This window comes from Oncorhynchus mykiss, chromosome 24 (genome assembly GCF_013265735.2).
Source record: "Oncorhynchus mykiss isolate Arlee chromosome 24, USDA_OmykA_1.1, whole genome shotgun sequence".
NCBI classification, from domain to species: domain Eukaryota; kingdom Metazoa; phylum Chordata; class Actinopteri; order Salmoniformes; family Salmonidae; genus Oncorhynchus; species Oncorhynchus mykiss.
The window spans coordinates 4,084,794-4,373,151 of record NC_048588.1 but is presented as its reverse complement, the minus strand read 5'-3'; the positions used below and the strand labels follow the sequence as shown (position 1 = coordinate 4,373,151).

General features: G+C 43.4%; 7 protein-coding genes, 1 long non-coding RNA gene and 1 pseudogene across 14 annotated transcripts in view; 4 read left to right on the top strand and 5 right to left on the bottom strand.

Moving 5' to 3' along the window:
* Nucleotides 1-31,299, top strand: part of LOC110503487 (Down syndrome cell adhesion molecule-like protein 1 homolog) — a 296,025-nt gene extending 264,726 nt beyond the window's left edge. The window contains exons 26-34 of one of the 4 annotated variants that reach the window (XM_036961298.1): nucleotides 554-742; nucleotides 1,010-1,297; nucleotides 20,375-20,530; nucleotides 22,099-22,129; nucleotides 22,402-22,520; nucleotides 22,667-22,819; nucleotides 22,998-23,192; nucleotides 25,952-26,287; nucleotides 26,458-31,299. In XM_036961298.1, the coding sequence (XP_036817193.1) occupies nucleotides 554-742; nucleotides 1,010-1,297; nucleotides 20,375-20,530; nucleotides 22,099-22,129; nucleotides 22,402-22,520; nucleotides 22,667-22,819; nucleotides 22,998-23,192; nucleotides 25,952-26,287; nucleotides 26,458-26,951 (1,961 nt within the window). In that variant the 3' untranslated portion in view covers nucleotides 26,952-31,299. Of the gene's footprint in view, nucleotides 1-553; nucleotides 743-1,009; nucleotides 1,298-20,371; nucleotides 20,531-22,098; nucleotides 22,130-22,398; nucleotides 22,521-22,666; nucleotides 22,820-22,997; nucleotides 23,193-25,951; nucleotides 26,288-26,457 lie in introns of all 4 variants that reach the window. The other 3 variants (XM_036961296.1, XM_036961297.1, XM_036961295.1) reach the window with 3 other exon arrangements.
* Nucleotides 31,300-32,627: 1,328 nt separating this feature from the next.
* On the bottom strand, nucleotides 32,628-36,550 carry LOC118944093. Its single transcript, XM_036961957.1, has 4 exons — nucleotides 36,330-36,550; nucleotides 35,308-35,421; nucleotides 33,369-33,411; nucleotides 32,628-32,940 (listed from the first exon to the last, which is right to left on the bottom strand). Exons 1-4 carry the CDS (start codon nucleotides 36,381-36,383, stop codon nucleotides 32,729-32,731), a joined length of 423 nt encoding a protein of 140 aa, XP_036817852.1. The 5' UTR covers nucleotides 36,384-36,550; the 3' UTR covers nucleotides 32,628-32,728.
* Nucleotides 36,551-68,267: 31,717 nt separating this feature from the next.
* Nucleotides 68,268-69,141, top strand: LOC118944008. Its single transcript, XR_005039296.1, has 3 exons — nucleotides 68,268-68,565; nucleotides 68,773-68,870; nucleotides 68,966-69,141. It is a non-coding gene; the product is annotated as an uncharacterized LOC118944008 (long non-coding RNA).
* Nucleotides 69,142-78,437: 9,296 nt separating this feature from the next.
* si:dkey-202l22.3 (7 transmembrane receptor domain-containing protein) lies at nucleotides 78,438-83,266 on the top strand. Its single transcript, XM_021581824.2, has 3 exons — nucleotides 78,438-78,771; nucleotides 80,888-81,729; nucleotides 82,020-83,266. The coding sequence occupies exons 2-3, from the start codon at nucleotides 80,905-80,907 to the stop codon at nucleotides 82,344-82,346; spliced, it is 1,152 nt and encodes a 383-aa protein (XP_021437499.2). The 5' UTR covers nucleotides 78,438-78,771; nucleotides 80,888-80,904; the 3' UTR covers nucleotides 82,347-83,266.
* An 11,731-nt stretch (nucleotides 83,267-94,997) lies between these two features.
* LOC110503491 (G-protein coupled receptor 4-like) lies at nucleotides 94,998-105,622 on the bottom strand. 2 transcript variants are annotated; one of them, XM_036962018.1, is made up of 3 exons: nucleotides 105,236-105,601; nucleotides 101,891-101,985; nucleotides 94,998-97,326 (listed from the first exon to the last, which is right to left on the bottom strand). In XM_036962018.1, the coding sequence occupies exon 3, from the start codon at nucleotides 97,283-97,285 to the stop codon at nucleotides 96,293-96,295; it is 993 nt and encodes a 330-aa protein (XP_036817913.1). In that variant the 5' UTR covers nucleotides 97,286-97,326; nucleotides 101,891-101,985; nucleotides 105,236-105,601; the 3' UTR covers nucleotides 94,998-96,292. The 2 variants fall into 2 exon arrangements, with proteins under 2 accessions (XP_036817913.1, XP_036817914.1); XM_036962019.1 differs by lacking the exon at nucleotides 101,891-101,985 and having other exon boundaries at nucleotides 105,236-105,622.
* Nucleotides 105,623-111,640: 6,018 nt separating this feature from the next.
* On the bottom strand, nucleotides 111,641-172,206 carry LOC110503492 (serine/threonine-protein kinase D2). Of its 2 annotated transcripts, none has more exons than XM_021581826.2 (18): nucleotides 171,244-172,206; nucleotides 131,547-131,685; nucleotides 130,656-130,787; nucleotides 128,653-128,954; nucleotides 128,169-128,352; nucleotides 128,002-128,073; nucleotides 127,283-127,445; nucleotides 127,055-127,166; nucleotides 125,773-125,850; nucleotides 125,169-125,490; nucleotides 124,733-124,785; nucleotides 124,513-124,585; nucleotides 124,310-124,416; nucleotides 122,116-122,277; nucleotides 116,208-116,306; nucleotides 115,112-115,379; nucleotides 114,905-114,990; nucleotides 111,641-114,673 (listed from the first exon to the last, which is right to left on the bottom strand). In XM_021581826.2, exons 1-18 carry the CDS (start codon nucleotides 171,568-171,570, stop codon nucleotides 114,461-114,463), a joined length of 2,892 nt encoding a protein of 963 aa, XP_021437501.2. In that variant the 5' UTR covers nucleotides 171,571-172,206; the 3' UTR covers nucleotides 111,641-114,460. The 2 variants fall into 2 exon arrangements, with proteins under 2 accessions (XP_021437501.2, XP_021437502.1); XM_021581827.2 differs by lacking the exon at nucleotides 171,244-172,206 and adding an exon at nucleotides 134,933-134,951.
* Nucleotides 172,207-176,618: 4,412 nt separating this feature from the next.
* On the bottom strand, nucleotides 176,619-196,923 carry LOC110503494 (striatin-4). Its single transcript, XM_036961064.1, has 19 exons — nucleotides 196,915-196,923; nucleotides 195,788-196,285; nucleotides 187,773-187,876; nucleotides 187,605-187,675; nucleotides 186,933-187,011; nucleotides 186,207-186,401; nucleotides 185,801-185,984; nucleotides 185,528-185,687; nucleotides 184,690-184,785; nucleotides 184,271-184,389; nucleotides 183,705-183,880; nucleotides 183,367-183,414; nucleotides 183,151-183,272; nucleotides 182,356-182,523; nucleotides 182,127-182,267; nucleotides 180,227-180,325; nucleotides 179,988-180,074; nucleotides 179,592-179,795; nucleotides 176,619-179,457 (listed from the first exon to the last, which is right to left on the bottom strand). Exons 1-18 carry the CDS (start codon nucleotides 196,921-196,923, stop codon nucleotides 179,626-179,628), a joined length of 2,526 nt encoding a protein of 841 aa, XP_036816959.1. The 3' UTR covers nucleotides 176,619-179,457; nucleotides 179,592-179,625.
* On the top strand, nucleotides 196,267-199,132 carry LOC110503493 (annotated as a pseudogene).
* Nucleotides 199,133-202,802: 3,670 nt separating this feature from the next.
* On the bottom strand, nucleotides 202,803-214,697 carry LOC110503495 (neutral amino acid transporter B(0)). Of its 2 annotated transcripts, none has more exons than XM_036961540.1 (8): nucleotides 213,971-214,697; nucleotides 208,209-208,251; nucleotides 207,678-207,746; nucleotides 207,366-207,532; nucleotides 206,840-207,073; nucleotides 206,441-206,635; nucleotides 206,071-206,205; nucleotides 202,803-205,852 (listed from the first exon to the last, which is right to left on the bottom strand). In XM_036961540.1, the coding sequence occupies exons 1-8, from the start codon at nucleotides 214,498-214,500 to the stop codon at nucleotides 205,615-205,617; spliced, it is 1,611 nt and encodes a 536-aa protein (XP_036817435.1). In that variant the 5' UTR covers nucleotides 214,501-214,697; the 3' UTR covers nucleotides 202,803-205,614. The 2 variants fall into 2 exon arrangements, with proteins under 2 accessions (XP_036817435.1, XP_036817436.1); XM_036961541.1 differs by lacking the exon at nucleotides 213,971-214,697 and adding an exon at nucleotides 210,020-210,176.
* Between the last annotated feature and the right edge of the window lie 73,661 nt (nucleotides 214,698-288,358).

Sequence of the window (288,358 nt, the reverse complement as noted above, 5' to 3'; positions counted from 1 at the left end):
AGGGAGAGAGCATAAGAGAGGGAGAGTGAGATGAGAGCTAGAGAGAGAGTTATAAACAGACTATAAATCCAAGGCAGCTGATTATGACTGCAGATGCCATAATGTGTTCTCATTTGCATATATACCCATTCAGCGCCGTCCCGAACCCAGCTGGGAGCTTCTGGGAAAGTAATGGCGGCATAGAACAGTCATGAATTCAGCCTTCTCCATCTGGATCTTTGGTAGTGGAGGAGATGTGTGATGCACCATTGTCCTCTGGTGTTTTCCAGCGGTACTGACACAATGAAATATGAACCAGCTGAATGAGCCAGCTGAATATAGCAAAAATATATGGGTACCTGGTGCATTTAAATGTTACATTATTTACATGTAATGTATTTTTTTCTCATTTTCTCGATTTGTATCATGCACTGCAGTACAACAGAAGGTTGAACAGAAAGTCTGAAAATAGGAAAAATGTACCCTTATCATGTTGTGTGTGTGTGTGTGTGTGTGTGTGTGTGTGTGTGTGTGTGTGTGTGTTTGTGTGTGTGTGTGTGTGTGTGTTCCCCAGGTTTCGTGCTGCAGTACTCGGTGGACAACATAGAGGGGTGGAGGGATGTGTTCATCAGTTCCAGTGAGAGGTCCTTCAAGCTGGACAACCTGCGCTGTGGCACCTGGTACAAGGTCAAACTGGCCGCCAAGAACAGCGTGGGAGCCGGACGCATCAGTGAAATCATCGAGGCTAAGACCCACGGACGAGGTGAGGGGTCGTGCGAGAGGGGGAGGATGGACCGGGTGATACAGGGACAATGGGAGGTGTTTAGGGGACAGGAGAGGCGAAGATGGGCAGAGAGGGAGGGAGCTGAAGTGGATGAGGCAACATGGTTATAGCTGTGAGAGGGGTAAATGTGGTGGGGACAGGTGGATTCATATTCAGTCACACTTACCATATCATAATATTTCAAGACATTTAGAAAAATGAGTGTTAAGTGAGAACTAACACCTTCCTGCCCCCGGCCTCTTCCAGAGCCCCAGTTCAATAAGGACCATCCGGTGTTCACCCACGTCAACTCTACCCACGCCCGGCTCAACCTGCAGGGCTGGGCGAGCGGTGGCTGCCCCATCACGGCCGTACTGCTGGAGTTCAGACCTAAGGGGAACTGGGCGTGGCAGAACGTGCGCACCAACGCCACCGCCGACGTGTTCTTGGCTGAGCTCCGCGAGGCCACCTGGTACGAGCTGAAGATGAAGGCGTGTAACAGCGCCGGCTGCGGGAACCAGAGCTCTCAGTTCGCCACGCTGGACTACGACGGCAGTGAGTAGAGGCTGGTTTGTTTTCGCTGGCCTGTGTGGCCCAGTGGTTAGTACCGCTGAGTCTAGCACACGTACCAGCGGCAGCACAGGTTCGAATCGCCATCTTCTGACTCGCAATCTTTCCTGTCTCCTCTTCACTGTCGTATCTCATTAACAGAAATAAAAACTCACAAAAGAATGACACGTTTCTTTTTTACATGATAATAAAGGCTTAGAGCAGGAGAACAATTGGTAAAAAAAGATATATATATATATATATATATGTTTAAGTTAAATGACCTTAACGAAGGAGTTGATTTAAGCAATATGGCCCGAAGGGGTGTGGTATATGGCCTGCATACAAACCTTAGCCGTGGTATATTTGCCGTATACCCCAAACCCCCCGATGTGCCTTGTTGCTATTAGAATTATTCTTTTTTAAATTAATAGGGGGTAGATCAGCTTTAATATTGCAGATAGATTGTAGCTTCCATCACTGTAATTGTCTGCATCACTTCCAATCCCCCATATCTTTTTTTGCAAATATATACAGTAAAAATTTGGACGCACCTACTCAAGGGGTTTTCTTTATTCCCACAAATCTCTACTGTAATGTAGTCTGTGGGTAGCTGGTGTAGAGGAGTCAAGACGCAGGACAGCAGATATGAGTAAATAAACGTATTTAGCTCAAAACAGAACCAATACAATATAAGAACCAATACAATACAACATAAGAACCAATACAACATAAGAACCAATACAATACAACATAAGAACCAATACAATACAACATAAGAACCAATACAATACAACATAAGAACCAATACAATACAACATAAGAACCAATACAATACAACATAAGAACCAATACAATACAACATAAGAACTAATACAATACAACATAAGAACCAATACAATACAACATAAGAACCAATACAATACAACATAAGAACCTATACAATACAACATAAGAACCAATACAATACAACATAAGAACCAATACAATACAACATAAGAACCAATACAATACAACATAAGAACCAATACAATACAACATAAGAACCAATACAATACAACATAAGAACCAATACAATACAACATAAGAACCAATACAATACAACATAAGAACCAATACAATACAACATAAGAACCAATACAATACAACATAAGAACCAATACAACATAAGAACCAATACAATACAACATAAGAACCAATACAATACAACATAAGAACCAATACAATACAACATAAGAACCTATACAATACAACATAAGAACCAATACAATACAACATAAGAACCAATACAACATAAGAACCAATACAATACAACATAAGAACCTATACAATACAACATAAGAACTAATACAATAAAACATAAGAACCAATACAATACAACATAAGAACCAATACAATACAACATAAGAACCAATACAACATAAGAACCAATACAATACAACATAAGAACCAATACAACATAAGAACCAATACAATACAACATAAGAACCTATACAATACAACATAAGAACCAATACAACATAAGAACCTATACAATACAACATAAGAACCAATTTTTATTTATTTATTTTACCTTTATTTAACCAGGTAGGCAAGTTGAGAACAAGTTCTCATTTACAATTGCGACCTGGCCAAGATAAAGCAAAGCAGTTCGACAGATACAACAACACAGAGTTACACATGGAGTAAAACAAACATACAGTCAATAATACAGTATAAACAAGTCTATATACAATGTGAGCAAATGAGGTGAGAAGGGAGGTAAAGGCAAAAAAGGCCTTGGTGGCAAGGTAAATACAATATAGCAAGTAAAACACTGGAATGGTAGTTTTGCAATGGAAGAATGTGCAAAGTAGAAATAAAAATAATGGGGTGCAAAGGAGCAAAATAAATAAATAAATTAAATACAGTTGGGAAAGAGGTAGTTGATAGGGCTAAATTATATGTGGGCTATGTACAGGTGCAGTAATCTGTGAGCTGCTCTGACAGTTGGTGCTTAAAGCTAGTGAGGGAGATAAGTGTTTCCAGTTTCAGAGATTTTTGTAGTTCGTTCCAGTCATTGGCAGCAGAGAACTGGAAAGAGAGACGGCCAAAGAAAGAATTGGTTTTGGGGGTGACTAGAGAGATATACCTGCTGGAGCGTGTGCTACAGGTGGGAGATGCTATGGTGACCAGCGAGCTGAGATAAGGGGGGACTTTACCTAGCAGGGTCTTGTAGATGACATGGAGCCAGTGGGTTTGGCGACGAGTATGAAGCGAGGGCCAGCCAACGAGAGCGTACAGGTCGCAATGGTGGGTAGTATATGGGGCTTTGGTGACAAAACGGATTGCACTGTGATAGACTGCATCCAGTTTGTTGAGTAGGGTATTGGAGGCTATTTTGTAAATTACATCGCCAAAGTCGAGGATTGGTAGGATGGTCAGTTTTACAAGGGTATGTTTGGCAGCATGAGTGAAGGATGCTTTGTTGCGAAATAGGAAGCCAATTCTAGATTTAACTTTGGATTGGAGATGTTTGATATGGGTCTGGAAGGAGAGTTTACAGTCTAACCAGACACCTAAGTATTTGTAGTTGTCCACGTATTCTAAGTCAGAGCCGTCCAGAGTAGTGATGTTGGACAGGCGGGTAGGTGCAGGTAGTGATCGGTTGAAGAGCATGCATTTAGTTTTACTTGTATTTAAGAGCAGTTGGAGGCCACGGAAGGAGAGTTGTATGGCATTGAAGCTTGCCTGGAGGGTTGTTAACACAGTGTCCAAAGAAGGGCCGGAAGTATACAGAACCAATACAATACAACATAAGAACCAATACAATACAACATAAGAACCAATACAATACAACATAAGAACCAATACAATACAACATAAGAACCAATACAATACAACATAAGAACCAATACAATACAATATAAGAACCAATACAATACAACATAAGAACCAATACAATACAACATAAGAACCAATACAATACAACATAAGAACCAATACAATACAACATAAGAACCTATACAATACAACATAAGAACCTATACAATACAACATAAGAACCTATACAATACAACATAAGAACCAATACAATACAACATAAGAACCAATACAATACAACATAAGAACCAATACAACATAAGAACCTATACAATACAACATAAGAACCAATACAATACAATATAAGAACCAATACAATACAACATAAGAACCTATACAATACAACATAAGAACCAATACAATACAACATAAGAACCAATACAATACAACATAAGAACCAATACAACATAAGAACCAATACAATACAACATAAGAACCAATACAATACAACATAAGAACCAATACAATACAACATAAGAACCAATACAATACAACATAAGAACCTATACAATACAACATAAGAACCAATACAATACAACATAAGAACCAATACAATACAACATAAGAACCAATACAATACAACATAAGAACCAATACAATACAACATAAGAACCAATACAATACAACATAAGAACCAATACAATACAACATAAGAACCAATACAATACAACATAAGAACCAATACAATACAACATAAGAACTAATACAATACAACATAAGAACCAATACAATACAACATAAGAACCAATACAATACAACATAAGAACCTATACAATACAACATAAGAACCAATACAATACAACATAAGAACCTATACAATACAACATAAGAACCAATACAATACAACATAAGAACCAATACAATACAACATAAGAACCAATACAATACAACATAAGAACCAATACAATACAACATAAGAACCAATACAATACAACATAAGAACCAATACAATACAACATAAGAACCAATACAATACAACATAAGAACCAATACAATACAACATAAGAACCAATACAATACAACATAAGAACCAATACAATACAACATAAGAACCAATACAATACAACATAAGAACCAATACAATACAACATAAGAACCTATACAATACAACATAAGAACCAATACAATACAACATAAGAACCAATACAATACAACATAAGAACCAATACAATACAACATAAGAACCAATACAATACAACATAAGAACCAATACAATACAACATAAGAACCAATACAATACAACATAAGAACCAATACAATACAACATAAGAACCAATACAATACAACATAAGAACCAATACAATACAACATAAGAACCAATACAATACAACATAAGAACCTATACAATACAACATAAGAACCAATACAATACAACATAAGAACCAATACAATACAACATAAGAACCAATACAATACAACATAAGAACCAATACAATACAACATAAGAACCAATACAATACAACATAAGAACCAATACAATACAACATAAGAACCAATACAATACAACATAAGAACCAATACAATACAACATAAGAACCTATACAATACAACATAAGAACCTATACAATACAACATAAGAACCTATACAATACAACATAAGAACCTATACAATACAACATAAGAACCTATACAATACAACATAAGAACCAATACAATACAACATAAGAACCAATACAATACAACATAAGAACCTATACAATACAACATAAGAACCTATACAATACAACATAAGAACCAATACAATACAACATAAGAACCAATACAATACAACATAAGAACCAATACAACATAAGAACCTATACAATACAACATAAGAACCAATACAATACAATATAAGAACCAATACAATACAACATAAGAACCTATACAATACAACATAAGAACCAATACAATACAACATAAGAACCAATACAATACAACATAAGAACCAATACAACATAAGAATCAATACAATACAACATAAGAACCAATACAATACAACATAAGAACCAATACAATACAACATAAGAACCAATACAATACAACATAAGAACCAATACAATACAACATAAGAACCTATACAATACAACATAAGAACCAATACAATACAACATAAGAACCAATACAATACAACATAAGAACCAATACAATACAACATAAGAACCAATACAATACAACATAAGAACCAATACAATACAACATAAGAACCTATACAATACAACATAAGAACCTATACAATACAACATAAGAACCAATACAATACAACATAAGAACCAATACAATACAACATAAGAACCAATACAATACAACATAAGAACCAATACAATACAACATAAGAACCAATACAATACAACATAAGAACCAATACAATACAACATAAGAACCAATACAATACAACATAAGAACCAATACAATACAACATAAGAACCAATACAATACAACATAAGAACCAATACAATACAACATAAGAACCTATACAATACAACATAAGAACCAATACAATACAACATAAGAACCAATACAATACAACATAAGCACCAATACAATACAACATAAGAACCTATACAATACAACATAAGAACCAATACAATACAACATAAGAACCAATACAATACAACATAAGAACCAATACAATACAACATAAGAACCAATACAATACAACATAAGAACCAATACAATACAACATAAGAACCAATACAATACAACATAAGAACCAATACAATACAACATAAGAACCTATACAATACAACATAAGAACCAATACAATACAACATAAGAACCAATACAATACAACATAAGAACCAATACAATACAACATAAGAACCAATACAATACAACATAAGAACCAATACAATACAACATAAGAACCAATACAATACAACATAAGAACCAATACAATACAACATAAGAACCAATACAATACAACATAAGAACCAATACAATACAACATAATACAATACAACATAAGAACCAATACAATACAACATAAGAACCTATACAATACAACATAAGAACCAATACAATACAACATAAGAACCAATACAATACAACATAAGAACCAATACAATACAACATAAGAACCAATACAATACAATATAAGAACCAATACAATACAACATAAGAACCAATACAATACAACATAAGAACCAATATAATACAACATAAGAACCAATACAATACAACATAAGAACCAATACAATACAACATAAGAACCAATACAATACAACATAAGAACCAATACAATACAACATAAGAACCTATACAATACAACATAAGAACCAATACAATACAACATAAGAACCAATACAATACAACATAAGAACCAATACAATACAACATAAGAACCAATACAATACAACATAAGAACCAATACAATACAACATAAGAACCTATACAATACAACATAAGAACCTATACAATACAACATAAGAACCAATACAATACAACATAAGAACCAATACAATACAACATAAGAACCAATACAATACAACATAAGAACCAATACAATACAACATAAGAACCAATACAATACAACATAAGAACCAATACAATACAACATAAGAACCAATACAATACAACATAAGAACCAATACAATACAACATAAGAACCAATACAATACAACATAAGAACCAAAACAATACAACATAAGAACCAATACAATACAACATAAGAACCTATACAATACAACATAAGAACCAATACAATACAACATAAGAACCAATACAATACAACATAAGCACCAATACAATACAACATAAGAACCTATACAATACAACATAAGAACTAATACAATACAACATAAGAACCAATACAATACAACATAAGAACCAATACAATACAACATAAGAACCAATACAATACAACATAAGAACCAATACAATACAACATAAGAACCAATACAATACAACATAAGAACCAATACAATACAACATAAGAACCAATACAATACAACATAAGAACCAATACAATACAACATAAGAACCAATACAATACAACATAAGAACCTATACAATACAACATAAGAACCAATACAATACAACATAAGAACCAATACAATACAACATAAGAACCAATACAATACAACATAAGAACCAATACAATACAACATAAGAACCAATACAATACAACATAAGAACCAATACAATACAACATAAGAACCAATACAATACAACATAAGAACCAATACAATACAACATAAGAACCAATACAATACAACATAAGAACCAATACAATACAACATAAGAACCAATACAATACAACATAAGAACCTATACAATACAACATAAGAACCAATACAATACAACATAAGAACCAATACAATACAACATAAGAACCAATACAATACAACATAAGAACCAATACAATACAACATAAGAACCAATACAATACAACATAAGAACCAATACAATACAACATAAGAACAATACAATACAACATAAGAACCAATACAATACAACATAAGAACCAATACAATACAACATAAGAACCAATACAATACAACATAAGAACCAATACAATACAACATAATACAATACAACATAAGAACCAATACAATACAACATAAGAACCTATACAATACAACATAAGAACCAATACAATACAACATAAGAACCAATACAATACAACATAAGAACCAATACAATACAACATAAGAACCAATACAATACAATATAAGAACCAATACAATACAACATAAGAACCAATACAATACAACATAAGAACCAATATAATACAACATAAGAACCAATACAATACAACATAAGAACCAATACAATACAACATAAGAACCAATACAATACAACATAAGAACCAATACAATACAACATGAGAACCTATACAATACAACATAAGAACCAATACAATACAACATAAGAACCAATACAATACAACATAAGAACCAATACAATACAACATAAGAACCAATACAATACAACATAAGAACCAATACAATACAACATAAGAACCAATACAATACAACATAAGAACCTATACAATACAACATAAGAACCTATACAATACAACATAAGAACCAATACAATACTACATAAGAACCAATACAATACAACATAAGAACCAATACAATACAACATAAGAACCAATACAATACAACATAAGTACCAATACAATACAACATAAGAACCAATACAATACAACATAAGAACCAATACAATACAACATAAGAACCAATACAATACAACATAAGAACCAATACAATACAACATAAGAACCAATACAATACAACATAAGAACCAATACAATACAACATAAGAACCAATACAATACAACATAAGAACCAATACAATACAACATAAGAACCAATACAATACAACATAAGAACCAATACAATACAACATAAGAACCAATACAATACAACATAAGAACCAATACAATACAACATAAGAACCAATACAATACAACATAAGAACCTATACAATACAACATAAGAACCAATACAATACAACATAAGAACCAATACAATACAACATAAGAACCAATACAATACAACATAAGAACCAATACAATACAACATAAGAACCAATACAATACAACATAAGAACCAATACAATACAACATAAGAACAATACAATACAACATAAGAACCAATACAATACAACATAAGAACCAATACAATACAACATAAGAACCAATACAATACAACATAAGAACCAATACAATACAACATAAGAACCAATACAATACAACATAATACAATACAACATAAGAACCAATACAATACAACATAAGAACCTATACAATACAACATAAGAACCAATACAATACAACATAAGAACCAATACAATACAACATAAGAACCAATACAATACAACATAAGAACCAATACAATACAATATAAGAACCAATACAATACAACATAAGAACCAATACAATACAACATAAGAACCAATATAATACAACATAAGAACCAATACAATACAACATAAGAACCAATACAATACAACATAAGAACCAATACAATACAACATAAGAACCAATACAATACAACATGAGAACCTATACAATACAACATAAGAACCAATACAATACAACATAAGAACCAATACAATACAACATAAGAACCAATACAATACAACATAAGAACCAATACAATACAACATAAGAACCAATACAATACAACATAAGAACCAATACAATACAACATAAGAACCTATACAATACAACATAAGAACCTATACAATACAACATAAGAACCAATACAATACTACATAAGAACCAATACAATACAACATAAGAACCAATACAATACAACATAAGAACCAATACAATACAACATAAGTACCAATACAATACAACATAAGAACCAATACAATACAACATAAGAACCAATACAATACAACATAAGAACCAATACAATACAACATAAGAACCAATACAATACAACATAAGAACCAATACAATACAACATAAGAACCAATACAATACAACATAAGAACCAATACAATACAACATAAGAACCAATACAATACAACATAAGAACCTATACAATACAACATAAGAACCAATACAATACAACATAAGAACCAATACAATACAACATAAGCACCAATACAATACAACATAAGAACCTATACAATACAACATAAGAACCAATACAATACAACATAAGAACCAATACAATACAACATAAGAACCAATACAATACAACATAAGAACCAATACAATACAACATAAGAACCAATACAATACAACATAAGAACCAATACAATACAACATAAGAACCTATACAATACAACATAAGAACCAATACAATACAACATAAGAACCAATACAATACAACATAAGAACCAATACAATACAACATAAGAACCAATACAATACAACATAAGAACCAATACAATACAACATAAGAACCAATACAATACAACATAATACAATACAACATAAGAACCAAGACAATACAACATAAGAACCTATACAATACAACATAAGAACCAATACAATACAACATAAGAACCAATACAATACAACATAAGAACCAATACAATACAACATAAGAACCAATACAATACAATATAAGAACCAATACAATACAACATAAGAACCAATACAATACAACATAAGAACCAATATAATACAACATAAGAACCAATACAATACAACATAAGAACCAATACAATACAACATAAGAACCAATACAATACAACATAAGAACCAATACAATACAACATAAGAACCTATACAATACAACATAAGAACCAATACAATACAACATAAGAACCAATACAATACAACATAAGAACCAATACAATACAACATAAGAACCAATACAATACAACATAAGAACCAATACAATACAACATAAGAACCAATACAATACAACATAAGAACCTATACAATACAACATAAGAACCTATACAATACAACATAAGAACCTATACAATACAACATAAGAACCAATACAATACAACATAAGAACCAATGCAATACAACATAAGAACCAATACAATACAACATAAGAACCAATACAATACAACATAAGAACCAATACAATACAACATAAGAACCAATACAATACAACATAAGAACCAATACAATACAACATAAGAACCAATACAATACAACATAAGAACCAATACAATACAACATAAGAACCAATACAATACAACATAAGAACCTATACAATACAACATAAGAACCAATACAATACAACATAAGAACCAATACAATACAACATAAGAACCAATACAATACAACATAAGAACCAATACAATACAACATAAGAACCTATACAATACAACATAAGAACCAATACAATACAACATAAGAACCAATACAATACAACATAAGAACCAATACAATACAACATAAGAACCAATACAATACAACTTAAGAACCAATACAATACAACATAAGAACCAATACAACATAAGAACCAATACAATACAACATAAGAACCAATACAATACAACATAAGAACCAATACAATACAACATAAGAACCAATACAATACAACATAAGAACCAATACAATACAACATAATACAATACAACATAAGAACCAAGACAATACAACATAAGAACCTATACAATACAACATAAGAACCAATACAATACAACATAAGAACCAATACAATACAACATAAGAACCAATACAATACAACATAAGAACCAATACAATACAATATAAGAACCAATACAATACAACATAAGAACCAATACAATACAACATAAGAACCAATATAATACAACATAAGAACCAATACAATACAACATAAGAACCAATACAATACAACATAAGAACCAATACAATACAACATAAGAACCAATACAATACAACATAAGCACCTATACAATACAACATAAGAACCAATACAATACAACATAAGAACCAATACAATACAACATAAGAACCAATACAATACAACATAAGAACCAATACAATACAACATAAGAACCAATACAATACAACATAAGAACCTATACAATACAACATAAGAACCTATACAATACAACATAAGAACCAATACAATACAACATAAGAACCAATACAATACAACATAAGAACCAATACAATACAACATAAGAACCAATACAATACAACATAAGAACCAATACAATACAACATAAGAACCAATACAATACAACATAAGAACCAATACAATACAACATAAGAACCTATACAATACAACATAAGAACCAATACAATACAACATAAGAACCAATACAATACAACATAAGAACCAATACAATACAACATAAGAACCAATACAATACAACATAAGAACCTATACAATACAACATAAGAACCAATACAATACAACATAAGAACCAATACAATACAACATAAGAACCAATACAATACAACATAAGAACCAATACAATACAACATAAGAACCAATACAATACAACATAAGAACCAATACAACATAAGAACCAATACAATACAACATAAGAACCAATACAATACAACATAAGAACCAATACAATACAACATAAGAACCTATACAATACAACATAAGAACTAATACAATACAACATAAGAACCAATACAATACAACATAAGAACCAATACAATACAACATAAGAACCAATACAACATAAGAACCAATACAATACAACATAAGAACCAATACAACATAAGAACCAATACAATACAACATAAGAACCTATACAATACAACATAAGAACCAATACAACATAAGAACCTATACAATACAACATAAGAACCAATACAATACAACATAAGAACCAATACAATACAACATAAGAACCAATACAATACAACATAAGAACCAATACAATACAACATAAGAACCAATACAATACAACATAAGAACCAATACAATACAATATAAGAACCAATACAATACAACATAAGAACCAATACAATACAACATAAGAACCAATACAATACAACATAAGAACCAATACAATACAACATAAGAACCTATACAATACAACATAAGAACCTATACAATACAACATAAGAACCTATACAATACAACATAAGAACCAATACAATACAACATAAGAACCAATACAATACAACATAAGAACCAATACAACATAAGAACCTATACAATACAACATAAGAACCAATACAATACAATATAAGAACCAATACAATACAACATAAGAACCTATACAATACAACATAAGAACCAATACAATACAACATAAGAACCAATACAATACAACATAAGAACCAATACAACATAAGAACCAATACAATACAACATAAGAACCTATACAATACAACATAAGAACCAATACAATACAACATAAGAACCAATACAATACAACATAAGAACCAATACAATACAACATAAGAACCAATACAATACAACATAAGAACCAATACAATACAACATAAGAACCAATACAATACAACATAAGAACCAATACAATACAACATAAGAACCAATACAATACAACATAAGAACCAATACAATACAACATAAGAACCAATACAATACAACATAAGAACCAATACAATACAACATAAGAACTAATACAATACAACATAAGAACCTATACAATACAACATAAGAACCAATACAATACAACATAAGAACCAATACAATACAACATAAGAACCAATACAATACAACATAAGAACCAATACAATACAACATAAGAACCAATACAATACAACATAAGAACCAATACAATACAACATAAGAACCAATACAATACAACATAAGAACCAATACAATACAACATAAGAACCAATACAATACAACATAAGAACCAATACAATACAACATAAGAACCAATACAATACAACATAAGAACCAATACAATACAACATAAGAACCAATACAATACAACATAAGAACCAATACAATACAACATAAGAACCAATACAATACAACATAAGAACCTATACAATACAACATAAGAACCAATACAATACAACATAAGAACCAATACAATACAACATAAGAACCAATACAATACAACATAAGAACCAATACAATACAACATAAGAACCAATACAATACAACATAAGAACCAATACAATACAACATAAGAACCAATACAATACAACATAAGAACCAATACAATACAACATAATAACCAATACAATACAACATAAGAACCAATACAATACAACATAAGAACCAATACAATACAACATAAGAACCTATACAATACAACATAAGAACCAATACAATACAACATAAGAACCAATACAATACAACATAAGAACCAATACAATACAACATAATACAATACAACATAAGAACCAATACAATACAACATAAGAACCTATACAATACAACATAAGAACCAATACAATACAACATAAGAACCAATACAATACAACATAAGAACCAATACAATACAACATAAGAACCAATACAATACAATATAAGAACCAATACAATACAACATAAGAACCAATACAATACAACATAAGAACCAATATAATACAACATAAGAACCAATACAATACAACATAAGAACCAATACAATACAACATAAGAACCAATACAATACAACATAAGAACCTATACAATACAACATAAGAACCAATACAATACAACATAAGAACCAATACAATACAACATAAGAACCAATACAATACAACATAAGAACCAATACAATACAACATAAGAACCAATACAATACAACATAAGAACCAATACAATACAACATAAGAACCAATACAATACAACATAAGAACCAATACAATACAACATAATACAATACAACATAAGAACCAATACAATACAACATAAGAACCTATACAATACAACATAAGAACCAATACAATACAACATAAGAACCAATACAATACAACATAAGAACCAATACAATACAACATAAGAACCAATACAATACAATATAAGAACCAATACAATACAACATAAGAACCAATACAATACAACATAAGAACCAATATAATACAACATAAGAACCAATACAATACAACATAAGAACCAATACAATACAACATAAGAACCAATACAATACAACATAAGAACCAATACAATACAACATAAGAACCTATACAATACAACATAAGAACCAATACAATACAACATAAGAACCAATACAATACAACATAAGAACCAATACAATACAACATAAGAACCAATACAATACAACATAAGAACCAATACAATACAACATAAGAACCAATACAATACAACATAAGAACCTATACAATACAACATAAGAACCAATACAATACAACATAAGAACCAATACAATACAACATAAGATCCAATACAATACAACATAAGAACCAATACAATACAACATAAGAACCAATACAATACAACATAAGAACCAATACAATACAACATAAGAACCAATACAATACAACATAAGAACCAATACAATACAACATAAGAACCAATACAATACAACATAAGAACCAATACAATACAACATAAGAACCAATACAATACAACATAAGAACCAATACAATACAACATAAGAACCAATACAATACAACATAAGAACCAATACAATACAACATAAGAACCAATACAATACAACATAAGAACCAATACAATACAACATAAGAACCTATACAATACAACATAAGAACCAATACAATACAACATAAGAACCAATACAATACAACATAAGCACCAATACAATACAACATAAGAACCTATACAATACAACATAAGAACTAATACAATACAACATAAGAACCAATACAATACAACATAAGAACCAATACAATACAACATAAGAACCAATACAATACAACATAAGAACCAATACAATACAACATAAGAACCTATACAATACAACATAAGAACCAATACAATACAACATAAGAACCAATACAATACAACATAAGAACCAATACAATACAATATAAGCGAGCCCACAGTATTCCATAAAAACAATCACACAAACAAACATGGGGGATCAGAGGGTTAAATCATGAACAGGTAATTGGGGGATTGAAACCAGGTGTAAGACAAAGACAAAAACAAATGGAAAATTAAAAGTGGATCAGGCGATGGCTAGGAAGGCCGGTGACGCCGACCGCCGAACGCCGCCCGAACAAGGAGAGGGACCGGGAGTCGTGACATCTACATTGTAAAATAATAGTGAAGCCATCAAAACAACGAAATAACACATATGGAATCATGTAGTAACCAACAAAGTGTTAAACACATTTAGAATAACGCTTAGGCTTCTACTTCCAGCTTATACAGTCTATTTTAAAATAGTTATATTTTTACTCCTGTCCTTCCTCAAACCTCAACATTTTTAGTTTTATGGAAACAGTATGTTTTACTTTAGTTATCTTGTTGTTATTAGTTATTTTTCCCAACCTTCACCTCCATTCAACCCCTCCCACCTATCTCTTAACACCATCCATATTGAATTTCTATTTGCCATATATATTTTTTCAACTGTGCTGTGATGTTTCACAAAGGTTCCGAACCGTTCTATTCTCATCATTTGTACAGATGTTAAATTATTATTATTATAAATATTATTATATTATTGATTGATTGACTATGAATTTTCAGATCATCCAGTAGTGCTATCTGCAGAGTTAGCTCTTATGTAAATGTGGCAAATGTCTAGCCATTCCTGGACCTGTGACCAAAAACAAAACAAACGATCTAACGATTCTGTCTCTTCGCAAAACAATATCTGCTAATAATTTCAATTGAAAAATTTGAAGTTCTGAATCCGGCGTCGTTTTGCGTGTCAGTTCATAAACCATGAATCGGTACGTTGCAAATCTCTTCCCAACTATCTATATGGGAGAGTTGTGAATTTTTAGGTCCTTAAATGAAACTGGTATACATTTTTATTTATGTATTTTTTTTAACCAATTATGGTCTTTGATGCAGGGCCGACAGACAAGTTCTCTACTTTCTCCCTATTCCACTTACCTCTTCCATTTTTTTGCGGAAATGCTGCGATTAGTTGGTTGTAATTTTAGGTAGAGCAGACATTTCCATATATTATTGTTAGCTGCATATGTGACATAACTCCACCAGTCCTATTTACGATATCATTTACAAACATTATACCTTTTCTAAAAAATAAAAAATAAATGTTTTTTTTCTATTCGTATATTTGAGTTTAACCACAATATTTGTTGTATTGTGTGTTCAGTTTTTTTCTGGTCGAAATTGAATTAAATTAACTTGAAATTGCAACTAACTTTCTATGGCTTTTTAATTTGTTTTTAATATATCGATATTTTGGGAGATTATTTCCTTTTCAAATAACCAAAAGTGAGAGGTTGCAATCTGAATAAAGGGAAAAAGGCCATTCTTGAACATGGGGTGAGACATTCTTACTAATCTCCTAGAGAACCCGTTTGGATTTAAGTATAACTTTTGTATGACTGAAGCCTTTAGTGAGACATCTAATGCTTTAATATTTAATCATTTCTGCCCTCGTAATTCATATTCATTAAATAAATAAGCCCGTTTCATTTTGTCTGGCTTGCCGCTCCAACTAAAATTCAAAATCAATTATCATATCATTTAAATAACTGTTCGCTAGGTGTACACAAGACCATAAGCAAATAGGTAAACTGTGATATGACTATTATAAACTGGTTACCAACATAATTAGAGCAATAAAAAAATAAAAAATAAAAATTATATGGTCTTTTATAAACTGTGTGGTTTGAGCCTTGAATGCTGATTGGCTGACAGCTGTGGTTCATCCAGACCGACTAAATGTTTATTTTTACTGCTTTAATTACGTTGGTACGTTGGTAAGTTTATAACAGCATTAAGGCGCTTTGGGGGTTTGTGGTACTGTGGGGCTAAAAAATTATTTAGTCAGCCAATTGTGCAAGCTCTCCCACTTAAAAAGATGAGAGTGGCCTGTAATTTTCATCATAGGTACACTTCAACTATGGCAGACAAAATTAGAAAAAATCCAGAAAATCACATTGTAGGATTTTTTAATGAATTTATTTGCAAATTATGGTGGAAAATAAGTATTTGGTCACCTACAAACAAGCAAGAATTCTGGCTCTCACAGACCTGTAACTTCTTCTTTAAGAGGCTCCTCTGTCCTCCACTTCTTACCTGTATTAATGGCATCTGTTTGAACTTGTTATCAGTATAAAAGACACCTGTCCACAACCTCAAACAGTCACACTCCAAACTCCACTATGGCCAAGACCAAAGAGCTGTCAAAGGACACCAGAAACAAAATTGTAAACCTGCACCAGGCTGGGAAGACTGCATCTGCAATAGATAAGCAGCTTGGTTTGAAGAAATCAACTGTGGGAGCAATTATTAGGAAATGGAAGACATACAAGACCACAGATAATCTCCCTCGATCTGGGGCTCCACGCAAGATCTCACCCCGTGGGGTCAAAATGATCACAAGAACGGTGAGCAAAAATCTCAGAACCACACGGGGGGACCTAGTGAATGACCTGCAGAGAGCTGGGACCAAAGTAACAAAGCCTACCATCAGTAACACACTACGCCGCCAGGGACTCAAATCCTGCAGTGCCAGACGTGTCCCCCTGCTTAAGCCAGTACATGTCCAGGCCCGTCTGAAGTTTGCTAGAGAGCATTTGGATGATCCAGAAGAAGATTGGGAGAATGTCATATGGTCAGATGAAACCAAAATATAACTTTTTGGTAAAAACTCAACTCGTCGTGTTTGGAGGACAAAGAATGCTGAGTTGCATCCAAAGAACACCATACCTACTGTGGAGCATGGGGGTGGAAACATCATGCTTTGGGGCTGTTTTTCTGCAAAGGGACCAGGACGACTGATCCGTGTAAAGGAAAGAATGAATGGGGCCATGTATCGTGCGATTTTGAGTGAAAACCTCCTTCCATCAGCAAGGGCATTGAAGATGAAACGTGGCTGGGTCTTTCAGCATGACAATGATGCCAAACACACCGCCCGGGCAACGAAGGAGTGGCTTCGTAAGAAGCATTTCAAGGTCCTGGAGTGGCCTAGCCAGTCTCCAGATCTCAACCCCATAGAAAATCTTTGGAGGGAGTTGAAAGCCCGTGTTGCCCAGCAACAGCCTCAAAACATCACTGCTCTAGAGGAGATCTGCATGGCGGAATGGGCCAAAATACCAGCAACAGTGTGTGAAAACCTTGTGAAGACTTACAGAAAACGTTTGACTTCTGTCATTGCCAACAAAGGGTATAAAACAACATTTTGAGATAAACTTTTGTTATTGACCAAATACTTATTTTCCACCATCATTTGCAAATAAATTCATTAAAAATCCTACAATGTGATTTTCTGGAAAATAAATTCTAATTTTGTCTGTCATAGCTGAAGTGTACCTATTGATGAAAATTACAGGCCTCTCATCTTTTTAAGTGGGAGAACTTGCACAATTGGTAGCTGACTAAATACTTTTTTGCCCCACTGTATATGGCCAATATACCACGGCTAAAGGCTGTGCAAAGACACTCCGCGTTGCGTCGTGCTTAAGAACAGCCCTTAGCCGTGGTATATTGGCCATATACCACACCTCCTCGTGGCTTATTGCTTAACTATACCACGGCTGTCAGCCAATCAGCATTCAGGGCTCGAACCACTCAGTTTATAATACTCCATATGTGACTTAGAAATAGAATTAGAACCAATTATCCTGTCTCGACGTGTGACAACACGTGATAGCTCATGTAATAGGATAGCAATTGACTTCCTTTTAAAAGGATTTGTTAGAACCAATTTAGTTTGTCTCTCTTCTCCTCATCCTCTCCCCATACATCTTCTTCCACACTTGTACCCATTTATATAAAAACCTGATATAATGTCATATAACCTGATATATTTTCTAAGCAGGTACCATCCCTCCCATCAAGTCAGCGCGGCCCGAAGGCGACGACGTTAAGAAGCTCTTCTCCATTGGCTGCCCCGTCATCCTGGTCACTCTGGTCGTCGCCCTGCTCTTCATCATCCGCAAGAAACGCAAAGAGAAGAGACTGAAGAGACTGAGAGGTGAGGGAGGGAGGGAAAGGGGGACAGGTGTGGAGAAGAGATAGAGGGTTGCATAAGGGAGGGAGCAAAAGAGAGGAAAGAGCAATGGGAGAGGGAAGAAAGACAGGAAAGGGGCGAGAAGAGAGATGGATCTTGGGCGAGAGAGAAAGGAGAGAAGAGACTGAGGGGTGAGAGAGAGAGGGGGGAAAGGTGCGGAGAAGAGACTGAAGAGACTGAGAGGTGAGAGAGGGAGGGAAAGGGGGACAGGTGTGGAGAAGAGATAGAGGGTTGCTTACGGGAGGGAGCAAAAGAGAGGGAAAGAGCAATGGGAGAGGGAAGAAAGACAGGAAAGGGGCGAGAAGAGAGATGGATCTTGGGCGAGAGAGAAAGGAGAGAAGAGACTGAGGGGTGAGAGAGAGGGAGGAGAGGTGTGGAGAAGAGACTGAGGGGTGAGAGAGAGGAGAGGTGTGGAGAAGAGACTGAGGGGTGAGAGGTGAGAGGGAGGAGAGGTGTGGAGAAGAGACCGAGGGGTGAGAGAGAGAGGAGAGGTGTGGAGAAGAGACTGAGGGGTGAGAGAGAGAGGAGAGGTGTGGAGAAGAGACCGAGGGGTGAGAGAGGGAGGAGAGGTGTGGAGAAGGGACTGAGGGGTGAGATAGAGAGGGAGGAGAGGTGTGGAGAAGAGACTGAGTGGTGAGAGAGAGAGGAGAGGTGTGGAGAGGAGACTGAGTGGTGAGAGAGAGAGGAGAGGTGTGGAGAAGAGACTGAGGGGTGAGAGACAGGAGAGGTGTGGAGAAGAGACTGAGGGGTGAGAGAGAGAGAGGGAGGAGAGGTGTGGAGAAGAGACTGAGGGGTGTGAGAGAGAGGGAGGAGAGGTGTGGAGAAGAGACTGAGTGGTGAGAGAGAGGAGAGGTGTGAGAAGAGACTGAGGGGTGTGAGAGAGAGGAGAGGTGTGGAGAAGAGACTGAGGGGTGAGAGAGAGAGAGGGGGGAGAGGTGTGGAGAAGAGACTGAGGGGTGAGAGAGAGATAGGGAGGAGAGGTGTGGAGAAGAGACTGAGGGGTGAGAGAGAGAGAGGGAGGAGAGGTGTGGAGAAGAGAGAGAGAGAGGAAGGAGAGGTCAGAAGACTGGGTTGAGTGGTGAGTGAGAGAGAGAGGAAAGGTGTGGAGAAGAGACTGAGGGGTGTGAGAGAGAGGAGAGGTGTGGAGAAGAGAGAGAGAGAGAGGAAGGAGAGGGCAGAAGACTCGGTTGAGTGGTGAGTGAGAGAGAGCGAGGAAAGGTGTGGAGAAGAGACTGGGGGGTGAGAGAGAGAGAGGGAGGAGAGGGCAGAAGACCGGGTTGAGTGGTGAGTGAGAGAGAGAGAGGAAAGGTGTGGAGAAGAGACTGGGGGGTGAGAGAGGGAGGAGAGGGCAGAAGACTGGGTTGAGTGGTGAGTGAGAGAGAGAGAGGAAAGGTGTGGAGAAGAGACTGGGGGGTGAGAGAGAGAGAGGGAGGAGAGGGCAGAAGACCGGGTTGAGGGGTGAGTGAAGGAAAACGTGTTGAGAGAGAGAGCATAATAACTGAAGCCCTGCTCTTCTTTAATGTTCCCTCTAGATGCCAAAAGCCTGGCTGAGATGCTGATCAGGTAATATATTTCATCTCTGCTGTTCCTCTGTTTACATTTCATACCCCAAAGGAAACATTCATACAACACACTGGACATCTACGGTGACCTTACCTCTAGATACAATGAATGTCTTAAAAGGCAGATAGAGAACTCCTATTTCTGAAGTAAGGGGATTTACGTTCTATATGTGTGTGTGTGTGTGTGTGTGTGTGTGTGTGTGTGTGTGTGTGTGTGTGTGTGTGTGTGTGTGTGTGTGTGTGTGTGTGTGTGCCTTGTGTCCCTGGAAGCAGTAAGAATAACCGGAGCTTTGACACCCCTGTGAAGGGGCCCCCCCAGGGCCCCCGACTCCACATCGACATCCCCAGAGTCCAGCTGCTCATCGAGGACAAGGAAGGCATCAAGCAGATCGGTCGGTGTAGTAGTGTGTTTGTGCGTGCGTGTTTTCTTGTGTTGCTGAGTGCCTACCTGATACGGATGTCATGAACATTAGTGTCCATGAATGAGCATGAATCCTCCGTCTTGAATAACTCTTGCCTCTGTCAATCCCTCTGTCAGGTGAAGACAAAGCCACCATCCCAGTGACGGACACAGAGTTCAGCCAGAACGTGAATCCCCAGAGCTTCTGTACGGGCGTGTCTGTGCATCACCCCGCCCTCATCCAGAACACCGGCCCTCTGATTGACATGTCCGACATCAGACCAGGGACAAGTGAGTGGCGAGCCCTAACTGTGCTTAGTCTGTTGTTCTTGGTCTGTTGATAAATACATAGTGGACTGATATTATATGTCCTGTCCATTCCCTCCATCATTGCCTTTAACTTACTGACTCTTTTGTTCTCCTCCCTCCCTTCACCTCTCCGCCTTCCTCCCGCCTCTTTCCCGGGAAGACCCGGTGTCGAGGAAGAGCGTGAAGTCGACCCACAGTACGAGGAACCGCTACTCCAGCCAGTGGACCCTGACCAAGTGCCAGTCGTCCACGCCCGCCCGTACCGTCACCTCCGACTGGCGCACCGTGGGCTCCCAGCATGGCATCACCGTCACCGAGAGCGACAGCTACAGCGCCAGCCTCTCACAGGACACTGGTGAGCCTGGCACATCATGCACACACACACACACACAGCACACACTCATGACGAGGCTACATACCAGACGACACACCCACTCTTGACACACACGCTCTCGTGTAACACACACTCTCGTGATATGCACACTTGTGATACACAAACACACACAGTTCATGAAACGCGTACGCACACATATGCCGTAAATACACACTTGCACACATACATCAGTGGAGGCTGCTGAGGGGAGGACGGCTCATAATAGTGGCTGGAATGGACCGAATGGAACGACATCAAAACACACGGAAACCATGTGATTGATGTACAGTGCCTTGCGAAAGTATTCGGCCCCCTTGAACTTTGCGACCTTTTGCCACATTTCAGGCTTCAAACATAAAGATATAAAACTGTATTTTTCTGTGAAGAATCAACAAGTGGGACACAATCATGAAGTGGAATGACATTTATTGGATATTTCAAACTTTTTTAACAAATCAAAAACTGAAAAATTGGGCGTGCAGAATTATTCAGCCCCCTTAAGTTAATACTTTGTAGCGCCACCTTTTGCTGCGATTACAGCTGTAAGTCGCTTGGGGTATGTCTCTATCAGTTTTGCACATCGAGAGACTGAAATGTTTTCCCATTCCTCCTTGCAAAACAGCTCGAGCTCAGTGAGGTTGGATGGAGAGCATTTGTGAACAGCAGTTTTCAGTTCTTTCCACAGATTCTCGATTGGATTCAGGTCTGGACTTTGACTTGGCCATTCTAACACCTGGATATGTTTATTTTTGAACCATTCCATTGTAGATTCTGCTTTATGTTTTGGATCATTGTCTTGTTGGAAGGCAAATCTCCGTCCCAGTCTCAGGTCTTTTGCAGACTCCATCAGGTTTTCTTCCAGAATGGTCCTGTATTTGGCTCCATCCATCTTCCCATCAATTTTAACCATCTTCCCTGTCCCTGCTGAAGAAAAGCAGGCCCAAACCATGATGCTGCCACCACCATGTTTGACCGTGGGGATGGTGTGTTCAGCTGTGTTGCTTTTACGCCAAACATAACGTTTTGCATTGTTGCCAAAAAGTTCAATTTTGGTTTCATCTGCCCAGAGCACCTTCTTCCACATGTTTGGTGTGTCTCCCAGGTGGCTTGTGGCAAACTTTAAACCACACTTTTTATGGATATCTTTAAGAAATGGCTTTCTTCTTGCCACTCTTCCATAAAGGCCAGATTTGTGCAATATACGACTGATTGTTGTCCTATGGACAGAGTCTCCCACCTCAGCTGTAGATCTCTGCAGTTCATCCAGAGTGATCATGGGCCTCTTGGCTGCATCTCTGATCAGTCTTCTCCTTGTATGAGCTGAAAGTTTAGAGGGACGGCCAGGTCTTGGTAGATTTGCAGTGGTCTGATACTCCTTCCATTTCAATATTATCGCTTGCACAGTGCTCCTTGGGATGTTTAAAGTTTGGGAAATCTTTTTGTATCCAAATCCGTCTTTAAACTTCTTCACAACAGTATCTCGGACCTGCCTGGTGTGTTCCTTGTTCTTCATGATGCTCTCTGCGCTTTTAACAGACCTCTGAGACTATCACAGTGCAGGTGCATTTATACGGAGACTTGATTACACACAGGTGGATTGTATTTATCATCATTAGTCATTTAGGTCAACATTGGATCATTCAGAGATCCTCACTGAACTTCTGGAGAGAGTTTGCTGCACTGAAAGTAAAGGGGCTGAATAATTTTGTTAATTTTGTTTTGTTTTTGTTAAAAAAGTTTGAAATATCCAATAAATGTCGTTCCACTTCATGATTGTGACCCACTTGTTGTTGATTCTTCACAAAAAAATACAGTTTTATATCTTTATGTTTGAAGCCTGAAATGTGGCAAAAGGTCGCAAAGTTCAAGGGGGCCGAATACTTTTGCAAGGCACTGTATTTGATACCGTTCCACTGATTTCATTCCAGCCGTTACCATGAGCCCCTCCTCCCCAATTAAGGTGCCACCAACCTCCTGTGACATACATACATATACAAAGGACACAAGTGAGCCACCCAAAACATAGGCTACGTACACACACACACACACACACACACACACGTCTGTAGTCCAAGGAGACAGTGTAAGATTGATATTTTTCATGTACAACACCAACACCAACTCTGTCTCCCTCTCTCTCTGTCTCCCTCTCTCTCTGTCTCCCTCTCTCTCTGTCTCCCTCTCTCTCTCTCTCTCTCTCTCTCGCTCTCTCTCTCTCTCCCTCTCTCTCTCCCTCTCTCTCTCTCTCTCTCTCTCTCTCTCTCTCCCTCCCTCTCTCTGTCTCTGTCTCTCTCTCTGTCTCTCTCTCTCTTTCTCTCTCTCCCTCCCTCTCCCTGTCTCTGTCTCTCTCTCTCTGTCTCTCTCTCTCTTTCTCTCTCTCCCTCCCTCTCTCTGTCTGTCTCTCTCCCTCTGTCTCTCTCTCTCCCTCTGTCTCTCTCTGTTTCTCTCTCTGTCTCTCTCTGTCTCTCTTTCACTCCCTCTGTCTCTCTCTGTTTCTCTCTCTGTCTCTCTCTGTCTCTCTTTCACTCCCTCTATCTCCCTCTCTCTCTGTCTCTCTCTGTCTCCCTCTCTCTCTGTCTCCCTCTTTCTGTCTCTCTCTCTCTTTCTCCCGCTCTCTCTGTCTCTCTCTCTCTCTCTGTCTCCCTCGCTCTGTCTCTCTCTCTCTTTCTCCCGCTCTCTCTGTCTCTCTCTCTGTCTCTCTCTCTCACTCTCTCTCCCTCTCTGTCTCTCTCTGTCCTCAGATAAAGGGCGTAACAGCATGGTGTCCACAGAGAGCGCGTCCTCCACCTATGAGGAGCTGGCGCGGGCCTATGAACACGCCAAGCTTGAAGAGCACCTGCAGCACGCCAAGTTTGAGATCACTGAGTGCTTCATCTCCGACAGTTCCTCAGACCAGATGACCACGGGCACCAACGACAACGCCGACAGCATGACCTCCATGAGCACGCCGTCCGAGACGGGCCTGTGTCGCTTCACCGCCTCGCCACCCAAACCCCAGGAATACGACCGCGGAAGACCTACCAACGTTGCCGTGCCCATCCCCCACCGCGCCAACAAGAGCGAGTGGACTGGCAAAAGTGAGTATCAGACCTGCGGTTGATTAGAATGATCCTGTAGGTCGGTCTAATGCAAAGGCCTCTAAGCATGGTTAGAGTGAACAGAGTGACCTTTAACAAATGTGCCTGATAAAGATGCTTGTCAAATCGTTATCTCTCCCTCGTTCTCTCTTTCATCCCCCCCATCCCAGGTGACTACTGTAACCTTCCCCTCTACATGAAGACAGACCCTTTCTTCCGGAAGCAGTCGGAGCTGCGTGACCCGTGCCCGGTGGTGCCGCCCCGCGAGGCCTCCATCCGCAGCCTGGCCCAGCGGGCGTACCACACCCAGGGCCGTCACATGACTCTGGACTCCTCCAAGCAGCAGCAGGCTCTGACTGTGGGCCACACTGGCCTGGCCGGCCTCAGCGCCTCAGGGGGAGCATCAGGGGGTGGTGGTGGTGTAGGAGGGGCGACTGGAGGGCCGTCTGGTGGTTCCAGCACCTCTTCCCTGCCCCAGAGGACTCTCACCATGCCCGGCTCCTCCTCTTCCTCTGCGCAGAGCGCTGCAGCCGCTACCGACGCAGTCGCGGGAGGAGACTCTAGAGACCCTCTGCTGGAGAGCAGCTCGTCAGGCCCAGGCAGACTAGAGAGACAGAAGCAGGCGGCTGGCGGGGCCTACTCCAAATCCTATACACTGGTGTAGCAGGAGCCACTGGCGTGGATGTTGGAGCCTTGGGAAGGGTTTAGGGGCCACACAGACACACGTACACACACCTGACTCCTGCACTGTCAGGCCAGAGGGGGGCCGCTCGGCAGGGGCCAGATTGGGCTTTTTATAGCACAGGGGTTTGTCTTCTTTCTGCCTTTTTTCTCTCTCTCTCTATCTGTTGTTTTGCATTACCTTCCTTGGAAATAACTTGCTAAACTCAATATCATTTTATATTTGTTTTTGCAAACATTTTTCCCTATCTCTCACTCTCCCACTATCCCTCTCTCTCTCTCTCTTCTCTCTCTCCAATTATCTGTTGAGACACCTCAGAACTTATGCACAAAATACTTTCCACGTGCACTTGTTTTTTTGTGTTTTTTTTTAAAATTCAGAACGGTAAACGATAAACCGAGATGCAGTTTCACATAAACCTGTCTAGATGTTTTAGGCCGTTTCACCTGTTTCTTTTCGCGTCTCTGAACGGAAAGTTCAGAGTTCATACAAAAGCAGCGCGTTGCCACGGAAAGTGTTTATGCATAAACCAACAACCTCGGTTGTCTGTCCTCTGGCCCTCCAAGAGCCATCCTGGTACGGACTCACACAAACAGGCAACAGACTGTCGTTTCCACGACGATGTTGGAGGAGCCTTGGGGAATTTTTCTCATGCAATTCGTGACACTGTATAGAGTGTTACTGACTATTTTATAGGACAACAGGAAACAGAGCGGGGGGGGGGGGGGGGGGGGGGGGGGGGGACAGGAATCGTCTTCATACGAAAGATGAATCAGAACTGTATTTTTTTTTTAAATGTTTGCTTTTCTCTTTTGGGAATATATAAACTCATGTGCATTAAAAGAGGTTAGAATGGATTTCACAGAACCGTCACGAGCCTGCGTGTGTGCGTGTATATGTGTAAATATATATGTATACATGTGGCTGGCACACACCTGCTGTGGACCTTTTTAATCAATCTGTATGCTGACTCCTTGGCGGAGGCCTGTGTTAAAAATACTCCTGTCCATTTGTTACTTGTGACAGTGGTTTGGGGACGATGACGTCACACTGTATGACATCACATGTCGGTCTCTCCCTTCTGGACTTTGGTTGGCCCGGTGTGATTGACACTGGCAGCGTCGCCTTGGAGATGACGGGGAAGATGGACAGAGCGAGGGAGTTGATTTGCCGTTCATTAGAGGCGCAGGGGTGAAATGACCACCCCTCCTCTTGGCCCCTCTCTGTCATTCTCTCCAGTCCCCTGAAGCAGGAAGAAAACCCTTTGTTCTATTGATCATGTGCGGGTTGGTGCCACACACCCCTTTCCTCCATACAGCCCCCCCCCCCCCCCTCTGTCTACCCAAACACTTCCAACCCACCACACCCCCATTCCTCCATACCTCCCTCCCCCTGTCTACCCAAACACTTCCAACCCACCACACCCCCATTCCTCCATACCTCCCCCCCTGTCTACCCAAACACTTCCAACCCACCACCCCCCCACCCCCCCCGTCCACACAGTCTCACTGTGACCTTCTAGCACACTCTGCTAGACAGGCAGACGTTTAATGACAGTAGTTTGGACTGACTGACAAATGGACTGCAGGCCAACAGACGGACAGACCAGCCTGGCAAAAGATGAACTCGACAGAAAGATGGATAAACAGATTACAGATTGAAACACAGGAGAATATAGAAACGCGATAATGCAGCGAACAGCGTTGGTTTGCAAGGAGAGATGGAGAGATAAGGAAGACAAAACATCTGTGTACGTGTTCAGGGAAGGATGAAAGAGGTGGCAGGTGGACATGAGTTGGTCTTATGAAATGAAGTGGCCTCAAGAATAAATCTGTCATCCAAGGCCCCCCCCATCCCAGGAAAATGTAATGATTGCCGGTTTCAGTTGGCGTTTCTTTTTTTCTTTATTTTCTTTATTCTAAACCCAAAGCTTAGCCCCATGACCCCCCCCCCCCCCCCCCCCCCTCCCCCCACCACAAAAAAAAATAAAATAAAACTGATTGCTCCCAATGTTTGCAATGGAAAATGTCACATCAGGGCTCTCGCAATATAAAAATGAAAAAATATATCATATTTGTTGTAAAAGATATGTACATATATATTTATATCTAAATATATCCCAAAATATATAACTGTTAAATAAAACAGAGAGAGATATAAAGTCATCGTAATTGAAAATATATGAAAATATAACTCATGAGACAATCGCTCAGTGGACGACGCCGCGGGTTAAGAGGAAGAGTGGAGGGAGAGGAGGACGGGAAACGGCTAGCACAACCAAGAAAGACAAAGAGAGATGAAAATGAGCGTTATAGCTACGGTATCTGAGGCCGAGTTTGCGGACGTGAACATTGAGGCCATGGCCTCGCGGTCGTTGGCCCCTCTGTCAGGTACGTCGGTAGCTACAGTGCAGGAACAGAACTACACTAAACATGCCAGTCAGGATGTAAACCTAAGTATCTACTGTAAGGAGTTAAGGCCCAGTGATGGGGAATACCTTAGCCAGTGAGGCTGGCTGCAAACTAATGCAGTCTATTTGCATTTTGTAAAGCTTGTGTCAGAATGGCTTGTGTGTCAGTGAACCCCATGGCAGCCCGTGTGGTTCATGTGTTTTAATAACGTCAGACCTGTAGTCGATTTGGTTTGGAGTTGCCTCTGGTGGAGAGTAGACGACACTGCGGGTAGCTTTGGGGTCAGAGTGGCTTTTGTGGTCAGTGAGGTTAAAGTGCATTCCTTGTGGTCAGCAAGACCCTCTTTTAAGTGTACCTGTAGAAAGGGGGAGGGACCTACAGATAAAAGAAAGATTTCAGGGAACCTTTAACCATTTATAAGCACTAGTTAGTGAGCGGTACGGTAGCTTCAGCACTGAGTCACAAGCTAAGGCAACATCCGTGTAGAGTTCAGTTTAGAGCCTAACCCTGGCACAACTAACCCTGGCACAACTAACCCTGGCACGTGGGGATTCAGGTAACAGTGGTGGGCCGTGCCACAGTGCCAGCCCACATTCTTATTGTGACCGTCCCCAAATCTACGGCCCTACTTCAGGTGTTAAGAGAGTGCAAATGGTAGACACAAATGTAACCTGTTGTATTGTACCTTCCCAAGGTGTGTTCTGTTGACAGCCTCCATGACGTCTCATGACTGAACTTAAATGAAGACAGCACATAGTGACCTCTGTGTCTTACCGTTGTCATTATGTCCGTGCACAGCACTCTTATTCCGGACATACATACAACTGTTATAACTGCTCGTAACTGACAACACTCACGCTCCTCCCCGCCTGTTGCAGACAGTGAACAGGACAGGAGAGAGTCCGCTAGAACCTTTCCTTTCCGTTGATATTAGTATGGTACCGTTTGTTTTGTTTTGGCGTCCTTGGTTATGCAATTCTTTTGAAACGGTTTGCTTTGAGACGACACGGGGGTGCCACGTGAAGGGGCAGGCCTGTTCAGCCAATTGAAATCAGGGACTCCCCTAGATCCAACCAATCCCAGGAAAAGCCGTGTGCATATTGGATGGGGTCAGGGATCAAACTCCCCACCCTACCCTGACCTTTACCCCACCTATTTGACCAATCAGACTCTCAGTTACACCTGGTAATAGCGTGCCCTGTGATCAGATTTGACCCACAATGTCTACTCCAGACCAATTTGATTGGGTGTGACCGGATGTGACCACAGATCCATTGCCAGGGCACATGTTAATATCAGGTCTCAAGGGGGTCTCAGATTCCCCCCTACCGGCACCTCCTGCCCCAACAGCATTGCTACCCCACTATTAAAGACTCTTGTACATAGCAAAGTGTTTTGTATAAATAAGTACTGTTTTCAACATCTCCAAATGAAACCAGGGCAACAATGTAAACTTTGATTCAAGTTATAACTTTAAACAGGAGAGGGTTAAAGAAAACTATAGAATTATAGTGACACTGCTTTAGAATTAGATTTTTGAATGGGGCAACAACAAACGAAATCCAGAATTGCTTTCACAATTGGTTCCTCTTTTTCAAGACGTTTTGCTTAAAATATTGATTTTCTTTCTTGTTCACTTTTTTTTTTTTTTTTTTTCTGTTGAGGAAAAACGGCATTGCATGCTCTGAATTATTTGTTGGTATAAAAATAAAGATGGAGAAACACATTTATGAAAAAGGGGTGAGGGGAAAAGCGTTTTAAAAAATACTGAGAGAGTTCTTAAAGTTTTATGGAAAATTTGCTTCAATTTGCAATTGCTTGTTTAACTCTACCGTTTTTTTTTCTTTTCTATGAAAACAAACAAAACCAGAAAAAGAGTACTCCAACACCTTGTGCAATAAAGCTATCTTTCTATGAGTCATATCTTCCTTTTTCCATCCTTTCCTTCACGCTGGATCAAGGGGTGTATTTATTAGTACATAATGTGGCAAAGCGTTTTGCCATGCAAAAACTTTTTGAACTAAAACGAGCAAGTTTTATTGAAAATTTCACAAGAATGATTGAATACTTGGTCGGAATAACCCAACGTGAAACTAGAGCAATTCATTACTTCAGCACTAGAGGGCAGTGCAACAACATAAAGAACGCCAATCCAGGATTACCCTGGAGTTTAATGGAGTGTGTTCAGTGTATGTTTTTTTTTCATTAGCAATCCATCTATTCATCTTTGAAATAGGATACATACTGCAATTACATACAGCACAATGTGCACCTTCTCACATGCTCGCTTACACACACATGCACACGCACACGCAAAGATACTCTCGCACATAATTATCTTCACAAATACACATATGCACATTTTTTTATTTATTTTTATTTTACCTTTATTTAACTAGGCAAGTCAGTTAAGAACAAAATCTTATTTTCAATGACGGCCTAGGAACAGTGGGTTAACTGCCTTGTTCAGGGGCAGAACGACAGATGTCAGCTCGGGGATATGAACTTGAAACCTTTCGGTTACTAGTCCAATGCTCTAACCATTAGCATATAAAGGACATATTATTCATATATATTCAGTTACATAGTATAAGACGGGATGTGTGTCATATTTAGTCCGTTCATTTTGTGTGTGTGTGTGTGTGTGTGTATGTGTGTGTGTGTGTGTGTGTGTGTGTATATAATGTCAAGTCAGTCTGTACTATTTACTTTGTTTTACTTAACACGCTGCGCAACACAGGTAACAGAGTTAGAGGAAATGTTTAGTCCTCTTGCTCTTTACATTTTGGAGAGGTCTCTGTCTGTCTGTCTGTCTGTCTGTGTGTGTCCCCCGCCAGTGTGTTTGTGTCCATCTGTCTGTCTGTCTGTCTGTCTGTGTCCCCCGCCAGTGTGTTTGTGTCCATCTGTCTGTCTGTCTGTCTGTCTGTCTGTCTGTGTCCCCCGCCAGTGTGTTTGTGTCCATCTGTCCGTCCGTCCGTCCGTCCGTCCGTCTGTCTGTCTGTCTGTGTCCCCCGCCAGTGTGTTTGTGTCCATCTGTCTGTCTGTCTGTCTGTCTGTCTGTCTGTGTCCCCCGCCAGTGTGTTTGTGTCCATCTGTCTGTCTGTCTGTCTGTCTGTCTGTGTCCCCCGCCAGTGTGTTTGTGTCCATCTGTCTGTCTGTCTGTCTGTCTGTCTGTCTGTCTGTCTGTCTGTCTGTCTGTCTGTCTGTCTGTCTGTGTCCCCCGCCAGTGTGTTTGTGTCCATCTGTCTGTCTGTCTGTCTGTCTGTCTGTCTGTCTGTCTGTGTCCCCCGCCAGTGTGTTTGTGTCCGTCTGTCTGTCTTGCAGAGCTCGGGTGGTGCGGGTGTGCTTCTACTTGGTCTCCTTCTTCTTCTGCTGGTACTTCCTGAACTGGTTCTGGATGGTGGCGGCAGCTTTCTCCACGGGCAGGGTGAGGCCGAGGGGCGCCGCTGCACACCCGTTGCTGCAGGCGGAGTCTTTCCGGTTGCACGTCAGGAGACAGGGCACAGCCAAAGTGGCAACAGCAACAGCCAACGTTGTATTGGGGAAGAGGTCCGAATTTACTGTGTGTAGCACACGTAGCAAGTACATAAGTAGTAAGGCACAAGTGGTTTGTAACGTTAGGGGTTATGAAGTAATGTAGCCTTTCAGCAAGCCTCTACTTTGGGTAGGCGATTCTACTACGTTGTTATCAATATAGATATATTGCCACGGAATGTCCGGGTGTTATAGATAAGAAAAACATAAATCCACACACTCGTATTACTGCTCCCGAAGTGTTTTGACGAGAAAATGATTTTTCGACCCCGTAACTGGGTTGCAATGAGGAAGACCCAGTCAAACCATTAAAACACTGTGTGAGCAGCATACCAGTGTACCAATTAAAAAATATATATACACGAATGATTTCCTCTCAGATCCATTTCCTGGGAAATGTTTTCGAGGTGTGTGCATTTCACTCTTTTAAACATCGTTTGGTCTCATTACTCACTCTTTCTGAACACTCCTAGGCTGTTCCTCCTCGGGCCATCGTACTGTAAACAAGAACACAGTGTGAACTGCCAAAGAAGCTTTAAAAAAAGACTATAATAAAACATTACAGGAAAAAAAAAAGGTGGTTAAAGGGGCAATCTGCAATTGAAACAACAACTATTTTGGTGAAAACCTGAGGGGGTTGGTGCCGGAGAAAAGTAACCCCTTGGAAATTCATTGACGGAGAGCTGTGGATGCAAGGACTGGCCATCCATTACATAAAAAGTATAGTTTTAAGCATGTTTGGAGGCTATACGGTGTCATTTTTACATTTGTTTTATTTTACAAACTTGGGGTAGAACGAGCTTATATTCTGAGTTCTCATGGGGTACAGGCAGTTGAACGACGCTCACGAGGCATTTACAAAGTTATTTTCTTCCAGAATTGATGGTTGCGTATAATTTATAAGTACCAAAAAAACTGGATGTACGCACCAGCAAAACTGCAGGTTACATCCCTTTCACTTACACACACACGGGCACGCAGCACGCAGCACACGCTCGCAAACAACACACGGGAAATGCTCGGCTACTGCGGGAACGCCCTGACTGTCCACCTCCTGTTTGCTCAGTGTATCGGGTCATTCTTCACAAGCCATTCCAAGGAAGACAGACAGACTTGCAGACAGGCAGCTATGTGTCCCCATAGCTAAGGTCATGTAGCGAATGTCATTCCGTAGAGGTGTTTCAGTAGCCAATTCGGTAAATGTTGGTAATTGACCCTTGTGTGTTTCAGCACTACAATAACGGGTGGCCCGGAGGCATTGAAAAATGCTGTGCGTTGATGGATCCAAAAACGTGTTGTTAACTAGCTGTTCGTGGTGTAATTCTGTCATCGCCATGGCATTGAAAAGGCTAAGTTATGCAGTCCATCCTTCTGCCAGTACGCTTTGGTCTCTCTGTGTCAGAATGACTTTGGCGCCCCCTATCGCATCTGAGTATGGCAGACTAACAAAAACTAGGCACCTCAAACATAATGGTTTCATGAGATTTTCATGACCTTATTTGTAATAAATGTCTGGGGAAATTATACTTAGCACTGTCAGATACCTCTAGTCTGTTATATACCTCCATTCCCCTGTACATTTGTTCAGTTCATTATATCGGCAGATTGCTATCCCTTCCACCAGAGATCACACAGCTACAGCTGCACATGTTCTTGACAGAACTGTGGGCCTTGACCTTGAGCAGAACCACACACACTACCTCTCCGATCTCCGGTCTGGGTAACGTCCGTCTGCAGACACAAATCCCCTCAATAGGGATTACAGGTACCGCCTGCTGGAGAAGGTGAAGCCTGGGATTGGCCTGCCTGTCTGTCTCTCTGCTGTACCTATTGGCCTGTATCAATTGAGCTGAGGCCTTACATCGTGTCGGTCAGCAACCATTCTTAAGACATTTGAGGTCAGGCTTTTCAAAAGCGAAAGGCTGCTTCTGTCTTGTTATTGTAGCGCCACTTTCCATTGTTTCTCATGAAACAGTTCTCAGATAGCCTGTAGAGCCATGTTTCCTTGTACACGGCTACCATCCCCCGCACCCTACTCTTAATCCCAGTCCCAGCCTGAGCCGTCACTGCTGCTGTAACACATGACTACCTGCTGGCTGGATGTTGAGCCGGTCCTCGGTCAACGTTAGCTAATTCAAGAGCGTGCAGTGGGGCGAGAAATTGACTCCTCCTCCTCCACAGCAGTCACCTCAGCACAGCGCGTCGTGTTGCGACGTCAACGAGTCAAAAAAACGCTAAACGAGGACGTATCCGACATGGCTTGAAATCTGAGTGGTTGTTTCAGTTGTGAGGTCATGCCACAGGGGAGGCATGTTTCCGGGGAGGGTGGGGTGGTGTTAGGGGTGTGGTGCTGGCGGTGGCAGATGGTGGATGGGAATGTTTGAGGGACTGACCTCTGCTGTTGCGCTGCTCCTCCTCTTTTGGGACACATGGTGCACCTGCCAGGGCAGAACCTGGGTCACCACGAAAGGCAAGGGAGGATCCCTGCGCGCAAACCGCACTCCAATCTGGGATAGACATGGAAATGATTACATTTGCGTGTGCGTGTGTGTGTGTTCCTGAACTTCTTGTTTACCTTAACGTCAGTGGAACACTCTTGTCGTGTGCGTGCATACTGTGAGAGAGAGAGAGAGAGAGGGCGGCAATTTAACCATGACTATTTGTGTGTGAGATAATTAAAGCCTCTTCAATCGGTGTGTGTGTGTGTATGTGTGTGTGTGTGTGTGTGTGTGTGTGTGTGTGTGTGTGTGTGTGTGTGTGTGTGTGTGTGTGTGTGTGTGTGTGTGTGTGTGTGTGTGTGTGTGTGTGTGTGTGTGTGTGTGTATGTGTGTGTGTGTGTGTGTGTGTGTGTGTGTGTGTGTGTGTGTGTGCGTGCGTGTGTGTGTGTGTGTGTGTGTGTGTGTGTGCGTGTGCGTGTTCATCCAATTACATCAAATCCCAAAGTGAAACGATGAGATCAAGTTGAGTATTGACCATCAGTTCCCTCTCTTTTTCACGCGTACAGAACACTAATCAGGACAACTTCCTCAATATTTCTTAATTAAAAGCCCTCACTGTGGAGAAAGCTGTCTAAGATATTCGTGCTCACGCGAAAAAAAAAAACTTATCAGACAGTATTGACATAGCAATGGCTGATGGGGATCCTGATAAACGAAATGTAGCATCGTAGCGCCATAGATATTACATACGTGGACAACTCTTTTGGATACTCCATTAGGACATTTGATGACGCTACTTAGACAGCAGCTTGAAGCCTATCAAAGCCTATCAAAGCCTATCAAAGCCTATCAAATGTGCAATACAGTGGTACAAAGTCAAATATACAGATCGAATGGTCTCCAGAATGCATATCGAACTCCACGAGTTGGACCAGCTGTTGACAGCATGTAAAAGTTATCGATAGACATGGGCTTACCTTTTCAACTACCCTGACCACCATGTACATGGCAGTTAGCATTGTAACTATCATCGTGACAACTCTTCCGTGATGCCACGGGATAGGCCCGCCGTGATACTGCTTATTTCCCTTATTTCCTCAGTCCAGCCGCGGAAGAGAGATCAGGTACACGCTGATAGATCCAAACAGTCAGTGGAGTGTGCTTTGCAGGAGGTAGATGGAAAACACACACACACACACACACATTCTCTGCCAAGGCAGCCTAAGACCAATAAAGAGCTTGGCGGTACAGAAATAGAGAGGCGGTAATCATTTCCTCTACGCACGACTTTTCGTCCCTCTGGTGTGCCCTCGCCTCCTTGACAGTCAGGGAAGCTCTATATTCTCTGGCCAACCCAGGTGGCAAACAAATCATCTATCATAGAAGAAAGTCAATAGGTTAAGTCAAACAGGCCAATTTACATTCATAGTGGGGTTGTTGGATGGACCTCTTTGATTGGGCATCCGGGTCGAGCAGATGCCAGGCTGCCTGGGGTCAGATGTTATGCTACAGGCGAGGAGCAGCTAGAGCATAGACGACGCAGTGGCCAGGGATTTGTGTTGATCAATGAGATGACAACGTACGTTCACCCACTCAAAAGAAATACATCAGAAAGTTTGTTTGCGTTTTTCCCAATGTGTTATCACCGTGCTTTCAACCAACTGAAAGCACAACCAAATTCCAATGTAAAAACTATGTCTGATTTTTGGATTGGCTGTCATCGAAATGTCCATCGCTATGCTTTCAACCGTTTGAAAGCACAACAGCGTTCAAATGGGAATACACATGTCAGATATTTTCTTTGTTTATACAACAAGGTGAATGTGTTATCACTGTGCTTCATCTAATAGCACAAACAAACGCCTGGATTGCAGTTGAGACTACATCAAAACTGGATGGTGCTTGTGATCAATGCCGTTGGAGATTCTGTGCAGATTATTAAAGCCATTCTGAAGATCTCCACGTACCTGCAATCACCTCTGCTAGCTATCTTGAACATGCACACTTTCTATAGGTAGCCTAGCGGGTTGCCTAGCGAGTAGAGCATTGAACTAGTAACTGAAAGGTTGCGAGATCGAATCCCCGAGCTGACGAGGTAAAAATCTGTCGTTCTGCCCGTGAACTAGGCAGTTTAACCCACTGTTCCTAGGCCGTCATTGAAAATAAGAATTTGTTCTTAACTGACTTGCCTAGTTACATAAAAATATGATTTTATAGGAAGAAATGCATAGTTACAGCAACTTCAAAATGTGGCCATGGGTGTGTTACTCATGTTAAGGTTGACTGTTACATTTGTTTGGAAGCTAGTCATAACTTTAGGCTATTTTACTGTATTACAAAGGTAATATTGAATTGTGTTTGGGTGACAATGCAACCAAATATCAACATTTAAATGAGATGCATCAACTACTGCTTGTATAGATCCATCTGAGCCACTGGCTTAATCCCATTTCTATCTTCTTTTTTTTTTGGTTGAGTTGGAGATGTGAATCCAACATACAATTTGTTAACTTGTCGATAAGTTACATGGCAATTTATTGTATTTGAAAAGTGATATTTGATTGTTGTTTGGTTGACAACACTGGGCACAGCACTTCATTTTAACGTGGATAATTGGGTAATATTTGATTGAGACCTTGATCAATGAGATTATAACCTATGTTCACCCACTCAAAAAGACATCACAGCCAAATATCAACATTTGAAGGAGATGTATCTTCTACTTGGATAGCTCCATCTGCCCCACTGACTTAGTCTGGCTTTAATTCCAGTTTGTCTACAAATGAATAATTGATGCGAAGGATTCACGTCTCCATCTCAACCAAAAAATCTAAGGTAGCCCTTTCCTGCAGTCAATGACCAAAAGCGCCCATTTTGGCCTCATGTGTGGAATGTGATTATTTCTATTATGAGTATTTCTCATAATGTCATCATTCTTCTTCTTTTTTACATTTAAACAACGAAAATCCTGTTTCTATGTCAGACAGTTTTGTTATATTTCAGTCTTCTGTGATGTATATAAAGTGTATATAAAGTGTAATATTGGGACGTAAACTCAAAATTGAATACATGTAACTCTATATATGACATGGAACAGGTGTCTTTTTTTTTGTAAGCCCATAACCATGTGTGTGCGTGTGGTGTATACTTTTGATTCAAAGTAGATTTGTATAAGACTATCAAGAATCACTCTGTGTGACCCTGATTTAGCCCACTACAGTAAAAGGTTAAACCCAGCTAAATTCAAAACAGCACTGTTTTTGAGAGCTGTAGCAACACTTTTCCTGTTGTGCAAAGCTATAAGCTATATCTTTTCAAAAATCTGCAGTAGCAAAGATGATCTATACTCTATACTGACCGGGGAAGCCCCCATTCTGTTATAGACAGAATCCTGTGACGTGACAGACCAATCAGGACTCATCTTTCGGCATGGCCAACCACCCCATTATCTAAGCCAATAATGACTAGCTAGGAGAGACATTTCATTCTCCGGTAAAGCTAAGTGCTTTCCCCTGTGCTAAACTAGGCTCATAATTTAACATTTGAATTCATATTTACGGATCACATACACGTTTGTAATTATGGCACATGAAAGTTCACATGTTCAAGAATGAATTTCAAAAATATATATACACAGTATCTCACAAAAGTGAGTACACCCCTCACATTTTTGTAAGTATTTGAGTATATCTTTTCATGTGACAACACTGAAGAAATGACACTTTGCTACAATGTAAAGTAGTGAGTGTACAGATTGTATAACAGTGTACATTTGCTGTCCCCTCAAAATAACTCAACACACAGCCATTAATGTCTAAACCGCTGGCAACAAAAGTGAGTACACCCCTAAGTGAAACCTTTGAAAACTTTTGAAAAGTGCCTTCCAAAAGTATCCATCCCCCTTGGCATTTTTCCTATTTTGTTGCATTACAACCTGTAATTGAAATGGATTTTTATTTGGATTTCATGTAATGGACATGCACAAAGTAGTCCAAATTGGTGAAGTGAAATGAACAAAATGACTTGTTTCAAAAAATGATAACAAATTTCAAACTGAAAAGTGGTGCGTGCATATGTATTCACCCCCTTTGCTATGAAGCCCCTAAATAATATCTGGTGCAACCAATTACCTTGAAAAGTCACATAATTAGTTAGATTGTACACAGGTGGACTTTATTTAAGTGTCACATGATCTGTCACAGGATGTCAGTGTATATATATACACATGTTCTGAAAGGCCCCAGAGTCTGCAACACCACTAAGCAAGTGGACCTTTCCAAACAGCTCAGGGACAAAGTTGTGGATAAGAACAGATCAGGTTTGGGTTATAAAAAAATAAACGAAACTTTGAAAACCCCATGGAGCACCATTAAATCCATTATTAAAAAATGTAAGAATTATGGCACCACAACAAACCTGCCAAGACAGGGCCGCCCACCAAAACTCACGGACCAGGCAAGGAGGGCATTAATCAGAGAGACAACAAAGAGATGAAAGATAACCCTGGAGAAGCTGCAAAGCAGCACAGCGGAGATTGGAGTATCTGTCCATAGGACCACTTTAATCTGTACACTCCACAGAGCTGGGCTTTACGGAAGAGTGGCCAGAAAAAATTACATTAATTAAGAAAAAAATAAGTAAACACAAAAGGCATGTGTTTTTTCCATCTACGTAACATTGCAAAAATCAGAAACTTTCTGTCCAAAAATTATGCGGAAAATTAATCCATGCTTTTGTCACTTCTAGGTTAGACTACTGCAATGCTCTACTTTCCGGCTACCCGGATAAAGCACTAAATAAACTTCAGTTAGTGCTAAATACGGCTGCTAGAATCCTGACTAGAACCCAAAAATTTGGTCATATTACTCCAGTGCTAGCCTCCCTACACTGGCTTCCTGTCAAAGCAAGGGCTGATTCCAAGGTTTTACTGCTAACCTACAAAGCATTACATGGGCTTGCTCCTACCTATCTCTCTGATTTGGTCCTGCCGTACATACCTACACGTACGCTACGGTCACAAGACTCAGGCCTCCTAATTGTCCCTAGAATTTCTAAGCAAACAGCTGGAGGCAGGGCTTTCTCCTATAGAGCTCCATTTTTATGGAACGGTCTGCGTAGTCTGGCCCAGGAGTGGGAAGGTGAACGGAAAGGCTCTGGAGCAACTAACCGCCCTTGCTGTCTCTGCCTGGCCGGTTCCCCTCTTTCCACTGGGATTCTCTGCCTCTAACCCTAACCCTAACAGGGGCTTAGTCACTGGCTTACTGGGGCTCTCTCATGCCGTCACTGGAAGGGGTGCGTCACCTGAGTGGGTTGATTCACTGATGTGGTCATCCTGTCTGGGTTGGCGCCCCCCCTTTGGTTGTGCCATGGCGGAGATCTTTGTGGGCTATACTCAGCCTTGTCTCAGGATGGTAAGTTGGTGGTTGAAGATATCCCTCTAGTGGTGTGGGGGTTATATCCTTCCTGTTTGGCCCTGTCCGGGGGTGTCCTCGGATGGGGCCACAGTGTCTCCTGACCCCTCCTGTCTCAGCCTCCAGTATTTATGCTGCAATAGTTTATGTGTCGGGGGGCTAGGGTCAATTTGTTATATCTGGAGTACTTCTCCTGTCCTATTCGGTGTCCTGTGTGAATTTAAGTGTGCTTTCTCTAATTCTCTCTTTCTCTCTTTCTTTCTCTCTCTCGGAGGACCTGAGCCCTTGGACCATGCCCCAGGACTACCTGACATGATGACTCCTTGCTGTCCCCAGTCCACCTGGCCGTGCTGCTGCTCCAGTTTCAACTGTTCTGCCTTATTATTATTTGACCATGCTGGTCATTTATGAACATTTGAACATCTTGGCCATGTTCTGTTATAATCTCCACCCGGCACAGCCAGAAGAGGACTGCCCACCCCTCATAGCCTGGTTCCTCTCTAGGTTTCTTGCTAGGTGTTGGCCTTTCTAGGGAGTTTTTCCTAGCCCCCGTGCTTCTACACCTGCATTGCTTGCTGTTTGGGGTTTTAGGCTGGGTTTCTGTACAGAACTTTGATATATCAGCTGATGTACGAAGGGTTATATAAATAAATTTGATTTGATTTGATGATTTGATTGGATTTGATAAATTTGATTTGATGTGGGAGACTGTCCAAACATATGGAAGAAGGTACTCTGGTCAGATAAGACAAAAATGTTGCTTTTTGGCCATAAAGGAAAACGTTATGTCTGGCACAAACCCAACATCCCCATCACCCCGAGAACACCATCCCCACAGTGAAGCATGGTGGTGGCAGCATCATGCTGTAGGGATGTTTATCATCAGCAGGGACTGGGTAACTGGTCAGAAAGCACTAAATAACTTGAGGGAAACCTGTTTCTGTCTTCAAGAGATTTGAGACTGGGACGGAGGTTCACCTTCCAGCAGGACAATGACCCTAAGCATACTGCTAAAGCAACCCTCGAGTGGTTTAAGGGGGAACATTTAAATGTCATGGAATGGCCTAGTCAAGGTCCAGACCTCAATCCAATTGAGAATCTGTGGTATGACTTAAAGATTGCTGTACACCAGCGGAACCCATCCAACTTGAAAGAGCTAGAGCAGTTTTGTCTTGAGTTTTCGGTTTTAAAAAAAAACGTATTTCGTGTTTGTTTCACAATAAAAAAATATTATGCATCATCAAAGTGGTAGGCATGTTGAATAAATCAAATGATACAAGCCCCCCAAAAAATCTATTTAATTTCCAGGTTGAAGGAAACAAAATAGAAAAAATACCAATACCTAGGTATTTGTAGGATGACACTTTTTCAATGGATAAACCACCAGATGTGACAATGCTAACGTTCTCTGGCAGAGTTCTAGCTCTGGTAAAGGTCATGAATTTATTTTTTTGTACATTCAAGGCCAGTTTGAGACCATAAAAGGAGGGCTGCAGTGACTGAAAAGCAGTCTGGAGCTGAACCAGAGAAGGAGCACATAAATATATGACTGTATCATCGGCATATAGATGTAGCTTTGCTGGTTGCATCCCATTTCCCAAATCATTATTAAAATTGAGAACAACACAGGAGCTAAAATTGAACCCTGGGGCACACCTCTATTAATCTCAAGAAAGTTAGACGTGTGATTGTCAGTATATACACATTGTGTTCTGTCAGAAAGATAGTTCCTAAACCAATTTACAGTTCCTAAACCAAGTTACTGCCCCTTCACTGAGACCAATATTTCTGAGTCTAGCTAGAAACAATTCATGGTCAACTGAGTTCAAAGTTCTTAGATAAATCAACAAACAGATTACCGACCATTTTGAATCTCACCATACCTTCTCTGCTATGCAATCTGGTTTCAGAGCTGGTCATGGGTGCACCTCAGCCACGCTCAAGGTCCTAAACGATATCTTAACCGCCATCGATAAGAAACATTACTGTGCAGCCGTATTCATTGATCTGGCCAAGGCTTTCGACTCTGTCAATCACCACATCCTCATCGGCAGACTCAACAGCCTTGGTTTCTCAAATGATTGCCTCGCCTGGTTCACCAACTACTTCTCTGATAGAGTTCAGTGTGTCAAATCGGAGGGTCTGTTGTCCGGACCTCTGGCAGTCTCTATGGGGGTGCCACAGGGTTCAATTATTGGACCGACTCTCTTCTCTGTATACATCAATGAGGTCGCTCTTGCTGCTGGTGAGTCTCTGATCCACCTCTACGCAGACGACACCATTCTGTATACTTCCGGCCCTTCTTTGGACACTGTGTTAACAACCCTCCAGGCAAGCTTCAATGCCATACAACTCTCCTTCCGTGGCCTCCAATTGCTCTTAAATACAAGTAAAACTAAATGCATGCTCTTCAACCGATCGCTACCTGCACCTACCCGCCTGTCCAACATCACTACTCTGGACGGCTCTGACTTAGAATACGTGGACAACTACAAATACTTAGGTGTCTGGTTAGACTGTAAACTCTCCTTCCAGACCCATATCAAACATCTCCAATCCAAAGTTAAATCTAGAATTGGCTTCCTATTTCGCAACAAAGCATCCTTCACTCATGCTGCCAAACATACCCTTGTAAAACTGACCATCCTACCAATCCTCGACTTTGGCGATGTAATTTACAAAATAGCTTCCAATACCCTACTCAACAAATTGGATGCAGTCTATCACAGTGCAATCCGTTTTGTCACCAAAGCCCCATATAATACCCACCATTGCGACCTGTACGCTCTCGTTGGCTGGCCCTCGCTTCATACTCGTCGCCAAACCCACTGGCTCCATGTCATCTACAAGACCCTGCTAGGTAAAGTCCCCCCTTATCTCAGCTCGCTGGTCACCATAGCATCTCCCACCTGTAGCACACGCTCCAGCAGGTATATCTCTCTAGTCACCCCCAAAACCAATTCTTTCTTTGGCCGCCTCTCTTTCCAGTTCTCTGCTGCCAATGACTGGAACGAACTACAAAAATCTCTGAAACTGGAAACACTTATCTCCCTCACTAGCTTTAAGCACCAACTGTCAGAGCAGCTCACAGATTACTGCACCTGTACATAGCCCACCTATAATTTAGCCCTATCAACTACCTCTTTCCCAACTGTATTTAATTTATTTATTTATTTTGCTCCTTTGCACCCCATTATTTTTATTTCTACTTTGCACATTCTTCCATTGCAAAACTACCATTCCAGTGTTTTACTTGCTATATTGTATTTACCTTGCCACCAAGGCCTTTTTTGCCTTTACCTCCCTTCTCACCTCATTTGCTCACATTGTATATAGACTTGTTTATACTTTATTATTGACTGTATGTTTGTTTTACTCCATGTGTAACTCTGTGTTGTTGTATCTGTCGAACTGCTTTGCTTTATCTTGGCCAGGTCGCAATTGTAAATGAGAACTTGTTCTCAACTTGCCTACCTGGTTAAATAAAGGTAAAATAAAATAAAAATAAAAAATAAATCCACAAATAGAGCAGCACAATGTTGCCTTTTATCAAGTGCATTAATGATGTTGTTTGCCACTGCCACAGCTGCAGTTGTGGTGCTGTACCCCGATCTAAAGTCAGACCGAACCCTGCTCAGTATGTTCTTTTCAATGAAGACGTTTTTTTAACTGAGTTCACTAGAGATTCATCGACGTTGACCAGGATAGGGAGTTTAGAGATAGGACGATAGTTAATAGCATCTGAGGGATCTCCACCCTTTTAGCAGTGGGAGGACATAAGCTGATTTCCAAATGCTTGTTATGGAATTGGTCAAGAGACTCAAGTTGAAAATGTGAGCCACAGGTTCAGTAATAATACCAGCTGCTATCTGTAAGAGGTAGGGGTCCAGGTTGTCTAGACCTGCAGACTTTTTAGTGTCTCTAGCCTTTAGTGTTTTATAGACCTCAGTATAAGAAACAGGCTCAAAGTTCAAATGGTTCACACGAGGGCCTATATCATAGTTGACTGTAACAGAGCTGACATTAGAGGCCTGGGCATCACCATTATCAATAACTGAACCAGAAGATATGGAGTGTTTGTTAAAAGACCCTACGATATCGGCTTTATCCTTCACTTCATTTGAATCCATCATTAAATGGTCAGGAAGGCCAGAGGATACATTAGAACCTGATTCTGATTCGATTAGCTTCCAGAACTTGGTAGGGTTGTTTAGGTTCTCTGTGTCTGCATTTAAATAGTCATCTGATTTGGACTTCCTGATCAATCCTGTGCATTTGTTTCTTAGCGCTCTGAGTCCAGGAGATATTTCTCTCTCTAATTAATTCTGCCAAGTTATCTGAAAACCAGGGATTGTCCCTTTAACTGATTCTAAATTTCTTCACAGGGGCATGCCTATCACAAATCAACACACATTTCATATAAAAATAGTCCCAGGCAGTGTCAACATCGGGAATCAGTTACTCTGTCAATATTATGGTACAGATCACGTAAGAACGCTTGCTCATCAAACAGTCTAAAATGTATTTTTTAAAATATAATAGGGTTTGGATTTGGTCATTTTTGTGTTTCTAACACAAGCAATTGCACAGTGATCACTGACATCATTACAGAATATCCCAGTCGATGTGTATTTGTGATGGGGATTCGTTAGAATAATGTCCAATAGAGTTGATTTGTTAGGTGCTCTGGGATTCGGTCTTGTAGGAGCATTAATTAATTGAGCGAGATTCAGAGAGTCACACAGTTCTTTAAAAGAGTCCGATACATATCTAAGCACGTCCCAGTTCAAATCTCCTAAAATACTGAATTCAGAGTCATGTAGCTTATGCAGGACATCAGAAAGAGAGTTTAGTGCGTCTCCCGAAGCCGAGGGCGGTCTGTAGCAGTCGACTACAGTGATGTGGGAGTCCTTACATCCGTTCACTTTAACCGCAAGCAATTCAAAATGTTTGGCTTTGGTAATCGAGAGAATTTAAACTCGGATTTAACATAAATTGCAACCCCTCCTCCTTTACTCATCCGATCCGTTCTAAAAAAACATGTACCCGTCAATAGAAGTTATTTGACACAGATTGCTTTAGCCAAGTTTCTGATAAAACCATTACGTCTGCATTTGTCATTTTGGCCCATATTCTAATCATGTCTATTTTTGGAAATAGACATGTGACATTAACATGTAAGAGGCCAAAACCTGCTCTGTTTTTAAAATCACAGGGAGTCGGTAGAGATTGCATGGTATCTACCTGCCCAGGGTTTGGTCGCACATTACCAGAGATCAACAATAAAAGCATAACAATGTATCTGGGTTGCCTAATGCGTGAGGACTTGGTGGAGCCAGCCCCATTGTCAAAAATAACGAACTTGAGTCTTTCGACACACAAAAAAAAAGTCAATCAATAGTTAGAGATTTTGGAAGTATGCCATCAAGTATAGGTCCAGTTGCGTTTGAGTGTGGTACAAATGTAATTGTAGAAAGAGACCGAGTTCCAGGTGGTATTGACATGATGGTCTCGTCGGAGTGTTTGCAAATTGTAGGGCATAAGGCGAAGATAATTCACTCACCCATTGATCATTCAGCCTATTAAATCCAGGATGGCATTTAGTAGAGAGCAGGCACAGTAACAGATACATAATGCCGGTTTTTAGAGGTATTTCCGTACAAAACAATAAAGGCCTTCTCAATCCAAAATCTTTGTACAAGTAAATTTCATAAAATAGAGACTGAGATCTAAAAAATAATAGTTGTTATATACAGCATCCACCTTCGCACACAAAGCATTTTCTTCTGTAAACAGGATCAGGGTCATTAAAACATAAAAACTCTTAAAACTCTGAACTCAAGGATCACACATACAAATGGACAGACTGATTGGCTACCATCTTGGATTTGACTGCATGTTCTTGTGCAGTTCACGGCTGATGAGGTTCTCTTTCAGCTTTTGGATCACCCTAGCAGTAATGTCCTCTTTCAGGTCTAATGTCAAAAGTTAGAGAGCGACTCAGACCACAAACCTTCAAACTCCTCTTCCAGGTCCTTGTCTTCTAGAGGAGAGTTGTTGAGCTTGCTGCTCTCCATCAGTGCATGCAACTTCACCTCCATCCAATACTGTCTGAAAGCTCATCAGTATTGATTGGACAGTATTGATCTTCTATAGCACTCTGTAGCTTCTTCATCATCTCACTCGTTGCCCGTTCCTGGAGCGCATTCAAACTCTTTTAAAAGTGGGGCTTGTACCTCTCAATATACACACTGTGGAGGTCATCCTTCTTCAAGTTATCCTCCAGTGTTGACCGGATTTTGTCTAACTCTACCTTGACTTCAGTCATGGCTTCCTCCTTCGGCACACCAAGAGGGTCACCTCCTTTCTCCAAAGCTGTTGCCTTGCTGGTGATGATCTGATCCAGAGCCTCTGAAACATTGAAACAACTATCAGTTAGGTTGTGTTTCAATATAAATTATTTGTTCATCACAAAAGTACACACAGCATATTCAATTTAGCGTTGATTTATGATTTACTGGTGTAGGGCCTTACGAAATATATTGCCCCTGGACATGGGAACTTACTCTTCTTCTTGCTGCTTATTCTTTCAGACATCTTTCAGTTCACAGACATGGTGAACCTGGGTGTGTTTCTGCTTTATCACTGATTGGGCAATGGCTGTCATCCAAACATGTCCCCAACACAGCCTCAGGTTAATCTCCCACGTTTCCTTGGATACTGCCAACAACAACAAAAAAACATACAGTATATTCACGGAAACGTTCTCTTTTTTTGGTATGATATGTTTTCAGTGGTGGTAGGTGGGGTTCAACAACTACTGTTTAACAACCCACCTCCCCCTACCCTCCCCAGAAAGATAACATATTCTCATGTTTACATTAAAGTGGACCTTTTGACTGTAATACACTTGGCACTGAACATAGTGGACAGTATGTGACCTCAACAGTGGTCAGTGCATCGACAGGTGACAATAATAAGAGTAAAATGACCGGAGGGGAGTTAAACTGCCTCTGACATATCTCTTAAAAGGTGTCTGTTGACCAACACCTAGATCAGATAAGGGTTTCTCTACATGTGGAACCTACAGTTGTGTTAGCAGGCTGGTTTGTCCTGTCTTTGTCTCTCTGAAATGGTTTACAGGAGTAGGCTCTTTCATTTCAGTTAAAAATGGAAATGGGTTGAGGCGAAGGAAAAACAAATAAGTGCTACCAAATATGACAATATACATTTCGTAAATAAGACGTATTAAACACGTCTGTAAAACCACAATGAGGACATAGACCTATAGAGCAAGTTTACATTCATCATTGGGTACATCGTACAAAAAAAAAACCATCAGAGTAATCTTAAATTGAGAATAATTAATGTTTAAATTCACAACACAACATACGTAGGCATTTCATTATTAAGTCCTTTAGGAAATAATGTATGGAGGGTGAAAATCACAAAACATAATTCTGATATCGTAACTTTCTCTATGCCACAAAATGTAAAAGGTAGAAATGTCATGCTTTAGGTCATTAAAATGGTCACTGATTCTCTGTTTGAGAGAGCGGGTGGTTTTACCTTCATAACACAGCCCACATGGACATTTAATCATGTAGATAACATGGGTGGTGGAGCGCGTAATAATGTCAATTATTTGGAACCGTTTTCCTGTCTGTGGGTGGCAGAAATATTCACACTTTATCATTATTGTTGCACTGTGCGCCTCCTCTGCATTTATAGCTACCATTTGGAAGAGGGCGTAAAAGTCTGGCTGATTTTCTTTTGTGGCTCCCAGTTGGCATGAACCAATTTATTGCGTAAATTGCGCCCTCTCCTATACACAATAAGTGGTGGATTTTTAAATTCACCCGGCAATGCTGGATCCGATTATAAAATATGCCAGTGTTTCTTGACTCCATCTCCCACTGTTCGCGAGTTCAAAGTACATTATGGAATGTTCTTTAGCGGGTCTTTTTTTGTACCAGTTAATCTCGTGTTTTTCCCAATGCCGATTTAAGAGCTTCATCCACACATTGTGGAGAGTAGCCTCTTCTTAAAAACCTAGTGCGCATCTCCGCTGCTTTTTCTAGATAGTCCTCTGTGTAGTGGCATATACGGCGCAGTCTGAAAAACGGGCTTCTTGGAACTTCTCTTTTTAATGGCTCAGGGTGGAAGCTGTCTCCCTGTAATAGAGTATTTCTGTCCGTTTCTTTTCGATACAGAGTTGTAAACAGGGTTCCATTTGATTTCTCAAGCCACATATCGAGGTAATGAACACGTTGAGTGTCACATTCAATGGTGAATTTGAGATTGGGGTCAATGTCATTGAGTAGTGCCATAAAGACTGACAGCTCTTTTTTCCGTTCTTTCCCATATGCCAGAAAAATGTCGTCAATATATCAATACCACTTCAGGACTTTATTCAAAAATGGATTTTCGTTTACATTATTTACAAAACGTTCTTCAAAAAGACCCGCATAAAGGTTAGCATAGCTCGGAGCGAACGTGGAGCCCATTGATGTTCCATTCGTTTGGAGGTAGTATTCATCATCTGAAATAGTTGTACGTCAAAACATATTCAGCCAGCTCTAGAATAAAGTTTGTTAGTGGATATTCGTTAGTGTCTCTGCCTCCCAAATAGTGAGCTAGGGCTGCCCGCCACCACACATGGGGAATGCTGGTTTAAATACTCTCGACATCTAATGTGATGAAACCCGTTATTAGTGAGATCCTGTTCATGAAGTCTATAGAGTCTTTCACATATGATGGCATTGCTTGCACATGAGTTTTAATAACAGAGTCTACAAAGATCGACAACGGCTCTAGCATTGAGCCTATTCCTGCAACCACTGGTCTGCCTGGATCGTTGCCTTGTGTTTTAGGTTTGTGTAATTTCGGTAAAATGTACAGGCGTGGATGTATAGCACATTTGCAGCGAAGATATTCATATTCAGGTTTTGAGAAGGTTGTTTAATAATAGGGCTCCAGATTAGAGCATATATCCCTTTGGAACACCTGTGTGGGTGGCTGGGCGAGGTCTACATAAGGGTGCTAATAAACATTTAAAAAAATAAACTCACAAAAGCTCTGAGGAAGGCCGAAACGTAAAGCTTTTTAAAGATCAGCGATACTGTCAAGAGCAGTGTGCAGTTTCCTTTTCCCTTCATCTTGTTCAACTGTTACCATGCACCTGCAACACGATTGCTCAGATGTGCGAGTGCCTTTTGACTTTTGAGTTCAAATGAAATCAAATGTAATTGTACACCTTGAAATCTCAGCCGTCATCCATGCTTTGGAGATTAGGACCCTGGGATTGCGATGCTATTAGACAGCCCCATTCAGAAGTGAATGCCTTCTTGCCACCGTCTCTTTTCAACCGAAATAATAGGATCGTACCCAGTCTGGTGAGCGGAGCTCATCTGTACCTATCTGGGTCTCCAGAGAGATGATACTGTAAAATAAACGTTCTAGCCCTAGGCGACAATGGTCGATATGCACTACCGTTCAAAATGTTGGGGTCACTTAGAAATGTCCTTGTTTTTTTAAAGAAAAGCCAGTTTTATTACTTTAATCAGAACAACCGTTTTCAGCTGTGCTACATCATTGCAAAAAATACATTTCTAATGATCAATTAGCCTTTCAAAATTCTAAACTTGGATTAGCTAACACAACGTGCCATTGGAACACAGGAGTGATGGTTGCTGATAATGGGCCTCTGTACACCTATGTAGATATTCCATGAAACATCTACTATTTCTAGCTACAATTAGCGGGCGGCAGGTAGCCTAGTGGTTAGAGCGTTGGACTAGGTTGCAAGATCATATCCCCGGGCTGACAAGATAAAAATCTGTCGTTCTGCCCGTGAATAAGGCAGTTAACCCACTGTTCCTAGGCCGTCATTGAAAATAAGAATTTGTTTTTAACTGACTTGCCTAGTTATAAAATAAACAATAGTCATTTACAACATTACTAACAATGTCTACACTGTATTTCTAATAAATTTGATATTTTACTGAACAAAAACATTTCTAAGTGACCCCAAACTTTTGAACGGTATTGTATACAGCCCATGAGCGAAGTATTACTGTATCTGTCTGGGTCCTAACAGTCATCTTGGAGGACACTCTAGGATATCAGTCTTACCGTTTTAGATTAGCCATATAAAATAGCAATATAAAGTTAATTACTATGATAAAATGTACAATTTTAAGGTATTAAACAACTCAATACAGTAAGTCCAGAATATATTTAGTACGTCTGGTAAATACCCTTGGTAAATCTTACACATACATACTATTAATATTGTAAATATCCATCAGCATGGACAATTATGCTCCAACCAAAACACAGTTCTTAACTGTGATATGCTTCCTTTTTCAACTTCTGGATAAACCAACGAATGGTATAGATGGCGTAGCCATGAAAGTGTGACAGAATGACCCGCTCTCGCTCTGGGGGTGTTCTCATACCTGTGTTTAATCAAATACATTCCTAGAGATATCTAATCCTCCTTGTACATGTGGAACGTGCGCATGCACATTCATAAGCCAGGGATATCACATCAGGGAAAGCGATCTTTAGTTTAACAGGTTGGCAGGAGCGAATTACATGTTTACAAATTCAACCTGCGGGTTGATGTCGAACATAAACTTGATAACAGCACTCAGCAGAAGGCTATTACTGTCACGGCTGTTAAAAGAAGAGGACCAAGGTGCAGCGTGGTGAGCGTACATTTTCTCTTTATTTGGAAAATGACGCCGAACAAAACAATAAACACAACAACAAACCGTGAAGCTAAAGGCTATGTGCCCTAAACAAAGTCAACTTCCCACAAAGACAGGTGGAAAAGAAAAAGGGCTACTTAAGTATGGTTCTCAATCAGAGACAACGATAGACAGCTGTCCCTGATTGAGAACCCTACCTGGCCAAAACATAGAAATAACAGAGTATAGAATACCCACCCTGACCAAACCAAAATAGAGACATAGGATCTCTAAGGTCAGGGTGTGACAGTACACTCCCCCCCTTCCCCAAAGGTGCAGACTCTGGTCGCAAAACTTAAACCTATAGTGGAGGGTCTGGGTGGGTAACTATCCGCGGTGGCGGCTCAGGTGCGGGGGGACTTGCTGGAGGCTCCGGTCTGAAGGACGTCACTGAAGGCTCCGTGCCATGGATCATCACTGGAGGCTCCGTGCCATGGATCATCACTGGAGGCTCCGTGCCATGGATCATCACTGGAGGCTCCGTGCCATGGATCATCACTGGAGGCTCCGTGCCATGGATCATCACTGGAGGCTCCGTGCCATGGATCATCACTGGAGGCTCCGTGCCATGGATCATCACTGGAGGCTCCGTGCCATGGATCATCACTGGAGGCTCCGTGCCATGGATCATCACTGGAGGCTCCGTGCCATGGATCATCACTGGAGGCTCCGTGCCATGGATCATCACTGGAGGCTCCGTGCCATGGATCATCACTGGAGGCTCCGTGCCATGGATCATCACTGGAGGCTCCGTGCCATGGATCATCACTGGAGGCGCCATACCATGGATCATCACTGGAGGCTTCGTGCCATGGATCATCACGGGAGGTTTCGTGCCATGGATCATTACTGGAGGGGAGAGACACACAGGAGGCCTGGCTCTGGGAGCCGGCACAGGACTCACCAGGCTGGGGAGTCATACAAGAGGCTTAGTTCTAGGCACAGGACTCACCAGGCTGGGGAGACATACAGGAGGCCAAGGCACCGGATACACTGGGTCGTGGAGGTGTACTGGCGGTCTCGAGCGCAGAGCTGGCACAACCCGTTCTGTCTGGATGCCCGCTTCCACCCGGCAAAGAGCACACCGGCCTGTGAATGCTCAACCGAGACACCGTGCGCATCACCCCATAGCACGGTGCCTGACCAGTCACATGCTCGCCACGGTAAGCACAGGGAGTTGGCTCAGGTCTGAATCCTGACTCTCCCCCAAAAAATGTTTGGGGGGGGCTGCCTCTCGGGCATCCTTGCTAGTCGTGTTCACTCATAACGCTGCCCTGCTTTAGCTGCTGCCTTCGCCTTCCTCTCTGCTTCTACCTGCTCCCAGGGTAGGCGATCCTTCTCGGCCAGGAAGTCCAGGATCCCTTGTCATTTAAAATGTCCTCCCATGTCCAGTCCTCCTTCTTACCACGCTGCTTGGTCCTTTGGGGGTGGGAAGTTCTGTCACAGCTGTTGAAGGAAGAGGACCAAGGTGCAGCGTGGTGAGCGTACATTTTCTCTTTATTTGGAAAATGACGCCGAACAAAACAATAAACACTACAACAACAACAAACCGTGACGCTAAAGGCTATGTTCCCTAAACAAAGTCAACTTCCCACAAAGACAGGTGGGGGGGGAAAGGGGCTACCTAAGTATGGTTCTCAATCAGAGACAACGATAGACAGCTGTCAATGATTGAGAACCTTACCCGGCCAAAACATAGAAATACAAATAATAGAGTATAGAATACCCACCCCAACTCACACCCTGACCAAACCAAAATAGAGACATAAACAGAATCTCTAAAGTCAGGGCGTGACAATTACAATAAAAACCTGGATTAACACATGCAAACACCAACCCATAGGATGACATGGGGCTAATTCACAGGGGTCAAAGGTAACACAAATTACAACATAATCCACACTGGTTGGGGCCATCACTGATCTACGTTATTAAAACCACATTGTTAACATTACTCCCCTATTGGTTCGAGGCACACACAACATTCTTTACCTGGAAAGCTATGGGTCAGCAGTGTTAGTTAATGAGGTATGGGCAGCATGTTTAAACTCTAATCATTACAGGCACAGCATAGTGCCATTACAGTAGGTTGCAGTTAAAGTGCCTCAGAAGTCAAAGGAGAGAGGAGTTGCCGCTTCAAATACAAACACACTGTGCGTGCAGCGACTCTAACGTAGCTAAACAAAATATGTTCGAGGATCGATATTGGAGTATATTCGTTGAACGTTTGGACATAAGCACATTTCACGATCTTTTGTGAAACTCTCCCAGTTGACAACATTATATTTCCAGTGCGCTGGTCAGTGGGTTTGCACCAGCCCTACATGATGTCCTTTCCTAAGAATCCCTTTTGTGTGCTTTTGAAGAAAACACCCACTGGGCACAAACTGGTTGACTCAACATTGTTTCTATGTAAATGTGTCAACCTAATGTGATGTGGAATCTAAGTGAAAAATACATTGGATTTGAAAAAAGTAGTCAACTGTTGATTGAACACTGAGATTTCAACCACATGATTTTCAATCAAGGTAACCAGATTTCAGCAAAGACAAACCTTGTATAAAATATGTTGAATTTGTACCTTTAACACTTCTTATGGCTGCAGGGGCAGTATTGAGTAGCTTGGATGAAAAGTGCCCATATCAAACGGCCTGCTCCTCAGTCATAGTTGCTAATATTAGCATATTATTATTAGTATTGGATAGAAAACACTCTGAAGTTTCTAAAACTGTTTGAATGATGTCTGTGAGTATAACAGAACTCATATTGGCAGGCAAAATCCTGAGTTGAAATCAAAACAGGAAGTCAGAAATCTGAGCTTGTAGTCCCCAATGAAATCCCCTTGAGATATGAATGATGTTGCACTGTCTAGGGGTTCCACTAGATGTCAACCATCAATAGAAATTATAATGAGGCTTCTATGTTGTCGTGGGAGTGAATGAGAGCAGAATATATCAGATGTCCGTCAAGCAGCCATTTTGTGATCGCACTTTTTCCTCATGGTAGTCACTTGCGTTCCATTGCTCACGAAGACAAGAAAGAATACTCCGGTTGGAACTTTATTGAAGCTATATGTTAAAAACATCCTAATGATTGATTCTGTACTTAGTTTGAAATGTTTCTTCGACCGGTACTATCACTTTTTGAAGTTCTTGTCCGATATAACGCTGACCAAAATTAGCGGTTGGATATGTATACCAAATGTATTGCAAATTAAATTCGCAACCATATATCAAAATATTTGAAGGAGACAGTTCTTCTGCTTAATCTGGCTTTAATTCCAGTTTGTCTTCAAATGAATAACCCTCTACTGCACAACATTGCCCTCAAGCAACAGAAAAATATATTGCCCCTCACACCGCCTATATTTTCTACAATTCATAAACATGGCAGTATGTGATGACATGTCTGTAAACAATCCAATGAGGCGCAGAAGTTGGTATGATGGATCAATTGGGGGAGGGACCTTATTTTTGGAAGCAGAGAGATGTGAGCATATGGTTTAGCGGAGGGTAAGATACATTTCATTATTTAGCATGTTTAAATAGAGATAATGTGAAAAAAAGTCTGAACTTGTGTAGGAACCTCTGTAGAAGCATACTTGATAGGTTTTGAGCATGTTTAATTTTTCTATATACTGCATATTCAATGTTGTGCAGGCTACTTTTCAGGGCAATATCATGCTCAATGAAAAACATGTAATTTGATGTAAAAATGGCCTTGGTCAATGTTTTTGCCAACGTATCCACTCACATTCACAGCCAATGGACACAGGGACATTCTATGGGTGAAAGGAGCTTAATTTACCACACCCTCTGATATTGAGGACAGTGAGCTTGAGGACAGTGGCAGCGAGGAAGAATGGACTCCAGAATCAGGTTTGAAAGGCAGTGAAATAATAGTTTATGCCCAACTTGTATTTTCTTATGAAAATAGTGCTTATTTCACTTAATAAATGTAATGAAAATATGAGATTTTCTTTGGTGTTTTAGTGAAGTGTTGCCCTGAGACAACAAAACAATTCTGAGTGTGGGAGGTAAAACAGTTTTTTAAAGTATGCTGTAGAGGGATAATTGATACGTTGGATTCACGTCTTTAAAGAACAGGACTAAATCAAATCAAATGTTATTTTCAATGCATTTAAAGTTTGATTTGATTTAGTCCAATTATTTAAAAGTAGACTCAGCTAAATGACGTTGCCACAAGCAACACCACAGATATTGAGAGGAAGGAGATGCAAGACTTGTCTCTTACACATTCACACACAATGTCTGCACATGTGCACGGGCTCGCTTCAAACTGTTCAAAGCGTGGTAACCAGGCCACCAAAACAGTGGAGAAGTTGAGCCTCGCACTTCAACACTCTTAGTTGTTACGGAAATTGACCCCTATGCTGTTTACTTTCTGCATATTCGTAATATTCACAGAGTCTATCTTTAAGTAGAGAGGACAATGCCATGCTGACTCACGTGTGTTTACATGTGTGGGTGGGGTGAGGATAAGGCTTAAGTGTGTGAACAATGCTGAATGGACTTGAACAAAGCAGAGTTCTCTAGAAGTGTGAAAAGCTCAATGTCTTTCCAAGTGCATTCTTCAAATTAAGGTTTTTTTGTCACGTGCGCCAAATACAACAGGTGTAGTAGACCTTACAGTGAAATGCTTACTTACAGGCTCTAACCAATAGTGCAAAACATTTATTAAGTGAACAATAAATAAGTAAAGAAATAAAACAACAGTAAAAAGACAGGCTATATACAGTAGCGAGGCTATAAAATTGGAGAGGCTACATACAGATATCGGTTAGTCAGGCTGATTGAGGTAGTATGTACATGTAGATATGGTTCAAGTGACTATGCATACAGTGCCTTGCGAAAGTATTCGGCCCCCTTGAACTTTGCGACATTTTGCCACATTTCATTTTGCCACATAAGTTAATACTTTGTAGCGCCACCTTTTGCTGCGATTACAACTGTAAGTCGCTTGGGGTATGTCTCTATCAGTTTTGCACATCGAGAGACTGAATTTTTTTCCCATTCCTCCTTGCAAAACAGCTCGAGCTCAGTGAGGTTGGATGGAGAGCATTTGTGAACAGCAGTTTTCAGTTCTTTCCACAGATTCTCGATTGGATTCAGGTCTGGACTTTGACTTGGCCATTCTAACACCTGGATATGTTTATTTTTGAACCATTCCATTGTAGATTTTGCTTTATGTTTTGGATCATTGTCTTGTTGGAAGACAAATCTCCGTCCCAGTCTCAGGTCTTTTGCAGACTCCATCAGGTTTTCTTCCAGAATGGTCCTGTATTTGGCTCCATCCATCTTCCCATCAATTTTAACCATCTGCTGAAGAAAAGCAGGCCCAAACCATGATGCTGCCACCATCATGTTTGACAGTGGGGATGGTGTGTTCAGCTGTGTTGCTTTTACGCCAAACATAACGTTTTGCATTGTTGCCAAAAAGTTCAATTTTGGTTTCATCTGACCAGAGCACCTTCTTCCACATGTTTGGTGTGTCTCCCAGGTGGCTTGTGGCAAACTTTAAACAACACTTTTTATGGATATCTTTAAGAAATGGCTCTCTTCTTGCCACTCTTCCATAAAGGCCAGATTTGTGCAATATACGACTGATTGTTATCCTATGGACAGAGTCTCCCACCTCAGCTGTAGATCTCTGCAGTTCATCCAGAGTGATCATGGGCCTCTTGGCTGCATCTCTGATCAGTCTTCTCCTTGTATGAGCTGAAAGTTTAGAGGGACGGCCAGGTCTTGGTAGATTTGCAGTGGTCTGAAACTCCTTCCATTTCAATATTATCGCTTGCACAGTGCTCCTTGGGATGTTTAAAGCTTGGGAAATCTTTTTGTATCCAAATCCGGCTTTAAACTTCTTCACAACAGTATCTCGGACCTGCCTGGTGTGTTCCTTGTTCTTCATGATGCTCTCTGCGCTTTTAACGGACCTGCATTTATACGGAGACTTGATTACACACAGGTGGATTGTATTTATCATCTTAGTCATTTAGGTCAACATTGGATCATTCAGAGATCCTCACTGAACTTCTGGAGAGAGTTTGCTGCACTGAAAGTAAAGGGGCTGAATAATTTTGCATGCCCAATTTTTCAGTTTTTGATTTGTTAAAAAAGTTTGAAATATCCAATAAATGTCGTTCCACTTCATGATTGTGCTCCACTTGTTGTTGATTCTTCACAAAAAAATACAGTTTTATATCTTTATGTTTGAAGCCTGAAATGTGGCAAAAGGTCGCAAAGTTCAAGGGGGCCGAATACTTTCGCAAGGCACTGTATATGATGAACAGAGAGTAGCAGCAGCATAAAAAGAGGGGTTGGGGGGGGGACATAATGCTAATAGTTCGGGTAGCCATTTGATTACCTGTTCAGGAGTCTTATGGCTTGGGGGTAAAAAACTGTCGAGAAGCCTTGTCTCTTAGCTAAGTAGGCAAGTTTACCGACTTTTAAAGCGGAATAACTTTCTTATGTTTCCTCCAGCTACAGTGTATGATGGACCACTAAAAGCTCTTACATTTGATAGAAGCCTCTATAGAGAAATCCAGACACATTTTGCTGTGGTGGCTGGGACAATAAAAAATAAAAACATCACTTCAAATACATGTTGAATGCTGAACATTTACTTGTCTAAATGTCTCCTCAATAAGTTCTTAACTTTCTTTCTCATTTAACTAGAAATCGTTCAAATATAATTCACACTGATAATGCCTTGACTCTGAAGCACAATACAATTCACACTGATAATGCCTTGACTCTGAAGCACAATACAATTCACACTGATAATGCCTTGACTCTGAAGCACCTGGGAATATTTTTGAAGCACTATTGTTCCAGATGGACTGATATAGTATGGCTTTATGCCTTATGTGGTGCCCAATGTTAAATCAGGAAAGGGGGGGTTTCGGATATAGAAGGTTTTTATAGTGGAACAAATTAGTGGAACAAATTAGGCCTACCACACGAGGGCAGGGTAGAACAACTCTTCACTCCGTATGTTGACAGCTCTTTGGATTTCTGTTCTCTGCTTGACATGGCCCACTGTGCGCACGTAATATGTTGTGGTTACTTCTAAGGTTTAACGTTGATAACATCAGCCTTAGAATATACATTGGTTTCATATAGGCCTAATGTGCCAATGTCCATTGTTAGAGACTGGTGAGGGCTATTTGGTGTAATCTATGGCCTATCAAACACTGTTGACCTGTAGCCTACCCTACACCCTAGGAAAGGATTTTTGAATTTATATTTAATGTTTTTGTTTTTATATTTTAGTCATTTAGCAGACGCTCTTATCCAGAGCGACTTACAGGAGCAGTTTGGATTAAGTGCCTAACTCAAGGGCACATCTGCATATTTCATCTAGTTGGGTCGGTGATTCGAACCAGCGACCTTTCGTTACTGGCAGAACTCTCTGAACTGCTACCTGATAAAACTGCATGTTGACAAAACAGGCCTTTAGAATGATTTCAAATACAATTGACGGAAAACACAGGTTGGATAGCAAATGGCTCCTGCTGAGAAGAGAAGACTGTGCTGTAAGGCTACCAAAATATTTGATCAGGTTTCAAATATTGTTTAACAAAGTAAAACGAGAGAAAGATAGGCTTTTGGCACAAGAGCATCGGCCATCCCCAACGAGTCAGCTGTGCATCATTGGGTGAGTCGGTGAAACTGGAAATCATTTTTAAGACTATAATTTCCTCCTCCAGTGCCGTTTATGATGATATTATTTTTTGCTTCAGGAGCATGGCCTTATTTCTATTACAGGATATTGGATGACTTTCATTCATATTCCATTCACATAGTTCAATGTAACATCGATAGGTTTAGGCTACTACGTTGTCGTGACTTGACGTTAACATTAATCTGAGGACTCTTATTTATCTAATTAACTAACTATTTAATTGTTACCCGATTTAAATTAATCATGTAACAGTGAACTCATTAGAATCTGGGGCACCACGAGAGTGGTTCTTTAAAGAGTTACCATCTCCCAAATGAAACTCTGAAAGGTCTTTACTTATCAATCTATAAACAGTCAACTTATTAATCATAACCTTGTTTCATATCATCATTATGAACAGCCATAACCTCCTTGTATCTGCAAAAACACGAGGCTTACTTGTGCTTTCAGTACTACACAAATTGGTTTAATTATTTATTTACGAGCTAATTAAATGGCAACACCGGATAAACACAAGATTATATATATTTTTTTTGAAAAATGTTTTTTTATTCAAATAGTATATTTGAGTTTAACCACAATATTTGTTGTATTATTTGTTCAGTCTTTTCTGGTGGATTAAACTGAAATTGCAGCCAACTTTCTATGGCTTTTTTAAAAAATAACAATATTTTGGAGATTTCGTTTTCAAGTAACTGAAAGTGAGAGGTTGTAATCTGAATATAGGGAAAAGGCCATTTTTGAACATGAGGTGAGACATTCTTACTAATCTCCTAGAGAACCAGTTGGGATTTAGTATAACTTTTGTATGACGGATGCATTTAGTGAAAAGTCTAGTGCTTTAATATTTAATCATTTCTGCCCTCCTAATTCATATTCATTATATAATAGGCCCTTTTAATTTTATCTGGCTTGCCATTCCAAATAAAATGGAATATTAGGACATCTAGTTTGTCTAGTTTGTGCATGACACAAGTCATTTTTCCAACAATTGTTTACAGACAGATTATTTCACTTAGAACTCACTGTCACAATTCCAGTGGGTCAGAAGTTTACATACACTAAGTTGACTGTGCCTTTAACTTCTTGGTGACAAGGGGCAGTATTTTCACATCCGGATGAAATGCATGCCCAAATTCAACTGCCTGCTACTCATCCCCAGAAGATAAGATGTGCATATTATTATTAGTATTGGATAGAAAACACCCTGAAGTTTCTAAAACTGTTTGAATGTCTGTGAATATAACAGAACATATTTAGCAGGTGAAACCCCGAGGACAAACCATTCAGATTTTTTTTTTTTTTAGGTCACTCTCTTTTCAATGAGATTTCATTGGGAATCCAGATTTCTAAGGGACCTTCTTGCAGTTCCTACCGCTTCCACTGGATGTCAACAGTCTTTAGAAATTGGTTGAGGTTATTCCTTTGTGTAATGAAGTAGCACTGTTCAGAACAAGAGTCACTTGATGTGTACTGTTAGATAGAGGAGCTTGACCAGAAAGCTAGCTACAGTTTGTTTTCCTCCTGTATTGAACACAGATCATCCCATCTTCAATTTTATCGATTATTTACGTAAAAAAATACCTAAAGTTGTATTGCAAAAGTAGTTTGAAATGTTTTTGCAAAGTTTACAGGTAACTTTTGAGAAATTTTGGAGTCACGTTGCGTAAGTTGGAACCGGTGTTTTTCTGGATCAAACGCTCCAAAATAAATGGACATTTTGGATATATATCAACGGAATTAATCGAACAAAAGGACCATTTGTGATGTTTATGGGACGTATTGGAGTGCTAACAAAAGAAGCTCATCAAAGGTAAGCCATGAATTATATTTTTATTGGAAAAAATTTCAGTCTCTCGATGTGCAAAACTGATAGAGACATACCCCAAGCAACTGGTATTACAGCTGTAATCGCAGCAAAAGGTAGCGCTACAAAGTATTAACTTAAGGGGGTTGAATAATTTTGCACGCCCAATTTTTCCGTTTTTGATTTGTTAAAAAAGTTTGAAATATCCAATAAATGTCATTCCACTTCATGATTGTGTCCCACTTGTTGTTGATTCTTCACAAAAAGTGAGGATCTCTGAATGATCCAATGTTGACCTAAATGACTAATGATGATAAATACAATCCACCTGTGTGTAATCAAGTCTCCGTATAAATGCACCTGCACTGTGATAGTCTCAGAGGTCCGCTAAAAGCGCAGAGAGCATCATGAAGAACAAGGAACACATCAGGCAGGTCCGAGATACTGTTGTGAAGAAGTTTAAAGCCGGATTTGGATACAAAAAGATTTCCCAAGCTTTAAACATCCCAAGGAGCACTGTGCAAGCGATAATATTGAAATGGAAGGAGTATCAGACCACTGCAAATCTACCAAGACCTGGCCGTCCCTCTAAACTTTCAGCTCATACAAGGAGAAGACTGATCAGAGATGCAGCCAAGAGGCCCATGATCACTCTGGATGAACTGCAGAGATCTACAGCTGAGGTGGGAGACTCTGTCCATAGGACAACAATCAGTCGTATATTGCACAAATCTGGCCTTTATGGAAGAGTGGCAAGAAGAGAGCCATTTCTTAAAGATATCCATAAAAAGTGTCGTTTAAAGTTTGCCACAAGCCACCTGGGAGACACACCAAACATGTGGAAGAAGGTGCTCTGGTCAGATGAAACCAAAATTGAACTTTTTGGCAACAATGCAAAACGTTATGTTTGGCGTAAAAGCAACACAGCTGAACACACCATCCCCACTGTCAAACATGATGGTGGCAGCATCATGGTTTGGGCCTGCTTTTCTTCAGCAGATGGTTAAAATTGATGGGAAGATGGATGGAGCCAAATACAGGACCATTCTGGAAGAAAACCTGATGGAGTCTGCAAAAGACCTGAGACTGGGACGGAGATTTGTCTTCCAACAAGACAATGATCCAAAACATAAAGCAAAATCTACAATGGAATGGTTCAAAAATAAACATATCCAGGTGTTAGAATGGCCAAGTCAAAGTCCAGACCTGAATCCAATCGAGAATCTGTGGAAAGAACTGAAAACTGCTGTTCACAAATGCTCTCCATCCAACCTCACTGAGCTCGAGCTGTTTTGCAAGGAGGAATGGGAAAAAAATTCAGTCTCTCGATGTGCAAAACTGATAGAGACATACCCCAAGCGACTTACAGTTGTAATCGCAGCAAAAGGTGGCGCTACAAAGTATTAACTTAAGGGGGCTGAATAATTTTGCACGCCCAATTTTTCAGTTTTTGATTTGTTAAAAAAGTTTGAAATATCCAATAAATGTCGTTCCACTTCATGATTGTGTCCCACTTGTTGTTGATTCTTCACAAAAAAATACAGTTTTATATCTTTATGTTTGAAGCCTGAAATGTGGCAAAAGGTCGCAAAGTTCAAGAGGGCCGAATACTTTCACAAGGCACTGTATATATGCCAATTATGTGATGGTCCGACCACATTCTGTCCCCTATCAACACTTTTTTTTTTGGTGCCAGACAGAATGACATAAGAAAGTATTCAAGATGACTAGCTTGATTGAGCCTCGGCCATGTCTATCTCACTAGGTCAGGGTACTTAAGCCTCCATATATCCACTAATTCCAATATATCCAAGACATTCATGATTTCCTTAAGTGCATGAGGGTGTCCGTTTGTAGTGTGATTTCCTTTACGGTCCATAGAGGTATTTAAAACCACATTATAATCTCCCATCATAATAATAGAGTCTTGTGTTGCTTGGAGGGTTGATAAATTATGAAACATATTTTCAAAGAAGTGTGGATCATCATTATTTGGACCTTATAGGTTAATAAGCCATATCTGGTTATGGTCCAATAACGTATTTAAAATAATTCATCTACCTTGAGGATCTGTTTTGTAATAATGGGGCTGTGAGTTGGAAGCAGGTGCAGGTGAAACGTTTTAATAAAACAACAAAACCAAGAAACCAACACTTAACTTAACAAGGCAGTACGCCGATACACAAGAACACCAACTGGTGAGTGAACATGGGACAGTGACATATAAAGGGGAGGAAATGATGAAGGTAATGGAGTCCAGGTGTGAATCATAATTGATTCGCAAGTGCGCGTAATGATGAGTGCTAGGTGTGCGTAGTGATGAATTCCAGGACCGGTGGTTAGTACTCTGGCAACGTTGTACGCCGGAGGGGAGGAGCAGGAGCAGATGTGACAGTACCCCCCCCCCCTGACTTGTGGCTCAAGCTGCAGGACGACGCCGGCCAGGGGAGTCAGTTAGAGGACCAGGAACCACCGGGCAGTGGTAGTGACTGGGTAATTGTAACCTGTATGTCACCTCATTGACCCTCCGGAGAACCTTGATCGGGAGGAATGTCGATAGATCAGGTGAGTCCTCTCTTCCCTACTATGCAATCAGGCAGGGCCTCTTGTAGTGGGTAGTGCAATGAAGGAGGGGAAACAGGAATTATTACTAATGGTACCTAAACCTTACAGGGATACTGTCCTACAGCTGGCCCATTCCCACATCCTAGGACGACACCTGGCATGGGACAAAACAATCAACAGAATCATGCAGAGGTTCTATTGGCCCAGTGTCACCCGAGATGTGGTCAGGTATTGTAGGACGGGTGATCATTGTCAGCGTACAGCCCCATGGCCACACCTGCATAATCCTTTGATTCCTCTCCCCATTATAGAGACTCCCTTCTAACGCATAGCTATGGACCTCATGGAACCCCTTCCAAAATCCGCCAGAGGACACGAGTACATCCTGGTGGTCATAGATTATACTACCAAGTTCCCAGAGGCCATACACCTTCGCAACATGTCGTCAAAGGGAATCGCTAAGGAATTGTTTGTGTTTTTCTCCCGGGTGGGCCTTCCCAAGATGATCCTAACTGACCAGGGAACCCCGTCCATGTCCCGGTTGATGAAGGAATTGTCGGTTAAACCAGGTCAACACATATGCACAGTCATATTCCACCCGCAGACAGACGGTTTGTGCGAACGCTTGAACAAAATGATTAAAAGCATGTTGAGAAGAGTGGTGTCCAGAGACGGAAAAAACTGGGACATGCTTCTGCCCCACTTAATGTTTGTCCTGTGAGAAGTACCCCAGGCATCCACTGGGTTCTCCCCGTTCGAATTGCTCTACTGCAGGCCATTTCGAGGGATCCTTGACTTAGCCAAGGAGACCTGGGAGGCCTAACCATGCCAGTTCCAGTCTACAATAGAACATGTTACCCTGATGAGAGACCGCCTGTCGGCAGTCTGGCCCATAAAAGGCGCAGTGGACTCAAGGCCGGGCCTACAATAAGTCAGTGACACCCAGGGAGTTCACAGTGGGAGAGAAAGTGATGGTACTCGTGCCCACGGCCGAACACCGCTTGCTGGCACAGTGGATGGGGCCTTATGAGGTAACGAAAGAGCCTCACTGTTCAATTACCTCATCAAGTACCGGCCCTCCGTCCGGTCCTGAGGGGGGAAGTAATGTGGAAGGACCACCAGAGGGCAGGCTGCTCCCACGGACAGTAACCCAGCCCGGCATGTGAGTCAAGGTGATCAGAGGCAATTAAGCACAGCTGACGGTACTAATGAGCTATTCTCTTTCCCCTACAAGAGAGAGGAGGGAACCGGCAGAGAAGGGAGAAATAGAAGAGCATTTGCTTCTCCAAAGGAGAGGACGTACCTTTCGGAAGGGAGAAGAAGGGGACAAACTACCTCTGGGGAATGGCCACCACGGATCCGGACCACCACCCGAAGGGACCTCTCCACGGACGGATCGTCAAGGCAGCGACACACCCGTGATTTATGTTAGTTAGTTTAAAGATACTCTCCTTATGTTCATTGTTCGTGTAAAGACGATTTGTGTTTTCCTTGGGAGATAACCCTTGATTGTGTTGGAGTGTTTAAGAAGAAAGAATTTCCTCAGTAGAGAACTTTGTTCAATTCAGAAAACCTGCTCCTGACTCGTTTATCCACCTTTCCGCTTTAGAGCAAACTCAAAGTACTTGGTCCGCTCACATATTACATATTGCTACTAAAAATATATATAAAAAAATACTGCTTATCTTAATTTCCATAATTCATTTGTAATAATTGTAATTGTAATAATGCAGGTAGTGTATGTAAAGGATTGTTACCTCATACCAGTATTGACATTACAAAAAATACATTTTGGCAAGCAATTACTATTTTAGCAAACAATTATTGTGATTCATCCAATTTTGTTCCTAACATCTTTACTCCCTAGCAACAGTTGTGAGATACACACACACACACACACACACACACACACACACACACACACACCCTTTCCCCCACAAACAATCATACACTCAGATGGTCAACAGCTGTTCCAACCCAGAGCCCAACTCAAGAAAGGCCTTGATTTGCAAATGTATAAACAGTTGCAGCTGTATGAATAAGCATGCAAAATTGAGCAAAAATTGGCAAAAATTGTGAGATTTGATTAACCATTGTCACGTCCTAGGTGATGGAGATCAGATATACCCCCTTCCCCTGAAACACTCAAACGCTGTCCCCTGTTGTGATCATATTCCCAAGTATCTATGTGCAGTCAGACCTTTGATGATTTTGTGCCACCAGGGCCACAATAATATGCCCCTTCTCTGAGTGTGACCCCCCCTCCCCATGGGATACTGCAGTTAGTGTTGCCAGCACTGCCACTGCCTGGGTGGGGGCACCCCACCGGAATCCCCACCGGCTAGGTACAAGGTCGATAAGATTCTCATTAGCAGCTTTGACAATTTCCTTTGGCTTTGTAGGACCAACCCAGTCAGGCAGGGTCAGACTCTTGAGGGAGCGGTGCTGCTTTAAGAGGTTTCTGACCACATTCATCTTTCTGATTTGGCTACTTACAGTAGGCCCATAAAACAGATGACTTCTCCTTAGTGTATGGGTCTCTCAGGCGGGTGTATAGGGTTGGGGACCATTCCATCATGATAGGACAGTGAATAAATAAATATGAATAATTTATTTTAAAATGTAAATCCCATATCTGCACTCTTGTAACCCCTGCTCACAAACACACATGGTGTCACGTCCTAACCTTAGTTCCTTTTTATGTCTGTGTTTGGCCTGGTATGGTTGTTGTCTCTGATTGAGAACCATACTTAGGTAGCCTGTTCCCACCTGTGTTTGTGGGTAGTTGTTTTCTGTTTTCCGTGTCTGTGTTTTCACCATACAGAACTGTTTCGATTTTCGTTGTTTCACGTTTGTTATTTTGTGTTCAGTTGTAATAGATTTAACATGGACACGTACCACGCTGCATATTGGTCTGATCCTTCCTGCTCCTCAGAAGAGGAGAACAATCGTTACACATGGGCTCTGGGATTTGCAACCCGTATCCTTTTTCACTCACTTATAACCTCCACACTTTTCCAAACACAAAAACACACATCCCACCTTCCGTGACGATAGATGCACGCATACCCACATACTGTGCCTTCTATGTCCTCTGTGTTGAATGTCGCAGCCTCATCTCGAGGCCTTCAACGCTTCTAAATCCTAACTGACTAGTACAAGTATGCCCAGTTTGTCATTTGTTGGTTTTAACAGATCGGTTTCCACACTTACCATCGTGGTGAAAATATTAAATCGTCTTTGTCTGTCGAAGAGTCACGTTTTCTTTTCAGGATTGGTTCCCCTGTTTAACTTACCGTCGTGTTTGGGTGTAGCTTGTTTTCGTAATATTTGTCGCTAATTTCTCCAGCCTTATGATTTGTTTTGGTTTGTGAAGTGCTAATATTTAGTTTAATTTACTGATATTGAATATTATGTTTTTATCTTGAGTTGATCTCCACTGATGTGTTCAGTCCGCCATCTTTACTACCCTTCTTCTTCTATGAGATTTAACGGCGGTTGGCATCTAATTTGTTGCATTACCGCCACCTACTAGACTGGAGTACAACTCCCTTATACTTTGCTTGAAAAATACAAATGTACTAAATAAATACCCTACCATCTAACACTACACTCACTAATTTCAAAAGTATATAAAATCAAATTAGCACCACCCTGCTCCGTTAATTAAATGTATTTATTCCTACCTCATGCCATTAAGGATGAGACATCACCACTTAACACACCACCACTTAACACACCCTGTAACTCTTCTGATGTCAAGTCTCGTACACCCAAATATCTCTCTGCAGCTGCCACCACCACCTCAATTTTCTGCGACTTCCGTTCCATCCCTACAGTACAGTTGACAGCCATTGTTATAAATGCTAAAAATCCAATCTTACTGAAACTTATCACTTTTTGGCCAATCCCTCTGTACTGGTATGTCTCTACTACTCTCACCACACCTTAACCCATCTTCCTCTACTTTCTCCACTGCCTCAGCATATGACAACTTCTGTACTACTCTAACCCTGGAAACCTCAACCTGGAATCTCTCCAGCTCTGCAAACTCATTCAATGGAGAGACTAGTGTCTGCGTTTTTTGTTTTTTTCTTTTAAATTAAAACTTAAACAATCGGGTAAGGGGAGTTATTTACTACTTAGTGACCTTAATTCATCAATCAAGCACAAGGGAAGAGCAGACACTCAGCGCCCTGGAATGAGTTTGACACATGTGCAAACAAAGTCGATGTTCTGTGTCTGCATGTACTCTATATGAAAGTGTTCAACTTCAAATCTAGCTATATAAAAAAATATCTGAAGTTGTACATTGTACTAATCACAGAAAGTGAAATGATGATAATAGTAGTCTACATATTGGTCAGGGATGGGAAACTCCAGTCCTTAGGGGCCTGATTGGTGACACATTATTCCCCCAGTTTTAGCTCACACACACCTGACTCCAATAATCAACTAATCATGGTATTCTGTTTAGAATACAATTAGTTTAATCTGGTGTGTTAGCTAGGGCTGGGAAAAATCAGTCCCCCTCTGACTGGATTTGCCCATCCCTGATATAGATGATCAATTAGTTAATTGATGACAATTAATTGACAACAATCCCAGGGCTCTGATGAAAACCTTGACCGGTCACCCAGGAGCCTGGACCTCCACACCCGCCCACCCACCCAGGGCAGGATCCGGAAGGCTTCGTGATCTGCCCTACCTCTGAAGCTGCTGGAGATGGCCACTTCACAACTGGAACCTGCCCCACGCCTCTGGAGGCCCCCCTCCTCCTGCATGCTCGGCAAGGCAGGGAAGTGTGAGGCAACCACTTCCCACACAGCCAGGACCCCCCCCCCTCCTTGGTATTGATGCCGTTGGCCAAAGAGTCAACCAAGACCTTACAGAGGAACCATCACAGCCCGGGCCCCAACTGACTAGACCAGACCAGACCAGACCAGAGCTGACCAGACCAGTGCTGAAGGTCAGGAAAAAAAGCACCAGCATGAACAAATCACTTCATAATGACTTTGAGATAAAGGATGAGATCTTTCTGACAGGTTTACTCTGAAGTTCTCCGTAAAGTCAATATCTGTGTTTCCTATCTGGCCTCATAACCTTGGTGTGTGTTGATGGTACAGGGTACTGCACTGGTAGAATTAGTATTCTGAGCCTGTCGTTGAATCCTCAGACTTGGGACACGGGACCAGGGAGAAGCAGCAGGGATGGAGCTTATCAAATGAACCGTGTAGCAGAGCCGGTGAGAAGCCAGTCATCCCTGATATACAGGTAAGAGGTCCAATCACCTTCACACACACACATAGAGAGAGATGTCAAATGGCACTCCGGGACACTTATTATATATTTCTCACCATCTCCTGCAGTCAAGAGGCAAATCCAAGTGGAGACGACGACAAAGTTAAACAAACAGCTCCATCCCCTGACCACCTCAATGTTTTTTTTTTTTTTAACACTATGAATAAATGTCATCGAAATGATTGCATTCAAGCTGTTAAATGGTAGTGTGTTCTTATTTATTTTAATCTACTCATAAATTGACTATATCTCTTCTCACTGTCTGTGTATCCTCCATGAACAAAGAGAGAGAGAGAGAGAGAGAGAGAGAGAGAGAGAGAGAGAGAGAGAGAGAGAGAGAGAGAGAGAGAGAGAGAGAGAGAGAGAGAGAGAGAGAGAGAGAGAGAGAGAGAGAGAGAGAAAAATAAATATGCAGGGATGATGAAACAGGGTAGACTGTTTTCAATTAGCCGAACAGAAATTACATTCAATGATTTTAATTAGTCTCCTCTCTTAGACACCGAGCACAATAGTGGTTTGACAGGTTACAATATAATAACCTACAGAGAGATGACAGGAAAGTATCATCGCAGCTTAATGTCAGTAACTTAGACATATGGAAGCAATAACCCGTTTCTATCGTTTTCTAAATGTTTAAAGGTAGACAGCGCTAGGACGTAGCTGCAGAAAGTAACCAGCGGGTCAATTAAATAGTAAATAGTGAGTCAATTTCCACGACAACTAAGAGCATTTGAAGCAAGTTGATTGACAAAGTCATGAACAATTGGAAGAATTGAAGGAACCACATTTGGACTATGATAAAAATATATATATATATGCCTCTTGGGTCAAAGGGATAGCTTGAGGGTTAAGTCTCAAAACAGGTTCCATTGCACCCTTCCTTCAGTTCCTCGTGGGTCTATATACCATTCTGTCGTGGCTGCCTTCTTTATGCTGAGACTAGTTGCTCCACTGGGTTCAGGGTTCAGGGGTCAGACCTGAGGTGGTGCTAGTAACTGGTCCCGGGGTAAAGCCAGGATTAAAGTGATCTGTCTTGATTGTGTTGGACTAGCGGCATGGCCCCTGGCCAATGCCACTAACAACCCAGGCTAAGACATTTACCAAGACAGACAGGCTCACAATTAACCTTTCAACTCTTCCCAGTTCACCTGTATAATCATAGCCATTATAGCTAGCTGTATCTTAGGGCATCATTCAAGGAGACGGGAACACAATCACATCTGAAGTTTAAAAAAACAACTTTTTATACCATGTTTACTCTGTCAACGTTGACATTGGTGGGCTGTAAATATGGTTCCTGCAATTTACATTCTAAAACTCTTTCGACAACAAGCCTAAGCATAAATTCTATGCCCATACAATATGTTAAAACATTTCCAAATATGCAGTTTTGCGTGTATTATCGGCAGCAAGCAACATGATGGTTATAACCCATAGATTCAATCAGATCCGGCGTTAACCGGCGATAGCTGACACCGGCACAGCTGATGTTTTGGCTGTTGTCGGAGGTGCCACTACATTGCAGCTGTCAAATCGCTGCGCAGCTGCTCTTGAGATCATTGTCATGAAGCCACACCTGTCCCGCCCGTATTAGAAATTCAGAACGAGAAGACGGAGCCCATATAGAAATAGTGATGCTCAATCTGAAAATCATTAAACGAGGTAATGAGGATTTCTATCAGCCCGAATCGAAGTGTAGATTGCATCTCGCGTTCCAGGGTTCAAACTTGTAAACAAGACTGCAGAGGATTTCTCTGAAGGTGTCCGTGCAGCCAATGGCAAAGTCCACTTTAGGTACAATGCCAGGAGCCGCTTGTACATTTTCACCACCGGCACCGCCAAAACAACCACTATGCGGATGTCGGCTAAAGCAGATCTGATTGAACCGAGACCTACATTTTCTCTTAAATCACTTACTCTTGTGCCCAAAGGACTGTGCCCTGTATCGTCTCTAAGGGGCAAAACAGGAGATGGTGAAGTTGGACTGCTCTTCTCGTTGGACTTTGTGTCGCTCTTGTTAAGGTGTGAATCATGAAAGAAGCTTGTGGGACCTTGTTCTCGCCTGTTGTGTTCTGTTGTTGTGTTGCCTTCTGTTGTTGTGTTGTGTACCTTTCGGACACCTTCTGCGGTCTGACCCTCTCTGCCCTGCCTGCCCTGCAGTTGACGCTCACGGTCAGCACACACACACAGACAGACACACACACACAAACACACTCACTCGCTCACACAGGCACGCACACACATACTACCACGCACATTTAAACACATTATGTAGCCACACAGAGCACACACAACAAACACCAACAGAATAATGTAAGCCTCAGAGTGACTACACAAACACATGTCACTTGGACTGCATCATTTGAATTGTCACCAAAACCACACAAACACGATGGCCACTTGCACGTTGGAGAAGTGTGCTCTTCACGGATGAATCCCAGTTTCAACTGCACCGGACAGATGGCGTGTATGGCATCATGTGGGCGAGCATTTTGCTGATGTCAATGTTGTGAACAGAGTGCTCCATGGTAGTGGTGGGGTTATGGTATGGTATGAGCAGGCAAAAGCTGCAAACAATGAACACATTTGCATTTTATCGATGGCAATTTGAATGCACAGAGATACCATGACGAGATCCTGAGGCCCAGTGTCATTCATTCGTGCCATTCATCTACCACCATCAAGAAGGACGACACAGTACACATGCATCAAGTGGAAGAAATACATTTGCAACATACACACAGTAAAACTCTGTTCCTCATGTTGTGTGTAGACCGGCCTTATTTGTGTTCAAAGGGGCTCATTTATCATTTCCATAAAATACTGTATGTAAAAATGTGTCCTTCCAATTTGTTCAGTTCAAAGCAACAAACATCAATAGTGATGCACACCTTGTTTCATTTGTATTTGAAGATAAACATGATTCATTCCACCCATTTTTTTATTATAAACATTTGACATAAAAAAAAAAACGATTAGCGGTTTTATTGATAAATGTGATCTAGCAGAGGTAAATAGCATACATGGTTAATATTTGCCATCTAAATCGTTTGTAATTTATATAAGTCAACATGTAAGTATTATTAATGATATCACCCATTTACACACAATACGCCATAAGGATGAAGTGAAAACATGTTTTTAGAAATGTTTGCAAATGATCACTTAATATTCTTTTCTGAATTCTTCAAGCTCTGTCAAATGCGTTTGACCATCGCTAGACAACCATTTTTCAGGTCTTGCCATACATTTTCAAGTAGATCGACGTCAAAACTGTAACTCGGCCACTCTGGAACATTGACGGTCTTCTTGGTAAGCAACTCCAGTGTAGATGTGACCTTGTGTTGTAGGTTATCGTCCTGCTAAAAGGTGAATTCCTATCCCAGTGTCTGGTGGGAAGCGGACTGTACCAGGTTTTCTTCTAAGATTTTCCATTAGCTCTTTTCCGTTTCTTTGTTTTTGTTGTCTGTGTTTGTTTCAGCTGAGCTATCATGTCAACACATTCAGAGATTGATCAGCTTCCATACTAATTTGCGTAGACTACCTAAATAACACCGTGTAGTTTCAATCTAACTTTTCTAACAGAAGCTGTTTCTGAAAGTAAATTCAGAGTGAGGTTGGGTTTATGTAGGCTACATTGACATCTGATTTGCCCAAAGGACACCATCATTCCAATGGGAAGGTATACTATCATTCAACCATGGTTGATTGGATCTTTGGAAGTTTAGAAGTAGTTACCATGAGCCCAAAATCGGATGTCAAATTCATGATATCTATAATAAACTTGTACCTTTGGATATTGTCGTTTATGTTATTCATTATGTACACTGAGTATACAAAACATTAAGAACACCTGCTTCTTCCATGACAGACTGACAAGCTGAAAGCCGTGATCACTTATGTCACTTGTTAAATCCACATCAATCGGTGTAGAGGAAGGGGAGGAGACAGGTTAAAGAAGGATTGAGACATGGATTGTGTGTGCCATCATTCAGAGGGTGAATGGGCAAGACCAAAGATTTAAGTGCCTTTGAACTTTAAATATAACACAATAGATCTGGCAAGAGAAAGGCCATAATGTATTATTCCATTGCAGGTGTAATTTAAAATTTGGCCACTAGATGGCAGCAGTGTATGTGTAAAGTTTTAGACTGATACAATTAACCATTGCATTTCTGTTAAACATTTTGTATCAAGACTTCCCAAATGTGCCTAATTTGGAATTGTAGTGTACAATGCACTGCTGAAACACCTGGGTTGTATAAGAATAAACAATAGCAAGAAAAAGTATGTGAACCCTTGGATTCAATAACTGGTTGAGCCACCTTTGGCAGCAATAACCTCAACCAAACGTTTTCTGCAGTTGCGGATCACACCTGCAAAACGATCAGGAGGAATTTTGGACCATTCCACTTTACTAAACTGTTTCAGTTCAGCAATATTCTTGGGATGTCTGGGGTGAACTGCTCTCGATTCCTGCCACAGCATCTCAAGTCGGTCAGGACTGACTGGGCCACTCCAGAAGGCATATTTTCTTCTGTTGAAGCAATTCTGTTGTTGATTTACTCCTGTGTTTTGGGTCCTTGTCCTGTTGCATCACCCAACTTCTGTTGAGCTTCAATTGGTGGACAAATCGCCTAACATTCTCCTGAAAAATGTCTTCATAAACTTGAATTCATTTTTCTGGCGACGATAGCAAGCTGTCCAGGCCCAAGGCAGCCCTAAAACCATGATGCTCCCTCCACCATACTTTACAGTCGGGATGAGGTTTTGATTCTCCACCACAGTGTTGTGTGTTCCTTCCAAATAACTCAACTGTAGTTTCATCTGTGCACAGAACATTTTGCCATTTTGACTTCTTCCGTGGTGTCCTCCCACGAACACCATTCTTGTTTATCGTTTTATGTATCTTAGATTCGTCAACAGAGATGTTAGCATGTTCCAGAGATTTCTGTAAGTCTTTAGCTGACACTAGGATTCTCCTTAACCTCATTGAGCATTCTGCACTGTGCTCTTGCGGTCATCTTTGCAGGACAGCCACTCCTAGGGAGAGTAGCAACAGTGCTGAACTTTCTCCATTTATAGACAATTTGTCTTACCATGGACTGATGAACAAGGCTTTTAGAGATACTTTTGTAACCCTTTCCAGCTTTATGCAAGTCAACTATTCTTAAACATCTGCGATCTCTTTTGTTCGAGACATGGTTCACATCAGGCAATGCTTCTTGTGAATAGCAAACTCAAATTTTGTGAGTTTTTTTATAGGGCAAGGCAGCTCTAACCAACCTTGTCTCCTTGATTGGGACTCCAGGTTAGCTGACTCCTGACTCCAATTAGCTTTTGGAGAAGTCATTAGCCTAGGGGTTCACATACTTTTTTTTCAAAACTACACTGTGAATGTTTCAATGATGAAAAATACAACAATTTGTGTGTCATTAGTTTAAGCACACTGTTTGTCTACTGTTGTGACTTAGATGAAGATCAGATCAAATTTTGATGACCAATTTATGCAGAAATCCAGGTAATTCCAAAGGGCTCTTATACTTTTTCTTGCCACTCATCATTTGAATTTCATTGAATGGTGTTAAAGGGAAAACTCCATCCAGAAGCTATATTTTGGTACTTGTTTCATTAGTCCATTGTTGACACTGCCCCAAAATATTTTGCTTGTCAGCAATCAAGTTTTCAAGACATGTCACTTTCAAAATACAGAAATCGTCGTATGATCGTATGATATGACACTGCGTTTTGCATCGTACAATGGAAAATGCATCATACTCTTATGTACTTTGAAAGTGACTATAAAACATTTTGGGACTATGTCAACCAGTGGTGGAAAAAGTGCCCAATTGTCATACAAGTAAAGATACCTTCATAGAAAATGACTCAAGTAAAAGTGAAAGTCACCCAGTAAAATACTACTACAGTGAAAGTATTTGGTTGTAAATATACTTAAGTATCAAAAGTAAATGTAATTTCTAAAATACTTTAAGTATATCCAAAGTATAAATCATTTCATTACATTTTTTAAAATGTACCGGTAGCCAGGGGCACAATTCAATTGACAAACTAGGCATGTGTTTAGTGAGTCAGACCAGGGATCTACTCTTGATAAGTGTGTGAATTAGACCATTTCGCTATCCTGCCCTGCGAAGCACTCAAAATGTAATGAGTACTTTTGCGTGTCAGGAAAAATGTACAGAGTAAAAGTACATTATTTTCTTTTAAAATGTAGTTAGTGAAGTACAAGTTGTCAAATATAAATAGCAAAGTACAGGTACCCCAAAACTTAAGTAGTACTTTCAAGTATAATTACACCACTGATGTCAACAATGGTGGATGAACAAAAACTCAGGAGTGAGGACCAGATTTCAATGTAACCCTTAACTAGTTGCTTGAACACACCTCCTTAGCAACTCAACAAGCACCAGCTGCTAACCATTGCAAATCAGCCTCCTATTGTTTACAACACTTACCTAGTTGCCCTGAACTTTGCTCCTCAAACAAGCTCCAGCTGCCACTAACTGCTAATCAGCACACACACCCGTTCTTAATCACCATCTCCAGCCTATTTAAACCCAATCAAAGAGGCATTCCTCCTCTGTTTTGTGTTGCATCCCTCCTTCTCCCATGTCATTCTCCTTTTACATAGGTTCCTTCAAGGATCTGCTGGGGGGGGCACAGCAGCAGCCTTACCACAGCAGCCTTACCACAGCAGCCTGAAGGTGATGTCCACCTGAGACTCCAAGCAGCAGGGGTATCAAACACATTTCATGGAGGACTGAGTGTATGCTGATTTTTGTTATTTCCTTTCAATTTGTGTCCAATTAGGACCTAGACACCCAGGTGGGGGGAGTTCCTAACTAATCAGTGACCTTAACTGATCAATCAAGTACAATGGATGAGTGAAAACCCGCAGACACTCGGCGCTCCATGGAATGAGTTTGACACATATGCCCTATAGAGTCAACTCCCCTGGATCCTTCATCTGCAGCCCTTGGCTTCATCTGGTCTATTCATATTCTCAATATTTCCTCAATAAATATGCTAAACCCATTCCAATTTCTGGTCCTTACACTTCTGAATACACTTTAAGCTGATCAATTACATTGACACATTGTAGGGTTGCAAAATTCTGGGAATGTTCAATAAATTCCCTGGTTTTCCATAAATCCTTGTTGGACGATTCTGGATTTCCTGTTTATTGCTGTTCTGATTCTGGGAATCCTCTAACCAGGATTTCTGAAAAACCAGAGAATTGAAATGAAAGTCGCTGGAATTTTGCAACCCTAATGCAATGTAAGCGGATAAATTTTGAGCAGAGAGACTAGCGATACTGTATCAGCTGACATTTAGAAAAGGTGATCTTGTACAATGGTGCATGGGGCATAAATGGCACACAGCACCTTGCTATTTTTTTTGTTGAAAGTAGCTAACTGCTTTACAATACCCTATTTCTGACGATTTGTCCTATGCGTGGGTTGTGTAAGGACAATGAAACTGTAAGACTGACAAACTTCTCAACATGCTCACAACCTGCCATTGGATACAAAACACTTCAAGAATTGTGCATTTCAAGTTTTAGTTAAGTACAGTATAGAAAATCATAACGCAATCTACTATTCTTACCAACCAGGACTTCAAAATATAACATTTTTGAAATGTGCATCTTGTTTTTTTGCCTTTGGATTAAATGGTAAATGGTGAGCCCTATCCTCATCGGATGTATTGGTGACGAAACCAAATGTTCTCATGGTATTTCACGGAAAACTTTGATTCTGCATGAATGACTGAGGGGTGAACCATGTTTGAAACCCCGAAGCAAAGTCAAAGGTTCTGAACATAAGACAGGGACCATCTACAAGTGTTATAAGTTTGACGTTTTGTACTTTAGAGTTTAGAAAATATACCACCTACACCTGAAAAATGTGCCAAAGTGATTGAAAGAAACTAGCCCTATAGATAGGATGCCAATTTCACAACACTAACAATATGCCTTTACCTCTGAATATATGAAGATGTGCAAACTCACAATCCTGTTCCAATTGGTTGCCTTAAGGATCGCACACGTCGCACCAAATGTGGATCTAGTATCCGTCTTACCGGTCATTCAGGCTGTGTTTCCAGGGACCACTCGCTGGAAATGCCTGCTGAAAATGCTCATGCGATTCTACGTGTAAAATTGGTGCCCACTCAGTTCGAAAATAACACTCAGAGGTGCTAAGTACTCTCGGACAGCGAACGCTCTTGGTGTATCTGAGCCCTTATGTTGAAATCCCCCCAAAAATTACTCTGAGTGTGTGTCACAGGACGCTGCTGAGGGGAGGACGGCTCATAATAATGGCCCGGAACGGAGCAAATGGAATGGCATCAAACCACCTGGAAACCACCTGGAAACCACATGGAAACCACCTGGAAACCACCTGGAAACCACATGGAAACCACATGGAAACCACCTGGAAACCACCTGGAAACCACATGGAAACCACATGGAAACCACCTGGAAACCACCTGGAAACCACCTGGAAACCACATGGAAACCACCTGGAAACCACATGGAAACCACATGGAAACCACATGGAAACCACATGGAAACCACCTGGAAACCACATGGAAACCACCTGGAAACCACCTGGAAACCACATGGAAACCACCTGGAAACCACCTGGAAACCACATGGAAACCACATGGAAACCACATGGAAACCACCTGGAAGCCACCTGGAAACCACATGGAAACCACATGGAAACCACATGGAAACCACCTGGAAACCACATGGAAACCACCTGGAAACCACATGGAAACCACCTGGAAACCACCTGGAAACCACCTGGAAACCACATGGAAACCACATGGAAACCACATGGAAACCACATGGAAACCACCTGGAAACCACATGGAAACCACCTGGAAACCACCTGGAAACCACATGGAAACCACATGGAAACCACCTGGAAACCACATGGAAACCACATGGAAACCACATGGAAACCACCTGGAAACCACATGGAAACCACATGGAAACCACATGGAAACCACCTGGAAACCACCTGGAAACCACATGGAAACCACATGGAAACCACATGGAAACCACCTGGAAACCACATGGAAACCACCTGGAAACCACCTGGAAACCACATGGAAACCACATGGAAACCACCTGGAAACCACCTGGAAACCATGTGTTTTGATGTATTTGATACCTTTCTGTTGATTTTACTCCGGTCATTACCACGAGCCCGTCCTCCCCAATTAAGGTGCCACCAACCTTCTGTGATGTATGCGTGTGCATGTGCGTTTGAGGCAGGAAGGGATGGAGGGATAGCCTACATAGACATTCAATTGCAGGTTGTCCATCTGTTGTTAGCACATCATTTGATGCAGGTTAGGATTTTGTACCTGACTGCATAAGAGAGAGAACTATATGCGTTGCATTGTGCACTTATGGAAGGAGGTTAGCAACACGTTTTGGGAGGGAAATCATTTAGAAATTCATGCAGTGTGTGGGATTGACATCTCTGGAGCGTGTGAGGGAGAAAGGGAGAAAAAGAGGGAGGGGGTGAAGGGAGGATAGTGTTGGGACACCACACAATCTCTCTTTTCAATCACCTGCCTATATATATGTGCTGTGAAGGATACAGCGTCTGTGGCAGCCTGCTACCCCCCATTCCCAGACTTTCTGCTGGAGCACAACCACTGGTTGGGCTCAGAGAGAGAGAGAGAGAGAGAGAGAGAGAGAGAGGGGCAATGCTCACATCACAGGGAGAGGGGGAAGAGAAGAGGAAGAGGAGAGAGACACAGTCACAGAAGTGAAGCGACGTGACAGAGAGGAGAGACGCGTACTGCCTCTGAGGAAAAGCAAGGCACTGTACAAGTAGGCTTTCTCTCTCTTATCTTACACACAATGCACACAAATGATGCGTACAAAAAAACCCTCACAATACACATAATTACAGCTTAAATCAATGTTGCTTGTTTTATTGTGGAATACGGAAAATGTCAACACTTGATATTCTATTTTGAAAGGTTCACTTAGCCCCCCCCCCCCCCCAAAACAGTACTAAAACTACAGTATGTACAGTTGGTTTGACGAGTTGGAAGGATGATTTCATGAAATTGTTAAAGGTTCAAATGCTACCAAATATTATCATTTGTAATGATATGTCATTTGTTCAATCACAGATAAAAAAAAATTTTTTAAAAGGAATGTGTAAAAATGTTATGTGTATTATTAATTTTGCATTAGCCAGTCTTTTCTTGTGCGTTTTTGTCGTCAGCCTGATCCACCAGTGTGCTAGATCAGATGGCAGGGCAACAGATTAAACATGTTTCAGGAGCAATTTGACCGTTGCCTCTGTTTGCCATAGATTTTTTTAGGCTCACTTCAAAGTAAATAGGGAACCTGGTCATTTCCCTGTTGAAATAACCATCCAAAACTAGCCTGCAATACCACCCAGAGTACAGGACTGTCTTTCATCTCAGTGTCTCGCTCTGCTTGGACGAGTACATCACATATGCAGCCTATAAAGACCTGAAGACTCACTCAAAATGTACTGTAGGCACTGGACATTACGGCATGAAGACACCACTCACAAACGCGTTGTGTGTTATGTCACAGCGCAACGACTTAAGCTACATATTCAATCCCTCCTTCTTCCTCTCCACCTGTTGATTTACCACATTCAGAGCGACCGGGGGACAAAAACGTGAAACCTTTTTTCAAATCTGTATATCAATCTACCCACCTCTGTATCTCTTGCCTAAAGCATATTTGATTACGGGCAATTATAATAGAATTCTTCAAATAGTAGGCTATGATTGGGGGGGTCACTAATAATCTCCTTTTCCTAATCGAAGAAATCATGATAGTCTCCCACATTAACTAGAAGAAGAGGGTAAAAAAAAAAAACATTTAAATCAATAAAGCCATCTGATTAATCCCACAGTATGCGTCAGTGCAGATGTGACACGGTTGAGTTTTGGATGAGCTGTAAAAGAGCTCCTCCGTTATTGCAATCAGAGGGTTTTCAGCTCTCGTCGAGGATCAGAAATAAGTGGCTGGAAGAACTCTATCAAGTGCATTGCAACAGCATTAAAGGGGAGGGATATCCGAGGCGCTGAGACCAAGTGAGTAAAGTGAGTGCAGGCAGTAAAGTGGGCGGTCACAGTATTAAAGAGACCGGACAAGGAAAAACATGACGTTTACACAGACGCTCACATCCCGCCTCCCCCCAAAAAATGAAAGAACATTCAGGTTAGTACATACATAGAGGATAAAGAAGAGAGATGCCCAATTAGGTGGAAAATCTGTCTCTCACCAGCAGGTGGCGCTTTTTCGTTGTTTCGCCCACCAAGCGAGGAGTTTCTGTATGGAGGACAATGAGTGTTTCGAATTTGGTCAACAACAAAAAATGAATGGCTTATTGATACGTGAGGTTTCTTTGATTGAATGGAAGTTTCGTCATGCTGACGTTCTTACAAGTGTACTAATATAAGTAGGACACGTGACATCCTGAGCAACTTTGAGAAAAAAAATAACTTTTATCTGTTGTCTTGAGATGGCTTTGCATATTCATGGGATGAGGCTAGCAGCATAGCATCTCCATTGAATACAGGTGGTTGATGTCAACAACCCTCATTGAGTATTCAAAAAAGGATTACAGTAATGGGATGCATCCACCAATCAAAGAAAGGATAGGCGGGAGCTAGACAGCCCACCGTGCCGCTTTGTGGACAACGTCTCCCATTGTTAGGGGCGGAGAGACATCTATCTTGTCAGTATATCCATAATCGTTGGTACATATTAAGTTAGCAGCTAATGCAGAAAGGGCTGATGAGGGTCATGGTTATGAACAGGTTGAACTCAGAAAATAAGTGAACTTCGATATTGGTTCAAGCCTTTTCTTTGCTATATCATACTGTAAGTGCTGATGCTTCCCCCAGTCTTTCTTACCTGCCACAACTTAGTGACTGTCTATGTTGTGTCGTAGGGGAGCAGTGCACTGAGATGGATCCCATCCTGGAGGTCCTGAGTGGGGCCAACACTACTGGAGGCCCCTCCCTGAACCACAGCAACAACCCCCTGGACATGTTCTCTGGCATGCAGCTGCTGCTGCGCTTCAAGCCCCTCTTCCTGCCCCTCTACTGCCTCCTGGTGGCTGTGGCCGGCATAGGCAACTCCATCCTGCTGGCCTGTATCCTGGCCGATAAGAAGCTCCACAACGCCACCAACTTCTTCATCGGTAACCTTGCGGCCGGCGACCTGCTGATGTGTCTGACCTGTGTCCCTCTGACCGCCTCGTACGCCTTCGACAGCCGCGGCTGGGCCTTCGGACGCCCTCTCTGCCACCTGGTGCCACTGCTGCAGGCTGCCACCGTCTTCGCCTCGGTGCTGTCCCTCACGGCCATCGCCGTGGACCGCTACGTGGTGGTGGCCCACCCAGTGAGGAGGAGGATCTCTGTCGGGGGCTGCGGCGCGGTGGCTCTGGGGGTGTGGGGGTTGTCTCTGGCCCTGGCTGCCCCTCCCTCCCTCCACACCCGCTACCTGGACCTGAGGCCCCGTGGGGTGGAGCTGGTGGTGTGTGAGGAGTTCTGGCCCAGCTCTGGCCAGCTCAGGCTGCTCTACTCCTGCTGTATCCTGGTAGCCTCCTACATGATCCCTCTGCTGTCAGTCAGCGTGTCCTACTGTGCCATCACAGTGCACCTGAGACGCCACACGCTGCCCGGAGAGCCCTCACACTGCCAGCAGCGCTGGAGCCAGAGGAGGAGGAAAACCTTCTCTCTCCTGGTGGCCTCTGTGCTTGCCTTTGCCCTCTGCTGGCTGCCCCTGCAGGTGAGCACACACACATGCACCGATGCGCACGCGCACACACACGCACAGGCACAATGCACTTTCCTGATAGCCTATCAACTTTCCTGTCATTTTTATATAATTGAGCAGATGTCTTTGAGAAAATATGCTGAAAAAGCATTTTAGGGGCAGTTACATCACCTAGGCTGTATGCAATCCTAATGTAATCCTAATGTAATCCCAATGTAATTCTAATGTAATCCCAATGTAATCCACTGTAATCCTAATGTATGTGACCCCTGAGCATGTGTATTCCTCCTCCCTCCCTACAGGTGCTGAACCTGCTGCTGGACCTGGACCCAGACTACCACATCGTGGACAAGCGCTATGTCAACGTGCTGCAAGTGTGCTGCCACCTGGTGGCCATGAGCTCCGCCTGCTACAACCCCTTCATCTACGCCTCCCTGCACAGCAAGATATGGCTGCACCTCAAGGGCTACCTGTGCCCTTGCCGCCGCCAGGGGCCACCAGGCGGCCAGCTCCTCTCCCGCTGCACCTCCCGGAACCCGGCCACCTGCCTCAGCCTGCTCTCTGAGGTCCCCGCCCCCGGGAAGGAGACCCCGGGGGCCGCCGGCCGAGAGTCCGACAGCACCCTCTGAGAACATCAGGAACCACAGCATGGTTTATAGATAGGGTTCAAAGGTCATATGCCATAGCAGCAGCCATTACACATATCTCATACACGCAGTTAGAGACGACGTAGGAGCAGGGAGGAGGGGGAGAATGAGGAGAGGCAAAGAGACCGTGGGACAGGGGGGGGGATCAGGCTGCTCTGGAGATCGTCACCCCTCTGGGCCGTTCATTCTATTTGCCTTGGGTGTCACTACAGCAGCCCTGCTGCCCAGGACGATGAGCAGGGTCCCGCATCTTCTGTGAGGCAGAGCGTGTAAACACTGTTATGACCTTGGGCCGGGATGCAGCAGAGGCAGAGCGGCAAAGCGGCAGAGGGGGGTGATGACCCTGCTCTGAACTCCTCACTCTCCAAATGGATTATACACACAGGAAACAGAGGAGGGCAACAGGGCACAAACAGTCCACAAAGATAGCTCACCCTTTTCTGTTGTTCCCTCGTTCTGCTGTGCCTTCGCCTGATTTTGACATGTTTCCTACTTTCTCTCGATCCCTTTTTCCGATTCATTTCAATGCATGTAGCTTTACTTTTATTTTGTCTTTCTCTCTGCCTGGGCCATATGGAGCGATTCCCCAGCTCAGTGCTAGTTAGGTGTGTTGGAGTATCTTTGAACAGGTGTTGTTCCCTGCAGGATTTCCCTGCAGTCTCAAACCCAATCAGCTCCCCGGAACTCAATTAATCCGAAGCAAAGCGCTATCTGTGCAGTCACCCACAGTGATATTATGGCTGCCATGTTGACTGACAGCCCAGGAACAGCACCCGGTCTGCCAAATGTACCTCACATTTGGATTCGTTTCTTATCTGTTGCTGAGTAGCGCAACTAGAACGCAACATACACTTTTTAACCCATTGTTATGCCACTTGAGCCTAATAAAATGGATTCATTCCCAGTGGCCCTTTCTGTTGGTGTCTGTGAATTGCTGTTATGTTCTGTTAAAAACGTTAGTTGTTTTCAAAGTGAGTTTCTCCCCCCCCCCCCCCCCCCCCCAAAAAAAAAAAAACTGATGTTGCACAAAAGCTCCTGCCATCTGATTTCCCAGTGTGTCTCAACCCCAAATCATAACCCTGTTGTCATCTTTTGACAACACAATATATAGCGATGGTTACACTGAGTGAAAGCGAGCTTTCTAGCCGTGGTTTCAGTGGCTGTATCAGAGGAGGAAGAGTGCGTTTCTAACAGGGTTGGGCAGCGGTGTCCATGTCTGTCTAGTTCGCTGGGGTTCATGTAGCTGACATTCACAAGGCCTCTGAGCACGCTGTCACTGACTCACTCTAGCACACCACCCACAGTGTCAAAGTCCAACAAGAACACTGGGTTTGAATGGCTTTAATTGTGATCTGTATGGATGTTTGTGTACGACCAGATATCATCAATCTGACTTCAAAACAGACTGCCGCTGTTAAGTGTGAGCAAAATGTTGTTGTTTTTTCAATCTTCATAATCAAATATAATGGAAAAGGCACAGGGGGTTTTGAAAGAACCTCCTTTAAACAAATAGATAATGTAGGTTTTGAGTAATACACCGTGTCACACATACTGTACACACATCAGAAACAATTACTCACAGCGAATGCATGCCTGCAGTTTCACACATCCCTGTTACACACACACACACAGTGTTTCTGTTCATTCTCTGTAGAGGCACCTGTTCTACCCTGCCTTATTGTTGCCATCACCTTGGTTTCCTGTATGAGGTTCAGAGGCATCAAGGGAAGATTTTTTTTTTTTTTCAGATGTTAAATGAATTACTGAACAAAATGTTTAACCCCACATTTTCACATAATTATTTATAAAAAGATCTGTCAGTTGTATTTTGCAGAGAGGGCACAATGACTGGACCAGGAAAACAGTACATCCCCCCTCCCCCATTCTACCTAGTAAATGGTTCCTTCCAGGGTTAAATCAAATCAAATTGTATTAGTCACATGTGCCGAATACAACAGTGAAATGCTTACCTACGAGCCCCTAACCAACAATGCCGTTAAAAAAAAGAGTAAGAACAAGAAATAAAAGTAACAAGTAATTAAAGAGCAGCAGTAAAATAACATTAGTGAGACTATACACAGGCGGGTACCGGTTCACCACAGAGTAAAGATTGGCTCAGCAGGACGCTAAATACTGTACTCTAGTGCAGTGGTATTCAACTCTGACCCTACGAGGTCCGGACCCTGCTGGTTTTCTGTTCTACCTGATAATTAATTGCACCCACTTGGTGTCCCAGGTCTAAATCGGTCCCCGATTAGAGGGGGACTATTTTTTTTTTTAATAATACAATTGAACTGGCTTCAAAGTCCAGAGTTGAGTTTGAGGGCTCTAGTGCATGCAGACAGTGTCGTCAGTAGAGGAGGAGAGAGCGTGTCGAGTGACAGACACGGCAGTTGATTTGATGTTAGTGGCCGGTGATGGCCAGGACTTGCAGGAGGTGTGTTTGTAAATGAATTTGATCAAGCCATGTAGACTATTGATTACTTCTTGATAAATATATAAAGCAAAAATGTTTGATTGTTTCTCTGTTATTACTAGCCACCTAGCAATTTTTGCCAGCTAGCTATGGTCCCAATCTCCCAACCTCATAACCAGCTACCAAGCTATTTCAGGCTATCAATCAAGTTGGAGTAGCTTGTCTAACTATCTTAGCTGGCATGCCTGCTGGCTAGGTTGTTTGACTTCAAGAAAAGCAAGGAAATGCTAAAATGTACTGAACATTCACATTCCTCTTTTATCCAGATTTTTTTTTTTTTGCAGAGATGCAGAAAAAGCATATTTAGTTTCTTAAATCAATTTAAAAAAAACACCGGTCAGGAACATACTTAGTTTAAATGTGTTCTGACAATTTATGATGATATCAGATTATTTGTGTATTAATTATGATGCCATGATATGTGCCTGTATTGATGATGTATGTTATGATCCCATGTAAGGTGTTGTAGTTTGGATGTAATATCCTAGGCATGTTAGTGCAGTATGTTGAGGTGTGGGATTTACAAGTCAAAATGACACCCTCATTGAAATGACAAATTGAACAGGTAAATAGGTATGCTGACTATGCAGAAAAAATATATATTTTTAGTAGGAATTAGGCATAATGATTATGGCTCTAGATTGCAGGAAGAAGCTGTTTTGGGTGTTTAAAAAAAAAATGCAAAAAGCTCCAACTTACCATCCCCTCCATCCTCCGAAAATAATGTCTGCATGACGCACGCCCCTGATCCTGTTCGTTTGCTAATTAAAAAGACTGTGAAATCATACATGTGGGAAGAAAAAAAATTACTCTTGTTCTTTTTTTTGTTGTCTATTTCATTCGTCAGGTTTTCACATACACACAGACAAAACAATGACATATACACATGCACACCCACCAATAGCAACGTGATGTAGCTATTTAGACCAGTAGCAGTGACAAGTGCCACAGGAAGTGGCTCTTAACAAAGGGCAGAGGTGTGAGATGGACCAGTAATGCCATGGTGCTAAATGTGTGTGCATGCTAATTTGTTTACTTTATCCTATCTGGCAGCCATTACAGTAATGGGATTAGAAAGCCTGGATATAGCCTGTCTTTCCCAGGACCAGCAGGGCTCAACACACAACAACAGCAGTTGCAGCTTATGGAGATAAGTGTATAGTCTACGGATGAACCCTAGGGACAGAGCTCTCTCTCGCTGGCGCCAGCTCCCCAGATAAGTCTCTTCTCCCTGTGTGTGCGCGTGCATGTGTGGCATGTAGGGAGGGACTGAGTCACGTGACCTTTACAACACGGACATGCATTGCAATTAGGGCCATCACATCAAGTTAACCGCAGGATTTGCTGTGATTAATCGCACATTTGAAATGGTCTCGAATTGAGCTGTAATTTAATAAAAACATTTTATAGAAAGAGAAGTACAAGAATATTAGGCGAGTGGCCAATCCTCAAAATGAGCTTTGGTTTTTGAGATACCGCTAACCGGCGGACAACCAAACACATTTTAATGCAAAAGTGGTTCAATTAAATTAATAGATATTTTGATGTACTACATAAACTCATGTAACCCAATTTAACAAGCGCTGATATTGATAAAAATGTGAAATACAAGTCAGTGGTCTTCCCTTCATACACAAACAAACAGCATTGCGAAATCTTAATTCATCTTGGAAATATATACCTGTAAACACAGAAATATAATAGGTGGAAACATCAACTATGAATATTTATAATTAATGTAAGCTTGTCTTTTTGGTAGCTGAATAATAGACAACTTTCCAAGTCACATTTGCTCTCATTCAGTGCTGTATGGTCCTGCTGACAAAAAAATTGTGCTCTGGGACAGGTTTTTAATCAAGGATCTCTCTGTACTTGGCACCTTTCACCTTTCCCTCGATCCTGACTAGCCTCCCAGTCCCTGCCGCTGAAAACCATCCCCACAGCATGATGCTGCCACCACCATGCTTCACTGTAGGGATGGTGGCAGGTTTTCTCCAGACATGATGCTTGGTAAGATGGCACCGCAGACATGCCAGCTCTGTTTCTAGCTCCTAAGCAACAGTATTTTGTTTTTTTGTGTGTTACTTCTATAGCCCAGAACATTTTTTGTGTTATTACATAAAGTAACTTTTGGATTTCAAAGAGGCAGTAAGTAACTCACCAGTATTACAACTAGGAATACGGCTTTCCGAATTCGATCCTTTGTTCGTACCCCGCAGGTCAATTTAACTTATCACAGAGGCTGCTCCAGTACGCCACCAGCAGAGAAGAGTTATTCGGAGTTGGTCAAGGTAGGAAACAAAACCTCCACTACAGGAGCCCCACAAGGATGCGTGCTTAGTCCCCTCCTATACTCTCTATTCACCTGTGTCTGCATGGCCACGCACGCCTACAACTAGGCCTGATTACCAACAATGACCAGACGGCCTACAGGGAGGAGGTGAGGGCCCTCGGAGTGTGGTGCCAGGAAAATAACCTCTCACCCAACGTCAACAAAACAAAGGAGCTGATTGTGGACTTCAGGAAACAGCAGAGGGAGCACGCCCCTATCCACATTGACAGGACTGCAGTGGAGAAAGTGGAAAGCTTCAAGTTCCTCGGCGTACACATCACTGACGATCTGAAATAGTCCACCCACACAGACAGTGTGGTGAAGATGGCGCAACAGGGCCTCTTCAACCTCAGGATGCTGAAGAAATTTGGCTTGGCCCCTCAGACCCTCAGAGACTTTTACAGATGCTCAATTGAGAGCATCCTGTCGGGCTGTATTACCACCTGGTATGGCAATTGCACCGCTCGCAACCACAGGCCTCTCCAGAGGGTGGTGCAGTCTGCCCAACGCACCCCCGGGGGAACACTGTACCCTCCAGGACATCTACAGCACCCAATGTCACAGGAAGGCCAAAAAGATCATCAATTACATCAGCCACCTGAGCCACGGCCTGTTCACCCCACTATCATCCAGAAAGCGAGGTCAGTACAGGTGCATCAAAGCTGGGACCGAGAGACTGAAAATCAGTTTCTATCTCAAGGCCATCAGACTGTTAAAAAGCCATCACTGGCCGGCTACCGCCCGGCTACTCATCCCTGCACCTTAGTGGCCGCTTTCCTATATACATAGACATGAAATCACTGGCCACTTTAATAACGGACCACTAGTCACTTTAATGATGTTTACATGCTGTAATCCATTACACTCCAATCCTGCTCACGGCTGGGTTTCCCGTCACAATCCGTGGCAGTTGCAAGTCCTGCCACATTCGACGAGCATCTGTGCCAGCGCAGTAGGATTCGATCTTAGTCCGGTATTGACGCTTTGCCTGTTTAATGGCTCATCGGAGGTCGTAGTGGGATTTTTTGTAGCGTCCTTGATAGAGACAGCTCTATTCTTTAGCCTGTAACCCATGGCTTCTGGTTGGGATATGTACGTACAGTCACTGTGGGGGCGACGTTGTCGATGCACTTAATAGTGAAGCCGGTGACTAATGTGGCAAACTCCTCAATGCCATCAGATGAATCGCGGAACATATTCCAGTCTGTGCTAGCGAAACAGTCCTGTAGCTTAGCATCCGCTTCATCGGACCACTTCCCAATTGGGCGCGTCACTGGTACTTCCTGTTTTGAGTTTTTGCTTGTAGAGAGAGCTTTGTGTGCGTTTCCTTAGGGCTGTATGAAAATCCGTATCGCCAAAGCATCGCGGAACATCGGTGTGAAAATTTTAGAAGTCATTTCCGATTGAGCCGACATATGCAGTGTTTACCGTGAATGCAGTCTCTGCAACCACGGGAACATTGCCTTTAATTGTCAATCCTGTTACAAAACAGATCTTCAGCGTCACGGATTGAATAGAGCCCTTAAAGTTGAAATCTGTAGAAGGGGAAAGAGCGCCGCTGTTCCACCCCAGCGCCTTTGTTTTTGTTTTGTTGATGAAATTAAAAGGGGGCATCCAGCATTGCGGTAAAAGGGACACAAGAGTGTTCGATGTTTGAAGTAAACTTCTTTGTTGTTGTAATATTGTAAACAGACATGGCAGTTTCACCAACTACAAATATCATTTTCAATCGGTCTACTTTATTCTCCTTTTCTTTACACCTATACTCCAACTTTTCAATTTCCTCCCGTGTTAAAAACACTTCTAATTTTCACTATAACACACATTGGAACACCAACTGTGAGAGTGGTGTGGCAGGGAATCTGTCAGTTGTTACTAGTATGTTCATTGTAGCTGCTCCATACCACATTTAGCAGTAATGGAAGATGTGGCACTGAGAGACAATAGATTCGCTTTTAGCTTGGATCTGAAGTACTTATCTTTTGTGATTTCTGTTTTCTATTTTCTACTCCTCTAAGAGCTTAGTGCTTAGTTGTATCTCACACTGGATTCGTGTTGGGTACCATATATCAATGTTTAAGGGAGCTTGTCATTGATAGTACCAACACACACTGCAAGACCATGACGTTCTTCAGTGACAGGGTGAGGGAACGTTTTCCACATTCGTAATTGAAAGCAAATGTCTTGTTGTGCTTTCTTCCTGTAGTGTAGCAATGAGATTTCATTGCTTTTACAAGGGTTGAAAAATTAGTGGAAATGTCCACAAATGTTGCAACCTTAATGTTTTACACAGATCTGTGTGAAGTGAATGGGATCCTGTGTAGGCTTCAAGGAGAGCTGCGGAGATCCGAACATGATCAACCGTGTGTATACAAGTGTGTATGCAAGCCGTAGTAGACATGAGAAGACTTGAGGATACATAAGGCCGTAGTAGACATGAGAAGACTTGAGGATACATAAGGCCGTAGTAGACATGAGAAGACTTGAGGATACATAAGGCCGTAGTAGACATGAGAAGACTTGAGGATACATAAGGCCGTAGTAGACATGAGAAGACTTGAGGATACATAAGGCCGTAGTAGACATGAGAAGACTTGAGGATACATAAGGCCGTAGTAGACATGAGAAGACTTGAGGATACATAAGGGGACGAGTGTCTTCAAGCATACACACGCACACACACACACACACACACACACACACACAAAACATGCATATCAGGGAGATTATCATAACTGTTTGTTCCACTGAGTGCCTAGCCCTTGATATTGTTTTTCAAACTGCTCATTGGTCAAGTGTTTTCTATACATACAACCATTTTTACTGTAGCATGATCATATACAAGCTTCAGCTGCCTTAATCTCTCGTGGACAGATTTAAATGGCGAGAATGTTTCAAGGCTCACATAGAATTATGTGATTACAAGCAGTAGCTCCTGGTTTTGGGTTTTCATCATTGATTATTTGGACTAATCGCGACTAAACCTTTCCTTTTTTGGCCATGAATAACACGGGTTAAATTAGCAGAAGGGAGGGGTTTGTCCTATAGTTTTCATTTGCTAGGGAGGAGACTTCACTTCCTCCATTTGCACAAAGGTAATCCAAATCAAATCGAATTTTGTTTGTCACATACACATGGATAGCAGATGTTGATGCGAGTGTAGCGAAATGCTTGTGCTTCTAGTTCCGACAATGCAGTAATAACCAACGAGTAATCAAACCTAACAATCCCACAACAACTACCTCATACACACAAGTGTAAAGGGATAAAGAATATGTACATAAAGATATATGAATAGGCAAGATATCTTGCATAGGCAAGATGCAGTAGATGGTATAGAGTAAAGTATATACAGTGGGAAGAACAAGTATTTGATACACTGCCGATTTTGCAGGTTTTCCTACTTACAAAGCATGTAGAGGTCTGTAATTTTTATCATAGGTACACTTCAACTGTGAGAGACGCAATCTAACGCAAAAAATCCAGAAAATCACATTGTATGATTTTTAAGTAATTAATTTGCATTTTATTGCATGACATAAGTATTTGATCACCTACCAACCAGTAAGAATTCCGGCTCTCACAGACCTGTTTGTTTTTCTTTAAGAAGCCCTCCTGTTCTCCACTCATTACCTGTATTGACTGCACCTGTTTGAACTTGTTACCTGTATAAAAGACACCTGTCCACACACTCAATCAAACAGACTCCAACCTCTCCACAATGGCCAAGACCAGAGAGCTGTGTAAGGACATCAGGGATAAAATTGTAGACCTGCACAAGGCTGGGATGGGCTACAGGACAATAAAATCCTGCAGTGCACGCAAGGTCTCCCTGCTCAAGCCAGCGCATGTCCAGGCCCGTCTGAAGTTTGCCAATGACCATCTGGATGATCCAGAGGAGGAATGGGAGAAGGTCATGTGGTCTGATGAGACAAAAATAGAGCTTTTTTGGTCTAAACTCCACTCGCCGTGTTTGGAGGAAGAAGAAGGATGAGTACAACCCCAAGAACACCATCCCAACCGTGAAGCATGGAGGTGGAAACATCATTCTTTGGGGATGCTTTTCTGCAAAGGGGACAAGACGACTGCACCATATTGAGGGGAGGATGGATGGGGCCATGTATCGCGAGATCTTGGCCAACAACCTCCTTCCCTCAGTAAAAGCATTGAAGATGGGTCGTGGCTGGGTCTTCCAGCATGACACCGACCCGAAACACACAGCCAGGGCAACTAAGGAGTGGCTCCGTAAGAAGCATCTCAAGGTCCTGGAGTGGCCTAGCCAGTCTCCAGACCTGAACCCAATAGAAAATCTTTGGAGGGAGCTGAAAGTCCCTATTGCCCAGCGACAGCCCCAAAACCTGAAGGATCTGGAGAAGGTCTGTATGGAGGAGTGGGCCAAAATCCCTGCTGCAGTGTGTGCAAACCTGGTCAAGAACTACAGGAAACGTATGATCTCTGTAATTTCAAACGAAGGTTTCTGTGCCAAATATTAAGTTCTGCTTTTCTGATGTATCAAATACTTATGTCATGCAATAAAATGCAAATGAATTACTTAAAATTCATACAATGTGATTTTCTGGATTTTTGTTTTTAGATTCCGTCTCTCACAGTTGAAGTGTACCTATGATAAAATTACAAAATTACAGACCTCTACATGCTTTGTAAGTAGGAAAACCAGCAAAATCGGCAGTGTATCAAATACTTGTTATCCCCACTGTACATATGAGATGTGTAATGTAGGTATGTAAACATAAAAGTGGCATTGTTTAAAGTGGCTAGTGATACATGTATTACTTAAAGATGGCAAGATGCAGTAGAAGGTATAGGGTACAGTATATCCATATGAGAGGAGTAATATAGGGTATGTAAACATTATATTAAGTGGCATTGTTTAAAGTGGCTAGTGATACGTTTTTACATCAATTTTTCCATTATTAAAGTGGCTGGAGTTGAGCATCTGTAAAAGTTTTTTTGAGTGCTTTTGGTGACGAGACGAATTTCTTCAGCCTCCGGAGGTTGAAGAGGCGCTGCTGCGCCTTCTTCACCACGCTGCCGAGGAACTTAACTTACTACCCTCGCCGCTACTGCTGTTTCCTGAAGTCCACGATCATCTCCTTTGCTTCACAATTGTTCATTGGGTCCCCCCCCCCCCTCCAGAAGTGAAACAGTAAATTACAAACTTTTGCGAAATCATTTTACTTCTGCGTAGCCCAGAAAGGGTTAAAGTCACATATTAATTTATTAGCATCATTTTACATCTATCACAGGTTGAAAACTCCATTCATCTAGGCCATTTGTGCTTGAGTGCTAGAGAGCTGCATTAATAGATTATAAAATAACATTATATCGCTACAGTTCATGCATAATTTAGCACATTGCTTTCACAAATGGTACACATGGAAGTAAGGGTTTAGGTAATCTAATATTCTTCCATAATTTGATGAGATCTATCAAGGACCCTTAGACAGAGGAAATTGGTTTTCAATGAGGCACTGCCTTTATAAAGATCCTAGATTTACATGTTGTGTTCGCAAACAAAACTCACTTTTGCAACATACATAATTCATGAGTAGTTTCCAGGGCACAGCGTAACAAACAGAGCAAGCAGAAACCCGGACCACTCCCGTGGCTTTTAGAGAAGTAGGACCTAGTCTACCATCTTGAATTAGTTGTATTTCTGAAGAATGTTCACAGTCTCCAAAATGAGCACTGTCTGCATATCTTTCCTTGGCATCATGTTCAACAAGGCTCTGGCACTGAGACAGACCAATAGTCATTCAGTGAGGTAAAGAGAGGAAATTACAATGGAAATTACAGTTTTTTATAGCTATATGAAAGTACCTTATCGTTATCTCTAAGAGAGGGGGGCTTCCTTCTGTAAACGGGCTGTCCCCAGCCCTCATGAAACCAATTCAATATGACAGATAAATCTGTGCTTTTCAGTGCGTCTCATTTCAAGAGTTTAGTCCCCGTGAGCAGCTCAGAATCAGAGCAAGCATTCACGTCGTACACAACTGGTCTCACCAGTAAAATGCCAACCACTCAGCCTGCTACAGTATCGACGGGCACAGTGGGAGCTTTATTGACAAGCAGCATGCTATCATGTGAATCATTGGACACCATTCCACACATAGCAAGATAACCTGCAATTTCAATGCTGTCCCTCTTTAACTCTCTCCACTGTCAGAGCTAAGGAAGGTCACAGAAATGCTTGCCACCGAGAAGCGATTATTGAACCCTCCTTTTGGTGACAAAGAATGTGGCGGCCGATTGTGTTCCAAAACCATTTGAGTCTGGACCGTGTCTGGAACCCGACCGTTCCTGTCAGATTTAGTTAAACATCTCTTCTCAGCTCTTATCATCTGATCAGCGCTGAGCAGATAGAACAAACGTCATTTCATCCATGCAAACACTGTTATATTGGATTGTAGTAAGTGATTCCATTACAAACTTTCCTTCTCACCGCTGGTTATTGGATTTGCTTCATGAGACTAACCTATTGGCTTATGTCCGTTTTCTTCCAAATCATCAAGCAGCGCCGACATGACCTTGCTCGGGAGCGATGTTCAAATAAACGCTCTGAAAGCAGTGGATAATTGTCCATCCCTCTCCATAACTGCAGCAACAGAGACGTAACATCGCTGGCCGTTTTAATTATGGCCTGTGGGGCAGTCTGCTGATTATGGACTGTTTTAATTACGGCTCATTTTACGTTATGTTAGATGTCAGCGAGGCCGGATTGGAGCCGTGCTCTCTGTCAGCCATAGTGTCTCCCGAGTCTTCTGTTCAGCTTTCCTCATCAGCACCAGAGAGCTCTTATCCAGAATGTAAGGATCAAAGGGACCGCCACTAGGATAGGAACCATGAGCCCCACAAATACCCCACCCCCCCAACCCCCACCTGGGAACAGAGGGACTACAGTAAGTCCCATCCCCACAGCCGCATCAATCAATCAATCAATTGTATTTATAAAGCCCTTCTTACATCAGCTGATGTCACAAAGTGCTGTACAGACACCCAGCCTAAGACCCCAAACAGCAAGCGATGCAGGTGTAGAAGCACGGTGGCTTAGAAAAACTCCCTAGAAAGGCCAGAACTTAGGAAGAAACCTAGAGAGGAACCAGGCTATGAGGGATGGCCAGTCCTTTCCTGGCTGTGCCGGGTAGAGATTGTAACAGAACATGGCCAATATGTTCAAATGTTCATAGATGACCAGCAGGGTCAAATAATAATAACCACAGTGGTTGTCAAGGGTGCAACACGTCAGCAACTCAGGAGTAAATGTCAGTTGGCTTTTCATAGCCGATCATTCAGAGGATCTCCACCGCTCCTGCTGTCACTAGAGAGTTGACAGCAGCAGGTCTGGGACAGGTAGCACGTCCGGTGAACCGGTCAGGATTCCATAGCCGCAGGCAGAACAATTGAAAATGGAGCAGCAGCATGGCCTGGTGGACTGGGGACAGCAAGGTGTCATCGGTCCAGGTAGTCCTGACGCATGGTCCTAGGGCTCAGGTCCTCAGAGAGAGAGAAAGAAACAAAGAGAGAGAAAGAGAGAATTAGAGAGAGCATACTTACATTCACACAGAACATTGGTTAAGACAGGATAAATACTCCAGATATAACAGGCTGACCCTAGCCCCCCGACACATAAACTACTGCAGCATAAATACTGGAGGCTGAGACATTAGTGGTCGGGAGACACTGTGGCCCCGTACGACGATATCCCCGGACAGGGCCAAACAGGCAGGATATAACCCCACCCACTTTGCCAAAGCACAACCCCCACACCACTAGAGGGATATCTTCAACCACCAACTTACCATCCTGAGACAAGGGCGAGTATAGCCCACGAAGATCTCCGCCACGGCACAACCCGAGGGGGGGGCGCCAACCGACATAAATCAGCATCACACTCCGTAATTAAAGCGACGGTCTACAGTGACCTCTCATGTTCAGAGCATTTGTTAAAGAGCTGTATTGACTAAGTGTCTAAATTGATGAGGCAGTTCATTGTTTTCCAGCGCTGGATTTTTGTTTTTTAAATATTTTACCTTGATGGACAGAGAGGGGAACTGATAATGGAATTGTACATGGAAACGTAAGAACAAATGCACATTTGGGTAGCTTCCTTTTATGTTTATTGGCTGAACATTTGTACGACATGTCTTCAATGTCCAGTACTGTATTTTCTTTGATTTCAACGCCAGTATTGTTTATGACGTAGATTTAGTTTGGGATATACAGTATATGAAATTGACAAATGTTCTTCTGATTGATGTCAGTCCACAAACAGGCAAATTAGAACAAGAAGGTTAATTTGTAAACCAAGCACATGTCAATAAAAACCCGTGGCAGGCCTGAAGAGAGTCGAGGGCCCTTCAAGCGGAGCAATCCTGTAACATAAAGCCAGAACAGACAGCCTTTGAAAGGATTTTCCTTACCAATGAGGACAGGCATTAATAGAAAGCACAAACACAATACCCATCCTCATCACCAAGTGGAACGTTAAGAAAAACCTCACAAAGGCTTTTCTTTGAACATTTTAAAAAGACAACCTGATTGACTGATTGTCCATGAAAGTGGGTTGATATGAAAGAACATGTTATTGAAGTCACACAGAGCAAACATGCCGTCCTTTTTACAATGTGCACGGAAGGGATTTACTGCAATAGACGAAGGGCATAAATACAACACACGTCATTTGATTACAATAAAACGGTAAGTGTATTCAGTTACGTTACCAGCAAAGATATTGTAATCAGATTACCGACAACATGATTACTTAGACTACTTTTAAATTCAGACACCTTATGACAACATTCTGTTTTCTCAATGACATTCAATTCAGCATTGGAAAAAGCATCAGTTTGTTCCACCTGAGTGAGTCAGAGACCACTAGGATGACATACCAAATGCTTTGAATGGATCCTTTTTTGTCTTCTTCTAATGCCTCTTAAAGGTAAGGCAATCCAAAAGTAACTGAGAGTGAGTTTGGGTAATCCAAAAGTTACGATACTAATTACAATTTTGGACAGGCAACTAGTAACTGTAATGGATTACATTTAGAAAGTAACCTACCCAACCCTCCACACAAACACACGGTATATAATCAGTATGTAATCAGATCATATGTGTGTTCCATGGTTCAGTGGAGAGGGGACTTTCTCTCTCCCTCTGACCCTGTCTGTTCCCACAGAAGCACAGTCTCATGTCCTCCCTCACCCCGTTACTGACCAGCACATACAGCACTGGGTCCACCACACTGTTCAGGCTGGACAGGGCCAGCGTGAACGAGAAAGGGAAGTGCATTTTCTGCTCAAACTGACAGTACATCTTTTCGTCCATGTGGTAGTAGGCCAGGGAGCGGGTCAGCAGGAGGAGGTGGTAGGGGGCGAAGCACACAGAGAAAATCCCGATCACCCCGAAGGACAGCAGCCGTACCTTCCTCTTAGCCTGCTCCCCCAGCCCCTCGCTCTGCTTCACCTGGCCCATGATCCTCCAGTAACACAGCCCCAGCACCAGCAGGGGCAGCAGGAAGCCGATGCCCACACGCAGCAGGTTGAACAGGGCCACGGGCTGCGGCATGGGGTAGGTCTCGTAGCAGCGGTCCTGCGTGTCGTCGTGGGCATCCTGCAGGTTGTCCTTGAACAGCACCAGGCCGTGTCCGGACATGACAGTCACGCACACGACCAGACAAAGCACCCAGGCGTAGCGCGCGCTGCGGAAGGCTTTGGTCCTCAGGGGGTAGGTGACGGCCAGGCAGCGGTCCACAGAGATGCAGCACAGCAGGTAGATGCTAAGGTACATGTTGGAGTAGTAGAAGAAGCCGGCCACGCTGCAGGACAGGCTGCCCAGGCTCCAGTGGTGGTCCCGGTGGTAGTAGTTGATCCAGAGAGGCATGGTAAAGATATAGAGTAGGTCAGACAGGGACAGGTTGAGCAGGAATACCCCCAGGGTGTTCTGGCTGCGGACCTGCTGGACGATGGGGCCAAGGGTCAATAGGTTAAAGGCCAAGCCCAGGATAAAGGCCAGGATGTAGATGCTCATCAGGAAGTCACTGATAGGGCTATTAGAGATGGTCACGCAAGTCAAGTTGAAGTTTGTTTTATCCATCTGTTTCTCTATCTTTGTTCAGGCCCAAACTGGAGTAGTTCCTGAAAAGACAAACAAATCAAAATCAAATGTGCTGAATACAACAGGTATTACAACCTTATAGTGAAATGCTTACTTACGAGCCCCTAACCAACAATGCAGTTTTTTAAAATATGGATAAGAATAAGAAATAAAAGTAACAATTAATTAAAGAGCAGCAGTAAAATAACAATAGCGAGGTATATACAGGGGGGTACCGGTACTGATTCAATGTCCGGAGGCCCCGGTTAGTTGAGTTAATATGTACATGTTGGTAGAGTTATTAAAGTGACTATGCATAGATGGTAACAACAGAGAGTAGCAGTGGTGTAAAAGAGGGGGGCGGGGGCAATGCAAATAGTCTGGGTAGCCATTTGATTAGGTGTCTTATGGCTTGGGGGTAGAAGCTGTTTAGAAGCCTCTTGGACCTAGACTTGATGCTCCGGTACCGCTTGACGTGTGGTAGCAGAGAGAACAGTCTATGACTAGGGCGGCTGCAGTTTTTGACCATTTTTAGGGCCTTCCTCTGACACCGCCTGGTATAGAGGTCCTGGATGGCAGGAAGCTTGGCCCCAGTGATGTACTGGGCCATTCGCACTACCCTCTGTAGTGCCTTGCGGTCGGAGGCCGAGCAGTTGCCATTACCAGGCAGCGATGCAACCCGTCAGGATGCTCTCGATGGTGCAGCTGTAGAACCTTTTGAGGATCTGAGGACCCATGCCAAATCTTTTCAGTCTCCTGAGGGGAATAGGTTTTGTGGTGCCCTCTTCACGACTGTCTTGGTGTGCTTGGACCATGTTAGTTTGCTGGTGATGTGGACACCAAGGAACTAGAAGCTCTCAACCTGCTCCACTGCAGCCCCGTCGATAAGAATGGGGGCATGCTCGGCCCTCTTTTTCCTGTAGTCCACAATAATCTCCTTTGTCTTGACCATGTTGAGGGAGAGGTTGTCCTGGCACCACACAGCCAGGTCTCTGACCTCCTCCCTATTGGCTGTCTCGCCGTTGTCGGTGATCAGGCCTACCACTTTTGTGTCATCGGCAAACTTAATGATGGTGTTGGAGTCGTGCCTGGCGGTGCAGTCATGAGTGAACAGGGAGTATAGGAGGGGACTGAGCACGCACCCCTGAGGGGCCCCTGTTTTAAGGATCAGCGTGGCGGATGTGTTGTTACCTACCCTTACCACCTGGGGGCGGCCGGTCCAGAAGTCCAGGATCCAGCTGCAGAGGGAGGTGTTTACACCCAGGGTCCTTAGCTTATTTTTGAGCTTTGAGGGAACACTATGGTGTTGAATGCTAAGCTGTTGTCAATGAATAGCATTCTCACATAGGTGTTCCTTTTGTCCAGGTGGGAAAGGGCAGTGTGGAGTGCATTAGAGATTGCATCATCTATGGATCTGTTTGGGCGGTATGCAAATTGGAGTGGGTCTAGGGTTTCTGGGATAATGGTGTTAATGTGAGCCATGATCAGCCTTTCAAAGCATTTCATGGCTCCAGATGTGAGTGCTACGGGTCAGTAGTCATTTAGGCAGGTTACCTTAGTGTTCTTGGGCACAGGCACTATGGTTGTCTGCTCAAAACATGTATATCTTGTATGTTATTAGTGTAAAATAAAATATAGCTTAAATCGCTTGTGATGTATGAACCCTGATCAGAAAAGCTTGATTATCACCTGTGTTACAAAATCAGGTTTTGGTAGTCTTTGCCATTTTTTTTTATTAAACATTTATTTAACCAGGAAAGTTGTATTTAGACACAGTCTTGAGTCATAAATGAGACTAGTCTGTCTTTCCTAGATCTTCCTGTAGTCTCATTTAGTAGAAAGTTACTCACATAGGGCTCTACTCAATCCGCATTGCGGAAGTTCAGCTTTACAGCTTGTTTGAAATTTAAAGGCGATGGTCCCGCTTTTGGCAGGAGACTGCATTCCCAGTAAACACTGCATATGTTGGCTCATTCAGAAATGACCTTCACATTTCTATCGCGGAATCTGTAACACTTCAGCTTTACAGATTGAATAGAGCCCATAAAGTGTGTCACAGAGACACATCCAGTGCATTCGGAAAGTTTTCAGACCCCTTCACATTTTGATATGTTACAGCCTTTTTTCCCTTTATCAATCTGCACACAATACCACACAAAGCAAAAACGTGTATTTTTTAAATATCACATTTACAGTATTCAGAGCCTTTCTCAGTATTTTGTTGAACCACCTTCGGCAGTGATTACAGCCTTGAGTCTTTTTTGGGTGTGACGCTAGAAGCTTGGCACACCTGTATTAGGGGAGTTTCTCCCATTCTTCTCTGCAGATCTTCTCAATCCCTGCCAGGATGGATGGGTAATATCGCAGCACAGCTATTTTCCGGTCTCGCCAGAGATGTTTGATCGAGTTCAAGTCCGGGCACTGACTGGGCCACTCAAGGACATTCAGAGACTTGTCCCAAAGCCACTCCTGCGTTGTCTTGGCTGTGTGATTAGGGTCGTTGTCCTGTTGGAAGGTGAACTTTCGCCCCAGTCTGCGATCCTGTGCGCTCCGGAGCAGGTTTTCATCAAGGATCTCTCTGTACTTTGCTCCGTTCGTCTTTCCCTCGATCCTGACTAGTCTCCCACATCCCCACCACCATGCTTCACTGTAGGGATGGTATTGGCCAGGTGATGAGCGTTGCCTGGTCTTCTCCATGCGTGTTGCTTGGCATTCAGGCCAGAGTTCAATCTTGGTTTAATCAGACCAGAGATTCTTCTTTCTCATGGTCTGAGAGCCCTTTAGGTATCTTTTGGTAAACTCCAAGCGGGCTGTCATGTGTCTTTTACTGAGGAGTGGCTTCCGTCTGACCACTCTATTATAAAGGCCTGTTTGGTGGAGTGCGGCAGAGATGGTTGTCCTTTTGGAAGGTTCTCCCATCTCCACGGAGGAACTCTGGAGCTTTGTCACAGTGACCAACGGGTTTTTGGTCACATCCTTGACCAAGGCCCTTCTCCACTGGTTGCTCAATTTGGCCAGGATGCCAGCTCTATGAAGAGTCTTGGTGGTTCCAAACTTCTTCCATTTAAGAATTATGGAGGCCAATGTGTTCTTGGGGACCTTCAATACTGCTGGTATTTTTTGGTACCCTTCCCCAGATCTGTGCCTCGACACAATCCTCTAAGGACAATTCCTTAGACCTCATGGCTTGGTTTTTGCTCTGACGTCCCACAGTTGACAGTGCACCTTATATAGACAGGTGTGTGCCTTTCCAAATCATGTCCAATCAAGTTGTAGAAACATCTCAAGGATGATCAATGGACACAGAATGCAGCTAAGCTCAATTTTGACTCTCATAGCAAAGGGTCTGAATACTTATGTAAGTAAGTTATTTCTGTTTCTTTTGCAAACATTTCTAAAAACCTGTTTTCACTTTGTCATTATGGGGTACTGTGTGTAGATTGATGAGGAAAGAAAACGTATTTAAATCCATTTTAGAATAAGTCTGTAACGTAACACAATATGGAAAAAGTGAAGGGGTCTGAATATATAGCATATATATAGCACATATGAGTTGAACTCATCCCTCAAAAGATGGCATCCTCTTACTCACAATCATTACTCACAATCATTACAGTATCCAGCTCATCACACTTTGCTCCAACCCATTTCATTGACAAAATTGTTTGTGTGTGAAAAAGATAAAACCCTTTGGCTATCCACTCTGACACAGTCAGAATTGTAACATACTATTTGAGCTTGATAATGGGCTCTGGGTGGAAAATATGAGTCGACCCTTCAAGAGTGGGCCTCTGAGGTTTAGTCATGGTCTCACAAATATCGATTTGAGCCTTATTGCAGTGGAACTGGCTAACTCCAAATTGCCTGTGAAACCATCTCTCCACTTTTAAATACTTTGTGTGAAAAGCCTAACCAATTTCAGGATTTGTGACCTTCTATATTGTCTGACCCCCTCTGTGTATGATAGGAGTTACTGTCATTGGCTCCCTCCTCCTAACGGGTTTAAATTACCTTATGTTAATGCCGCTGTCCAGTAAATTGCATCAACATGTTCCATGGTTATTGTTCTGCATGGTTTCAAACTGGCTGACTATCTGCCACCGCACAGGTTGTGATTCGCGGGAGAGCATTTGCACTTCATCGTGACGTTCAATGTGCCCGAGCCAGGCACTGGGATTGGATTAACCAGATATTTTGGAGGCAATAAGACTGACAGCAGGACCGTTCGTAGCTTTAATGCTTATTTAAATACTTTAGTGAAATGCAAGGAAGGACATAGTTCTAATAAGGTCACAGGGGTGCTACGGTCATAGCGTGAAGAAAATATGTCCCGCGGCAGTAGCTTTATCAATCAATTGGCGATGACATTTTCGGACTGGTACTACACACTGATAATCAGATCTACGTTTCTGTGCTCGCTTGCTCCTGAAACAGACATGCAAGTCTGACGATCACATGAAACAAACATCACTGTACCAATGTAAATCCCAATTAGGTTCTGGGAAACGTGGCAGCCATTCATAAAGATGGGCATCTATGTTCCTTTCGATACCACTAACACCAACGTGTGTTTTCAGATAATTAGTAGGGCAATCACATAATTACCTTCTCAGCTCTCTGATGGACTAATACAAAAGTCTTCTTTTGAATTATTGCACTAAAAAGGTGTTGATTGGCTCGAATTGGAGAAAAGCCAAGTTCTGAAAGATAAAACAGGAAATCGTTAAAAAAAAAATTATGGGGCTGAGAAGATGATCTTGCTATGTTTCCATCCTCATCCCACACTCAGGCTTTGTTGGTTGTTAGTGTGCAGAAACAGAAGGCCCTTAATGGTATACGTGGATGATAATACATTGGCATGAATTGGCATGTGATGTAAATGTGCTCTAAGGTATATAATTAGTATGTAATCCAGACTGATCAAGCACTCGTTCCTATTCCGTGAGTTAATGCTCATGATATGGATCTTAAAGGGTAATTATATGGTTGATCCACAGATCTGTCATTAATCTAAGTTCTCACCATGTGGATGACGGCAAATAGCCTACCTAAGGTAGGCATTTTGCAGCCAATAAGAATGAGCGTTGACTATGTGACGATCTGCACATTTTCCTTTGTATTATTACCACGGTGAATTGGGCAACCTGAACACTGTACTTTGGTTTGTTGAAAGATGACGGACCATAACGTGCTAATCATTAATCAGAGCATTCTGCTATGCTGGTACAATCTACTGACTAGTCAGGCCATTTGGCCTCCAATAATCACTGTGTAATTTAGAAGCATCTTTCACTTTCAGAGACATTGATGGAATAATCTTTGCGTTAGTTGAACATTTTGCGCCCGTGACAACGTTCATCAGAAAAAGTGAAAAGGCTGAACGTAGGTGTCGGTGGCATACCGATAGCTTGAGTTGTGAGTAACTGTGGTATTCCCCTCTTAGTAACAAGCCCCTCTTAGTAACAAGGAAATAAAGAACGGTCTGGTCTAGATTACTAATGTTCCATTGACTCTTAACCAAAAATAAATTCATAACTGCTGATACAAATCTTTCCAAATGCTGACACGACACCACATATATAATGCTGAATCTGTGGCCACCGTGGGTGCGTTCTTGATAACTGCGCTATTGTGGTTACCCTTTGCTATAACACAGACTCATTTCCTCTTTCTTAAAAAAACATTTATATACACTTAGGTTGGAGCCATTAAAACTCGTTTTTCAACCACTTGACAAATATATTTTTAACAAAGTTAAGTTTTGGCAACCCGGTTAGGACATCTATTGTGTGCATGAAGCAAGTCATTTTTCCAACAATTGTTTACAGACAGATTACTTCACTTATAATTCACTATATCACAATTCCAGTCGGTCAGAAGTTTACATATACTTGACTGTGCCTTTAAACAGCTTGGAAAGTTACAGAAAATTATGTAATGGCTTTAGAAGCTTCTGATAGGCTAATTGACACCATTTGAGTCAATTGGATGTGTACCTGTGGATGTATTTCAAGGCCTACCTTCAAACTCAGTGCCTCTTTGCTTGACATCATGGGAAAATCAAAAGAAAATCAGCCAAGACCTCAGAAAAATAATTGTAGACCTCCACGAGTCTGGTTCATCCTTGGGAGCAATTTCCAAACGCCTGAAGTTACCACGTTTATCTGTACAAACAGTAGTAAGCAAATATAAAGAAAATAAAATGATGTGGATATATTGAAGCAACATCTCAAGACATCAGTCAGGAAGTTAAAGCTTGGTCGCAAATGGGTCTTCCAAATGAACAATGACCCCAAACATACTTCCAAAGTTGTGGAAAGATGGCTCAAGGACAACAAAGTCAAGGTATTAGAGTGGCCATCACAAAGCCCTGACCTCAATCCTATAGAAAATTTGTGGGCAGAACTGAAAAAGCATGTGCAGGCAAGGAGGCCCACAAACCTGACTCAGTTACACCAGCTCTGTCAGGAGGAATGGGCCGAAATTCACCCAACTTATTGCGTGAATCTTGTGGACGGCTACCCGAAACATTTGACACAAGTTAAACAATTTAAAGGCAATGCTACCAAATACTAATTGACTGTATGTAAACTTCAGACCCACTGGGAATGTGATGAAAGGAATAAAAGTTGAAATATATAATTCTCTCTACTATTATTCTGACGTTTCCACATTCTTAAAATAAAGTGGTGATACTAACTGACCTAAGACAGGATTTTTACTCTGATTAAATGTCATTAATTGTGAAAAACTGAGTTTCAATGTATTTGGCTAAGGTGTATGTAAACTTCAGACTTCAACTGTACATTCCAGTACATTACTGGAGAACACCGTAGGTCTACTTTCCCAGGCAAGTTTTGTTATCTCATGTTTGACCTGAAGTATGCACTTTTTAAGCTATTTGTCCTGTCTGATTAACAAAGCATCATGAATATTCGTGTAGCAGGCTACCCTTCATAAGTCTGCAACTCTACATGCTACTTGCCTTGCGTTCTCTCCCACAGGATTCTCTGTCTGTCAGATTTGCACACCATCTTGGTTAACTCCCTGAGATTGTGGGTTTAGTTTAGTCCTCGTGTTGTCCGTATTCTCTTAAAGTCAAATGAACCTTGCTTAGCAACTAGAAGAGTCCATTTGACTGACACTACATGTAATATCTACCCACTGAAGCCATCCTGAGTAGCCCTCTCCAGACCGCTTCTATTGTGGATTTCACCCCATTACATCTGTCCAGTAGCATGTTAATGTTCTTTTAGCCAAACGCACAGGGAGGGGACTCTCAGACGTACAGTGACAGCTAGGCGAAAGATCTCCCAGGTCACAGATAGTCTCGTGTCCCAACGGTCCCAAAGCGTAACTCGTTTACATCCTTGAAAATGTCCACTTTTGTTCTCAATCAGCAGACAGTCCTCCACATTTCCACAGTTCTCAGAATCAACCCTCTGTTTTGCCCTTTAAGCACCTGTGGGAGCAATTTGCATGTTTTCGAACGTTGAATCAGTCACTGGCTACATTCCCAGACCTCTTTAGTCTAATCATTTAGTAAGACTGACTCACACTGCTACAGGTTTCCTTTTACCACTGTCATCCTGGGGCCAGAGCAACAGGGGAAATTGTGTGTTGGGGGGGGGGGGGGGGGGGGGGGGGGGGGGAGTTATTTTAGAACGGAATTAAAATGTATCTTGTCAGCGCAATGTTTAGGTAGAATATTTAGGAAGTGTAGACGTGCATCTGTGAAGGGATTGAACTGAGACCTCAAGAACTCGCAATCAATTTGAGACAATATGTGTATGTCTTATCTTCTAAAATATACAGTGATACTCTGTGTACTAACTTCCAGAGAATGTCTGATCTCCATCGGAAAGGAAAAAGTTGACAAAAGCGCTATCATTCTTTCATCTACACTTTTTACCACTTCTGAGTCCTGACCACCGTTTTAGAAGACCTCACCTGTCAGTTGTGGGACTCAGCTTGTTGTCGACAATGGTTCTCCAAAGTGGAAGAACTTCTGTCTCCTTCAGTAACCCTCAGGCACAGGAGATGTCCATTCAGACAGCCTGAGGGGAGGCTTCAGAACCTTTGAGTTACTGCCAGACCAGAGTCCCACATGACGACAGGAAGAGAGCTGCGCCCACTCCAGTTAGAAGCACTCTGATGAAAGGAGACAACCGACAGACTGATGGTTTTCAACCCAGTACACGTCCTCTCCTCTGATGGGGAAATGCCAACCATTAGCAGTCAGTCCACTCACTGAAGTCAAGATGTCAGACAGACAGCCAATGCACGAGAGAGACACGGAGAGAGAACAAGTCAGACACGAGAGAGGAAGAGAAGAGTGATGTTTAGGGGAGGAGGGAGTTTCCTTCAGCATACACGTGCATTGGAGAAGTAATTACTTCAGGGCGGGGGGGTAGACACTTCTCACACACTAACTCCCCAGCAACCCCTAGATGGATCGTTCAGACTGAAACTTACAACTTGACAGGCAGTCAGGCTGATCACAATGGTCGTTTCCTCCACAAGAGACCACAAAGAGAGCAATCCGCAGCAACCGATATTATAGACACACAGGCAATGTGAGTCAATAACACAATAGAGCAAAATTATCTTTAGATGTGACTAATGGGCTATTCCTGTTGGCATAGAAATCTAATACACATGTCAACCTGGACTGAAACCATCAGTGAAAATTCTAAAATGATTCATCACGGGTCAGGTCGTCTCTAACGTCATCTCCGTACCAGAAGTAAATCACATCCGGAGATTACATGACTTGGATGGCATCTGCCTATTAATTAATAGAGGAGGGAAACATGTGTATCACAGTCACAATTCAACTGGGAATGGGAAGCGAATATCCTTTATAAACGGACCTGCCCTACACTCCGTGTTAATATTTATCATCCCATCTTTGCATTTTGTCTTGTAATAACTCTCTCAATATGCACTTGAGGTTGAATGCTTCACAGCCGTTTCCAAAGTGATTTTTGTTGTTGTTGTTGTTGAATGAACGTTGCTGCAGGGAAATGTACAGGAAGGCATGAAGGTGTGTGGGTAAATGAGCAGATAGTCTACAATTGTCAGTGGTGATAAGTTTCAGAGATGCGGTCAGAAATTAGAAGTTGGTAGTTGGAGAGGAAAATCTATCCGGAAGTGAGGCTGCGTTGTGCTCAACAGGGAGATGGAGAGACGAAACGAGAGACAGAGCCGCCTCTATGGGTTGGCAAAGTACGGGGTGGCAAAGCCAGGCACGGGATGGACCCCCTAGACATACCCCCCAGTTTTGTTTCCCGATAAACATAACAAATGGTTGATGATTTTTGCCAATGCAGAGTTGTCGGGCCTGCCAGTAGCACAGACCCGGGATAGAGGCTATGCTGGGTACGGGCTCGTGATCTGAGGAGGGGGATGTAATAATGTAATGTTTAGTAGGTAAAATCCCAAAATGCATTGTGATTGGGCACCTAGCCATGCATTGTCATAAGGTACCATCTTCATTACCTTCATTTAGGAAACTCATTGGATTCCACCCAGGGCAGGGTAAAATTGACCGTTTTAATAGGCTAGCTAGTAGCTACTAGCTTCATTAAGTTTTGGTAGCAGTGAGCTGAATATTTACAGTTGGCTAATCAGCGTGGATTTTTGAAAATGGCTAGGCACTGCCAAGAGCATAAAAACGGAGGACCACCATGTCGATGCCAAGCTTACCGAGCAGCCCACTGGTCCTACCCACTGGGCCGAGGTTGAGGAGCCTTGCAGCAAATGTAATACCCGTCCATCGCGCATACTGCCTGCTGACCAACAAGATGGAGGAAAGCCAGGGCCAAGCACCAGCTGCACAAGGGTAACATCACGACAAGCACCTACACCGCCGTTTCCCCAGCCACGAGTAACTTGCACCTGACGGACCTGTTGGATCAAACCAAAACTGAACCAGTGGAAGCAGATTGCTTTGACTCTTGCAAAGTGAAATCGCAACCACAGCCAGCAACAACAAATGGATCCCACTCAGTGGTCTTTAAAAGATTCGGCAGGCCTTTGTAATCAATGCCGACTGTGCTGTTGGCACTGAAATATGGGTTTGGATTAACATTTGGGACATCGACAGCAGTGTGTGAAAATTCCTTCTCCACTCTAAAGAGCTTACTGAGTGATGTTACATCAACGGAAAGCCCAGCTGGTCCAGCTGGCATTTGAACTAGACCTGGCAAGTATATTTCGTCAGGAAGGAGAATGGAATCAGAGATTTCTCAAGAGGTTCAACACAGCATGGAGTAGGCAAAAAAAACGTGTCTAAATGGCAAGCTACAACCTTCATGGCCCTATCCGCTGTGCCAGAGGGTTATTTCATTGGTTTTCCCTCATGTAAGCCTACTGGTTGTTTGGCAGATTTGTTTTGTTTGTAATGTAAACGTATAGTTTAAGCCTTTGCTTTTTACTTCAATGCATACTTTAGATGCATCTGTGATTCTTAATGTCATTGCTTGCTTTTGCGGGTCTAATTGCTATTGATCGATATGGTGACAATGACCAATGTAGCCTATTTGTTGCGCTCGGAGGTGATGCTGAAATTGGAAGTGCTTTTTTTTTTTTAAGTCCTCCTTTCATTGCGCTGACTGGAGGTAGCCTTCTGTCCATGGTCCTGAATAAATTGTGTTTTTCTTCAACGCCTGGTGCTTTCTTGTGTGCGACACGACAGCCAGTTGTTGTGTATACGGCTGCATTTCAGATAGGCCTACATTTTTGGTACATGTTATATGTAGGACCCATACAGTGTGTAGCCTACTGAAACAAATAGGCAAACTTTCACTCTGTTCTGCATTACAAAGTCATTGTGTGATGGGCTACTGTAAAAGTAGCCCAGCTACTGTAAAAGTAGCCCAAATACTATGAAAACGGCTTACTTTCTCGGCACCCTCCGTGCTCTCTTGCTATGACGTGTGTGTGTGTGTGTGTGTGTGTGTGTGTTGCGCTCAGAATGGGCATTTAGTCTTATTCCCGGCAGATTCAAATGAGCTACTGCCATGTACATCAGCTATGACTATAGAATATGCACTTAGCTTGATTGAGTTCTCTTTCCTGAAACGCTCCCACACATAAAATATTGCGCCCCTGGAGAAGTGACGGCTTGGTTATGCTCAAGTGTCACAAATTCAACAGAAATGTAGCCTATACGGGCCTCCAGAGTGGCACAGCAGTCTAAGGCACTGCATCACAGTGCTGGCTGTGTCACTACAGATCCTGGTTCAATTCCAGGCTGTGTCACACCTGGCCGTGACCGGGAGACCCATTAGGCGGCGCACATTTGGCCCAGTGTCGTTAGGGGGGTGTTGGGCCGGCCAGCCAATCGTTCTCTAGCAACTGAGTGCATGCACGCTGACACAGTCGCCAGGTGTGCGGTGTTTCCTCCGATACATTGGTGCGGCTGGGTTAACCTGGCATTGTGTCAAGAAGCAGTGCGGCTTGACCTCGACCTTCGCCTCTCCTGAGTCCATAAGAGAGTTGCAACGATGGGACAAGACCGTAAACTACCAATTGGATACCACGAAATTGGGGAGAAAAAGGGGTACAAAAAAAAAAAAAAGTAGCCTATAGTTCTCATTTTTCAAGTTTAAGCTTTGAAGCCTGTAAGAATCTTTGATAAGCTCCTACACAAACAACTTTATACAAAATGTACAGTGCTGGATGTCATTGTGACATTATTCATCCATGGAACAACACACATAAACCAAGCTGACGTGAAAGTGAAATAAATAATGTCAGTGAAGGGAAAATGGATGGGGCTGAAATTCCACTTAAGGCATCAAGGCCATTCTATTGATTTACCATGGCTTCCTCTTGCCGGGAATATTCTAGTCCGGCTCTTTTAAATAACTCATGAGAGATTCTAGGCTTTTCTTATATCTCAGAGAGAGACCAAAGCCAGCGCTCACCTCTGTGCACCCATACATCTTCTCCTACAGAGTTTATAATAAAATGGGCTGATATCTCCCTGTTTAGGTCCAAGGAACGTATAGCCATGTTGATTAAAGACTTCATAACAAAATGTTAATTTAAAGCAAGTGAACTTGTGATGGAAATACTTCAGCTTAAGGCACTGTACTATGCAACAATAATGTTTAAGAATAAATTACCTGTCCATGACCATATTTCTCCAGCTCAAACAAAATATAGTATAAAATGGATACATGTTATACAGTAGCAGTTGCCAGGCAATAAAAAGGTTATGTATTCGATTTAGAGAAGATTATAAACATGGGCAAGTTATAATTATACCTAGTAGTGATGGATGTCATTGTGACATTATTCAACCATGGAACAATAAATATAACCAGTGATTGGTATAGTTTTTTTTTTCAATATATATATATATATATTTGGGGGGGGGGGGGGGGGGGGGGCAAGACCTGGTCTATAAAGTTACTTTTGGTAGATTTAAACAAACAATATTGAAATCACCATGGTCACAACCATAAACTCTAGATGAAAGGAAATCACTCAAAACCTTGTCACATCATCATGACTCATCACTTTGCTTCTTGAAAGTCCAATATCTTGACAACTTGACTGCTGAAATGCAAAAAAAATATTTTGGCACTGTATCAACGGTGGACTACTGGAAAAAAAAGACCTAATTACAGTTTTGGAGTGGATTTTTATTTTAAGATAGAACAAGAACATGAATTTTGATTCAAAGCGAGCGACATTTTCAGTTTTTCTTGCTGGGGAACTTAACACCGCAATTCCATAAAACATAAACTCCTTCAGATTTTTGTCTAACGTCAACTAAGAATTATGAGGTTCTTCCGTTACATGGTGTGATAGCAGATGCTCTCAAATATATATATTTAAAATGTTTAATATGAAGAAAAATAGATTTGTGAAAATAAAGTTTGGGATTGTTCCATCTTTTAGGAATCACTGAGATATCAGTTTCCCCTTTGGGCTACACTGTATTAATTAAGGGCTCTATTCAACCAGATTCGCTTTAGCTGAAAATTGCATAGCGTTGTTTTGGCAGTGTCAGCAGTGGAACTGCAATAGAGCTGTCAAATGCACAGGTGACCCCCGGCATTCTATCTAAAGCAGACATTGCCATTGGCTGCACAGAGTCACATGAACAGAAATCCCATGCAGCCTTGTATACAAAAACACTGGAGTGTGAGCTGTAATCTACACCTCCATGGGAATGATAGAAATCCTCATTATTTAGTCGAGTGATTTTCCTACTTGAGCGTCATTATTTCGACATAGCCTACACTTTTTCGTTCTGAACTTCCAATGTGAGTGAGGCAGGTGCGGATTCATGACAGTCGTGCAAGAGCAGCTGCTCACCGAGTTGAACGCTCCAACACAGTTCCACCTCCGACACAGCCAAAACACCAGCTATGCGGATGTCTTTCATCTCTAGGCCTTAGTAATATTTATTTAGAATGAATCTCTCTGAACACCGATAGACACACCGTTGGACGTACACGCTCACAGTTGTGCACTCGGAGCAGAGGAAGACCGTCACCAGTCTTGTTCATGCCATTTCTACCCAACTGGTAATTTCCCACTTGCTAAGTACAGATCACCTTGATATTAACTGTTAAAGAACGCTACAGGAAACAGGCGTCAACATAACTGCTGTATGATGCAGAGCTTTGGCAGACCCAGGCAGCGGGAACTAACTGAGTTCAGGGGAGGAGAGCAGAGGTGGGGTACTGAGACATGCTTTACCGCAAAATTTTCTAATATTTTCCATCTCGCTCTCCATTTCCCCTCGCTCAGTCCTTCTCTCGGTCTTTTCCCTCTGTCTTTCTCCCCGTCTTTCTTTCCCTCTCGGCCTGGCTCCAGGATGACATACACGAGTGGGCATTTTAAATCCACAACTAGAATTGTGTCAGAGCCCAAATAACACAAGGTAGATTGGTTCCTACTGCATGCTCAAATGTACCGGAAACGTAGCCGTGCACATCAACAACCGTCGTTTTAATAGAATAGCACATGAAAGAGTTGCGCCCAACTAGAACATGTATGCAGCCGTAGCTGCAGCAGGCCTACCAACATGCACAGATCAGCTCGACAGGATGAGCACCAGGATGTGCGTGTGATGACTTCCAACTGATGACCTTGTTTGGCATTGTGGCGAGATGAAAACCGTACTAGTCGAACATGTATACTCGTAGGCCTATTAGGTCTGTTGCCATGGCAGCTAATAGTCAAGGCATTGTCCCATCATTGAAATACCCCCTTTCCATAACTTGACTGCTTTGTGGATCACATCACATAATTTAAAACAATCGAGTATGGGTTTCAGACCCGGGTTAAAATACTATTTAGTGTATTTAAATTACTTTCAAAGACATTTGGATATATTTAAATATTGTTTTATTATTGAAAAGACAGCTAGTTGAATATTGGAATGTATCTGGAAAAACCCTTGAAAAGTATTTGAAAATACCTATACACTCACTCAAATATATCCCATGCATTTAACCCTGGTTTCTAAAGATAGCATTTGAAATAAGTACTTTGAAATAGTAGGTTATTTATAGAACATTTTCAAAATATACTTCAAATACTTCCAATAGAAGTAGTTTATTTGGGCCACATTATTTGAAAATACTCAAAATACACAGAAAATAAGTATTTAAATAACAAATACACATGTATTTGAACCCAGGTTTGATGGGTTTGTTGCTGCCACCAATAGTTTCAGAGTATGATGTATTTTTTTACCTGCTGGGTGAGACGGCCACTTATCCTCCAACCATGCTCCCCTCTTGACCTTTCCAAGACAGTAAGAGTAACAATTGTCCCTCTGGCAGACCCAGCAGTCTAGTGAAGAGCTCTCACCATTCAGCATGGTCCTGTGGCTCAGTTGGTAGAGCATTGCAATTTCAAGAGCTGTGGGTTCAATTCCCCCTGGGGCCACCTATACGAGAATGTATGCATGCACGACTAAGTCACTTTGGATAAAAGTGCCTGCTAAATTACATATGAAAAATTGTAATTAACAAGTGGTCCTTTCTTTCAGAGCTGGCCACAAGGCTCTCATAATATGCTTGTGTAGAATAATGCAAAACGCTGGCTTTGTGTCCTGACAAGTGGCACAGGTGTCAAACTCATTTCATGGAGGGATGAGTCTCCGCGGTTTTCTCTCCGCCGTTGTCCACTATGGAACAACTAAGGTCCCTGATTAGCTGGGAACTCGCCTTATCTGGTTGTTTAGGTCTTAATTGGACACAAATTGAAAGAAAATAACAAAAATCCGCAGACACTCGGCCCTCCGTGGAATGAGTTTTGCTCCCCCCCCATGTCCATCTGAAGCCCCAGTTCTCTCCCATCTGTCCATGTGTAGCATGTCATTTACACTCGTTACCTAGGAGAGCTGATTGACAGGCTGTGAAAAGGCCTTGGCAGCAGGCCACCCATGATGTATTAAATAGGCAGACATTTGGCCTGTCAATCAAAAAGGGGAGCAAGCATCGTGCGAGGAAAACATCATCCATACACGCTGATTCTTTATTGGACGCTCGCTACATATTTATCGCACTCAATTTGTCATTCAATCCACATAGTGTATATGCTCCAGTGTGATGGAAATTCTGAGCAGGTAACGTCTGAAGAGCGGTATGCATAAATCACCGTCATTATTTCCTCCTATGCTTCGCCCCAGCTTTCCACACCCCCCCCCCCCCCCCCCCCCCCCCCCCCCCCCCCCCCCCTAATCTTCCGTCTCAATGTTCAAGAGGCTACACGCCGGATAAAATGACACAGATGAACAATTGTACGTCAAGGTTTGTATCGGTGTCACATATAAATGCTGGGACCTTCCATGGGTTTACATTCTCCACCGGGCATACGTTGACTACACTACATATAGATATGGTTACACATGTACACAATATTCCTTCATGACAATGCTTTTCCTCTAGACAAAAATGGACCTCACGTGGACATCCAACGAGTTGACATGCTAGGTTCATAGTCAGCCATCGATATCGGAGCCCTCCTCCCACACTTTAACGTTGACGCCAGAGATGGGCAGTCGGTCGTCTTTCTACAGTAACTAGAAGAGCAATAGCATTCCCCCCCCCCCCACTGGTGTTTAATGGTGTCCCCAACAAACTATTTAGAAAAGGTCCGCATTGCCTTCATTGTAACCGTGCATGTCTACGGGTCTAGGGCACCCTCGAATCACCAGGACTCGTGAATTTGCACTACCGATGATAAGCGAGTCTTCACTAATAAAGTCGTCATCGATAATGACGCTGGGCCAACTAGGAAAGTATCCGTGGACAGTTTTAAAAAAAGGTGCAATCCTCGATCCACTTCCGGCTTTGTTTTCTTCTGTCGTCGTTTGAAACGGCAGATTTCCTCGGAGACCATGACAGCCCACGAGCGCTGGTCTGCTGCCTACAGTTAGAAGCCCTTTATCTACCACTTACAGGCACTAAATGACTCCTTTGTCCCCATTAAACTCTTCGAGGTCTGCAGCAAACCGGTCTGACAGTACAGGCAGGGCGCTTCCAGTCATCGCATTCAATGACAATAAAACAGTTCATAAGGATTTGTTTATGGGTGGATGTAAGTCCCGCGTAAGTGGATTGATCCGAGTCCTTCAAGTTTGTTTGTCTGTCTCTATCCCCGTCTCTCATCACAATAAGCAGGGGATCCCTGTGCTTCGGAGATAGAAAGATGCAAGTTGTGCCTCTGCCAGGAGCTTAGATTGCATTTTGAGTGTTTCACCCAAACTGACCTCTGCCATACTGCAGCTTAGACTGAATGAGCACACTGCAAGCAACAATATTCTACACATCCCCTGACCACTGGGTACAGTACAGCATGGCCTTGTGGGATACAGAAGAGCAAATCTCTTACACTCAAAGAGTTCAAGGGTGGAAGAGCTAAAGCTAGACCGATGAGAGAGGGGTCAAGGATGGGGTCTGGAGACTGGACAGGCTAGGGCCGGAGTGGGACACCATTAGTAGACGGACAGGGGCGGGATCATCTCAATAGAAGGCGCTTTTCTAACAGCTAAACCTCCCAGCCTCCCCCTCCCCACTCTCCAGACCTCCATCCATCCAGCCAGCCCCTCTCGCTCTCTCTCTCTCTACTTGCTCCCCTCCTCTTCCCTGGGTCAGTCCGAGTCCCTTGGGTCCGCGTGGGTCCTGGCTCTCCAGGTTCTCAGAGTATGCTGACCCTCTCGGTGAGCCCTTGCATGTCTGCGTCCTCATCGTCGGAGCCGAGCGCAGGCAGAGGGGGCACCAGGTGGGCCGGGTAGGGGAGCGTGTGTTCGCGGGCAAACATCTGCCAGCGACAGTCGTCGCTCTCGTGGGTGATGTAGCGCTCGCCCAGCTTGGTCTCCAGCTCCCTCAGATCCAACCACGTCTGGTAGTCCTGGAGAGGGCGGGAGGGATGGAGGGAGGTGAGGGATGGAGGGAGAGAGGGATGGTTGATGGGAGGATAGGGAGGAGGGGAAGAAGAGAAGAACATGGAAGGAGGAAAGAGGATGAGATAAGAGGTTAGAGAATGGAGAGAAACATGAGAAATAAGTAAGTTTGGTGGCCTTTTGTCTCCACTGTAGGTAATGGACCTTTGTATCGCCACCATGTTTGTTGACTTGTGTACCTGTAGATATGAGTGACTGAGAGACTTGTCCACGCTGTAGCGTTTCCTCATCTTCACCTGGAGCAGGTTGTTGATCAGGTCAGTGGCTGAAGAGGAACACAGACACACAGTTGAGAACAGTGTGTGAACGCCATAACGATAGACTTACCCATGTTTGCGTAAGACAGTTGCATTTGCAATGCACGAGTACAAGTGTGTGTGTCTTACCATCAGGTGAGATCTGTTTCCAGGGGTTGGGTGGGTACATGAAGGCAGCGTTGTGGATCTGGTCGTTGATGTCCTCGTCCTCGTTGAAGGGGAAGGTGCCACTGAGGCTGACGTACATGATGACTCCTACAGACCACATGTCCAGGGAGCGGTTGTAGCCCTGGTTGAGGAGCACCTCTGGGGCCAGGTAGGCCGGGGTGCCCACCACCGAACGCCTGAACGACTTCTCACCAATGATACGGGCAAAGCCAAAGTCACACAGCTTCACCTGGACACACGCGCACAGATGGAGACAGCGAGACAGACAGAGAGAGAGAAAGTGAGAGAGAACGAGAGAGAGAAAGTGAGACAGAGAGAGAGAAAGTGAGAGAGAACGAGAGAGAGAGAAAGAGAGAGAGCGAAAGAGAGAGTGAGTGATCAAAACCTTGACAAAGTACAGCACAGCCTTGCCATTGAGAAGGGAAGACACAGGAAAACCTGGCTCCCCTGTAGAGGAAAGGCTGTGCAACCACTGCACCACAGCAGAACCTGAGACAGAGCTGCATTTCCTGACAAAATGTCTAAAAAATAAAACAATTAGAAAGTGTCATTTCCCCAAATTTGAAACCCTTATTCAAGCAAGGTTTTAAAGACCTCTCTGATGAGAGTAGGCTACCCGTCCTGTTGGGGGAGGACGCAGAGAGCTGTGGGTTGGCAGTGCACTACATTGCTGCCTGCCATAAGATGAGGGACAGTGTCTGACAGACCAATCACCCAGCACATGTCCTCTACTGTATGCTTATTGTTATTGTTGAATGTATGGTTATTTTGACCCTTGGTTATTGCTGTTACTGTTGTCCTGTTGACAATTTTGATTCTTATTATTTCCATATTGTAAATATCCAAAGTAAGCTTTGGCAATGTGTATATTGTTAGGTCATGCCAATAAAGCAAATCAGACAGACAGACAGACGTGTGTGAATTGCTGCTTTGGAGTGGAATAAAGTCGGGGTGAATTTGTATAATATGCATGAAGGTGCATTACATTGAGTTAAGGGCTGTCTACATTAGCTTGGGTGTGTAGAGTCATGGTGTGTGTGATGACAGGTGTCTGTACCTGGGGGAAGGGCTCAGCAGAGGCCAGCAGGACATTCTCAGGTTTCAGATCACAGTGGACGATGTTCTTAAAGTGCAGGTGCCTCAGGGCTGCCAGAATCTATACACACACATACACAGGATATGGTTTAGACTCTCTGGGCTGTGACAGGAAACCAAAACGCACACAGAGAGTGAGAATATACCCCTAAGGAAAACATTCGCTTCAGGAAGGACGTATGTGTTACGTAGTGAGTGATCTGTGGAGTGAGTAACTACAGAACACGACCGGGAACCAACAAAACTCTGAAGTAAATTTGACACTTCGATGGTTTGACTGCAGGTTTATTTTCATGATGTGAGAAAATATGAGAAACACACAGTGGTTGAGAAACTATACAACTGTAGGAAACGCACAAACACACCTAGATAAGTTTATTAAAATGTGGTGTAAAAAAAAATACAAACTATGAAAAACAGTATCAAACCCATGCAGATAAAAAAAATTAAAAAAGTATATTTCAAATGCATTTCAAATTTGCATCTTTACTAAAATGCATATAATGCCTGACAATATTCCAGAAATTCAGGGCCCTGACATCTAGTCTACAGGGTAGCTAGAGCGGTTACTAATTTGGCTTTTTAAATCACTCTTTACATATTGATCAGTAGTTAGTTTCCATCCAACTGGCGACAGATTTTCATGCAAAATATTCTAAAATCTGCATTTTCCTACCAGAGATTTGGTTCCAATAATACTATTTAAAGGCTGTCTGTGATGACATAGTGCACATTCAAATACATTTTGGGTTTAAATTCCCGTGTATCAAATAAAAAATGTAAAAAAAACAACAAGTAAAATGGTTTTCTCACAAAAATGTTGCGTTATATAGCGAGTGTGTTCACTCTGGTATTGGCACGTGCTCTCTAGTCAACAGCGTTATCTCTAGCCAACAGCATTATCTCTAGCCAACAGCACTATCTGCAGAGTACATTGAGAACAGCAAACATTAGGAACACCTTCCTAAGCTCGAGCTGCCAAAGTGAGTTGCCAAATCAAGTAGATCTTATTCGGGCAATGGGCGCAGCCATCTTTGACTTGACTGATTTGCGTCTTAAAATGAATGGCATTCTGGGATTAGGGAGTTTTCGCTTGTCAAACATAAACAAACATGGCTGCCATCATAAAACAAATTAGCCGACACGCATCTCTTTTCTAAATAATGTTGCATTTCTCCCTTGTGCTCACCAGAGATGTGGTACATTGTAAACAAGTCTAGCTGTTAGGTCACTAACTTATGTTTAGTTCTTTTGTCAGTGCAACCGGTTAATGAATGGAATGAGTTTGGCTGTGGATGTATTCTGTGTGATGCTATTAAGTTCGCATTTATGTTTCACAATAAAAGGTGAAATTGAGGAATAAAGTTGTGAAGACATTTATTTCCCATCAGTACAAAACATTGTTTCGAGGCTTTTTCAGACAACAATGCTGTTTAGATGCGTTTGTTGTATCATACGTTCTGTTGCTACTGTTCCAATCACATATTGGCGATGGTACGCTGCAGGGACAAATATGTGATTATATGCATCAAAAGGGTTGAGCCTGAAAAAAACCCAGCAGTCTTGCAGTTCTTGACACGAACCGGTGTGCCTGGAACCTACTACCATACCCTGTTCAAAGGCACTTAAATATTTTGTCTTGTACATTTACCCTCTGAATGGCACACATACACAATCCATGTCTCAATTGTGTCAAGGCTTAAAAATCCTTCTTTAACCTGTCTCCTCCCCTTCATCTACACTGATTGAAGTGGATTTAACAAGTGACATCAATAAGGGATCACAGCTTTCACCTGGATTCACCTGGTCAGTCTATGGTCATGGAAAGAGCAAGTGTTCTTAATGTTTTGTATACGCAGTGTTTAGCCTACATGAGATTTATGGACCAAAAAGCATGATTTTTCATTTTTCAAACGGCTGCCAAGCATCGATTGTCTTGTCACCAGAATAAGACAATGTCACTTTTTGGGTGATCCGAACCAAATTCACATAGAAATGTGAGATCTGTCATTCTCATTGAAAGCAAGTCTAAGATGCACATTAAACATCTCCAATCCAAATTAAATCTAGAATCGGCTTCCTATTTCGCAAACAAAGCATCCTTCACTCATGCTGCCAAAAATACCCTCGTAAAACTGACCGTCCTACCGATCCTCGACTTCGGCAATGTCATTTTCAAATAGCAATTTCTGCATAGTGCACCTTGAACATGTGCTCTTTATGACACAATGTTAAAATTCATTAAAAAAATAAAAACAGTTTTCCCATCTCAAAAGGTAGAAAAAAAAACAGTAAGTAAGTATTTATTTTATTAATCAATTAAATAATAGATCTTGGGCACTTTTTTTCTTAAGTTTTTGTTTTGTTTTTATCGATTCAAATACATACAGCGTGCAACCAGTGGCGACCCGTCATTCAGCGCGTGTGGGGCAGAGCCACCTGTTTAGCAAAAAAACAACAAACATATACAGTTTCAAGGAAAAGTATGTGAACCCTTTGGAATTACCTGGATTTCTGCATAAATTGGTCATCAAATTTGATCTGATCTTCATCTAAGTTCCAACAATAGACAAACATAGTGTGCTTAAACTAATAACACACAAATTGTTGTATTTTTCTTGTCTATATTGAATACATCATTTAAATATTCACAGTGTAGGTGGGAAAAAGTATGTGAACCCCTAGGCTAATGAGTCAGGAGTCAGCTAACCTGGAGTCCAATCAAGGAGACGAGGTTGGTTAGAGCTGCCTTGCCCTATAAAAAAACTCACAAAATTTGAGTTTGCTATTCACAAGAAGCATTGCCTGATGTGAACCATGCCTCGAACAAAAGAGATCTCAGGAGACCCAAGATTAAGAATTGTTGACTTGAATTAAGCTGGAAAGGGTTACAAAAGTATCTCTAAAAGCCTTGATGTTCATCAGTCCACAGTAAGACAAATTGTCTATAAATGGAGAAAGTTCAGCACTGTTGCTACTCTCCCTAGGAGTGGTTGTCCTGCAAAGATGACCGCAAGAGCACAGCGTAGAAAGCTGAATGAGGTTAAGAAGAATCCTAGTGTCAGCTAAAGACTTACAGAAATCTCTGGAACATGCTAACATCTCTGTTGACGAGTCTACAATACGTAAAACACTAAACAAGAATGGTGTTCATGGGAGGACACCACGGAAGAAACCACTGCTGTCCAAAAAAAAACATTGCTGCACGTCTGATGTTTGCAAAAGAGCACCTGGACGTTCCACAGCGCTACTGGCAAAATATTCTGTGGACAGGTGAAACTACAGTTGAGCTGTTTGGAAGGAACACACAACACTATGTGTGGAGGAAAAAAGTCACAGCACATCAACATCAAAACCTCATTCTAACTGTAAAGTATGGTGGAGGGAGCATCATGGTTTGGGGCTGCTTTGCTGCCTCAGGGCCTAGACAGCTTGTTATCATTAACGGAAAAATTAATTCCCAAGTTTATCAAGACATTTTTCAGGAGAATGTCAGGCTATCTGTCCGCCAATTGAAGCTCAACAGAAGTTGGGTGATGCAACAGGACAACGACCCAAAACACAGAAGTAAATCAACAACAGAATTGCTTCAACAGAAGAAAATATGCTATTACTTGTTAGATGCTACAGCACTGTCGGAGCTAGAAGCACAAGCACTTCGCTATACCCGCAATATCATCTGCTAATCACCTGTATGTGACAAATAAAATTTGATTTGAAATTACTCCTGACCGTTGTGCAGGTCGGATCTGCAACTACAGAAAACGTTTGGTTGAGGTGATTGCTGCCAAAGAAGCGTCAACCAGTCATTAAATCCAAGGTTTCACATACTTTTTCCAGGCTGCACTGTGAATGTTTACATGATGTGTTCAATAAAGACATGAACAATTATAATTGTTTGTGTGTTATTAGTTTAAGCAGACTGTGTTTGTCTATTGGTGTGACTTAGATCAGATAACATTTTATGACCAATTTATGCAGAAATCCAGGTAATTCTAACATACTTTTCCTTCCCACTCTGTATATACAGTGGGGCAAAAAAGTATTTAGTCAGCCACCAATTGTGCAAGTTCTCCCACTTAAAAAGATGAGAGAGGCCTGTAATTTTCATCATAGGTACACTTCAACTATGACAGACAAAATGAGAAAAAAAATCCAGAAAATCATATTGTAGGATTTTTAATGAATTTATTTGCAAATACTGGTTTAAGCAGAAGGACACGTCTGGCTAAATACTTTTTTGCTCCACTGTATATACACTACCGTTCAAAAGTTTGGGGTCACTTAGAAATGTCCTTGTTTTTGAAAAAAAAAACTTTTTTTTGTCCATTAACATCAAATTAATCTGAAATAAATAGATTGTTAATGTTGTAAATGACTGTTGTGGCTGGAAACGGCAGATTTTTTGTGGAATATCTACATAGACGTACAGAGGCCCATTATCAGCAACCATCACTCCTGTGTTCCAATGGCACGTTGTGTTGGCCTTTTAAAATGCTAAACTTGGATTAGCTAACTGATCATTAGAAAACCCTTTTGCAATTATGTTAGCACAGCTGAAAACTGTTGTGCTGATTAAAGAAGCATTAAAACTGGCCTTCTTTAGACTAGTTGAATATCTGGAGCATCAGCATTTGTGGGTTCGATTACAGGCTCAAAATGGCCAGAAACAAAGTACTTTCTTCTGAAACTCGTCAGTCTGTTTTTGTTCTGAGAAATGCTATTTCATGCAAGACATTGCCAAGAAACTGAAGATCTGGTACAACGCTGTGTACTACTCCCTTCACAGAACAGCCCAAACTGTCTCTACCCAGAATAGAAAGAGGAGTGGGAGGCCCCGGTGCACAACTGAGCAAGAGGACATTAGAGTGTCTAGTTTGAGAAACACAGACGACTCACAAGTCCTCAACTGGCAGCTTCATTAAATAGTACCCACAAAACACCAGACTCAACGTCAGCAGTGAAGAGGAGACTCCGGGATGTTGGCCTTCTAGGCAGAGTTGCAAAACAAAAAGCCATATCTCAGACTGGCCAATAAAAAGAAAAGATTAAGATGAGCAAAAGAACACAGACGCTGGACACAGACACAATAAGTGGTTTGGAAGGAATTAATGGCTAACTGCAAGTGTTGCAAAGCAATCGTTGTTTTGCTTCCCTTGCCTGCTATTCGGTGGAGAGGGTGTGTGGTCCAAGTCTGGGTTTAAGGATTGAAAACATCCGTCTGAAAGTATATTTTTTTCCAAGCTTAAAAGGATAAAACATTCACACGCAACAGAAAAGGTTGAATACATTGGCCATGCTGTCAATCCAGCATGACGACTGCCGCGTTCAAAACAACTGGAAACTGGGAGATCTCAGACTTTAGTGAGTTCAACACGGGGAAAAAACGAGTTTGGACTGGGAAAATACATTATGAAAGGTCATCCAACGCGGAATTCCAAGTCGGGAACTCTTACCTCTTTCTAGAGCGCCGACCTGAAGATCTTTGGTTAACTTCTAGCTTGTTAGCTCGGTAGCTAACGTTAAATCTTCTTAGAAGTCACAGAGGGTACACAGGTACATGTCCAAATGCTGAATTTTATTCATTTTGAAATTTTGATTTATTGAATTCTCCATGAGCTCTACGTTAAAGAGCACTTCATTTCATATAACAGAAGATTAAAAAATGAAATATTGGTAAATAATTGCTACTTAACTTATCAAAGGGATACAAAAGGCACTCATTTCGTGGAACATTACAATTGGACAAATACATTACTTGTCTAATTGTACATATTTCACATGTATCCTAAAACATTTATAAAAAAATATATATTTTAAAGTTTTTTTCCCCCCCGTATGAGAGTAGACACACACACACAAACACTCACCTGTGTGATGAGGAACTTGGTGAGCCTCTCTGGGAGCCGTCCTTTCTCACTGGACAGGATCATCTCCAACATGTCTCCATGGAGCTTCTCCATCACCACAAACACCTTCTCTGGAGTCTCAAACATACACTCCAGGTTCACTATGCCCAGGTGACGTAGACTCTGGGAGATGGAGAGAGGGAAAGCATGGGGGGGGCACGAGACAGTGTGTGAGTGAGTGAGAGAGTGAGAGAGAGAGAGAAAAGAAGAGAGAAAGAGGGCAGAAGAAGAGTTGGGAAATGGCACCCAGGGAGGGAAAGAAACAGGGAGAGGTAGAGTGGAGGGGATGGAAGATTGAGAGAGAATTAGACTGAGTATCAGTTAGAGTATAGTGCGATGGCAGTGTTTATTTGTCACTTGACCTTTATCTAACTACACCCCATAGAGATGATAATTCTGCTGCAAAACCTGCCAATGTAATTGAACACAGTTGGCATGACAACCCTATGATTTAAAAAAAAAATGGACCCTCGTGGCCTGTACAGAGGTAAGATCTTAATTGGATAATTTTTTTGTTGCTGAGAATTTTCCTGCACAGCATGTGTATTCAAGGTTTAAAAAGGCTTCTCAAGTTTGTAATTTCCACTTTAAAACTTGATTTGTCCTCACGAAAAAAGCCTCAAACCCTGAATTATAATCCACATAATAATTCACATTGTCTGTTGCTGCAGGATTATTTTCCTGCTGTAGCAAACTGGCTCAAATTAAGATCCTACATCTGTAGGTGGGGAGCCTAACAGGCTGCGTCCCAAATGACACCTTATTACCTACATATTGCACTACTTTTGACCAGGGTAGTGCAATATGTAGGGAATACGGTGCCATTTGGGACACCTTTGTGTGGCAGCAGTAAGCCACCAGCCACACATACATTACATATACAAAAGCATGTGAACACCCCTTCAAATTTGTGGACTCGGCTATTTCAGCCACACCCGTTGCTGACAGGTGTATAAAATCAAGCACACCGCCATGCAATCTCCATAGACAAACAGTAGCAGTAGAATGGCTCGTATCGAAAGGCTCAGTGACTTTCAACGGGGCCCCGTCAAAGGATGCCACCTTTCCAACAAGTCAGTTCTTCAAATATTCCCGGGCAACTGTAAGTGCTGTTATTGTGAAGTGGAAACGTCTAGGAGCAACAACAACTCAGCCGCGAAGTGGTAGACCACACAAGCTCACAGAAAGGAACCGCCGAGAGCTGAAGTGCGTAGCACGTACAAATCGTCCATCCTCGGTTGCAACACTCACTATCAAGTTTCAAACTGCCTCTGGAAGCAACGTCAGCACAATAACTGTTCCTCGGGAGCATCATGAAATGGATTTCCATGGCCGAGCATCCGCACACAAGCCTAAGATCACCATGTGACATGTCAAGCGTCGGCTGGAGTGGTGTAAAGCTCGCCGCCATTGGCCATTGGAGCAGTGGAAACGGGGACTCTGGAGTGATGAATTAAGTATCACCATCTGGCCGTCCGACGGACAAATCTGGGTTTGGTGAATGCCAGGAGAACGCTACCTGTTCAAATGCATAGTGCCAACTGTATAGTTTGGTGGAGGAGGAATAATGGTCTGGGGTTGTTTTTCAAGTGTCGTGCTATGCCTCTTAGTTCTAGTGAAGAGAAATCTTAATGCTACAGCATACAATGACATTCTAGACGATTCTGTGCTTCCAACTTTGTGCCAACAGTTTGGGTAAGGCCCTTGCCTGTTTCAGCATAACAATGCCCCACAAAGTGAGGTCCATACAAAAATGGTTTGACGAAATCGGTGTGGATGAACTTGACTGGCCTGAACAGAGCCCTGACCTGAACCCCATTGGACACCTTTGGGATGCATTGGAACACTGACTGTGATCCAGGCCAAATCTCCCAACATCAGTGCCCGACCTTACTAATGCTCTTGTGGCTGAATGGAAGCAAGTCCCTGCAGCAATGTTCCAACATCTAGTGGAAAGCCTTCACAGAAGTGGAGGCTGTTATAGCAACAAAAGGGGGGGACCAACTCCATATTAATGCCCATGATTTTGGAATGAGAAGTTTGACGACCACATGTCCACATACTTTTGGCCATGTAGTGTAGCTGATGAACTACACTAGTATTGTACTGGTAGACCTGTTGAAAATGTGTATCTGTGTCTCCCCCTGGTGGTCACCTGCAGTATGGCAACCTCGTTCCTCAGCTGGCTCTCCTGCTTGGTGGGGAAGCGCAGCTTGTCAATCACCTTCACCGCCACATCACGCCCCGACTTCCTGTGCTTCCCTGATGGTGGTGGGGTAGAAGAGAGGAAGAGAGGAAATTACAGGAGTCTGATTAACTGACTCAATACAGCGATGGTAGAAGACTGGAGACACTGACCCCCATACACCACTCCAAACTGGCCAGAACCAAGGATTTCATCTGCAAATATCTGGTACACCATGCCAATGTCCTGGAGGAGAAATTGACGAAGGCAACATAAACATCACCGTTATCGTACATTTCATTATCATCATCATCACCACAATGTCCTTGGTAATGATTGTGAATGTATAATGTACGGTCGTGTATTACGACAGTATGTCAAGAGACTACTCACCACGTTCTCCTGGATCACACTGTTGGACACTGAGATGCTGACTGAAGCCTGTCCTGAGGATCAAAGAAGAAAAAAAAGAAAAAATGCTAACCATCCACACTAACATATACAGGACTCCCATCTGACCTTACGTGGGGTCACTACAGCGATAGAGTGTGTGTGTGTGGTAGGAGCTCTGAAACCAAGCTTCTGTTCCTCGACCTTTGGACTGCATACCACCCGTAAGCCTTTCACTGTAACCTCTCCCACAACACCAGCCCCCCTTGCCCCAGATCACAAACAGCAGGACTGTAAATCCAGACTAAGAGCTAAACTGATATCAGATCCAGACCCCGTGATTCTGTTCTTCAGATGGCCAATTTGGCTGGAACGTTAGGAACTAAGACACTTGGGAATGAAAGTTTAGCTAAAAACGTGATGTTGTATTTTATCTTACTGTGAGGAGTGTGTCCCTCTATCGGTGGTGCATCCTGGAAGATGACTGGCATGAGGGCCTGGCGAATGGCGCCCTCCCACGCCTTGGCAACCTCCCGTCCCACGCCGCTATTGGGAACCACGTTGCTGGGTGAGGGGGGTGTGGGGGGGAAGGCCTGGGCGGCGGTGGGGGGCAGGGCGGGGACGTGGACGTTGGGGTCCTCCCCCACAAAGTAGCGCATGGCTCCCATGACGAGCTCGAAGCAGTGGGGACTGGTGCCCGGAGGAACCAGGGTGAAGTCCCCTGAGGGGCGCACCTCCAGAATCTCAGACAGAGGAATCTCCTACAGGATATGGGTGGGTATGTTCACAAGTGAACATGTGAACACAAACGCGATCAAGACATTTCTGTTTTGATTCTAGAATTTTTCTTTCACTTTGAAAATGCTTCCTAAATAATAACAATAATAATGTCATAAACATGCATCTACATCTGTATCGCTTGCTCTTTGGGGTTTTAAGTTGGGTATCTACAGTATATAAGCACTTTGTGACCACTACTGGTGTAAAAAGGGCTCTATAAAATAAAGTTGATTGATTGATTGAGACCCTGGAGAATACAATACCTTATAGTACTTGTTGGTGGTGTTGTTCTGGAACAAGATGATGCACTTGCAGTCCAGGCGCCAGTAGTGCCGCTTTCTCTGCGGGGGGGGGGGGGGGGGGGGGGGGGGAGTAGGAGGAGTAGGAGGGGACAGGAGGTAAGAGGGTTCAAAGGGGTCAACCAAGGTTCACAGAGGGGTCAAAAGGTGAAGCTGTGGTCCAGGAAGGAGTGGTCAAGGAGAGGGATGGGCAAGTTGAGGGGTGGAGGAGAGGAAAAAGCAAAAGGGAGTGGGCAGGAAGAGAGACCACAGCAGTGTCAGAAAAGCCAGGACAGGTTAGCTTTGAGAAGGCGGAAAGTGTCCCAGGTCTGAGTTCAGGTAAACAGAAACACTTTCTAAGAGGAAGGAGAGAGAGAAGAAGAGAAGAAAAAAAAAAAGAGGCTGTGGATGTGAATTCAACACACGTCTCTCGAGTGCTTTAGTGCGGCAGGGAGCAGGTATTCACCATCTATCACACTCAGCCGGAGACACACAAACACACAGATGAAAAGGATGAGCATTAACGGCGACGGAGGTAGAAGTTATAGAGGTAAGATAAACTCCAACGGGAAAACACTGCAAAGAAGAGATGGAGGATAGGAGAGGCAGAGGGAACGATGAGCAGAGGGGGGGTCAGCGTCATGGAGAACAAACACGGAGAAGAAAACGTCTCGGAAGGTTCCAGAAAAAGAAGTAGAATGTAAGAGAGGTAACTACTTTAAAAGGATACCTAAAATCAACCATTTCTAAGGCCTTCATATACTGTGCGTTCTATTACCTTGACATCTATGACCCACGTACTAATTATTAGTTCAGTTTTTTTACAGTCCCTAATCTAAAGTGAGTGCTATTTATACTTTATAAATATGTTGTTTTTTTATAAATGGGGTGACCAGTGTAATTTCTCACAAATAAAGATGGGCATGCCATTGGTTAGCCGACTCAACGCCGCGATTTACGGTGGAGTTGAGCGGCGACTAGTGTAAATCGTGGAGTTGAGTTTTAAATCGGCTAGCCATTGGTAGACATCCCAGCAGTACCTGGTAAAAGAACAAGTGACGCTTAAGGAAATATAAATGTGGGAATAACTAGCTGACTAACGTTTACAAACGTGGGAGCAACGATTCATAAACGGCAAACACACAACTTATAAATGCCTTAGAAAAATGTTAATTAGGCGCCCTTAAAACAGAGTGGAATACGTTTTAGAAACGAAGTAGAAAGAAAAGAAAAAGAAGACGGAATCCGGTGTGGTCAATAGTATTACCAGTGTGTCCTTGTTGCTGTAGTGCACCATCCAGCCCTCTTTGATGGATGTGCTGGAGCGACGGGTGGTCTGCCTCATGGACTGAACCACCCTCATCAACGGGATGTTAGCGCTGAGGAACAAGCGGGACAGGGTTAGGTGGTCGGTGGGTGTGATGCGCGTGTGTGTGTGTGTGTGTGTGTGTGTGTGTGTGTGTGTGTGTTATTGTGCGTGAGCGTACGCGCGTACCTCTGGTCCCCGCCGACCCCATCCTGGCTACACTCGGGGGAGAAAGAGCCAGGGATGCTGCAGGCCTCGTCTGAATCGTCCGTCAGAGAAGACTTGTCTGAGTCGGCATACTCACTGCTGTAGTCCATAGGCACCTCGTGGTCCACACTGGGACTCAACATGTCTGCAGGAGAGAGGAGGACAGAGCCAGCACACATGACTACAAAGAGATGTAGAAAAATAGACAGAGAAAATAGCATAACACCCCCTTCCATTACAAAGCCCATTATACCAGTATGTGAGTAGGGCAGTACTTACAACTTCTGTTGTCTGAGAAAAAAAAGGTGTGAAGTACTATATAATATTAGGACTCTACATATATGTACTAATATTGCATATAATATTGGCAGGTATGGATGTGGGTACGCAGATCCACAAGCCACTGCGGCCCCTCATGACGAATTTTGTTTTTTTGTGGCCCACATCAAAGTTACTCATCTCTGCTGTAGACAATGTAAAAACTTTTTTTTTTTTTTTGTGCGCCGCCCTATGGGACTCCCAATCACAGCCGGAAGTGATACAGCCTGGATTCGAACCAGGGACTGTAGTGACGCCTCTTGCACTGAGATGCAGTGCCTTAGACCACTGCGCCACTAAAGTGTGGCTGAACAAATCACGGCCACACTTCTAACAACATGACACAACATGATACAACAAAAGATGCGTTTGGTCTTCTTTACCTCCTATGGTCTCCCCCAGACAGTCGTTGGGAACCTTGTACGCACAGCGCTTGTGGCAGTTGAACTTGCAGTCTACGACACAACACGGACAATCAACGCTATTGTTAGACAATTTATCTTCCTCAAATATGCACTCCAAATACACTAACCTTTGACACCATACTAACCTTTGCATTGCAGCCCTTGTCGGAAGAGGCCCCGGAGCAGCCTCTTGCAGTACTGGCACACGGTGGGGCGCGTGTAGGAGTGCACGGCGAACGTGTGCGGCACCTTCACTTTGCTCATCAGTATCTTGTCCAGGTGCACTGGCCGGCCCGTGTAGAACCGCCGCGCCTCGCTGGGGGTCCGCGGCTGGGGACGGGAGGAGACGGAGAAACTCAAATGATAACGCTCTACCCGTGGTATTTCCACGCATGTAAATCAGTGTTGGCTATCCAGAACTAATCACACAGAGCCAAGGTTAGAGCTCAATCCCATTTCAACTCAGTCGATTCAGGGGAAGTAAAACTGACCCCACTCCAATTCTTCCGAAAAGCAACAAGTCAATTTACTTCCTGAATTGATTGAATTGAAATGGAAGTGACCTCAACGCTGCACAGAGCAGTGTCCTAACAATGACAGACACTAAGTGGAGTTGAGTGGATGAAGTACCATCGGAGTGTTGGCGCGGGCCATGGGTCTAGTGGTGGAGGGGCTGGTGGACAGGCCCAGGGACGCTGACGCGGTACAGGTGGAGTTCGGGAGGGTCTGGGTGGTGTGAGAGCGGATCAGGCTGGTATCCTCCATGCAGGAGCTGACTGAGCTGGAGCCCACGCTGCTCAGGGACTCGCTGGTGGACAGACGCAGCGACTGGCTACTGTTCAGAGACGTGGTGGACAGGCGCCGCTTGCGAGCACCGCTGCAGTTGTTGGGGATGCTGAAGGCACAGCGCTTGTGGTAGTTCAATCCACAGCCTGCAGGGGGTGGTGGTGGTGGTGGGGGGGGGGGCGAGGAGAGAATTTTGGTATTTTATTAGGATCATATAAAATGTTGGTATTTTATTAGGATCAATACATACACAAACTATCTAGAACAAATAGGGGAGAGGCGTTGCTTCATCTGTTTTTAAAACCAGGTTTGCTGTTTATTTGAGCAATATGAGATGGAACAAAGTTCCATGCAATAATGGCTCTATATAATACTGTACGCTTTGTTGAATTTGTTCTGGATTTGAAGACTGTGAAAAGATCCCCGGTGGCATGTCTGGTGGGGTAAGTGTGTGTGTCAGAGCTGTGTGTTTGGGATTTTCAACACATGTTTCTTATAAAAAGAAGAAGTGATGCATTCAGTCTCTCCTCAACTCTTAGTTGAGAGACTAGCCAATAGAGACTAGCATGCATAGTATTTATATCAGCCATCTGTTTACAATGAAGTGCAAGACATGCAGCTCTGTTCTGGGCCAGCTGCAGCTTAACTAGGTCTTTCCTTGGAGCACTCGACCACATGACTGGACAATAATCAAGATAAGACAAAACTAGAGCCTGCAGAACTTGCTTTTTAGAGTATGGTGTCAAAAAATCAGAGCAACTCTTTTATTACGACAGATCTCTCCCCATCTTTGCAACCATTGAATCTATATGTTTTGACCATGACAGTTTACAATCTAAGGTAACGCCAAGTAAGTTAGTCTCCTCAAATGGTTCAACAGCCACACCAATCATTACCCGTTTCAGCTGAGGTCTAGAACTTAGGGAATTATTTGTACCAAATGCAATGCTCTTAGTTTTAGAAATGTTCAGGACAAGTTTATTACTGGCCACCTATTCCAAAACAGACTGCAACTCTTTGTTAAGGGTTTTAGTGACTTCATTAGCTGTGGTTGTTGATGCGTATATGGTTCACTCATGCGCATACACGGAAACACATGCTTTGTTTAATACCAGTGTCAGGTCATTGGTAAAAAAAATAGAAAAGAGGGCCTAGAGAGCTGCCCTGCAGTACACCACACTTCATGTTTGATATTAGAGAAGCTTCCATTAAAGAAAACCCTTTGAGTTCTATTAGATAGACAGCTCTGTGGAAGAGAAGAGGTTGAAAAGAGGTTGAAAAGCCATAACATACGTATTTTGAACAACAGGTTATGGTCAATAATATCAAGGCTGCACTGAAATCTAACAGTATAGCGCCCATAATCTTCTTATTATCAATTTATTTAAACAAATCATCAGTAATGTGTGTCAGTGCAGCACATGTTGAGTACCCTTCTCTATAAGCATGCTGAAAGTCTTGTTCATTCGTTTACAGAGAAATAGCATTGTATTTGGACAAACAATTTTTTACAACAGTTTGCTAAGAGCTGGCAGCAAGAGAAGAGAGAGAGAGACAGGGAGAGAGTGGCAGAAAGATAGATAGGCAGAGAGAGAAAGGAAGGAGAGGAGGTGGGAAGTTGAGGGGAAATTACTTTGCTGATGGCTACTTTGAGGAAAATGCACTTACTATCACTGAGATATGTGGTTGTCCCACCTAGCTATCATAAGACGAATGCACTAACTGTAAGTCGCTCTGGATAAGAGCGTCTGCTAAATGACTAAAATGTCACCATGCACATCTTTAGACAAAACGTTTATCAGGCAGGCAGAACAGCGCACCCCCCCCCCCCTTTCTCTCTCTCATACCATCACATTTGAGGCCCTGCCTGACCAGTCCAAACAGCATCTCTCCACAGTGGTCGCAGAAGGCCGGGGCACGGTACGAGTGGACGTTCAGGGCATGAGGCCGAATCTGGAAGTCCTCGAAGGTGGCCGCGGCTGCAGACAGACAACACAACAGAGGAACAACAGTAGTCAGTCAGTGGGTTTCAACCTGTCAATCACTTTAGCAATGATACGTTTGTGAATATGCTCTATGCTCCAGCATTTTGGAGTTGAGGCCAAATGTTTCATACGAGGCAATAGTACAGAAGGTCATGTTTTACTTGAGTGTATTTTCATACACGTTTGTTTTTCTGGTTAGAAATGAGAGTGCGGTTGTATCTAGTCTTTCAATTTGCATAAGTCATCAGCATTTGGACAAACTCACTTATAGTGTAGTCAAACATTTCAAAAGTAAAAAGCTTTGTATTTTGGTCCAATAATCCCTGCACACAATGACTACACGAAGCCTGTGACTCTATAAACTTATAGGACGGATTTGCTGTTTGTTTTGGTTGTGCCTCGGATCGTGCTTGGCCCAAAATCCAAAAATCTGGAACACGGAGCGGAATTTTAAAAAATGGCAGCTTCACCGTCCAAATGCATATGGTGTTGAGTGCACGGCGTTATGCACGTTTCCTCTGTCTCTACTTCGTGTTCATTAAAATAAGGGACGCGAGGGAAAGGAACAGAGGCGGTTAAGGAGGAATAAGACGACGAGAAGATCAGAGAGAATGAAAAAAAAAAGAGGGGAACGGGAAGACGAGTACGGGCGGAGGATGAGAGGACGGGCGGAGGATGAAAGGATGGGTAAGGGGGAGAAGAGGGACGGGCGGATGAAAAGAGAGCAGAAGTGGATGAGAGATTGCTACCCACCAGAGAGCACCACCTCCACCAGGTCTCCCTCCTGGATGTCCTGGGGAGCCTTGACCAGCTGCAGGATGTTGTTGGTGCCTGTGTCATGCTTAAATAGCAGGATCTTGTCATAGATGCCATAGAAGCCACACTCTGGGAACTACAACAGAGAGAGAGACAGAGAGACAGAGCGAGACAGAGACACACAGAGCGACAGAGAGAGAGAGAAAGGGTGACAGAGAGAGAGAGAGAGAGAGAGAGAGACAGCAAGAGAAAGAGAGAGAGACAGCGAGAGAAAGAGAGAGAGACAGCAAGAGAAAGAGAGAGCGAGACAGCGAGAGAAAGAGAGAGGCAGCGAGAGAAAGAGAGAGAGAAAGAAGGTTAATACCTCATTCATACATTTTTTATAATTTCATCATCTCTAAAATCAATGTAATCTCGGACAGTGCTGTACCGTCATAATGCATGCGAGAGGGAGAAGAGACATGTAACGTGTAGCCTACAGAAATGTTATATGGTGTCCCACCAAAATTGGTGAGATTTGAAAAAAATTCTGACAACACAGAGGCAAGTTTTTTTTGTTGCATAGTGACAGGCTGCAGGTGTGCCCCCAGTGGACAACTCTGCTCACTTAGTGAAGCGTTAGAGAAGGATAGCACAAGGAAAAGTGGGGGAACGTGCACACAAGCACACACACACATTGATAGGCCTATGCACGCAGGCACGCACACGCACACCTGGCAACTAGGTGGTGAGTTCGGGGAAAGGGGGGGTAATAAACCGTTTCCTGTTGTGTGTGTGGCTCTCTCTCACACACACACACACACACACACACTCACTCTTCTGAGAAAACCATGGGGGTCACATGGCAAACATACACACACACCTATAGTGGGCTCCAAAATGATTGACACCCTTGATAAAGATAAGCAATAATGACTATATTAAATAAATAATTCAAATACTGTATTGTATGCTCAACAAAATGGGAAAGTATATTATTTTATACTATTTCAATTGCTTAGAGAAATATATTTTGTTTAACAAGTAATACTTTTTTTTCTCTCAAAAAAGGTAGGGGTAGAAAATGACTGACACCCCTAAAGATTCTTAGAAATAAAGTAGTCAAAAGTTTAGTATTAGGTCTCATGTTCCTAGCACACAATGTGACTCTACGAACTTCCTGGATGCATTTGCAGTTTGTTTTGGTTGTGTTTTCAGATTATTTTGTGCCCAATATAAATGAATCGTGTCATTTATGAGTCCCTTTCATTGTAAATGAGAATAGAATATGTTTCTGAACACTTCTACGGTCACGTGGATGCTACCATAAATTGCGGATAATCCTGAGTGAAACGTGAATAATAATGAGTGAGAACGTTTCAGAGGGTCAAAGATCATACCGGTAAGACATGCGAACCTCCCCTGTTATTGGGAATGGTGAGAGGTTAGCATGTCTTGGGGCCATGTCAATCATTTCAGACTCCACTGTATATAATCCCAGATTGTATTTCAGATATCAAGCAGTTCAATGTATTGATAAGAGAGTTTGAAAAAGATACATTATAAATGGTGCAAAACGAAAGTATCAGAGTAGGCAGGTGTCAAATCAAATTCACAGCTGACTGAGCATCACTGTCACAATGACACTTCCCTGAGCAACGGAACTGAGAAGCAACAATCAAATCACATTTTACTTGTCACATGCTTTGTAAACAACAGGTGTAGACAAAATTCGTCCTTTTTTCCCCCAACAACGCAGAGTTTAGAATATATAGAAATAGTGACACGAGGAAAAAGTACACAGTGAATAATGAATAACAATGACAGGCTATATACAGAGAGTACGAGAACCGAGTCGATGCGCAGGGGTACGAGGTAATTGAAGTAACTATGTACATATACTGTAGGTAGTGGTAAAGTGACTAGGCAACAGGATAGACAATAGACAGCTCATACCCAATCAGGCATAACAACAGCTCAGCCAAGCCTGCTGATGGGAACAACAACACACACATCTTGCCAATCCCACCCTAAAAAGGAACACAATGTGCCCATTGGTCCTCCTGGATTAACACACCAAATCTGAGTTACGGACATGGCCAGTGACCAGTGATAGGCAAGGGTGCTCTGTTACATACAGACAGACATCATCGAGAAAGACACAGGGGTAACACTATACCCCTGTCACACACACACACACACACACACACACACACGAAAGCGTCAGTCAAAGTCACCTAAGCGAGCCTAGGTGGTTGATTGGACAGCCTCGGGCTCCTGAATAGTTAATATAGCCTGGTTCAGGTCAGCAGCACTATACATGTTCCAGGGCACGGGTCAACAGAGCTGGGACATGATCTCAACGCCCAGCACCACAAGAATACCCAGGATCCTGTATAAAACAGTCGGCATATACAGGATATGAAATAGAATGGCTTGACGGTGGCATCCAATGCAGAATGCTGGTAATGTTAGCAAGGGAATTGGCATCTGGGTCATTTATAAGAGCCAGGTGGTGACCTCTCCCATTCGGGGCGTGGCACAGGGATTTATGGGGTTAGGGGATAGGGTTACTCTTTTACTAGAAGAGAGGAGAGTAGGCCAATATGCTGGAACTTACATATACTGTAACATGAAATAGCTAACATCAGAACACCCGGGGCTGGTCAAGAGGAAGCAGGCCCTATGGCATAGCCTCGCTCTCGCTCCTACCAACTCACCTGGAGGGCCTGTCACTCCGAGGTTGACTTTCAGACTGACGAGGGGAATATGAAATAAAACCGTCAACTTCTGGACGCACTGGGAACTTGAATGACGCAACTCAAGTTCCACGTGGTAAAACGAGCATGAAACACAAAATAACAATTCCGGTCGATTTACAATAGACTGTATTGACCTCAATAACAGTTGAACCTTTCATTTGGGAGGTATTTCATGTGTTACGTGTCACGTCTCGAAATCAGACACAAACAAATGCATGTGGCAGATAATCACGCACGCCTCTCCGTTATTTTTGTATGATATTGCGTAAACTCCAAAACATATCGCAGTGTGTGTTGGGATAGCTCTTTGCTCTGGAGCTTGCAGCATTGGTCGAAGTGGTTATCAGAGGGTCTAATTAGCCCCTACACCCTCGATAAGTTTCACTCCCTAGTTTTGGGACACTTGTGGCGGAGGTGCACGTAAACAGGCAAATGGAGGGCCGAGAGGCGAGGGAAAGAGACTGGTTTGGGATTCAACATCTGTCTCTCTCCCACCCCCTCTACAGCCCATCTGGCCAGACCCTACACACTAACAGGAAGAGGAAGGGGGAGAAGGTAGGGAACTTGTTTGTCTGCCCTCTATTAAAGACCAACATTTGAGAAAAATGTGCACACTCTTGGCATTCTCTCAACCAGCTTCACCTGGAATGCTTTTCCAACGGTCTTCAAGGAGTTCCCACATATGCTGAGCACTTGGCTGCTTTTCCTTCACTCTGTGGTCCAACTCATCCCAAACCATCTCAATTGTGTTGAGGTCGGGCGATAGCGAAGGCCAGGTCATCTGATGCAGCACTCCATCACTCTCCTTCTTGGTCAAATAGCCCTGACATAGTTTTGATGTCTTCACTATTATTCTACAATGTAGAAAATAGTAAAAATAACAAAAAAATCCTTGAATGACTAGGTGTGTCCAAACTTTTGACTGGTACTGTAGGTAGCAAAAGTGTTGAGAAATAGATTATTGATGTGCCACTTCCATGGCACATGATTTATGATCTGATTCGCAAAAGAGCTTTTCAATTGAAATGATTATACAAAATTCTTGCCACAAACAGAATGTTATGTATATAGGGCATACAACCATCTCATCTCTGCAGATTTTTCTATGTAGAGACAGAATCATTAGATCAATTATTTTGGTATTTCCCCTATATACAGTAGCTTGTTCTGGAGACAGATATCATGTTTCAGACATTCCTGAACCTATCTTAAATTAACACTACAAATAGCACCGTTGGGAGATTTGGAAAGCCATAATAAATCGATCAATATTTTCAGTAAAAACATTATCATATATTAAAATAATACTTTTAGTAAAATATATGTATCTTTAACTTACCATCTTTAGATTGTATGAGATTAGACCGGTTCAGAATTTATGTGAAAGATCACAGCACAGTTGAAAAATATATGGCACATGGAATTCATAAGAGGGCGGTTTACGGAGATAGGTGGGATGGACAGAGTAGCTGAGGGGTGGGTTTACGGAGATAAGTGGGATGGACTGAAAGTAGCTGAGGGGTGGGTTTACGGAGATAGGTGGGATGGACAGAGTAGCTGAGGGGTGGGTTTACGGAGATAGGTGGGATGAACTGAGAGTAGCTGAGGGGTGGGTTTACGGAGATAGGTGGGATGGACAGAGTAGCTGAGGGGTGGGTTTACGGAGATAGGTGGGATGGACTGAGAGTAGCTGAGGGGTGGGTTAACGGAGATAGGTGGGATGGACAGAGTAGCTGAGGGGTGGGTTTACGGAGATAGGTGGGATGGACAGAGTAGCTGAGGGGTGGGTTTACGGAGATAGGTGGGATGGACAGAGTAGCTGAGGGGTGGGTTTACGGAGATAGGTGGGATGGACTGAGAGTAGCTGAGGGGTGGGTTTACGGAGATAGGTGGGATGGACAGAGTAGCTGAGGGGTGGGTTTACGGAGATAGGTGGGATGGACAGAGTAGCTGAGGGGTGGGTTTACAGAGATAAGTGGGATGGACTGAGAGTAGCTGAGGGGTGGGTTTACGGAGATAGGTGGGATGGACAGAGTAGCTGAGGGGTGGGTTTACGGAGATAAGTGGGATGGACTGAGAGTAGCTGAGGGGTGGGTTTACGGAGATAGGTGGGATGGACAGAGTAGCTGAGGGGTGGGTTTACGGAGATAGGTGGGATGGACTGAGAGTAGCTGAGGGGTGGGTTTACGGAGATAAGTGGGATGGACTGAGAGTAGCTGAGGGGTGGGTTTACGGAGATAGGTGGGATGGACTGAGAGTAGCTGAGGGGTGGGTTTACGGAGATAAGTGGAATAGACAGAGTAGCTGAGGGGTGGGTTTACCGAGATAAGAGGGATGGACAGAGTAGCTGAGGGGTGGGTTTACGGAGATAAGTGGGATGGACTGAGAGTAGCTGAGGGGTGGGTTTACGGAGATAAGTGGGATGGACAGAGAAGCTGAGGGGTGGGTTTACGGAGATAGGTGGGATGGACAGAGTAGCTGAGGGGTGGGTTTACAGAGATAAGTGGGATGGACTGAGAGTAGCTGAGGGGTGGGTTTACGGAGATAGGTGGGATGGACAGAGTAGCTGAGGGGTGGGTTTACGGAGATAAGTGGGATGGACTGAGAGTAGCTGAGGGGTGGGTTTACGGAGATAAGTGGGATGGACAGAGTAGCTGAGGGGTGGGTTTACGGAGATAAGTGGGATGGACTGAGAGTAGCTGAGGGGTGGGTTTACGGAGATAAGTGGGATAGACAGAGTAGCTGAGGGGTGGGTTTACCGAGATAAGTGGGATGGACAGAGTTTTTTTTTATACAAAGAATTGTGACATGTATGTAAAATGTGTGTAGAATGTACATGTAACAACAAAAAGCTGTAAAAACAAACAGGAAGAGGGAACCATGCGCTCAGCCTCAAAGCATACAGCACACACATACAACACATACGGACACACACACCCTTCAACTCTTCTTCTCCGTGGTACTAGACACCAAACACAACCTCCTATACACACTGACATTACACACGGCCTCCTGTACACACTCCCACAGTCCCTCCGTTTCCATCTCTGCTGTTAGTTAACCAAACACACCCTCTTTCTTTCACGCAGTGGGGAATCCACAACAGCACATTTTGAGGGAGGCCAAGAGCTTGGCTTGTCTCCCTGCCAAACAACACTGTTAGCCCACCCCACCCAGCCGGGTCTACTACTGAACAGGAGTCAACAACACAGACCGTGAGACACACTCCAGACCTGGCCTGTCCCAATACCCAGGAACCTTACTGCTCCCACACTAACCTTCCAACTCCGTTAGTCAACACCACACCCAGACCTGCTATAGTGCCAGACCCAGAACTCTGTCACCACAGACCTACTCCAGGTCATAAATGTCCATCTCCCCCTGAACCAAACCACAGTAGTGGGCCCTAATCACAACACACTGTCCCACTATCCCAGGACACCACACCCTGCCGTGCTGCTGCTGTTGACCCTAGCTAAAGAAAGACTCACACCAGCCAAATGACTCCACAACCACCGCCTTCCCACCCTTCCCCTCCGACCCAAAGACAGGCCCCAGCTGACCCACACTAAGCCCCGCAAGGCATGCTAGGGCAATTACTGTGGTTCTACTGGCCGAGGCAAACATAGGCCTTTAGCAGCTTCCAGTGCTCTCAACAACGCCTCCTCCTCACACTGTAGCTCTGCCGGCGTCCTCCTAGCCTTGATGTGGATGATAATGATAGTATTAGCCTAGCTGCCAGTGTCTTTCTGCTTTTGCCAATTTGGTTGGCCAAAACAAGCCGAGGCAACAACGTAGCATTGTCTGGCACGTAGGCTAGATGTGGTGGGGGTAACAGCACATCCTCTCTTTCCCAGTATCTGGTTTAGCATAGCGTATGGGCAGCATAGTATACTGAGCTTCTAAGCAGTCTGTATCTAAATGCATGGAGGCTATGTGAGTATTTATTTGCACAAGTGTTGTTTGTACAGTAATGTATTCAGACAATGGGAGTGGGTGCAATCATAGCTACTGGCAGATAGAGTTCGTTAGCTTGCCTGGAGACAGGGCTGTGTCTCCAGCAAGCATCTTTGTGTTGCCAAGGATTAGGTTTCCCGCCAGCTCCTCCTCAGGCCAATGCCTTCATTATGACTGACTGGTAAATTACAGAGGCCCTTCTCTCCCTCCCTCTCTCTCTCTCTCTTGATCCTGCCATATTCCTCCTTTGTTTTTCCTCCCCCCTTCCTACTTTTCTCCCGCCCTACTCTCTCTCGCCTCCTCTCTTTCCTGAATCCTCCGCTCTCTCTGCCTCCTGTCTCCTCTTTCTATCACCGTCATCCTCTGCTCTCCTGCTATTCCTGCTTCAGAATGAGCTACTACCCAGAGTGCTCAGAGGCTGAGTTTCCCAGCCCAAGGTAAAACACCTGACATGCATCCATCCCATCAGGACGCCAGGACTTTAGGGGCCTTTCCAACCACTCCTTCCAACCCCAGTAAATCTAGATTAAATACCTCAGGTTGTCGCTAATAAGCAATGATGCCATTGCCAATTTGCTCCGTTTATCCTGTCTAGCATGGCTGTCTAGCATGGCCATCTAGCTAACTGTTACTTTTTTAAACTCTGTTTTAGAATCTAACGGACAACTATAAAAGAAAAAGCTCAAACCAAGTTTATTCGCTCACTGGGCCAGAGAGCTGAGCAGACACAAACGTGTTCCCAACAGCACAAGTATATAGACCCCACTTTAGGCGAAGTCTCCTCCTCTTCTCTGACCATAACAACCTTTGTTGCTCGGCAGGAAATTAAGTGACGTGGGTAATAAACTGTTCCGTATCCCTTCATGTGACCTGACCTCGCCCCCCCCCCATTCCTCACTGACCCACAGCTCTCTACTTTTATCAGTGACCGCAACCACGGCTCATATCCAACCGCGCCATATACATCCCTCCTACAGATAACCATTCACTTCTGGCGTAGAAACCAGACTGTGGCCCTACTCCTTTCCATAGGACACCTGATGTCTAACAACAACAGGTTCCGACAGAACGTAAACCTCCTGCATTCCCCGCTCTCCCGCAGTACCGTGAACAAAGGATATTTCATAGTTCAAGTTTAGAAGTCAGAACCCATCACTAACAAGCCATGATACCATTGCCAATTTGCCACGTTTCTCCTTTCTAGCATGGCCATATAGTGACTACGCTCTACCTCCTTCACTGGCTCCGACCTCTTCCTCCTCCTCCCCGTCATTCAGAAGCCAAACAAACATGGGGAGAAATGTGTCCCCCGGTGAGGTGGGTTCATTCCCTCTATTAGCAGATGAAGTTAAAGTTGCTGTTGGCTGTGTCTGAGGGGAGAGAGTTCTGTCTGGACTGGCTACTGGCTGGAGAGGCTCTGCTGCTGCGTTTAAAATGTTAAGACGATCACAGTCTCCAGGATTTCTGGGTTTGGCCTCCTCCTTCTAGCCTGGGCACTAGTCTGTTTCGGCTCTCTTGCCAACTCCATGAGGATTTGTCATGTCAAACATGTTCGGATTGACAATGGAGTAGGAAAAGGCAACAAAAAAAAATACAGATCTGGAACAAGAGAAGGGCTTACCAAGAAAAACTTCCAAAGGGACTAATTTGAGGTAGATATTAGTCTCAACAGAAAAGCAGAGATTGATTTATTTTAGCTCAGTCGATTGAACAGGATGTGGGACAAGGCTGTATTCATTCTATTCTCACTGCCTGGACTCTGTTTCGAGTCGCACAGAGAGTAGAAGGGTAGAAAGAGGACCCTATAGTAGTCCGTATAGTAGCCAGCCCTCATCAAAAAAAAATGTCCTACAGACTGCACATTATCCCTTTCGCTGGGTGTCCACCAGGTCGCCACCGTCAATAACCACAAGAATCTTTATCTTGGGCAGAGGGTAGATTGTCCAAACACCAGTAATGAAAATACACACACATATCAAAAAATATCAAAAACATCAGCAGTCAAAACAAACATAGTGACGTCAAGGGTACACACACACGCACGTGCACACACACACACACACACACAATAGGCTGGGTGTCATGGAGAAGTCTCTTTGAGAGTGAAATGGGAGCTCAGAGAACAATATATTCTATTCATACACAATATTTTCCATTCAAACACAATGATGTCACGCTCCACAGCGCTGCACTCCCATCTGTTTGTTTTACTGCTTCCTTGTTTCTTTGAACAGTGTTACCGCCTGACCTCCTGGCCGTCTGATGTGATCCAGGCTGTATTCAGTAGCCTCTGGCAGAGAGATCTTTGTCCTGCTGCACAGTCTCAGAATGTGGCTTCTCTTGACATCATCTTTTCTCACCATTATTTTCTCTCTCTCTCTCTCTGTTGTCTCTTGAGGCTAAGGGCTTGATTCAAATCGGTGTTATCGGGCGATTGAAATGAAAAAAGGCGAGGCAAATTTCCGATTGAGCCAACACGTGCAGCTTTTACCGTAAAATGCAGTCTCCGCTACAGCGGGAACGCAGCTTTTTAAAATCGTGCTACAACACGCTACGGAACAAATCGAGTCCTAAATTGGTTTTCCTTCCGCTCCAGTCTTGGATCAACCAGACATATCGAGACCATGTGATCATACGGTAGAACACGACGGGATTAAATGTTGTTGGAAAACGACATGCTGTTGGGAAACGAGGCATGTCAGAACCATGTCACAACTATGGTCATTTCCATATTTACAAAAAAAATACTATAGTATTCACTGCAGTGTTCTTGCAGACTGTAGTATTTACTATAGTGTTTCTGTTTTATTATCTTTGACATAGAAGTGGGGGACTTTCTCCTTGAGGAAACCTACTGGAGAAATGCTAAAATAGATTCTTCTCTTTTCTATAACCTGTAGGGAACACAGTATATTGTCTATACTTGGCATGTAGGTTTCTCACTTATGGGTGGCACAAATTGGGATATGGGGGAGGGGAATGGGCAGGGGATATGCAAATTAAATACTGTAGTATTTACTTCAGTTTAAAAAAGTGTAGTGTTTTGCAAACTGTAGTCTTTTTGCGGACATTACTGTAGTATTTACTACAGTGTTTTTTTTAAACGGATACTACTGTTGTATTTACTATAGTATTTTACAATATACTACAACATTCTATAGTAAGTACTACACATGATCAAGGGAAACTACAGTGTGTGGTATAGAATTGAGTATTATACTGTAGAATACTATAGTAAGCACTACACGATCAAGGGATACCACAGTATGTAGTATAGTACTCTACAGTATACTACAGTGTACTATAGTATTCTATAGTAAGTACTGTAGTATTCTATAGTCAACTCCCAAACATTTATTAAAGTGGTATCCCTGAGAGGGATCAGAGTGGGACAGATATCTTTCAGTGTATCGCTTCATCTATTACACTTGATACTTCAACACTACACCACACTAGCAAGTAATCAGCCTGAGTCAACTATATCACAATGACAATGATACACACGACCACCGCCACCGCCAACGTCCGTTTCCGACCTTTGAGGAGCCCTCTACTTCGTTGCTAGACGCACCAGAGGGCTTCAGAGTTAGGCGACGAGTTATAAATAGCCTGTCTAGGTGTGAAGCGCAGCGCAGAGGGGGGACGGTCCGACTCAGAGTTCTATTTTTTTACATCCTCACCACGACTTCCTCCCTTGCAGCTCAACATGCTGTCGACACGGTCCATATACGACCGCCCAGCCTCGCGATGAGGTGGCGAGAAAAGACATGCTCGAAAAGCTACAGCCCCCCCACGACCTACGACCCGGGAGAACGTTGAAACGTGAGGGTTTTTGTGGTGACCTCTCCTAGGACAAACTCTCATATTAGGGCATAGCATAGCATTCTACAGTGCTTAACACCATGGCCTCGCAGCAACAGTAAGGACTGTATATATGACATCACAGAAAGAGGAACTGTTTATAACGTCAAAGTCCCTTTCTAATCAGTCTGTGGCACGCAGGTGGTTTTATTTGGCCCCCCAAGTTTTCGGAGCAAATAATAATAATTATTGTTGTTTTATAGAATTTTCTCTGTTGGACATAAGACTATAAAAACATCAGGAAATCAGCTCCAAGTGGTCTCAATTTTGGATATATGTTACAAAGTATTCCCAAGCATAATAAAGAGACATTTGATCGTACACAAATAATAACAATGGATTAGATGTATATAGCACATTCCTACCGAGGTAATCAAAGCACTTTAAATAGTAGAGGGAAACTCACCTCATTCACCATCAATGTTTAGAGCACAAATCAGTGCTGCACGGCAACCATTTTGTGCCAGAACGATCACCACACATCAGCTATCAGGTGGAGAGGTGACGAGTGATACATGCCAATTGGGAATGGGGGGGATGATTAGGTGGCAATAATGGAATGTGGCCAGGTTGGGAATTTAGCTATGACACCGGGGTGAACACGCCTACTCTTTCAATAAGCGCCATGGGATCTCGTGGCTTGGGGGTAGAAGCATCTTGGACCTAGACTTGGTGCTCAGACACCGTTTGCCATGCGGTAGCAGAGATAACAGTCTATGATTAGGGTGGATGGAGTCTGACAATTTTTAGGGCCTTCTCTGACACCGCCTGGTATAGAGGTCCTGGATGGCAGGAAGCTTGGCCCCAGTGATGTACTGGGCCATACGCACTACCCACTGTAGTGCCTTGTGGTCGGAAGCCGAGCAGTTGCCATACCAGGCAGTGGTGCAGCTGAAGAACCTTTTGAGGATCTGAGGACCCATGCCAAATCTTTTCAGTCTCCTGAAGGGGAATAGGTTTTGTCGTGCTCTCTTCACGACTGTCTTGGTGTGCTTGGACCATGTAAGTTTGTTGGTGATGTGGACGCCAAGGAACTTGAAGATCACAACCTGCTCCATCGATGAAAATGGGGCCGTGCTTCGTCCTCCATTTCCTGTAGTCCACAATCATCGACTTTGTCTTGATCATGTTGAGGGAGAGGTTGTTGTCCTTGCACCACAGTCAGGTCTCTGACCTCCTCCCTATAGGCTTGTTGTTGTCGGTGATCAGGCCTACCACGGTTGTGTCATCGGCAAACTTAATGATGGTGTTGGAGTCGTGCTTGGCGGTTCAGGAGGGGACTAAGCGCGCACCCCATGAGGGGCCCCTGTGTTGAGGATAAGCGTGGCAGATGTGTTGTTACCTACCCTTACCACCTGGGGGCGACCCAACAGGAAGTCCAGGATCCAGTTGTAGAGGGAGGTGTTTACTCCCAGGGTCCTTAGCTTAGTGATGAGATGAGATTTGAGGGAACGATGGTGTTGAACGCTAAGCTGTAGTCAATGAATAGCATTCTCACATAGGTGTTCCTTTGGTCCAGGTTTGAAAGGGCAGTGTGGAGTGCAATAGAGACTGTATCATCTGAGGATATGCTTGGGCGGTATGCAAATTGCAGTGGGCCTATGGTTTCTGGGATAATGGTGATGATGTGAGCCATGACCAGCCTTTCAAAGCACTTCATGGCTACAAATGTGAGTGGCTACAGACGTGAGTGCTATGGGTCAGTAGTCATTTAGGCAGGTTACCTGAGTGTTTTTGGGTGCCTTAGACTGCTGCGCCACTCAGGAGGCCCTAAATATATATTATTATGTTTTGATTCGCCCCCCCCCCCCCCATCTATACACTCAAGACAAAATTGTCCGGCTAGTTGATGATCCCTGGTCTATGATCTCACAGAGACAAGGGGACAGCATCTACTGTATGACCTCACACACAGAGAGCGAGAGAGAGCGAGAGCGACTGCATCAATGACCTTACAGAGAGAGGGGAACTGTGTCTGTGACAGCACTTCCCAAACTAGCTGTCGTGTGATATGAACTTTCCAAAATCCGGAGAAAAATGTAATTATGATTATATGCTGTGTATATATTTATACATATATATGTATATACAGTGGGGCAAAAAAGTATTTAGTCAGCCACCAATTGTGCAAGCTCTCCTACTTAAAAAGATGAGAGAGGCCTGTCATTTTCATCATAGGTACACTTCAACTATGACAGACAAAATGAGAAGAAAAAAAATCCTGAAAATCTCATTGTAGGATTTTTAAGACCACTGCAAACTTTTGTATCTGTTTCCGCCAGCATCTTCACAAGGTCCTTCGCCGTTGTTCTGGGATTGATTTGCACTTTTCGCACCAATGTACGTTCATCTCTAGGACGCTTCTCCTTCCTGAGCGGTAGGACGGCTGCGTGGTCCCATGGTGTTTACACTTGCGTACTATTGTTTGTACAGATGAACGTGGTACCTTCAGGCGTTTGGAAATTGCTCCCAAGGATGAACCAGACTTGTGGAGGCCTACAATTTATTTTCTGAGGTCTTGACTGATTTCTTTTGATTTTCCCATGATGTCAAGCAAAGAGGCACTGAGGTTGAAGGTAGGCCTTGAAATACATCCACAGGTACACCTCCAATTGACTCAATAGATGTCAATTAGCCTATCAGAAGCTTCTAAAGCCATAACATCATTTTCTGAAATTTTCCAAGCTGTTTAAAAGCACAATCAACTTAGTGTATGTAAACTTCTGACCCACTGGAATTGTGATACAGTGAATTATCAGTGAAATAATCTGTCTGTAAATAATTGTTGGAAAAATTAATGTTGTCATGCAAAGTAGATATCCTAACCTACTTGCCAAAACTGTAGTTTGTTAACAAGAAATTTGTGGAGTGGTTGAAAAAAAAAAGCTTTAATGACTCCAACCTAAGTGTATGTAAACTTCCGACTTCAACTGTATGTATGTATGTACGTACGTACGTGCATGGTTCATTGGACAGAGACCCTATGGGGAAATGAAAGGTGTTTTTGTAGGTGTTTTTGGGGGATATAAAATAAGGTCTGATACAGTGCCTTGCGAAAGTATTCGGCCCCCTTGAACTTTGCGACCTTTTGCCACATTTCAGGCTTCAAACATAAAGATATAAAACTGTATTTTTTTGTGAAGAATCAACAACAAGTGGGACACAATCATGAAGTGGAACGACATTTATTGGATATTTCAAACTTTTTTAACAAATCAAAAACTGAAAAATTGGGCGTGCAAAATTATTCAGCCCCTTTACTTTCAGTGCAGCAAACTCTCTCCAGAAGTTCAGTGAGGATCTCTGAATGATCCAATGTTGACCTAAATGACTAATGATGATAAATACAATCCACCTGTGTGTAATCAAGTCTCCGTATAAATGCACCTGCACTGTGATAGTCTCAGAGGTCCGTTAAAAGCGCAGAGAGCATCATGAAGAACAAGGAACACACCAGGCAGGTCCGAGATACTGTTGTGAAGAAGTTTAAAGCCGGATTTGGATACAAAAAGATTTCCCAAGCTTTAAACATCCCAAGGAGCACTGTGCAAGCGATAATATTGAAATGGAAGGAGTATCAGACCACTGCAAATCTACCAAGACCTGGCCGTCCCTCTAAACTTTCAGCTCATACAAGGAGAAGACTGATCAGAGATGCAGTCAAGAGGCCCATGATCACTCTGGATGAACTGCAGAGATCTACAGCTGAGGTGGGAGACTCTGTCCATAGGACAACAATCAGTCGTATATTGCACAAATCTGGCCTTTATGGAAGAGTGGCAAGAAGAAAGCCATTTCTTAAAGATATCCATAAAAAGTGTCGTTTAAAGTTTGCCACAAGCCACCTGGGAGACACACCAAACATGTGGAAGAAGGTGCTCTGGTCAGATGAAACCAAAATTGAACTTTTTGGCAACAATGCAAAACGTTATGTTTGGCGTAAAAGCAACACACCATCCCCACTGTCAAACATGGTGGTGGCAGCATCATGGTTTGGGCCTGCTTTTCTTCAGCAGGGACAGGGAAGATGGTTAAAATTGATGGGAAGATGGATGGAGCCAAATACAGGACCATTCTGGAAGAATGATGGAGTCTGCAAAAGACCTGAGACTGGGACGGAGATTTGTCTTCCAACAAGACAATGATCCAAAACATAAAGCAAAATCTACAATGGAATGGTTCAAAAATAAACATATCCAGGTTTTAGAATGGCCAAGTCAAAGTCCAGACCTGAATCCAATCGAGAATCTGTGGAAAGAACTGAAAACTGCTGTTCACAAATGCTCTCCATCCAACCTCACTGAGCTCGAGCTGTTTTGCAAGGAGGAATGGGAAAAAATGTCAGTCTCTCGATGTGCAAAACTGATAGAGACATACCCCAAGCGACTTACAGCTGTAATCGCAGCAAAAGGTGGCGCTACAAAGTATTAACTTAAGGGGGCTGAATAATTTTGCACACCCAGGTTTTCAGTTTTTGTTTTGTTAAAAAAGTTTGAAATATCCAATAAATGTCGTTCCACTTCATGATTGTGTCCCACTTGTTGTTGATTCTTCACAAAAAAATAGTCTTATATCTTTATGTTTGAAGCCTGAAATGTGGCAAAAGGTCGCAAAGTTCAAGGGGGCCGAATACTTTCGCAAGGCACTGTACTTACATACATACCATACATAACATACACCTGGTAGGTGCAAAGTCGACAGTGAAGAGGCAACTCCGGAATGCTGGCCTTCTAGGCAGCGATGCAATGAAAAAGCCATCTCAGACTGGCCAATAAAAATAAAATATTAAGATGGGCAAAAGAACAGACACTGGAGGGAGGAAGGCCAGCATCCCGGAGTCGCCTCTTCACTGTTGACGTTGACACTGGTGTTTTGTGGGTACTATTTAATGAAGCTGCCAGTTGAGGACTTGTGAGGCAGCTGTTTCTCAAACTAGACACTAATGTACCCTTCCTCTTGCTCAGTTGTGCACCGGGGCCTCCCACTCCTCTTCCTATTCTGGTTAGAGCCAGTTTGCTCTGTTCTGTGAAGGGAGTAGCACACAGCGTTGTTCAAGGTCTTCAGTTTCATGGCAATTTCTCGCATGGAATAGCCTTCATTTCTCAGAACAAGAACAGACTGACAAGTTTTAGAAGAAAGTTATTTGTTTCTGACCATTTTGAGCCTGTAATCAAACCCACAAATGCCGATGCTCCAGATACTCAACTAGTCTAAAGGCCATTTTTATTGCTTCTTTAATGAGAATAACAGTTTTCAGCTGTGCTAACATAATTGCAAAAGTTTTTTTTTCTAATGATCAATTAGCCTTTTAAAATTATAAATTTGGATTTCCAGCTACAATAGTAATTTACAGTATTAACAATGTCTACACTGTATTTCCGATCAATTTGATCTTATTTTAATGAACAAAAAACGTGTTTTTCTTTCAAAAACAAGGACATTTCTAAGTGATCTCAAACTTTTGAGTGTACATAGTACCAGTTAAAAGTTTGGACACACCTACTCATTCCAGGGTTTTTCTTTATTTTTACTATTTTCTACATTGTAGAATAATAGTGGAGACATCAAAACTATGAAATAACACATATGGAATCATGTTGTAAAGAAAAAAAAAGTTTTCAACAAATAAAAAAATATTTTATATATTTGTAAATCATTGTAATGTGGTTAACCTTAAAAATCTAAACGATTGAAATCTAAAAGATAAAATTCAACCAGAGAGAGTCTCCTTCAGAGCATTAAAACTCATGGTACCCTTCGCCAGCTCATATCTGTGTGAAGTTGGATTCAGCAGTGCTCGTCTGCACTAGTGCAGCATTCAAAACAACTGGGAACTCGGAAATCTTAGACTTTTGACGTCAGTGAACATCCAACTCGGAATTCCATCTCGGGAACTCTTACCTATTTTTAGAGCTCCGACATTCTGACCTAAAGATCACTGGCGTCATGATTTGACCTCGTATTTTTCCGAGTTCCCAGTTGTCTTGAAAGCACCGTAAAACCAAATATTGATCCAGGATGGATGTGACAGCAGAGATTAGGTGTGCACTGTTGACCACGCCCCCTGACTTTGAGAAGTGCCAAAGTGACATGCGTCAAGCACTCTCATTAGTGGTGTTGAGATAAAGCGACATTATGTCACACAAATTTGCAATTGACTGTCATAGCCCCACATTAAAAGCATGTGATGGTGAGTTGAGAAGACAATCAGAAATACTGTTAGAATGTTTTTCAATTGACTACCATAGCCCCAAATGAAATAAAAAGTTAACATTGAGTGTTAATTACATATTTTGTTTCACAAGATTGGGGTCCCGAGAATTTTCAGATATCAAAATGGCGTCGTGGATGAAATAAGTTTGAGAACACCTGGTCTATGACCTGACACACAGAGAGAGAGAGAGAGAGAGAGTGAGAGGGACGACTGTGTCTATGATCTCGCAGAGAGTGGAGGACAGAGTTCTTTGAGCTCACAGAGAGAGCAGAAGTGTTTGAGCGCGGTGGGGAAGTGGAGACAGCAGCAAATCACACAGGAGGAAGTGTCTCATCACCGGAGATAAGAACTCAGCCACAGATGCACACTCAAAGATTATCATGTAAAAAACCCTGACGGAAATTCAGATGGGCCACCAGAACAATGTGGGATTGTTCCCTGTGGACGACCCATCCACTCTGTACCGTGTACACCTCCAGCCATTCCGAACAGCCAATAGATCGCCAAAGCGATGACATTTTCACACATAATCTACGAGCAGGGACACAGGAATACCCCTTTCATCCTCCTCCTAAATATTGTGCAACTAAGACCCAAAAAGTCGCTTTTTAATCAATAACGTAACTCCATGCCTTACGTTGTGAACAGGCTCCATAGTACAATAACCAGACACGGCTTTACGAAACAGAGTCAGAAACAGAAGGGTTCTCGCAACAGGTTCGTCCTCCTGTTCTTCTAAAAGGGAAGAAGAACATCCTCAAACAACAGCCATTGTTTAGACAGCCATGTCTCGTTTTTCAGCTGAAAACACTGTACAGAAAACAGCAGCAATGCCAAACCCCATCACTGGGCGTGTGAGTATCTACAGGCAGAGGGTGGTAAGTGGAAAGTCCTGCTGTGGGGAGTGGGGACCATCCCTGTTCAGGGACCTGTTTCAAACAGGGCCTAACAGAGCACCTGAAAGTGAACCGCGCTGCCCGCCGGAACAGGGACAGGTGTTTAATGAGGCGTTGCCGCGGCGACCGGGTTGTAAAAGACGCCGGCGCGCAGCCCTCGTTGGCACCTGACAACGGCGTGGCTCATCGCTGGAATTTCTGCTCTCATTTTGTGTTGCTGTTGGCAGCGTGGCAGAACAAACACGTTAGCTGGGCACGGGCTATTTTTTTAACCCTGTGAGGTCACTGTGACGGAGGGATGAAACCGACGGCAGGAATGTCATCTAATCTTGTCCTCCCTTTGCCCCGAATCAGCACCTGCAGGGTAAGAGTGACAGCACAGGCTGGGGACGTCAGAGTATAAAGAGAGGGGGAGAGAACGAGAGGGAGAGAATGAAATACACATGAAAGAGAGAGGAGGGTGGTGGCAGGAAAATCACCTATTGTTAATGCCCTAAATCAGATGTAAAAGTGTGAGGGTGACAGCTTGTTGCCAACACTGCAGAACTGCTTACGTCCAAGTTGATACAAACACACACACACACAGAGAGAGAGAAAGTCAACCCCACTAACTAAAAAGTCTAGACTTAAAAGGCCCAATACTGGAAGTCAGGAAGTCAGAGTTCTCTCTGGAAGAGAGTGTCCAAGAAAGGGCAGTAAGAGTCTTCCTGTTTGTGTCACAGCCCTGAGAGCATTATTCCCCTGCATCCTCACGATCAGCCTTGCCACACACACAGACACACAGAGGAAGAGACAAGCTCAGGCCTCCTAAATGCTTGACTGGCTGCAAACACACACAGCTGGCCCAAGTTTAGAGGGGGAAACCCTGGAGTTGAACAACAGAGACTACAGGTGTAGGATACCAAATGATTCACTACTAGCCTATTATAAAAGTTAGAGCAATATTAAAACTAAGTATGTGATTTTAACGTTTGCCCTATACATGGCTATGGGCATAGTGCTGTGTAATGCAGGGGAGGCCCCTCAGAGAAGGAAGGGGAGGACCATCCTACTTAGTGAAGTAAAAAAATAAAATAAAAATAAAAAAAGAGTAAAACATTTTTAAAAAGTAATATATTTTTTTTACATAAAACTATACTGAATATATTCAGGTCACCAAAACACTGTTCCACAACAAAGACCTGCAGTAGTAGTCTCAACAGCACCCTCTAGGGTAGCACCACGGTGTTGCCAGAGGAAAGCTATTTTCCGTCCTCCTCTGGGTACATTGACTTCAATTCAAAACCTATGGAGACTCATGGTTCTCAAACCCTTCCGAAGACGCACACATTAACTATAACGATTTCCGGAGGAAATCTTCCAACCTATCAGAGCTCTTGCAGCCGATCAAAGGATCAGAAAGTGAATATAGTACTGAAAACATAAGCTACAGCTAGTACACGAAGTGTGGCGAGTAGTTGACTCAAAAAAAAGAACGTTTTGAACAAATTTCTTAAAAAAAAAAATGACAAGAAAAAAGGACAAGAAGAAGGAACGAGAGAAAGAGAGACAGCTATATTTCGTGGTATTAAAAAAAAATCTTCTTAGTTTCCCCATTCACTTAGTTAGCTAGATACTCAACAACCTGACTCACACAGAAAGGAATGCTCTTTATGGATGTTCAGGTTCAGTGAACCCAAATCTTTTTCCCCTGGCTCGTGGTTGGCCGGTGGAAGGAGGTATGAGGCAGTGATCTGTCTGAACTTCGTCACGGAGAGTAGGGCATGGAAAGACGCACAGGTTTACATTCCTGACGTGGCTGGAGCATACCAGAACACACTCTGTAAACCAGCAGGACAGGAGAGGGAGAGGAGTGGAAACACTGATGACACACACAAGCAAGCACATGAATATAAGAGGCCCACATTCACACATTGTATATGAATTGCATACACAAACATGCTTGACATACACACCAATAAAAATACACACAGCATACTGTACAGTGTATAAACATATATAAACAAACATGCAAAGTGTAAACAAGAATACACACAGCCATATACACTATATACAGTTGAAGTTGGAAGTTTACATACACTTAGGTTGGAGTCATAAAAACTCGTTTTTCAACCACTCCACAAATTTCTTGTTAAACTACAGTTTTGGCAAGTCGGTTAGGATATCTACTTTGTGCATGACAGAAGTAATTTTTCAAACAATTGTTTACAGACAGATTATTTCAGATTATAGCACAATTCCAGTGGGTCAGAAGTTTACATACACTAAATTGACTGTGCCTTTAAACAGCTTGGAAAATTCCAGAAAATGATGTCATGGCTTTAGAAGCTTCTGATAGGCTAATTGACATCATTTGAGTCAATTGGAGGTGTACCTGTGGATGTATTTCAAGGCCTGCCTTCAAACTCAGTGCCTCTTTGCTTGACATCATGGGAAAAATCTAAAGAAATCAGCCAAGACCTCGGAAAATAAATTGTAGACCTCCACAAGTCTGGTTCATCATTGGGAGCAATTGCCAAATGCCTGAAGGTACCACGTTTATCTGTACAAACAATAGTACGCAAGTATAAAAACCATGGGACCACGCAGCCGTCATACCACTCAGGAAGGAGATGTGTTCTGTCTCCTAGAGATGAATGGACTTTGGTGCGAAAAGTGCAAATCAATCCCAGAACAACAGCAAAAGACCCTGTGAAGATGCTGGAGGAAGATACTTTTGTATCTATATCCACAGTCAAAACGAGTCCTATACCGACATATCCTGGCAGTTAACCCACTGTTCCCAGGCCGTCATTGAAAATAAGAATTTGTTCTTAACTGACTTGCCTGGTTAAATAAAGGTAAAATAAAATAAAAATAAAAATCCTGAAAGGCAGCTCAGCAAGGAAGAAGACACTGCTCCAAAACCGCCATAAAAAAGCCTGACTACGGATTACAACTGCACATGGGGACATAGATCGTACTTTTTGGAGAAATGTCCTCTGGTCTGATGAAACAAAAATAGAACTGTTTGGCCATAATGACCATCGTTATGTTTGGAGGAAAAAGGGGGAGGCTTGCATGCCGAAGAACACCATCCCAACTGTGAAGCACAATGTTGTGGGGGTGCTTTGCTGCAGGATGGACCGGTGCACTTCACAAAATAGATGGCATCATGAAGAGAGGAAATTATATGGATATATTGAAGCAACATCTCAAGACATCAGTTAAAGCTTGGTCGCAAATGGATCTTCCAAATGTACAATGACCACAAGCTTACATCCGAAGTTGTGGCAAAATGGCTTAAGGGCAACAAAGTCAAGGTATTAGAGTAGCCATCACAAAGCCCTGACCTCAATCCTGTAGAAAATCTGAGGGCAGAACTGAAAAAGCGTGTGCGAGCAAAGAGGCCTACAAACCTGACTCAGTTACACCAGCTCTGTCAGGAGGAATGGGCCAAAACTCACCCAACTTATTGTGGGAAGCTTGTTGAAGGCTACCTGAAACGTTTGACCCAAGTTAAACAATTTAAAGGCAACGCTACCAAAAACTAATTGAGTGTATGTAAACGTCTGACCCACTGGGAATGTGATGAAAGAAATAAAAGCTGAAATAAGTAAATTCTCTACTATTATTCTGACATTTCACATTCTTAAAATAAAGTGGTGATCCTAACTGACCTAAGACGGTGAATTTTTATTGGATTAAATGCCAGGAATTGTGAAAAACTGAGTGTAAATGTATTTGGCTAAGGTGTTTGTAAACTTCAGACTTCAACTGTATACAAACATATGTGAGCACCCCTTCAAATTAGTGGATTTCGCGATTTCATCCACCCCCGTTGCTGACAGGTGTATCAATTTGAGCACACCGCCAGCACAATCTCCATAGACAAACATTGGCAGTAGAAGGGCCTTACTGAAGAGCTCAGTGACTTTCAACATGGCACCGTCATAGGATGACACCTTTCCAACAAGTCAGTTCGTCAAATTTCTGCCCATGTGCTCTTATTGTGAAGTGGAAACATCTAGGAGCCACAACAGCTCAGCCGTGAAGTGGTAGGCCACACAAGCTCACAGAATTGGACCACCAAGTGCTAAAGAATGTAGCACGAATAAATCGTCTATCCTCGGTTGCAACACTCTATCAAGTTTCAAACTGCCTCTGGAAGCAACGTCAGCACAAGAACTGTTCATCGGGAGCATCATGAAATGGATTTCCATGGCCGAGCAGCCGCACACAAGCCTAAGATCACCATGTGACATGCCAAGCGTCGGCTGGAGTGGTGTAAAGCTCGACAACATTGGACTCTGGAGCAGTGGAAAACACATTCTCTGGAGTGATGATTCACGCTTCACCATCTGGACGAATCTGGGTTTGGCGGATGCCAGGAGAATGATACCTGCCCCAATGCATAGTGCCAAGCGTAAAGTTTGGTGGAGGAGGAATAATGGTCTGGGGCTGTTTTTCATGGTTTGAGCTCAGCCCCTTAGTTCCAGTAAAGGGATATCTTAAAATCTTAACGCTACAGCGTATAATGACATTCTACACGATTCTGTGCTTCCAACTTTGTGGCAACAGTTTGGAGAAGGCCCTTTCCTGTTTCAGCATGACAATGCCCCCGTGCACAAAGACAGGTCCATACAGAAATGGTTTGTCGAGATCGGTGTGGAAGAACTTGACTGACCAGCACAGAGCCCTGAACTCAACCCCATCAAACACCTTTGGGATGAATTGGAACGCCGAGTGCGTGCCAGGCCTAATCGCCAAACATCAGTGCCCTACCTCACTAATGCTCGTGGCTGAATGGAAGTAAGTCCCCTCAGCAATGTTACAACATTTAATGGAAAGCCTTCCCAGAAGAGTGGAGGGTGTTATACCAGCAAAGAAGGGACTTCCATATTAATGCCCATAATTTTGGAATGAGATGTTCGACATGCAGATGTCCACATACTTTTGGTTTTGTAGTGTATAAAACAGGTCTACAGGCTATAATAAACACAGACTTCATTCACACAAGCCCCCACAGAAAACAAAAACACACTGATCCTGACCAAAACAGATGTGGGGTGTATTCATTATTGCACACATAGAAAACGTTTTGCAATGAAAACAAGCTTTTCTTATGGGACAAGTTCATGTTAGTGCCTCCCCGTTTCGGTATGTTTGCTTCCTCTTGGTTCCTAGTGAATACACCACTGGACTACCATGTTAATGCAGACACGTGTAAAGTCTGGGCTCTCGAGTGGCGCAGAGGTTTAAGGCACTGCATCTCAGTGCTAGAGGCATCAGTACAGTCCCTGGTTCGAACCCAGATTGTATCACATCCGGCTGTGATTGGGAGTCCCATAGGGCGGAGCACAATTGGCCCAGGCCGTCATTGTAAATAAGAATTTGTTCTCAACTGACTTTCCTAGTTAAATAAAGGTTACCTTTTTTTATTTTTTATAAATTGACCCTCCTAGGTTAGGCCATAGGGCCAGAGGGACTGAAGCGGGGGTCAGCACCAGTTAGCATCAACATTTGTCTCTCATTTCCATGTAGGAACGGACCCTCGCGTCACATCAGCACAAGCTCCTTGTGCAGGGGCCTATCAACTCCCTCCAGTCCAGGAACCCTGGTTGACCCTACTGGCCAGAAGAAGTCCCTTTTGAAGTGCCAGGCTTGACCATCAAGGCCAGAATATAGTCCCAATCAGCCTGCTATCATGATCCAGGGCTATGACATATTCTAAACAAAGAGCCCAAGCTGGAATTATTTTTGCTCCCGTATACAACAGGGCAATAAAGTTCAAATCCAGATACTTCCTCTTGACCGCAGAAAGTGGCAAGCCTAAGAAAACAGGCCTATTCATTCAACGATGGACCAAGATGTCCAACCTGGACTCAGGGGTAAATGTAACATAGTAAACGTAAATCCGGAATACTACAATTAGTACGATATGTATTCTTTTGGGGATGTCCATCACCCATTTCATACTATATGTTACGAATTACAATTCGTATGAAATGTTACAAATTTGCAAAATGTATGATAACGTTAACTAGGCGGCTAACGTTAGCTAGGCAAGGGGGTTAGTTTGAGGTCAGGGTTAATGATAGGGTTAGGAGTTAGGTTAAAGGGTTAAGGGTTAAGATCAGATAGTGCTGCTGCACTGTCGTCTGACCAATGACCAATGTCATCTGACCCCCCCCCCCCCCCCCACTCCATCAATTGAGAGTAACTACACAGCTAATTGCCATTTCTCTCTAATGTGTAGCGCTTTAGGTTAACGTTAAATATCAGCATAACATTATCGCTGAACCCCGACTTGCCCTTTTTAAGTTGCTCCCGCCGCTCACAATTCACAGACCACACTCTTTCGCAGTACGCACCCGCGTGACCTATTAGGTGTAGTCTTGAGTATGTAAATGTTGCTCCGTGCAAATTGAGAACATTATCCTCTACCACTAACAATTTGCTGGTAAACAACCTGCTGAATTAAACAAGTCCAGTATCAAATGCAATTATCATCACTCACACTTACGCTTTGTGTTTGACCTGTTATCATGTGTGTTTCTCTGATACACAACTTTTTAGAAAACGGTAGACGTTTCTGAATCTGACATTAGGCTCGTCAGGTATACCTTCAGATAAATCAGTTGTGGCTATTGTTCTAAATTGGTCTAAGTGTGTAACTCTGATGCGTCGCGGGTCAAGCCTTGTTCAAAAGTCATTGTCAATAACGGACTGGTGCCCCGATTTATAACATATATGAATTGATCCTTACGAGACACATTCATAACTTATAGTAACAACCTGACCAATACACCACACCACACAACGACCACGTGCAAAGAGTGTGCAAAGCTGTCATCAAGGCAAAGGGCTGGCTAATATGCTTTGAATTGTTGAACACTTTTCTTGGTGGTTGCTACATGATTCCATATGTGTTATTTCATAGTTTTGTCGGACGTTGTCGCTATTATTCTACAATGTAGAAAATAGTAAAAACGAAGAAAAAAAAACTTGAATGAGTAGGTGTGTCCAAACTTTTGACTGGTACTGTAGCTATTATAGTACACAGAAATACCTGCCGGTTGTTTTTCGAGCAGCCCAGTACTGTGAGGCGTCTCTTGTGAAACCGGAGGGTTATGCTTAGGAAAGAGGGATAAGCTCATATGCTTGCAGGGGGAAATAATCAAGGGCTGTGTTCATTTCCATGTGTGTGTGCGCCTGCATTTAAGTTGGTTTGGTGGGATCGGTGTGTTCGTTCTTGTATGTGTTGGAGGGGGCTGGTCTCGGGTGGGGGCTCAGAGACAAAGCATCTTATTCTTTCTGTGGGAGCGGGTAGGTAACGTGAGAGCCGTTCCCAGACTGGAGAGGGGGGACCTGGGGATAAAGGAGCTGCGCTCGGCTGCACCGAACGGGGCTTTTGTGGGCCTGCCTCTCCCTCTGCCTGGCTGGCCAGGTAAGCCGATAGAGGCCCAGGGGATCAGGGCCAGGTTCCTATCTACACACTCAGCCCAGCTTTCTATATTCACAAGAAAAGGAAAGAGAGGAAAAGAGGGGGATGGAGAGCAAGACCTGAAAGAAAAAGAGAGAAAGTAAAGGAGTCAGGGATAGTAGAGGGAACAGATGTACGAAACATACAGAAGTAGGATCTTCATTTGACCAGTTTCTCACAGCAGGAAAATAATCCTGCAGCAACAAGACATGTGAATAATTGCGTGGGATATAATTAATGGAAAAAAGTTAGGTCAAATCACATTTTTAAGTGGAAATGACAAACTTTAGAAGCCTTTTTTAAACCTTGAATTACGTGCCATTTCCTGCTGTACAACAGGGTGATCCAATTATGATCCTACATCTGTAGAGCAGGAAAAGAGATGGATAAGGAGGAGAAAGAGGGATCAAGATGGACAAAATGTAGAGGAGGTAGAGAGACAGAGAGAGTGATTAGTGATGCCGGAGCTAGTTGTTTACCTCCTCCCCTCTTCTTTTCCCTAAAAAACTGATTATTCTCCTTCTCCCTCCATCCCCCTCCACTCAGCAGGCCAGGTGTTGTAGATGGGACTCTCCAGGGAGATCTCAAGAGAACACTGCACAACATGTGTTTGCTAAACATTCCCAATGCGTGCTGGGAGTGCATGGTCGGTCACACACACACACACACACACACATCAACCCCCCCCCCCCCCCCCCCCCCATTCACGCTGAGAGCCACAATGGACACATTACTGTGCCGTGAGTCATTCCCTTTATGTAGGCTCCCTCTCCTCCCTCCATTTTCCTCCCTATGCTTTTATTCCTCCCCTCCTTCCCATAACCCATTCTGGTTTTTATCCCTCATTCCCATTTTCAGGTCAGGATGAAAGGGTTTTCACTGATCTGCTTAGAGAGAAAGAGGAGGGAAAGAGAGAGAGAGAGAGATGCAGGCTAGTGCTCTAGCTCCAGTCACTAATGTGAGCACTCGGCTCTCAATGAATTCCACCCCATAAAGAGTTTGGCTGGACATTTTTTATAAAAAGAAGAAGACATTTTTACAAGGGACCCCAGCGATCCCTTCTAGTGATGCTCCCAGCACAATACTAGAAACAAAACATTTAAGTCTGACTCCATCTCTTTCTCTCTCTACACTCGGTCTTTCCACCGAGTCCTCTCCTCAGCCCTAATGTAATTTGTTCACCTACTGAGGTAGCGCCCGTAGCCTAGCTCCTCTCCTGTCCACCCCCATTACTTTCCTCAGCCAGCCTGGCAGTCCTCTCTCCCCCTCAGGCCCAAAACAGGCGACCCCACCCAACCAGCCCTCATACTGACCCATTGTCGTCGGGCTTACCTAACACGGACCGTTACCAAAACACCAACCCTAACTCCTACACTAAACCCTTCTTGTCATACGGTGGCCATTTTGGTATTGCTACATTTTGGGAATATAATGTGGGCATGAAACTACGTACTGACTTCTGTAGAATTGATGTATGAGGTGTCCTGTACTTCCTGTGATTCTTACTAAAAACACAAAACAACGAAATCAAAGTAGCATGTCAGAGATCCTATAGAAGAGTGAAACCTCTAGTTGGGATGAATCACGTTTGTTAGCCCACATACTGTAAGTAATTAGCCACGGTTCAACAGGTTTTTCACAGTGAACCCAGAGCACGAGGCCAAGCGTGTTGAAGACCCACATGACACGCCTATATATTTCTTTCATGTAATCTACAGTTTCGTAATCTTCCCTTTTCGTCGCCCCCGTTTCTTCTACCTCATCCTCCACCCATCCCTGCTGACGTCTGTGTCGCTCCCTTCCTTCCTATGAAAGTCACTGCAGTGCCAGCTTCAGTGGTTGAGTATTTACGACATGCCTCTCTAACCTCAGGTTACCTTAGATTCAGAGACAGAGAGACAGACAGAGAGACACAGACAGAGTGTGAGTGTCCACAGGCCTCCACCACACATCCCGGACCAGCACAGACAAGCAAGTTAAGCATGACCCACAAACCACGGGGAGTCTGCAGCTGTCCCTGGTAACCACTGCTGCCATCTTATTAAAAAATTAAATAAAAAAGGCCCTCAGACCCTCTAGAGCAAACACTGCTTTTCCTGAAACGCACCAAACAACACCACCCAGGCAGCCTCTCCAAAAGACACAATGTAAGTTAAAGTTGCAATATGTCACTTTCTGGGCGACTTGACCAAATTCACATTGAAATGCGAGTTATAGATAGGTCATTCTGATTGAAAGCAAGTCTAAGAAGCGGTAGATCTGTTCTGTGTGCTATTTCTAGGCTTCCGGTTCAGAACACTAAGTTTTTTGCATCTTCAGTTTTGTACACCGGCTTCAAACAGCTGAAAATACAATACTTTTGGTTGTGGAAAGGATATTTCACAGAGGTTTAGATGGTGCAATGATTCTCTCTCTACACTATAGCCCGACTTACTTGCTTTGTAACATAAACTGAAATTAGGCGAACTATTGGAATTTTAGCAACCAGGAAACGGTGGAGCGATCTTTAGGAGCCTCTTCCTCAGGTTCCAATGTATACCAATTGGGAGAGGGCTTCCTTGCAGCTTTTATGTAAGTCGTGTTGTTGAGATAGAAGGGTACATGTCCTGCTAACCTTGCTCTACAGAGCTCTCAAAGAGCCCTGTGTGTTCCCTCTGTTGCCCTGAAAAGAGAGGAATTTTGATGCCTGCCTGCCTGCTGGACCAGCTGGGAGGATTTTGGCACAGTAACATGCCACCAAATGCGTCTGCTGCTGCTCAAAATTGGATTACGGTACAAAACTGGTTTCGAGCAGAGCTAAATCATTGGATTAGTATCATAAGGTCTCGGGGTGATCTGGAATGCAGGGGCTCTACAGTAACAGTAAGTATGGATCTACTCTACTGCCTTAACACTTTCTGTAGAAAAACACTGAAAAAGGTTGTAACTAACGAGACTAACAGTGATAGGCATCAACAATTCCGAAGTGATCAAGTCCACTTTCATCGTGTTGAAATTAACTGCATTGCCAAACTCTATGAAACCGTGGCTTCAAACTGGAAACAAAACCACAGAATTCCCATTGATTCTAGCAGTGTATGACCTTCCCATCTCTCTCCTCTCCCTCTTTCTCAATCTCTGTAAATGTCATTTTCTCTCTCTCTCTCTCTCTCTCAATCTCTGTCAATTTTGCTTTTTGCTCTCTTGCCCTCTTTCTAAAGCTCTCTCAATCTCTGTCAATACACCTTTATCTCTCTCTCTTTCTCATCCCATCTCTGCCATTAGTAGTGTTTTGAATAGTCAACTGGAGGAGTACGCTGCCTGCTAATGCCCGCCAGGAAACACAGTACGTCCATGCAAAGCTGCTCCGCTATGATGCAAATTAACGAGTGGGGAAGAGAATGATGGACGGGTACGGGGTTTCGGTGAGGGAGCACTGCGCGGATCATTAGCGGCGGCCAATGTTTTTGATATGGGACACCATTTCCTCCAGAAGTCTGCTGGTTGTGTGTGTGTGTGTGTGTGTGCCTTAGTAAAGCTATGGTGTGGTAAAGGTGTGGCGGCTCAGACCATTGTGCTACCATGCTAATGCCCTCCTGACTCACTCTGCTGCGCACCTGCCTGGGTTTAGCGAATTCACTGACAAAAGGCTTTGGTCTGATAAGCAGTGTAGGTATTAGTAACCAATATAGGGCTCCAAAAACAAACACACACATTCAACCAAAATGGGTTAGAACAAGACCTAATGTATCAAACCAGATCATGTCATTCAGAAGGCTGGATCGGTTTGACAGACAGACCTGGGGTTAGGCCCGAAGTCGCCACGTACAATAACACACAAGCATTGAATGCTAGACGATTGTTTTCAGCCCCACAATGCAACACCGTCCATCAGGCCCTTATCAACGTCATCGTTACAGTGTGTGTGGGTGCGTGAGTATTCTTTACCGCTTTCGTGCGTGAGCGTACGTGCGATACCCCTGCCCGTGTACAGTGTGTGCAGTTGTTTAAAAAGTACTTAAGTAAAAAATAAAAATGTATCCTCTTCACTGGCGAGTTCCAAATATCTCTTAACGGTCGCCCCAGCATGAGGTTTTGAGATGCGCGTGATGTCAGAATTCACTCACTGGTACAAAATGTGATTGTTACGCAACAGGACAGTTAACGTGTCTTGGTTGGAGGGCATCGTGTGTTGCCTGCTAATTATCTATAGGCTGTGTTTCAACTTGTCAGTTTCAAATTAGTTTGAATTGAGGTGTGTTCCACCTCCTCATTAATTCACATAGATGTAGCCCATTTCACTGTTGCAGACAATTTATGTTTGAGGCTTTACTGAGCTTGAAATTCAGGCCAAAGAGTTCAATTTTGGTTTCATCAGACCAGAGAATCTTGTTTCTCATGGTCTGAGAGTCCTTTAGGTGCCTTTTGACAAACTCCAAGCAGGCTGTCATGTACCTTTTACTGAGGAGTGGCTTCCATCTGGCCATTCTACCATAAAGGCCTGATTGGTGGAGAGCTGAAGAGATGGTTGTCCTTCTGGAAGGTTCTCCCATCTCCATAGTGGAACTGGAGACCTGTCAGAGTGACCATGGGTTCTTGGTCACTTCACTGACCAAGGCCGTTCTCCCCCGATTGCTCAGTTTGGTCGGGCGGCCAGCTCTAAGAAGAGAATTTGTGGTTCCAAACTTCTTCCATTTAAGAATGATGGAGGCCATTGTGCTCTGGGGACCTTCAATGCTCCAGAAATGTTTTGGTACCCTTCCCCAGATCTGTTCCTCGACACAATCCTGTCTCAGAGCTCTATGTCATGTTTTTTTCTCTGACATGCACTGTCAACTGTGGGACCTTATATAGACAGGTGTGTGTGTGCCTTTCCAAATCATGTCCAATCAATTGAATTTACCACAGGTGGACTCCAAGTTATAAAACATCTCAATGAGGATCAATGAAAACAGAACACATCCGAGCTCATTTTCAAGTCTCAGAGCAAAGGGTCTGAATACTTATGTAAATAAGGTATCTGTTTTTTATAAATGTGCAAACATGTCTAAAAACCTGTTTTACTTTGTCATTAGGGGTTATTGTGTGTAGATTTATGAGGAAAACCATGTATTTAATACATTTTAGAATAAGGCTGTAAGGTAACAAAATAAAATGTGGAAAAAGGGAAGGGGTCTGAATACTTTACGAATGCACTCTATATTTCAGCAATTCCATTTACTTTTGATACCTAGGTATAATTTAAAACCAAATACTTTTAGACTTAAGTAGTATTTTACTGGTGACTTTCACTTTTACTTGAGTCATTTTCTATAAAGGTATGACAATTGGGTACTTTTTCCACCACTGGGTGTGTGTGCATGTGTGCGCGTGTGCGTGTGTGTGTAAACGGGAGACAGAGGTAAACAGGAGATTGTGTGTGCGTGATCACGTTCCCCGGCCCATTCCAGAACGGAGGTGGAAACAATGGCCAGGCCAGGAACTCTGTCGCAGCTGTGTGTGTGTGTGTGTGTGTGTGTGTGTGTGTGTGTGTGTGTGTGTGTGTGTGTGTGTGTGTGTGTGTGTGTGTGTGTGTGTGTGTGGAGATGGCCCACCTGTCCAATTCGCTACACCTCTTCCTGTTTACAGTTCCCCATTTCAATTGCCCTCAGCCTTTATTGCTCTCTGTCTTTCTCTCTCTTTTGCCCTTGTGCAAATCCTTTTCACTCTCTCTTCTTCTCTCCATTCCTCTCTATGTGAGGTAATCTGATCAACAACACTCAGTGAGACTCATTCACTACAGATACCACTTTATAGAGTGCCCATAAGGGAGTAGCGAGGGTAGCCACTTGCTGCACGCTAGACTGAGGATCACAGACACACATTTTGAAACCTAAATAGCAAGGAAACAAGGTCGAGTTAACAGTAGCAATCTGTGATCCTGATAGAGCATGTGAAACCATTTTCTCTCTACCCCTTTTGCCCAACGGAAATACAGGAAGACAATGAAGGGTGTTTTCTTAGTGAATAACTATACCAACCTTGGGTCTGTGGGAAGTTGTAACAGAAATCAGGTATTACAATCATCTGACATGATGAGCCTATGGCGATAATACAACACCTCCACTGACACAGTCAAGCCTCGACAGGTCGGCCCTCCCCAGTCTCACATGACAAGTACAAATAGTAAACAGGTTATTGGTCTGAGAGTTAAGGACCCGTTAAATAGACACACATCCTGGCAGTGAGACTTGACTGGCTGATGAGAAACAGACAAAACGAGGGACAAAATAAAGCTCACAGTCACATGGTACCGTAGTAGGCCGAATGGGTTTTTGGAGTAGGGCTGTTACTTTGACCGTGTTACCGCCACAACGGCGGTCACGAGTCATGACGGCAGTCAAATTCCACGTGACTGTTTAGTCCCTGTTATGATGCTTCTCCGAGCTCTGATGCTGCTGATGGTCATTTCTCAACTTTCCTAATATTAAGCACATTGCTTATATTTACAACAGGAGTATAGCCTACCTGGTTGGCATGAAAATGAACAGCGGGAAAAGCATCCTCCATTCGCTAAGTGTCATTACACTACATGTCATTTTCCCCCCTGCCCCCGTTTCGAGACAGTTGCATGATAATAGCCTAATAGTTTATCAACATTTTAAGCTAGACCTCCCTCCCGGGTGGCGCAGTGGTCTAAGGCACTGCATCACAGTGCTAGCTGTGCCACCAGAGATTCTGGGTTCGAGTTCAGGCTCTGTCGCAGCCGGCCGCAACCGGGAGGCCCATGGGGAGGCGCACAATTGACCCAACGACGTCCGGGATAGGGCGGGTTTGGCCGGCGTGGATATCCTTGTCTCATCGCGCACTAGCGACTCGTGTGGTGGGCCGGGCGCAGTGCACACTGACCAGGCAGCTAGGTGTACAGTGTTTCCTCCGACACATTGGTGCGGCTGGCTTCCGGGTTGGATGGGCGCTGTGTCAAGAAGCAGTGCGGCTAGGTTGGGTTGTGTTATGGAGGACGCATGGCTCTCGACCTTCACCTCTCCCGAGTCCGTACGGGAGTTGCAGTGATGAGACAAGACTGTAACCACTACCAATTGGATACCACGAAATTGGGGAGAAAAAAAAGGGGTCCATTTTTTTTTACAAATGTATATTTTTCAAACATTTTAAACTACAAGTTTTGATCTGTTGCGTCAGCCTCATTGCTTAAAAAAAGTTAGTGGTTGGATTAAATTTGGGATCTATCGCATCCCACAACTGTTCCAGACTATGCTTGACATATTTATTTCTCACACAGAATAGGTCAACTTTTGCACTATGGGGTAGATTGACATAGGCTAGTGCTTTTGCTGTTTGTTAGGCCTACTCATCTTGTTGGCTGACGAAAAGTAAATGTGGACAGTTCTTCCAACATCTTCAATATGCACCTCAGAATTGGACAAGGACGCGTAGAGTTGCGTCCCCGGTGTGTCGGTCTTCACTTGTCGCCTGTGACAAAGACCTGATCACGTGACAGCTCAATTATTATTAGCCAATGCCTATCTGAGAGAGCCATGTAAATGAAAGGTTCTTTGTGGGAACGCAGCCGGGAGAAGGGAATTACATTTTTTATATTCAGCCCAAGGCCAAAACGGCCACAGGCCACAAAAGGCAAGGATTTTTTTTTAGGGGGCTTTACGTCCACACAATGGGGATGTCGCCGGACAATTTGAGGTATTATCAAGTGCTTGTCAAATTGTGAATGAGAGACTGATGAAGTGTGTGGAGCCTGCGCAAAAAAAAAAAAAAAAAATCAGAGCTCATGCCTTTTATGCATATTTTTTCAAATCATCATTGGAGTCGCATCACGCAGCCTTAGAATGTATAATAACCTTAAACATATAGCCCAACGTTTGTAGAACAACAAGTCACATTAATAACTCTAAATGAAGCATATAAGAGGACCTGTTTCTTTGAGGATATGGCAGACATACGCCCCCTTTGGAGAGATTGGGTACCCCTAGTAAACTGGAAAAAAAATCTGTCAAAAATTGTTAATATATGCAAATAAAAATTATTATTGGATAGAAAACACTCTAAAGATTCTAAAACCGTTGGAATTATGTCTGTAAGTATAGCAGAACTCACAGGGCAGGCATTCTTCCAAACTAGTTTTTGTGGCCATGAAAGTTGGAGCAACTTTGACGTCATGGCCCCCACCCTTCCCAACCAGCTATGATTCTGGGGACACTTTCTATCTCTTCCGCTAGATGTCCTCTTTCATTAGAGCTTCAAACCGTTCAAATCGCGCGAGAATTGACCCTATGGGAGTGAAATTAGTGCGTGCCACGAGAGAATAGGCTGTGCGTATGGGCGCGAATTGGTCACAGCCATTCCTTTGTTTCCAGCACTCAAGAGAAGGGCAGACGATGGCCGATTGAATTGAAGTTTGTTTTGCACGTCTAAAACATCATAAAGCTTGCTTCTGCACTTAGTTTGACCTGTTTAGTCGACATATAATGTGTAATTTTGAAGTTTTGATGCGCAACTTATCCGGACCAGAGGACGTTTTGGGTGCATTTCAGCTGATGTTATTAGCAGTAGCTAATACAAAGACGCAAGACTTGAAACCAAACGATGTATTGGGTAAGTATGAAGCCTTCCAGAACATTCTGAACGAAGACCATCGAAGGTAAGGGAATATTTATGCTTAAATCTGTGTTTCTGTTGACTCCAACATTACGTGGAAATGTAGCTTGGAACTGAGCGCTGTCTCACAATATGGAATAGTGTGCGATTTCTGTAACGTTAAAAATAAATCTAACACAGCGGTTGCATAAAGAAGCAGTGTATCTTTCTAACTATATGTAGAACATGTATATTTAGTCAAAGTTTATGATGTCTATTTACGTTATCTTGCCGCGCTACATAGATTTCCTGCGGGCATTTTTGAGTAATTTCTGAAGGTGAACTCACTGTAAATTGACATTTATGGATATAAATGGCATATTATTGAAAAAAAAAAATATGTACTGTGTAATATGTCATATTACTGTCATCTGATGAAGATTTTCAAAAGGTTAGTGAGCGATTTATTTTTTAATCCTGCGTTTGTTGATTGCATGTTTTGGCTATTGAAATGAGCTGTGTCTGGTGGTGGTTTTACATATATATGTGCTATGTTTTCGCCGTAAAACATTTTAGAAATCTGACTTGCTGGCTAGATGAACAAGATGTTTATCTTTCATTTGAGCTATTGGACTTGTTAATGTGTGGAGGTTAAATATTTTTAAGAATATTTTTGCGTTCCATGCGCCACCGTTTCAGCTGCACGTGGGAGGGTTGATTCCCAATTGGGAACCAATATCGTAAACAGGTTAACAGCTCAACACAGAATAGCCGCATGTGCGCACTCCCTCAAATCGTTTGGAGAAAATATCCTTTCTATTTTACTCTGCCATGTTCAATTGTGTTCTTCATACTACGAAATAATGTAAAACAATGCCAAGGGATTCTAAGCTAATCTTGTCTGCTGAATGAACTAGTGTAGCCCACAGCCATATGGCATAGCCAGATCAGGATCTAACATAAGGACAACTCAGAGTATGCTATCCTGTTCTTCTGAAATAGACTACATTAGACCGGTCTAAAATAAATAATGGATTTATTGTGACGGTGTAGGCTATATTACATGGATTTATTAGACTTTTTAAAATGTAGTTGATCCAATGGTCTGCATCAGTGGCTTATAGGCTATGCGTGGAAGCCAGGAGATGCTAAATGTGTTAATGTGAATGGTCAATTACCGTGAGACCGGCAGTTATCTATGAGGTGACGAGCTTGAGGATTCACCCAAATTCCCACTTCTCAACTGGTGCTTGTTAACAACATTAAACTTTCTAGCATACATCCCTGACACACACATATATACTGTAGATAGTCCCGTTTGGCTTTACAGTAAGGCCAACCAAAATAGGGGAACCCCATATTAGCAACTGACCAATGGGAAGCAGGGTCATCTCTATGAGTCAGAGTTACCCTATGAACCTCAGCAACACAAAGGGAGTGGAGGCTCTATAGACCTCAATTGTCCTGAAACAATGAGAGAGCTCTACCCAACAGCTAGCACCAAATTATCCTACCATACCTCTTCTCCCACCAACCCCAGAGAGAGGGGGAGTGCCTTGGGGTAAAATGTGGAGGACGAGGGGAGGGGATGGAGGTGGTAGAGGAGGATGTGGATCGCCCCCGACAGAGTGGACTCCAAAAGGAAACATGCCTCATTTCCTCCTCTTTATCCATCAGACAATGGGCAGCAGGGAAAGGGATGGATAAAGGAGATAGACGAGGGGATAGGGAGGAGGAGTGGAGAGGAAAGGAGAGGAGGAGAAGAGGGAATAACTAATGTGAGAAGAAGAGAGGGAAGGATAGGGGAGAGAGGTGAGGATGAGAGGTGAGGATAGGGGGAGAGAGGTGAGGATGAGAGGTGAGGATAGGGGGAGAGAGGTGAGGATAGCGGGGAGAGGTGAGGATAGCGGGGAGAGGTGAGGATAGCGGGGAGAGGTGAGGATAGCGGGGAGAGGTGAGGATAGCGGGGAGAGGTGAGGATAGCGGGGAGAGGTGAGGATAGCGGGGAGAGGTGAGGATAGCGGGGAGTGGTGAGGATAGAGGGGAGAGCGGAGCCGATAGGGGAGGGGGGAGCCGATAGGGGAGAGCGGAGCCGATAGGGGAGGGGGGAGCCGATAGGGGAGGGGGGAGCCGATAGGGGAGGGGGGAGCCGATAGGGGAGGGGGGAGCCGATAGGGGAGGGGGGAGCCGATAGGGGAGGGGGGAGCCGATAGGGGAGGGGGGAGCCGATAGGGGGAGCCGATAGGGGAGAGCGGAGCCGATAGGGGAGAGCGGTGAGGATAGAGGGGAGAGCGGAGAGGATAGAGGGGAGAGCGGTGAGGATAGAGGGGAGAGCGGTGAGGATAGAGGGGAGAGGATAGAGGGGAGAGCGGAGAGGATAGAGGGGAGAGCGGAGAGGATAGAGGGGAGAGCGGAGCCGATAGGGGAGAGCGGAGCCGATAGGGGAGAGCGGAGCCGATAGGGGAGAGCGGAGCCGATAGGGGAGAGCGGAGCCGATAGGGGAGAGCGGAGCCGATAGGGGAGAGCGGAGCCGATAGGGGAGAGCGGAGCCGATAGGGGAGAGCGGAGCCGATAGGGGAGAGCGGAGCCGATAGGGGAGAGCGGAGCCGATAGGGGAGAGCGGAGCCGATAGGGGAGAGCGGAGCCGATAGGGGAGAGCGGAGCCGATAGGGGAGAGCGGAGCCGATAGGGGAGAGCGGAGCCGATAGGGGAGAGCGGAGCCGATAGGGGAGAGCGGAGCCGATAGGGGAGAGCGGAGCCGATAGGGGAGAGCGGAGCCGATAGGGGAGAGCGGAGCCGATAGGGGAGAGCGAATAACAGCGCTGAGAAGAAGAGAAAGGGAATGAAGGATGGAGGGAATGAAGAAAGGAGAGAAGATGGGAGTAGGAAGAGGGAATGCAAAGATGCCTTTCCACAAATCACTGAATAAACCATCAAGTGTTCTGCTGTTTCAGGGTTGAACTGACAGACAGACACAGCCTTAGTGTGAAAGTCTTATTTGTTCCTATTCCACTAGGAGCAGGGGCTGGGGGCAGGGAAAGAGAGTTGTGCTCTTACATACTGTAGGCTCTGAAGTTAATGGAAAAACGTGTCAAATGGAACACAGGGAGACTGGCTGGCTGTTAAATAAACAGAGTGTAGCCTGGCCGTGGTGACTCAACATTTCTGACTGAGACGGACGAACTGGAGAGGAGAGCCGAAAGGAATGATGGAAGAGCCGTGCCAAAACACTCGTACTCCTGACACACACGCATGCGCACAGTCATAAAGAAGGCGTGACAGCGCCTCTTTCCCCTCAGGAGGTTGAAAAAGTTTGCTGTGGGCCCTCAAACCCTGTGCGGACAGACCAATACATCACTGGGACCAAGCTCCGTGCCATCCAGGACCTCCATATCAGGCGGTGCGAATAAAAGGCCTGGAAAATCGTTAATACGTGTCACATATCAGTTTGCAAACAATGTCCAATAAAGAAATACTTGAGTTATTAAAGCTGCATACAAACATGGTCTCTTTTTTGCTTTCTTGAGTAAGGCAGCTCCAAAATGCAGGTGTTTCAGCCTAGCTCAGTGCTTTCTGTGGTGGTGGGGCAGCCAGCGGAAAATATGTAGTGTAGGGGTTGGTAATGTTCTCTACTTGCGCCGTGATTGGCTCAGTGTCCCGTCACTGCAAAATCTACGAGTAGAGCTAGAAAATTCAAGCCCCTTGGGTGCTGCCATAGACTTAAATGAGATGTTCCCATCCAAGAAGGCTCAAGGTCATTGGCCACAGATAAAATAACGTCAAATCACATATCTACGGAAGCTTTGGTCCAGTGTCGTCCGGGTTAGGATGTCCTTGTCTCATCGTGCTCTCGCAACTCCTTGTGACGCCTTCAAGTTAATTTCAGTCGTCAGTTCGACAGTGTTTCCACTGACACATTGGTGCGGCTGGCTACCGGGTTAAGCGAGCATTGTGTCCAGAAGCAGTGCGGCTTGGCCCTCGACCTTTGCCAAGTCCATAGGGGAGTTGTAGCAATGAGCCAAGATCGTAACTACCAATTGGATATCACAGAAAAAGGGAGTAACTGCATGGGCTAGAAAAGTTTGAAAACATTGGCCATGCTGTCAATCCAGCATGATGACTGTCGCGTTCAAAACAACTGGAAACTCAGAACTGGGAGATCTCAGACTTTAGTGAGTTCAACTGGGAACTCGGATAAAACTGGTAAAATACAGAAAATTATTTTTAAAGGTCATCCAATTTCTGGCCTCTTTCTAGAGCCTACAAGAAGGACAGCCATGCCACCTTCCTGTTCAAGTGAGCACAGCAAAACAAGGCGAGTCCAAAAATGTATTGTATTCTGCTGCATAAATTATGTAATATGCCTGGGAGATATGTATACTGTCGCTAAGAAAGTAATACTAAGTGTATGTTGTGTGGTAAGCTGTTAGTAGCCCCTATGCCTCACCCTAATTTGGTCCCTTTCCCTGTCATAATTTAGCCTACTGTTCTGACTTGGTGCTGCACATGTAGCCTCTAGGCTGTTTTAGAGAAATGTAATCACCTAATATAGTAAGAGCCTTCTTATATGCCCCCTTTATTTATCCTATGGTTCTGACTTGGTGTACAGAAAAAATACTTTAAGAACGGTCAATGTTCTGAATTCTGTCGCTGTACAGTTCAAAAGTACTGAACAAATAGTTATATTGACTACGTCCGTCCTACAGTATCTCGCTCATTAATGTCTTCATCAAAATTACGGATTGCCTCTTATCCGCTCGTCGTTATCCGCTCGCCCTTATGCCATAGTTTGTACAACTCAGTAGAAACCACATTTGTTTAAGCAAGTCAGCCATATCAGATACGTTTTATTTAAAAGGCAGTAAATGAGGCTGAATGAACTGTGTCGCTGCCCGACGAGGCTCCGCTGATTTCCAGGTGTAGCGGTGGTAAGGATTCACTCCGTGGTGCTGAAACTAAAGATCTAATGTTGGGTCAGCTTTATGTAGGCCCTAACAGTTTGTGGGCACCGTTTGTCACAGTTATCGCGCCATGCATGTATTGTTTAGTGTCGTGAAGTGGCTTTGCTGTCATGCGTCAAAAAAAGAAAACATTGATATTGATTACTGCCTTATTGGGTTTAGAGCTGGGAAGAAAGACTTGTCACTGTACAGATGCAAGTGACATGAAAACTTTAAACTTGAGTGGACACTACACTACAGTATTCTGAAGGGAGAAAAGGAGAGTCCTAGCATCACATTTACAGTCAACAGAGACTCATACAATTGGCATTGGGCTGGTTTTGTTCCGCACAACAATTACAGATTAGGGAAAGCAGTGGTGGAGGCTGAGGGAGATTTGTTCATGGCTAATTTTTCAAGCTCCCACTGGCCAACCTCCAGTGACCGGCTTTGGAAATCTGGTAATCTAACCATCTCAGGGTCTAATTGGCTGATAAAAATCTATGCCTCTTATTCAAGGCACTGATTTGCGGATAATGTTCTCCTGCTGGCTGCTGCAAAATGGCCGCCTTGCTTCTTCTCTGTGTTTGTGTGTGTGTGAGAGAGAGACCGTTGGAGAGCAAAGGGTGGCATAGAGTCTCACTATTACTGTTATAGCACTTAGAGCTTGTCAGTGATTACTAAACAGGTAAACACGAAAAATACAAACATATTCTCTCTCTCACACACACACAAACGTGGTCTCAGGGCAAATATATTACTCTGTACGTAAATCTCACACACACCAATGTGGTCTCAGGGCAATTCGTATTATTCTGTACTTAAAAATGTGTCACAACACGTCTCAAACACGCAACCTTTGGATTGCTAGACGGTCGCACCCACCCATCCTCCCTGATCAACCTTCCTACTTTTGTTTCTGTCTAAAGTAACTAGACCACTAGTAGGTATCATACATCGTGGAGATGCTCAGACATACGTCAAGTATGTTTCGTATGGCTCTAAGGCCAGGCTGCACACACAAACACACACACAGCATGTGCTCTCACCTTGATGTCTACGATGGAGCAGGCGATCTGTTTGACGTAGGCTAGGTCAGCGGTCGGTGGCAGCAGCACTGACTCTCTGGTCAGCCCAATCTGGAGGATGAAGGAGACCCCTGCCGGGATGGGGGGCACGTGGGACATGGCAACCCCCCCAGGGCCCTGCCCGGCCCCCAGGTCCACAGGGGGGAAGCCACCCTGAGTAGAGGTGGGAGGCACAGCCATGGGGGTCCCCTGCTGCATCACCACAGAGCCTGGGGGAGAGGGGCCTCCTGAGTGGAAGAAGACCTGGGACAGGGGTCCCGACGACATGCAGGGGCTGGCATTGGCCATCCCTCACTACACACACACACACACACACACACTCACGCTCTACCTCCCTCAGAGAGCAGGACCGTGAGGATGTGGACACGCTGATCCACACACAAACACACTGCTACAGAGTCTCTGTCCTGTGTCCACCCCCTCTCCTAGAGGAGTCAAGAGGAGATCCCTATCCAGGAAGCACTGCTCCTTCCTTTTTCTCTCCCTCTTGATTTTTGTGACCTGCACTCACACTTGTTCTTTCATTGTCCCGGCAAGGCAAGAGTGAGCGACAGACTGAGAAAAACTTCTCCCCTCCTACCTCTCCTCCACCCCTCCTCCGGTGAAGAAGTTGCTCTGCAGATGAGAAAGTCCAAATTTTTCACAGGAAACACTGAGGAATGAGAAAAAATAACAACCAAAAGTTTGTTGTCCTACACGCCAACCTGTACAAAATAGCTTCCTTGAGCAGGAAACTGAGAGAACGAAGGAGAAAGACAGTCTGGTGGGGCTTTTCTTTTGCGCTGTTTCAGTTTCAGCCGAGTTAACTATTTTCTGTAGAAAAGCAAGACCGAGACAACTACGTGAGGATACCTCCTTCTCCCCCTCCCTTGTCCTTTCTGAACTTGCCACAACCAAGGAGGAAGTGATATGACTGACACTGCTCTCTGCCAATGGGAGGGGAGGGGTGAGCTCCGCATAAGCCCATGTCTGTCCCTCCCACTCCCTGGTCTCCTCCCAAGCTAGCAACCCCGCCCCCTTCTCTCTTTTTTCTTCCTCTGTGTTTAACGTTGGGTTAATTCTTCTTGTTTAACTCCTTCTCTGACAGCTGGCCTCGTCTTACTCTAGCCTGAGGGGGAACTGCTCACACATATGTCTCTCTTTCTTTTAAAACACTATCAATCTTTTCTCCGTGGCTTTGCTTTTTTGGTTCACTCTCTCTCCTCTCCCCCTTGGCAGTGCCAACGAAATATACAGGTCTCTCTCTGATTCTAATATAGGACCGCACCTTCAGTGCATCTACCGTTCTACTCAGCGAAGTATAGAACGGAGCTGTAAAAAATGGGAGTAAAAACAGAACTGTAAACATTGATTTTCTAACTAGCGTTATTACTTTTGGTAGGTACTCTTTGTTGAATGTTTGCTCAACGTCTAATTGCTTATTATGAAAAACTATTATTTAGATATATTTTAATTAGCATCATCTATGACTAATAGATTGAGAAGTGACCACAATAAACCTACTGTAAAAAGCACATTTTTATCGGTGGTTGTTCTGAGTTGTAGAGTTGTGTCCCACTAGGGACATGCATCCCTCAGAGTCTCTGACATCTTCATCATAAGACTGATCCAAGGTCTGTTTTGATCTTCATCACATAAGTAATACAACTGACCTTGCTAGTCTTCAGGAAGGGGTGACGCAAGCTTGATATTTCTGAGTTGTCTTCTCCAGAGCATGGGTAGCAGGTGGTCATGGACTGTCATGTTAATGTGACTTTTTCATGAACAATCCTTTGGTCACTTGCTTGTTGTGGGTCCTGTTGTATGTTATCCCAGAGACCTGTAAAAACTGTCTAGTTCATTCCGATTCTGGACAGAAGGCAGGTGAGGGAGAGAAGAGTGTATTGATTGAGTTGTTCCATGAAATGAGCCCCTTTTGGGTAGTGTAAAATTTGATTTCACCAAATGTTCACATTCTGTCGTAAAGAGGACAGGACAAACTTAATAAAAACATGTTTTCCCATCTCAAGAGATGTTACATTTTTAAATAAATGACTTGCAAGTAACAGGGTTGACGATTTCATCTTAAATCAGTCCTAAAACCCCTTGTGACAGGAGGAATGTTAAAACTTTTTAGCCTGTCGATCTATTGGCAACAGGGTTGACATATTATGCTAAACTCGCTCAGTTTTATGAAAAAAAAAAAAACAGAAAACAGCCAAAAAGAGTACAACCAGGTCAAGATTTTACACTATGATTTGATGTTCAATATTTCTTTTGAAAAACTTTATTTTAAGGAATAGTTTCACGATATTAAAATGTGAGTTCAGTTCACATAACAGGGTTGAACTTAAAATGAGGGCCAGGTTGTTTAAAAAAAAATGTTTATCTAAAAATGAATCACAAATAAACAATAATCTTTAGAAATGACTTTGTCAAAGCAACAAAATAACTAGGGCTTTACAATGGTGAAACCTTGGGAGAAATGTTGGGGTTAAGTGGGTTTCAATCCTAGAAGTCTCAGATGGTGCACAGAGGGACATGTCAAAATGATGAATTTTGGCATTTTAGCAAGACTTTATTCATACATTGTTTTTGCATTTTCCATGTGGTCTATATTACAAGGGCACTTCATTTAATAACAGGCTTTAAAAATTCAATTTTGGCGCACAATGTCTACTTAAAATGTCAAAAGGGACTCATTTTGTGGAACAACCCTACTATGTTTCTATACAAGGAACATATGAGGGAAGCCCTGGATCATTAGGTTGATCATTAACATGTAACATACAGCAAAGAATGACAGTTGATAAGAAATAATGAATGACAATATTGCTCTCAAATTCACTGTGCAAAATCGTTTTTTTTTTTCTTTTCATTTTTCATTTTTTCTTTAATGACATACAACACGAGACCCGCAAAGTAAACAAAACCAAAGGAGGAAAATCTGTCATTTGATACAAGCTAAAAATGCAGTTCAAAAAATATATGTAATAAAACAAACTCAATAAAAAGCAGGTCTCTTATCCATTGTAGTTAGAGGAAATTGTTTGAATGCAGCTTAATATGATATACAAAATATCACACAGTGATAAGTTGCTATTAAAAAAATAAAAACACAAAGAAACGAGTCCTTTACCTTGGCCTCGGACTGATCACTTTTCGATGTTTTTAGTTTTTTTTGTCGTTTTTCAGATTTGTTAACCTTTTTTTATTTTTATTTTTTAAACAAGGTATACATTGTCATTATCAATCACAAGCAAGTTCTAAGCCTAGCAAAGAATAATTATTTATCTTATGATTCTACAGTATTCTTCCATAATAATTATAATCAAAAGCAACAAATGAAAATTGACATGTACACCACATAACGGCAGCTCTAGTCTTTTATCATTTACAGTCCTTTTTATTTTCCTCTCGCTTTGTTTCATTTGTCACATTGATTTGTCTGTTCTCAGAAGAGGGACATATTTGAGCGTCTCGGGACCAGTCTATAGCTCAATGCTGCAGACGTACATGTAGACCGACTGACACAAAGACACTGAGTGCAGAGTTCATCCAACACACTCATGCCGTCTCAATATTTACGTGAAGGGAGGAGAAATGCCAGTGAGACACTTCAGGTGTCTGGTTTCCCGATAGCGATGGAATTTAGGTTTACAAGTGTTTTAACAATCCATCGTTCCTACAACGCCCGAAGATGTAACATGCGTTTCCCAAAACACAACGCAGAAAGAACGTTCGCCAAGTGCGTCGTTGGAGCATGTGTCAATACTGATAGGATCGAAAGAAAGGCAGCACTGCTCTCGGATCAGTTCTGTCTATTCATATCTTACTTTAACATTATAATAATTTCACAATACTGACAACGGATCAGCTCCTAGAGAGATTATCACCTAATGGCTGCAAATATTGAGGCGGCATATTCTAATGCTTAAACAATAATAATGCACAAATCAGAGATTTGGCATATCATTGCACACATTACATATCATGAAATGTATCGAGGTAAAAATTGCACAGTAGGCTAGCCAGCAAACTAGAACTCAATTGATTGAGCATGAAATTGATTTGAATCTGATTCAAATAAACAGGCCTATATACAGTGCCTTCAGAAAGTATTCAGACCCCTTGACTTTTTCCAATGTTATGAATTAAATAAAGAAAAAATCCTCAGCAATCTACACACAATACTCCATAATGAGAAAGCAAAAACAGGTTTAGACATTTTAGCAAATGTATTAAATATAAAAAAAACTGAAAAAACATCCTGTTTCCATTGATCATCATTGAGATGTTTCTACAACTTGATTGGAGTCCACCTGTGGTAAATTCAATTGATTGGGCATGATTTGGAAAGGCACACACCTCTCTATATAATAGGTCCCACAGTTGACAGTGCATGTAAGAACAAAAACCAAGTCATGAGGTCGAAGGAATTTTCTGTAGAGTTCCGAGACAGAATTGTGTTGAGGCACAGATCTGGGGAAGGGAACAAAAAAAATAATGCGGCATTGAAGGTCCCGAACACCACCGTGGCCTCCATCATTCTTAAATGAAAGAGGTTTGGAACCACCAGGACTCTTCCTAGAGCTGGCCGCCCGGTCAAACTACGGAGAAGCATGGTGGTGGCAGCTGTGGGAAATTTTTTCAATGGCAGGGAGGCTAGTCAGGATCAAATTAAAGATGAATGGAGCAAAAGTACAGAGAGATCCTTGATGAAAACCTGCTCCAGAGCGCTCAGGACCTCAGACAGGACAATGCAGGAGTGGCTTCCGGACAAGTCTCTGAATGTCCTTGAGTGGCCCAGCCAGAGCCCGAAACTCCCCAAATGCACGTGTGCCAAGCTTGTAGCGTCATACAAGAAGACTCGAGGCTGTAATCGCTGCAAAAGGTGCTTCAACAAAGAACTGAGTAAAGGGTCTGAATACTTATGTACATGTGATATTTCAGGTTTTTTTTTTACCTGTTTTTGCTTAGTCATTATGGGATATTGTGTGTAGATTGATGAGGGGGAAAAAACTATTTAATCAATTATAGAATCAGGCTGTAACCTAACAAAGTATGGAAGAAGCCAAGGGGTCTGAATACTTTTCCCAGAGGCACTGTATGTAGCCTATATACACATGCCTATTGTCTGTTTTTATATTTGTGTTTGTCCGTCTGCTCCCCACAGTCAACTCAGTTCGTATTTTGGAAACTTATAGTTTGCAACTTTGTATTTGTAGCAGTCAAACTACTTTCTTAAGTTATCTGCGTTCACAGAGACAGATAAACATCTTGATTCTATGTTTAGCTGAGACCTTCTGTTTAGTGTATAAAGTGACGAGGAAGGGTAAAAAATATATATATTTTAAAAAAAAGCATCTAACGACTCACTCCGCTGTTCTGAGGCAGTCGGGAAAATAATGAGCGTTTTCAAATGCAACTTTAGTAACAACGGTTTTGGACGAGACTGACTTGTAAAATGACCAAAATTACACTCTGCAGTCAATTTTGACAGTAGAATACGTGTTTCTGACTCATGTAGGCCATTTTCAAAAACGAGAAGTTGCTTTTTTTTTAGGGTCAGTCGCTCTTTAAGATGCTTTTGGGAAACTGGGCCCTGGTCTCCACAGCCACACTAAGACACAGCTGAGCTACAGATAACCCCTTGGTCTAGTCTTGGGGTCTAGTGCAGCTGATGTAGTGCAGCATATAACCAACAGTTATGGGCGTGGGTGATTAACAACTGTGTACTATATTTATCCTCTCAACAACAAAGCACACAATGTGCCACAGGAGCACTTTCGGCATTCTCTCTGCCTCGTCAAATCCAATACATCTGAAACCATCATGTTTTAGCAAACACATGAAGCTGACATGTACTAAACCAAGACACCTGTCTGACTAGATCACAGAGTGTTTTCCCATAAGGCCTTGCAGTGGAGAGGAAAACGTTGACCTCTCAGTCATTTCTCGGATCCCTGTAGTCATCCTGTTGCATGTACTGTAGTTGGTTAAAGTTGACCTTAAACCACAGATCTAGGATCAGATAACCATAGCCACAATTCTGGCTTTAACCATTAAGGAGATTAAGAAATATCTGATCTGGAATCAGTGGTTAGAGACGACTTCTACCCTGTCCCTCTGGCGTGTGAGAGGGGTTGATTAGTAGGTTTGGGGGCAGCTCAGGGCCAGTTACCGATTGACATGGTGCTACTGGACCATTAATTCTTTACTGCCATGCCCTGCTCTGCCCTGGCCTGGTGGAACCATGTTTCCACAGCCAGAGATCTGCCCGTAGGGCTCCCTCTGCCTCCACCCCGGAAAGTTCAAAAAAATAAACCGGCTACCTAACGACATCACCCCTGATCTCTGACCGATATGTCCAGTCTTTAGCGGTCGCCCGCGGCTCAGAGTGGCGTCGCACTTTGTCCACGCTTGTTTTCCCTTCCAGGAAAAAAACAGGAACAATAATCCAAGCCCAAAGTGACTGCTTGGTGAACAGACACCAACCCTGTCTAGTTCAGTATTTGTCGGAGGCCAATGTAAGGGGGGCTAAGGGTTAGGTAGTGTTTGTTCTTGTTTCCCCTCCATAGGGGAAAGGGAGAGGAAGGAGGGCTCTTTATGTGCCTTTTGTTCCCATATCCTGGGGGCAATTTCCCCTGCTGGCTCCATTGACACTGGAGAGAGGCCAGTTTCCCACTATGAGGACTCGCACCAAAACCAGAAACCTAACAGCTATTTCAATGGATAATATGTTTCCAAGCGCAAGCCTAAATAAATACACCGGCACGAAGGACCATTCTGACTTGATGCCGACTTAAGGAAGGGAGAATACAGGACGCCATATTGGGAGTAGTGTCACTTTCTCTCAACGTCAACCGTTTCAGTCAGAGGTCTCCACTGTGGCATCATCTCCACAAACTCTTTCACAAACCAGCTATCCTGATGAAATGACAAAGGCCAACTTACACACACACACACACACACACACACACACACACACACACACACACACACACACACACACACACACACACACACACACACACACACACACACACACACACACACACACACACACACACACACAAATATAAAAGGAAACCAGTAGAAAAAAGTGTCTGCTTAGCATAGCGTGTTAGTCTTCTTATGGGATAAAAAAAATTACCCATACAGTATCTCAACACAAACAGATGTCGTGGCTGGAGAGTGACGCATGATACAAGCCATTTCATGCTACTGTTGATGACAAATATCAAATCAAATCAAATCAAATATCAAATATCCCAGTGAGACAAAGAGTACTCCACACACACACACCTCGAATGCAAACATGTCCCTGATTCAGACTCGGACTGACGAGATCTTAGCACCAAAGATTAAACAAGTGCAACACACACACACACACCCATTTCCTATCAGACTTGATTCTACTGAAATGGATGACCGTACAATACCGGACACACAAACACTCAGACTTAGTGTCTCGGCGATGAGGCTGAAATTAAAGCTGTTTGTCCAACACTGGCTAGGAGAAGACTCCAAAAACACACACACAAACTAAAACCCTCAGAAGCCTTTGGAATGGAAATGCATTGTGACCCCACGCTGTATTGCAGTAGACAACGGCTAACGCCGTCACTTGATGAGGACTGGACTCTACTGTAGTCAGGTACTTATGTGTGTTAGCAACTGGCGAGCTAAGCTTTTTATATATATTTCTAAAAAACGTTTAAAAAAAACACAGTTTCAAACGGAATGTTAATCCGCGTGTGTGTGTGTGTGTGTGTGCGCGTCACTAATTGTAGTAGGTGATGCATCGGCATGTGTAGTGATCAATGTCAACACGCACACTGCCTTAATTAGAACCATGAGTAGACTGTAAAGGTAGAAATGAACAGAGCATTACAGTGTAGTAAACTGACCTAAGAAACCGAGCAGCCAGATTAGTCGTTAGAAAAGCAGTATGGTTAGTATTGCAACAAGTTAGTGAGGCATCATGGGACAGCTAGAGAACTGTGGGTAATAGTGTCCTGTTGGCGATGACCCAGCCAGTGGGGTGCAGGACACAGTCTCGTGTGTGTATGTCACTGGATGTCTGTCTGTGTGTGTGTGTGTGCGTGTGTAACTGTAAAATTGCGTGTGTAGGCAGGTGAGGTTTGTCCATTGTAGTCATCACTCTCCTCTGGCCAAGTTGTGTTTGTCGGGCTGTAATGAAAAGAAGGGACAAGTTCATATAAGCAGAAACTGTAAAGAAAGTAACAGATTGTAAGATAAAGCACACACACACACACTCTCTCTCTCTCCCCCTCTCTCTCTCTCTCTGTACCCTAGTGTCTCACCAAGGAGGATGATGGTCCCCGTCTGTGCCTCCTCTCAGACAAAGATCTTGGCGAGTGCGTCGGCGCCGGCCGAGGCGATGAAGGGCTGCGAGGGGTGGAAGGCCACGTCGTGAATGGCCTCGTCGTGCTTCTTCCTGTGGGCCGTGATCTCCTGCACACACGTCCTGTTGTCCAGCATCCACAGACGCACCGAACAGTCATGGCCTGCAGGGGGAAGCGGAGAGCACAGTAATGAGTGCGGCAGAATCGTCAACGGTATGCGGTTAGAAACAGTGTTCCTTAATCCTGATCCTGGGAACCAGGTTACAGCCCCAGGTGTGTGGTGCTAGAGGCCAAAAATCAAATCAAATGCAGATTTTTTGCCCCCCAGTTCCAATTACAAGTCAGGGTACTCACTGCCAGAGATGAGGTAAGTGCCTTTGGGGTCCGTGGTCAGACAGGTGACAGCATCCAGGTGTGCCACCATGGAGTGGATCACTTTTCCTGGTAACACACGCAGGTGGGCATTACATTTCATTAAAATGGTCAAAGAAAGTAACGTGGCTATGGGCTAGTTCGACCCAGACGAAACAGATGAGGCCTAACTCTGGCGTAGTTACAGAAAGGTAGGATTTGGCAGTGGACAGGGGGCTGACCTGTCTTGTTGTCCAGATAGCGGATAGTGCGGTTCTCGTGTGCGGTGATGGAGATGGGCTCAGAGGGGTGGCTGACCACACAGTTAATCAGCTTACTGCCTGCAGGGGGTGACACACACAGATCAGCTCACAGACACACACAGACCAGTATTGGAGGGAGATCCTCCTGGCTTCTCTTAAGGAAGAGAGGCACAGAATGATACATTTTTCAATATAGATATATATCCACTTTTCCCAGTCGTATGTGGTAAATTCCCTCTCCCCGCATGGTTACGAACGCACACTGCCTCCTTCAGTGCCAGATACGCACTTGTGACTCTCATAAAGGTCTGTAGCACAGTACATACAAATAAAATCTGAAAATACCTTTATATATATTTTTATATATATAAAAAGGTATTTTCAGATTTGATTGAACAGAGAGAGGATGACAGTAGGGAAAGACAAGAGGGAGGTTGCATCCTAGGGCAGTATGCCTGATTTGAACCTATGCCGACTAGGGGTGTAAGGGTACACGTATTCGTACCCGAACCGCTCGCTACAGGGACTTCGGTTCGGTCCGCACTGTGAAACCGAATTAATATATCTAAAAATGTAAAAACACTAGTCCTATAGGGTATGCCGACGCTGCATTGTAGGCCGATGCCTCTTGGGTAAATCTGAGTTGTCAAAAAAACGATGTAGGCCATTCCGTTAAAACACCTGGAGCCTATGTGCACGTTGTCATCAAAATTCTAATCATAAACTGTCATTCTCTGAGGATACTCCATCATTTGTTAAAATCTCCCATTTTAGGAAAATGTTGGTTTCATAGTAGATTACAGCAGCGATGGACAGGGAGTTGTGGATAAAACGCTAACAGTATGTCGCCATGTGCAACGAGAATATGTTGCCACATTTACGCCGACGTCAAACCTCGCATACCGGAGCAGGACGGAAACGCAAAGAACCAACACCACAACAGCGTCTCCCCTCTGCATTTAAGCAGCCGATTCTGACTGGGCCAAAGAAATGGGCAAGAGCTAGGCTATGTTCATATTTTTTTAGTTTTACAGTCTTTGGTTTATAGCCGTGGATATGCGTCCAGTCGGTGGTTGAGAATAGGGTGTTTCGGCACCTCGTTACAAACTTCCCTCTTGCACCCATTTTAGCAAACAGCCTAGTACCCGCTCTCAATCAATTAGCCGATGCACCCTGTGTTGAACGTGCTTAAAAGTGGCAGCCCATTACATTAACCCCAGAGTGGGAGATGCACTGTGCTTCTGACCTTCAATGAGAGTCACAAGTGCACTGAAGGAGGCGGTGTCATGGTGCGTTCGTAACCATGAGGGGGGAGGGAATTTACCACATAAGACTGGGAAAAGTCCACTTGAAATGGCAAACCAACTGGTAATTACTAGTGGGGAACTCGTCTATAATCCTGTTCTTCCCACATGGTGACCTCTGACAACATCGACTAAGGAAATGCCCTCTATAACAGCATTTTCGGCAGTTAAACGCAACAACAAAACAAGATTTATAAAAAGCAATCTATAATTGTGTTTTTTCTTTACTCTATAATTTGTTTCAAAGCATGATAGCTGTCCTTTTTAGTTTATGGTTGGCGCAGCTTGTTGGCCATTTGCCAATCTGCATTTTTCAACGAGTTCAAATCACACGAATGCATCCAACTGGCATTTACAACCTCACAGCTGGTAAATTCCCACCTCCCACGCGGTTACGAACGCAGCATCAGAGTGGAAACCTGAGAGGCCCAAACATAACGATCCGGTCACAACAGACAACGGCAAGAAACAGTCGCTGAACACCCCTGGCCAACACCGTACACATGCACTACCGCTCGACCAGCCAGGTCACAGGAAGCATTCTGACAGTATTAGAGCAGGCCCTTAGGTCTCACCGTCCTTGGTGCCGGTCTCCAGGACCATGATGCTCTGCTCTGTGTTGAGGTCATAGAGCAGCGTCTTGCCGCCGTCGAATGACACCACCGCCTGGTCGGGGTCAGAGTTCACAAAGGCCACCGAGGTGGGTGTTCCGTGCTCTGAGCAGGGGGGGGAGGGGAGAGAGAGTTAAGATATCACACACACAAAAACACACAAACATACACAGACACACACACACACACTCACCTTTCTCCTTGTTGAAGACGGAGAGACAGGGGGCAGAGTTCTGGGGTGCCCAGATGCGAACGGTCCCGTCTGCAGAGCAGGAGGCCAGCCGATGTTGGTGGGCAGAGTACGTCAGACCCCACACTGAGTCCTCATGACCCGACAACACACTGCTCTCTATACCCGGGTCTACACAACAAGAGAGACACGCACAAATGGATTCTACAACGGGATGAAACTTTCTTGCTCCTTGCTGAAACAAGCAAGGTGTTTTTTTACATGAAAAATAATGACTTTTATTCTGGTTAACTGGTGACACTGTCTGTGATTTATTTACAATTCAAGGCACACTTAACCAACGTGGCTACCACAGCATTCTGCAGCAATACGTCATCCCATCTGGTTTGCGTGGGACTATCATTTGTTTTTCAACAGGACAGTGACCCAAAACACACCTCCAGGCTGTGTAAGGGCTATTTGACCAAGAAGGAGAGTGATGGAGCGCTGCATCAGATGACCTGGCCTCCACAATCACCCGACCTCAACCCAAGAAAAGTGAAAACCCCTGTCCTAGGCAATGCCCCCTCCCTGCAGCAGCACAAAATGTGCGTCTGACCGTGGTCATTTGGCTGACCAATAACCGCCACAGCCCTAATGTCAGTCAATGTGTTTTTTCATGGAGATGATACTTGATCATGTGTGATCCACGGACTCAGAGCTGAATACGTTAGCTGGGGATAAACCTGGCTAGTCCTGACTGGTAGACTGGAAGCAAAAAAAGGTGACAGAGCGGTCAGACAGGGGTCAGGGGCTGACCGTAGTTGTCGTAGGGATCCACGTTGATGTCAGGGATCTTCCAGCAGCGCACGGTTCCGTCCAGACCCCCGCTGTAGCACGAGTCTCCGTCCTCTCCCATTGCCAGAGACAGAACTGCACCACTGTACACACACACACATACACACACGATTACACAAAGATGAGCTATTAACCCAGAAACACATGATAGTGTATGTGCGTGTGGTCTGAGCTCACCTGTGGGCTCTGAAGGTGTAGATGGGTTCAACGTCCAGCGCTGCATTTCTGTGGAGGCCAAGAACAACATCCATTTACACATGACAGCAGGGTTATAGCAAACTACCAGACCCCATTCAGTTTCTTTCCCACTCCTGGGCCTGTATTCATAAAGCATCTCAGAGTAGGAGTGATCGCTGATCTGGGATCAGTTATGCCTTTTTAAAATCACAATAAAGATGACAACATGGATAGGAGGGATCTGATCCTGGATCAGCATTCCAACTTTATGATTACACGCTCTGAAGACACGCCCTGATATTGGCGTGTTGTGGTCCTGCTATTCCTTAGACTCTTACTTCTTGGAGTGTATGGCCTTGTTGAGGTTCCACAGCTTCAGGGTTCCGTCCTCGGAGGCTGTGAGTAGAACGGCTTGGCTGGGGTGGAACGTCAACGCTCTGATGGCATCAAAGTGGCTGCGCAGCGTGAAGCGAGGGTTCCACGTCTTCTTGAACTCCTCCCGGTTATCTTGTAGCTGCACGCACACAGGTGTCAGATCGTTGGTGGGGTGTATTCATTTAGCAGCTGCTAACTTTTTTTTAAATGACTAAACTCAGATAAAGTACGTAAAAAAGATAATTGAGCCAAATATTTATAAAATCATCTTTGAAAATCAACAACCTCCAACATACAGCCTAGACAGCCAGGGAGAAACTAAAATTCCCCAAATGTCATTGCACGAGTCACTCAGAGAGCATAGGAACATGGCCTAAGCCATGGCTAAATGTGTGGAATTGCAGGAAATTAGCTTTAAAACTGAAATGTCTTCCCTCAGCCCCCCCCCCGTTATCTTTGCCACCGATGCTGAAAAGAAAATCATAGGAGAAACACTGTCGTATGTGCGTGTGCGCGTTCAAGTACTCACATCCACAGTGAGGTCGTTGTCGTTGGCGACGGTGAGGTCAGCCAGCTCCCCCAGGTTCATGTCTCCGCCCCCGACGGCGTCCAGGATGAAGACGTCGGAGGAAAAACCCAGAGCGCCACCTTTAAGGAGCGGAGAAAGAATGGCTCTCAATGCTAAACCCACTACCACATCAACCACCATCTGATCAAAAACACATCCCTTCCCCCCCTTTTCCAATACTAAAACAATTACCTCTTCAGAGCAGTATCCCTTTAGACGAGACAGAGCTACTCTGGTATTTGGTATTTTATTAGGATCCCCATTATCTGTTGCGAAAGAAGCAGCTACTCGTCCTGGCATCCACACAGAACATGACATAATACAGGAAACTGGCACAGTCAGACAGGGAGAGAGTTTTGGGGCTTCGGCTGTTGTCTTACCTTCCCCGGAGCGAGACTGTCCCAAAACAGAGGGGGGCGGGGAGGGTTTGGGGGGGAAGTCCGACATCAAGCCCTGTAACTTGTTCCTGCGGTTCTCTGAACCAGGCCAGAGGAGAGAGACACAACACACACAGTCATGCAGAGAGAGAGAGAGAGAGAGAGGGAGAGAGACACAACACACACAGTCATGCAGAGAGAGAGAGAGAGAGAGAGAGAGAGAGAGAGAGAGAGAGAGAGAGAGAAACACACAGTCATGCAGAGAGAGAGAGAGAGAGAGAGAGAGAGAGAGAGAGAGAAACACACAGTCATGCAGAGAGAGAGAGAGAGAGAGAAAGAGAGAGAGAGAAAGAGAGACAACACACAGTCATGCAGAGAGAGAGAGAGAGAGAGAGAGAGACAGACAGACAGACAGACAGACAAAGAGAAGTAAAGGGGGAAAGAACACATGGCCATGCACAGAGGAGACGATGAGCGAACAGAGAAATAGAAAGAGAGAAACCCACAAACAGACGAAGAGACACGGACCGAGAGACAGGCCACGAGGCGGATAAAGAGAGAAAGTAGACAGACACCAAACAGCATGCGTTATGCCAACAGAACACATTGCCTCAGATTGAGAGAGAGACACGTGGATGACAAAGTCAAACAACAAATGTGATAGAGACACACAGACAATGGTTAACCATAGACAATGGTTTATTGGCAGTAGAGGTGAGTGTACAGAACATATAACTCCCTAGAAAGAGAGAGAGGGACAGACAGACAGACAGAAAGAGAAGACAGACAGAAAGCTTGACAGACAGGTGTGGTTGAGGCGGTTGCTATGATGACGGCGTACCTAACTCCCGGCCGTCCCCTGAGATCCGGGCCTCTCCCGCCCCCTCCCCCTCCTCCCCTGATCCCAGGAAGTCAAACTCGCTCAGGGCATCCTCCGAGTCGTCTTCATCCTCCTCCTCGTCATCAGGGTCCAGGTCTGTGGTCGTGGGCTCAGTCCCCATCTGCACACACACACACACACACACACACAGAGAGAGAAGACCTTTAATACACTCTCTCACACACACAGGGGGGTATAACTACACACACTTTGCCGTGTTGACGTGATCGGAACCTTAACGCGCAGCTTCTTGTTCTTGTTGCGCTGCCCGTCTATACGGTCCGCGCCCATGCCCTGGAAGTCATCTTCCTCATCACTGTCATCCTCATCGTCATCCTGGCAGCCGTGTAGGAAGGGGATCTTATCCAGCACGGAACCACCCAGGCGCTCCTTAGAACCATCCTTCCCCGCCGCGTTCCTACCAACACACACACACACACACACACACACATCAGCGGCAACACACAACTCCCAACAACAATACTGACAGTTATAGGAATTTGACAAAGAACATGCAATTCACCAACACAGACAGAGTACTGATCAACTTCACAGTGACTACCATGGAGACAAGCTTCCATTCATCACTGTCCACAGCACCCTACACCCAGGACAGGGCTGTGCGTGTTGGGGGTCTCACCTCTTGATCTGCTCCTCTATCTGTCTGATGAGGAGTGACTCCCCCCCTGCCAGGGGCTCAGGGTCCGGGGCGGGCTGCTGCTCGCTGCTGGCCGGGGCGCCGTTAGCCTCGGGGCTGGTACGACCCAGCAGGGAGCGCACACGCTTCGAACGCATGTCCAGGATGGTGTCCGAGTAGCCCACCTCCTCCAGGTACCTACACACACACCGAACACACACACACGAGCAAACCATGGACACACACGATCAGCCTCTTCATTCAGACTCAACAGTTTGTTTAAAGGTGTTGAGGACAGTGCCGCTCTCGCTACGGTGAGGAAGCCTTGCTCTCGCTACGGGGAGGAAGCCTTGCTCTCGCTACGGGGAGGAGGCCTTGCTCTCGCTACGGGGAGGAAGCCTTGCTCTCGCTACGGTGAGTAGGCCTTGCTCTCGCTACGGGGAGGAAGCCTTGCTCTCGCTACGGGGAGGAAGCCTTGCTTTCGCTACGGGGAGGAAGCCTTGCTCTCGCTACGGGGAGGAGGCCTTGCTCTCGCTACGGGGAGGAGGCCTTGCTCTCGCTACGGGGAGGAGGCCTTGCTCTCGCTACGGGGAGGAGGCCTTGCTCTCGCTACGGGGAGGAGGCCTTGCTCTCGCTACGGGGAGGAGGCCTTGCTCTCGCTACGGGGAGGAGGCCTTGCTCTCGCTACGGGGAGGAGGCCTTGCTCCCGCTATGGGGAGAAAGCCTTACTTGCGCAGTAGCTGACGGCCCTCCTTCCAGGACATCTGATTGGCTGGCTCAGATTCAGACTCTGCTGGCCCATTAGGCACTGCGGGGTACAGGACGAGTCAATTAGAGGAGGAAGCGCCGATATAACAGAAGGAATCACCAGAGAAACACTTACAGCTCACACACACACACACACACACACACACACACACACACACACACACACACACACACACTTCAATGGTGAAAACGTGGAAACAGAAGCATAGGGAAGTTACTAGTTCTGCTTTAGAATGCATTAGATCTAGGCTACATTGTGAACCAATCATTAGACCATCCGAGAGGGTCCAATCCGGCCCGTTGGTGGAAAAAATGATATTTCATGTTTTTGTGTGTTAATATACTCTCTAAAGACCAAAACAGAAATGAGTAGAATTGATAAAGGACCTACATTCGTACAGTTTCTTGACTGTGTCCAACTCGCTAACAATCACAGAAATAAAAGGTAGAAAGTCAGGCAGCATCAAATTATGGCTAGAAGGACTCATTTTTTGCACATTTGGATGGCGAGGAAATATAACCCCAAAAAATGTTATTGAAGACCGAATGCGGCCCCCAGGGCAAAATGAGTTTGACACCCCTGGCCTAGAGCATACGTAGAGTCTACATAAGGTCATCATAGAGCCTGCATACCTTGTTCTGCCTCTGGTTTCTTCTCCCCTGGGCTCTGGTCACTGCCTGTCTTCAGCTTCTGGTGTTTGGACCTGCAGAGAGAGGAAGAACCACAAGATGGCAGTGTTACCCAAGCCTTACACTGTGTGTGTGTGTCTGTGTGTGTCTGTGTGCGTGCGTGCGTCTGACCTCTCTTGTTTAAGGGCGTACTCCAACATCTTAATCCGCCTGACCAGGTCCTGCTTCATGTTCTCCTGCCCCTTCCTCTCACCCTGCAGGAACGTCACCTGAGCCTGCGCGCGCACACACGCACAGGTCAAGCATATGAGCACACACACACACACACACACACACACAACATTACTGAGCATGCCACATCCCAGGCAAAGTTTGTTTGGACCACTCAAACAAATACAACGTACAGTGCAGAAATACCGTGGGTTTGGCTCCACAACCGAGCACCGGGCTAAGTAGCGGGTTGTGGACGGAGTGGCGTTCTGTATTTAGAACTTCTCCTGACCAGCAAACCCAGACATCTGGAGGGGGGAAACCATCGTGAGGAGAGAAGTGCGTGTGTGTGGTCCAATCGCTCTTCCCGGGCCCCAGAAAAGTAGAGCAGTCTAAAAATGCCGCCGGCACGTCTACCATGGCGGTCTGCACGAGGTCGACGCCAGCGAGACCTTACGGCTGGGATACGCAAACCGTACTCGCGCAAACATGAAGAATGTGACGGTGCTACTGCAAACCGAAACTACCTCTGCTGATGACGCATCACTTTGTGTGCAGCACCTCCCGTGCGTTTCAGATTGAAGCGTTCTATCTGGTTTAGCAGCAGCTACATGTCACGCCTACAGACTCCCGGTACTAAAATAGACCTGAAGGGCACTATGCTCAGAGCTGTGTCCGTCTGGGGATAGCAGAGGAGCGGCCAAGCCGGGTAGTGAAGGACCAGGTAGATGCACTGTGTTGGGTGCAGCCATTTTTCTAACGCTTTGTACACGCACTCACACACGCGCACACGTCTTCTTTACACACACTTCTTTGGAGTGTCCCTTTCATCCCAGATAAGCATCAGTCATCTCTCCCACTGTCCCCGACATTCCTGGAAATATATACTCCCACTTCTGTCTCCACTGGCGCCCTGCAATCTGACATGGCTTTACTTGCCGTGTGTGTGTGTGTGTGTGTGTGTGTGTGTGTGTGTGTGTGTCTGTTGTGCTGTGGTACAGTGTACGCACAGGAGGAGCACGTCATCTGTCCATGTCAGAGTACCATGACGATCCATGAACATCGCGTCCCCTCCCTGTCTGAACAACAGGATCTTGTCCAATCCAGGGGCCCCGTTTTAAACACGCACCTTTCCTTCCTTCCTTCCTTCCTTGCTGGAAGAGCTGGACTGCGGACAGAAATAAGGTGGGAATTGAACTTCACCAGGGCCATCCAATCATATACATATCAGCAAGGACCTCATGGGCGGGAGGGAGGGATGATGCATTTCAAAAGTATTGGAGTAGATCCTGAGTCTGGAAGTGTGGCCAGTAGAGGTGAGAGAAGGAGTCTTACTTTAGGCGATTTACTTCACTCTGATGGCTTCCCTACAGATCAGTGATCTGTGATCAAACCCACATCAAAAGTTCAAGCATATACACTATATACACACACACACACACACACACACACGTATTTGGACCCCCCCCCCCTTCAAATGAGTGGATTCGGCTATTTCAGCCGCACCCGTTGCTGACAGGTGTATAAAATCGAGCACACAGCCATGCAATCTCCATAGACAAAAAAAATGGCAGTAAAATGGCCTTACTGAAAAGCTCAGTGACTTTCAACGTGGCACCGTCATAGGATGCCACCATTCCAACAAGCAAATTCTTCACATTTCTGCCCGGCTAGAGCTGCTTCAGTCAACTGTAAGTGTTTGATGGAAGTGGAAATGTATAGGAGCAATAAGGACACAACCGCGAAGTGGTAGGCCACAAGCTCACAGAACAGGACCGCCGAAGCGCATAGCGTGTAAAAATCGGCTGTCCTCAGTTGCAACACTCACTGCTGAGTTCCAAACTGCCTCTGGAAGCAACTTCAGCACAAGAATTGTTCCTCGGGAGCTTCGTGAAATGGGTTTCCATGGCCGAGCAGCCGCACACAAGCCTAAGTTCACCATGCACAACGCCAAGTGTCGGCTGGAGTGGTGTAAAGTTCGCAGCCATTGGACTCTGGAGCAGTGGAAACGCGTACTCTGGGCTGATGAATCGCGCTTCACAATCTGGCAGCAAGGTCCACACAGAAATGGTGTGTCGAGATTGGTGGTGTGGAAGAACTTGACTGACCTGCACAGAGCCCTGACCTTAACCCCATCAAAACACCTTTGGGATTTTTATTTTTATTTTACTTTTATTTAACTAGGCAAGTTAGTTAAGAACAAATTCTTATTTTCAATGACGGCCTCGGAACAGTGGGTTAACTGCCTGTTCAGGGGCAGAACGACAGATTTGTACCTTGTCATGAATGGGAACGCCGACTGTGAGCCAGGCCTAATCGTTGCACAATATCAGTGCCTGCCTGACCCCACTAACGCTCTTAGTGCAGCAATGTTCCAGCATCTGGTGGAAAGCCTTCCCAGAAGAGTGGAGGCTGCTCTAGCAGCAAAGGGGGGAGGTGGGGGGGGGCAACTCCATATTAATGGCCATGATTTTGGAATGAGATGTTCGACGAGCAGGTTGTCCACATATACTTTTGGTCACGTAGTGTCTCGCAAGGTCTACGAACAAACTCCCTAATCGTTTTAGTGTAGACTCTAGTGTAGTGGACTGGATCCTTGACTGTCTTACTAGCAGAACCCAGAGGGTGAGGTTGCATGGGAGCCTGGCAGGGAAGCAGGCATTCTCAACAGGCTCACCCCAGGGTTGTGTCCTCGCCCCTCCTCTATATCCTGCACACTGATGAGTGTCATAGCCAGTGCAAGAACCAGCACATCCTAAAGTTTGCGGACGACTCAGAAATAGTCTGTCTGCTTCAGACGATGAAACTAGCCCCGGGGCCTGTTGAGGAGTTTGTTCATTGGTGCCACGGCGGTTTCCTACAACTGAATGTGACAAAAAACCAAAATATATGTGTATGGACTTCAGGTGTCAACTCCCTACCTCTCAGAACACTATCCTCATGGCCCAGGTGGTAGACACCATCGCCAATTATAAATATCTTGGGACCATGATTGATGATCAATTGAGCTTTGAGTGCAACACTGACATGATGTGCGAGAAGTACCAGCGACACCTTTTCAGGAAACGGGCAAAAGTTCCAGGTTGACAGGACCTTGAAGACTCTCTTTTATAAAGCGTACATTGAAATCGGTCCTACCATTTTCTTTGATCTGTTGGCATGGTAACCTCGGTATCAAAGCAACAACAACCAACAAAAAAGCACTAGCTAGGATAGTAAAAGTGTTAAGATCACAGCAGTCCAGCAGCGTTGTCTGTCTGACCTGTACAGCAGATGAGTGCTGAGGAAGTTAGAATCTATCCTGTCTGGCTGTGCCCGCCCCCGACACCAGGATGTTCCATGTCCTACCCTCTGGCTCCCGGTGTAGATTCCCCCAACTGTTAAGACTAACAGGTACAAGCACTCATTTACCTTTGACCCCTACGGCCATTGGCCTTGTGAATACAGGGACGAGGTTAGTCTGTCCTAACTAGTTTTATTGCCCTGGTTGTCATTACATGGGCCGATGATGCTAACGCGGTCAGCATTTTTTAATCCGCACATTTGAATGATGTGCGCTGTGCACATTCTCCAAAATGTCACGTCAACTTTACTTGCCTTCTATGTAGGCCTTACTTTACACGATTGCTGCTGCTAATGGTTGATCATGAGCAATGTTATATTGATATTGACGGCTGCCAACCCATGACTCATGCACTAGCATTGTATGTACGTCTACGTACTCCTTGGTGCCAAAAAACAATTGCCCTCTGGGACAAATTAAGTCACAACCTGAACCAAAAGAAACAGCTGTGACCTGTAATATAAAGGGCATCAACTATGTTATAAACATGCCTGTTGAACACTGGCACATAAACCAACAACAGTCTTAGCACAAAGATAGGCTAAACAACTACCTTTCGGAGTAAAAACACTACAGCACTCTCTATATGGCTCTCTCAGAAGTTGGCCTGCTGAGGAGTTCTGACTGGCGCATTTCATCAGTCAGCCCCCCCGCCCCCGCCACCACCGCTGAACAGGGTCAAGGGCAGCTCTTCCTCTCCTTTACCTCTATGTCATCCTCCATCCCTCTGGGACCCATCAGCCAACAAGTAGAGCAGAGGACTTTTCTGGGACAGGGAACGAGAGAGAGAGAGAGAGAGAGAGAGAGAGAGAGAGAATGATAGAGAGAGAGAGAGAGAGAGAGAGAGAGAGAGAGAGAGAGAGAGAGAGTGTGTGGGTGTGTGTGCATGTGTAGGTGAGTGTGCGAGAGCGCTTAAGTTGTGCAAAAAGTCTGCATGTGTGACTTTGCGTGTGTCAGTGTGAGAAAGAAAGGCCAAATGAAGTGTGAGAGAGCCCAGAAGTGTGCGAGGGGTGAGCGAAGCACAGTACTGTACATACGCGTGTCATGCATGAGAGCACTGGGCATTTCATTAGAGCTGAGAGAAGGGCACTACGGGCCCCACTTAACATGCCCCAGCAGGAAGTGGTGTCATCTGGGTCACCACTAGTCGGAGTGCCACTGTTCTTGAGTGTCAACGGCTACAAAGCGCTCTGTCCTTCCATTTATGGCAAGTAGCAACTGTGGCGCAACGTTGAAATCTAATCTGACATTTATGAGCCAGCTAGGAGTGCTGTAGGTCCTTGATCAGCACCGACTGTACTAAGCCGAATGAAGTAGGACACGAGATGTAGAGACTCTTTTCTCTACAGACTCAGCAGGAGTATATTCAGATATTCAGTAGAGAAATGACTTTGTTTGATTTGGACCCCCTCTACAGTTCTACGGGACAGATATAGCCTGACAGAGGTGAGAGGCCTGCGGGTTTTATAGCTGTATCCCTCGTCCTCGCTTTCTTAAAGGAATCACTGATCTTACCTGACCGGATAGGATTAAGCCAGGGCTGCCGCCACATAGCTTTGACCTATCCCCGGTCATGCGAGATCAGTGATGAATAACAGGGCCCAGAGCTGTGCCACCTGTCTGTCTGTCCCCTGGCATGGCCTGCTGGCTGTGGTCACATGGCCCTGTGGCTCTGCTCTGGGGACGTCACACCTGGCCCACCCTTCGCGGGGGTCAATGACAACCGGATGCATCTGGTTGTCAGAGAAATTGAGAGAGAGAGCCTGTGACGTGACCTACGCGTTTGGGCGTCAACAAGGCGACACTGAACTGGATTGGTTGAACAGTGCAGAAGAAAAATATATCTTGTCAGGACCAGAAAGAAACGCCTGCTACGTTAGGTCACACCTGGCCTAGCCAACTGCTCGACCCAGCCCCGCCACAGCCTGGCTGGCTGTCACAGGAGACAGAGTGCCACACAGGTGTTCCCGTTTAACGACACGATTCAGCCCTAAAAAAGATACCACTGGCACACCATACACGCCCTGTCAATGTCACATACGCATACAGTCACATGGCAGGGAAGGCCAATGGTTTCCACACACCAGGCAGTCATCAATCAACTTTTGGTTTGAGACAGAGCACTAGCCCAGAGGAAACTGTAGGCTATTATTCTGTATAGTGTTGTGTGTTCTGTGTGTATGTTCATGGAGGCTGTGTGTGTGTTCGCCACAGGGCTATCTCTATTTTAGCAGCCACTGGTGTCCTCTTATGTAAACTGCTGGGCTACTGTTTGAACAGGGCACCCAAACGCCTCTCTCTCTCTCTCTCTCTGTCTCTCTCTCTGTCTCTCTCTCTCTCTCATGCTGTTTGGTGTTTGTCTACTTTCTCTCTTTATTCGCCTCGTGGCCTGTCTCTCGGTCCGTGTCTCTTCGTCTGTTTGTGGGTTTCTCTCTTTCTATTTCTCTGTTCGCTCATCGTCTCTTTCTGTGTGCATGGCCATGTGTTCTTTCGCCCTTTACTTCTCTTTGTCTGTCTGTCTGTCTGTCTGTCTGTCTGTCTGTCTGTCTGTCTGTCTGTCTGTCTGTCTGTCTGTCTGTCTGTCTGTCTGTCTGTCTGTCTGTCTGTCTGTCTGTCTGTCTGTCTGTCTGTCTGTCTGTCTGTCTGTCTGTCTGTCTGTCTGTCTGTCTGTCTGTCTGTCTGTCTGTCTGTCTGTCTGTCTGTCTGTCTGTCTGTCTGTCTGTCTGTCTGTCTGTCTGTCTGTCTGTCTGTCTGTCTGTCTGTCTGTCTGTCTGTCTGTCTGTCTGTCTGTCTGTCTGTCTGTCTGTCTGTCTGTCTGTCTGTCTGTCTGTCTGTCTGTCTGTCTGTCTGTCTGTCTGTCTGTCTGTCTGTCTGTCTGTCTGTCTGTCTGTCTGTCTGTCTGTCTGTCTGTCTGTCTGTCTGTCTGTCTGTCTGTCTGTCTGTCTGTCTGTCTGTCTGTCTGTCTGTCTGTCTGTCTGTCTGTCTGTCTGTCTGTCTGTCTGTCTGTCTCTCTCTCTCTCTCTCTCTCTCTCTCTCTCTCTCTCTCTCTCTCTCTCTCTCTCTCTCTCTCTCTCTCTCTCTCTCTCTCTCTCTCTCTCTCTCTCTCTCTCTCTCTCTCTCTCTCTCTCTCTCTCTCTCTCTCTCTCTCTCTCTCTCTCTCTCTCTCTCTCTCTCTCTCTCTCTCTCTCTCTCTCTCTCTCTCTCTCTCTCTCTCTCTCTCTCTCTCTCTCTCTCTCTCTCTCTCTCTCTCTCTCTGCTCTCTCTCTCTGCTCTCTTCGTCTGTTTGTGGGTTTCTCTCTTTCTATTTCTCTGTTCGCTCATCGTCTCTTTCTGTGTGCATGGCCATGTGTTCTTTCGCCCTTTACTTCTCTTTGTCTGTCTGTCTGTCTGTCTGTCTGTCTGTCTGTCTGTCTGTCTGTGTCTGTCTGTCTGTCTCTCTCTCTCTCTCTCTCTCTCTGCATGACTGTGTGTTCTCTCTCTCTCTCTCTCTCTCTCTCTCTCTCTTCTGGCCCGAGTTCTGCTGCTAATTGAGCCTGTGAAAACTAGACCACACACACACACTCACGTTCATGCACAGTAATCCTTCCCAGTAAGACTCTAGTGGTGGTGGTGACATACTTCTGACTTCAATCCCCACACTGCTATAAGATCAGCACGGCCAGTTTGTTATGGTTCATCCATATTATATAAAGTTCCTACTTCTAACTAGGCTATAGCCTATAGGGTAGAGGGAGCGGGAGAGTGAAATACACTGACAGCAGTGGAATGCTATTGCTTTTCTACACAGACCTTTAGGCTATTGTAAATAATCAAGCAAACTCGTATTTCATCAGCTCATGTTCATTCAGCATCCTTATAATTAAACGTGCTGACAGGAGAAGGCCACGTGATGGGGAAAGCAATAAAAAAAAACACGCTTTGCACTCCCCAGGCAGGCATGAGTGTACATGTGAACGTGTGTAAACGGCGGAAGAACCGCATTACGTCATCGGTCTTTTTAGTGTGTGTGTGTGTGGCTCCGGGATTTACAGACGCATCACTGAATCCCTGTTGTAATTGACAGTGAGTCACGTGACCCACCATAATCTCGCAGAGAGAAAAATAGAAACCATGATGGGGTTGAAGAACAGCGGAGTCCAACCATCTGGCGTTAATTACCGTTGGGGCAACTCTACAAAGCCTATTGACACCGCCACCTGTGTGATCCGCTATAATTAGACAATGTGGACTATATGTCTGGCTGCGTTGGGATCAGCGTGTGGCTCGGACAGTGACTGCGCCTCAATGTGAAACACACGGATAATTGAGCGTCCTGTGATTGATGGTGAACATTAAATAAATCCACAACCCAGTGTTTTAGACTAGTCAAGAACGGTGAAATTTTTTTGGAACCCCCAAATATTGGGTTTGGTTTGATCACACAAAAAAGCTTTAGAACTGCTATCCAGGAGCATAGGGGTGAATAGGTTCGCGATTATGTGGACAGTAATTCTGTCCGATTGGGGAAAGTATTGAGGAGCGATCGTGACTTCTGTGGGATGTTGGCAATGCTAGGCTAGCTTTTTTCTCAATCGTAACAAGCTAGTAATACATAGTCTACACAGCTATTGCTTGATGATAACACTATAATTACCCTGAGTTCATCTCGCTCGGCTTCCCAACGATATTTCTCGGTCTGGAAGCGTCCCCATTCGAACTGGATAAAGTGCAAGATCCCGGGAAGCGATAGGCCTGCGTCGCCGTCTTGTGGTTCTCGAGGCTGCGACGATCCAGCCATCGCTGCCGCTGCTGCTGTTGTCGCCTGCCCGAGCACTGATTTCGGCCCGTTCGGGTTGCGCCCCACGCCGCTGCCTCCAGAGTTCTGGTTCGTTCCCCCTGCTACTCCGCCGGATCTTTCCGCCTCCATTTTAGCGCTTTGAGCTTTCGCCAGGACAGGGAGGTGGGGAAAACAAGTAGCGATAACAATAACAACAACCCCGTCCCTCACAAACCCAGCTCTAACGCTCGAACCTTCTTTCTTCCTCTCTCGCGTAAAGAGTAAATGCAAGAACTCCCGTGGAGGAACGGTGCCAAAAAATGAGCTAAGAGCAAATCTACTACAGGGGGGGGGGGGTCGTTTTTTCCCCTCTCTCTCCCGTTACAGTAACCAAGGACGTCGCTTCCTGCCATATTGTGATCTCACGCAAGCTTCCTGTGGTCGTTTCCAAAACAGCAAAGCAAGGGTATAACGTTACAGACCGCGGTGTTGATAATAATCTAGAACTCCCAGTGTATGAACACTTCTTTAGTTTATTTGTCAGTATAACATTCACATTTTACACTGTCAGTAAGCGCTATTGCACCGGTGGTGTCTCCGTGTTTGTGCTTGGCTCAGCCACCTTTCCACACAGCGAGCAAATTCGATGTAACGCTCCGCGCATTATGGTTTGTATGCTATTTCATTCTAACGAGTTGGAGAATGTTAGGCAATATAACGGGGAGAACGTGATTCACATTGGAAGACAAACGAGTCCTGCATATGAAGCGTTTATAGGGGTCATTTTGTGGGGTGGTCTTTATGAAATGATGGAGAATGATCATGGTTGCATAGAAGCCATGCATTATAGGTGTAGTCTACTGTCAGCATTAAATTGACAGCATAAAAAGTACATTGCATGATGCAGACACCGTTCTAGGTACTGGAAATGTGGTAGTATTGCTGTAGCAATACTTGACAGCCTACGGTAGCAATTCTAGAAGGGAGCATAGGCCTATACTTACACGGAGCATCAATTTGAAGCATCTCCGTGGCTCATTTTGGCTGTAATTTATAGTTACGGTTACAATCTAGGTCAAAGTATTGGCCGAAGAGAACTAGGGCAATCCAGTCCATGTATGTGAGACACACTGCACCTAGTCCCTTGACGTTTGAATATAATGTAATAAACTAGACTACAGCCTCTAAAGCCTATCACAGCCATCTGAAGTGCTTTAGAATCCTTTTTTTAAGGACTCATTTTAAATTCCTGTGTTTTCTGTGTATTTCAGCTATTCCAGCAGCTGGCCATTACTCTTCCGATGCACATAGGCTGTAGCTCTTTACCGATGGGGTCCTGATGTTTATGGACAGGCTTTCTGAATAGAGAGCTCCATCCTATACCTTCTCCTTTCCCTGAGCCAGACGAGTGCAGCAAGAGGTGCCATGCGGGTGAGTTTCTGCCAGGGCCTTCTGACTGGAGCCATCGCTCTGAACCTGCTCATCCTTTACTATGTGTTCCAAGCCCAGCAGCAGATGATGGAGAAACGCCGGGACCCAGGAAGGGGCTCCAGGAAGGCTGCCTTACCTGCTTCCGGGCTGGAGGGCGGCATGGGGGGCCTGGTAGGGATTGGCGCAGGGATGGTTGGCGCTGGAGGTGTCGGGGGAGAGGGGAACAGCCACGGCCCTCGTGTGACTGTCCTCCTACGGGAGTTTGAGAATTTTGAGACCTACGTCGGTGATGTGGCACGCTCCTTCCTGCACCAGAGACCTGAGCTGCCCTTCCTGGCTGTGTCTGACACCCCGCCCTACCCCCCTCTGTCTCTCCCCGAGGGGGCCCGTCTCCTGGTGCTCTCCCCCAGCCCCGAGCAGCCTCCGCAGGCCCACCGGCCAGAGTTTCACATTCAGACAGAGTTTGTGCTGCTGGTGCCTGACGGGGTGGAGCTGGAGCAGGGCCGGGCTGTGGAGAGGCTGATCCGGGAGCTGGAGGGGGAGGGTGGGGCTGGTGGCTTCCCCAGTGTTGGCACGCTCGACCGTTCAGTGCCTGCACCTGCGGGTCAGCCTTAGAGAGTGGACGGCCACCTATTCCACAGCGGCGTCTGGGACCAGTGGTAGCGTGTGTACAGCCCTTCAGGGGGACGTGGTGGTCCTCATCCGCTCTGAGGACCTCTTCAACCTGTCTGTCCCACTGGGGAGGCCCCTGCTGCCCTCACTCTTCATCCAGACCTCCCTGCATGGCTGGAAGGTCAAGCTCCTGGAGAGCCCCTGCTTCTCCCCAGCCACCGGCCTCTCTTCAGCTCAGCCCACAACCAGTGGAAGGCAGACAGCCATCTGAAGGAGGCCACTAGCCAGCTGATGAGGAACTTTGGGCTGAAGCGTCTGCTACTGGCTGATGGGAAGGAGCAGTGGCACGGCTGTGGGAAGGAGACGAAGCGTTGCTTCGGTACTGTCCGGGACGACACCCCTGAGTACCTGTACCTGGAGCGCTGGACACCTCCCTGCTGCCTGCGCGCCCTCCGCGAGACCACCAAGTATGTGATCAACATCCTGGAGAGCTCCGGGGTGCGCTACTGGCTGGAAGGAGGCTCCCTGCTGGGGGCGGCCCGCCACCAGGACATCATCCCCTGGGACTATGATGTGGACCTGGGCATCTACCTGGAGGACGTGCCCAACTGTGACTACCTGAAGAACCTGGACTCTGGTTCTCTGGTGGATGCTAACGGCTATGTGTGGGAGCGGGCAGTGGAGGGGGACTTCTATCGGGTGCAATACAGCGAGGCTAACCACCTCCACGTGGACCTGTGGCCCTTCTACCCGCGGAACGGCGTCATGACCAAAGACACGTGGATGGAGCACAAACAGGATGTGGAGTTCCCCGAGCACTTCCTGCAGCCGCTGGTGCCGATGCCTTTCGCCGGCGTCACCGCCTACGGCCCGAACAACCACCGCGCCTTCCTGGAGCTCAAGTTTGGGGAGGGGGTCATCGAGAACCCCCAGTACCCAAACCCTGCCAAGAAGAGGCTGGATAGGAGCCGGCTGTGAGGGAGGGGTGTGGCTGGGACCTTTGGAGCTTTCATGTGGCCCGACAAAAGGACAAAACGATTCGAGCCACAACCCAAAACATATACAGTTGAAGTCGGAAGTTTACATACACCTAGGCCAAATGGATTTAAACTCAGTTTTTCACAATTCCTGACATTTAATCCGAGTAAAAAATCCCTGTCTCAGGTCAGTTAGGATCACCACTTTATTTTAAGAATGTGAAATGTCAGAATAATAGTAGAGAGAATTATTTATTACAGCTTTTATTTCTTTCATCAGATTCCTAGTGGGTCAGAAGTTTACATACACTCAATTAGTATTTGGTAGCATTGCCTTTAAATTGTTTAACTTGGGTCAAACATTTCAGGCAGCCTTCCACAAGCTTCCCACAATAAGTTGGGTTAATTTTGGCCCATTCCTCCTGACAGCTGGTGTAACTGAGTCAGGTTTGTAGGCCTCCTTGCTTGCACACACTTCTTCAGTTCTGCCCATAAATGTTCTATAGGCTTGAGGATAGGGCTTTGTGATGGCCACTCCAATACCTTGACTTTGTTGTCCTTAAGCCATTTTGCCACAACTTTGGAAGTATGCTTGGGTCAATGTCCATTTGGAAGACCAAGCTTTAACTGATGTCTTGAGATGTTGTTTCAATATATCCACATAATTTTCTCTTCTCATGATGCCATCTATTTTGTGAAGTGCACCAGTCCCTCCTGCAGCAAAGCACCCCCACAACATGATGCTGCCACCCCCGTGCTTCACGGTTGGATTGGTGTTCTTTGGTTTGCAAGCCTCCACATTTTTCCTCCAAACATAACGATGGTCATTATATCCAAACAGTTCTATTTTTAGACCAGAGGACATTTCTCAAAAAAGTACGATCTTTGTCCCCGTGTGCAGTTGCAAACCGTAGTCTGGCTTTTTTATGGCGGTTTTGGAGCAGTGTGTTCTTCCTTGCTGAGCGGCCTTTCAGGTTATGTCGTAATAGGACTGGTTTTTACTGTGGATATAGATACTTTTGTACCTGTTTCCTCCAGCATCTTCACAGGGTCCTTTGCTGTTGTTCTGGGATTGATCTGCACTTTTCGCACCAAAGTACGTTCATCTCTAGGAGGCAGAACACTTCTCTTTCCTGAGCGGTATGACGGCTGCGTGGTCCCATGGTTTTTATACTTGCATACTATTGTTTGTACAGATGAACGTGGTACCTTCAGGCGTTTAGAAATTGCTCCCAAGGATGAACCAGACTTGGAGGTCTACAATTATTTTTCTGAGGTCTTGGCTGATTTCTTTGGATTTTCCCATGATGTCAAGCAAAGAGGCACTGAGTTTGAAGGTAGGCCTTGAAATACATCCACACTTCCAATTTACTCAAATTATGTCAGAAGCTTCTAAATCCATGACATCATTTTCTGGAATTTTCCAAGCTGTTTAAAGGCACAGTCAACTTAGTGTATGTAAACTTCTGACCCACTGGAATTGTGCTACAGTGAATTATGAGTGAAATAATCTGTCTGTAAACAATTGTTGGAAAAATTACTTGTCATGCACAAAGTAGATGTCCTAACCGACTTGCCAAAACTATAGTTTGTTAACAAGAAATGTGTGGAGTGGTTGAAAAACAAGTTTTAATGACTCCAACCTAAGTGTATGTAAACTTCCGACTTCAACTGTACCTACATGACAGGTCAATTGGAGACTCCTTGCAGAGGTCCATTATTCTGTATAAGCTGTAAGTTAAGTATAGAGACAAAGTATTTACACATTCAAAACGGTATTCTGGTGCACATCATTTTCCGGTACATACATGACCAGGTATTTAGTAAGAAATGACATGGTAAAATGGTAATTACACAGTAATTATATTCAATCTTTTTGGGGGGGGGGTACCATTTAAGTACAAGGTGGTTATCAATTGTTTTGATTTTTCTTTTAAAATAGTACCAGGAAGTATTAGCTATTATTACCACATAGTTTCCTAGTCATTTTCAGGTGCTCAAAGTGCTTCCAGATATCCAATGGCATATCCACCACAACATCAGCTGCTGTTAAGCAATATCTGACACAATCAGTGTCGATACCTGTGTTATTATTGTCATGAATATAAATGTGTTGGTTGGTCAATTCTGTCCTAAAGCTAAAGACATATTTCATGGAGTACATGTGTTGCACTGATGCACTTTCTTATTTGAGATTTGTGCACTTCGTGTTCAGTGTATGAGATGTATGACTTTTGACCTTTCGAACTGTCGACTGATGCCACCGGGTAGGCTTTGGCACGTTCCATCAGCTTGCCGATTATGGCCGTCCCATTTCCCAGTGGTAAAATGAGGAGCTTTCTCTTCAACTCTGACTTGGATATTCACCTGAGGCCTTGGATAAAGCTCTATCAGTCCATGCGGGCACATTCAAATCCCAGGTATGAATTATGAAACTATCCACTAGTTTATCCAATATTCTAAATTAAATGTGTGTGTGTGTGTCATCTGTTGAGTGTTGCTGTCACATTTGTGCCCTGCCTTGACTGGAATGTTAAAAGTCATCTGAATTGTGAGTGAAAGACTGATGTCTAATAGGTGCCACTTGTTGTGCTTGACCTGTCATTTTACAAGTGAGGCAAAAGGCTCAAAACTCACCAGCACACTAACCAGAATTTTGCTGTCAATGTGTCACTTTTTCATGGACTGAAAAAAAATGAATTATAACACCCCTGTTATTTGTGTTTTGTCATTTGAGGTGTATGGCTTTGATGAGACAGCTTTGTATACATTCCAGTTTTTCAGGAATCATTTAAGAAATTAATTTACCAGGAGGGCCTAAAGCTTTCTTTGGTTTTGACAAAAATAGCAGGATTTAGTATGCAACTCCCCTGTCTCACCAGCAGGTGGCAGAAGAGCCTTAACATTTCTCCTTGGCCATGTCTAGCCACCTCTGAATGAGAGGCGGCATGTAGTGGACATTGAATGGGTAACTTATGAATATTGCCGTGGTAAAGTCAATAGCTGCAAAATCCCCCTGACAACATCTATCCAACTAAGTTGCATTTCTGAATCCTACATTGATAAGCTAAATCCAAATACAAGAACGCCAGAACACACTTCAGTGTACTCAATATACCTCCGTCTTCTTTCTTTCCCTCGGCATGTAAAGTAGAACCGTTGGCTGAATTCAATTGGGAGGGGTGTAAAGTTACATTGCTAACAGAGGAACAATGATCAGGTCTAATAGGAGACCCAGGAATGTCACTGTAGTACAATTTACCCTAAATGTCCCCTGTTGTAAAACCTAATGCCAGCCATTCTTCCACTGACAGAAGGGGCCATATAGCGCTGAACCTCATGAAACCCCTCAGCGCTGGTTAGTGTGGGACCCAGGTGGGCGATGTAATATTGTAATGTTGGTGACTGCATTTTGTGTGTGTTGGGAAAGTCTGAAGTTCCATTAGAATGAATAGGAGGACATTATTTTACAGGCCTCTCCGTCAACACTTCGTGGAGGCTGGATGCAGTACCAGGTAGTCTGTGTAATGTGTTCGTTCATGGGCATCGCCAGTAACCACTACCTAACAAACATGTCTTGTCTGGAGGGCCTATTCACAATGTGTCATATATATATATTGTGTACAAAATGCAATAGACTGACTAGGTGAATGCAGGTGAAGCTATCATATCCCTTATTGATATAACTTGTTAATAAAATGAATTTCGAATCAGTGAAGATGAAGGAGACGGGTTACAGAAGGATTTTTAAGCTTTGAGACAATTGAGACATGGATTGTGTATGTGTGCCATTCTGAGTCCCATCCACCATCACCTCACATATCTGTACACACGCTGACTCAAACACAAACGTGGTGACGTCACTCCGAAGACCCTGTGGAATGATAAGCATTTATTTACAGCATTGCATAAAAAGACAGCAGGGAGAAAAGGCTATGGAACCAAAAGGTGGCATCAAAGGTTCAAAAGTGGTTTTGCAATATAAAAATATGTTTACATCTGAAAAATAGGATGCTGCGCCTTCAAGACAATTGTTCCAAACGAGATATCAACCTGGCTGATACAGTAAACTGTATTTTTGTAGCCTTCTTTTTGCAAACTATCCCCGGTAACCAGCATATTGCTAGTATGTCCACTATTGAAGGTTTACCTTTGTAAATCACTGTTCCTAAAATAAATAAGCTCAGAGAGTAGATTGAATACAGGCGGTGAGGTTAGGAAACCAAATCTTCAGAGAAAATGTGAGGAATTGTTCAAGCTAGAATCCTTAGTTGCTACATACATTTTCGGACGTATAAATTAATGACACAGTGTACCCATTGATTCTTGAAGAATATAACTTAGACATGCTCATGAGCTTAGTTCAACTGTTGAACCCCAATCTGAACCCCAAAATAAAAGCGTTTTATACTCCAAACTAAGTATTTGTAGACAAACACAGTACAGCCTCAAAACATAGTTAAAACTATCATTTTGATATCATGGATGGTCAGTCCTTGCATACTCTTGCTTCGAATTGATCCAGGTCCATCCCTCAGCTTTTGAACCACAACACAGGCAGTGACAGACACAGTATGGATTTCCTCTCAGCGGTATGGACTGACCCTATCAACGCTGGATGGATGGGTATTACAAATGAGCGGACCACAGGACACATTGTCTGAACTAACCGCAACGGGGAAAGAGCCGAACAGAAGTAGTAGGTACATACGCACACAAACAAATAACCGTTGAACAAAATACACATATTTTGAGAATAAAAAGCTATTACCAACAAATGATTAAAACATCAAATAACTAGCAAAAATACACGGTAAAATAATTTAATTAAGTCTTTAAAAAAAATGTTTTAAAGGTGTGCCAATGGTTTCGGTAAGGGACATGCTTCACTTGACGAAGGGAAGCCGGTTTGGAGACCATTTTAAAACGGTAGAACGGACACAAAAAGAGGATAATGTCAGAGTATGTTCCTACTGGCCTCTTCTGCTTTGGAGACCATTAAAAGCAATGAAATAAAACACAAATTGATAAATGGCTTACAGCCAATAACAATTGCTCTAAAAATACACTTTTGTAATAGAGACAATTTGAATTTCATAATTTCTTCCCTCTATACATTCATTTGCCTCAGAGACTTACCCCACTCATCTTCCCACGCTTCTCCCGAAAGTCCTAAGCCCAAAAAAAACATAGGACATGCAACCTCCTGTTACTGCGACCCCTATCCTAATGAGGGCACACGGAGTGCAACACCCATAGTGTTAGCAACTAGAACGGACATGAACCTTCTTATCAAGGTCCAAAAGTCAGCCATGTTGGTCAACTATGTTTTGCCAGCGCGGTGGTAAAACAGTGTAAAACAAAAATGATTGATCTGCACTGTATGTGTGTATTAGCTATCTAGTTAGCCAGACAGTTTGAGGAATGAGTCTATAAAAATGTTTCAAATTAACTGAATATTCCATTTAAACAATACAGTCAATCCACAGCCATACACTGGCTCAAATCAGTTGATGATAAGACCATAAATGCAACAAGTATTGATATTCTATCATATAATAGCACTTTCCAAGAAAACAAAATCTGACACATTTATGGTCTCTTTACATATATTTTAGAGGATATGTACACATAAAAACCTGTATAATATATGTCAATAATTCAGGGTGACATTATTTCTATAGCACAATTTCTGATATATCACATGCTTTACTTTTCCCCCCTGCCTGAGAAAAAGCAGGAAATGCATCACCTATGCCTCTACTGCCATTAATTCCAATTAGACTGGTTTTGAATTTCTCCCTGACCAAGATGGCTGCCATTTTGTCCCATTATGGAACTGAGAGAGATTATGACATATCCTATTCAATTACTAGAGGGGGCTCTCTACGGCAACACCTCTCACACATTCTTGTAACATTGGAAAAAAGTTTGGACTGTGCAAAAACGGGAGATTGTAAGAACATGGGGGCCCTCTTGTGCTTGGCATAGACGCGAGCCCCGGACTGACTAATTGAAATGACACAGTAACAGATGAGAAGCATTGAACAGAGCCACATTAGTGTGTGTGATTTTACAGTGAGCTCGTGTCAGAAAGGTTCTTTTTGCCCAGCAGTGGAACATCACTGAGGATTTAAACTTCATTTGGTGCATCTTATGTACCAACATAGGAATCTTCATCATCTACTCTCACAGAGTGCAGTGAGATAATTAGTGTAGGCTACTTCATACACACAAAAAACATACTGTACATGGGAATAGATATAGAATACAGGGAGATATTTACCTTTTCAAGTCTGCCTGCTGTTATACATTTTGACAAAAATATTTAAAAGAGAGGAAGTCAAGGCCAGCTCTTCTGAACCAAAGCAGAAATAAATAAAACATTTAAAAATTGGAGGCAAAGGATTCCAAACTAGAGTCCTTATAAAAATCTATGTAAAAAAAAAAAAAAGTTAATGTTAAAATCTGAACAGCCTCTGTTCACACTCTCCTTCCCCCTCCCCCCCAACCTGGATCTCTTAGTCTTCTCTTAGAAAGAGAGAAGACACAAGGAGAGGAATCGTCTATGAATGGAAGTCAGAAAAGGTCCTCTCCCCTCCTTTCTGCATGAGGGGGTCACATATGGAGAGTATAGATTGAGGGGTCAAACGGAGGGTCATCGATGACACGGCAGTGAACCACCTACATGACGGACTCTTTCTCAGAGCCGCGAGCCGCCGCCTTCTCGTCGCCCGCACCCCTGCTCTCCTTCTCCCCGATGAGGGGCGAGTGCTCAGGCACGGCGGGCGTGTCATCCTCCATCTTCACCTCGTTTAGCTCCTCCCCCTCCTCGGGCTTGGCAGAGCGGTCCACGTACCACTGCAGCAGCCCGGCTCCGAAGGCGTCGCCCTCCACGTTCAGAACGGTGCAGGTACGGTCACTGGAAACAAGAGAAATTGTCAGATCACGGTTTAAACCAAACCAAACCCGGGTTCTTCCACCGTATCCATAACTACGTCATGTCAATGCTGTGTCAAGTGTGTGAATCAGACACAAAAACGGTCATGGCTGTTATGACATGTATACGACAGCATTATAGAGGCCTTGATGGATGGAGGAGCTGTTCCAATAGAACTGCAGTCAACACGAGGTACTCACACGAGCCAGTCGACGGCGAGGATGAGGGAGATGTCGTTGGTGGGCAGTCCCACTGCCTCCAGGATGATGGCCAGCGTCAGCACGCCCCCAGCAGGGATCCCTGCTGCTCCCACACTGGACGCCGTGGCTGTCACTCTGACAGAGGGCGGGGGGGGGACACACAGGGAGAATTAGTCACTCAAGAGCACAGCGTTTCCTAAAACTCAGCCTAGCAAGTTTGACCCAAGCTTTATACAACTCTGTTTTGTACGTGTGAGTGTGTATATATACTGTAGCTACTACATTTCAGTTTGCTCCGCTTTACCCAACACAACTGCCGCTCTGAATCGGACTGGATTGAATCAAACGGACTAGAGGGAGCGGGACTCACAGGATGGTGAAGACTTGGATGAAGTTGAGCGGGATGCTGTTGAGCTGAGCGATGAAGACGGCCGCCACACACTGGAAGAGGGCGGCACCGTCCATGTTCACCGTGGCCCCGATGGGCAGGATGAAACGACTGATGTGTTTCGACACGCCGTTGTTCTCCTCCACGCACTTCATCATCAGGGGCAGGGTGGCAGAGCTGAGAGAGAGAGAGAGGGGGGGAGCGTGTGAGGGGCTTGTCGTATACTAACAGGTAACGTTACATAGCATTGGAATAGTTGTATTTGAACTGCAGAGTAATGGAGTTGAGCGTTTTTGGCACGGTATAAGAGCAACACTGGTATAAGAGTAATTAAGGCTTACCATCAACTCTAGTATGGTGATCTAGTGACTACAACCGTACCTGGAGCTGGTGCCAAAGCCGGTGGCCAGAGCGGTGAAGATGCCCCACAGGAAGGTGTAGGGGTTCTTGCGGGTGATGATAAAGTAAATGCCCGGCAGGACCAGCAGGCCGTGGACGGCGTGGCCAATGATACAGCAGGCGATGTACTTGCCCAGGCTGGCAAACAGCGTTCCCACGTCCTCCATCTCCACGATCTTCCCTGCTACCAAGAACATGATTCCAAGGGGGGCATACCTGGAGAGGGGGAGAGGTGGGTTACCGTTGTAAATTTGTAAAGACGCAAATACAATAAAAGTACGAAAATGATAATTAAAAAAAAAATATGCATCAATATTACCACGTGATGCTACTACCAATACAACAGTGACTTTGGGCCCTTGAAAAACGCAACTGAAATACCATATTACTATCCTAACAATTACGAGTTGACATGTGAAAGATAAACGCAGGGTGGCAAAACTCATATCACGCGTGTCCCCTCCCACATCTATTCCCAACAGTGCTGCTGGGGAAAGGACTCCCTTACCACATGATCCAGGACACCAGCACCATGGTGGCCTCGTTGAAGGAGTTGAAGAACTTGATGAGGATCTCTCCCTCCTCTCCCAGCTTCCTCAGGGCTACACCAAACACTATGGCAAACACCACCAGTCCTAGGATGTTCATACCGTCTTGGTCTGTGCCAAAGGGAACCTAGACACACACACGCAATATCGCAGGTCAGCGTGACTGATGCCTTTTAGACACGTTCAAACTGTCAACAGCCGTAGGTATTAGAAAGTCAAATGTGACATCCTATATAGATTTCCAACTCATTTTGGCATTTTAGTCTACTCGCCTTCTCAACTGTGATGTTGGGCAAGCCATTAGTGCCATTCTTGGTCACAAACTTGTAGCTGGTAGCGTACTGCAGACAGAGGAGAATTGTTCATTAGGTCACTGATGAAAGACATGTTCTGTTTAGTTAATTACGTGGGTCCCCCCCAAAAAAAATCCTTAAAAAGGAATAATCCACACACATGCGTATTTGTTTAATGAGTCCACTGTTAATACAGTCCCAACACGTTTTACATGTCAGCCATCAAGTTGTCAAGATATAGGACTTTCAAAAAGAAAATTGTAACTTGCTACATCATCATGGTGACGCGTTTTGTGGTAAATCACAATTTGCTTTTTGAAAATTCCAGATCTTGAAAACTTGATTGCGGACATGCAAAACATGTTGGGACTGTATCAACAAGTGGACTAACGGGGGGGTGGGGGGGGGGGGTGGATACCAAAAGATAGTTTGAGTGGATTATTCCTTCAAGTCTCAGTTACTCTCACCCTCGCTCGTACTATTATACGTGTGGTACAAGAGGATACTCACAGACTGAAAGGCAGCAGACACCAAGTTGGAGGGGAAGATGTTTCTGGAAGAGAGAACAAGAGACACATTCAGTACACTACACGGGCACCAGCTATGCTGACAGTGACCCTAATGGTGATCAGAAACCACAGCTAGAAACTAAAATGTCGGGGATTACAGAAAGCGAAACATTCAGTCAAATCAGTGCTGAGGGACACAGGTGCTAATGCAGGTGTGTGACAGCCAGGGCTAAAAATGTATTTTGTTAGCCAGGGCTAAAAATGTATTTTGTTAGCCAGGGCTAAAATGTATTTTGTTTTCTGGTGAGTAACAGTATACATGCAGCCCTGTGCCCTTTAGTGTGCTACAAGAGGTAGAAGTTGCCATGAGACATTCACCTAGTCACAGTTAAGCAGCTTTAACCATTTAAGCTGGAAAACTCATTTGAAACCAGAACTAAGCTTTCTTCGCGCCTCTGTTTCGCTCAAAAGCTATGGGATGGGGCTGAAGAAATGTATCCACTCAAATGCATACAGAGCTATGGATGTAAGAACTGACCAGTTTTAACCATGCTTTGATTCTATTCAGTGTTTGTTTACATTTACGTTGTAAAATACGCTTATATTTTGGTTTCTGCTGGGGTACAACCATTGAACTAAACTCATGAGGAATGCATAAATGAAATACTTCAAGAATCAAATGGGTGTGTGTATATATCTCATTACAAAAATGGAATTTGGGAAAGGTAAACTGATCCTAGGTCTGTGACTAAAAGGTAAAACCCACGGGATACAACCACTAACTGAACTCCTTGTTCTAACGTCTAAGCAATCTTTCCAGGATGCCTTCGTGCTAACTCAATGCCTATAACCTTGGGCACAACACGCCTCACGAGGGAGCAAACCATGAGTGATGAGGAAATAGCAGGGAGCGTTTCAGTGTATTAATCCTCCAACTGCCCCCAGAACTGTTGCTGCTGGGATTACAGGTCCAAACCAAGACCTGCCAAGAGGGGTGGGCAGATGACTGCTGTACAATACAGTACACACCTCAGTGGACTTGCTGTACCACCCCTCAATGCCACATACTGGCGAACATAGTGGGAAACTCTCTTCAGAGCACTAACCCCCCCCCCCCCCCCCCCCCCCCCCCTTCCCTCTTAGTCAACCTCCATATGGATTTAGAGTAATGAGGGATTAACTTCTTTCATGTTTTTATCCTGTATCTCTTTCTGACATGACGGGCGGGCGGGACAGGAAACAACGCATTGTGGGATTTAAGCGGTCGCACCATGTGACCGAGGATAGAATAACTCGAGACAGAAGTTGTCCTGAAACCACATTTTTAGGAAGCCCTGTCAAACCCTGTCAATTCAACAACAAAAATCAATTTCCATGGGTTGTTGCAGGACCTGGTCAAACAGGGAAAGGAAATGCCCTCTCTAGACCGCTCTGTCGCTCTGGATGGGAGTGAAGGTTCCAGCGCAAACAGGAAGTAAAGACGTTAACGTGGCTGTCCGATTTTCCCCCTGACGCCCCGAGCAGCACAACAGTCTGCCCGCCCAAAACTCACATCTCAGTTTATATTTAGTAACAGGCTGACTCTGCCTACCCCCTCCATTTCCCTATTTATTCTTCCTGTTATGCCGTGTCATGACAACCCAATGCCACCACAGCCATTAGAGCTAAATTAGCATAGCCACGGCTAGAATAGACGGAAAAAGAGAACAAACAGGGCTACAGGTGTAAGCCTAATACACACACTCTGACACGTACAGACACACCCTAAAAACAAAAAAAAACACAAAAAAACATTCTGTATGGCAGCCGTACCTATGCCAAAGACCCAAGGAAGGCTTCTCTCGTTTTCAGACATTGTGCATCTCCAGTCCCGACATTCTCTGCATTCTTAGTCAGTAAGTCACTGCCTTGTTCCTTCCCTACCACAGTCCTACAGAGATCCCTAATTGAGGCGCTCCCACCTCTCAAAGCGAGACTGTCCATGAACACTAAACGACTGTGAATGTGCAACAGCACTCATTTAAAAACATTAACCCCTCTCGGTCAGGGTCCACTTTTGGAATGCGATGTGCGCAGACGCCATCCGTCTCCATGTCATATTACTGCAAAAGTTCTGCAGTTGACATTTTGCCATCAATGCCGTGTACACACTTGCGTAACTGCAAGTTGATACTGCATTTGCATATCGGTGTTTAGATTTACATCCCCATGGGGTTTGAGTAATGAGCAAAAGGGTCACAACGACACAGCGCGCCTGATCTTCTGGGTACACGTGGAGCATGGTGATGGGCGTGTCGTGTTTACAACCTACTGGGTGGCGTAGACCTCAGCCATTCAGTGTTGTTGACATGTCGCTTTTATGGCCACTCGAGACCGCCTCTACCTGGTCAAACCGGATCTGCGACTGCGTGTGAAACGTGGCAACCACTACAACGGCACCTTATTTTACATACCAGTGTGAAAACACACCCCATCCTGGACCTCTCTAGACCTATGAGAACCCATGGGTCCCTCCTGGCTGTACGTGGCTAACTGACGCAGATGGTAGACACCCTTGCAGTCACTCCTGAAATACTGCTCAGGGAGGTGAGCTAAATGCCACAGAGACGGAGAGAGAGAGCGCAGGGAGGAGGGGCAGGCCAGTGAGGATGGCTGATGCAACACGCCTGATACCTTACCTCCACCTTTCTTTGTCCTGAAGCGGTATTAACATGATCCCCCATTCAAATCCGAATGAATAGTACTACTGCCCTTCTCTCTGGCTCTTAATGCCGTCTACATATGAACAGCCACGGCCCGTTGTCCTGTATGTTTGTCTCTGTGTTTCGTCTCAGGGTTAGACTAATAAGTACAACACTGCCTGCATAGGGGCACCTGTGAACGAAGCACTGAACTGACAAGTGGGAAAGCAAATGGATGAAAGCCAGGTGGAGATAAGCAGCGGAGGCTGCTGAGGGGAGGGAGAGCTCATAATAAACGGCTGGAACAGAGCAAATGGAATGGCATCAAAACCATGTGTGATGTGTTTGACCCCATTCCACTAATATTGCTCTAGCTATTACCACAAGCCCATCCTACCAAATGAAGGTGCCACCAGCCTCCTGTGGAGATAAGATAAGCAAAGTATAACAGGAAGTGAAGGGGAGTGAGGGGTTATCGTGCCCGGTCGGGAAATTTGATGCCTTGTTCCTCTTCAGTTGGTTTATGACCTTTATTTAACCTCAGGACCGGTTTAAGCCAGTAAGTTATTGAGGTCATTTGTAACTACGAGAACCCGCCACAACTTTTTGTGATATTGTGTTCGTATGTACGCGAGAAAACGGAGGAGAGCGAGAGGAGGGAGTGAAAGACAGTGTGTGCGAGAGTGCGTGCTTTAAAGGGCTCCTCGTTTCCGCTGTAGTGAACCGCTCCTCGGCCCGGCTTGTTGCCAAAACGGGAACCCGAAAGAGAGTGGTCACTTCAAATGAGCCACATGAGTCATGCAAGCTGCACAATTAACCATCATCCTTTGTGGCCTTTGTGTGTGTGTGTGTCCTCACGAAACTGACAACCTTTCTCACTGATTCCCTGCCGAGAGCAACGCGCATCCAAGAAAGTCTTATTCAATTTATTTATTTTTTAATATCAAAATGGCGCACAATGCATTATAAACGAGTGGATTCCTTATGCGTTGGACTGGGAAGGAGAGACCACCCGGTTTCAACTTGTAGATCCTATTATGCAGAAAGCGAGTTGTCATAATGACAACTATAGGTTAAGGAATTACAATCCCATTCATAGAAAGATTATAAATTAACAATATTCATTGCCCCAATACCCCCACCCGTGTAATCTGGCTTTAACGGTTTTCCTGGACCAGGATCTAGGGATCTGGACTCGATGGAGGTTGATCACAATTAATTTTGAGGTTTAGAGGTCACCCACAATGCTGGACCAGGAGGAACAGAGCAACTGACTGACAAAAAAACACAAAAAAAAGAGCGTGTCATTTATAAACGATTTAAAAGGTTGAGTATGAGGCTGTGTTTTTGGCTGCTTCCATCTGCCACAGAGCAAAATAGTAAATCTGCTTTGCAAGCGAATTGTTTTACAAGAAGTTGCTTGTGGAAACTGGCATCAACCCCATACTAGGCTACATCAAGGAGTCTGGCTGCATGGCTTTAACTTAAGAGACACTACACATGCTTCTCTTTATGAACCCAAAGCAACAGACATGGGCCTAATTAAGGTTGCGTGAAGAATGGGCCTCCAACATGAATGTAAATAGCCTGAGAGGGGCTCTTTTTATAATGAAAAACCAGGAGAGCTACTCTGTAGATGTAGCGTGGTCTAGTCACGTTTCGAATCCCACTGAAAACACAGGGTCCTTTAAATTCAGTTCAAACTCGGGAGAATAGGCCATTCTTTCTTATCCCATTGTTGCATAACATGTGAATGTCTAAATGATTGGCAAGATGTTTAGGTTTAAAGACTCCTAACTAATCTAGCTTAATGACCTGATCTAGGACAGAGCGGTGGGCGGGAGTTGGGTCACATGGTTTGCTAGCTTCTTGTGGTAGCATAACAACCCCCCCCCCCCCCTGTCAACAGTCACAGTCAGGGTCTAACTATGTAAACGCAACCTGATGCTTTGGAACATCAGCGTATTAAGATGGGTTAAGACAACCAAGGTCCAGTAAATCATTTGTAAATCGTTTGTTTTAGGATATCAGTTCTGTCGTATTAGTAAGGGGCTCAATGCCACGGAATTTGCCACATTCGTAGGAGATTGAGTATGTTGACCAACTGTTCACCACTTCCTTACTAAATCCAACGACATGGTGAGGTGTGTATGATGTGTATGATCAGTGTACTTGAGAGCCTTTTAGGGCACCAAAGCAGTAGAAGTGTACATTGTAATAAAACTAGAATACACAACCATCATTTTGCCCACTGATTCGGTTTGGAACATCCATTACTGTTCATTGACTGGCAAGACAGATAATGTAGAACAGTATTTCTTAGTGTGTCACCCCTAGGAATGGAAAAAAGTATTCTGAGCATAGGGTTTTTTCTTGGCGCACTGGGGTTGTGAAATGTTTCAGGAAAGTGTGCTTACAAGCAATGACTGTGCAATCATTTCGTTGTCTGTCTCTGAGAACAGCATCATCCCTCTTTTAAAACAACTTTTTTTGTTTAAAGCATGACAAAGTGTGGTAAACCAAGAAAGAACGGAATGTCCAAGATATCTTTCCTCATCTGGTTTTGACAGAGGCATAAATTACGATTTTATTTTCCGGGCGCACAGCAAACGGAACCCCGGCCGGTTGGGGAAACGGTGCCTTTATTTAATGAACCTGGATGGCGCCAACAGTCCCAGAAAGAAGGACTGACAGTCCCCTCTTTCAAAATGTCAAGAGACCTTATTTGTACTGACCCAGCACGAGAGCACTGGCCAACAATTTTAAGACAAACTTGCAGTCAGACTGCTTGGCTCGGTTTTCTAATTCATATGCGGAAATGTATGCCTAATTTGGGAGATTAAAGCAACATCCCAAAGAACCCCACTCAAATTCAAACAGTGGGCTCATTAGCTTGCTGCTGAGGGAGTCTGGCACGTGTGTGCATTTAGTCATTGTGACAAATAAGAACGCCTACAAAACAAGGCAAGGTCGCAGCCACTTCAGTGAACGACCCCCCAAATGGCTATGTCACATCAGCCTCTCTGCCCATTTTGCTTAGCCTAAATCACCACCCTGCCACTGCCAGACAATTGAATCTCACCTGATCAGGTCCAAGAATGAGTCCACCACTTCTTTGGTCGGGGGCAGCTCGCCGTCATCCAACAAAATCGGCTTGGAGCCGGTGTTCGATCCGGGGGAGATGATGAACGCCATGATCACCCCGATTGCTGACGCAATTAAGGTGGTGACCAAAAAGAAGAGCATGGCCCAGCCGCCTAGCTTACCCAGGGCTTTGGGGTCGATGCTGGCAGCCCCGGACACCAGACTGCACACGACCAAGGGAATTATGATCATTTTCAGCAGCCGGATGAGCAGTTCACCAGGGAAACCCACATAGAGGATCTGTGTCCTGCTCAGCTCCATGTTGCGCACGCCAAGTCCGATGAACACCCCGATGATCACCCCGGCCACGGTGAGAATCACCAGAAAGTTGGCCATGATTAACCTCTTGATTTTCTCCGTTGTTGTCTCTTTGGAACACGTATTGTGGCCGAATCCGTTGGCTACCAGCTCATCTTGATGCGCCTCTCCGTTGGATGCCTTCCCCTCCAAGTTGATCTTTTCTGCCATTGTGCGCCCTGAGTGTGTCTTAACACCTAAACAAAATTATTATATTGAGAGAGAAAATGATAGTCAAAGATTGTTTGACTATAGGATCTGTTAGTGTAGCCGTTGGAGATAATAATGAGCTTGTATTGTAGCGAAATGACTCCGGTGAGTTGCTGCGCCTCTCAGCCCGTAATTTATAACCCAACCAGCGCCGGAAAAATGCCCGGTAACGTCAAGTAGAGGGCGGGCTCATGCAGGTTGGTGACGTGCCCAACACATTACCTATTCAAACAACCTTTCTAGGCCATCTGTCCTAATACCAAAATAATTCTAAAATCAAATAGAAGGGGAGCAATATCATCTTACATTTTCTAAACCATGACTGCACAAATAAAATAATTCAAATGGACAAATAAGTAAACATACAATGAGCAATTAAATCACGCATATTTTTCCTATGATTGATAAATATGTTTCAATGACGAATGAAATGACATTTTAGCAATTAGAAGTACACTAAAATGAGGGCATTATCCTGAACCTAGATCAGTGTATCTAAATCCTTCATTGTAGCCTACCACTGCCCTAGATGACACGTTAGGGGTGGATTGCATCAGCATCAGTGATTCAACCTCTCTCGTTCACGCTCAGAAAAATAAGTTGCGGTGAGGGTATAGAATTGTTCCCAGGTGTACAAAAATATCAAAATACACATACTGTACCTTTCAAGGTACACATATAATGTCACATGGTACTGTGTGGTACCTTTTAGGGTACATCTGCAGATAATCTAGTATAATGGTACATTGTACCCAATATTTGTAAAATATAGAAGTTACAATCATCACACACTCAAAAATCCGCCAGTCAGTATCATATTTCGCAGCATACTCTATTGCCAGTTGATTTTTTTTAGAATTGTTTGTTTCAATGTGTGTGGTTTTGCATGCACATAGATTGATTGATTTTATGCTACACAAAGATAAATAACATACATTTTTCGAAACGAATCCAATCCTTTACTGAGATGGTTGTTCCATTTAAGATGGTTTTGTTAGTCTTATTTATCCATTTATCTTAGCTTGACACTCATTCTAAAAGCAGGTTGCAGGTTATAAAAAATATAAATAAAATTGGATATCCTAACTCTGGCTGGGAATAATTACATATCACTTTGCAGGCCAGCCTAGTGTGACCTGCCCGATGTGCTTGCAAACCAGGAGATTCAGACCACTTTGTTAGGGTAAATCTATGCTGTCAAAGTATGTCCTTATGATATGTATAATGTATTGTCAAAAATAGCATAATTTCAATGATAAAATATTCACTTAGGCACTCACTTGGTGAAGGCTACAGAACTGAAAGCCATAGGCCGTGTTTGAGAGGATCAAAACCGCAATGTTTCATGGGTGCCTTGTGACTGACAGACAATTGATCTACAAATAATGAGTCATTACTTATGATGCAAGGTGATTTGTAGATCAGTTAGTTGGGCACTCGCCTGCAGTTCTCAACTAGCCTACCTGGTTAAATAAAGGTGAAATAAAAAAAATAAAAAAAAGTCATTTTGATGCTCTTCATCCAATGGCATTGAGGAATACACCATCTCAGTCATTGGCTTCATCAATAAGTGCATCGATGACGTCGTCCCCACAGTGACTGTACGTACTGTACATATCCCAACCAGAAGCCATGGATTACAGGCAACGTACGCATTGAGCTAAAGGCTAGAGCTGCCGCTTTCAAGGAGTGAGAGACTAATCCGGACGCTTATAAGAAATCCAGCTATGCGCTCAGATTAACCATCAGACAAGCAAAGCGTCAATACAGGATTAAGATTGAATCCTACTACACCGTCTCTGACGCTCGTCGGATGTGGCAGGGCTTGAAAACTATTACGGACTACAAAGGGAAACTCAGACGCGAGCTGCACAGTGACGCGAGCCTACCAGACGAGCAAAATGCCTTTTATGCTCGCTTCGAAGCAAGCAACACTGAAGCATGCACGAGAGCACCAGCTATTCTGGATGACTGTGTGATAACGCTCTCGGTAGCCGATGTGAACAAAACCTTTAAACAGGTCAACATTCCCAAACCCACTGGGCCAGACGGATTAGCAGGACGTGTACTCAAAGCATGCGCGGACCAACTGTCAAGTGTCTTCACTGACATTTTCAACCTTTTTCAACCGAGTCTGTAATACCTACATGTTTCAAGCAGACCACCATAGTCCCTCTGCCCAAGGAAGTGAAGATAACCTACCTAAATGATTACGGTAGCCATGAAGTGCTTTGAAAGGCTGGTCATGGCACACATCAACAGCATCCTCCCAGACACCCTAGACCCACTCCAATTCGCATACCGCCCCTACAGATCCACAGATGACGCAATGTCAATCGCACTCCACACCGCCAATACTTTCCTGGACAAAAGGAACACCTATGTGAGAATGCTGTTCATCGACTACAGCTCAGCATTCAACACCATAGTGCCCACGAAACTCATCACTAAGCTAAGGACCCTGGGACAAAACACCTCCCTCTGCAACTGGATCCTGGACTTCCTGACGGTCTGCCCCCAGGTGGTAAGAGTAGGCAACAACACGTTTGCCATGCTGATCCTTAACACTGGGGCCCCTCAGGGGTGTGTACTTAGTCCCCTCCTGTATTCTCTGTTCACCCACGACTGCGTGGCGTAACACGACTCCAACACCTTTATTAAGTTTGCTGACAACACAACAGTGATCACCGACAACGATGATACGGTCTATAGGGAGGAAGTCAGAGAACTGGCAGTGTGGTGCCAGGACAACAACCTCTCCCTCAATGTGAGCAAGACAAAAGAGCTAATCGTGGACTAACAACGACAGGGCTGTAGTGGAGTGGGTTGCGAGTTTCATGTTCCTTGGTGTCCACATCACCAACAAAATATTATTGTCCAAACATACCAAGACAGTTGTGAAGAGGGCACAACAAAACCTTTTCCCCTCAGGAGACTGAAAAGATTTGGCATGGGTCCCCAGATCCTCAAAAAGTTCTACAGCTGCACCATCAAGAGCATCCTGGCCGGTTGCATCACAGCCTGGTATGGCAACTGCTCGGCATCTGACCGTAAGGCGCTACAGAGGGTAGTGCGAACAGGCCAGTACATCAATGGGGCAAAGCTTCCTGACATCCAGGACCTATATAATAGGCAGTGTCAGAGGAAAGCCCAGAAAAAAACTCCAGTCACCCAAGTTATAGACTGTTTTCTCTGCTACCGCACGGCAAGCGGTACCGGAGCGCCAAATCTAGGACCAAAAGGCTCCTCAACAGCTTCTACCCCCAAGCCATTAGACTGCTGAACAATTCATAAAAATCGCCTCTGGACAATTTACATTGACACACCTCCCCTCTTGTACACTGCTGCTACTTGCTGTTTGTTTGTTCCCTATGCATAGTCACTTCACCAGCACCTTTTTATTTATTTATTTCACCTTTATTTAACCAACAAGTTCTCATTTACAACTGCGACCTGGCCAAAATAAAAAAAAGCAGTGCAACACAAACAATAACACACAGTTACACATCAAATAAACAAACATACAGTCAATAACACAATAGGAAAAAAAGTATATATTCAGTGTGTGCAAATGAGGTAAGATAAGGGAAGTAAGACAATAAATAGGCCATAGTGGCGAAATAATTACAATTTAGCAATTAAACACTGTAGTGGTAGATGTGCAGAAGATGAATGTGCAAGTAGAGATACTGGGGTGCAAGAGCAAAAAAAGGTAGTTGGATGGGCTATTTACAGATGGGCTATGTACAGGTGCAGGGATCTGTGAGCTGCTCTGACAGCTGGTGCTTAAAGTTAGTGAGGGAGATATGAGTCTCCAGCTTCAGTGATTTTTGCAATTTGTTTCAGTTATTGGCACCTACATGTACAGATTACCTTAACTAGCCTGTACCCCTGCACACTGACTCAGTACCGGTGCCCCCTGTATATAGCCTCGTTATTCTTATTGTGTTACTTTTTATAATTACTTTTTATTTTAGCCTACTTGGTAAAGTAGGTTGTCTTCTTCTTGAACTGCACTGTTGGCTAAGGGCTTGTAAGTAAGCATTTCACAGTAAAGTCTACACTTGTTGTATTCGGCACATGTGGCAAATAAAGTTTGATTTGATTTGAACACGGCCATTGGCTCGATCCAAATACTCACCCTTTAAGCCCTCCCCCTCGTTTTTGAGTGTCCCTCGGTGGGGGAGTGTCCCTCAAACGGAGCAACTAGTGTTAGGGACAAGGGAGAGATAAATAACCATCGGGTACGGGACATCACTACATCAATCTGCACAGCAGAAGCCTCCAAAGGATAGTCTACCGCTCAACTTATTGACGAGGAGCCTTGTGTTTTTCACCAATGACTGTACTGGCAGTGGTACTCTTTATATTTCTCAGCAGAAAATACATAGGCGTAGGCCTACCATGAGCAACAAATGAGAACTGCAAAACAACAATATGCCATCAGCCCGGGAGTGAAGGCGTCATAATAACGGTAAAACCTCATGGTCAAACAGGGAAATGGTTCCAATTGTTATTAGCATCTAATTAGCATTTCATTTTGAGGGGGTAAATACAGGCAAATATATTGTCCTCACCTTGTCCTAGGGAGATTACAAGGTTATCAAAATGTTACGCTCGGGTAAGACTACACGAAACACAGCCCTTATTTGATATGTTTCTAAAATCTCCCATGGAAAAATTGAATTGTGGAAAAAAATGATTGGAACCATTTCCCTGTTTGACCACTAGGTTTTGTGTGGATATTATGACTCATACTGTGGTACTCTATATGTAGTATTGTAGACTACTGAAGCAGGACTTTCATTCCATAATTGCAGTTTGACCTGTCACATTCCCGTCATTTTCTTGGGTATCAATGATTAACGAGTGGAAGCAATTAAAACCACTGTTCTGGACCATTTTTTACATTTTTATTTTGTATTGTTTGTCATTGTCTGACATAAATGACTAAAACCACCAGCAAATCAGCTCCAAGTGATTTACATTTTAGAAATCTGTTCCAAAGTATTCCCACACATAATAGAGATATATACACAGTTTATTAGGTACACAACCCCGCTCATGAAAATGGATTGCTCCTACAGACAGTGACTCTCGTGGCTTTGGCTTGCTATACAAAGCAAGCAGACAGGCATCGAGGCAATTAGCTACTGTTTGATAAAATGTGCAAAATTGGTCAAATAAGCGACTTTGAGCGTGATATGATCATCGGTGCCAGGCGTCGCCAGATCCAGTATGAAACGGTCGCACTCCCGGGGATTTTCATGCATGACAGTGTTTAGGGTTTACCGAGAATGGTGCGACAAACAAAAAACATCCAGTCAGTGGCAGTCCTGTGGGCGAAAACAGCTCGTTAATGAGATGGGTTGAAGGAGAATGGCAAGAATCGTGCAAGGTAACATGCGGGCCACAAACAGACAAATAACGGTGCAGTACAATAGTGGGGTGCAAAACGGCATCTCGGAACGGCCAACTGATGAATCTTTGTCACGAATGGGCTGTTGCAGCAGACGACCACCCCGGGTTCCAGTCCTATCAGCTAAAAACAGGAAGAAGCGTCTCCAGTGGGCACGCGATCACCAACATTGGACAATTGAGGAGTGGAAAAACATTGCCTGGAACATGACAGCGAGTGCCGACTGCATTATCTATAATTCTCTTTGATTATAATCACAGCCATGTATATCCCCCCCTCCCCCAGCAGACATCTCGACGGCCCTGAAAGAACCTCATTGGACTCTATGGAAACTAGAAACTGCAACCGAGGCTGCATTTATTGTAGCTGGGGATTTTAACAAGGCTAATCTGAAAACAAGGCTCCCTAAATTCTATCAGCATATCGAATGCGTGACCTGGGCTGGCAAAATTCTGGATCATTGCTACTCGAACTGGCACGACGCATACAAAGCCCTCCCTCGCCCTCCTTTCGGCAAATCTGACCACGACTCCATTTTGTTGCTCGGAGCCTATAGACAGAAACTAAAACAATAAACACCCGTGCTCAGGTCTGTTCAACGTTGGTCCGATCAATCTGATTCCACACTTCAAGATTGCTTCGATCATGTGGACTGGGATATGTTCCGGATAACATTGACGAATGCGCTGATTCGGTGAGCGAGTTTATTAGCAAGTGCATCAGTGATGTTGTACCCACAGTGACTATTAAAACCTTCCCCAACCAGAAACCGTGGATTGATGGCAGCATTTGTACAAAACTGAAAGAGCGAACCACTGCTTTTAATCATGGCAAGGCGACCGGAAACATGACCGAATACTAAAAGTGTAGCTATTCCCTCCGCCAGGCAATCAAAACCTGCGGGCTTTCCTTCACCGCAGCCAACTTGAGTAAAACATTTAAACGTGTTAACCCTGTCAAGGCTGCCAGCCCAGACGGCATCCCTAGCCGCGTCTTCAGAGCATATTCAATCAATCTCTATCTCAGTCTGCTGTTCACAAGAGGGCCACCATTGTTCCTGTTCCCAATGACTATAGCACTCACTTCCATCATTATGTAGTGCTTTGAGAGACTAGTCAAGGATCATATCACCTCCACCCTACCTGACACCCTAGACCCACTCCAATTTTCTTACCACCCCAATAGGTCCTCAGACAACGCAATTGCAATCACACTGCCCTAACCCATCTGGAAGGAGGAATACCTATGTAAGAATGCTGTTCATCGATTACAGCTCAGCATTTAACACCATTGTACCCTCCAAACTCGTCATTAAGCTGGAGACCCTGGGTCTCGACCCCACCCTGTGCAACTGGGTCCTGGACTTTCTGACGGGACGCCCCCAGGTGGTGAGCGTAGGAAACAACATCTCCACCCCGCTGATCCTCAACACTGGGGCCCCACAAGGGTGCGTTCTCAGCCCTCTCCTGTACTCCCTGTTCACCCATGACTGCGTGGCCATGCACGCCTCCAACTCAATCATCAAGTTCGCAGACGACTCTACAGTGGTAGGCTTGATTACCAACAACGACGAGACGGCCTTCAGGGAGGAGGTGAGGGCCCTCGGAGTGTGGTGTCAGAAAATAACCTCAGACTCAACGTCAACAAAACAAAGGAGATGATCGTGGACTTCAGGAAACAGCAGAGGGAGCACCCCCCTATCCACATCGACGGGACAGTAGTGGAGACGTTGGAAAGTTTTAAGTGCCTCGGCATACACATCAAGGACAAACTGAAATGGTTCCCCCACACAGAAAGCGTGGTGAAGAAGGCGCAACAGTGCCTCTTCAACCTCAGGAGGCTGAAGAAATTTGGCTTGTCACCAAAAACACTCCAAAAACTTTTACAGACGCACAATCGAGAGCATCCTGCCAGGTTGTATCACCGCCTGGTACTGCAACTGCTCCGCCCACAACCGTAAGGCTCTCCAGAGGGTTGTGAGGTCTGCACAACGCATCACAGGGGGCAAACTACCTGCCCTCCAGGACACCTACACCACCCGATGTCACAGGAAGGCCAAAAAGATCATCAAGGAGAATAACCACCTGAGCCACAGCCTGTTCACCCCGCTATTATCCAGAAGGCGAGGTCAGTACAGGTGCATCAAAGCTGTGACTGGGAGACTGAAAAACAGTTTCTATCTCAAGGCCATCAGACTGTTAAACAGCCATCACTAACATTGAGTGGCTGCTGCAACATACTGACTCAAATCTCTAGCCACTTTAATAATAAATAATTGGATGTAATAAATGTATCACTAGTTACTTTAAACAATGTCACTTTATATAATGTTTACATACCCTACATTACTCATCTCATACAGTGCCTTGCGAAAGTATTCGGCCCCCTTGAACTTTGCGACCTTTTGCCACATTTCAGGCTTCAAACATAAAGATATAAAACTGTATTTTTTGTGAAGAATCAACAACAAGTGGGACACAATCATGAAGTGGAACGACATTTATTGGATATTTCAAACTTTTTTAACAAATCAAAAACTGAAGAATTGGGCGTGCAAAATGATTCAGCCCCCTTAAGTTAATACTTTGTAGCGCCACCTTTTGCTGCGATTACAGCTGTAAGTCGCTTGGGGTATGTCTCTATCAGTTTTGCACATCGAGAGACTGACATTTTTTCCCATTCCTCCTTGCAAAACAGCTCGAGCTCAGTGAGGTTGGATGGAGAGCATTTGTGAACAGCAGTTTTCAGTTCTTTCCACAGATTCTCGATTGGATTCAGGTCTGGACTTTGACTTGGCCATTCTAACACCTGGATATGTTTATTTTTGAACCATTCCATTGTAGATTTTGCTTTATGTTTTGGATCATTGTCTTGTTGGAAGACAAATCTCCGTCCCAGTCTCAGGTCTTTTGCAGACTCCATCAGGTTTTCTTCCAGAATGGTCCTGTATTTGGCTCCATCCATCTTCTTATCAATTTTAACCATCTTCCCTGTCCCTGCTGAAGAAAAGCAGGCCCAAACCATGATGCTGCCACCACCATGTTTGACAGTGGGTATGGTGTGTTCAGGGTGATGAGCTGTGTTGCTTTTACGCCAAACATAACGTCTTGCATTGTTGCCAAAAAGTTCAATTTTGGTTTCATCTGACCAGAGCACCTTCTTCCACATGTTTGGTGTGTCTCCCAGGTGGCTTGTGGCAAACTTTAAACGACACTTTTTATGGATATCTTCAAGAAATGGCTTTCTTCTTGCCACTCTTCCATAAAGGCCAGATTTGTGCAATATACGACTGATTGTTGTCCTATGGACAGAGTCTCCCACCTCAGCTGTAGATCTCTGCAGTTCATCCAGAGTGATCATGGGCCTCTTGGCTGCATCTCTGATCAGTCTTCTCCTTGTATGAGCTGAAAGTTTAGAGGGACGGCCAGGTCTTGGTAGATTTGCAGTGGTCTGATACTCCTTCCATTTCAATATTATCGCTTGCACAGTGCTCCTTGGTATGTTTAAAGCTTGGGAAATCTTTTTGTATCCAAATCCGGCTTTAAACTTCTTCACAACAGTATCTTGGACCTGCCTGGTGTGTTCCTTGTTCTTCATGATGCTCTCTGCGCTTTTAACGGACCTCTGAGACTATCACAGTGCAGGTGCATTTATACGGAGACTTGATTACACACAGGTGGATTGTATTTATCATCATTAGTCATTTAGGTCAACATTGGATCATTCAGAGATCCTCACTGAACTTCTGGAGAGAGTTTGCTGCACTGAAAGTAAAGGGGCTGAATAATTTTGCACGCCCAATTTTTCAGTTTTTGATTTGTTAAAAAAGTTTGAAATATCCAATAAATGTCGTTCCACTTCATGATTGTGTCCCACTTGTTGTTGATTCTTCACAAAAAAAATACAGTTTTATATCTTTATGTTTGAAGCCTGAAATGTGGCAAAAGGTCGCAAAGTTCAAGGGGGCCGAATACTTTCGCAAGGCACTGTATGTATATACTGTACTCTATACCATCTACTGCATCTTGCCTATGCCATTCAGCCATCGCGCATCCATGTATTTATATGTATAATATAAAAATTCAGGCTGTTCTGGAGGTAAAGGGGGTCCGACTCGGTACTAGATGGGTGTACCCAATAAACTGGCTGGTGAGTCTATGTGATCATTCACAAATATAAGCGGGAGTAGCCAAAACTATAGTTTGTTAACAAGAAATGTGTAGAGTGGTTGAAAAACGAGTTTTAATGACTCCAACCTAAGTGTATGTAAGCTTCCAACTTCAACTGTACATTAACACAGAAAAGACACAGGGTGGATCGCAGGAGGAGCCTAATGGATGAAAGTGAGCCATTGCTGATAACATTCTGCCTTGCTGCCATTCCTCTGCTGTCAGCTAAACTAACTAGTAATACCAGTGAGCCCTAACCCTATAGACAGACCTAATTGTGTGTGCATAAAGGAGATATAAAATGAGCAGAGATAGGAAGGCTGCTGAGGAGTCAATGTCAGACCAGCTAGAACTGGATATGATGTGACAGAGCTTATTGTTTTTTTGCTTTTCCACACATACTGTATCGAACCAAAATGGTGTGTTGATCAACTCTAATAATAACAATAATTAATGTCATTTGTTTTTGCGCTTTTCATCACAGTTATCTCAATGCTTTTACTGGGAGGAAAAAATTAAAACGTATATACAATAAAACCCCAAATACGTTTAGAATCAAGGAAGGTACAATAGCAATAGTGGGCTAGGTGCTAAATACATTTTAGACTGGGACTATGAAAAAAAGACCATCTGTAGAGGTGGGTTTTAACCCCCTAGAGTCAATTGATGCAACGGTGCATCAATCCAAGTAACATAATAAGAAAATCCCCATCAAAATCCGACAGTTTAAGCTAGAGATATCAGTCTATCCACCTCATCCGCATTGGCGGTGAAAGGTAGCAGAGCTAGAGCGGAGTTTGTACCGACCATCCCGAAAATGGTTCTTCTCACGAAAACGTCTGTAGCGTCCAATCCGTTTGGCCTACAAAACGATTAGGACCACTCTATGGTCATTTCACGACCACGGTGGTGTTCTCCGTTTTGTTCTATGACCCTCACAAGTGTCAGGGGACTCGTCTGAAGTCGGTACCGTGGATGTGCCAACTTGTGTTTTGTAGCATCCGAACTGTTTGGGCTACAAACTAATGTCAAACCCACTGTGGAAAGGGTAGATTCTCACAAACACTATGGTGTTCTCCGTTTTGCTCTATGTCCCCCACAAGTGTCATGGGATTCGTCTAGAGTACCGGATTGGGATACATTTTTATATATATGTATATATAATATATATATTTCCTGAGCTTTCTTATATCTCCTAGATATAGGACAGACACTCTTTTTTTGCCATTTCTGAATGTGTTATTCATTGTGTTTCTATGGGCTTTAGTAGTAAAGGCCAAAATCAATATTTAATCAAATTATTTTTTTTAGGGGTCCTATAATTCAAAATCAAATAGCTAAATGATCCATGGTATGACCATCTTAAAACATTTCCAAATGTCAGCTTAGAACCCCCCCCTCCCCTCAATGGCTTCAACTCTTATAAGGCCCGTTTTAAAAGTTCAGAGTGATGGAGCAGCTCTCAGGTGGTCAGGGAGAGCATTCCATAGGTGAGGAGCAAGGGAGCAGAAGGCTCGGTCCCCCATAGTTCGAAGACGTGTCTTGGGGATTTGAAGCAGTAGGGAGTGGCTGGAGCGGAGAATGCGAGGTAAAGATAAGGTTCAGTACATCATCAATGTGATATGATTCCAAAACAGGGTAGATTTGATGGAGATGTCTGCACATATTGAACCATTGACTCCGCGAGTCACCCTATTCTCCAGCTACATTCAATGAAAATGTGGGGCAGAATATAACCAATCACAGGCCTTCAAACAGATCACCTCCCTGAACAATCCATCTGTGCTATCCTTGAAATGTTATTGTGTGCCATCCCTCCCTCATCTCTGTTACAGAGAGCGAGAGAGAGAAAGGCCTGACATGACACCTGACCTGATCTCCCCACGTAGTATTATCCAAGCCACGGTTTTTGGATTCGTATAAAAAGAACCAGAATCTCAATGTCTGGGAGAACGGCGCCTCGTCTCTGATAGTAGGCAGTCTTTGTCGGGGAGCCATTATCCTCCATGTTAGCTTAGACTGAGCAAATAATCAGTCCTCTTTGAACCCACCTCTCAAGGATGCACATTGGTGGGAAAGGCACCTTTAAACAGTTAGAAATTTAAATTCAGCCAGGAGATACAGTTGAAGTCGGAAGTTTACATACACTTAGGTTGAAGTCATTAAAAATCGTTTTTCAGCTACTCCACACGTTTCTTGTTAACAAACTACAGTTTTGGCAAGTCGGTTAGGACATCTACTTTGTGCACGACACAAGTCATCTTTCCAACAATTGTTTACAGACAGATTATTTCAATTATAACTCACTGTGTCACAATTACAGTGGGTCAGAAGTTTACATACACTAAGTTGACTGTGCCTTTAAACAGCTTGGAAAATTCCAGAAAATTATGTCATGGCTTTAGAAGCTTTTGATAGGCTAATAAACATAATTTGAATTATTTGGATGTGTACCTGTGGATGTATTTCAAGGCCATACCTTCAAACTCAGTGCCTCTTTGCTTGACATCATGGGAAAATCAAAAGAAATCAGTCAAGAGCTCAGAAAAAAATTGTGAGCCTCCACAAGTCTGGTTCATCATTGGGAGCAATTTCCAAACGTCTGAGGGTACCTCGTTCATCTGTACAAACAAGAGTACGCAAGTATAAACACCATGGGAACACAAAGCAATTATACAGCTGAGGAAGGAGATGCGCTCTGTCTCCTAGAGATGACGTACTTTGGTGTGAAAAGTGCAAATCAACCCCAGAACAACAGCAAAGGACCCTGTGAAGATGCCGGAGGAAACAGGTACAAAAGTATCCATATCCACAGTAAAACCAGTCCTATTACGACATATCCTGAAAGGCCGCTCAGCAAGGAAGAAGCCACACTCCAAAACCGCCATAAAAAAGCCAGACTACGGTTTGCAACTGCACATGGGGACAAAGATCGTACTTTTGGGGGAAATGTCCTCTGGTCTGATGAAACAAAAATAGAACTGTTTGGCCATAATAACCATTGTTATATTTGGAGGAAAAGGCTTGAGGCTTGCATGCCGAAGAACATCATCCCATCTGTGAAGCACAGGGGTGGCAGCATCATGTTGTGGGGTTGCTTTGCTGCAGGAGGGACTGGTGAACTTCACAAAAAAGATGGCATCACGAGGAGAGAAAATCATGTGGATATATTAAAGCAACATCAAGACACCAGTCAGGAAGTTAAAGCTTGGTCGCAAATGGGTCTTCCAAATGGATAATGACCTCAAACATACTTCCGAAATTGTCGCAAAATGACTTAAGAACAAAAAAGTCAAGGTATTGGAGTGGCCATCACAAAGCCCTGACCTCAATCCTATAGAAGAATTGTGGGCAGAACTGAAAAGGCATGTGCGAGCAAGGAGGCCTTACAAACCTGACTCAGTTACACCAGCTCTGTCAGGAAGAATGGGCCAAAATTCACCCAAATTATTGTGGGAAGCTTTTGGAAGTCTACCTGCAACTGTCACGCCCTGAACTTAGATATCTCTGTTTTTCTATATATTTTGGTTAGGTCAGGGTGTGACTAGGGTGGGTACTCTAGTTTTTGTATGCCTAGGGTTTTTTTATGTCTAGGGGGTTTTGTATGTATATGTTGGCCAGATATGGTTCCCAATCAGAGACAGCTGTTTATCGTTGTCTCTGATTGGGGATCATATTTAGGTAGCCATTTTCTTCATTTGTGTGGTGGGATCTTGTCGATGTGTAGTTGCCTGTCAGCACTCATTTGTATAGCTTCACGTTTTGTTATTTTGGTTAGTTTGTTCAGTGTTCATTCTTAATATAATAATGAATGTACGCATACCACGCTGCGCCTTGGCCTGATTCATACGACGAACGTAATAGCCAGATTTGACCCAAGTTAAACAATTTAAAGGCAATGCTACCAAATACTAATTGAGTGCATGTAAACTTCTGACCCACTGGGAATGTGATGAAAGAAATACAAGCTGAAATATATAATTCTCTCTACTCTTATTCTGACATTTCACATTCTTAAAATAAAGTGGAGATCTTAACTGACCTAAGACAGGGAATTTTTTCTAGGATTAAATGTCAGGAATAGTGAAAAACTGAGTTTAAATGTATTTGGCTAAGGTGTATTTAAACGTCCGACTTCAACTGCAGCAGTAGGAGGCTCTCCTCTCCGTCCTGGCTTGTGTTGTCTCAGGCTTTGTCTTTGTTGCACCCCACTGGGTGAGTGATGTTTGAAGAATCATGGTGTCCCTGTGAAACTGCGTTCCTCTATGAGACTCCGTGAGAGTGGTGCATTGGATAGCCAGAGCAGTGTGAAGATTAAGAGCTCTGAGAGTTTTGTGAAGCAGGGTGCCTCTAATGAAAACACACACTGGGATGGAGAGTCTGTACATACACCCACTCTTCGTCCCCCTGCGCGTATCATAACTGCCTGCAGATGACCTCACTGACCCTGACGCCTCTCCGTCAACACGGACCTTTCCTTGCACATGCTCGCACCCACACTATCCTCCCCCTGAGACACACCATCATACACACATACAGAATCGCACCTACAGTACCAGTCAAAAGTTTGGACACACCTACTCATTCAAGGTTTTTTTTCTTTATTTTACTATTTTCTACATTGTAGAATAATAGTGAAGACATCAAAACTATGAAATAACACATATGGAATCGTGTAGTAACCAAAGTGTTAAACAAATCAAAATATATTTTATATTTGAGATTCTTCAAAATGGCCACCCTTTGCCTTGATAACAGATGTGCTGGATAAGTTCATTAGAGTTAACTGCACCTCAGATTGCAGCCCAAATAAATTCTTCACAGAGTTCAAGTAACAGACAGAGTGAAGCAGGCCTTCATGGTCAAATTGCTGCAAAGAAACCTGTACTGAAGGATGCCAATAAGAAGAAGGACTTGTTTGGGGCAAGAAACATGAGCAATGGATATTAGACTGGTGGAAATATATCCTTTGGTCTGATGAGTCCAAATTTGAAATTTTTGGTTCCAACCGCCGTGTCCCACCGCGAAGCGTGGAGCAGGAGGTGTGATGGTGTGGGGGTGCTTTGCTGGTGACACTGTCTGTGATTTATTTAAAATTCAAGGCACACTTAACCAGCATGGTTGCATTCTGCAGTGATACGCCATCCCATCTGGTTTACGCTCAGTGGGACTATCCTTTTTTTCAACAGGACAATGACCGAAAACACACGATGACTTGGCCTCCACAATCACCCGACCTAAAACCAATTGAGATGGTTTGGGTTGAGTTGGACCGTAGAGTGAAGGAAAAGCAGCCAACAAGTACTCCGCATTTGTGGAAACTCCTTCAAGACTGTTGGAAAAGCATTCCCGGTGATGCTGGTTGATAGAATGCCAAGATTGTGCAAAGCTGTCATCAAGGCATAGGGTGGCTACTTTGAAAAATATAAAATATAGTTTGATTTGTTTAACTCTTTTTTGGTTACTACCTGATTCCATATGTGTGATGTCTTCACTGTTATTCTACAATGTATAAAATAGTAAAAATAAAGAAAAACACTTGAATGAGTAGGTGTGTCCAAACTTTTGACTGGTACTGTACCATACTAACAACCACATGCTGCACGTGAGTGCACGCGCACACACACACACACACACACACACACACACACACACACACACACACACACACACACACACACACACACACACACACACACACACACACACACACACACACACACACACACACACATTGCCTTCCATGTCACCAACTGTCACTGAAAAGCTCACACAATATGCAGATATAGACACGCACAAATCTTGATTTACTCGATCTTAAAGAGGTTAACCGAACATAAAACAGCTTTTCCGTTCATATGTTAAAGGGATACTTTGGGGTTTTGGCAATGAAGCTCTTTATCAACTTCCCCAGAGTCCGATGAACTCATGGATACCATTTTTATGTCTCTGCATCCAGTATGAAGGAAGGAAGAGGATGTTTACACACGCTGGTTAGCAACTTCCTTCAATCTGCACGCAGAGACATAAATATGGTATCCATGAGTTTATCAGGGAAGTAGAGAAAGGGCTTAAAGTGTCCCTTTAACCTTATATATACAGTGCCTTGCGAAAGTATTTGGCCCCCTTGAACTTTGCAACCCTTTGTCACATTTCAGGCTTCAAACATAAAGATATAAAACTGTATTTTTTTTGTGAAGAATCAACAACAAGTGGGACACAATCATGAAGTGGAACGACATTTATTGGATATTTCAAACTTTTTTAACAAATCAAAAACTGAAAAATTGGGTGTGCAAAATTATTCAGCCCCTTTATTTTCAGTGCAGCAAACTCTCTCCAGAAGTTCAGTGAGGATCTCTGAATAATCCAATGTTGACCTAAATGACTAATGATGATAAATACAATCCACCTGTGTGTAATCAAGTCTCCGTATAAATGCACCTGCACTGTGAGAGTCTCAGAGGTCCGTTAAAAGCGCAGAGAGCATCATGAAGAACAAGGAACACACCAGGCAGGTCCGAGATACTGTTGTGAAGAAGTTTAAAGCCGGATTTGGATACAAAAAGATTTCCCAAGCGTTAAATATCCCAAGGAACACTGTGCATGCGATAATATTGAAATGGAAGGAGTATCAGACCACTGCAAATCTACCAAGACCTGGCCGTCCCTCTAAACTTTCAGCTCATACAAGGAGAAGACTGATCAGAGATGCAGCCAAGAGGCCCATGATCACTCTGGATGAACTGCAGAGATCTAAAGCTGAGGTGGGAGACTCTGTCCATAGGACAACAATCAGTCGTATATTGCACAAATCTGGCCTTTATGGAAGAGTGGCAAGAAGAAAGCCATTTCTTAAAGATATCCATAAAAAGTGTCGTTTAAAGTTTGCCACAAGCCACCTGGGAGACACACCAAACATGTGGAAGAAGGTGCTCTGGTCAGATGAAACCAAAATTTAACTTTTTGGCAACAATGCAAAACGTTATGTTTGGCGTAAAAGCAACACAGCTGAACACACCATACCCACTGTCAAACATGGTGGTGGCAGCATCATGGTTTGGGCCTGCTTTTCTTCAGCAGGGACAGGGAAGATGGTTAAAATTGATGGGAAGATGGATGGAGCCTAATACAGGACCATTCTGGAAGAAAACCTGATGAGTCTGCAAAAGACCTGAGACTGGGACGGAGATTTGTCTTCCAACAAGACAATGATCCAAAACATAAAGCAAAATCTACAATGGAATGGTTCAAAAATAAACATATCCAGGTGTTAGAATGGCCAAGTCAAAGTCCAGACCTGAATCCAATCGAGAATCTGTGGAAAGAACTGAAAACTGCTGTTCACAAATGCTCTCCATCCAACCTCACTGAGCTCGAGCTGTTTTGCAAGGAGGAATGGGAAAAAATGTCAGTCTCTTGATGTGCAAAACTGATAGAGACATACCCCAAGCGACTTACAGCTGTAATCGCAGCAAAAGGTGGCGCTACAAATTATTAACTTAAGGGGGCTGAATAATTTTGCACGCCCAATTTTTCAGTTTTTGATTTGTTAAAAAAGTTTGAAATATCCAATAAATGTCGTTCCACTTCATGATTGTGTCCCACTTGTTGTTGATTCTTCACAAAAAAATACAGTTTTATATCTTTATGTTTGAAGCCTGAAATGTGGCAAAAGGTCGCAAAGTTCAAGGGGGCCGAATACTTTCGCAAGCACTGTATATACACCGAACAAAAATATATACGCAACATGCAACAATTTCTAAGATTTTACTGAGTTATAGTTCAGATAAGGAAATCAGTCAATTGAAATAAATGAATTCGGCCCTAATCTATGGATCTCACATGACTGGGCAGGGGCACAGCCATGGGTAGGCCTGTTAGGGCGTAGGCCCTCCCACTTGGGAGCCAGGCCCATCCACTGGGGAGCCAGGCCCGGCCAATCAGAATGCCCACAAAAGGGCTTTATTACAAACAGAAATACTCCTCAGTTTCATCAGCTCAGACGATGCCGCACGTGAAAAAGCCAGATGTGGAGGTCCTGGGCTGGCATGGTTACATGTGGTCTGCGGTTGTGATGCCAGTTGGATGTACTGCCAAATTCTCTAAAACGACATTGGAGGAGGATTGTGGTAGAGAAATTAACATTCAGTTCTCTGGCAGCAGCTATATTGGACATCCCTGCAGTCAGCATGCCAATCCTTCAAAACTTGAGGCAGCTGTGGCAATGTATTGTGTGACAAAACTTTTATTGTCTCCAGCACAAGGTGCACCTGTGTTATGATCATGCTGTTTAATCAGCTTGACACACCTGTCAGGTGGATGGATTATCTTGGCAAAGGAGAAATGCTCACTAACAGGGTTGTAAACAAATTTGTGCACAACATTTAAGAGAAACAAGCTTTTTGTACGTATGGACAATTTCTAAAATCTTTTATTTCAGCTCATCAAACATGGGACCAAACCTTTACGTTTATATTTTTGTTCATTATAGATGCTGTGTCTTGGTCCTATGGAAACCCTAACATAATTGTCCTTTAAGGTCATGGCTCTTAGTAGTTTCCATGGTGACAGGTTTTATGTTCAGATAATCAGGTGAAAAGTGGTTTCTATTCTAAGGCATTGTCTCCCATGGGGGGATCAATCTGTCTCAGTCTGATCAATAGCACAGACGTGAACACACACACACACCGTCCTCCTGCGAACTAACTCACTGTCACTGCTATAGGACAAGAGCACTGACAAGAAACAAAGAAAAACCAACAGAGAGACTCACAAACACTCTCTGACATAAGGAGTTTGACTGTATTGTGTCTCTTTAGCTTCATCGTCTTACTTGCTTTGGCAATTTGAGAACTATTTCCAAAGCAGAAGACCACAGTCAACCCGGAATAACTCCTTGAGTCTTCCTCTAGTTCATGTTGTGTTACATTGGCACACAGTACAATGTGACTTCATCTCCAGTCTAAATGTGAGCAGTGATGTTACACATTGGTTGGCAGAACAAAAGTAGTCTGATCAGGGAAGGCGATAGGGCTGTCATGTGACCAGCCAAAAATGCGGCTGACAATGCACTGAGGTCTCAGGTGGCATGGGAAAAGCAGGTGAGGGAGAGGAGGGTTGGCAGAGAAGAAAGAAGGAGGTTTTTTTAGTCCTCCAGTCCTCCAGCAACCCATACCCCTTTCCTGTTCTGGTGCTAGCCTACAGTAGACGAGGGCATAAGGACAAAGAAGCTTTGTTGACTGTAGAGCTAGAAGAGGTTACTGTCATTACTGTAGGCGACGGCGCCGCGACTAAAAGTACAATAACAAAAGAGGTAGGAGGGAGAGAAAGGGGGAGGGATGTCCCCTTAAAAAAAAAGTCAGCCAGCACAGAACAGGATGAGTTGTTAGGAATTTTGTAACTTTACCAATCTTGCACGGTAGCCTACAATATACCTCAAGTTAATAATATCGTCCGAGATAACATTATTTTTTCATCCTTTTTTTCCTCACTCTTATATTTTTTCCCCCACATTGTAACAATACTGTCAATGTCAGAATGAAAAGAGTGAGAGAGTGGCGAGCGAGAGTGTGTGTCAAAAGAGAGACGGGAAGAGAGAGAGGGGGAGAGAGAGAGTATGAATAGAGGCTGATGACTAAGGCTTCACGAAGCCTTCCTGTTTCAGATGACCCAATATGCTGAGTCACTGTTACATTGGAATACTTTAATCAGCCTTAGTATGAAGATTTAGGCAGATTCAGAGATACAGGTGTACTACTAGTGATATTCAAAATAAACTGCAATACACTGATACCTGAAATATTCTAATACAGCATTAGCAAGTGTTACTTGTATAATGGGGGCTATACTAAAATGTATCTGCTGAGTAACGCCATCTGATGCTCATAATTCAATGCAAGGGTCATCTCTCTCAAAACCGCTGATTAATGGTTAGGAAGGGAATTCTTGTCAATCATGAGTCATCATGAGTACAGGAGAATGCCACTGAACCAATGGGCAGGAACGTGAGAACGTGAGAACCAGGAGAACAATGTTAGTTTGTAATAGAAAGCCTTTAAACAAATATATTGATATAATTTTTATATATCAATAATGGTATTATTATATCAATAATTCTCCATAGGATACAATGGAGAACAATTTTTGATTTTGATAATACAATTTGTGATAATAAACCATTTGCACTTTCTTTATAAAAAATGTAACTATCAAAATAAAAAATCTATGTTTTTATATAAATAATTGTAATTATCGATATAAAAGCAATTTTTTTATATCAATAATATAAAATGTATGTGAATAACTTATTAGAATATATTTTGCATTATTAAAACCAATCATCTTCTAGTGCCTTGAATGTCAATGAAGAGGAGGGTGGAGAGAGCACTGAGAGACAGTCTTCACATTTTGTTGCCTTAAAACTAAATCTAAAAATATATTAAATTACATTTTTTTCACTCCACATTTCACTAAAGTGAAAAAAAAATGATAGAACATTTTCCAAATGAATAAAAAAAAGTACAAATGAAGATGTATTGATTGCTTACTGTATGTCTTCAAACCCCATAGTTCAGAAGTGGTACCACAGGTCCCAGAGTGGTACTGGTAACCTACCCAGGTAAAACGACAGACCTTTATACGGTATGACATGATTCATCTGTTGTAAAAAGGTTTAATATGGGCCATGGGACCAGAGTTTTTCTAATCAGACCACATGTTTGTTTTTTTTAACTCCTGGAGGAAAACCATGTCAAACTGCAGCAAACTTGTACTTGATCATATGAATTATATGTTAAAGAAGGCCTAGGAGGGTTTCCTATACCCAGAGAAAGCAAAATGATTGGACAATACAACTCACAGGGCTGAGCTTGCTTTATGCCCTATGCAACTGTAGGCCTAATAAAACATGTACTCAGTCTTTGTCAGCTATTGTGCTTATTGATTCATTCCAGTTAATAATTCTGGATTGAAAAAAGTCTAGGTAACCTAGTTAGCCCAAATTTGAATATAAACCACAAATGGGCTATAAATTCCCAATGTTACCTCTTTGTTTACTCCGACCAGAGGGACAGGGTGCATAGTAGGCTAGATTATGCTGCCGCTGTTGTTAGTAGCCTACAGTTTATCAGTCAAAAAAAGTTGTCTCGTTTCCATGCACTACAGCATCCCAACAAACGGGATGACCTGAGGACATTCGGTGACGCTCCCATTATGTCCCTTAAGGGTTTTATCCCGATGTTATTCCACTGAATAAGAACATTGCTTATGGTCCCAAGGGAACGTTCTCTGGACCTTTGTCTAGTTCCCTGTACGTTCCCAGGACATCATTGAGGACCATGTCAGAACCTTTTCATGACGTTCTCAGGACTTTCATTTAACTAGTCCTTAGGACGTCACATGATCGTCCCAAGGTAATGTTCTCTGGGTGACCTTTTTTATAGTACCTGTTTTGGTCCCATTTTTTTAGGACCTTCTTGGGACGTTGTGTCATGGTCCCCTGAACGTTCTTGGGATGTTGTGCCATGGTCCCTTGGAGGTTTTTTGCCATGTGATGGTCCCAGGTGTTCCAAATCATTATAAGTAAAGTAATGAAATGGCATGTTTTTGTTTTTTTAAGGTAAGTGGTACACTGTTCAGCTAAAATAGTCAATCAGTCTTTAACAACGTGATTACTTTTGGTATGTTCACGTCGTACTGACATCTCAATATGACCCCCACCTGGGATTTGAACTCACAACTTGGGGATTTGGGGGGGGGGGGGGGGTGAGCTGATCTTTCTCCAGGGCCACAAAGTATGTAAAAGTGTGTGTCACATTCATTATATATAATACAGCCGTGCACTTAGCAAAAGAGCGCAAACTGCCATCCTATTTTAAATCTCATTGATTTCATTGACTTATTTAAGCAGTTTGAGTTTGCGTTTTCAGTGTAGTTGTCTAAATGTTGCTGGGGAATATTGTTCTGTTTTAATGCTAATAGTTTTTCTTTCAGTGCATTTTTAACAGAGCTGAGGTTCACTTTGAAGTGCAAAGTGTAGAAATATGCCTACAGGTAAAATCAGTCACTGGTACAGACTTGGCGGCGTAGCAGAAAGGTTGGAATGATGTGAATCATGAGGTTGTGAGTTCCAATTCCAGGATATGTGAGGATATGTTAAATAATAATTATTGTATGAATAAACATACACAATGTCATTGTGTATGTAAAAGTGTGTCACATACTGTTTGTATTTTGAAAACACTGTATGTTATAAAAGCACTGTTTGTGGGTGTCCCTAGCATTGCCAAAGATGAAGAGCTGTGACTGGATCAGTGGTTAACCAATCAGGGACAAGGGGTAATGTGTAATGAAACTAGGGGGTATGTGTGCCCTGAGTAAAATGCTATTTTTAAGTGGAGGAGGGGACGTTTCTTTGTGACCATCAGGTGACTTCCCCAGGACAAACCGTGAACTCGACAAAAACCTCCAGGGGACCATGACACCATGTCCCAAGAACATCCTAAAAACGTCCTCGTGGACGTCCCCGAAAACCAACTGGGAACTAGACAAAACCTCCAAGGGGACCATGACACAACAACTTTAGGTGACCATTTTGTGATGTCAGATTGCTAATTTGTAGGTGTACAGGCTGATACATTTACAGTGCCTTCATAAAGTATACACACCACTTGACTTTTTCCACATTTTGTTGTGTTACAGCCTGACTTTAAAATGGATTAAATGTAGATGTTTTTTTGTCACTGACATACACACAATACCCCATAATGTCAAAGTGATTGGGCAAATGTTGCACAATCCAGGTGTCGAAAGCTCTTAGAGACTTACCCAGAAAGACTCACAGCTGTAATCGCTGCCAAAGGTGATTCTAACATGTATTGACTCAGGTGGTTGATTACTTATCTAATCAAAATATATTAGTGGTTTTTTTTTTCTCAAATGTTTCAATTTTTCTTCCACTTTGACATTAGAGCATTTTGTGTAGATCGTTGACCAAAAAAAATGACAATTAAATTCATTTTAATCGCACTTTGTAACACAACAAAATGTGGAAAAAGTCCAGGGCTGTCAATACTTTCTGAAGGCACTGCAAGTAAGAGCTTTTGTTTATGTCTGGAGTGAAATGTTATCATGCTTGCTAAGTAAATACCAGACGAAAGTGGATATCGTGCCTTCAGCTTTGTGCGCGACCCGAGATTTCCGTGAATCTGATTGGTCAAGACATCCACAGAGCCTGCAGCAGCACTCCTATGTGAAGGACAGAGAAGTTGTGCGCAAGTTGACAAAACAAAAAACGTACTTTGCCCTCTTTTTAACCCTTTGCGTTAATATATTCTATTTAACTAAATCAGAGGGGGTGTGGCGCTTCCCCACCTGACTGAAAAGTGCTGGGCAAATGCCACACATTTTTCAGCAGCCCTGTCATAGTTAATATTTGGTGGAACCACTATTGGCAGCCATAACACGTGTGAATCTGCGATGCCAAGGGCTAAAATAGAAGTCATTCCTATTTCTGACGCAGATCGGGCTGGAAGTCCTGCCTCTCCCATCTCCTCATTGGTTTATAGAAGCAGGCACCCACGTGCCATCTCCTCATTGGTTATACCCACGTGGGTGACTATAATACATATAATAGTTTTTCTTCAGTGCATTTTTAACAGAGCTGAGGTTCACTTTGAAGTGCAAAGTGTAGAAATATGCCTACAGGTAAAATCAGTCACTGGTACAAACTTGGCGGCGTAGCAGAAAGGTTGGAACGATGTGAATCATGAGGTTGTGAGTTCCAATTCCAGGATATGTGAGGATATGTTAAATAATAATTATTGTATGAATAAACATACACAATGTCATTGTGTATGTAAAAGTGTGTCACATACTGTTTGTATTTTGAAAACACTGTATGTTATAAAAGCACTGTTTGTGGGTGTCCCTAGCATTGCCAAAGATGAAGAGCTGTGACTGGATCAGTGGTTAACCAATCAGGGACAAGGGGTAATGTGTAATGCAACTATTGGGTATGTGTGCCCTGTGTAAAATGCTATTTTTAAGCGGAGGAGGGGACGTTTCTTTGTGACCATCAGGTGACTTCCCCAGGACAAACCGTGAACTCGACAAAAACCTCCAGGGGACCATGACACCACGTCCCAAGAACATCCTAAAAACGTCCTCGTGGACGTCCCCGAAAACCAACTGGGAACTAGACAAAACCTCCAAGGGGATCATGACACAACAACTTTAGGTGACCATTTTGTGATGTCCTAACGATTCATTATTGTTTGCAGGGATGTCAGATTGCTAATTTGTAGGTGTACAGGCTGATACATTTACAGTGCCTTCAAAAGAAATGTATATATATACACCCCTTTACTTTTTCCTAGTGGTTAGAGCGTTGGACTAGCAACCGGAAGGTTGCAAGTTCAAATCCCCGTACAAATCTGTCGTTCTGCCCCTGGACAGGCAGTTAACCCACTGTTCCTAGGCCGTCATTGAAAATACGAATTTGTTCTTAACTGACTTGCCTAGTTAAATAAAGGTAAAAAAATATATATATATATTAAAAGACGAACTGTTTTGCCGGTCGTCGTGGTAATACTATGAAAGTGTAGATGCCAATCACTGTATAAGTTCAAAGATGAAAAAACCTGGAAGGAGGAGAGATGACTAGAAACAATTCAGTTGGACGTTTTATGTGTGGATTAATTGTCGGAGTAGAGGACCTTGTGAATTTCAGGTAAAATAACAACTCAATGTTTATATCCCAGGACAAATTAGCTAGCAACAACAAGCTAGCTAAATAGGACAAATTAGCTAGCAAGTGCAAGCTAACCAGCTAAATTGCCATACATGTTTAATGCTTTTCGACCCGTCCCCAAATTAATGTCTTTGGTTCAGAGTTTGTTTTGATATTTTAACCTGCGTGTCGTGATCGCGTTTGGTGTAGGGGGACAAAATAAAATGTATGCACGATAGCACACGATGTACGCGTGCAGCCGGTTTGGGTTCCGTGTAATGGAACTTTATGAAACCCGTTTAACTATCAAGGCACAAAGCGAGACCCAAATGCAGACACAGGAGGCAGATGGTTAGAGACTTACAATGTTAATTCATCCAAAGGGGTAGGTAAGAGAATGGTCGTAGACAGGCAAAACGGTCAAAACCAGATCAGAGTCCAGGAGGTACAGAGTGGCAGACAGGCTCGTGCTCAAGGCAGGCAGAAGGGTCAGGCAGGCGGGTACAAAGTCCAGAAACAGGCAAGGGTCAAAACCGGGAGGACTAGAAAAAGGAGAATGCAAAAAGCAGGAGAACAGGAAAAACGCTGGTTGACTTGGAAACATACAAGACAGAGAGACAGCACAGAGAGACAGGAAACACAGGGATAAATACACCAGGGAAAATAAGCGACACCTGAAGGGGGTAGAGACAATCACAATGACAGGTGAAACAGATCAGGGCGTGACATTAACGTCCCATCCAAAAGACAGAAATGTCCCCAATCATTGCCCTGGAGCATTCAGATATAGGACCTCTTGTCATAAAAATGCTGCAGGTAAAAACAGGCATGTTCATGGACAATGACACAGACCCAGTCCACAGCACTCTAATGCAGCACAGGAGCAGCTGTGTTGCATGTGCCTTCGTGTCTTAATGTGCATTGTTTTTTTTATCGTGTGTTGGTCGTTGTTACGTGTCCCTGTGGTCATTGATGATGCGTGCTGTGATAAAACAATTTCCCAAATTGAGACGAATTAAGTAATACTCTACTCTCTACTCATGCTGCTAACTCATAAACGTCATGGAACTTTGTTACTTTATGTTATTGTTATACTTGATATTATTACAATTAAATTATACATTTGATGATGTTTAGTTGAACTCGATATTGATATAATTTAGGTCATTTAAATGATGAATACCAGACATCCAATGCACATTAATTTATGTAGGTAAAAAAAGAAACGACCATGTTGGTTGGATGCAGGCGGCCAGCCAGGGCTAGTGATCTCTATCTGGCTGGACGGGCGCCGGGGGATGTCCCGCAGTCCATTCCCACATCACCCTGTTATTCTCCAAGCACAGAGATGTAAGGTACACCCTTAAACCCTGTCTGATCTTCTTTAGTCCGATGTGAACAGCACCAGAGGCCTCCTGAATTGACACATTTACACTCTGTAACCCGACTCCCTCACCCCGCCCCCCCGCCCTCTCCCCGTCTGTTTCTGCCCCAGCCTGACTGACCACTGACTCTGAAGTGGAAGAGAACAGTAGGGCGTCCATACAAGATCATCTTTACAAAACGTATCCAAATCAATAACACAGAAAAAGAGGCCTATTGGTAACTTAAACGGCAATGTCATAGTCAGGGTTAGAGTTATGAAGGAATGCGGTGGTAGTAAACGAACAGGGCGAAATGCAGAGCAAAAGCATTGTGCAAAGTTCAAAACAAGTACAGTACATCTCATTATAATCTCACAATGTGATTTCATTTGAAACTTTTCTCCAACAATGTGCGTTATGAGGAGGCAAATATTTAAGAAGAGTTTAGTAAACTGAGCAATACATACATTCAAACAAAAAAGACTGACAATACATACAGTCAATCAAAAAAGACTGACAATACATACAGTCAAGCAAAAAAGACTGACAATACATAGTCAAGCAGAAAAGACTGACAATACATACAGTCAAGCAAAAAAAGACTGACAATACATACAGTCAAGCAAAAAAGACTGACAATACATACAGTCAAGCAAAAAAGATAAAATAAATACAAATACTGAGCTATATTGTATGAACATTTTACTATTTCATACTAATATAATCGCCTCAGAGAGAGATTTTGTTTAAAAAGTAATGATTTTTTTTGCAATGAAAAATAAATAATAATTGCGACCTGGTCTCAGGGCATTTCATACTATTCTATAAGTAAATCTGAGACTCTCCGTTTAGTATGATATGTTACATTTCATATGGCATGTATTCATTTGTTGATGTCCATCACCCGTTTTGTATATGTTATCAATTACAATTCGTATAATATGTTACGAATTTGTAAAACATACAAAATGTTATGAATTTGCAAAACGTATAATATGTTACAAACTCTAGCTAGGTGGCTAGGTGGCTAAAGTTAGCTAGGCTAGCGGTTAGGGCTAAGGTTAGGTTTAAGTTTAGGAGTTAGGTTAAAGGGTTATGTGAAGGGTTATGGTTAGAGGAAGGGAAGGCTAAGTACTTGGAAAGTAGCTAAAAAGCAGTAAGTAGTTGAAAAGTTGCTAAAATGCTAAAGTTGCCAGTGATGAAAACTGAACCCGCAACCTAGACGTTCGAGTTATACGGCCATCCATCCAACCATCCCCCTTTTGTTTTGCCTAAAGTAACCATCTGTCTTAGGTAACCATACCAAACGTAACCTACAGTATGATACTAAATGGAGTGCATGTACAGACTCCTTCTGTGGCCTCCAACTGGTCTTAAATGCTAGTAAAACTAAATGCATTCTTTTCAACCGATCGCTGCCCACACCCGCCCGCCTAGCATCACTACTCTGGACGGTTCTGACTTAGAATATGTGGACAACTACAAATACCTAGGTATCTGGCTAGACTGTAAACTCTTCTTCCAGACCCAGATTAAGCATCTCAAATCCAAAATCTAGAATCGGCTTCCTATTTCACAACAAAGCCTCCACTCACGCTGCCAAACATACCCTCGTAAAACTGACCATCCTACCGATCCTCGACTTCGGCGATGTCATTTACAAAATAGACTCCAACACTCTACTCAGCAAACTGGATGCAGTCTATCACAGTGCCATCCGTTGTCACCAAAGCCCCATATACCATCCACCTCTGCGACCTGTATGCTCTTATCGGCTGGCCCTCACTACATAGTCCTCGCCAGAACCACTGCCTCCAGGTCATCTATAAGTCTTTGCTTGGTAAAGCTCCACCCTATCTCAGCTCACTGGTCACTATAACAACACCCACCCGTAGCACGCACACCTTCAGGTATATCTCACTGGTCATCCCCAAAACCAACACCTCCTTTGGCCACTTTTCCTTCCAGTTCTCTGCTGCCAATGACTGGAACAAATTGCAAAAATCGCTGAAGTTGGAGACTTATCTCCCTTACTAACTTTAAGCATCAGCTATCTGAGCAGCCTACCAACTGCTGCAGCTGTACACAGCCCATATGTAAATAGCCCATCCAACTACCTACCTCATCCCCATATTGTTTTTTTTTTTTTTTTTTTGCTCTTTTGCACACCAGTATTTCTACTTGCACATCATCATCTGCACATCTAACACTCCAGTGTTAATTTGCTGAATTGTAATTACTTCGCTACTATGGCCTATTTATTGCCTCACCTCCTTACGCCATTTGCACACACTGTATATAGATTTTTCTATTGTGTTATTGACTGTACTTTTGTTTATCTCACGTGTAACTCTGTGTTGTTTTTTGTCGCTCTGCTTTGCTTTATCTTGTCCAGGTCACCGTTGTAAATGAGAACTTGTTCTCAACTGGCCTACCTGCTTAAATAAAGTTGGTGGATGCCAGGAGAACGCTACCTGCCCCAATGCATAGTGCCAACTGTAAAGTTTGGTGGAGGAGGAATAATGGTCTGGGGATGTTTTTCATGGTTCGGGCTAGGCCCCTTAGTTTCAGTGAGGAGAAATCTTAACGCTACAGCATACGATGATATTCTAGACAATTCTGTGCTTCCAACTTCGTGGCAACAGTTTGGGGAAGGCCCTTTCCTGTTTCAGCATGACAATGCCTGCATGCAAAAGGAAGCTGTTTTCCTCACCACGCGTGCCCACATTTTAAAACACTTACAGTGGGGCAAAAAAGTATTTTGTCAGCCACCAATTGTGCAAGTTCTCCCACTTAAAAAGATGAGAGAGGCCTGTAATTTTCATCATAGGTACACTTCAACTATGACAGACAAAATTAGAAAAAAAATCCAGAAAATCACATTGTAGGATTTTTTATGAATTTATTTGCAAATTATGGTGGAAAATAAGTATTTGGTCAATAACAAAAGTTTACATCAATACTTTGTATATACCCTTTGTTGGCAATGACAGAGGTCAAACGTTTTCTGTAAGTCTTCACAAGGTTTTCACACACTGTTGCAGGTATTTTGGGTCTTTCGAAATCCCTCTTGTTATCACTCTGTCCATCGCGCGCCCCTCTTCTTCCCTCTATTCTGTCCACTGGTCCTCGTCCCGCTCGCTCACGTAGGGTTGCAGTAAAGGTCAGGCCGTGTCTGATCTGCAGAGGCAGGTTTGACATTCCCAGCATACATAGCAGTCAGGGTGGTCAGAGACACAAGCAGAACAGTCATTCCAGCCTATAGGCTCTCAGCTGGGCCTTGTTCACTGGCGAGGCCTGGAGCTTCCACTCCCAGAGAGATACAGTGCCTTGCGAAAGTATTCGGCCCCCTTGAACTTTGCGACCTTTTGCCACATTTCAGGCTTCAAACATAAAGATATAAAACTGTATTTTTTTGTGAAGAATCAACAACAAGTGGGACACAATCATGAAGTGGAACGACATTTATTGGATATTTCAAACTTTTTTAACAAATCAAAAACGGAACAATTGGGCGTGCAAAATTATTCAGCCCCCTTAAGTTAATACTTTGTAGCGCCACCTTTTGCTGCGATTACAGCTGTAAGTCGCTTGGGGTATGTCTCTATCAGTTTTTTACATCGAGAGACTGACATTTTTTCCCATTCCTCCTTGCAAAACAGCTCGAGCTCAGTGAGGTTGGATGGAGAGCATTTGTGAACAGCAGTTTTCAGTTCTTTCCACAGATTCTCGATTGGATTCAGGTCTGGACTTTGACTTGGCCATTCTAACACCTGGATATGTTTATTTTTGAACCATTCCATTGTAGATTTTGCTTTATGTTTTGGATCATTGTCTTGTTGGAAGACAAATCTCCGTCCCAGTCTCAGGTCTTTTGCAGACTCCATCAGGTTTTCTTCCAGAATGGTCCTGTATTTGGCTCCATCCATCTTCCCATCAATTTTAACCATCTTCTCTGTCCCTGCTGAAGAAAAGCAGGCCCAAACCATGATGCTGCCACCACCATGTTTGACAGTGGGGATGGTGTGTTCAGCTGTGTTGCTTTTACGCCAAACATAACGTTTTGCATTGTTGCCAAAAAGTTCAATTTTGGTTTCATCTGACCAGAGCACCTTCTTCCACATGTTTGGTGTGTCTCCCAGGTGGCTTGTGGCAAACTTTAAACAACACTTTTTATGGATATCTTTAAGAAATGGCTTTCTTCTTGCCACTCTTCCATAAAGGCCAGATTTGTGCAATATACGACTGATTTTTGTCCTATGGACAGAGTCGCCCACCTCAGCTGTAGATCTCTGCAGTTCATCCAGAGTGATCATGGGCCTCTTGGCTGCATCTCTGATCAGTCTTCTCCTTGTATGAGCTGAAAGTTTAGAGGGACGGCCAGGTCTTGGTAGATTTGCAGTGGTCTGATACTCCTTCCATTTCAATATTATCGCTTGCACAGTGCTCATTGGGATGTTTAAGGCTTGGGAAATCTTTTTGTATCCAAATCCGGCTTTAAACTTCTTCACAACAGTATCTCGGACCTGCCTGGTGTGTTCCTTGTTCCTCATGATGCTCTCTGCGCTTTTAACGGACCTCTGAGACTATCACAGTGCAGGTGCATTTATACGGAGACTTGATTACACACAGGTGGATTGTATTTATCATCATTAGTCATTTAGGTCAACATTGGATCATTCAGAGATCCTCACTGAACTTCTGGAGAGAGTTTGCTGCACTGAAAGTAAAGGGGCTGAATAACTTTGCACGCCCAATTTTTCAGTTTTTGATTTGTTAAAAAAGTTTGAAATATCCAATAAATGTCGTTCCACTTCATGATTGTGTCCCAATTGTTGTTGATTCTTCACAAAAAAATACAGTTTTATATCTTTATGTTTGAAGCCTGAAATATGACAAAAGGTCGCAAAGTTCAAGGGGGCCGAATACTTTCGCAAGGCACTGTATATATCCCCAGGAACTGCATCTGCCTGTGTAATGCATTACATCACCCTCAGCCTGCATGACATCAGTGGCATAAGTAATCACTGAAGTCAACTTCCAGGTTGTTATGGAAGAGGAGAGTTTGTTCTCAATAACTTGCCTGGCAGAACACAGGTTAAATGAATCGAACAAATGCTGTGCACAGATGTATAGGTTAGCACTGCAGTGCACTTAACAATAACATTTGTTTCATACCTGCAAGATGAGTTCATTTGAAGAAAAAAAAAGTTTTTTTCCTATCCATTACATGTACCAGTTATGAGTTTAACACACTGGAGCTGAAGGACTCATGATCCACACACATCATGGAACACTTTGGATCAGCAATGAGACCTCTCCCTATGACAATTAACAGGTCATTTAGTTCACCAACACTCCACAACAGCACACTCAGCAGCTAGAGTCACTGTAAACATTAGCCAGGAGTTCGGGAGGGCCGCATAATCATTACATAAAGTGTAAGGACAGCTAGATGAATGGGAGTCAAAGGTTCGAGACATGTAGAAACAGCCAACCAGCCAGCTGGTCTGGAACACTATCTTCCCAGAGGAGGTCTCAATGGAACACATGGGCCTGCCTACCTGCCCCGCCCTAGGCTCACAGCTAACCAGAGACAGGAGGAGTCTTGTGATTGGCTGAGACAAACACGCCCGCCTCACCACGCCTCCCTCCCTCTCCACAGTCACATGATATGGCCTAGAGGACCTTTGCAGTCTTTCTCACGTGCACATTCTCTCCTTGCTTCCCATCTCTTTCCATTTCCATTATTCACATAAGAAATTAGCAGACATACATTTGTATGAGACAGAAATGTGTGTGTGTGTGTGTGTTGTGAGAAATGTGATAGTCTAAAGATATGGAAAGAATAAGAATGAGAGACAATTACTCACTCTCTCCAACCAACTTGTTAACTCCTTCGTCTTCGTCCATGTCTCTCTCCCTCTATTTGCTCATTATCCAAAAAGAAAAAGCAAGAAAGCAGGAGGAATGCGAGAGAGGGAGAGGGAGAGGGAGAGAGAGAGAGAGAGAGAGAGAGAGAGAGAGGGAGAGGGAGAGGGAGAGAAAGAGAGAGAGCGCCATCAAAAGGAACTTACCAATTAGGATCTGGCTAAAAATACTTGAATCAGTTATAGAACCCATTGCCCTTCATGGTTGTGAGGTCTGGGGTCCGCTCACCAACCACGAATTCACAAAATGGGACGAACACCAAATTGAGACTCTGCATGCAGAATTCTGCAAAAATATCCTCCGTGCACAACGTAAAACACCAAATAATGCACGCAGAGCAGAATTAGGCCGATACCCGCTAATGATCAAAATCCAGAAAAGAGACGTTAAATTCTACAACCACCTAAAAGGAAGCGGTTCCCAAACCTTCCAAACAAAGCCATCACCTACAGAGAGATGAACCTGGAGAAGAGTCCCCTAAGCAAACTGTTCCTAGGGCTCTGTTCACAATCACAAACAGACCCCACAGAGCCCCATGACAGCAGCACAATTAGACCCAACTAAATCATGAGAAAACAAAAATATAATTTCTAGACATATTGGAAAGAATTCACAAAAAAACAGAGCAAACTAGAATGCTATTTGGCCCTAAACAGAGAGTACACAGTGGCAGAATACCTGACCACTGTGACTGACCCAAACTTAAGGAAATCTTTGCCTATGTACAGACTCAGTGAGCATAGCCTTGCTATTGAGAAAGGCCGCTGTAGGCAGACCTGGCTCTCAAAAGAAGACAGGCTATGTGCACACTGCCCACAAAATGAGGTGGAAACTGAGCTGCACTTCCTAACCTCCTGCCAAATGTATGACCATATTAGAGACACATATTTCCCTCAGATTACACAGATGCACAAAGAATTTGAAAACAAATGTTGATAAACTCACATATCTACTGGGTGAAATATCACAGTGTGCCATCACAGCAGCAAGATTTGTGACCTGTTGCCACAAGAAAAGGGCAACCAGTGAAGAACACACACCATTGTAAATAGAACCCATGTTTATTTATTTTCCCATTTGTACTTCGTTACAACACTGTATATACACATAATATGACATTATGACTTTTGGAACTTCTGCGGAGTATAAAGTTTGCTGTTTATTTTGATTGTTTATTTCACTTTTGTATATTATCTACTTCACTTGCATTGTCAATGCTAACATATGTTTCCCATGCCAGTAAAGCCCCTTGAATTGAATTGAGTGAAGGAGATTGAAGGAAGAGAACTAGAGGTTGAATACATAACAGCACTCTCCCCCAGCTGGATATGTCATGTGCTCATAACATGCATACGCTCCGTCTAACTTTGGCTTTTAACGACCTCATGAAGACACTGTGTTGCCCAAATAGCCGCCAGGAAGTCAGTCAGCGAGCCTGTAATTAAGTCTTTATTTGTTGTAAAAACCGCTTTCCTCTGCCTTAGTTGGGTTCATGCTGGGGTGTATGCGTAGCACTTTAACACGGCTTTTGATACCTGGCTCTGGAAAGCACAGAGAGTTCCCGTGTCTGTCTCCGCTCTCTTTCAGGCTGAGGGCCACATGACCGGCAATGTTGTGAATGGTATTTGTATTGGCACTGTGGCAATGTCAGATACTTCATGACCTGTTTTTCACGGCAGAGTGGTATACTAAGAAGCAAGCTATATCTACTCAGGCTTTTATAAAGCTAGCCGGCTTCAGTTAGCTTCACATTCCAGGTCCTGCTTCATCTGTACTTTGACAGTGGATATTGATAGTCTGCCTGCCGTTAACTTCAGCGGGCTTGTAACTGCGAGTTCATGTTGCACATGGCTCGTCGAACGCCGAACGCTTCGCTGAGACAATGCTGAAACGTTAAACCATGGGCGAGTCAGAGCCACATCGTAATTTGTGCCGAAATCTAAATGAAAGAAAAGTTATCTGGCAAATTCAGCAGGCTATAGTGTGAAATAGGCTTTTAGAAGTGCCGTCTTTTTTTTATTACTTATCGTTAATGCCGTCTTTGGTGTGTCCATATCTACTCAATATACTCTTTAAACTAATTTCCTGTATCCCCTTCTCCCTCATGCTAAATCTCAGTCTCTCTCTTTCCCTCTGTTACCGCCCACACTGTATCAATACATGCTCCACGGTCTCTGTTTCCTGGCAATAATCACACTTTCCGGTTGGATGCTTCCTATCACATTTAAAATCGTATTCAACTAGCTGTGTCCCACTCTTAATCTTGTAAAAAAAATAGCCTCCTCTATTCGGTCCCTTCCTGCCGTCCTCCCCTCCCCAACTTTCCTCTGTACTTGAAATAAACGCCTGCCCTTCTTAGCTCAATTCCACTGCTCCTGCCATCTCTGCACCACCACTGTCCATATCAGGCTTTTTGCCTCTGCCTTGCTCATTGAAACTACAACAGGGGGAGCATTTAAAATATTTTGGGGATTTCATGTCCATGGGGGGTAGAATTGGGGGACGGTATCGTAGGGTGATATGACGCAGGAAATATTACTAACTATGTTTTTTCTTATCAATAAATGGGGGGCAAATACAGGAGAAGGTCATACACCAAATAAAAATTAAATCTCTGGAAAGGGGGTCTATGCTGGCAACCCTGAGTAACAATCTAAGTCAGTCGAGTGGACCATCCCTTCACCTCCTTTTGTTGTAACATCTTTGGTCTGACAGACGTTAACGTAATAACCAGAATGCATTGTATGATGTCAACAAATATGGTGCCACACATAGCTGTCATTTAGCTTAGCATCAACTCATCAGTACAACTTTCCAAAAAGTATTTTACACACATATTTTTTGTCCATTACAATCTATGCAAGAATAGGATTGCATGATTTGTCACCAATATTGGAACACGTGAATAAAACAGTAAATACAGTATGCTCCATACCTACATAAATACTGTGTGCTGTGGTAGAAACGACAACACGACATACTGAAACTATGATGATAATGTAATAAGGCACTTACTTTGATACGAACACACACGTGTCCAAAGTTATTATTAGTAAGGAAAACGACAATGAAGGCAATGCGGGCACCAGACGGAAAATGTGCCTGGGGGAAAAGTTTGTGCATGTCATTTTCTGACTGGAGAAGTGCAAACGTCTGCATACGTTATCTGCGGAAACACTGGGGAAGTGCTTGTGGTCTCCTCTTGTAGAAGAGAGAAGTGTGTCCAGCTCAGTAAAGCTTCAAACATAAATTGTCTGCAACAGTGAAATGGGCTACTTCTATGTGAATTAATGAGGAGGTGGAACACAAACTGTTAGAAAAGAAAACATGTCATACAATAATTAACAATTCATAAGTTGAGAAAAGGCCAAGAGATAATTAGCAGGCAGAGTGCCTTGGTTTGAGGGCAGCACTTTGTCATTATGGGGTATTGTGTGCTGAATTATTGTTATTTTTTAAAATCAATTTTAGAATAAGGCTGTAACGTAACAGAATGTAGCTAACGGTACATGTCAGGTTCAATACTAGCTCAGCACTGTGAAAAAACACTAGTTTAGTTTTTTTTTCCCTGTTAAGTTAAACAGCAGTTACCTTGCCAGCTACATCAGTCAACTAAAGAGTAGCCAGTTTCTGTTCCTTTCACAACCTGGTCAAACAGAGCAACCCACACACTGAACTATGCTCAACTCTCCCACGCTGGTCCAGCCAGCGTTCCAGAAGCTTTGCCTTCACACAGGCTGTCAGCCGCTCTGTGGTGTCCACGTGGTCCTAAATTCAATCAGATAAACACTCCAAACAGCCTACCCAACCGCACGGAGGCATGCCCATGGTCCTAAAGCACACCGTTGCCTGTTTTGTATCACATTCCAATGATAAAACTGTGGGGGGGGTTCAGAATGTGGGACATGTCCCTCGACACACTATTGTGAAGTGGAAACGTATAAGAGCAACAACACCTCAGCCGCTTGGAAGCAAAAAATGTGTTCCGGAGAAACCCCTCACCGAAGTCCAAGATGAACAAAAACGTCACACAATGTTGTCATAATACGTACAGAATATGCACAAATTATTCCAAACTGGTTCGCCTGGGAAGCATGCGGACACCTTTAGCCTGTACCAGAGCAGGTTAGTTCTAAAGGATTCATTGCTATAGGAATTTACCTGGCTAAAAAGTGATCCACTTTTGTGGTACCGGTTATCCCAAGTTGAACTCAGAGTTGACCAAAGTTAACTCGCTAACTCCTCAAACCTGATTCGTAGTATAGGGTTCTAGATGTCTATGGGCGACAAGAAAACTTTAGAGGAACATAGGTTGAGAGTCAACTGTTTGGCAACACAATAAATATACAAAAGATGCAGATTGCTGTCGACGACTTTTAACACAGTGAGCTGTTACTACTGTGCATGTACTTGGTTGGGGGTATACTCTCACTTATTTAACTTCATAACAGGAAATACTGTACAAATACCCACAGGTTTAGCTAAAACCCTACATTCACCAAGAGTTAAGTTGCCCAACAAGATAGAACCATAGCGGTGGGGGTGCACTGCCCTATGGGACTCCCAATCATGGCCAGATGTGATAAAGCCTGGATTTGAACCAGGAACTAAGGTGACACCTCTTGCACTGAGATGCAGAACACTGCGCCACTCGGAAGCCCACAACTCAACAAATCAAGAACATTGTTCTATAGGGGTGTCCATTAACCTAACAGAAAAATATTTGATCAGCAGCCAGCACATTCTGATTAATAATTTCTGAGGTGTACTCACTTTTGAGGACACAAGCTCCAATACATAGTACAAATATGATTTATTTTATTTATTTCACCTTTATTTAATCAGGTAGGCCAGTTGAGAACAGGTTCTCATTTACAACTGCGACCTGGCCAAGAAAAAGCGAAGCAGTTCGACACAAACTCACATGGAATAAACAAAAGTAGAGTCAATAACACAATAGAAAAAAAATCTATATACAGTGTGTGCAAATGAGGTAAGATCATGGAGGTAAGGCAATAAATAGGCCATAGTGGAGAAGTAATTACAATTTAGCAATTACACACTGGAGTGAAAGATGTGAAGAAGATGAATGTGCAAGTAGAGATACTTGGGTGGAAAGGAGCAAAACATGAAATAAAATAACAATACGGGGATGAGGTAGTTGGATGTTTACAGATGGGCTATGTACAGGTGCAGTGATCTGTGAGCTGCTCTGACAGCTGACGCTTAAAGTTAGTGAGTGAGCTCCAGCCTCAGTGATATTTGCAGTTCGTTCCAGTCATTGGCAGCAGAGAAAGGTGGCCAAAGGAAGAATAGGCTTTGAGGGTGACCAGTGAAATATACCTGTACGGGTGGGTGCTGCTATGGTGACCAGTGAGCTGAGATAAGTCGGGGTTTTACCTAGCAAAGACTTATAGATGACCTGGAGCCAATTTGACCTGGAGCCAATTTGCTGAGTAGAGTGTTTTATAAATATCATCGCCAAAGTCAAGGATCGGTAGGATAGTCAGTTTTACGAGGGTATGTTTGGCAGCATGAGTGAAAGATGCTTTGTTGCAAAATAGGAAGCTGATTCTAGATTTAATTTTGGATTGCAGATGCTAAATGTGAGTCTGGAAGGAGAGTTTACACTCTAACCAGACACCTAGCTATTTGTAATTGTCCACATATTCTAAGTCAGAACCGTACAGAGTAGTGATGCAGGACGGGAGGGCAGGTGCGGGCAGTGATCGGTTGAAGAGCATGCATTTAGTTTTACTAGCATTTACTAGCAGTTGGAGGCCACTGAAGGAGAGTTGTGTGGCATTGAAGCTTGTCTGGAGGTTAGTTAACACAGTGTCCAAAGAAGGGCCAGAAGTACACAGAATGGTGTCATCTGCATAGCGGTGGATCAGAGAATCACCAGCAGCAAGAGCGACATCATTGATGTATACAAAGAAAAGAGTTGGCCCGAGAATTGAACCCTGTGGCAACATGCCTTCCGATTTGACACACTGAACTCTGCCTGAGAAATGGTTGGTGAACCAGGCGAGGCATTCATTTGAGAAACCAAGGCTTTAGAATGGCGATAAGAATGTGGTGATTGAGTCGAAAGCCTTGGCCAGGTCGATGAATACGGCTGCACAGTATTATCTTTTATCGTTGGCGGTTCTGATATTGTTTATGACCTTGAGCGTGGCTGAGGTCCACCCATGACCAGTTCGGAAACCAGATTTCATAAGGGAGAAGGTACGGTATGATTCGAAATGGTCGGTGATCTTAACTTGGCTTTTGAAGACCTTAGAAAGGCATGGTAGGAATGATATAGGTCTGTTACAGTTTGAGTCTATAGTGTCCCCCCCTTTGAAGAGGGGGATGACCGCGGTAGCTTTCCAATCTATGGGGATCTCAGACGATACAAAAAAAGAGGTTGAACAGGCTAGCAATAGGGGTTGCAACAATTGCTGCGGATAGTTTTAGAAATAGAGGGTCCAGATTGTCTAGCCCAGCTGATTTGTAGGGGTCCAGATTTTGTAACTTTCAGAACATTAGCTATCTGGATTTGGGTGAAGAGGAAATGGTGGAGGTTTGGGCAAGTTGCTGTGGGGTGTGCAGGGCTGTTGACCGGGGTAGGGGAAGCCAGGTGGAAAGCATGGCCATCCGTAGAAAAAGCAAATTAGCTAACATTGAACCTATTTAGTTAACTTTAGCTAGCTATGACAATCGATTTGTATTGCTAGTTAAAGCTTGTTGTTAGCTAGACAGCTGACGTTAGATGGCTGGCTAGCTAACATTACGTGTATTAACTGTGTGTGGTGATCTCAGAATGCCATTTTGTGTCAACTCTATAATAATGCTAAAATATTTGTATCTGGAATTGGTGGAAAGTTGCTGCTATCCCATGTGACAAAAGCAGCAGTGTGGCGTCTCTACAAGGAATCGATGACAACACTTGGTATATAAAGCATAAACACATTCTGATTATTTAATTGACCTCCAACATGATTGGAACTAATTTTATTGATCTCACATCCCACAGCTGGTTGGACTGGAGGATGGTACGGTGCTGGTGGAAAGCTATGGCTGGCAACAACACCTGACTCCATACTTCAGGCCACTACCACAGATCAAGCTGTACCAGCACTTCAGGATAATATCATTTTCATTGCATTATATGAGGTTATTCTTCTTATCTAAACTTAGGAGGTGAATTGATGTTGTGCAAGGTTTTAATGTCTTCATTTTTTTGTTCTTTCCTGTTTTACAGCTTCGCTGCTCTGGAGCCTGGTGTTGTCGCCAAGGAGCGTTCGGACTCAGTCGGGACTAGGTTTCAGCTGCTGTGCAACGCTGACATCCTTCCTCCCATAGATGGTCTGCCTGTACAAGCACCACCTGGACTGGACACAGCTAGACAAACGTACCTTTTTGAGAAGATCAGGGAGTTTTGCGACGAAGAGGCTATGGACATCACATGCCCTGCACCAAAGTCAAGGGCAGGACAGAAACAGGCTCTTCGAATATAGATTCCCTTGTTAATGCGTGGTTCGGACGGACCAGTCATCAGCACTATCTGCAGTGCCTCCACACGCCATACGTTGCTGACACTATTTTTTAAAATCCTGCTGCTAAGCCACTTTACCCCTGATGTCATGCCCTGACCTTAGAGAGCCTTTTTATGTCTCTATTTGGTTTGGTCAGGGTGTGATTTGGGTGGGCATTCTATGTTTTGTTTTCTATGTTTTTGTATTTCGATGTTTTGGCCGGGTATGGTTCTCAATCAGGGACAGCTGTCTATCGTTGTTTCTGATTGGGAATCATACTTAGGCAGCCTTTTTCCCTTTTGTGATTGTGGGAAGTTGTTTTTTTTATTGGCCCTTTTAAGCTTCACGGTCGTTTTTGTTATTTCTTGTTTTGTTGGCGACATTTTACTAAATAAAGGAAAATGTACGCTCACCACGCTGCACCTTGGTCTTCCTTGAACGACAGCCATGACACCTGATTGTATGCATATTACTACCTCATCTATTGTTATCACTATCGTTATTGATATTGTTTGTGTACATACTGTATATTATTATATTTTATATAGACACTATCTATTTCTGATATTGCTACTATGCAAGTAACCATTTGGCTGTACCGTTTACACCTTCTCTGGAGACCAATCCACTTGGCAAAACTTAGCAAAATACTGATAAAATGAATATTGATATGTGTGGTTGTAACATGATTGTGTGACATACCACAACAATATCATGTGACCGTATCAAGTGTCCACTACATAACTATATGGAGCATGCATCTATTTATGTACTGTACATGTGCAACTCACTCAGGTTTCAACTCAGGTTGCATGGCCTTAACTTATGTATGGAATACTATGTGATAAGTGTGTGTGTGTAACCGTATATAAAGTATGCTAATTTTTAATCCGAACATTTTCCCTGACGCTGAAAAGTACTAGATTTTGAAAATTGTCCAATTCACACACTTATCAAGAGAACATCCCTGGTCATCCCTACTGCATTTCATCTGGCAGATTTACTAAACACAAACGTTTAATTTGTAAATTATTATAAAATTGGGCCGTCGGGTTTCATAAAAGGAATTTGAAATGATTTATACTTTTGATACTTAAGTACATTTAAGCAAATCCATTTACTTTTGATACTTAACCCCTTCAGGCCACACACTTCACAGCACATGACAGGCCCTGATCCAAAGTGTAGAACGGTGAGTAAGCATCATGTGAACTGTAGCTGCCTGTAATATGCCACTGTAAGGGACAGATCAAAATGCACTCGGGGACTGTCGTCAAACCTTTTAAGTATTTTTAAAACCAAATACTTTTAGACTTTTACTAAAGTAGTATTTCACTAGGTTAATGTTACTTTTACTTCAGTAGTTTTCTGTTGAGGAATCTTTACAATTACTCAGGTATAACAATTTAATACTTTTTCCACCACTGGATGTGGCTGGTGGCTATAACATTTCTTTCACGTGACCCATCAATTTAGACAAGTGTGTCTCGGTAAGTGTAATCTAATATTTATAAAATATTTGTATCTGGACACTTTCTGTTTACCTGGAATTTGTCCTTATTGCAGGCTACTACCACAATAATCTTAATCTTTACTACATTACTGTAGTTCCTTATATTCCTTATATCAAACCAGACGGCCCAATTTAAAAAAAAAAGTTTTTTATTGCAATACGCAGCGTGGTAAGTGTCCATGATACTTTAATAATAACTGAACACGACTCAATACAAAAATAACAAAGAGAATGAAAACGAAAACGGAAACAGTCCTGAATGGTGACACGAACAACAAATCAGGAAACAATCACCCACGAAACACAGGTGGGAAAAGTCTACCTAAGTATGATTCTCAATCAGAGACAACTAATGACATCTGCCTCTGATTGAGAACCATACCAGGCCAAACACAAAACACAACATAGACAACCCACCCAACTCACGCCCTGACCATACTAAAACAAAGACATAACAAAAGAACTAAGGTCAGAACGTGACAACTACTCCCTGTTTAGCACATGACCTCATGTGAATCCTTAAATACTTGGGTGGGGCTGGCTTAAGAGGGTGTGAACAATGCTGAATGGATGTAGACAAAGGAGAGCGCTCCAGTAGGTACCAAAACATTCAAAGGCCCTTTTCTCAAAAGTGAGTTCACAAGTTTATCAACTTTCATGGCAGAATTACTTTCCCATTGCTCCTCAAAAATGCAGTGTATGATATAACATTTTGTATCTCTGAGTCTCTACTTTTTACCAATATAAATAACCCAATTTCAAATTTTGCTACATAAGACCGATTTGAGCCGGTCAGTCACAAATATCAGTCGGAATAGGGGTCTTAATATCGAAGAGGTTATATAAGTGAGCCACAGGTCTTCACTTCAAGGGCAACGAGGCATGAGTGTGTACGTGTGCCCATTTACAGTATGAGCTTGTACGCGTGTGTGTGCTTTCGCACATATGTGTATCCGGGCAAGCCTGTATGGACAGGTTAGTGTCCACTGTCCAGTGTGTCCAGAGGTCCTTTGAGGTTGTGTGTGTTATGCAACCTTTTCTTGTGGTGTTGGTTGAAGGGACGTTACCACAAGGCTTGGCAGTGTTTACAGTACCTTACGGTCTCCTTTGGGATCGTTATCACTCCTGTGAATGGCTGTGGTGATGTCCTTGACTGGCCTCGACTTTGTTCTTCCACTAACTAATAAGAACCCCCAGATAAGAACCCTAGAACTGGTGAGATAAAAGATTGCATCTAGTTACAGAAGGCACTGAGTGGAATTCTATCAGGTTGTCATTGGCAGACTGCAGCATCTTTTGTGAGATGTGGAAAACAGTTCTGGTTATGGTAGGGGATGGAACCAAACCCTCTGAATTCACAGAACAAAAGTTAATGACAATCAGCAACACCATAATTTGACATTCTAGTTTCACAATAAATATTGAAGTTCAAATCTACTTGTCCATTGACTTGCAAGACGTGTCATCATAACGACATATCCCTTCCTTTTATCGAAAGTGAACCTCAGACTTCTCTCCTCCCTTCCTCCAGATCGTCTCTGTTTCACCGGTTCCTGCACGCACACACATCTGTAATAATGGAGATGCTAAGGTTTGCTTGTGTCGTGAGACATCACACATTGGTCTTTGTTTGGCCTGTGAGGGCAATATACCATCATCAACCATGTATTACTGATATTCCTTGTATTATTGTGTTTCTGTCTGTGTGTAAACAGATACAGTCAAATCATTTGATTTGAGGACAACAAATAACATTTATTCACCTGATTTATGGGTTATCCAATACAAGTTGTTGGGTGGGTCAACAAATTGTAGTTTTCTCAGTACATGCCTAACTGAATGCACAGAGACAGAATGAAATATGGAATGTTATTAAATAGTTTGGGGTATGGCCTTGTCTCCCCATCAAAATCCATCTGTTAAAGCTGGAGACATCTGTTTTTTTGCATGGACTCCATCTCAGTCCACTGCATCCGCCAATGGAGGACTTCCGTAACTGTCATCTCACGAAAACGACTGTAGCGTCTGAACGGTTTGGCCTAGAGAATAAGTTCCAATGACAGGCCTTAAGGGTAGTATAGCTAGCTGGTGTTGGTGGGGAGGTAGATGGTTATTGAAAACTGTTGCTGAAAAACAGGAAGTGAACATGGGTATGTTGACATATGAATACATCCCAACGTTTACACCCATTGGTTGAGAGAGAGGAAAGTGATCATTGCAAGAGCGAGCCCACAGGTTAAACAGCAGCATGTGGAAACTGCATTATCGGGCCGTGCTTAAAGGCTAAAGGTGTAACGATGTGAGCTGAGAGTCGGGAAGCAAGTTCAGGGAGTGAGGACGGCAACCCAAGGGACGATCCCCGGGATCATGAGCGGACCGGTCACCCCCGCTAATGCGTGGGAACCTGTCTCCGGCTGGGATGCGGGAACCTGACAGACCGTCTGAGGCAGGGGAGCCTGGCAATCCGGTTGAGGCATGAAAACCTGACAAGCCAGTGGAAGCAAGGTTGCCTGTTGATCCAGCGAAGGCATGAAAGTCCGATGAGCCGGCTGAGGCAGGGGAGCCTGTAGCGACTCCCGCACCCAACGTCATTCCCACCTAACCAGAAAAACTAAAGAAAAATAAATATGAAAAAACACTCCCTGATGCTTCTCTTAGGTGAGGCATCATTCCGTAACGACGTGCGCTGAGAGTCGAAAAGCAAGTTCAGGGAGTGACTGTTTTAATTAATTAAACAGAGCATAATACAAAACAAGAACCTCAAACAACGCACAGACATGAAACAGAAACAATGACGACTGGGGAAGGAACCAAAGGGAGTGACATATATAGGGCAGGTAATCAAGAAAATGGTGGAGTCCAGGTGAGTCTGACGATGCGCAGGTGCGCGCCATAACGAGCAGCCTGGTGACCTAGAGGCCGGAGAGGGAGCACAAGTGACAAAAGGTCAATACGTAGTTGAATGATGTCCCGCACATGGCTAATAGGAAAAGGAGAAGAACGAGAAGCTATGCTGATGATACATTTGTATTCATTCCCACTATGCCTGTATAGTAGGAAACAGAGTGAATTGTTATGCTGCTTGATGAAGTTCAACAAGCATTCAGACCAGCCTTCCTGATTGAACCTTCCTAAACTACATTTGCATGTAGCAGATAAACATAATGATTGTCTATGTAATATCATGGTGGGCAGCGCCACTCTGCCCCAAGCTCTCTGGTCCACATCCCTCTGTGGCGATGAAGATGTCATCACTGCCCTTGGGGAGGTAAACTGAGCCAGGTTGCTATAACCACCCTCAGCATCCATGGTGATAGTGGCTGTGTCCCAATCCAAAAGGCAGCTGCCTGCCGCCTACTTGCCTCCAAAGGCACCTACAGTACCTCAGTAAGTAGATCTTTTCCAGTAGGCAACTGCCATTTGGGAAGGGATTCAAAGGCTGCATCATGTGACAACACATTCTCATTGTGCCGGGAGATGTTTGTTTACAGTGTAGTCATTTTAGCAGCTTGAGCAACTAGTGCTGGCAATTCAGTGTACAGCTATCCCAAAATGAAAATATCTGACTCGAATAGCAAGTAAACAAGAAACAGAATCGATCTCCTCGGTACGTGTTCATGAATTAAGTTGACACAGACCAGAATAATTATCCTACGGTATAGGGTCCTCCTCTCGCATATTGCTTGGTCTGCTGCTCCAATGTTTTGGACAGACAAGGAAGCTTGCATGCATGATAGGATAGGTATTTTTTAGACAGCTAAATTAGATATTTCACTGACTGTTTAAGAATGATTAATAGCCATAATAGTGGTGTTTCACTGTGAAGCCAATATTGCATTAGAGCTGCTAATGTTTTTTCTAGCGCACAAGAGCAGAGCAACTCTGTATTTTGTTTGTTTCATATCCTGTCATTGGGCCCCATTACGAAAGGATTCTGCTCAAAATGAAAAGAAGACGGGACTCAACTGACATTTAGTGACAGGCAAATGATTCTCCCTTTCCTAAGATCATCTCTACCATCTCTGATGGTCTGGTCCTACACAAAGTAGGTGTGTGGGTGCATGTACGTGTGTGTGCGGGCAGAGGGTCTGGGACTAGGGCTGTTATTTAGTCACGGTAATTAGGCTTCTCCAAGCTCTGATTCTGCTGATGGTCATTACTAGCCTACCAAAAACTGCGAATTGACTGGTACTCAGCACTCTATTGTTCCTCTAGTTACTCTGACATCAATGCAAATGTAGTCAAAAATCTAATCAAACACTTCATGACAATAGGCTATAACAGGCTATGCAATTGCGCCTCTATTAAAAAAATATTTATGTTGGCTAGGCCTATTACATTTATTTCTCAACTTTCCTCATATAAAGCACATTGCTTATCTTTACAACAGGAGTGTAGACTATCTGGCTGCAATGAAAATGAACCACGTGAAAAGCATCCTCCATTCGCTATTTACAGTTGAAGGTGGAAGTTTACATACACCTTAGCCAAATACATTTAAACTCAGTTTTTCACAATACCTGACATTTATTAATCCTAGTAAAAATTACCTGTCTTAGGTCAGTTAGGAACACCACTTTATTTTAAGAATGTGAAATGTCAGCCTGAATAATAGTAGAGAGAATGATTTATTTCAGCTTTTATTTCTCTCACATTCCCAGTGGGTCAGAAGTTTACATACACTCAATTAGTATTTGGTAGCATTGCCTTTAAATTGTTTAACTTGGGTCAAACATTTCGAAGAGCCTTCCACAAGCTTCACACAATAAGTTGGGTTAATTTTGGCCTCCTGACAGAGCTGGTGTTACTGAGTCAGGTTTGTAGGCCTCTTTGCTTGCACACACTTTTTCAGTTCTGCCCACAAATTTTCTATAGGATTGAGGTCAGGGCTTTGTGATGGCCACTCCAACACCTTGACTTTGTTGTCCTTAAGCCATTTTGCCACAACTTTGGAAGTATACTTGGGGTCATTGTCCATTTGGAAAACCCATTTGCGACCAAGCTTTAACTTCCTGACTGATGTCTTGAGATGTTGCTTTAATATATCCACATAATTTTCTCTCCTCATGATGCCATCTATTTTGTGAAGTGCACCAGTCCCTCCTGCAGCAAAGCACCCACACAACATGATGCTGCCACCCCCGTGCTTCACGGTTGGGATGGTGGTCTTCAGCTTGCAAGCCTCCCCCTTTTCCTTCCAAACATAACGATGGTCATTATGGCCAAACAGTTCTATTTTTGTTTCATCAGACCAGAGGAAATTTCTCCAAAAAGTACGATCTTTGTCCCCGTGTGCAGTTGCAAACCGTAGTCTGGCTTTTTTTATGGTGGTTTTGGAGCAGTGGCTTCTTCCTTGCTGAGCGACTTTTCAGGCTGTGTCGATATAGGACTTGTTTTACTGTGGATATAGATACTTTTGTATCTGTTTCCTCCAGCATCTTCACAATGTCCTTTGCTGTTGGTCTGGGATTGATTTGCACTTTTCGCACCAAAGTACGTTCATCTCTAGGAGACAGAACACATCTCCTTCCTGAGCGGTATGACGGCTGCGTGTTCCCATGGTGTTTATACTTGCGTACTATTGTTTGTACAGATGAATGTGATACCTTCAGGCATTTGAAAATTGCTCCCAAGAATGAACCAGACTTGTGGAGGTCTACAAATTTTTTTCTGAGGTCAAGCAAAGAGGCAGTGAGTTTGAAGGTAGGCCTTGAAATACAATACAAGATATAAAAATGCACCTTTATAATAAAAGCATTACATGCATAATCGACATTTGCGATCTCTTTTGATTAAGGTGTTTTCACCCTAATGGAACATACGCGCTTATAGCCTACTGCCATGTGCTCATTGCTGGCTTATACTATGAAGAAATAGCCTAACTGTTGATCAACATTTTAAGGTAAACGCTGTTGCGTCAGCCAGAATCGGTAAAAACATTTTTTTTTATGCTAGTGGTTGTATTAATTAGGGATCTGTCGCGTCCCACAACTGTCCCAGACTATGTTTGGATTATTTCTGTCTCAACACAGAATAGGTCAACTGCTGTACCCTGGGGGATAGTAGATTGACATAGGCTAGTGCTTTTGCTGTTCGTTAGGCCTACTCATCTTGTAGGCTGATGAAAAGTAAATGTGGACAGTTCTTCCAATATTTTTAATATGCACCTCAGAACTGGATAAGGAACCACGCGGTTGCATCCCCAATGTGTCTGTCTTCACTTGTAGCCTGTGAGAAAGCCCCGCTCATGTGATGGAGAGCCACGTGAGTTAGAGGTGCTTCAGAGCACGCAGCACTCAGGGATAAGGGCACAATGCAGGACTACGGGCTAAGGGCCCAACGGTCACTGGGAGCAAAAGGCATGGATTTTTTTATGGTGCATTGTGACTACACAAAGGGGATGCCGCCCTGAAATTCGAAGCATTATCAAGTGCTCGTTAAATTGTGAATCTGAGACTGATGAATTGTGTACAGCCTGCGAAAAAAAACAAAGCAAAGCTCATGCCTTTTAAGCAACTTTTTCAAATCATCATTAGAGTCGAATCATGCATCCTTATGTATTAAATATCAAAACATATAGCTCAACGTTTGTAGAACAACTAAAGTTAAATTAATAACTCAATGAAGCATATAGGGGTACGTATTTCTTTGTTATCCATTTCTCGAAGTCTACTGTTAGTACTAGTGCACAAGAGCAGAGCAACTCTGTAAACATTCACCAGCCCACCATTCTCGTTCTTTTTCTCCCTCCATTTCTATCGCTGTCTCTCTCCTTCCCTCCCTGTCCCTGGACCCGAATGGCACCCTAATCCCCTTACAGTAGGTGCTAATAAGGCCTGGCTCAGGCTACTGTGGCTGCTGCTCTGCTGCTCCCCTTGGCCTAATCCTGCCCTCACTTCACAGCCTCCACCCAGGGGACACACGTCCACGCAGACCTGTATAGGCACTCTGCCTGGTGTGTAGGCAGATGCTGTAGAGAGGAGAGGTGTCAATGCATGCAAGGTGTGTGCCGATGCATAGTTGTCTGTGGAGTGCTTGCAGGGTGTTTGGTAGAGGAAGGAGACATAGTTGCTTGTTGGTTGAAAGACCATAGGCAGGATGCATTGCATCAAATGTACCAGTCTCTCCCACTCTTTTGGTGGAAAGTTAGGTAGGGATGAAGAGTGGAATGTTAGCTCAGTGAGGTGTTTAGATAGGTAGGGAAATGGATGGGGCTGGGATTTAGAGAGGGATGGGTCTGGGAGTGAGTGGCCAACCGTGGGGTCAGACGAGGGGTCAGCCTGTCTAAGCGGCCCTGTGTGGGAGTCGCCCCCAGGGCCGGGTGCTGAGACACACTCTGGCCTGTGAGAACAGCTACAGAGCCCTTTCTGCTGCACTACACATATACATACCTACATATACACTACCTTTCAAATGTTTGGGGTCACTTAGAAATTTCCTTGTTTTTGAAAGAGAAGCACATTTACTGTCCATTAAAATTACATCAAATTGATCAGAAATACAGTGTGGACATTGTTAATGTTGTAAATGACTGTTGTAGCTGGAAACGGCTCATTTTTAATGGTATGTCTACATAGGCGCATAGAGGCCCATTATCAGCAACCATCACTCCTGTGTTCCAATGGCACGTTGTGTTTGCTAATCCAAGTTAGTCATTTTAAAAGGCTAATTGATCATTAGATAACCCTTTTGCAATTATGTTAGCACAGCTGAAAACTGGTGTTCTGATTAAAGAAGCAATAAAACGGGCCTTCTTTAGACTAGTTGAGTATCTGGAGCATCAGCATTTGTGGGTTCGATTACAGGCTCAAAATAGCCAGAAACAAAGTACTTTCTTCTGAAACTCGTCAGTCTATTCCATGCAAGAAAATGCCAAAAAACTGAAGATCTCATACAACACTGTGTACTACTCCCTTCACAGAACAGCCTAAACTGTCTCTAAATAGAATAGAAAGAGGAGTGGGAGGCCCCGGTGCACAACTGAGAAAGAGGGCAAGTACATTAGAGTGTCTAGTTTGAGAACTAGCAGCTTCATCAACTGGCAGCTTCATTAAATAGTACCCGCAAAACACCAGTCTCAACGCCAACAGTGAAGAGGTCGACTCCAGGATGCTGGCTTCTGGTTGGAGTATGTATGTACAGTCACTGTGGGGACGATGTCATCGAGGCACTTATTGATGAAGCCAGTGACTGATGTGGCGTACTCCTCAATGCCATCGGAAGAATCCCGGAACATATTCCAATCTGTGCTAGCAAAACAGTCCTGTAGCTTAGCATCTGCTTCATCTGACCACTTTTTTATTGACCGAGTCACTGGTCTTCCTGATAAAATGTTTGCTTGAAAGTAGGAATCAGGAGGATAGATTTGCCAAATGGAGGGCAAGGGAGAGCTTGGAACACATCTCTGTGTGTGGAGTAAAGGTGGCCTAGAGTTTTTTTCCTTCTGGTTGCACATTTAACATGCTGGTGGAAATTTGGTAAAACAGATTTAAGTTTCCCTGCATTAAAGTCCCCGGCCACTAGGGGCGCCGCCTCTGGATGAGTGTTTTCCTGTTTGCTTATGGCGGTATACAGCTCATTGAGTGCAGTCTTAGAGCCAGCATCGGTCTGTGGTGGTATATAGACAGCTAAGAAAAATACAGATGAAAACTCTCTAGGTAGTGTGGTCTACAGCTTATCATGAGCTTATCATGAGATACCCTACCTAAGGCGAGACTTCCTTAGATATCGTGCACCAGCTGTTGTTTACAAATATACATTGACCGCCATCCCTTGTCTTAAGAGGCTGCTGTTCTATCCTGCCGATATAGTGTAAAACCCACCAGCTGTATGATGTTCATGTCGTCGTTCAGCCACGACTCGGTGAAACATAAGATTTTACAGTTTTTAATGTCCCGTTGGTAGTTTAATCTTTCTCGTAGGTCATCGATTTTATTTCAGAAGGCAGCTCGACCTCCGACAACCTTTTTATCCGTCTTCTCTTCTTCACCCAAATGACGGGGATTTGGGCCTGTTCCCGGGAAAGCAGCATATCCTTCACGTCAGACACGTTAAAGGAAAAAGCTTCTTCCAGTCCGTGGTGAGTAATCACTGTACTGATGTCCGGAAGCTATTTTCAGTCACAAGAGAAGGTAGCAGCAACATTATGTACAAAATAAGTTTCAAAAATAAATATATTACAACCAATGCAAAAAAACAAACATAATAACACAGTTGGTTAGGAGCACGTAAAACGTCAGCCATCCTCTCCGGCGCCATTCTACCATCTCGGTCGGTTGTGGATTGGACGATATGATCACAAAGATAAATGTAATTACACATGTGAGCTTATCATCCTTTACAAAGTGATCACAGTGTTCCTTTGGATTCAGGAGCATTGGTCAGTGCTCTGGAATGTGTGGAAGAGAAACAGCTTCGGGTGCCAATGGATGTTCACTTTCCCCACAAACAACAGACCACGTGACTAAACTGGGCACGTGTGGATATCAATATGGACGGACGGGTAAAACATAGAAAGAGGAGTAACCAAGGTTCAAGGAGAGAAAGGCTAACAATAAAATGAGGAGAGGATAGAACGTAATTCTCCTTTTGAAAACAGAGTGCAAAGAGAATGAAAGGGTGGAACGCAGAAAGACCAGGCTTGAACGAGGGGTTAAAAGCGAAAGTAAGAGAGAAGAGGCAGGGGTTGGAGAGTGGGTAGAATCCAAGGCAGGGCCAGATGTCGTAACGTTCACATGTTTTATAGTCTTCTCGGGAGCCCGTCTAAGGCCATGGTCTCTGCCGCTGCTTGACAGAAAACAGAAGGCACGCCAGCTATATGACACGCCGGATGTTCATCAAAGCAGGATTCGGAGCCAGATGTCACATTTCCTGAGCGGCACAACTCAAGGCCATAGCACATACTAATTAATGCCAGTGTATTGTGTGCCTCCCTGCCGGCCTTTGAACAGAATACCAATGTGTGATTGCTAGCACTTACTATGGGTTGCATGTCACTGTGTAGCGTTCATGTCAGTTCATCAAGACATCAAGACATACAATGGAATCATATCCCACTAGTGCTTACTAAACAGTGTGGCATGCATACAGTAGAATTTGAATATCAGAATGCACATGTACCTTCTTTTGATAGGGCAGATATTTTGGTTGGGAGTTGGTCAACCATGGTTTGCCAGTGCTGTGATAAGATAGTGTAAAATAATGAATACGAATAATTTAGTTTTGTTAGCTAGCTAGCCAGCCAGTTGAGGAATGTTACCATTACATTTTTCAAATAAACTGCCAATATGCCAACGTTCCATTCAAACAATGCACTCAAGCCTCAGCCATATACTGGCTGAAATCAGTCGATGATAGGACTTAGACAAGTTGTCAATGCAACTAGTATTGATATTGTATCATATAATAGCACTCACAGCTTTCCAAAAAATTAAATATTTGACATTTATGGTCTGTTTACATATATTTTAGAGGCTATGAAAAGGTTGACAATAATTAAGACAGTGGTGTAAAGTAGCTCTGTCAAAATACTTTAAACTACTACTTAAGTAAATATGGGCTCCCGAGTGGCGCAGCGGTCTAAGGCACTGCAACTCAGTGCAAGAGGCATCACTACAGTCCCTGTATACCCAAAATACAGAAAAAAATACAGAAATCATCCCCGTATGATGCATTTTTCATCATCTGATGCTGCGTATTGCGTCATATGATGATGTGTTTTGAATCATTTGTGGCAAAATGCATCATACGGAATGATTTATGCATTTTGAAAGTTACATATCTTGAAAACTTGAGTGTTGACAAGAAAAACATTTTGGGACGATGTCAACAATGAACTAATGAAACAAATACCAAAATAAAAATTTGGGGTGGAGTTTTCCTTTAAGTATATTTTAGCAATTGCTTCTATCAAGTCAAGGACACTCAAGTATTATTTTCTTATCCAGTGAAGGCCAATTCGTTTGTTCACGTGGTTGAAAAAACCTTAAAGACACATGTTTCTCTGTTTGCTCACAATGAAAAAATACTCAGCATATTGGCTCTTTGAAGGAACATATACCACTGATATTGTTTCCGAATGACACTTCATTCATTGTGTACCAATATGGCAGGAATGCGGCACCCACATAGATTGTCTTTGGAGATCAGGTGTTTACATATGGGCTGCGTTTCCTCAATAAAGACAGAAATGCAAAGTCATCACTCTAAATCCCTGCCTTTGAATCCAGAATGAAAGCGCCGAGAAACAAACACGCTAACATGCATGCAAACACACACCTCTGAATTCTATTTATTGTTTCACCTTTATTTATTAACCAGGTAGGCCCGTTGAGAACAAGTTCTCTTTTACAACTGCGACCTGGCCAAGATAAAGCAAACCAGTGCGACAAAAACAACAACACAGAGTTACACATAAACAAACGTACACTCAATAACACAATAGAAACAATCTATGTGCAGTGTGTGCAAATGTAGAAGAGTAGGGAGGTAAGGCAATATATAGGCCATAGAGGAAAAATAATTACAATTTAGCATTAACACTGGAGTGATAGATGTGCAGATGACGATGTGCAAGTAGAAATACTGGGTTGCAAAAGAGCAAGAAGATAAATAACAATATGGGGATGAGGTAGTTGGGTGTGATATTGACAGATTGGCTGTGTACAGGTACACTGATCGGTAAACTGCTCTGACAGCTGATGCTTAAAGTAAGTCTCCAACTCCAAGTAAGTCTCCAACTTCAGTGATTTTTACAATTCGTTCCAGTCATTGACAGCAGAGAACTGGAAGGAAAGGCGGCCAAAGACGTGTTGGCTTTGGGGATGACCAGTGAAATATACCTGCTAGAGCGCTTGCTACAGGTGGGTGCTGCTGTGGTGACCAGTGAGCTGAGATAATGTGGGGCTTTACCTAGCAAAGACGTATAGATGACCTGGAACCAGTGCTTTGGTGACAAAACGTATGGCACTGTGATAGACTGCATCCAATTTGCTGAGTAGAGAGTTGGAGGCTATTTTGGAAATGACATCGCCGAAGTCAAGGATCGGTAGGATAGTCAGTTTTACGAGGGTATGATTGACAGCATGAGTGAAGGAGGTTTTGTTGTGAAATAGGAAGCTGATTCTAGATTTAATTTTTAAGAGCATGCATTTAGTTTTACTAGCATTTAAAAGCAGTTGGAGGCCACGGAAGGAGTGTTGTGTGTCATTGAAGCTTGTTTGGAGGTTTGTTAGTGTCCAAAGATGGGCCAGGTGTTTACAGAATGTTGTCGTCTGCGTAGAGGTGGATCAGAGAATCATCAGCAGCAAGAGCGACATCATTGATATATACAGAGAAAAGAGTCGGCCCGAGAATTGAACCCTGTGGCACCCCCATAGAGACTGCCAGAGGTCCGGACAACAGGCCCTCTGGTTTGACACACTGAATTCTATCTGAGAAGTAGTTGGTGAACCAGGGAGGCAGTCATTTGAGAAACCAAGGCTATTGAGTCTGCCGATAAGAATTTGGTGATTGACAGAGTCGAAAGCCTTGGCCAGGTTGATGAAGACGGCCAAGGTCATTTGCAAATAAATTAATTAAAAATCCTACAATGTGATTTTCTGGATTTTTTTTCTTATTTTGTCTGTCATAGTTGAAGTGTACCTATGATGAAAATTACAGGCCTCTCTCATCTTTTTAAGTGGGAGAAATTGCACAATTGGTGGCTGACTAAATACTTTTTTGCCCCACTGTAGGTCTATAACAGTTTGGGTCTTGAGTGTCTCCCCCTTTGAAGAGGGGCATGACCGCAGCAGCTTTCCAATCTTTGGGGATCTCAGATGAATCAAAAGGTGGAAAGCATGGCCAGCCGTAGAAAAATGCTTATTGAAATGGTCAATTATCGTAGATTTATTGGTGGTGACAGTGTTTCCTAGCCTCAGTGCAGTAGGCAGCTGGGAGGAGGTGTTCTTAATCTCCATGGACTTTAAAGTGTCCCAGAACTTTTTGGATTTAGTGCTACAGGATGCAAGTATCTGTTTGAAAAAGCTAGCCTTAGCTTTCCTAGCTGACTGTGTATATTGGTTCCTGACCTCCCTGAAAAGTTGTGTATCGCGGGGGCTATTCGATGCTAATGCAGAAATGAATGAGCAAACCCTAAAATAGCGATGATATCAAGTGTTTTCTTCCAGAGGACTCGGGGTCATGTGAGTACAGAGACCGAGAAAGAGAGAAATAGAGAGACAGAGAGAGAGCAGGACCATAGGGCCTAATGAACAGAAACCCACAAAGTGGTACTGAAACAAACCCACAGCTCACGGAGCCATAACAGAGAAAAAAAAATCCAGTACAATATGTTCTCTTCCTCTCTGCCTCTTCCTCTCTCCCTCTGTAAAGAAAGAGTTGAAAAAGGAGGGGATTGATAATGAAATGCCACACATTTGATGAAGACACTCTCCCATTTTACACTCTGAACTACAAAACCTTGGATGTATCTTTCCCCTGTTCCAATCTCCCTCTGCTGTCATGGCCTTGCTGTGTCTCTCTTGTAACTCATAAAGTCCCAACTAGTCCCAGGGGATAGATGTTCCGTTTCCAGGGAAGATTTAGCACCGGACTAACACTGCATCAATCAGATACAGACGCACTGCATCTATGGCTGGTCCACGGGCAATGGAGCCGGGCAGTGTGATTTGCTACATCACAGCACAGGTGTCAGAACACCTCTGATGATCTAGAAACAATTAGTGTTGCACAGACAGACAGACAGGCAGGCAGGCAAACGGACAGGCAGGCAGGCAGACGGACAGGCAGGCAGACGGACAGGCAGGCAGGCGGACAGGCAGGCAGGCAGGCAGGCAGGCAGGCAGGCAGGCAGGCAGTCGGACGGTCAGGCAGACGGACAGGCAGGTAGAAGGATAGTCAGACGGACAAGCAGGCAGACGGACAGACAGGCGGACAGACGGATAGATCCAGGGTGTGTGTGTTGACCACAGATTAATAAACGGACAGGACACAGAGTTCGAGGCTGAAGATAGTGACAGTACAAGGGAATGTCCTTTATGAGTGTGCTGCTGAACTGAAAGCACAGCTGGACTCTCGATTTAGGGTGTCACGGTACAAATGGTGCAGCCAAACAGGAAGAACACAAAACAATCCCTTCTGGGGAGGTATGAAAACTCTTCCAATCGGATTTGATATTCTCTACCTGGATTAAAGTGAATCACTGTCATCGTCATAACAGCTATTCTACAAGGACCTGGAGCTGGTAACAAGACATAATGCTGTAATGTTACATCCATGCCCGTCGTCTGTGATCAGGTAACCTGAACATATGTGAGAATGATTGGAACCAAAACTTGCATACACATGGGCTCTGCATGGTACCAGAGAAGTCAGGGCAGGGTCCAGGGGAAGGAGATGATTTATTATGGTGTGCATGTAAGGTTGCCTGGCTACCCAAACTCGGCCGAACGCCATGCCCATGAACGCTTCCTCTCCGAAATGAGTCTGGATTCGAGTCCCTCCCCAGGTGATTTCAAACACATTGTAACCGTTCTGATTGGTCCCGGGAAACCAATGGGTTGGGCCAGAGCCAGAACACACGTGGGTAAACTACTTTAATGATGGCAGTCTCAGAATGAAGTACGTGACGAACGTAGAGCCGCGGAAGAATTCCGTTTGAGTCATCAGGCAAGGTGAGGTGGGGTCACAGAAGACTCGGTCGGAGGGTGACAGTAAAATGACACCCCTGCATATCCCACCAATGGGACAGAGTAGTAATGAAACCCCTGCTATACAATCATGACGCAATTCACAGTTGTGTTAGAGTAAAGGCAGACAGAGAGACAATGAGACAAAAGTGGCTTGATGGCCAAGGAACAGAAACACCTTCCAAAAACATCACGGTAGAATCACTTACATGGAAACACTCACAGAGCAACCATGCAAACATTGATCTTTGAGGAATTGCATCAGTGTCTTGCCAGTAAACGGATGAAGAGGAGACCTACATTTAGAGCAATGAATCGTGACCTATGTTGGCTTGCGCGCGCGCGTGTGTGTGTGTGTGTGAGTGTGTGAGTGTGCATGTAGCAGTGGAGGCTGGTGGGAGGAGCCATAGGAGAACGCATTGTAATATCTTTGGAATGGTTTCCATAAGCTTGATGTGTTTGATACCGTTCCATTCCAGCAAATTACAATGAGCCTGTCCTCCTAGAGCTCCTCCCACCTGCCACCACTGTCATGTAGGCACGTTTGAGAATGTAGTGTACTGGTAATTGCATGGTGTTTTGTGTGTCTAATGTGTGTGAATGTATTGCGTGAGTGTGTGAGACAAGGACAGAGAGACTGAATGTACGAACAGCTTTAGACTTTCCTCCAGGAGTGCACAGCGACACTAAGAGCCTTCTGTACATGACAAACTCACCTCACACACACACACGTAGCAAACACACACCGATGTGCTGTCCTTACCCCCCCCCCCCCCCCCCCCCCCCACTCTCACACTACAATATCACATAAAAGTGGTCAATAAAATGTGTTGTTAGGCTATGTGGTCAACTAACAGTTTGAGTTACATCACACAGACATCAGAACAATAGGCTGCATGGGGTGTGTACAGCACAAGCTGTGCTGTTCGTTTTGCCCCAGTGACACGAGGCTTGACATCCAAGCTTGTGTCGTCTCGCCCTCTCCTCTAGTGGACATATTATGTAAATGTACAGTGCCTTGCGAAAGTATTCGACCCCCTTGAACTTTGCGACCTTTTGCCACATTTCAGGCTTCAAACATAAAGATATAAAACTGTATTTTTTTGTGAAGAATCAACAACAAGTGGGACACAATCATGAAGTGGAACGACATCTATTGGATATTTCAAACTTTTTTAACAAATCAAAAACTGAAAAATTGGGCGTGCAAAATTATTCAGCCCCCTTAAGTTAATACTTTGTAGCGCCACCTTTTGCTGCGATTACAGCTGTAAGTCGCTTGGGGTATGTCTCTATCAGTTTTGCACATCGAGAGACTGACATTTTTTCCCATTCCTCCTTGCAAAACAGCTCGAGCTCAGTGAGGTTGGATGGAGAGCATTTGTGAACAGCAGTTTTCAGTTCTTTCCACAGATTCTCGATTGGATTCAGGTCTGGACTTTGACTTGGCCATTCTAACACCTGGATATGTTTATTTTTGAACCATTCCATTGTAGATTTTGCTTTATGTTTTGGATCATTGTCTTGTTGGAAGACAAATCTCCGTCCCAGTCTCAGGTCTTTTGCAGACTCCATCAGGTTTTCTTCCAGAATGGTCCTGTATTTGGCTCCATCCATCTTCCCATCAATTTTAACCATCTTCCCTGTCCCTGCTGAAGAAAAGCAGGCCCAAACCATGATGCTGCCACCACCATGTTTGACAGTGGGGATGGTGTGTTCAGCTGTGTTTTATCTGACCAGAGCACCTTCTTCCACATGTTTGGTGTGTCTCCCAGGTGGCTTGTGGCAAACTTTAAACAACACTTTTTATGGATATCTTTAAGAAATGGCTTTCTTCTTGCCACTCTTCCATAAAGGCCAGATTTGTGCAATATACGACTGATTGTTGTCCTATGGACAGAGTCTCCCACCTCAGCTGTAGATCTCTGCAGTTCATCCAGAGTGATCATGGGCCTCTTGGCTGCATCTCTGATCAGTCTTCTCCTTGTATGAGCTGAAAGTTTAGAGGGACGGCCAGGTCTTGGTAGATTTGCAGTGGTCTGGTACTCCTTCCATTTCAATATTATCGCTTGCACAGTGCTCCTTGGGATGTTTAAAGCTTGGGAAATCTTTTTGTATCCAAATCCGGCTTTAAACTTCTTCACAACAGTATCTCGGACCAGCCTGGTGTGTTCCTTGTTCTTCATGATGCTCTCTGCGCTTTTAACGGACCTCTGAGACTATCACAGTGCAGGTGCATTTATACGGAGACTTGATTACACACAGGTGGATTGTATTTATCATCATTAGTCCTTTAGGTCAACATTGGATCATTCAGAGATCCTCACTGAACTTCTGGAGAGAGTTTGCTGCACTGAAAGTAAAGGGGCTAAATAATTTTGCACGCCCAATTTTTCAGTTTTTGATTTGTTAAAAAAGTTTGAAATATCCAATAGATGTCGTTCCACTTCATGATTGTGTCCCACTTGTTGTTGATTCTTCACAAAAAAATACAGTTTTATATCTTTATGTTTGAAGCCTGAAATGTGGAAAAAGGTCGCAAAGTTCAAGGGGGCCGAAAACTTTCGCAAGGCACTGTATGTATTATGTACAGCAGGATCCAATTGGCGGCTTCACTTGAGAAATAGGCAATGTGAGTGTCATGTGTTTTCCATAGAAATTCTCAGTTTCTGTCATGTGATTTTGTTAGAATTCTGCTACCCGCAAAAAGGCAACGCCGACTGCCCAACGTGACTACAAAACCTAACATATTTGTTTCATATGTGGACCTACAATGATGATCTGTGTTGATTCAATTAAATTGACATTAAAATAAAGGAAATTACCAAAATATGTTTTTTTCTTATGCACTTCCCCAAAGTAATATCTGGTTTACAATTAACCGTATCTGTTGGTCAAACTGCTGCGGGATGAGTACTCACCAGCAGGTGGCGTAAGACAGCAGTACAACACAGTGTTCCCGACCAGGGATTGCTTCTGACCAACCTGTGTTTCCATTCCATGTGGAGGCAGTAATACAGCAGGACACAATGTTGGACAACATTCAGATAAAAATGTATTATGTAGAACAAACACGCCTCTCTGGCATGTGGAATAACGTCATCTCTGTTTATTACATTTCTATCAGAAACTTTCCACAATGTTTGTGTACTGAACATGGCCCAGGTAAGTGAAAAGTTGCGCTGAATAAGAGAGGAGGCCCATGTTAAAAATACTAAACCACAAAATATGGTCACACGCACATTCACATGACCACATGCACACGTTCACACACACACGTTTATAGTGCCATCTCCACTACTGTAGGTGTGGTCCAAGCAGACAAGGTTCCCAGGATCCTTTGCAGGACAAATTGTATTTCCTGGTGGAGTCGGGGCCTACGATAATAACATCACATAGTTAAGCGAGAACAGGGCTGAATGTGTGTGTTGTGTGTGTGTGTGTGCGTGTGCGTATGTCAGTGTGTGTGAAGTGGGAGGTGGGACGGCAGCTCGTGGAAGCTCTCTTCCTGCTATTGATAACATTTCCCTGTCTACTGGAGCATGATCAACTCCTGTTCGCACTATACACCCACCAGCAGTTAAATACGCTATTATAAAAACAAGCTATCAAGACATTATTCAACTCACAAACACACCCATAGAAACAGACAAGGCACACACACACACACAAAGATGTTCTCACACCAAGTGTATGATGTAGGTTCGATTCAATTTCCTTTGTAATTAATGTGAAATGTATAGAAATAGACAGCAGCTAGCTGACAGAAGAGAGCCTGCTGATGCTGAACTTTGACACCTGATCTACAGCCAGAACAAAGTCGTTAAAGCAGGAAGGAATCACAGCCTGACAACAGCCAACAATGTAGGGACTTGGCTGGGCCATAACATTTCTGCAATGCTTGGACAATGTTGCCACAGCATTGCTAAACCTCTGGCTGCAAGTCATATTGAGGACACTGAACGGTATGGTAAACCTCATTAGAACATCACTTATTAGGCTGCATATCATTATAGACACAGGGTTTTCAGTCCCGCTGCGTCCCTTTCCATCACACTGACAAATGAATGTAACACGTCCCAGGTGCATGAATCTAATGTTGCTTCGTGGTGTATGTGAGCTTATTCCGTGGTCATCTTGGACTCTACGGAATTCGAATGAAGACAGACGGGTCAGTCTATCTGCAGACATATGATGTCCCTTTTATAGACCTCAGCATGCTCTTTTAGGTAAGGCTATCTGTGCAGTTGATGGGCACTGTGCACGCCCCCATCTCCTCATTCTCCTCTCTCTCTCTCCCCTTCCCTCTCAGTGAAAACACAGTGCCTAGCGCCCGCTGCTCCCTGTTTATACACCAGTCATGAGTCTGACATGACCCGAGCATTTGCATCACCCGGTGCCATGTCAACCGTGTCTGCTAGTCTGCTACTCACTATACCCAGTCAAGAGACACTTAAATCTCTATATCTGTATATGCGTTCTACTTATATACCCGTGACCAGAATATGAATCACATTCGACATGGTATTAGCATATGCTATTCATCAGCAACATTAACATACGACAATACTATAGACATATGGGATTGGTTAAACGTAACATGCATATAAATCTAATGAATTGTTGAACTACAATGGCACTCCACTCCCAAGAAGGAGTTAAAGAAATCGCATAAGAACAAGAGAATGTGAGGCTATTTCTGTATGTGCATCAAGTTTCCTTTAGTTTTTTTGTCTCCGCTCTCTGACACAGTTATATAAATATAAATATATATATCGAGAGAGAGACAGAGAGAGAGAGTGAGGGAGACAGAGAGAGAGACAGAGCGAGAGAGACAGAGAGAGACAGAGAGAGAGAGACAGAGAGAGCGAGAGAGAGAGACAGAGAGAGAGACAGATAGAGAGAGACAGAGAGAGAGTGCGCGAGAGAGAGAGCGAGAGAGACAGAGAAGAGAGAGAGACAGAGAGAGAAAGAGAGAGAGAGAGTGCGCGCGAGAGAGAGAGCGAGAGAGAGAGAGACAGAGAGAGAGAGAGAGAGACAGAGAGAGAGAGAGAGAGAGAGACAGAGAGAGAGAGAGAGAGAGAATGCGCAAGAGAGAGAGCGAGAGAGAGAGAGAGAGAGAGAGACAGAGAGAGAGCAACAGGGGGTATACGTGCAGAGAAGCACCCCTCAGTAAAATGCAGGCTTGGGGACTCCAGTGCAGCTGTATAGGGAGCAGTGAACGTGGCGACTGATACAATGTTTTTCTGCTCCAGAAAATAAGTGGTACAGATAAGTGTCGGTCAATATGTAGTCCACATTATACAACCAAAATATGTAGTCCACATTATTCAACCAAAATATGTGCACTCATCTGTTACTTTGTTTCCATAGAGGTATACAAAACCAGATCATTTCCTTTAAGTTATCAGAAGTGAAGGGTTTAGGTAGGTTGTTACAATGTAACAATATGCCAAGGCTAGTGTTTTTGTCATCACAAACAGATACTGTAAGTCGCGTTCCAGTTGGAACGCTACAGGGAACAGGAAGCTGTGGGAAGAAGTATTTATGGGCACAGGTGTGTTCCATCCTTTGTTTTTCTCATCTAATTCTGACAGGTTCTTTCCTTTTGTTCTTCCTTTATATCATTTAAGAATTTATTTTGGGATGTTTTCAAAATAAGAATATTCTGTTCATAGGTTAAACATCTCTCTGTGTGTGTGTGTGTGTGTGTGTGTGTGTCAATACGTACGTGTGTGCTATGCCCATCAACTTCACATCTATTCCATTCTAATTAAGGTTACCTAATGTAACCCTGGTTCTATGATATTATGAGTAAGGTCAATCGCTTTGGTTAATGCTTTGTTAGGGGGCTTCCATTCGCACAACATCTGTCATAGACCGACAACAACAGCAGCCAATAGTGGACCACTCCACTTATACAAGGGGCCTCAGTCCGCTCCCATCTTTAGGCACTGCAATAGAAGCGGACATTTTAACAACCTAAACGCAGGTTTTACTGCACTGTATGTTTTTTCTTCTTCCACAGAACTCAATTGAAACAAAAAACGTCAACAATAACTACAAATATTAATCCCCCTTTTCAAAAATAGCAAACCACCACTCCGCTCCCAGTAGTTTCCATCCCCTACTTTCTATTTAAAAAAAAAGAAGTTATTTACCCCTTCACCTAAACAGGGTTCGTATACTACTCCCAACCCTTCCCTTTAAACCTAAAATCTCTAGCTAATAATTCCAGGAATTTGAGTGTGTGGCTTATAGTTTGCTCAGCACGGGGAAAAGCAGGAGGCATAACTCTGGTAGAGAAGGTTTTGATGCATTATATGTGAGCTACTCAAAGCCTGACCGTGGGGTCCCTACAGCTCAGTTAACTAGTAGTAGCCTGGTGGACTAAACGCCTAGCTGCAGTTAGCTCTTCCTTAGCCAAAGAGCACAGTGGCTCTTACAGGCTAAAAATCTCCCATGAACGTAGCACCGGGAGGCACAACCAGTCAGCGAGGGCACTGGGTGGCTAAACGAGGGGAGATGTACTGCTACCCAGTGTAGGTAGAAAAGCAGAAAGAGCTAGCTCTAAGCGTGTACTGGCAGGTGGAAGCTGTGGGGCTAGTCCTGGCGTTAGCTAGCTACTGTTCGCCCTGTGGGCCAATTGCCTAGCTATTGCTACTGTAGTACACTGCTTGTTGAAGACAAAGCAAATGGCGTAAGTCTTAGGTGAGCTAGCTGGTTAGCTTCACCTGGTAGCGGTGGATATGAGTCCGTAGAGTGGGCTACAAGCCTGTCGTAAATGGCACACAATCAGCTGGAAAGCACCACTAGTTGGCGTTGCTCTATATGCAAAACAATTTTAGGTTGGTAAGTTAGTCTAGCGGCCAGCTATCTGAACATTTAACCAACCATTGATTTTGTTAGTCACTTCCACTCAGATATAATATTAAAAACTGCAAAATTTCTCACCACCCTATGGCAAAATGTGCATAATTGCAGGAAATTAACTCTAAAACTTGTTTTTTTTCTATTTTATTCATGGCCCCCAAAAGGCTAGTGCTGGCTCTGACTAAGTCAGTATGAATGTGGGTACACAGACCCGCGAGCCACTGCAGCCCCTTTTTGTGGCCCCCACCTCCATAAAAACGGACCATTCCTGGCTTAGAGTGTGGCTAACCAAATCTCAAAAGTCTATTTCCTTTCTTCCACCTTGGTGGGAATAAGCAGCACGAAGCAGGTAGCTAAGCGGGCTGTTAGGGCGAGAGCTAGCCATGTGGCACTAGCTGAGCCAGAGAAGTAGCTTTGCTGCGAGCTCAATCCTCTCGATTAGAAGCTGCTGTGCTACACTCGGTAGCAGAGTCTTTGACGGTTCACCTGTGTTAGTAGGAAAGCAGAGGTCCAAGTTGATGCTGAGAAGAGTAGAGGATTTTATTTGAATCCGCGAGGAAGACGAAAGGAGTGAGGATGGGAGAGGACTATGGCCCATTATATAGGAAGTAGAGTGGTCTATGACAGACGTTGTGTGATCGGATCTTCCTAGACTCCGCCCCTAACAAGGCATTACCCAAAGTGAAAGACAGAATGAGTCATTTAAATAGTATCGAACTGGCTGACCTCTAATATTGTGTGGGCGGTTCAAGAACTTGCAGGGGGCACTGCCAAGGACTGTGGGTGGGTACACGGCTGGGTACATAGTTCATTCTGCCAACACTGCCAGGCTGCAGCCTAAAGCCAATCATCAACTTTAGTACTTTGAACGCAACTATTTACAAAATCTGTCCATGACATATTTGGGGTTTTTCCATGTGACTAAGCATCAGGCTGGAGAATGAATGGTAGGCTATACTTAATTCAATGACTGGTATATCTTGGTGCACTTGTTTCAGTTCCTGAAACGGCTTTGACAGAATGAAGAAAACAAAATTCAAAAGCAAACGTACCCCCACCCTTCCCCCTTCTTTAAATAAAATACATATAACCTTGCAAAGGTTTATTTTATAAAGTAGTATGTAGGCCTATGTGGTGAAAATATTGTCAATGAGTATTAAAGGAGTTTTTCTTTAAGCCTGAAGGCTGTGGAAAGTCCTAAGGAAAGCCCCTACTGCCCACATTGAGTGCCCTGCCTAATGGAAGCCACACTATGTACGCCACATCCTAATGGCCATGAGTGTCAGTCACAGAGTTGCTGACCCTGTACTCATGGTTTGTTTGGTTTCCCCATTGAACCCTGTGTCTAACCTATAGGCTTACACTATCGGGCATACTGTATCTCCTCTCTGGACTTTGCCTTAATGTCTCTAAGTCTCTCCTTCTGTCTGGTCTGTGTGCATGTCTGTCTGTCTGTTCGTTTGTCTGTATTGTCCTGTATGCATTGTACACGTGCCTGCCTGTCTCTGTCTCTCTGTGTGTGTCTGCTGAGGTGTGAGGAGGGACAGTGTGACTGGTGACCCAGTCACTCCACATGGCGGCTGCCCGTACCCATTGTTCCTGGAAAATGGCAGATGAGAGTAGTGTGCTCTGTGGAAACAAAACAACTCCCTGTCTATAATCCCACAGAGTGGAACTAATCCACGGGCACAGGCTCACATTATCTCACCTCCTCCTTCAACACATACAGATGTATGACCTTAATTTGATCACTCTGCTGTTTCGGAAATGTCCTGCACAGCAGGAAATGCACACTTAACGTATTCTAGGTTGAAAAAGGTTTCTAAAGATTGTAATTTCCACTTTATATTTTCAGAATCGATTTGCTCCAACAAAAAAACGTATAATTTAAAAACAATAATCCACACACTTATTCACATTTCCTATAGCTGCAAGGATTATTTTCCTGTTGTGAGAATGATCAAATTAAGATCCTACATCTGTAGGCCTACTACAGTACATGGATGAAGATATACAAAAACCCAAAATGTCAGCAGGTTAATAGCCTACTGTATGTCTAAGAGTTTAAATAAAACATTGTCAATGTAGAAGCGCACCCATAGCAATACACTGAATAATGCAATAACTGTAGGCCTCCTTTTAGGCCCAATCCATAACAAATCCACATGCTCAAGTTGTCAATGGCAGCTTCAAGCTCAAAAGGTTTCAAAGGCTTGTCGTCATTGCATTGGGAACGACTTAATAGCCACTGACTATCATTGACTTTTGGACCAATTTCATACAAACAGGAATGTGATAGCATACATTGCTGCCAAGCTCGTGATAGCCCACTTCCTCAAAACGGTTACATTGTATCACAGAGGTTTTCCCTTCTGTAGCAGTGTGTGGATACATTCACTGGGGAAGCCAAGCCAGTAAAAAAAGCCATATTATTTCATATATAACTATAACCCATTAGTTCATTCACCACAATAAGGCTGTGACAACAAAAATACTAAATTCACACAGTGGTGGAATAAATTCAACTACACATACGTTTGCATCATCACAAAAGCGGAGAGCAACATCTGTCCAGCAATGTTCCCTCAATTTTTTTGGGGCACTGATCAAATATTTGGTCTTGTGAGCAGAAATTAGAAAGTTGTGAGAATTTTGTGCAACTTCCAGCGAGCGTTTACAGTGAACACTGAGGCTGTACCCTTACAGTTTTAGACAGTATCCAATAGGCTATTGTGGTTATCTCAGCATAATGTAGGCCTAGCAACAAAACCAATCGAGCAAATCCCATTTTCACATGGAAATAGCTTCTGTTGATGTCTATGATGTAGCCTACAATAGCCTGTATGTGGTGTTCAATGCAGGCCTACATTGCATGAGACTTTTAAAAAGTTTATAAAGGGCTTGACATGAATTCATGATTTCTTTAGTTGGTCTGTAACACCATGGGCCAGATAGGTCAATCAATCAGTCAAATGTATCTATAAAACCCTTCTTACATCAGCTGATGTCACAAAGTGTACAGAAACCCAGCCTAAAACCCCAAACAGTATGCAACAGCACTCCTCGGGAGTAAATGTCAGTTGGCTTTTCATAGCCAATCATTCAGAGTATCTCTACCGCTCCTGCTGTCTCTAGAGAGTTGAAAACAGCAGGTCTGGGACAAGTAGCACGTCCGATGAACAGGTCAGGGTTCCATAGCCGCAGGCAGAACAGTTGAAACTGGAGCAGCAGCATGATCAGGTGGACTGGGGACAGCAAGGAGTCATCAGGCCAGGTAGTCCTGAGGCATGGTCCTAGGGCTCAGGTCCTCAGAGAGAAAGAAAGAGAGAGAGCGAAAGAGAGAAAGAAAGAGAGAAAGAGAGACAATTAGAGAGAGCATACTTCAATTCACACAGGACACCGGATAAGACAGGAGAAATACTCCAGGTATAACAGACTGACCCTAGCCTCCCAACACAAACTATTGCAGCATAAATACTGGAGGCTGAGACAGGAGGGGTCGGGAGACACTGTGACCCCGTCCGAAGATACCCCCAGACAGGGCCAAACAGGCAGGATATAACCCCAACCACTTTGCCAAAGCACAGCCCCCACACCACTAGAGGAATATCTCCAACCACCAATTTACCATCCTGAGACAAGGCCGAGTATAGCCCACGAAGATCTCCCACACGGCACAAACCAGGGGGGCGCCAACCCGGACAGGAGGATCACATCAGTGACTCAACCTACTCGAGTGACGCACCCCTCCTAGGGAAGGCATGGAAGAGCACCAGTAAGCAAATGACTCAGCCCCTGTAATCTTAGGTTTCCAAGATGGCGTAGCAATCAGATGTCCTTTGTCCTCGTCTTGTCCCGTGTATACATGTTTTGTATCTTTTTGTCTTTTTCTTCGCATATTGTTTTATATCTTTAAAAAAAAACTCAACTTCAAAACACTCTCCTGCAACCCGCCTCACCGAATGTGAGGCGGGTTTCTTTTTCAAAAGTATTATTTACCTCGTATCTGAAATCCACAACAGAAGCTAGCCAGAAGCTAGCCAGTTCACTAGATAATGTTAGTATTCAGCTAACCACAACTAGCGGTCATCAGCTATCCTTTAGCTCGGAAAGCTATCGCCAGTTTTGAACAACGCGACTCAGACCAGAGGATACCGGACCTATTTTTTCTCCATATCCCCGGATTTCTACCGCAAGCTCTGGACATTTACACCTGTATCTTGCAGCTAGCTAGCTGCTATCCAAGTGACTATTGGCTACCGTCAATTCCAGAGCAAACACCAATTATCCCGGAGCTAGCCAGCTGAAGAGTTCCATCAGCCACTCCTGGGCTACAATCACCTATCCGGACCCGTTTTACTGCCGATGTGGAGCCCCACCTTCACGACTGGAATACCAACGTTATCTGCCCGAGGGAGTTATTCAACTGGCCCCTCCATTGCGACGTAACCTGAACGCCCATCTGCTAACTGCGGCCCGCTAATCGTTAGCTGTCTTGACCATATCGGCTGCTATCTGAACAGGTCTACCGAACAATCTTCTTGGGCCACTATAACTATAACTATTTTGACAATTTGATTGGTCCCCTCTACCACTCGGAACCCATTAATCTACCAATGGAAACGCACGGGGAGGCTAAAAACAGACCTCCATCTTCTGCAAGCTTGCTACCCATGGCTCGGGTAGCTGTCTGAATCGCCGTGACCCCAACCAACCTCACTACTCACTGGACCCTTATGATCACTCGGCTAAGCATGCCCCTCCTTAATGTCAATATGCCTTGTCGACTGCTGTTCTGGTTAGTGTTTATTGGCTTATTTCACTGTAGAGCCTCTAGCCCTGCTCATTATACCTTATCCAACCCTTCAGTTCCACCACCCACACATGCGATGACATCACCTGGTTTCAATGATGTTTCTAGAGACAATATCTCTTTCATCATCACTCAATGCCTAGATTTACCTCCACTGTATTCACATCCTACCATACCTTTGTCTGAACAATATACCGTGAATCAATTTTATCACCCCCAGAAACCTGCTCCTTTTACTCTTTGTTCCGGACGTCCTAGACGTCCAATTCTCATGACTTTTAGCCATAGCCTCATTCTACTCCTCCTCTGTTCCTCTGGCTATGTAGAGGTGAATCCAGGTCCTGCAGTGCCTAGCTCCACTCCTATTCCCCAGGCGTTCTCTTTTGATGACTTCTGTAAAAGCCTTGTAAAAGCATTGGTTTCATGCATGTTAACATTAGAAGCCTCCTCCCTAAGTTTGTTTTATTCATTGCTTTAGCACACTCTGCCAACCCGGATGTCTTAGTCGTGTCTGAATCCTGGCTTAGGAAGACCACCAATAACTCTGAAATCTCCATCCCTAACTACAACATTCAAACCAGATAGAACGGCCAAAGGGGGCGGTGTTGCAATCTACTGCAGAGATAGCTTGCAGAGTTCTGTCTTACTATCCAGGTCTGTACCCAAACAATTTGAACTTCTACTTTTAAAAATCCACCTCTCTAAAAACAAGTCTCTCACCGTTGCCTCCTGCTATAGACAACCCTCTGCCCCCAGCTGTGCTCTGGATACCATATGGGAACTGATAGCCCCCCATCTATCTTCAGAGCTTGTGCTGCTAGGTGACCTAAACTGTGACACGCTTAATAACACCCCGGCCATCCTACAATCTAAGTTTGATGCCCTCAATCTCACACAAATGATCAATGAACCTACCAGGTACAACCCCAAAGCCGTAAACACGGGCACCCTCATAGATATCATCCTAACTACCTTGCCCTCTAAATACACCTCTGCAGTTTTCAACCAAGATCTCAGCGATCACTGCCTCATTGCCTGCATCCGTAATGGGTCAGTGGTCAAACGATCTCCACTCATCACTATCAAACGCTCCCCGAAAGACTTCAGCGAGCAGGCCTTTCTATTCGACCTGGCCAGGGTATCCTGGAAGGATATCAACCTCATCCCATCAGTAGAGGATGCCTGGTTATTTAGTTTAAATGCCTTCCTCACCATCTTAAATAAGCATGCCCCATTTAGGAAATGTAACACCAAGAACAGATATAGCCCTTGGTTCTCTCCAGACCTGACTGCCCTTAACCAACACAAAAACATCATATGGCGTTCTGCATTAGCATCGAACAGTCCCCGTGAAATGCAACTTTTTAGGAAAGTTAGAAACCAATATACACAGGCAGTTAGAAAAGCCAAGGCTAGCTTTTTCAAGCAGAAATTTGCTTCCTGCAACACAAACTCAAAAAAGTTCTGGGACATTGTAAAGTCCATGGAGAATAAGAGCACCTCCTCCCAGCTGCCCACTGCACTGAGGATAGGAAACTCTGTAACCACCGATAAATCCACTATAATTGAGAATTTCAATAAGCATTTTTCTACGCCTAGCCATGCTTTCCACTTGGCTACCCCGGTCAACAGCACTGCCCCCCCCCCCCCCCCCCCCCCCCCCCACCCACCCACCACAGCAACTAGCCCAAGCCTTCCCCATTTCTCCTTATCCCAAATCCAGTCAGCTGGTGTTCTGAAAGAGCTGCAAAATCTGGACCCCACAAATCAGCCGGGCTAGACAATCTCGACACCATTCTGTATACTTCTGGCCCTTCTTTGGACACTGTGCTAACAACCCTCCAGACAAGCTTCAATGCCATACAACTCTCCTTCCGTGGCCTCCAATTGCTCTTAAATATAAGTAAAACTAAATGCATGCTCTTCAACCGATCGCTGCATGCACCTGCCCGCCTGTCCAGCATCACTACTCTGGACGGTTCTGACTTAGAATATGTAGACAACTACAAATACCTAGGTGTCTGGTTAGACTGTAAACTCTCCTTCCAGACTCACATCAAAAATCTCCAATCCAAAGTTAAATCTAGAATTGGCTTCCTATTTCGCAACAAAGCATCCATCACTCAATGCTGCCATACCCTCGTAAAACTGACCATCTTGCCAATCCTCGACTTCGGCGATGTCATTTACAAAATAGCCTCCAACACCCTACTCAACGACGTGGATAACAATATCGCTATACTTTTAGCTTTAGCCAGTACCATCTTCAGATTAGCCTTAACGTTGGTAGCCCTGCCCCCTGGTAAACAGTGTATGATCGCTGGATGATTCGTTTTAAGTCTAATACTGCCGGTAATGGAGTCGCCAATGACTAAGGTTTTCAATTTGTCAGAGCTTCGGTCTCTCAGACCCCGTAACGGGAGGAGTAGAGACCCCACGAAGGCTTGGCCTCTGACTCTGCCCTGTTTCTTAATGGGGAGAACCGGTTGAAAGTTTCTGTCGGCTGAATGAGCGACACCGGTTGAGCATTCCTACAGCATTTCCTTCCAGAATCCATGAGAAAATTGCCCGGCTGCTGGGACTGTGCGAGGGGATTTAAACTACTATCTGTACTTACTGGTGGCATAGACGCTGTTTCATCCTTTCCTACACTAAAATTACCCTTGCCTAACGATTGCGTCTGAAGCTGGGCTTGCAGCACAGCCATCCTCGCCATAAGGCGATCGTTCTCCTGTATATTATGAGTACAGCAACTGCAATTAGAAGACACCATGTTAATGTTACAACTTAGCTTCGTCTGGTGGAGGTCCTGACGAACCACGTCCAGATAAAGCGTCCGGGTTGAAAAAGTTGAATGAAAAAAGTAGAGGGAGGGAAAAACTAAAAATATAAACGGTAATTAAAAAGTATAAACCGTAAAGTTGGCAGGTAGCAAAGTAAGGTTAGCAACAAACCGCACAGCAGCACGTAAACAAGTCTACAAGTTATGACTGTACATTGCATTGCATTGTGTTGTATGATGCAAGAAACCACTTTATAAATGAATTATTATTACTGTACCATTGTAACGCCCTGACCATAGAGATCCTTTTTATTCTCTATTTTGGTTAGGTCAGGGTGTGACTAGGGTGGGTAGTCTAGTTTTTTCATTTCTATGTTGGCCTGGTATGGTTCCCAATCAGAGGCAGCTGTCTGTCGTTGTCTCTGATTGAGGATCATATATAGGCAGCCTTTTCCCACTGGGTTTTTGTGGGATCTTGTCTATATCTAGTTGCCTGCGAGCACTACATTAGTTTCACGTTTCGTTTTGCGCTTTATTGTTTTCTGCGAGTTTCATCCAATAAACATGTGGAACTCTATGCACACTGCGCCTTGGTCCATTAATTCAACCAACTATCGTGACAGAAGATCCCACCACCAAGTGTGAGTCGAGTGATTCCGGAGAGAGGTGTTGGCATTGAGAGCGCTGCAGAGCGGGCGTGCTGAGGAGCATGACACCAGTCCGGTAAGTCCTGTCTCCTCCAAGCACTCGTGCACCTCCCCAGTCAGGTAAGTCCTGTGTCTCCACCGTTCGCCTCCACTGCCCAGTGCACCGTTCGCCTCCACTGATGCACTTGCAGTGGGAAGGTTGTCATCTGTCTAGGACAGTTGTGCCAGCTCTACGCTCCAGACCTCCAGTGCGCCTCCACAGCCCAGTAGACAATGTAGACAATGTAGGCTACCCCTCTGCCAAATGGTTTATTTGCATATTCATGCCTTTCTCAAAATACAACACTGTCCCTTTAATTAAGACAGGCTTTTTAACTGACTGGGTTTTCAAAGACAGCTTGAAAAGTAGCCTACACGTTTTGTGCTCTTGTAGGAAGCAAAAACTCCCCATTGCTGACCTATACGAATCTATAACTGGGCTAATAACTTGCTAACTATCAAAGAATATCAACACCTGCAGCTCTGCGCTCTGATCTGAAAAGCTCCTTCACTCATGATTGAAAGCCCACTCAAGCTAGCTAGCTACTGCAGGACATCAACAAAGCAGGCCAGAAACAGACACATTTTTCCGATAATGATGACTGTTGCCTAGGATGTGATTTGATTTGTGTAAAGTCAAATCTTTAGGTTACGTCAGTAACCCCGGTTCTCTGATAGTATGAGTGAGTTATTTCACTTCAAATCAAATCAAATTTTATTTGTCACATACACATGGTTAGCAGATGTTAATGCGAGTGTAGCGAAATGCTTGTGCTTCTAGTTCCGACAATGCAGTAATAACCAACACGTAATCTAGCTAACAATTCCAAAACTACTACCTTATAGACACAAGTGTAAGGGGATAAAGAATATGTACATAAAGATATATGAATGAGTGATGGTACAGAGCGGCATAGGCAAGATACAGTATTGAGTACAGTATATACATATGAGATGAGTATGTAAACAAAGTGGCATAGTTAAAGTGGCTAGTGATACAGATATTACATAAAGATGCAGTAGATGATATAGAGGACAGTATATACGTATACATATGAGATGAATAATGTAGGGTATGTAAACATTATTATATTAGGTAGCATTGTTTAAAGTGGCTAGTGATATATTTTACATCATTTCCCATCAATTCCCATTATTAAAGTGGCTGGAGTTGAGTCAGTGTGTTGGCAGCAGCCACTCAATGTTAGTGGTGGCTGTTTAACAGTCTGATGGCCTTGAGATAGAAGCTGTTTTTCAGTCTCTCGGTCCCAGCTTTGATGCACCTGTACTGACCTCGCCTTCTGGATGATAGCGGGGTGAACAGGCAGTGGCTCGGGTGGTTGTTGTCCTTGATGATCTTTATGGCCTTCCTGTGACATCGGGTGGTGTAGGTGTCCTGGAGGGCAGGTAGTTTGCCCCCGGTGATGCGTTGTGCAGACCTCACTACCCTCTGGAGAGCCTTACGGTTGTGGGCGGAGCAGTTGCCCTACCAGGCGGTGATACAGCCCGACAGGATGCTCTCGATTGTGCATCTGTAGAAGTTTGTGAGAGCCGAATTTCTTCAGCCTCCTGAGGTTGAAGAGGCGCTGCTGCGCCTTCTTCACGATGCTGTCTGTGTGGGTGGACCAATTCAGTTTGTCTGTGAAGTGTACGCCGAGGAACTTAAAACTTACTACCCTCTCCACTACTGTTCCATCGATGTGGATAGGGGGGTGTTCCCTCCGCTGTTTTCTGAAGTCCACAATCATCTCCTTAGTTTTGTTGACGTTGAGTGTGAGGTTATTTTCCTGACACCACACTCCGAGGGCCTCCTCCCTGTAGGCCGTCTGGTCGTTGTTGGTAATCAAGCCTACCACTGTTGTGTCGTCCGCAAACTTGATGATTGAGTTGGAGGCGTGCGTGGCCACACAGTCGTGGGGGAACAGGGAGTACAGGAGAGGGCTCAGAACGCACCCTTGTGGGGCCCCAGTGTTGGGGATCAGCGGGGTGGAGATGTTGTTGCCTACCCTCACCACCTGGGGGCGGCCCGTCAGGAAGTCCAGTACCCAGTTGCACAGGGCGGGGTCGAGACCCAGGGTCTCGAGCTTGATGACGAGCTTGGAGGGCACTATGGTGTTAAATGCCGAGCTGTAGTCGATGAACAGCATTCTCACATAGATATTCCTCTTGTCCAGATGGGTTAGGGCAGTGTGCAGTGTGGTTGAGATTGCATCGTCTGTGGACCTATTTGGGCGGTAAGCAAATTGGAGTGGGTCTAGGGTGGAGGTGATATGGTCCTTGACTAGTCTCTCAAAGCACTTCATGATGACGGAAGTGAGTGCTACGGGGCAGTAGTCGTTTAGCTCAGTTACCTTAGCTTTCTTGGGAACAGGAACAATGGTGGCCCTCTTGAAACATGTGGGAACAACAGACTGGGATAGGGATTGATTGAATATGTCCTCATGTCCGTCTGGGCCTGCTGCCTTGCGAGGGTTAACACGTTTAAATGTTTTCCTCACATCGGCTGCAGTGAAGGAGAGTCCGCATGTTTTGGTTGCAGGCCGTGTCAGTGGCACTGTATTGTCCTCAAAGCGGGCAAAAAAGTTATTTAGTCTGCCTGGGAGCAAGACATCCTGGTCCGTGACGGGGCTGGTTTTCTTTTTGTAATCCGTGATTGACTGTAGACCCTGCCACATACCTCTTGTGTCTGAGCCGTTGAATTGAGATTCTACTTTGTCTCTATACTGACGCTTAGCTTGTTTGATTGCCTTGCGGAGGGAATAGCTACACTGTTTGTATTCGGTCATGTTTCCGGTCACTTTGCCCTGATTAAAAGCAGTGGTTCGCGCTTTCAGTTTCACGCGAATGCTGCCATCAATCCACGGTTTCTGGTTTGGGAATGTTTTAATCGTTGCTATGGGAACGACATCTTCAACGCACGTTCTAATGAACTCGCTCACCGAATCAGCGTATTCGTCAATGTTGTTGTTTGATGCAATACGAAACATATCCCAGTCCACGTGATGGAAGCAGTCTTGGAGTGTGGAATCAGATTGGTCGGACCAGCGTTGAACAGACCTCAGCGCGGGAGCTTCTTGTTTTAGTTTCTGTCTGTAGGCAGGGATCAACAAAATGGAGTCGTGGTCAGCTTTTCCGAAAGGAGAGCGGGGCAGGGCCTTATATGCGTCGCGGAAGTTAGAATAGCAATGATCCAAGGTTTTTCCAGCCCTGGTTGCGCAATCGATATGCTGATACAATTTAGGGAGTCTTGTTTTCAGATTAGCCTTGTTAAAATCCCCAGCTACAATGAATGCAGCCACAGGATATATGGATTCCAGTTTGCAAAGAG

Coding starts and splice junctions, on each gene's coding strand:
- LOC118944093 (XM_036961957.1), bottom strand. CDS start 36,383: ATGATAGTTACAATGCTAACTGCCATGTACATGGTGGTCAGGGTAGTT. Junction 35,422..36,329: donor TGGTCAGGGTAGTTGAAAAG/GTAAGCCCATGT, acceptor TGTCTATCCCAG/ATTGGAGTGCGGTTTGCGCG. Junction 32,941..33,368: donor CCTAGGAGTGTTCAGAAAGA/GTGAGTAATGAG, acceptor TGCTACACACAG/TAAATTCGGACCTCTTCCCC.
- si:dkey-202l22.3 (XM_021581824.2), top strand. CDS start 80,905: ATGGATCCCATCCTGGAGGTCCTGAGTGGGGCCAACACTACTGGAGGC. Junction 81,730..82,019: donor TCTGCTGGCTGCCCCTGCAG/GTGAGCACACAC, acceptor CCCTCCCTACAG/GTGCTGAACCTGCTGCTGGA.
- LOC110503491 (XM_036962019.1), bottom strand. CDS start 97,285: ATGGATAAAACAAACTTCAACTTGACTTGCGTGACCATCTCTAATAGC.
- LOC110503492 (XM_021581826.2), bottom strand. CDS start 171,570: ATGGCCAATGCCAGCCCCTGCATGTCGTCGGGACCCCTGTCCCAGGTC. Junction 128,074..128,168: donor ACAAGGGCTGCAATGCAAAG/GTTAGTATGGTG, acceptor GTTGTGTCGTAG/ACTGCAAGTTCAACTGCCAC. Junction 124,786..125,168: donor AGAGGGACACACTCCTCACA/GTAAGATAAAAT, acceptor TTTGATCCTCAG/GACAGGCTTCAGTCAGCATC.
- LOC110503494 (XM_036961064.1), bottom strand. Junction 187,012..187,604: donor GAAACCAGAGGCAGAACAAG/GTATGCAGGCTC, acceptor TGTACCCCGCAG/TGCCTAATGGGCCAGCAGAG. Junction 184,786..185,527: donor AGGGGACGGCCGGGAGTTAG/GTACGCCGTCAT, acceptor GGCCTGGTTCAG/AGAACCGCAGGAACAAGTTA.
- LOC110503495 (XM_036961540.1), bottom strand. CDS start 214,500: ATGGCAGAAAAGATCAACTTGGAGGGGAAGGCATCCAACGGAGAGGCG. Junction 207,747..208,208: donor TGTCTGCTGCCTTTCAGTCT/GTGAGTATCCTC, acceptor CTCTGTCTGCAG/TACGCTACCAGCTACAAGTT. Junction 206,636..206,839: donor GGCTTTGGCACCAGCTCCAG/GTACGGTTGTAG, acceptor TCTCTCTCTCAG/CTCTGCCACCCTGCCCCTGA.